Source organism: Phodopus roborovskii, unplaced genomic scaffold (assembly GCF_943737965.1).
Source record: "Phodopus roborovskii unplaced genomic scaffold, PHOROB, whole genome shotgun sequence".
Taxonomy (NCBI): domain Eukaryota; kingdom Metazoa; phylum Chordata; class Mammalia; order Rodentia; family Cricetidae; genus Phodopus; species Phodopus roborovskii.
This window is the reverse complement of record NW_026126000.1, coordinates 1,956-290,313: the sequence shown is the minus strand read 5'-3', so window position 1 is coordinate 290,313 and position 288,358 is coordinate 1,956. Positions and strand designations below refer to the sequence as shown.

General features: G+C 35.9%; 1 protein-coding gene and 2 pseudogenes across 1 annotated transcript; 1 reads left to right on the top strand and 2 right to left on the bottom strand.

The window, feature by feature from the left end:
* Positions 1-95,565: 95,565 nt before the first annotated feature.
* On the top strand, positions 95,566-233,287 carry LOC127218254 (transcription factor Sp3-like; annotated as a pseudogene).
* Positions 233,288-245,977: 12,690 nt separating this feature from the next.
* Positions 245,978-246,357, bottom strand: LOC127218255 (cyclin-dependent kinases regulatory subunit 1-like). Its single transcript, XM_051179274.1, has one exon. The coding sequence runs from the start codon at positions 246,340-246,342 to the stop codon at positions 246,103-246,105; it is 240 nt and encodes a 79-aa protein (XP_051035231.1). The 5' UTR covers positions 246,343-246,357; the 3' UTR covers positions 245,978-246,102.
* A 36,454-nt stretch (positions 246,358-282,811) lies between these two features.
* Positions 282,812-284,997, bottom strand: LOC127218256 (peroxisomal biogenesis factor 19-like; annotated as a pseudogene).
* Between the last annotated feature and the right edge of the window lie 3,361 nt (positions 284,998-288,358).

The following is a 288,358-nucleotide window of genomic DNA, read 5'->3' as shown; positions in this document are numbered from 1 at the left end:
ATAGAGTGATACTCTCTTATTCTAGACACATGGGGGTGGGTCTAGGCCCTGCTCTACATTATATGACAGACTTTGAAGATCCCCTAAAGAAGGCCTCATCCTCCCTGGGGAGCAGAAATGGAATGGGATAGAGGTTGTTGGGGGCAGTGAGGTGGGGAGGGAGGGGGAACTGTGATTGCTATTTAAAACAAGTTTTTTTCTAATTTAAATAAAAAATCATAAAAAAATTAAAGTTAATTTTGTTATACTCTATTATATGTCTACTCTTCTTTATTGAATTCATTGTGTTTATATAGCTCAATTAAAATGTAATGTATAATTAAGAAATACAGATTAATAGTTTTTTATAAAATCAAAGTTATATGTCATTTTCAAACACTTAAAAAACTGCAGAATTATGGCATTTAAACTATTTTAATAACTTAGAATTTGTTGGCAGTGAGACACATCTGCTCCTGGCAGCACCAATCTACTTCAAAGAAGATGATGGACATTGAAGAAAACTCCATATGGAGTTTACTTTCTTTGAGGCAAAAGTTAGCCACTGGACAAGAAAATGCCCTTTCTCCAATGCTCACAGTATGCTATATAAGTGTGACATGCAGGACACAAAAGAAGGGACTGTGGAACTTTGGAAATATAAGGTAGGATAACTTTACTGAAAATCCTGCTTCACAAATAAGTCTGTAAGATATGGTAGGCCTGTAGGCTGAAATATGGATGCCCCGATGCTGTAGAAGAACTTTGAGCGACTGTCCTGGCAGTCTGATGTCCCTTGTCATTAGATAACATTTCACTCTCTGGGATTTTTGATGGAGTTGAAGAAGACTAGATAGTTATAATTATGGTTTTCCTTAGTTATGATAAAAGGTAAATTAGATATGACACTTTCAACTCACAAACATAGGATAGATGATAGAGTACTTTTTTTAAATCTTTCAAAAACAAATAGAACAAGTATTGCAAATAGCTAACACCATGGCCATGTGACAACATACATAATAATAGAAATGAGTTAATTTAAGTTGTAACAGCTAGTTAATAATAAGCCTGAGCTAATATGCCAAGCAGTTTGTCATTAATATTAAGCCCCAGAGTGATTATAAGAATCTTCAGGGACTGTTGGATAGGCAGGATAGAAACTTGTCTAGGGGACTGCACAAGACAGAAAAAAGTATCTACCATAGACCTTGGTCCTCTACATATATGTACAGCTATATGTAACTTGTCCTTAGTGTGAGAATTCTAACAGTGAGATTAGAGGCTGTCTCCACCAGTATTGCCTTCTTTTTGGACCCTTTCCTCATACTAGATTGCTTCAACCATAGTGCCTGTTACATGATCACTGTTACTGGATATACTATTGCTATCTGATATCCACAGGAAGCCCAACTGGATATGAAGAGAAACAATTGAGGAGGAATGAATGGGGTCAAGGTGGGAAAGAAGTAAGCAGATGGGGAGGGATAGTGAAGTAGTTAGGGAAGGGAAACTTTTATTGGGATGTAAAAACAAAACAAAATAAGCAAGCAAGCAAACAACAACAACGAAGAGATCAAACCCTTAAAGAAAACCATCTCTTCCTCTAGGTAGCTATCAATTGCTAATAGCTCCTCAGATAGAGGTTGAACTTTGTTCTCACCTTTCCCCTCCATGCTGGAATTTTGTCTGGCTTTAGGAGGTGCAAATTTTTGGTATGCTATTAAAATTGCAGTGAGGTCACAAGTGCATTTACTCTGCTGTATCTGAGGATATTGTTTCTTTTTTTCCTGAATTTTCATTAGTTGTCGTTCTCTTTGTTAACTATTATAAGATGAAACATGTCTAAAGAGTGCTGAGAGATAAATTAGTTTCGGGGTATAGCAATAAGGCATTAGGAGTCATTTTTATTATACTAGGGGGTGACTGAGTTTTGAAAAGAGTCAGTATTCTCTCTGAACACATAATATTCTCTTTCAAATTTCAATCATAAAATTTTTACCGTATTTTTGTAGTTATAGTTCAAATATAGATAATTTTATAATTACAAACTGATTCACTTAACAATGTAATTTATGTAGTTTGATTTTGTGGTTTTATCTAAAATTTGTATTCCTATAGGTTGATACAATATCCGACCTTCAATAGGAAGGCATGGAATAAGAGTGATCTGTGTTAGTGAACTTGCAGGCATCTGTTATAGTCTCTGCAAATAGTCTAAATAACTTTATGGTTTTTATGTATCTAAATGCCACAGCCAGTCCTTGACTCTCAGTTTATGTCAACACATGCCCCAGCAGGTAATGGAATGTCAATCTCAGCAGATGCCAATTAGAAATTCCTAAGGCACCAGAGTTCAAAGCTATCCAGTCTTGCCTAATAAGAAATTGTAATCAGTTGGCTGGATCTGCTGAGTTCAAGAGTCATTTATTTTGTTTGAACTGTTTTCTCAGAACCAAAGTGCTACTCCAGGAAAGGAAAGGGAGAAATTTCTTCCAAGAAGGCCAGAGAGTAACACATGCCACTTTTGAAGCTGTCAGCTGCATGACCCAAGATGATAATAGTGATGAATTTAAGTTGATTATCCTTAAGATGATTGTTAATCAGAACTGATTTTATGAATAGCAAAAGTTGAGAAAATGAGGAAAATAAGCTCTTGATCCTTATATACCTCCTTTAGTGTTAATTTGCTGTTCATATTTCTACAATTTTAGTTATATATTGAATAGTTATGGTGTTGCTGCTTTGGGCAATTCAGTGACTTTGTAAGTAGTGTGAGAAGGGTAATCTCTACAGTAGTATTAGTTATGGCTGCCTGTGCATGGAGGTTGTTGTAATTGGTATTGCATTTAATCAATGATGTACTTTCAAAAGCACGCTTGGGAATTGTGACACTATGCAGATATTTTCTTGAATATGTTGAATATGTTGAGTGTATCTTGTTTCCTTGTTTACAAAGGAGCCTAGGTTACCTTTTACTTTGATACTGACACCATGCCAACATGCCTAGATATACACTAGGATGGGACTGAGAACTTAGCTTTAACTTTCATCTCTGCCATAATTTAGTACAAGTTAAACATATTTTCTTTGGTTTTGAGTTTCCTTAATGAAAGATGAGGGAATTTACAGTATGTCTTCTCGAACCTTAGTGTATGTAAGAACCATAAAAAGGAATTTACAAAAATTTAAGATTTGTTCCTATTCCTCTTTTCCTTCCCATTTGATACAGTAATGTTAGATGAGGTCCAAAATCTTCATGGTTTAATGGTCATTAGTGGAGAAGTTGGAGTAGATAATTTTCAAAATCTTTCCTAGCACTAAACTTTTGTCTGCTGGTATTTACTTTAATCACTGTTTTGGTTTGCAATGGGGACAAATACTGTTTTTGCCTTCAGTACTCACGTTTTCTTCATTCTTTCCTCTTCATCCCACTTTCTCCCCTTTCTACAATCAATATTAGTGTCAGTATGAGACAGGGGTGGTAAAATGATTCATTTTTGATTTTGTTGTATACTGTTTGATAGCTTTGTTGGAACCAAGACAACTCAGATCTAGTATTTGGTTAGGAGTAAAAAATGTATTGACCTCATTGATAATTGATACATGGGATAGCTGTTTTGGCAGAGATAGAAAGTGCAGAGAAAGAATAGAGAAACAAAGGATGGAACAACCCATGTGTCAATTAACACAGGAATACATAGTGGAATTGTGGTATACATACAGAATTCATTATTTTAGTATAAAGAAGAATGATGTTATACCCTTTAGAGGGAAATGAATAGAACTCCAGATAATCATATCCAGTGAATTACATCAGGCTTAGAAAGACGATGGTCTCTCTCAGTGGTTCATACAGATTTTATACACACATACATATGTATGTATACTATGTTTGTATATATGGCATTAAAGTAAAGCAAACCAATGGAATGGAACACTAATGAGATGGGGGAGGTATGAGAAAGGGGAGAGTAGAAAGAATTAGGGATAGAAAATATTTAAAAGGACATTGTATACATGTATGCAAATAGTGTTACAAACAAAACAAAGCAAAACAAAACAACATACATATGTATATATACATATGTATGTGTGTATAAAAAACAACCTAACAAACAAAAACAGAGGCCAGAGATCAAAAGACTTGATATATGAATATAATGTAACTTCCTGTAACTTACAGGGTAGGCCTAGAAAGAGTTTATTTCTAGGTTTTCCTTTATCTACTTAATTAAGGGTTAATTTGCCTTAAGCACATGGACCTGTGATGCATACTGTCTTCTAAACTTAGAAATTCTCCTGCCTGTTTCACTTTGTATACTGGGCTTACTTTTGTAGAAAGTTCAAGGGAGCATTCTTCATGTGTCCCTGATATTGATTTGATTTGAACATGTACACTTTGACACTTTTTGTATTTGGGGACTTACATATTTAATATTATTTCAGCTTTAGTTTTGAATAGTATCTCAATTCCAGCAATAAAACCCAAATATATGAAATGAAAAAATATTCTCTGATACAGCTATATTCTCAATTCATTTACCCCTCCCAGTTCCTGTGATTCACTAGGAAGAACATTTTGGTGTGCATCAACCAGTCTACTTTTCTATGCTTTTACTGAATATTTACTTTTGGTCCTGTCTTTAGAAACAACAGAGTCTGCAGCATGCTCAGTTTCTTTGCTTTTTCATAACAGTGAAGTTTTCACAAGATTTACCTTTCTGGCTAATGATTATATAAACATTTAGTTTACAATGAACTTTCTAATCCATTCTTTGATCTCCATAGAAATGCTGAATATCATGTTTTATGAGAGTTATTAATATTACCTTATAGATGAGGAGACTGAGATACAGAGAAGTCAGGTGTGCCAAGTTCATGAATATATTCATATCTTAAAGTCTTTATCTGTCTTCTCTACTGGTGAAGTGCAAGTTGATGTGAATAGAGCCTTATTTTTCATGTTTGGTGCTAGAACCCCTGGAGACTAGATCAGTGTATCCTATATAATAAATACTTCTGTTGCATCTTGAATACTCTCTCTCTCTCTCTCTCTCTCTCTCTCTCTCTCTCTCTCTCTGTCTCTCTCTCTCTGTCTCAACTTCTTTCTTTCTTTTTCAAGACAGGGTTTCTCTGAGTAGCCCTGGATATCCTGGAACTCACTTTGTAGACCATACTGGAACTCTGAGATCTGCTTGCCTCTGCCTCCCAAGGACTGGGCTTAGAGGAGTGTGCCACAACTGCCTAGTTAAATACTCTTCCTTTTCTAGTTTTTAAACACATAAATAAAGTGTTACATATCCAGTAATTAGTGGAATGGGAGGACCTAGGCCTGCATTGCTTACTTCCAAGGAAATTAGCTTTATGATACTTTATTTTTGTATGCTGGCTAATCCAGTGTCTTGGTGTAGCATGCTTTAGGAAAATCCTCATATGGTGATATGCATATACTGAAGGCTGCTATCATGTGTAATTTTTTACAAAGTTGTGGAATAGGAAACATTTGTCTGTCTCCTTTGAGTGCATATCACATACTTTATTACTTGAGTAAAAGTTGATGTTGATCTCATATTTATTGTCTCTACAGTGAGGTCCCACCATAATGTGATCCTCAAGGTTCAGGATCTTTTCATATTCTCATTCTCTCATTACAGTTTCTCTGTTTTTTGACCCATTGTTAATGCAGATTCACATCTTTTGCTATCTGCATGATCACCTTAACAGTTTGATTTTCAGCTTCCTCAGATAGAAAGGATGGATAATATATTCTTATTACCTCTATCATACATGTAGTACAAACATGAAAAAGAATGTTTAGATTATAAAATATTCTGTATTATGAGGTGGCAGTGTTGGTTTTTTATAGAAAAATACTTAATATAAAAGCAGATTTATATGGTCTTAATCTGTCTTTAAATAATACTTTGAATTATCTATTTTATTATTTCCTATTAAATTTTATCAACAACATTATATACCTTTAACCAAAATGTAATTCCAAGGTAGGATTTTTAAGACTTGGCAGGTTTTTAAGAGAGATTGTAATTTGGGATCAGGAAGAGAGATTTTTGGAGCTCTGAAATTTTCTTTGAAACATGGCTTGTTATAAGTATATATTTTTTATCCTATGCAATTGCTCCCTGTGCAATATTATATGTAGGTCAGGTATACCTCTACATTATGGTGTCTGGCTTGACTGACACGATTTGAACTCATCCATGCTAGGTAGAGTCCATTTGGATTACTTTCAGAGTTTCCCATTCTAACATTCTCTTCATGGTTCTCTACTGAACCCATGCTGTTAAATTAGCATGTAATGCTGATATTCTGTGACTAGGGAACCAATGCCCATGAGGTGAATATGAGGGTTATAGCATTCGCAGGAACCTGCATTTGAGAAAGTTGATGCTGTACCAGAGAGCACAGCTCATGTGGACTCTTGACCATTGTGTTCTCATTGAAACCTTTTTTTGTCAAAACCTGACAACAAATGCCTTTTTCATAGTTATGAGAACCAGAGGTTGCTGTTGTTCCAGGAATTTTCCTGTCAGAACTGTCATTGCTGAAAATTATAGCATGCCGATTGAAACTAAGATTATAGGTTTAAAGAGTTTTTGCCTCTTTGCCACTCTGGACAGCCTTAGCAATGCTTACAAGCTAAATTTGGCCTCAGTCATTATGAAAATTGAAAGAAAGGCTTGACAATTAAGAGTATGAAAACAGCCTTTAATTTAGATTCCATAAAACATTAATGGTGTAGGAGGGCACAATGCAGAGGTCCCAAGGAGGCAGTATTAAAGATGAGTCAAAGCTTTTAAAGCTGTGTTACTAGTTTAAATGTGATCTGTGTGTTCAGACAATATGAAGATAGATTACTTATTCTGTCCTTTGAAATCAACATTCACCATCTTTGTTGTGGAATTCAATGCTTAGGAAGGCAAGCTTGAGACATATGTTGAGGCGGGACTGAAGTAAGTGGTGAAATCTTGTCTCAGAACACAAACTAGTTGACCAACCAGATAATCAACAATTGAAACAAACAAACAAAAAATACTGTCTTTAAGAAACATGGTAGTCTTAAAATGCCTAGGAGATTAGAATAGAAATAGAAAACGAAGAATAAGCTTAGCGTGTAAAGAAGGGAAGAATTGTCCAGTTGTAAAAGTGGAATACAGATGGGAAGAACAATGGAAACAGTGAAAGTTTGTAATTTCAGTCCCATAGTAAATAGCAGAATGCTTATAGCAAAATCAAAAGTTCCTCCAAACACACAATCCCTCCCGAACCCCAAATTCCAAACCAAATCTTCCCAAAGAAACAACAACAAAACCCAACCTCCCCAAATTGGGAAGGGCCAGAGTTATCTGGGAAGAGAACATGCTACCATGATGCAGAGAACAGTCATGACCAGGCTTAACTCTCGTCAGAGATGTAAGAATTTCATTAACTAGAAAGAGGAAATGAAGACAAAACTACTTTTCCAGCAGTGCTTATGACTCTGGGATCCCCTTCATTACCATTGGGCTTTTAGGTTCCAGAACTGTAAACTACCTTAAGCTATGTACTAGAGGTGTGAATATGATAAAAGAAAATTAGAAGTAACTCACAGCACCGTCAGAAAGCTACTTTTCTGTCTCATTTTCTATCATTCAGTTCTGAGTACATTTGAAAAAATACCCCCCTTCTTTTTGAATGGTAGCATAGTAGCCAAGACAAAGACATACTACAATTTATTCAACCATATGTAATACGGATTCACTATGTTTCAAGTTTTGGCCATAATCACTATGTTGCATAATCATTTTAGTAACATTTAAAAATCATAATAAATTGCAGTTTTGTAAGTTAAAATATTTATAAACAAAAATCATATTACTGCATGTAGACACTATATTAATAGTAATAATAATGCAGACAATAAAAACAGAACCATGGTACAACTTTAAGTGCTCTCAGAATTCAGACAAAAAGAAAATGAAAATAAACATAAAAGACAATAGAGGACTAACATGTTACCAATCTATATATCCAAGGAAATTAATATGTATCCAAGCAATAATACAAATATCTCTCAGGTAAAGAAATAGCCAAATCTACAGATGAAAAGGAATTACTTTATTGTAGTCAAACTAAAAATGATGGAAGTTACATCAATATAATCCTTGTGAAAGTTCGTAATTTCAAGAATCAGGGTAAAAATTATACAATTATTCATTCTAAAATTTAAGAAGGGACAAACAACAAAAATGTATAGTGGATTATCTTTTAAAAATAGCCTTAGACTTTTGTATAATACTAAATGCCAGAAGACAATGTGGCAGCAATTGCAATTTTAGTGGAAAATATTTTGATCAGGTAGTTTTATAACCTGCCAATATAATATAAAAATATTCTCACATTTGAAAAACCTCAGAAAATATGTTCTATAGATCCCTATAGGAAACTGGGGTAATTTCCAAAATTACCCACATGACTCAGAAAAATTTTAAAAACTGAAAACTCAAACCAGTTTCAATTAAATAGTTAGGTTCAATTAAAATAAAATATGTTTTTCGTTCACAACAGTCATAGTCCCACTTTATGTACTCAGCAACCAGCCACAAGTGCTTCATTGCTGTTATATTGTAAAACAATATTGTTATATAGTAAAAACAGAAATTCTATCATCTGTGTTCACTTTAATGGCCTGAGTAAACAATACTCTAATAGTAATAGTATAGCATAAGATACATTCACATACGAAGTTAGCATTAGCAAGTACAAAGGGAATTTGACAGAAGGAAGATGTGAAGGGTATACATTTACATACCTTTTTCTTTGTGAAAATAGAAGCATATGTAAATCAGACAATAAATTATTTTAATTAATAATATTGAATTTAATTACAGAATTTTGACATAATGAGAGATATTTGGTAGTACCCTTGAAACATTTAAAAAAGTCATTGTATATTAACCATAGTGTGAAATGCATCTAAAAAAGCAGGCATGCTACAGAATTTTGTAGTATTTGCAACTTATTTAAAATAGTAAATACATAGCTTCCATATAATTAAGAAAATACAAGGCCTAGTCCCTACTCCAAATGACTTGACAGATTTTGTTGATCCCTCCTGGAAGGCAACACCCTCCCTGTGGAGTGGGGAGGGAATGGGATGGGAGGGTGGTCAAGGGGATACGGAAAAGAGAGTGAGAGGGAGGGAGGGAGAGAGGGAGAGGGAAGTGGGATCAATATGTAAAATAAGAAAAAAATAAAATAACAAAAATAAAAAAATTCTTATATGATCCAAAATCTTTTCTTTTTTATGAAAAAATTATGGCAGAATCTGCTGTCAATTTTAATTTTATTTGAAGATTGTTGGACAAACATTGCTTTACTTTCTTCTAGTGTTAGACATCTTTTTTATTCATTGGAAGATTTCAATATTTTTGAGTTTCCCTTTGTTTTATTCCTTTACTTTATTATATTGTGGTGCTGGAGCCAGGCTTTGCACATGCTAGGTAAGTGCCATACTACTGAGCTCTAGCACCAGTCTTGTTCAAATCTTTATCTTCCTCAATTATGCTTATATTTAGATTTTTAGCCTGTATTTTATATCTATTTTGAACCTTTTAAAACTCTATATTTGTTTTTCACTTTTACAGTTTTAAGATCCTATATGCTAACCTCTATTGAAGTTTTCTCAGTAAGTTATATTTTGTGAAATTGCAATTTGTTATTGTTATTTTTCCACTTTTTTAGTTCAAGTAAGCAGTATATACATGTACTTATATATACACATATATACTTATATATACTATACATGTGTACATGCATTACGTAAAACTTTATGTGTATGACTGTTTGGCCTGAATTCATGCCTATGTACCATGTGTTTGATCTGTGCCTACAAAAGTCAGAAAAGATATTGCATCCCTTGAAAGTGGAGTTGTGGCTGGCTCTGAGGCACAATATGGGTCCTGAGAACTTAATCCAGGTCCTCTGTAGGAGCAGTGAGTACTCTTAACAACTGAGCAATTTCTACAGCCCTAGTGAGTAGTTTTATTATTAATTGTATTAGTTCATGCAATAAAATCGTTACATAAAATATTATTTAACAGTTACCTCTCTTGAGGTACTTGGGAGTAAACCCAGGGATCACATGTGTTATGCAAGAGCTCTACTACTTCCTTTACCCATTTTTAATTTAGGGAATATTTCTTTCTAACTTCCAGTCATTTTATGGTGTAAATGTAGATATCATTTCCACTGTAATGTTTTAATACTCAAATCTCCAACTGCAACTCTTAGAGCTTCTAATGATTTTGTGATTATAGAGCTTGCTTTCCAGTTTTGTAAATTCCCTTTTACTTGTCTGAAAACTAGACTCAATGTTTTGGGAAGTTAGGAGTCATGTTTATTGTTCTTGTTCAGTCATGCAATCCCAGCATCTGGCCTGTAATAACCCTTCCATTTATGTCCTAAATTGTCTGGAAGGGCTTCAAGATGAAGCTCATCATCAGAAAGAATACAGCCTTACAAGTTGCTAATTATAAACATGCTCTGAATTCTCAGCATGATGATTTAAGGACAGTTCTTTTTCTCAGCCTTTCAACACGTTGCCATTCAGTTGAGATAGATGACATAGAAGTCAATTTTCCTGATAAGGTCTTTGCCCCTTTCTATGAGTCTGCCCATCTTCAAGATTGTGTTTCTCTCCATAGAAACTCAATCAAGGGTTTTTATTTGGTAGGCACATTTCACGAAGGGTTGAAGCCTCATAGTATATTTGTGTACCTGCAGTTTTCTTTGGGAACAGATTTAATTATTTCATCTTTTCATTTTTTTTTTATTTTTGTTGTTCTGAGGATCGCAGCCAGGGCCTTGAACATGGTAGAAAAATTCTACACACTATGCTGCATCCTAAGTCCTTCATTTATTTATGAATGTCTCATTCACACATTTTCTTTTTATTAAATATATATGTGTGTATATAGTACATATTTCTTTTTATTATATATCACCAAAAGATATATAAGTAAGAAAGTTGGTACAGAGCTCAGAGGTAGAAAATTATGCTCTGTTAGTGTTATGGTTAATGTTGATTGTCAATTTGACAGACTCTAGCACTACCCAATAGCAAGTCTCTGGGCATTCATGTGAGGAGTTTTCTAGATGGAGATAACTGAAGTGGAAAAGCCCGATCTAGATGAGGTAGTATTATTATATGTGTTATGATCCTAGACTGAAGAAAAGGGTCTTTTTAAGTTGTCAGAATGCATCTGTGATCAAAGGACCACTGGTTGTATCTAGACCATGCAGTAGAACTTGGCAGCATAGTGCATATGATACTGGTTTTGGAGGCATGAAAAATAAAAAAGGAAGAGTTTGGGGTATCTGGTGACAATGTTCAAAGAATGGCCTAGGGAAGGCAACATAGTGGAGGATCGTATTCTCCACAAGTAGGTTCTAATAGGTTATTCCATGAATCTGTAAAGGTAAAATTTAAGATTCTATGGAGCCTCTTAGGGTATTGTAGATGCAAAGAACATAGGATAGATGCCAAAAGAAGCTGGAGATCTGGGAGCTGGCCTGCTTTAGTTACTTTTCTGTTGCTTTGCTAAAACTATGACGAAGGAACTTGTAACACAAATCATTTAATTTGGAGCTTATGGTTTCAGAGAGTTAGAGTCCATGATGAAAGAATAAAGAACATTGTAGCTGGTGTAGTGGAGAGCTAACATTCTGATTTTCAAGTTGGAGATAGTGAGCAATAGGAATCACAGGAGCCTTTTTAACCCACAATTTGCCCCCAGTTACATACCTCCTCTAACAAGGCCACACCACCCAATCCTTCCCAAAATATTGTGCCAAATGGGGGCTAAGTCTTTAAATATATGAGCTTATGGGGACATTCTTGTTCAAGCCACCAAATGTTCGAAGAAAAAGATGACTGTTGAGAGGGCAGAGGGGTAGGTCTATAACAATGCAAACCCATTTTAGCCCAGCTAATTCCTTTAGCAGCACTAGATTCCTGACATGGAGCTTCAGGGTTTATTGTTTTCATTGCTATCTGTTTTGATTAGTATTATCTTTCTTGATATACCATCATCCTGTCTTTTTAGAATGGAAATCATTCTGTGCCATTGTGTATTGGGTTCTTGTAACATAGTTTTTATTTTGTACAAGGTTATAGTTAAGAGATTGCATTGGGTCTGACTTGGATTTCAAATTTTTTCATGATTACTGGAACTTTTGAAATTTAAATAAGTGTGTTTGTATTATGAGATGGCCATGAGGTAATAGTGAGGACTGTTGAATTTTTATTGCTTAAATGATGTATGCTTGGATTCCAATTTAATAAGGGATAGATTTGTGACAGTTGATATTTGTTGTCAACTTGGCAGGATCTAGAAGTAACCAGGAGACAAGCTTTTGAACATGTATGCATGCAGTTAATTAAAGTTAAAAGATCCAAAATAAATGTCAGTTATACCATTCCATTAGCAGGATCATATACCAAATTGAAACTGAGAAAACCAGAACAATAGAAATTTTTAAAGATATGATACTCACAATGAATCATATCTAATGTTGTGTAACCACAGTATATTCTTTTTGAGATGACAGTTAACATATATTTTGTTCCATTACTAAAATAATTGTAATTACTTTAGTGGCAAATTGTCATGGATAAGGGACTAATTAATGTATAATATATTATATATTTTAATATACATCTTGCTAGCAAATGCTAATTATATAAGCTGTTGGAAAATGGCATCTAGATACATACTTGTTCATTGGGGTATTGTCAGATATCTTCAATGTGTAAAAGTATAATATCTGTAAAATGCAATGAGATTTTTTATATGTGTCTGTATATGACTATTTACTTGCTTTTCAAATATTCTATAATTAATATGTAAAATATTGGGACCAAGAAGCTAAATTAATTTCTTTTTAAACATTAAAGCTGAAATTATAAAGAAATAGAATTAAATAAGTCTATGACCATCCTGTCAACACTGTATGTGGTAGAAGCTGTGAATCTGAAAGGAACCCCTTTCCAGAATGATCTTTCATGTTTGTTGTTATGCTTACAATTCCACTACTCTTTGAACTGAGGTTTTAATCACTCAAATGATTGCCTGATATTTAATTCAGGTCTTCTTACATATAAGTAAGGGGGCATGGGTACTATTGGATTCTTTTGGATACTTCCTTATCTTGATAGTTGGTTTTTATATAACAGAATCCCTAGTGATAGACATAGAAGGGTAAAGTCTAGAGGCAGTTCTAGTATGAAAACATCTCACTAGAGGCAGCCTGTGGACGGTTCTGTGAAGTTACATTCCAGCTTGATGGAACTACTCCCTGATATAAATATAGTTTTAGTACATCAAGATTCTTTTCACCTTTTTCCTATGCTTGTATCATCATCCCTTGGACCCTTTTGGCTATGTTGCTGCTTTATTGTTTGTAAGCTATCCAACAGGAAACAGAGAAGTAAAACAACAAAATAAAAGAAAATGACTAGAGACTAGAGGGCCAAACATTTGGAGTATGATCTCTGTTTTTTTGGCCATAAATGCATGTGAACTGAGGCCGAACAAATAACAGTTCCAAGACTAACATGAAGGCCTTACAATCAATCCATCCTGAAGAACAGCTGTCATAATTTCCCTTTATTTCTTTTTGTATTTTCTTTGTGGAACTATCTAGTTTATCCAGGACAACTGTGAACACTTACATGTAACTCTCAGCTTAGTTAACACAGCTTCCCCTTTTTTATGTATTATAGCTAGTCATGCTAATGCTAGAAAATAGTAAGGACAGTTACCATTTGCTGATTTTCTATTGTATGATATGTATGTGCTAAATTCTCAATATAAATTATCACTAGCCATCTTTCTCCCAACGGTGTGTTCTTTTTCTAGTAAATTTATCTACTATAATAGCCTGGAAGACAGTTTATATGTCAATGACTACCAAATTAGCAAAATTATTATCTTTTATTAAGATATACATTAAGCTTTATGAATATGAATAATATATGATATGTGTATGGGTACCTTCTGTGCTACAAACCCACTTTTTGCTTTTCTTTTTGTGCATCCTATCATTGTGAATGGCATCACTATTCTGTTTTACTCTACATACAGAACTCCAACAAGTTTTGATACATTTTTCTACCAAAATGTATATTGAAACTATTTTCTGCAAAGTTTACAACACCACCATAGATGTTTCATCATAGAACCTGTAGAATATAATAGCTTACTGACTCCTTAATCTCTTACATATATGCCCCCTTCTAAACTTTTACTTAGATTTGGCTAGATTATTATGTACTTTATACTTAAAATACAACCTATATTGGATAATATGTGCAGAATGCACTTGTAAGCCTTTAGCTTCCTGATTTTTTAGTGGAATGTTTCAATCTGAAAGAGATATATAGACAAAAGTAATTGATATAATATTTTATATTTAATATGTCTTAAAAGGTCCAAACTTTCTCCTAGACTCTGCTCTCTAACCCCATTCTTTGCCTTCCTTACTGTCTTCAAGCCCCACTACCTTTCTCACTTTCACCAATATACAGCACCAAATGATAGGGTAACAGTAGTGATATGCTGATAGGGAGGCAATGTACAACAGTTCAATAACTTCCATGGAGGCTACTTTTAAGATGTGGAGCGTCTGAATCTGTAAATTGCTTTTGATAGAATGGCCATTCTAACAGGGTTAATGCACACTTAAAGATCTTTTTAGAATCATATGGAAATCAAGTCCTGTTACAAGTAGTTTTTCCACCAGCCTGGTCCCACAGCTGCATCAGCTCCAAATAACACAGAGATGCTGTATTAGATATAAAGCTGTTGGCCTGTTACTAGCATTTCTTATTGGCTATCTCTGTCTTAAATATTAACCCATTTTTATTAATCTAAGTATTTCCATGTGGTCTCATCTTCCCAGAGAAAGGGTCTGGACTTCTGCTCTCTCAAGTCTCTACATCTTGAATCTCCTACTACATTTCTCCGAATCCTCCTTTTCTCCTAGTCCAGCCTATCTTGATTTCCTATTGGCAAGCAGGACTTTATTCATTAACCAATATGAGAAACATATTTACAAAATGACATCTCCCATCAAAGTCCTGTACAAGATTCCTTCCTGACATGCACAACCCAGACAAAATATCACATGCACATATGGGGTGGGTGGGGCATAAATGAAGTTTTATACCTAGCTGAGTGACAATTGGCAACTGATAGCTTAGAGGAAAGGGAGAATCAGTTTAAGGCTGCAGCCACTGGTGAGTTGGCCATGTTCCAGTTTAGACCAAGCACAATTTCTACTTGGAGGATTTTTAAATAAGGAGTACAGGACGTTGACTTGGAAGGGATGTGGGGATGGATTTGGGAGGAGTTGTGAAGGAGATGAATGTGATAAAAATACATTGTATAAAATTCTCAAATAATTAATAAAATGACAACAAAAACAAATAGACTATCAAACATGATTTTCTTCCTGGTAAATATGAACAAAAATTTAAGGGTATATAGCTCCATGGCAGAATTCTTGCCACACATATACGGAATACTGGCTTAGATTCCATGTACCTAATGAGCAGCAGATTTCACTTTCTAGTATTTCAGTTACTCTTATTCAGCTTCAGTTTAACAATGTTCAGAAATGGCAATTTAAGATCTGTAAATTTTAAATTGTTCTTTAGTATAGCATGCTGTAATCCCATGCTATCTACTTATAATTTGAAGCATCCTCTTATAGAGCACATCTACAGTGTATACACATCCAACCTGGAGTGTGCACATATCCAATCTGTGGCAGGAGGGGAAGAAATGAGAAAAAGAGAGAGACAAACAGATGGACAGATGTATACAGAGAAAGAAACATATGCAAATGAGAGATGGTTAGTATATAATTTTGTTATGTTTTGCTTTTGAGGCAGGGTTTATCTGTATTGCTTTGGAGCCAGTCTGGGAACTAGCTCTTTAGACCAGTCTGCCTCAAACTCACAGAGATCCAAGTACCTCTGCATCCCGAGTGCTGGGAATAAAGGTGTGTGCCAGGAATACCCGGCGGAATATATATTTATTATTATTTTTTATTTTTATTATTTTACATGTTGATCTCAGGTCCCTCTACCTCCCTCCCTTCATCCCTTCCTCCCACACCCGCTGAAGACCTTCCCATTCCATCTCCTCCCTCCCAAAAAAACCCCCAAAACAGGTAGGGTGATTCCTTCCAGGAGGGATCAACAAAATTTGTTAGGTCATTTGGAGTAGGGACTAGGCCCTTCCTCCTGCTTCTCAGTTAAGGGAGTATCCTTCCATGGGGAATGTGCTCCCAAAGTCCTTTCGTTCATAGAGGGATACATCCACTCTATGAGGTCCCTTAGACTGCCCAGGCCTTCCAGCTGAGACCCATGGTAAGGGGGTTCTGAGACAGTCCAATGCTGGTTTCCCAGCTATCAGTCTGGGGATCCAAGAGATCTCACTTGCTCAGATCAGCTGGCTCTGTGGGTTTCTTTAGCCTGGTCTTGTCCCCATTTTCTTATCATCCCCCCGTCTCTGTATCAGGATTACAGTTCGGCTCAGTGTTTAGCTGTGGGTGTTTGCTTCTCATTCCATCAGCTACTAGATGAGGGCTCTATAGTGGAAGATAAGTTAGTCATCAATCCCATTATCAGGGAAGGACATTTAAGGTAGCCTTTCCACTGTTGCTCACATTGTTAGTCAGGGTCATCTTTGTAGGTCTCAGGATATTTCTCTAGAGTCAGTTTTCTCTTGACACCAAAATGGCTCTGTTAAGACCTCTGTTAAGGTCTCTCTCTCTCTCTCCCTCTCTCTCTCTCTCCTATTCCTCACCAGACTTAATCAACCTAGTCCCACATGCTTTACTCTCCTCCCCTTCTTTCTCCTAGTTCCCTCTCCACTAATTGCCTTCCAACTCCCAATATGCTCAGGAGATCGTGTTCCTTTCCCCTTCTGTGAGGGACTTTGTATGAACGTCTTACGTTCTTCCTTGTATCCTAGTTTCTCTTGTGGTGTGAATTATAGGCTGGTGATCCTTTGCTCTATGTCTAAAATCTATATATGAGAGAACACATACCATGTTCCTCTTTTTGTTACTGGGTTACCTCATTTAGGATGGTTTCCTCAAGTTCCTTCCATTTGCATGCAAATTTAAAGATTCCATTGTTTTTTTTTTTTCCTGCTGAGTATATACCATTGTGTAAATGTGCCACATCTTCTTTATCAATTTTTCAGTTGAGGGGCATCTAGGCTGCTTCCATGTTCTTGCTATTACAAATAATGCTGCTAGGGACATAGTTTAATACATGTCTTTGTTGCATGGATGTGGATCATTTGGTTATATTCCTAAGAGTGGGATTGTTGGGTCCTGTGGTAGACTGATTCTCATTTTCTTGAGGAACCACCATTTTGTTCTCCAAAATGGATGTACAAGTTTGCACTCCCACTAGCAGTGGAGGAGTGCCCCCCTTTCTCCATATCCTCTCCAGCATAAGTTGTCATTGGTGTTTGTAATTTTAGCCATTCTGGCAGGAGTAAGATGGTATCTCCACGTTGTTTTGATTTGCATTTCCCTCATAGCTAAGGATTTTGAGTACTTTCTTAAGTGTATTTCAGCATTTTTGATTTCCTCAATTGAGAGTTCTCTATTCAGTTCTGTACCCCATTTTTTGATAGTGTTATTTGGTGTTTTGTTGACCAGTTTCTTGAGTTCTTTGTGTATTTTGGAGATCAGCCCTCTGTCAGATGTAGGATTGGTGAAGATCTTTTCCCAGTCTGTGGACTGCCATTTGGTCTTGTTAACTGTGCCCTTTGCCTTACAGAAGCTTCTAAGTTTGAGGAGATCCCATTTAACAATTGTCGATCTTAGTGCCTGTGCTACTGGAGTTATGCTGTCTCCTGTACCAATTTGTTCAAGCGCACCTCCATTTTCTCTTCTAAGAGGTTCAGTGTGGCTAGATTTATGTTGAGGTCTTTGATCCATTTGGACTTGAGTTTTGTGCATAGGTCTATTTGTGTGTGGGTCTATTTGCAGTCTTCTACACACCATCATCCGGTTGTGCCATCACCATTTGTTGAAGATGCTTTTCTCCTTACATTGTTTTGTCAAACATCAAGTAATTGTAGGTATGTGGGTTAATATTAGGATTTTCAATTTGATTACATTTGTCTACATCTCTAATTTTGTGCCTACAAAGCTGTTTTCGGCCTATAGCTCTATAGTAGAGCTGGAAGTCAAGGATGGTGATGCCTTCTGAAGTTATTGTACAGGGTTATTTTGGCTATCCTGGGTCTTTTGTTTTTCCATTATTTATCTTTTCATGTTCAGTGAAAAATTGGCTGGGATTTTGATGGGGATTGCATTGAAGTTGTAGATTGCTTTTGGCAAGATTGCAGAATTCTACCAGAAATACAAAGAAGAGCTAATACCAATACTCCTCAAATTGTTCTACATAATAGAAGCAGAAGGGCCATTGCCTAACTCTTTCTACAAGGCTACAATTCCCTTGGTACCCAAGCCACACAAAGATACAGCTAAGAAAGAGAGCTAGAGACCAATGTCCCTCATGAACACTGATGCAAAAATACTCAATAAAATACTGGCAAATTGAATCCAAGAACACATCACATAAATCATCCACCATGACCAAGTAGGCTTCATCCCTGGGTTGCAGTGTTGGTTCAACTTATGAAAATCTATCAATGTAATCCACCATATAAACTAAATGAAGAAGAAAAACCACATGATCATCCCAATAGGTGCTGAAAAAGCCTTTGACAAAATTCAACACCCTTTCATGATAAAGGTCTTGGAGAGATCAGGGATATCAGGAACATACCTAAACATAATAAGGGCAATATACAGCAAACCAACTGCCAACATCAAACTGAATGGGGAGAAACTTAAGCCAATTCCTCTAAAATCAGGAACAAGACAAGGCTGTCCTCTCTCTCCATTTCTCCAATATAGTACTTGAAGTCCTAGGTAAAGCAATAAGACAACAAAAGTATGTCAAGGGGATACACATTGGAAAGGAAGAAGTCAAACTGTCACTATTTGTAGATAATATAGTCAAACTGTCACTATTTGTAGATAATATTATGGTTTACATAAGTTATCAAAAAAAAAAAAAAAAAACTCTACCAGGAAACACCTAGAGCTGATAAACACCTTCAGCAAACTAGCAGGATACAAGATAAACTCAAAAAAATCAGTAGCCCTACTATATACAGATGACAAAGGGGCTGAGAAAGAAATCAGAGAAACATTACCTTTACAATAGCCACAAAAAATATAAATTATCTTGGGGTAATACTTACCAAACAAGTGAAAGACCTATATAATAAGAACTTTGTATCTTTAAAGAAAGAAATTAAAGAAGATACCAGAAAATGGTAAGATCTCTCAGGCTGTTGGATAGATAGGATAAACATTGTAAAAATGGAATATATACTTTTATATAACTTTTATTTCATTAATTATTATTGTTCTATTTTTACCTAGTTTATCTCTTACTGGTCAAAACATATATACTATAGTTTATCATGTGATTATGTATAGTAAAACAACATACATAGAGTTTAGTATCATCCAGTTTTAGGCATTGACAGTAGGACTTGGAACATGTCCTCTGAGAGTAGTGCTGAGGGAGGCTACTGTAATGAACTCATTAAGTTTTTGTATAATAACAAACCTTACTGTCTAATTATCAACCTGGTTTTCATTTTCGTGTAGGAGAAATTCATCTCATGGAAGTTAAAAAAAAAAAAAAAACTTGCTTTGACTCTCACTCACGACTACTTTTCAAAGAGCCCCAAAGTATCTGACTCTGGAGTTCTTAGGTAGTCTTCTGCTTTCCCTAATGCAAAACCTTTGTGAAAATTTCCCCTTAGAGCAGTGGTTGTCAACCTTAGGGTCACAGTTTATTTGGAGTTAAATGGTCCTTTCACAAGGATACCTAAAACCATTATGTGCATCAGATATTTGCATTATGATTCACATCAGCAACAAAATTACAATTATAAAGTAGCAATGAGATGATTTTATGGTTGAGAGTCACTGCAACATGGGGAACTGTATTTAAGTGTCACAGAATTAGGAGGGTTGAGAACTACTGCCTTGGAGTTAAAAAGCCATGCTCTGAAAGGGCATAGATTAGGAATGAATTATTTTCTGTGTACAACAGAAGCTCCTAGGAATTCTTCCACTGGAGTGACTTCTTTCTTCCCTGTGGTTTTTATTCTAGGAGTACTAGGAGTTGCAATTTGTATTTTTACACCTGGAACTAAACAGTGCCAGGATGAGCCAGCACTCCTCCCCAAATTGGTGATTTATTTTCTCCAATTACCTTAGAATGAATTAATTAGTCTCCCTTCATTAAGTGAAATAGAGTAATTGCCATTTTAGCTGGCCATGGCTTTAGAGTTGAATAAAGCACTACAAATATTGGTAGTATAAATAAACAAAAATGAAAAACATTTCCCAACCAATCCATCTTGGGACACTCTTATATAGGGAGGGGTTTGATAGGCAACCTAATGTTCTGCTGGAATTTAGATCACAATAATTTTTGAGTCAATGCCTAGATAAAAGTAACAGTTGTCTACATTCTTTATAGTAATGGGGGAGATGCATTAAAAGTTCTTGTTAACCATGTATGTTGATGAATTTTGAAATACACAAATTAAATTCCTGAGATATTGTGTTTAAGTGCCTGAGATATTATGTTTTTTAAAGAAGGTGAGATGTGATTGGGGCTCATGAATCTAGAAGAACAATACGAAAAGTTTTCATGTAGCAATTGCCTGCTTGCTGGCAGAGAATAGAACTCTGAGAATTGAATTCCTACATGAATTTAGGAGTTTGGTGGTGACAAACTATCTAAAAATCTACCACCATTGTATTTCTCCACTTATATATGTTATAGTATTTGTAATTTCTATTAGCGTCATCATATGGTTAAAAATGAAAAAAAATTCCATTAAAACCTTTATTTTTTGCTATCAATGTCACATTCAGGCATTATCATCTTAGTAGCTCTTACTATGTTTCTTTTATTGTCTAAAATTATTGGCTATTTCCAACCTAGCCCGCAGATATAAAAAATATCACTGACTAGTTATGATCTTTGAATTAGTTAAATGGGAAAAGAAAAAGCATAATTGTTTTCATCTAATGGGTCATAAGTGCATATCAAATGACACACTGAGTGATTTATATATTCCATATCATTTTAATCCTTTTAAAAACTTATTAAGGTATTTTAGTACCTATTTTATGGAAAGGTAAACAAAGGAAGAGAGGATTTAAATAATTTGTCTCATTTTATAAAAGTGTAGAAGAGCTAGGATATGTACTTTAATTTGACTCTGGAAACATTTTTACTTTAATTTACCTCATTTTTGTTCTTATATTCTCTATATTCTATTCTTTCTTTTATGTAATGTTCATTTTTATTTTTGTTCCTGTTACCACATTGTTAATTCTACATTTTATAGATAATAAAATTAAATCATTTCCTTTTTCAGAACCCTTGTATGTAAATATTCTTAAATACTTGGCCTCTTTTGCTTTAACTATTGTTACACACACACAGACACACACACACACACACACACACACACATTTCTAAATATATAAATACAACCTGCTCAAGTGATATAATGTTACTTGTATGTATGCATTTTCAGGGCTGACCATTTGGTATTGTATAATAGGCATTCTAGTTTGAATGTAATTGGCCCCCATAAGCCTATAGGGTGTGGTGTTATTAGGAGGCGTGGTTTTGTTGGAGTAGGTGTGGCCTTGTTGGAAGAAGTGTGTCACTGTGTGGCTAGGTTTTCAGTTCTCTTTTGCTAAAGCGTTTCTCAGTGTGACACACCGATCACTTCTTGCTTCCTGAAAGATAAAGGACACTGAGCTCCTTCTCCAGCACCATGTTTGCATGCATTGGGACATGTCCTTCCATGATGATAATTACTGAACCTCTGAACTGTAAGTGAGACACACCAATTTAATGTTTGTCTTCATGAGTTACTGTAGTTATGGTTTCTCTTCACAATAGAATCCCTAAATAAGACACCAGGGAAGAAAAACTGTGAGGTTGAAGCCTCATAATCTTTGCCCTTTTCATGTGTAATAATTGTTCAGGTCATGTATAGCCCACAGACAGCCATATCAGTGAGACTTCATGGATGTAGCTTGTCAGACATTTCTAGGAGACACAGTCTCATGGCAAACTTACTATTCCTTTGACTTTTCAATACCTCACCCCTTATTCTGGAATGAACCCTAAGTGAAGGAGTTGTGCTGTAAATGTATCCATTGGGAATGGGCTATACAACACTGATTTTTATTCATTGTGATTTTCTGTAATGGACTCTTCCTGTTGCAAGCACATGTTTTATTGATGAGGGGTGAGAATTACACTTATGTATAAGGATAAACATTTAGAATATAGTAGGGATTATGATGTCTTAGTAAAGTGGTGTTCGCAGGTTTTTCTCCAAGATTATGAAATCACTAACCCTAGGTAATTGGTTAAATTTCCAGTACCAGGCATGGTATCCGTGTTGTTGAGCAGATCTTAAGTCCAATTAGAGAGCTGTTGGTTATACCATGGTATATGTGCTTCTATTACACTATTATGATTCTTGTGCCATGCTGGTGATTGGGTTAATAGTTGGGGAGGACTATTTGTTTCTTCCTTCCTTGGGAGATTTCATGATGTGCTCTAGTACCATGAAATTTCATTCTCAGGGAAGAGGCATTCAGGTTAGATCCAGTTCAGATCCTTGGAGGAAAGAGGGTAAAATAACAGGAAGGATATCTAAAAGAATTATACTATTGGCATCTGTCTTGGCTAGGGTTTCTATTGCTGTGAAGAGATACCATAACCGCAGCAACTCTTGCAAAGGAAAGCATATAATATGGATTGGCTTTCAGTTTCAGAGGATTAGTCCATTATCATCATGGCAGAGAGCATGGCATCATGAAGGCAGACATGGTGCTGTAAAAGGAGCTGCTACCTGTGATATGCAGGCAACTGGAAGTAGACTGTGACAATGGGAGTTAGTTGGGCATAGGAGAAACGAAAGCCTACCCCCACAGTGATACACTTCCTCCAAAAAGGCCACATATATTGCGGTAAATAAGGATCAGGATAAACAAATAGGCCGAATAGATGTTTATTCAGGGAGAAATAACTTACAACCTAGACAGATGAACACCAGGAAATTCAACCCGATCCTCTCCTGTCCGAGTCACACCAGAAAAAGCGCCTTACTTGGCCCCCTCCGACCTCCTTCCACAGGTCACTTCCGCCCATGGCTGCACCCCCCAATGGGTGTGGTCAGTGCCAGAGAAGGACTACAATTCCCCTTTTAGTCTAAAGAAAAGATTTAGGCTTAATACAAAAGTATATATACAAAACAGTGAATAACAAGTGTGCTCTAAGAAAAGGAAAATCGAGAACAAAATGACCTACATATCTAGTCCTAGGGTGAGGGCATAATGGAGCTTACAATAGAGTTGTCCTAAGCTGGAAAATGTAAGTCTAGTACCTAATATATCTAACTAGGAAGAGAGAATAATAGTTGTGATAGTTTAATCTTCAACCTTATCAAGACCTGAGAAGGAAATTAACAATACTAGACAGGAAATGCAGATGGACAACTTCCAAAAGTTGCAGCCAGGACAGAAACAGCAAGCCACCTGGACAGTCACCCTAGGTCTCACAGCAACGTTGGTACACCCAGATTTGGCTAAGGCCAAGAGAACTTGACAGACCACAACAACAGCAGGGAGATAGAATGGCTGTCTTACCCTGACTTGGCAAGGTCAAGCAGTCTTCTATATTTGTCTCCTGGAAGCACATAGGACTGCATGTCCAAATCAGTGGTCAAGGTGGGGGCAACAGGCCATTAGCTGAGGCGAGATTGAACTCCAGCAGGAGCAACAACAGTGTCCAATGTATTTTCGGGAAAGTGCACGGTGCTGTCAGGAGCAACAGTGTCTCATGTCAATGGAGTACTACTATTAAAACATTTAAATGCCATGTTCTGCATGTCTATGAAGTGATTGAAGATTAAGCATCTATATCTGACTAATCTCATAGGTACAGGAAATGTGAGTGAAGATAATCTGTAATACTCGGGAACTTAGCTAAAAAGACTGATTAAAACTTCCCTGAGTAAAGCAGGAACAAATACTTAAACAATATAAGTATTACATATACATACATGTAAATCCCTAAAATAGAGGTAGAGTATAAGTGTCAAGACAAGAGGTAGAACTATAAAGGGCAGCAAGATAAATATCCCAAATTCTATCAATATACAAAATGTCTTGAATATAAGAAAAGTATACATACATAGAATATGGTAAAAAATAATGTGAATAAAACATTGTAAGTGGAAAGATTTAACACAATATAACAAAATATAGACTTAATTTTACATAGCTTACCACATAAGAATACACAACAATGTAAGCTGTAAAATACTATTTCATTCTTACTCAAATTCTCAAGAAAATAGGCTATTCTACCTATATCCCATCTAAACCATACCTTTCCCAACCATTCCCTATTCCTGTCTAAAAGATAAACCCGAGTGTAAGCATCACCCAATCCCAAATAACTAAAACCAACCCAAAGACGATGACTATTATCCCAAAATTCCAAGGGTAGGGAAAGGGGGCGTCGTCATATTAAGATTACTTCCTGCTGAAATGGGACGATGATTGTTCCAATGGATCATGTAGGAAGAAAATTTTTAGCAACCAAATTTCTCAACAGAACTGGCTGTGACATATGTAGCTAGTCACTGTGTGGCAGAAAATTCTTGACTGTAGTTCTATTTGAAACTCTGGCCAGGGTGTAATAAAAAGGTGCACCATTACAGCTAGCTAGTCATGAGTTGTCTCGAGCAAAACAGTCTCAAACCAGTTTTAGGGTGATGTTTGTAGTTCAGATGCATCAGGTTGAGTCAAGTGGAAACGATGATGTGGGGCCCCATCTTCTTTCCGGAGAGTTCAAAGACTGCTGTTAGGAATTGTTATTTTTCCTTGTGGAAAAGTTACACATCAATATTAAAGTAAAATTTTTAAGTTTTAAGGTATGCATTAGGGAAAGACAACAATAAGCATTAAAAGTATGCGAGAAAATTAGGATTTCAGAGAGAAAATTGTATATAAGATATGAGTCTCCAGATTTTGTTTTTTTCTGCCTTACACCAATTGGCTTCTTGATGTAAGGAAGAAACCATGAATTTAATCTTAACAACATGCTTGAATTTAGAGAAGGAAAGCCAAATCCAACTCCAAAGCCAGCATTGGTTTACATAAATTGGGACTTCAGGAATACTAGATAGTAGAGAGAAATAGATTTCTATATAGAAATAGTTTACTACAATTAAATATTTTTTTTTTACCATATATCAGATTCTGCTTCCTTAAGTGATTGTTTCTGAAGAGCTGTCTTCTCTTCTGTAGGCACCTACATGTTCAGTGTCTTTTGGCTGTTTGATGATAGGTTTTCTCTGTTTTCCTGTAAAAACAAGAACAGAACACTTCCTCTACCTTTGAGAGGCCTCCGCACACCTCATAGGACCTAATTTGTTGGATGACTTGTCATTTCTCTTCATTAAGATGTTTTTCTTGTTCAACTTGAATCTTGATTAACTTAGATGGTATCCATAGTTTTTCTTCTCCTGTAGATACAAATGCAAAACCCCTACCCCAACGTAACACATATCCTGCTTTCCATTCTGAGGTCAGTACATCCTTGAAGTACACTGGCTGATTTAGTTCAGAAGTTTTTTCTATTGTCCAGTGTCTTTCTGCTGCTGTTTTTCCTTTTTCATCAGCATTAAGAAAGTTTAATGTTAATAAAGCATTATGTAATCTGTGTTTGGGTGTTTTGGTTCCTCCTGCCTGTTTATGGAGCATTTCTTTTAAAGTACGATTGGATTTCTCAACCACTGCTTGTCCTGTAGGATTGTGTGGTATACCAGTTATGTGCTTTATCTTGTAATACTCAAAAAACTGTTTCAATTTGCTGGAGACATATGCTGGAGCATTGTCAGTTTTTATTTGTGCAGGTATGCCCATAATGGCCATTACCTCTAAAAGGTGTGTTATAACAGAATCAGCCTTTTCAGAGCTCAGAGCAGTAGCCCATTGAAACCCTGAAAATGTATCTATAGTGTGATGTACATATTATAATTTTCCAAATTCTGCAAAATGAAACACATCCATTTGCTATATTTCATTCCTATTTATACCTTTAGGGTTACTGCCTGGTGGTAAAGGAGTTTGGTTATAGAATGAGCAAGTAGGACATTTCCTTACTATTTCCTTGGCTTGTTCCCAAGTGATAGAAAAATCCTTTTTTAAACCTTTGCTGTTCACGTGGTGTTTCTTATGAAACTCTGAGGCTTCTAGCACACTTCCTATCAATAAACGATCAATTTCATCATTGCGTTGTGCTAGAGGACCTGGCAGACTCGTATGGGATCTGATGTGTGTTATATATATATAGGATGAGTCCTCTTTCTGATAGTATCTTGTAACTGTATAAACAATGAAGTTAATTCTGTATTGTCAGGAATAAATTTTGCAGTCTCAATGTGTAAAACGACTCTCTCTGCGTATTGAGAGTCAGTAACTATATTGAGGGGTTCTTTAAAATCCATAAGTACCATGAGAATGGCATACAATTCTGCCTTTTGTACAGAATTGTAAGGGCTTTGAACCACTTTGTTAATTTTTTCTGATTTATATCCTGCTTTACCTGATTTGTTTGCATCAGTGTAGAATGTATGAACTCCAGAAATAGGTGTTTTTCTTACAATGCGTGGAAGAATCCAAATCGTTTTCTTTATGAATTTGATTCTCTCAGTTTTGGGATAGTTGTTGCTAATTGTTCCCAAAAAGTTACTGCAAGCTCTCTGCCAATATTCGTTATCTTTCCATAAGGAAGAAATTTCCTCATTAGGTAAAGGTACTATAATTTCTGCTGGGTCCCTTCCTATTAGCTGACGAAGTCTTAATTTACCTATTATAATCAAGTCAGAGATCTTTTCTATATATGTTTTTAGTTTTTTATTCTGTTTATGTGGTAAGAATATCCATTCTAATATGATATCTTCTCTCTGCATCAAAATCCCTGAAGGATATTCTCTAGATGGTAATATAACCAGAATACAGTCTAGGTTTGGATCCACACGGTCCACATGTGCTTCTAGTATCCTCTTTTCTACTCCAACAAAGCCACACTTCCTAATCGTGCCATTTGGGGCTATTTTCTTGCAAACAACCACAGCTTTCTACAAAAAAATACCTGTAATACACAAAAGTTTGCTGGTGTTTGTGCATGTGCCCCCCCCACAATGTTCTTCTGTGTCCTACCAGCTCCTAAATAATGACATGGAGACCTATGTATTATGAAAATTTGGCCTTAGCTTAAGCTTGTTTCTAACTTGCTCTTATAATTTAAATTAACTAATTTCTTCTAATCTATATGCTGACACATGGCTCATGACTTTTATCTCTTCACCTGCATGTCCTGGTTCCTTTGTGTCTGACTGGTGGTTCTCCATTTCTTCTTCTCTGAGCTCTCTTACTGGAAGTCACAGATATACCACCTGTCTAACTATTGGTTGTTTAGCTTTTATTAAGCCAGTCACAGTGACATACCTTTACACGTGTAATAAAATATCTCTCAACACACACGCATGTGCACGCGTGCATACACACAAACACACACTAAATTATTTTCCCCACTTGTGCTGAGAGTGCTGTCTTCAAGAACAAGAGCCAGAGACTAACAAAATCACCAATACCAAGCAAGAGTAGCCCTCTTTTGAGTTCTGCAGGGTTGTTTAAGAGACTCCCCCAAATTATATGCTATTGATATTGCCCTTGGTTGCCCCAACCAGAGGTGCTCTATTGCTGAAGTCATAGTATGCTTTAAGTACTATGGGTCAGATATTTTATTTCTAGAACCTGATGTACTTGTTAGTATTTCTGGATGGCTGTTTGGCCTTTAAGTCAAAACAAGAGGCACAGGTAGACAATTCATCTTCAAAAGTAATCTACTGACTATTCAAGTAATTGTGCTATATTTACTAAGTAATTATTGTAGTAACTAATGCTTATTGTGTTACAAGAATGTAATAATAATTCTGTAGGTCCATTCTAGATCCTTCATCTTACTATTTAGAGTCTTGGAAGATTTTGGAACAGAGATACCAGATTTCTGATACTATTACATTACAGTTCATTATAAAGGAAATGATAGTTTTCCCTTTTTGGTTAGCAGGTGGTTTAAGGACCTGCTCTTTTTGAAAAGACAAATTAGAATGTTACTAATTAAATCTTTTATTTGCTGGCTTGCTTGCTCATACTCTTATGCTTAGCAACTTTCTTACATAGCCCTGGAACACTTTTGTAAAGAATGACATTGCCGGGAGTGGGTTGGACCCTCCTGTTACAAGCAGTTTCCCACAAGCCTGGTCCCAGAAGTGCATTAGTCCAAAAATAACACACAGAGACACTATTAATTATGAAACTGTTGGCTGGTTACTAGTGTTTCTTATTTGGCTAGCTCTGTCTTAAATATTTCTATCTATCTAAGTGTTTCCAAGTGTTCTCATCTTACCAGAGAGATGGTCAAGACCGCTTCCCTCACATCCTACATCTTGACTCCTCTTTAATACCTCTCCCAGAGTCGTACTTATCTCCTAGTCCTGCCTATCTTGCCTTCCTATTTGCTAACAGTGCTTTATTCATTAACCAATAAGAGAAACATATTTACAGAATGACATCACACTCCTACGTCAATTAATAATCAAGACAAGCCCTGACAGACATGCCTGCAGACTAATATCATCTGTGCAAACCCTCAATTGAGATTCCCTTCTCAGGAGACTTTAGGCTATGTCAAGTTACAGTTAAAACTAACTATACATACAGTCTCGTTGTACATGAAAATCACCAATTCAGCTAGAATGACTGGTCAGCAAGCAGTCTCCTGGCATATGGCCGTCTGTCTCATCCTCAAGCACTGGGATTACAGATATGCTTTACCATGCTCAACTATTTGTTGCCATGCCTGGATTTTTATATGAGAGCTGGTTTGGGGGTTGCCATACTTGTGTAGCAAGCATTTTATAGACACAGCTATCTCCACAGGACGCCACCTTAGTTTTAGGAGTTCTAGCAACTTAACCTAGGGCTTTATGCACTCTAGCTAGGTAACTACTCTATGAATGAGGCATATTCCGTGTACCTGAATGTTTTAAGGTTTAGGAAAGAAACCTTTAATTTTTTTTACTCACTCACAAGCTTGTTTCAAAAATAGTATTACTGTCTTTCTCCATATTAGTCCTATCATCTTCCTATTTCATATTTCCACCTTCTTAGCAATGGCCCAACATGCTTTGGGCTCTAAGACTATTTCAGTTGTGACAGTAGTTGTTCCAACATGAAACAAACACTTTGTCCTTGGTGGGGATTTTTGCTTCTTGCATGTGTTTTAGTGGGTGTCAGGGGGAAGATTCAGAAGCCCACTGTATCATGAAAACTTCCCCTTTAGATAACAGACCCAGTTATTACATTTTGAAGCTACCTTGGTTTAATACTCTTCTCTAGCTTAAAGTATTTTCCACAGCATTACTAAGCACACTTTCTTCTCCTCTACTTTCAGTGAAAAGTATGGCTTTGCATTCTTATCTAAAGGTTATAAAAATAGCACATAAATCTATTATGTCTGAAATGTCTCAGGTAAAACATAAAGCTTTACTTCATAAAATGAAGTGATACTCTTACCTCATTTTTGTTAAATTTCTCTGCATCTTTATGTGCAGCTGTTTTTTTGCAGACCTAGTCATATTCTTATTCCACTATCAGTTGTGTTTGTTCAGTGGTGGCTTGGTGGTAAAATAGACTCTGCTAAGTTATAGGCAGCAGCTTTCTGGAATATTTGTAGATTGAACACAATATTCTAGTTTTATGCATTCATGTATTGGTTTAGTCATTAGGTTTATAGACATGCTCACACACACACACACACACACACACACACACACACACACACACACACACCATTCATCTTACTCTCAATTCTTGACTTTTAAATAGAGTTCATCATGTGTAGCATTTCCCCTTTTCAGGTATCAAAAGCTCTGAGGCCAAACCCCATGAAGTGCCAGCTTAAAACATGAAGTGAATAACATTTTGACAGAATGGTATTTAGGTGAAATTTCTTCTGTTCTGTGATTTGCAAACAGCAGTGCTCATTATGTACTTGAGGAATTTTGCCTTTTTTGGAGTGAGAAAGACATATAGGCAGGATTTTCTCAGCATGTCATTTCTCCTCATTGCTAAGGGCTCAGGATTCTATCTTAGTGTATCCTTGTCACAGTAATTTGACATAGACCCTAACTATCACCACAGATGTTCAACACATTTCCTCTTTATATTCATACAAATGAACATACACTATCTGACTTATTAAAATATTTTTGGGATAAATTTACTTCTCTGATTGTCACCTGTGAAACACTAGTGTGAGAGGAACATGGTCATTTGTTAAAACATAAATTTCTGATTTGTACTCTGTACACATTGAGTACAAATCATCACTTTTAATAATGAATGTTCAAATTCTAATAAATACTGCTTGGTATTTCATATATATTTCTAAGTTTTAGGCTGTTCTTTCCTTATCTTTGTCTTTGCCCATCTCTTAAGACACAGTTTAAAGGCTGTCTCCACACTGAAGACCCTTTAGTACTCTTCTTTGTCAGTAGGTAAGACCTTCTGGGCATGTATGATATGGAAAACTCAAGGGCATCAGTACTGGGATGCAGGAAATTGAAATGGACTCACTCAGACAGAATTAGAGGCATAACTCTTTAAAATACAGTTACTTTAATTTCATGTGTATGTGTGAGTGCCTGCAGGTATGTATACTTACTTTGTGCTTGGTGCCATGGTGTTCAGAAGATTGCATTAGATTCCCTAGAATTGGAGTTCAAGTGCTTTGTGAGTCATTGGACATAGTTTCTGGGAATGGAATGCCAGTCCTCTGAAAAAGAAGCAAGTGCTTTTAACTGTTTTACACCCCAAACCATCATTTTTTTTTATAAAGAACTTTTACCCCCAGTGTTTGGGCTTGTGTTTTCCACAGAGGAGGGAAGGCCGAAAAGCTAACAGCAAAGGAAAATGTGCCCACTTGATCAGAGTAGTGAATCCCAGTCCCATAGCAACCATGTTTGAGGAGGAGGTTTGGTGGCCATATCAGGATAAGAAAGTGGGAGGACATAAAGACAAATTGCCCACTTGACAACAGATTCAGGAACGGGGTAGTGAGGGATAAAGCTATTTTTAACAACTCCACAAAACTTGCAGAAATCCTTTTAAATATATTATTTTCAGATGTTGTTTCAGTTTTCAAATGTATAAGTCCTGAGATCCAGTGTTTGGCACTCTGTAGAGATTTGAGAAAGTATCAAAGAGAGGTGTTTATCAGAATTTGAAGCTAGCATACAAAATAATGAGTTCCATTAACATTTTCATATAATCTATTTTATTTATTTATTTATTTTCATATTATACATATCGATCTCAGTACCCTCTCCTTCCCTCCTTCTGTGTGTTCCTCCCTCCAATGCCCCCTGACCATCCTACTCCACAGGGAGGGTGGTATATTCCCGAAGGGGTCAACAAAATCTGTTAAGTCATTTGTAGTAGGGACTAGGCCCTCCCTCCTGCCTCTAGGTTAAGAGAGTATCCTTCCATGGGGAATGTGCTCCCGAAGTCCTTTTGGGCACCAGAGATACATCCTAGTTCCACTGTCAGAGGTCCCGTAGACTGCCCAGGCATTCTAACTGAGACCCATGTTCAGGGGGTCTAAGTAGGTCCAATGCTGGTTTCCCAACTATCAGTCTGGGGGCCCATTAGCTCCTCCTTGTTCAAGTCAGCTATCTCTGTGTGTTTCTGTAGCCTGGTCTTCTCCTCTCCATCTGCATCAGGATTCCAGTTCAGTCCAGAGTTTAGCTGTGGGTGTTTAATTCTGTGTCCATCAGCTACTAGATGAGGGCTCTATGATGGTGGATAAGTTAGTCACCAATCTGACTATCAGGGAAGGGCATTTATGGTAGCCTTTCCACTGTCGCTCACATTGTTAGTTGGGGTCAGTCTTGTAGGTCTCTGGACATTCCTCTAGATTTAGTTTTCTCTTCAAACCTATAATGGCTCCCTCTTATATGGTCTCTCTGTCTCTGTATCTCTCTCTCTTTCTCTCTCTCTCTCTCTTTTCTCTGGTCTATTCCTCCCCTGACTCACATATTCACATATTCTTTCCACTCTTCCCCTTCTCTTTCATTGTCCCCCACTACCAATATTCTCAGGAGATATTGTTACTTTGCCCTTTTGTGAGGGACTTTGTATGAATCTCTTAGGTTCCTCCTTGTATCCTAGTTTCTCTGGGGGTGTGACTTATAGGCTGGTATATCTTTGCTCTATGTCTGGGTTACCTCATTCAGGATGGTTTCTTCAAGTTCCATCCATTTGTCTGCAAATTTCAAGATTCCATTTTTTTTTTTGCTTTTTTTTGTTTATTTGTACACAGAGTAGTAGTCCATTGTGTAAATGTGCCCCTTCTTTTTTATCCATTCTTCACTTGAGGGGCATCTATGTTGCTTCCAGGTTCTTGTTATTACAAATAATGCTGCTAGGAACATAGTTGGATACATGTCTTTGTTGCATGGATGTGAGTCTTTTGGGTATATGCTTAAGAGGGGGATTGCCAGATCCTGTGGTAGACTGATTCCCATTTTCCTGAGGAACCACCATATTGATCTCCAAAATGGCTGTACAAGTTTGTACTCCCACAAGCAGTGAAGGAGTGTTCCCCTTTCCTCACATCCTCTCCAGCATAACTTGTCAATGGTGATTCTTTTTTTTTTATATTTTTTTATTTAATTTTATATAACAAAGTCCAATTAAATGAAAATAAACATTTATACACAATATTTGGGAATTTGGGCATCGTTCTTTCCAAAATATTTCCTGCTGGTAAGGGGCGCTGTCTTGGGGGATTCGAAGAAGATTCAGATATCCTAGCTGTAGTCTGTAGGGCTGTTTTGTCTAGCTGTTTTTGAATGTAGGATCAGCTTGTACTCTGTTTCAGGCGGTCTGGCGTGATCAAACCACATTAGTCTGGAATGAATCCACATCTTTTCATTTTCTGTGGAAACAAAAATAGAAATCCTTTTCCCCAGTAACATGTTCTTCAAGTTAAATTTTGGAGTCAAAGCATTTTTTTTTTAATTTATTATTTTACATGTCGATCCCAGTTCCCTCTCCCTCCCTCCCTCCCCTCCAGTCCTCCCTCCCTCCTTCCCTCCCTTTTACCCTCTCTGCCCTCTCACATGCACTCTAAACACACTCCCCTCCCATCCCCCCAAAACAATTCCATATGTAGGGGAATGCCATCCAGTTGGGGTCACATAGATGTGACAGGTCCTGTGAAGTAGGGACTAGGGCTTCTCTCCTGTCTCTAGAATAAGGCAGTTATCCCTCCATTGGGGATATGTTTGCAAAGTCCTTTTGTGCACCAGGGATACATCCTGGCTCCACTGTCTGAGGTCTCTTAGACTGCTCAGACCTTCTGGCTGAGACCCATATTCAGAGGGGCCCGAGTCAGTCCCCTGCTGGCTTCCCAGCTATTAGTCTAGTGGCCCTTAGCTCCTCCTTGTTCAGGTAAGCTGTCTCTATGTGCTTCTACTGCATGGTCTTGTCCTCTCCATCTGCTTCTGGGTTCTAGTTCGACTCAGTGTTTATGTATGGGTGTTTGCTCCTATTTTCAACAGGCATTAGTTGAGGGCTCCATGGAGAAGTTAGTTGTTGATCTCACTCTCCGGGAAGGGCATTTATGATAGCCTTCCCATGGAAGCTGAGATTGTTAGTTGGGAGCAGTCTTGTAGTTCTCTCGACCTTTCTTTGTGTTCAACTTTATCTTCAAACCAATATTGGCTCCCTCTTTTATGTTATCTCTCTCTGTCTCTGTCTCTCTCTCTTTCCTATCTTCCATTCCTAACCAGGCTCAATCCTCCTGGTCGCACATGCCTTCCTCTCTTCCCCCTCATTTTCTCCTACTTCTCTCTCCATTAGCTGTCCTCCCCCACTTCACCTGAACTCTGGGGGACTTGTCAATTCCTAGTTCTGTGAGGGACTTTATATGAATCTCTTAGAATACACCTTGTATCCTAGTTCCTCTGGAGGTGTGAATTATAGGCTGGTGATCATTTGATCTAGTTCTAAAATCCATATATGAGTGAGTACATACTGTGTTCCTCTTTTTGTGACTGGGTTACCTCATTCAGGATGGTTTCTTCAAGTGCCATCCACTTGCCTGCGAATTTCAAGATACCATTATTTTTTTCTGCAGAGTAGTATTCCATTGTGTAGATGTGCCACATCTTCATTAACCATTCTTCAATTGAGGGGCATCTAGGTTGCTTCCAGGTTCTTGCTATTACAAATAGTGGTGCTATGAACATAGTTGAACAGATGTCTTTGTTGCATGGATGTGAATCCTTTGGGTACATGCCTAAGAGGGGGATTGCTGGGTCCTGTGGTAAACTAATTCCCATTTTCCTGAGGAACTGCCATACTGATCTCCAAAATGGCTGTATGAGTTTGCACTCCCACCAGCAGTGGAGGAGTGTTCCACTTTCTCCACATCCTCTCCAACATAAGTCATCACTGGTATTTCTAATTTTAGCCATTCTGGCAGGGGTAAGATGGTATCTCAAAGTTGTTTTGATTTGCATTTCCCTGATAGCTAAGGATGGGAGCATTTTCTTAAGTGTCTTTCAGCCTTTTTGATTTCCTCCATTGAGAATTCTTTCTTCAGTTTAATAGGGTTATTTGGTGTTTTGTTGACTAGTTTCCCGAGTTCTTTGTGTATTTTGGAGATCAGCCCTTTGTTGGATATAGGACTAGTGAAAGTCATTGGTGATTTTAATTTTAGTCATTCTGGCAGGTATAAGATGGTATGTCAGAGTTGTTTTGATTTGCATTTCCCTGATAGCTAAGGATGTTGAGCACTGTTTTAAGTGTCTTTCAGTCTTTTTGATTTCTTCTATTTAGGGTTCTCTATTCAGCTCTGTACCCCATTTTTAATAGGATTATTTGGTGTTTTGGTGACTAGTTTCTTGAGTTATTTGTATATTTTGGAGATAACCCTTCTGTCTTACGTAGGATTGGTGAAGATCTTTTCCCAGTCTATGGGCTGCCATTTGGTCTTGTCAACTGTGTCCTTTGCCTTAGAGAAGCTTCTCAGTTTGAGAAGGTCCCATTTATTAATTGTCAGTCTTAGTGTCTGTGCTACTGCGGTTATGTTTAGGAAGCTGTCTCCTGTACCAATTTGTTCCAGGGTATCCCCCTCTTTCTTTTCTAAGAGATTCAGTGTGGCTGGATTAATTCTGAGGTTTTTGATCCATATGACATAAGTTTTTTGTATGGTGATAGACATAGGTGTATCTGCAATCTTCTACACACCATCATCCATTTGTGCCAGCATCATTTCTTGAAGATGCTTTCCTTCTTCCATTGTATACTGTTAGCGCTTTTTTTAAAAAAAATCAGGTGTTCGTAGGTGTGTGCATTTTCAATTCAATTCCATTGGTCTACCTGTCTATTTTCGTGGCAATACCAAGTTGTTTTCAGGACTATAGCTCTGTAGTAGAGCTTGAAGTCCAGGATGGTGATGCCTCCTGATGTTCCTTTATTGTATCGGGTTGTTTTGGCTATCCTGGGACTTTTCGTTTTTAAAATAAAGTTGTGAATTGTTATTTCTAGGTTTTTGAATAATTGTGATGGGGTTTTGATGGGGATTGCATTTTAATCTCTAGATTGCTTTTTGGCAAGATTGCCAATTTTGCTATGTTTATCCTACCTATCCAAAAGCATGGAAGCTCTTTCCATTTCCTGATATCTTCTTTAATTTCTTTCTTTAAAGATACAAAGTTCTTGCCATATAGGTTTTTCACTTGTTTGGTAAGCATTTCCCCTAGATACTTTATGTTGTTGTGGCTATTGTAAAGGGTGAAATTTCTCTGATTTCTTTTTCAGCCCCTTTGTTGTCTGTATATAGTAGGGCTACTGGGTATTTTGAGTTTATCTTTTATCCTGCTAATTTGCTGAAGGTGTTTATCAGCTGTAGGAGTTCCCTGGTAGAGTTTTTTGAGTCACTTATGTGACATATATCATTTGCAAATAGTGACAGTTTTACTTCTTCCTTTCCAATATATATCCCCTTGATATACTTTTGTTGTCTTATTGCTTTAGCTAGAACTTCACATATGAAGAGTTATGGAGAGGGGGCATCCTTGTCTTGTTCCTGATTTTAGAGGAATCACATTAAGCTTCTCTGCATTCAGTTTGATATTGGCTGTTGGTTTAATGGATATTGCTTTTAATGTGTTTAGGTATGTTCCTATTGTCCCTGATCTTTCTAAGACCTTTATCACGAAAGGGTGTTAAATTTTGTCAAAGGCTTTTTCATCATCTATTGAGATGATCATGTGGCTTTTCTTGTTCATTTTGTTTATATTTTTGGTCACAGTGATAGATTTTCATATGTTGAACTATCCATGCAACACAGGGATGAAGCCTACTTGGTCATGGCAGATGATTTCCCTGATGTGTTATTGGATTTGATTTGCCAGTATTTTGTTGAGTATTTTTGCATTGATGTTCATCAGGGATATTGGTCTGTAGTTTTCTTTCTTAGTTGGTCTTTGTGAGGCTTGGGTACAAAGGTGATTGTGGCCCCATAAAAATAGTTTGGTAATGAACCTTCTGTTTCTATTGTGTGGACCAATTTGAGGAGTATTGGTAGTAGCTCTTCTTTGTGGTAGAGTTCTTCACTGAAGCCATCTGGCCCTGGGCTTTTTTTGGTTGGAAGGTTTTCGATGACTGCTTCTATTTCGTTGGGTGTTATAGTCTAAGTTTTTTGTCTGTTCTTGATTTAATTTTTGTAAGTGGTAGTTATCCAGAAATTTGTTCATTTCCTTTGAATTTTCAAATTTTGTGGAGTACATGTCTTCACAGTATGACCTGAAAGTTGTCTGGATTTCTTCTGTGTCTGTTGTTATGTCCCCCTTTTCGTTTCTGATTTTCTTAGTTTGCTCTCTGCTTTTTGGTTAGTTTGGATAAAGGTTTGTCTAGCTTGTTGATTTTCTCGAAAAAACAACTCTTTGTTGCATTGGTTTCTAGTTTATTGATTTTAACCCTCGAATTGATTTTTTCCTGGCATCTACTCCTCCGGAGTGAGTTTGCTTCTTTTTGTTCTAAGGCTTTCAGTTTTGCTGTTAATTCTCTAATGTGACTATCCTCCGTTTTCTTCATATGGGCACTTAGTGTGATGGACTTCCCTATTATCACTGCTTTCAAGGTGTTCCATCAGTTTGAGTATGTTGTGTCCTCATTCTCATTGAATTCTGGGAAGAAGTCTTTAATTTCTTTCTTTATTTCTTCATTGACCCAGGTATGGTACAATTGCGAATTGTTCAATTCTCATGAGTTTGTAGGGTTTCTAAGGTTTGTGTTGCTGCTGAATTCTAACTATACAACATGGTGGTCAGATAAGATAAAGGGCAGTATTCCAAAAATTTTTTTTTGTATCTGTTGAAGTTTTTGTATGTTGCATAGTATGTGACTGAATTTAGAGAAGGTTGCATGTGGAGCTGAGAAGAAGGTATATTCTTTTGTGTTTGGAGGGAATGTTCTATAGATGTCTGTTAAATATAATTGGGGCATAACTTATGTTAGTTCTTTTGTTTCTTTGTTAAGATTCTGACTGGTGGTCCTGTCTAGTTGGGAAAGTGGGGTGTTGAAGTCTCCCACTATCAGTATGTGAGGATTTATGGGAGCATTGAGTTTTATGAATGTGGGTGCCTTTGTATTTGGGGCATAGATGTTCAAAATTGAGACTTTGTGCTGATGGATTTCTCCTGTGATGAATACAAAATGACCTTCTTCGTCTCTTTTACTTAATTTTGGTTTGAAGTCTAGATTATTAGATAATATGATTGCTATACCTGCTTGCTTCTTGGGTCAATTTTTGGAAAATGTTTTCCAAATACTTTCCCTGAGCTAATGTTTGTCTTTGAAACTTAGATGTGTTTCTTGTATGTAGCAGAAGGATGGATTCTGTCTTCGTATTCATTCTGTTAGTCTGTGTCATTTATAGGCCAGTTAAGACCATTAATGTTGAGGGTGAGTAAGGACCATTGATTGTTAATTCTTGTTTGTTTTAGATTTGTTGTTGGCGGTGTTATTGTGAATGTATTTGCCCTGCTTTATCCTTTGAGTTTTGGTGAAGTGAGATTATCAATTGCCTATATCTTTGTGAGTGTAATTAACTTCCTTGGGTTGGAGTTTTCATTCTAGAACTTTCTGTAGGGCTGTATTTGTTGATACATATCGTGAAAATCTGGCTTAGTCTTTAAATATCTTGTTTTCTCTGTCTATAGAGATTGAGAGTTTTGCTGGGTATAATAGCCTGTGTTGGCATCCTTGGACTCTTAGTACTTGTAGAACATATATAAATGAACTTTCTGGCTTTGAGAATTTCCATGGAGAAGTCAGATGTAATTTTGATAGTTCTGCCTTTATATATTACCTGGCCTTTTTACATCCCTGCTCTTAATATTCTTTCTTTAGTATTTTAGGTGTTTTTATTATTATGTGTCAAGGGGTCTTTTTTCTTTGGTCCAGTCTATTTGGTGTTCGGTGTGCTTCTTGTACTTTCATAGGCATGTCCTTCTTCAGACCGGGAAAGTTTACTTGAATGATTTTGGTGAATATGTTATCTGCACTTTTGACCTGTGGTTCTTCGCCTTCTTCTATGCCTATTATTCTTATGTTTGTCCTTTTCACAGTGTTCCATATTTCCTGGATGCTTTGTGTTAAGGATTTATTGCATTTAAGATTTTCTTTGGTTGATGAATCTATTTCCTCTAGTTTATCTTCAGCACCTGAGATTCTCTCTTCTTTCCCTTGTATTCTGTTTGTTATGCTTGCATCTGAAGTTCCTGATTGTTTGCCCAGTTTTTCTATTCCAGCATTCCCTAAGATTTTTTTTTCTTTACTGACTCTGATTTCAGCTTTCAAGTTTGAACTGTTTGAATTGTTTCCTTCAAAGTTTTGCTTTTTTTCCCCTTTGCTTTCCTTACTTTCTTTAAGAGATTTGGTCACATCTTTCATTTTATTTTGCTTGGTCTTTTCCTCTATTTCTTCCAATTTTTTGTTTGTTTTTTCTTTCATTTATTTTTTTATTTTATTTTATTTTATATAACAAAGTCCAGTTAAATGAAAACAAACATTTGTACACAATATTTGGGAATTTGGGCGTCGTTCTTTCCAAACTACTTCCTGCTGGTAAGGGGCGCTGTCTTGGGGGATTCGAAGAAGATTCAGATATCCTAGCTGTAGTCTGTAGGGCTGTTTTGTCCAGCTGTTTTAAATGTAGGATCACCTTATACTCTGTTTCAGGTGGTCTGGCTTGATCAAACCACATTAGTCTGGAAGGAATCCACATCTTTTCATTTTCTGTGGAAAGAAAAATAGAAATCCTTTTCCCCAGTAACTTGTCCTTCAACTTAAATTTTGGAGTCAAAGCATTTTTTTTAATTTATTATTTTACATGTCGATCCCAGTTCCCTCTTCCTCCCTCCCTCCCTCCTTCCCTCCCTTTTACCCTCTCTGCCCTCTCACATGCACTCTTTCATTTCTTTAAGAGATTTTCTCACTTTGTCTTTGAGGGCTTCTGTCATTTTTATGAAGTTATTTTTTAAGTCATTCTCTTCTGCTTCATCTGCTTTGCTGTGTTCTGGTCTAGTTGCTGTAGAGTTCCTAGATTCTGGTGGTGTCATGCTTGTCTTTCTATTGTTAGGTGTTTTCTTGTATTGCTGTCTTCCCATCACTTCTTCCAGTGGGTGCAGTTAGAGTCTCTACTCTTCTCTCCCAGTGGGTGTAGGAGGGTCAGGATTTCGAGGTCTGTCACTTTGGGTGGTCCAAACTTTCTAGGTGGTCTCTCCTCAGACAGAGGCCAAGCAATGTGTGTCAAAGGTCAGGCAATTGGGGACTCTGGGTGTTCCTCTGTGCATAGGTGGGTCTCCAGCTAAGGCCTGGCAATGGGGGGGGTCAAAGCTATATACTTTATTCTTAATTGTTTCCCTTCTAACCTTCCATTCACATTCACTATCCATTTCCTATTTTTGTCCTTCCATCCACCAATAATGTCTTTCCTGTTTTCATGTCATAGGTAGTCTGTTGTTTGACCCCACTATGTGGTCACTTAAGATCTTTTCTTCTCAACCACAAAGACAAAGTCTTACATTTTATGAAAAGAAAATATAAAGTATTGATGTATAGTGAGATATCACTGTATGCATAGCATTTGAGAGAGTATTATGGAATGCAAAATTTGAAAGAATCCTTTGGTGTTCAATTAAATATTGATGTGTGAAGCTCCTTTGCAGTAAATAGCAGTACTTGATTTGGCCCTAGTGAGTACAAAAGTTTGTTTAATCATCCAAATCATGCAATGGAGACCCTATGATTTGTGCTTGTCTTACAACATACTTCTCCTTTGAGGTACACAGACATGCTCCCACTGGTAGAGGGCTGTGTTCTCTGTTGTTGTTAAAGGACATGTGATTTAGAGAGAAACTTTAGTTCACATATACATCGTTTTAACTGGATAATTACCTCTATCCTATCAATTTTATGTCATGCTAATGGAGATGCCTGATAATGAATACCCAGTGCATCTTCAAGGAGTTCTAATGTTAATATAATGATGAGTGCCGCTGTACACATTGCTTTTTAAATTTCAGAAGCTTTGCATTTTTCAAAAGTCACTTTAATGATCTGCATTTCTGGAGGAAGGAGAAACAGTTAATTAAGAAGATTTTGAAGAAATATATTATCATCCTCACATAAACTGCTTTGTGGCATGGGATGCTTTGGTTTCCTTAAATTCTTGTTAATCTGTGTTACTCAAACTCACTGTGTATGAAGGCAATTCATGCTTGTTTGGAGGAAATAGAGTGGCTACATAACCCTGCAGGTTCTTAGCAGTCACCAGACTTTTAATGCAATCATATAATGATAGCGGTCAATATTTTCCAAAGGCCTCTTCACACTTGTGGAAAATTGTGTGTTTTATGTCCAGAGAACCTCAACTCATGAAATAGCAATGCCAGGATCCTTTCTAGTCTATAATCACGGAACTAGGTAAAGATCACCTAGTTAATTAGCACACATGACTAATTCTTGGGTATTAATACTCAAGCCACAATTCTGGAGAGGATATATTATCATAGTTATTTTTATCATATGATACTGTGACCCAAGTGATGCTTTATGATGTGGAAAAATAACAAATCACTTAAACATATCACTTATTTTTATAATGTATGTATAAAGCCTATGGTAATATCTTTCAGGTTCATTGTACAGAGTCAGGCTGGGTTGTTACTGGGTTGTAGAGGAAGAACTTAGTATAGTGGGAGGCCTGTGTTTTGGTGTCAGACTGCAGTGAAGTTTTCAGAAGGGTAAACTGAATCCAAGAAAATAAAATAATTTTCCCACTTGCACACAATTATTAAATTGGTTATTTACTTATTTATGTCTGTAATTCTCATTAGTTATTTAAGAGTTACATTCTATGGGTTTGACTATGTACATCTCTTCCCACAGATTTTCCTGAATCCCTTCTCCTACCTATCCATCTTATTCTTCACTTCTATTTTTAAAACCTACCAAGTCCAATTTGTGCTGACAATATACACTTGGATATGTTGCATTCCATTGAAGCATAGTCTACCTACAGGGACCACATCATCTCCTTAACCAAAGAACTCTCTCCCAGAAGCTAATAAAAGTGGGGTTTTAATATAAGTTTCTTTTTATTATGAGAGCGGCATAAAATAAATTTTTCCTATAATTTTTTTTTTAGTGTAGGATTCAGATGAATGTAAGATCTCTTTGTCAGTTATTTTTATTAGATATCATAATGGAAAAAATAGATTCTGAAGTCAGATATCCGACTCCCATTTTTGGTTCTCCCACTAATTAGTTCTGATCTGTCAGAGTCTCAAATTCCTCAGTTTTGAAACTTATGTGATAGGATTTCACAAGCTGTTGGAGGTAAGAAATGAGATGATCAGCGTAATGTCTGGTACACACCAGATTCCCACAAAGTTAGACATGGCAAATTTAAACAACACACATTTATTACTTCATAATTCTGAATTTCCAGTCTTGGATGAGTCTTATGAAACTAAAATTAAAGTGACAGCATAGCTACTTTGTTTTGTTTTTCTGTGTAAGCCCCAAGAAATAAATCTATTTCTTCTTACCTATGGTGGTGGATAGCATATTGGGTTTGTGTCTTTATTTCTTCTTTTAATGGCTCCTGTGTAAGATTCTCTTGTCTTCTTCTCTGGTGTAATGCCTATATTTGTGATTTTATTGAGGTCCTACACAAAATATCTGGGGTAACTTCCTCAATATCATGATTACAACATTATATCTGAAAAGTTCCATTTTCTATATGTGGTATTATATCAACAAGATTCTTGGGTTAAGACCTAGAGATCTTTGAGAAGCATTAACCAGACTACCTTGAATGTTCATTGACTCTTCTCATACTATAGAAGTGTTTCTTCTATGCTTTACTTCTTCATGTTATGTTAGCATAGAAATTGTAGTGAATTTGGGAAATAATGAAACCAAAAGTTATTATTGTCATGGTTACAACAAGATGGTAAGTGTACTGTGATGAAGTCCTTCTGGATGGGAAGACATCCTTGAAGGCTACTTTGAGGATAATAGGCAGATGTCAAGGATGACAATAACTACTACATTAGACAGATCTCTTCTGTTGCCTTTAGAAAATAGGATAACTTATTATTTATTAACAGAAAATGAGGTTTCCTGGTTTTAGAGCATATAATCAAGGTCATGACTAGTAGAAAATGAGAATATAATTATAAGATGAAGGAAAAATCCAAGGAAAGCAAGACTTATGTTGTCCTTCTGTGATTTGTACCCACAGATAGAATCTAGTTCATAGAGGGAGTTACAGCATCAGAGATTGAAAACTGCAAGAGCTCAAATAGAGTATTTAGACTGGTTATCAGCTTACAGTTGGGAACTTGGGTACCACAAGAAGGGAAAGAAATGTCCAAAGAGAACAGACACATCTCATTTTAAGAGGAGATACACTTAGTATCCTCAATGTAAGAACTACTACCCCCTATTCCTTTCATTTAATCTTCTTCACCTTTGTCTTTGGGTTTACAAATGTATTTACTGGGGTTGGAAAGATAGATCACTGTTATGGAACACATACTGTTCCTTCAGAGGACCTGAGTTCAATTTGAAATTCAATGCTCATAACTACCTATAACTCCAGCTCCAGGGAGAGCTAATACCTCTGGCCTGCATGGGCAACTGCACTCATATATACACCCCCCCTGCTCCAATACATGCATACATAATTTAAAGTAGAATAGCCATTAAAATTATTTTCAGAAACTATGGATAAAATAATATGCTTTTACCACTGTTCTTTGGCATCCTATTGATGAAGACAGAGACTGCTAAATGTAAGGAATAACACTCCTAATTACAATACAATCTACAGATGTCTCAGTCAATAGATATAAGTTTTTTTCTTTTTATTTATTTTATATAATCAAGTCCATTTAAATGAAAACAAACATTTATAGACAATATTTGGGAATTTGGGCTTCGTTCTTTCCAAACTACTTCCTGCTGGTAAGGGGCACTGTCATGGGGGATTCGAAGAAGTTTCAGAAATCCTGGCTGAATTCTGTGAGGCTGCTTTGTCCAGCTGTTTGGAATGTAGGATCAGCCTGTACTCTGTTTCAGGCGGTCTGGCGTGATCAAACCACATTAGTCTGGAAGGAATCCACATCTTTTCATTTTCTGTGGAAACAAAAATAGAAAACCTTTTCCCCAGTAACTTGTCCTTGAATTTAAATTTTGGAGTCAAAGCATTTTTTTTTTAAATTTAATTTATTATTTTACATGTCAATCCCTGTTCCCCCTCCCTTCCTCCCTACTACCTCCCTCCCTTCCTACCTCCTTCCTTCCCTCCCTTTTACCCTCTCTTCCCTCTCACATGCACTCTAACCACCCTGCCCTCCCTCCCTCACCCCAATTCCATATGTAGGGGAATGCCATCCAGTTGGGGTCATGTAGTTCTGACATATCATGTGAAGTAAGGACTAGGGCTTCTCTCCAGTCTCTAGATTAAGGCAGTTATCCCTCCATGGGGGATGTGTTCACAAAGTTCTTTTGTGCACCAGGGATACATCCCGGCTCCATTTTCTGAGGTCCCTTAGACTGTTCAGTCCTTCTGGCTGAGATCCATATTCAGGGGGGCCTGCGTAAGTCCCATGCTGGCTTCCAAGCTATCAGCCTGGTGGCCCATTAGCTCCTTCTTGTTCAGGTAAGCTGTCTCTATGTGTTTCTGCCGTCTGCTCTTGTCTTATCCTTCTGCATCTGGATTCTACTTCGACTCAGTGTTTATGTATGGGTGTTTTCTCCTGTTTCCAACAGGCATTAGTTGAGAGCTCCATGGATAAGTTAGTTGTTGATCTCACTCTCCGGGAAGGGAATTTATGGTTGCCTTTCCACAGAAGCTCAAATTGTTCTTTGGCAGCAGTCTTGTAGTTCTCTAGACCTTTCTTTGTGTTCAATTTTATCTTCAAACCAATATTGGCTCCCTCTTTTATGTGCTCTCTCTCTCTCTCTCTCTCTCTCTCTCTCTCTCTCTCTCTCTCTCTCTCTCCCTCTCTCTCATCTTCTATTCCTAAGCAGGCTCAATCATCCTGGTCACACATGTTTTCCTTTCCTCCCCCTCGTTTTCTCCTACTTTTCTCTCCATTCGCTGCCCCCCCACTTCCCCTGAGCTCTGGGGGACTTGTCCACTACCAGTTCTGTGAATCTCTTAGAATACACCTTGTATCCTAGTTCCTCTGGAGGTGTGAATTATAGGTTGGTGATCATTTGATCTAGGTCTAAAATCCATATATGTGTGATTACATACTGTGTTCCTCTTTTGTGACTGGGTTACCTCATTCAGGATGGTTTCTTCAAGTGCCATCCACTTGCCTGCGAATTTCAAGATACCATTATTTTTTTCTGCAGAGTAGTATTCCATTGTATAGATGTGCCACATCTTCATTAACCATTCTTCAATTGAGGGGCATCTAGGTTGCTTCCAGGTTCTTGCTATTACAAATAGTGGTGCTATGAACATAGTTGAACAGATGTCTTTGTTGCATGGATGTGAATCCTTTGGGTACATGCCTAAGAGGGGGATTTCTGGGTCCTGTGGTAAACTAATTCCCATTTTCCTGAGGAACTGCCATACTGATCTTCAAAATGGCTGTATGAGTTTGCACTCCCAGCAGCAGTGGAGGAGTGTTCCCCTTTCTCTACATCCTGTCCAACATGAGTCATCATTGGTGTTTCTAATTTTAGCCATTCTGGCAGGAGTAAGATGGTATCTCAAAGTTGTTTTGATTCCTGATAGCTAAGGAGGTGGAGCATTTTCTTAAGTGTCTTTCCGCCTTTTTGATTTCCTCTATTGAGAATTCTTTCATCAGTTCTGTACCCCATTTTTTCATAGGGTTATTTGGTGTTTTGTTGACTAGTTTCTTGAGTTCTTTGTATATTTTGGAGATCAACTCTTTGTTGGATATAGGATTGGTGAAAATCTTTTCCCAGACTGCCCTTTGTTCTTGTCCACTGTGTCCTTTGCCTTACAGAAGTGTCTAAGTTTGAAGAGGTCCCATTTATTAATTGTTTCTCTCATTGTCTGTCTTGTTGATTTTTTCAAAAAAACCAACTCTTCGTTGCATTGATCTTTTGTATTGTTTTCCTGGTTTCTATTTTGTTGATTTTAGCCCTCAAGTTGATTATTTCCTGGCGTCTACTCCTAAGGGGTGAGTTCGCTTTTCTCTGTTCTAAGTCTTTCAGTTGCGCTGTTAATTCTCTTATGTGACTATCCTGTTTTCTTCATATGGGCAGTTTGTGCAATGAACTTCCCTCGTAGCACTGCTTTCAAGGTGTCCCATAAGTTCAGGTATGTTGTGTCCTCATTTTCGTTGAATATTAGAAAGTCCTTAATTTCTTTCTTTATTTCTTTGACTCGGGAGTGGTGTAACTGCACATTATTCAGTTTCCATGAGTTTGCAGGTTTCCTGCTATTTATGTTGTTGTTGAATTCCAATTTTAAAGCATGGTGGTCCAATAAGATACAGGGGACTATCCCTATTCTCTTGTATCTGTTGAGGTTTGTTATGTCACCTAGTATGTGGTCAATTTTAGAGAAGGTTCCATGTGGAGCAGAGAAGAAGGTATATTCTTTTCTCTTTGGATGGAATGTTCTATAGATGTCTGTTAACCCCAGTTGAGACATAACTTCTGTTAATTCTTTTGTTTCTTTGTTTAGTTTCTGATTTGTGGTCCTGTCTAGTGTTGAGAATAGTGTATTGAAGTCTCCCACTATAAGTGTGTGAGGTTTTATATGAGCTTTGAGTTTTAGAAGTGATTCTTTTACAAATGTGGGTGACTTTGTATTGGGGACATAGATGTTCAGAACTGAGACTTTGTGTTGATGGATTTCTCCTGAGATGAATATGAAATGACCGTCTTCATCTCTTTTGATTGAATTTGGTTTGAAGGCTAACTTGTTAGATGTTAGGATATCTATGCCTGCTTGCTTCTTATTTCCATTTGATTGGAAAATCTTTTCCCAACCCTTTACCCTGAGGTAATGTCTATCTTTGAAGATTAGATATGTTTCTTGTATGCAGCAGAAGGTTGGATTCTGTCTTTGTATCCATTCTGTTAGCCTGTGTCTTTTTATAGGTGAGTTAAGACCATTAATGTTGAGGGTGAGTAAGGACCATTGATTGTTGATGCTTGTTTGATTTAGGTTTGTTGTTGGCAGTGGTATTGTGAATATATTAGTTCTACTTTATCCTTGGTTTCTGGTGCAGTTGGATTATCTGTTGCCTACATTTTTGTGGGTGTACTTATCTTCCTTAGGTTGGAGTTTTCTGTCCAATAATTTCTGTAGGGCCGGATTTGTAGATACGTATTGGGAAAATGTGGTTTTGTCATTAAATATCTTGTTTTCTCCATCTATAGTGATTGAGAGTTTTGTTGGATATAGTAGCCTAGGCTGGCATCCGTGTTCTCTTAATACTTTTAGAACATCTATCCAGGACCTTCTGGCCTTGAGGGTTTCCATGGAGAAGTCAGGTGTAATTTTTATAGGTCTGCCTTTATATGTTACCTGCCCTTTTTCCTTCACTGTTCTTAATATTTTTCTTTATTCTGTATGCTAGGTGTTTTGATTATTATATGTCGAGGGGTCTTTTTTCTTTGGTCCAGCCTATTTGGAGTTCGGTATGCTTCTTGTACTTTCATGGGCATGTCCTTCTTCAGATTTGGAAAGTTTTCTTCGATGATTTTGTTGAATATATTTTCGGCACCTTTGAGCTCGGCTTCCTCACCTTCCTCTATGCCTATTATTCTTAGGTTTGGCCTTTTCATGGTGTCCCACATTTCCTGGATGTTTTGTGTTAAGGATTTGTTGGATTTATGATTTTCTTTGGTCGATGAATCTATTTCTTCTAGTTTATCTTTTGCGCCTGAGATTCTCTCTTCCATCTCTTGAATTCTGTTGGTATTGCTTGTGTCTGTAGTTCCCGATTTTTTGCCCAGTTGTTCTATTTCCAGCATTCCTTCGGTTTGGGTTATCTTTATTTTCTCTATTTCAGTTTTCAAGTCTTGAACCGTTTCCTTCACCTGCTTAATTGTTTTGTCTTGGGTTTCTGTACTTTCCTTAAGGAATTTGTTCATTTCTTCCACTTTTTTGTATTTGTTTTTTCCTCCATTTCTTTAAGGGATTTTCTCACATCTTCTTTGAGGGCCTCTATCATTTTTATGATGGTAATTTTTAAGTTGTTCCCTTCTGCTTCCTCTGCTTTGTTGTTGTGTTCCATTCTAGTTGTTGTAGATTCCCTAGATTCTGGTGGTGTCATGCTTGTCTTTCTGTTGTTAGGTGTTTTCTTGTATTGCCTTCTTCCCATAGCTTCTTCCAGTAGGTGTTGGTGGGGTCTCCCCTTCTCTCTATGGTACTTCCCCGGTGGGTTTATGTGGGGCAGAGATTCAATATCTGTAGCTCTGTGTGGTCCAAGCTCTCTAGGAGGTCTCTCTGCAGACAGGGACCCAGGGATGGGGTCAAGGATGAGGATCCAGAAGAAGATGCCAGCAGGTACTCACAATGGTACAGCAAAGATAGGCAGATCTCTGGGAGGGGCCCAGGACTCCAGCAGAGGACTGGAGGTGGGGTCAGCGACCAAGCAGGTGGAAATTATGGGTGGTCCCGCGTGGATAGGCAGGTCTCCTTTGTTCAGAGTTGCTCTGAGAAGTCTAGGGTGGACTGTTGGCTCCACCCTCTGTCCCAGTGCTCAACTAGAGCAGCAGGACCGTGGGTAGGGTGGGGCACAGGCTGGGGGGGGGCAGGGTCGCGGTGGGGATGGGTGGGAGTGTATCAGAGCTCCAAGGGTGCTCTCGATGGAGACAGGAGACAGGAGCAGCAGGATCAGGGGCCAACCCAGGGAGTTCGGGGGTGGGGAGGTTGTAGGGGAGAGTCAGCCCCGATTGGGCCCAGACTCACCTCTGGCCAATAGTTGGAGGAAGAGGACAAAGGCTGAGCTGAAACTTGGGAAGGTTTTGCAGGATAGTCAGATCTCACTGGAAACTGGAACTCTCCAGCTGAGGCCTCTTTCTTTAGCAGAGGCCCGGATTTGGGGGTCAAGGATCTTGCAAGCAGGAACTCAGAGTCTAGAAATAAGTTTTCATTATCTACATTCAGATAATCTTTGAGTGTCAGAATTGTGGCTCAATGTTCATTAGGGTCTACATAGTTCACATCTGTTTCAGTATATCTGACTATATCTTTGTATTGGACTCTATAATATATAGACTGTATGTATAAGTGCACTTTCCTTGGGAATGATGCCTGGATGTTCATATTAGCTTGCTGAATGTCCTTTAGCATCAGCTATACAGCTTAACGGGAGCAGATAACTATTCTATTGGGAGCCCTTTGGCTTTAGCACCTGTTGGACTGCTAAATATTGTTGCCACATAGCTGTCTAATCCCACCTTCTCTAGAATGTCACAGTACATAAAGCAAACTGCTCATTATGCTCAGCAAGATTGCTCTGCCATGTGTCATATGGGAGAAAGCAGTATATGAAAGGTGTTTAGAGCTCCATATTTACAGTCTGGCTATGGACCAGTATTTTATATTTCACTGCACATCCATATCCTTACTGGAATCTATGAATGCCAATATTTAATACTCATTGCCCTATTTTACACTTAACTTTCTGACTCATTATTGACTTGTCTCTAGGCCTAATTTACTGGTGACTGTAGCTTGACTCCAAGTATTCAAATTTACATGTTTCCTGCTGGTCCACATTCACTTTAGTAGCGTTGCATATTTGCAGATTGATATGTGATGTAAAATTCTTCACAGTATTTAGTTAGGATAGGTGCATATTCATACTACTAAAAAAATGATCAGTTTGCATGTTGTTGACCTGCAGGATGGACAAAAATGCATCTAAATAAGTTTAAAGAGTCAAATATTTGTAACTTACATAACATAGCAGGTTGTCTTCTTTTTCTAGCGCTCAGACTTAGAAGGTCAGTTTTAAAGAATAAGATGAAAGTCCTAATTTTAAAGCATTTTCATATTTTGTTATCAGGCTTATAAAAAGTATCCTGTAGTAGAATGTAAAAGAAGACCTAGATAGTGGCAAAAACCATGAGGAAGATCAGATGCCACTTGTGAAAACCAAAGCCTTATGGATTGCTGGCTTTTTAATTTGTCTTCTGCTATATCACCCACATGTCACAGAATGGCATTAACACAGAGGAAGTTGATAACAATGCTGTCAGAAATGGTCATAGACCCAATCAAACAGGGGGCAAAAGGAACATTAAAGTTTATGAGCTGGAGGAGCTTGAACACATGCTTTTGACATTAAAATTTCTCTCTGTCTAAAGTCAGTATTAGGTATAATGGTTTTGTTCTTTTAAAATGTTTCTTTTAAATCACCACAAGTTTCCATCCTGTTTGCTTATGTAGAGTGTCTACAGAAATGAGCACTGATTCTCAAATGTGCTAGAAGTAAGGGCTAGGTGGTATAGGAGGCAAAATAACAGAGAGGGATGAAACGATGCTTAAGGTTTTCTGAGTTATTTGCTCTTTTTAAAAAACTAATACATTATGTTAACTTTATTTTATCTTTTACATGTCGATCCCAGTTCCCTTTCCCTCCTTCCTTCACTTCTACCCTCCCTCCCTCCCTCTAACCCTCTCTCCCCCTTCACATGCACCCTAACAAACCTTCCCTCCCCATCCCCCACCCCAATTCCACATGTAGGGCAATGCCATCCAGGTGGGGTCATGTAACTCTGTAGTCAATTGAAGTAAGGACTAGGACTTCTCTCCTGTCTCTAGGTTAAGGGAGTATCCCTCCATGGGGGATGTGTCCACAAGGTCCTTTTGTGCACCAGGAATACATCCTGGTTCCACTGTCTGAAGTCCCTTAGACTGCTCAGTCCTTCTAGCTGATACCCATATTCAGGGGGTCTGAATCAGTCCCATGCTGGATTCCCAGCTATCAGTCTGGGGGCCCATTAGCTCCCACTTGTTCAGGTCAGCTGCCTCTATGTGTTTCTGCAACCTGGTCTTGTCCTCTCCCTCTGCATCTGGATTCTAGTTTGGCTCTAGTTCGGTTTAGTTATGGGTGTTTGCTTCTGTTTGATGGGAGATGTCATTCTGTACATATGTTTCTCATACTGGTTTAATGAATAAAGCACTGTTGACCAATATGAAAGCAAGATAGGTGGGACGAGGAGACAAGGAGGAAGGATTTAAGGGGGAGTCAAGATGGGGAGACTGGGGAGACAAGATGCCAGTGGGCTCTCCAGTAACAGCACATGGAAATACGTAGATAAACAGCAATGGGTTAATACTTAAGACAGAGCTAGCTGATAAGAAACAAGCAACTGGCCAATAGCATTATATCAAATACAGAGTCTCTGTGCGTTAATTGGGGCTGGTGCAGCGGCGGGACAGCGGTGGGACAAGACCAGCAGCAGGCTGGCAGAAAAACCTTACTCCTTACATCTGTTTCCAACAGGTACTTGATGAGGGCTCCATGATGGTGGATAAGTTAATTGTTGATCTCACTATCCGGGAAGGGCATTTATGGTAGCCTTTTCATGGTTGCTCAAATTTTTAGTTGGCGGCAGTCTTGTAGGTCTCTGGACCTTTTTTTAGGTTCAGTTTTCTCTTTAAACCAATAATGGCTCCCTCTTTTAGGTTCTCTCTCTCTCTCTCTCTCTCTCTCTCTCTCTCTCTCTCTGTCTGTCTGTCTGATTCTCTCTCTCTTTCTTTGTCTTCTATTCCTACCCTGACTCAATCTTCCTAGTCACACGTGATTTCCTCTCCTCCCCTTCTCTTTCTCTTACTTCTCTCTCCATTCACTGCCCTCCCCCCCACTTCTCATGTGCTCTTGGGGACTTCTGTGAGGAACTTTATATGAATCTCTTAGAATACACCTTGTATCCTAGTTGCTCTAGTGGTGTGAATTATAGGCTGGTGATCCATTGCTCTAGGTCTAAAAAATCCATATATGAGCGAGTATATACCATGTTCCTCTTTTTGTGACTGGGTTAATTCATTCAGGATGGTTTCTTCAAGTTCCATCCACTTGCTTGCGAATTTCAAGATTCCATTATTTTTTTTTCTGCAGAGTAGTACTCCATTGTGTAGATGTGCCACATCTTCTTTATCCATTCTAAATGGCTAAAATTAGAAACACCAATGACAACTTATGCTGGAGAGGATGTGGAGAAAGTGGAACATTCCTCCACTGTTGGTGGGAGTGCAAACTTGTACAGCCATTTTGTAGATCAGTATGGGGTTCCTCAGGAAAATGGGAATTAGTTTACCACAGGACCCGGCAATCCCCCTCTTAGGCATATACCCAAATGATCCACATCCAAGAAACAAGGACATGTGCTCAACTATGTTCAAGTGGCATTATTTGTAATAGCAAGAACCTGGAATCAACCTAGATTCCCCTCAACTGAGTTATTTGCTCTTAAAGAGACTTACACTGCATAAAACATTTTCCTTAGTACATGGCATGCTCTGTTGTATCTATTTTGTAGATCAGCTGTGTGTTGATTTGGTAAATGAGCTGGTTAGAACCCTAAGTAGAGAAGTCAAGTCAGGGCAATTAAATTATTTGTATCTGACATGATGTTACGATTCTAAAAGTTAACCTACTTTTATAGCCTTATAGAAGACACTTGTTTTCTGCCGATATTTATTGATGATTTTCAAAATTGGAAAACACTGGAATAAAGATAATGAGTCAAATTTACCATTAGGAACTGTTTCATTGAAAATTTAAATGATATAATTTTAAAAAATGAAAATCTATCACTTAAAACATATTTCATTGTGTAATTCATTTTTTGCTTATTTAACAGCTTTTAATTAATTATCCATGTACCAGGCACTGCTGTAAATGCTAGAAATACAGCAATGAGGCAGACAAAGCTCTGCAATCACCAGGTATTTATTCTGGTAGAGGATGAAGAACAGAAAAATAACAGAAATAAAATGTAGAACTAAAATATCAGGCAATTATAACTTAATAGGGCTACTTAGAAGAACTAGTGAGTAAAATGTCTGTATTTTCATAACTATTTGCATTGTTGTTGACAATGAACTTCAAAAATGTGAACTTCAAAAAGGAGCAAAAATTATGCTCCTTGAAAGTTTGTCTCCCTTATTTTAGATGTCAAACTTTTTCAAAGATCACTAATACAGCATTATCATAGTTTAAAGAGGTCCTTTTACTGACCCATCTCTCCAGAATTTCTACTTATCTTTTGTCTCATGCTATCTTATGGAAACGTGTATTTGAATGCTTGGTCCCCAGTTGGTGGAACTCTTTGGGAAGGATTAGTAAATATGGCCTTGTTGGAAGAGGTGTATCAGCATTTACAATTAGCCCTCCCTTTACCTCATGCTTGTAGATCTGATGTAAATTCTCAGCTACTGCTCCAGGATCATGCCTTCCTACCTGCTGCCATATTTTCCACCATGATGGTCATAGATATTCTGGAATGGTGAGCCCCCCAATTAAATGCTTTCTTTAATAAATTACCTTGGTTATGATGTTTTGTCATGGAAATAGAAAATTATCTGAGACAGAGTCATTAGCTAAAATATTTTTATTTCTTATATGTTTCATATCATATATAATGATCATTTTTATGTATACATGTTGCATAATTGTACCTAAATTTTTAAAGAAGAAGGAATAATATGGAATCTATGTACTAAATGAAGATGAATCAATTTCCAAAGCCTGAGGTTTGAGTGGCCAATTTTAACACTCAATACCAACTAGGCATCAAATATATACCTGATGGAAGTTATTCAAATTTATGTCTAGTACTGCAAATAAACTAATAAATGATGAGACATTATCCTTTAGCCTACATGTATCCTTTAGCCTACAAAAGTATTGCTACAAATAATAGCATTTGCTTGAGTATGAAAAGAGGAAAATTCTAAAATGCAGATACATTTTTGCATAGAATTTAAAAATAATTAACAAACTCTGTACATTTCAAAAACATGTAATAGAAATTACATGTTGGAGATTTATTTACAAATTGGAGTATTTGGCTATAGCAAAGCACTAGATACCTACATTATATATTATTAGGTAAAAGAACAAATGAAGAATATTTTAAACTAAAGCCTAAATGAAAAAATAAATAGGCTCTTTTGTACCAAAAAATAATATGTTTAGCACTTACTGTATGTATATCTGACAGTATGTTAAATGCTTTATATGTCCCATTTTATTGCTATAACAATACTTTGGCATACTTCTATGATTAATCCCAGGATGGAACAAAAAAATTCACAGTGATATGTCAAATTTCACAGAACTTCCCCTCTATTTATTTATACAAGACCCCCAGTTCATCTGAAAACCAATCTGATAATCTTGCTCTAACGTATGCCTTCCTTACTAGTCCTGAGTGTCCAGATACAACATGTGAAACCTCATAGCTTGGGCTATGAGCTACTTTTTCTGACAACTCTTACTTGGCATCTAGTTTCCTACTATGTACTAGTGCTGTTCTGTTTCACACTGTGGTGGATATTGTATGTTAGGGAAAAGAATGGACACAAGATGGGTCTTTGGCTTTGGAGAAAGTACTAGATATACATGGTGGCAGGAACATAGTAGACCAAAATTTTTGTCTTTGTCTTGTGCCATAATATAGTGCAAAAGTAAGAAAATACTTATTTTCACAAGTCTCTTTAAGGGTATGCTGCAGTGACCTAATGATGTCTCATAAAAATCTCACATCCTAATGATTCTACAATGCACAAAGAGTTCCACTCTTGGCAACAAACCATCAACAAATAAAACTCTGGCTTAATTTAGCATCTAAGCTATAATTTAAGTAAATACTAAATTTTAATAAATATGTAAGCATTTCAGCTATGCAAATTAAATATACCTAAAATGGAAGATTATTCCTTGTAAAAAGAGAGATATAATTTTATTCTGACCCTTCCAGTGATTATTATTTCCTTTCTATGTGTTAGGCATTGCATTGAATGCTTACCATAACTTATTGTGATATTTGTAACTGTCAACAATTTCTAAATTACTATTTGAAGTATTCTTTAGGATCCATATATATATTTTTATTGTTTTGAATTGAAATTTGGTTAATAGATGTAATATATTGAAGCAGAAGTGACTTGTATTCCTATTATCTAGAAATAATGATAATACCTGCATGAACATCCTTTCAAATATTTTATCATATGTACTTCATTTTACAGGAATATATTATGAGAAAACCTTACTTTCTTTCCAACTTTCATTATTTTTAAGTGCTAATTATTGTTTAGTTTGATTGTAATTGCTTATAATTAGATTACTATATGAAAGTCTTTATTCTAAGATTCTTTGAGACAACTCAAATGTTGCATTTAATACAAGGAGAGCTTTATATCTTTATGAAACCAGTACAACAGGGGAAAAAAGATTTGAATGATGCTAGAAAATACATAAAAGATGTTTCTTCAGAGGTACATCTTAACATCTACTTCAATGTTCTACATTTGTCACTTGATTTATTTTCTGAGCATAGGGTATTTAAACTTACAGTGTATATGCATATGTGTTATGTAGATGGACAGCACTCTTCTGAGAGGGCAAAACTATTTATCACTTTCCTATAGCCAGCGCATTATACAAGGAAATTGAAGTTTAGGAGAGGTATGGGTTTCAAGTGATTGTAGTGAATTGACTCCCACTTTATGTTTTTCATTATTTGGATAATGTTTTTCTTTATGGCTCTGTGTATGGGGCAAAACAATTTATAATAACTACAGATGAAGAAAATAAAATGTAAGTGTTAAAAATGACAGGAAGTCAAAAACCATACTTTAAAATTTATGTTTGTGCCATCAACTTTTATTTTTACAAGTGAGCGTTTTAGTTATGAAAATTTCAATTGTAATTTAATATAAAGGAAAATCCTATAAAGGAAAAGTAATACACTTTAATAGATGTTTAGATTTAATGTATACTTAAATTTTTTTTGAAACACTTAAAAATGTGTAGCCCTTGTCTTTCGTGAGAGAGGAGTGAAGAAATCTAAGTAACCCAGGAAGAAACTCACTTTTAATTTTAAAAAAAAATGCCAAACTAATTTGTCTCCCTCCTAGAGCCACTAATATTTTGTCTTTAGGCTGTTATGTATACTTCTCTCTGATTTGTCTGAATATATATAGCTCACATTTTCTCACTTGTCTTTTCTTGTAGTTCATCAAAATGGTTTGTTATAATAGTAACTTAATTTCATATCTGGCATTATCTATCTATACTATCAACTAAATACTATTTTATATCTTATGGGAATAAAAAAAGAAAACTTGATTCAGTTGTTGGTTCCCAGGACTACTCTCTAGTTGGATGATTTGCTTAGATGCTAGAAATATTATAATCATGGTTCATTAGAACAAATGCATGAAAACTAAAATCATCTAAGAAAAGTTTCATAGGGCAGAGATGAGGAGAAACGCATAATGACCCAAGAGCCTCCCAATCTATTTGTACAGATAAGACCCACATTTTTCCAGAAACCTTATTGAAAAATATGGAACTGTTACCAAACAGAATGACCCATCTGGAGGTTGGTGGTCCTGTTTTTTTTTTTTTTTTTTTTTTTTTTTTTGCATATAGAGTATTTTTTATTTAATTTTATATAACAAAGTCCAATTAAATGAAAACAAACATTTATACACAATATTTGGGAATTTGGGCGTCGTTCTTTCCAAACTACTTCCTGCTGGTAAGGGGCGCTGTCTTGGGGGATTCGAAGAAGATTCAGATATCCTAGCTGTAGTCTGTAGGGCTGTTTTGTCCAGCTGTTTGGAATGTAGGATCAGCTTGTACTCTGTTTCAGGCGGTCTGGTGTGATCAAACCACATTAGTCTGGAAGGAATCCACATCTTTTCATTTTCTGTGGAAACAAAAATAGAAATACTTTTCCCCAGTAACTTGTTCTTCAACTTAAATTTTGGAGTCAAAGCGTTTTTTTTTTTTTTTTTTTTTTTTATTATTATTATTATTTTACATGTCGATCCCAGTTCCCTCTCCCTCCCTCCCTCCCTCCCCCCAAGCCCTCCCTCCCTCCTTCCCTCCCTTTTGCCCTCTCTACCCTCTCCCATGCACTCTAAACACCCTCCCCTCCCAACCCCCCACCACAATACAATATGTAGGGGAATGCCATCCAGTTGGGGTCATGTAGATCTGACAGGTCCTGTGAAGTAGGGACTAGGGCTTCTCTCCTATCTCTAGAATAAGGCAGTTATCCCTCCATGGGGGATATGTTTGCAAAGTCCTTTTGTGCACCAGGGATACATCCTGGCTCCACTGTCTGAGGTCTCTTAGACTGTTCAGACCTTCTGGCTGAGACCCATATTCAGGGGAGTCCGAGTCAGACCTCTGTTGGCTTCCCAGCTATCAGTCTAGTGGCCCTTAGCTCCTCCTTGTTCAGGTAAGCTGTCTCTATGTACTTCTACCGCATGGTCTTGTCCTCTCCATCTGCTTCTGGGTTCTAGTTTGACTCAGTGTTTATGTATGGGTGTTTGCTCCTGTTTTCAACAGGCATTAGTTGAGGACTCCATGGAGAAGTTAGTTGTTGATCTCACTCTCCGGGAAGGGCATTTATGATAGCCTTTCCACGGAAGCTGAGATTGTTAGTTGGGAGCAGTCTTGTAGTTCCCTCGACCTTTCTTTGTGTTCAACTTTATCTTCAAACCAATATTGGCTCCCTCTTTTATGTTCTCTCTCTCTGTCTCTGTCTCTCTCTCTCTTTCCTATTTTCCATTCCTAACCAGGCTCAATCCTCCTAGTCACACATGCCTTCCTCTCCTCCCTCTCATTTTCTCCTACTTCTCTCTCCATTAGCTGTCCTCACCCACTATACCTGAGGTCTGGGGGACTTGTCCCTTCCCAGTTCTGTGAGGGACTTTATATGAATCTCTTAGAATACAACTTGTATCCTAGTTCCTCTGGTGATGTTATTAGGATCCACGGAGAGAAATCTTCTGGAAGAATGACCCAAGCTGTACAGTCTTTATCACTACATTCTTCCCTAACTCACTAAACTGACACTGTACATTCCCTGGCTCTATGTATCACTTGACATCACATCATCAGGGTATCCTAACAATGATATTGTCAGAAAAAAATTCTAGAATTTTAAATATTTTACATTTTTGATGTCATGATTGGGTTTTATTTCCTAATAGTACATTTTCCTGAAGTGAAATTTTTTAACTTTTCACTTTTATGTGCATGTGTTAGTAATTGCATGGGAGTATGTATAACATATGGATTTGCGGGGGGCTATAGAGACCAGTAGATGGTGTTGGATCCACTGGAACTTGTGTTATAGGCAGGTGTGAGTTACAGTGCAAGGGCTAGGAACCAAACACGTCCTCTACAAGAGCAGCAGGTGCTCGTAACCACTGAGCCATCTCTTGAACCCTGAAATTCTTGAATTTAATGAAGAATAATTGATCAACATCTCTTTTATATTTAGTAATTTTGCATTTATTTGTATAAATAGCTAACATGGTGGATTTTTCTTAGTAATATTCTTTTGGATGTGTATAGTTTAGGTGTATAAATCTATTAGCCATCAAAATTAAATTTTGTTTGCTATGTTCATCAGAGACAGAGGTTCACATTTCTTTTCATTTTACTAGAACTAGTTTAAATTTCACAGGAAACTTGAGTGGAGGAAACTGAGTTACCAAATAGCTCTTGATCACACATATGTAGTATATTTTCTATTAGGGTACATGCATTGCTATCCATAGAGCATTATTGACACATAATTCACCATCATTCATTCTTAGTGTTGTGCATCCTACTAAATTTATATATACATTATATTATAAATTATTTTTACTACTATATGCAATTATGATAATATGATATATATTATAATCATATTATATATAATAATACATTTCCAACTTCATTATATTTAAAACTCCACCGTGCCTTTGTTTCCCTAATATATAGCAATGACTGATATTTTCACTATATTATAAGTTTTTCACATTTTATCAGAATGACATATATTTGGCATCATACATATGCCACCTTTTCATATAAGCGGATAGATTTCTGTTCTGTTGATGCTTCTCTCTCCACCTCACTATCTCTTTCTCATGTGTGTGTACATCTATGCATATGTTCAAGAATTAATTTATTTAACACAGTGACTCTTTTTATTTAATGATTTTCTTATTTTAAATATAGATCCCAGCTCCCTCTACCCCTATCTGCCCATGCCCCATACAGATACTCCTTTGTCATCCCCCATCTACTTCCCAGGGAGGGTGAGGCCTTCCATGAGGGATCATCAAAGTCTGTGGGGATATTTGGTTAGCATCTATGCCCTCCCCCATGTCTCTAGGCTAAGGGAGTATTGCTCCATGGGAAATGGGCACCTGATGTCTATTCCTGCACTAGGAATACACCCTGGTTCTATTCTCAGAGATACCATATGCTTCCCAGGTTGTCTAAGTGAGACCCATGGTTCAGAGGGTCTGGGTCAGTCCTTTGATGGTTTTACAGCTATCAGTCTTTGGTCCATGAGATCCCCCTTGTTCAAGTCAGCTAACCTCTTTGCTCATCACTTCTCCCTGTCTGTAACTGGATTCCAGAAATTTGTCTCAGTGTTTAGTTGTGGGTGTGTGCTTCTGCTTCCATCAGCTACTTGATGAAGGCTCTAGGATGGCATATAAGGTAGTCATCAATCTAATTATTGGGGAAGGGCATTTAAATAAGCCCCCCGACTATTACTCAGCTTGCTACTTGGGGTCATCATTTCATATCTCTGAACATTGCCCTAGGGTGAGATTTCTCTTAAAACCTATAATGGGCATTCTGACAAAGAACTCAAGAAACAAGTCAACAAAACACCAAATAACCCTATTGAAAAATGGGGTACAGAACTGATGAAAGAATTCTCAATAGAGGAAATCAAAAAGGCTGAAAGACACTTAAGAAAGTGCTCCACATACTTAGCTAACAGGAAAATACAAATCAAAACAACTTTGATATACCATCTTACTCCTGCCAGAATGGCTAAAATTAGAAACACCAATGATGACTCATGTTGGAGAGGATGTAGAGAAAGGGGAACACTCCTCCACTTCTGGTGGGAGTGCAAACTCATACAGCCATTTTGGAGATCAGTATGGCGGTTCCTCAGGAAAATGGGAATTAGTTTACCACAGGACCCAGAAATCCCCCTCTTAGGCATGTACCCAAAAGACTCACATCTATGCAACAAAGACATCTGTTCAACTATGTTCATAGCACCACTATTTGTAATAGCAAGAACCTGGAAGCAACCTAGATGCCCCTCAATTGAAGAATGGTTAATGAAGATGTGGCACATCTACACAATGGAATACTACTCTGCAGAAAAAAATAATGGTATCTTGAAATTCGCAGGCAAGTGGATGGCACTTGAAGAAACCATCCTGAATGAGGTAACCCAGTCACAAAAGAGGAACACACTATGTGCTCACTCATATATGGATTTTAGACATAGAGCAAAGGATCACCAGCCTATAATTATCAACACTGAAGGAACTAGGATACAAGGGGTATTCTAAGAGATTCATATAAAGTCCCTCATGGAACCTGGAAGGGACAAGTCCCCCAGAGCTCAGGTGAAGTGGGGGGGGGCACCGAATGGAGAGAAAAGTAGGAGAAAACGAGGGGGAGGAAAGGAAAACATGTGTGACCAGGATGATTGAGCCTGCTTAGGAATAGAAGACGAGAGAGAGAGAGATAGATAGATAGATAGAGAGAGAGAGAGAGAGAGAGAGAGAGAGAGAGAACATAAACGATGGAGCCAATATTTGTTTGAAGATAAAATTGAACACAAAGAAGGGTCTAGAGAACTACAAGACTGCCCCCAACTAACAATTTGAGCTTCCGTGGAAAGGCTATCATAAATGCCTTTCCCGGAGATTGAGATAAACAACTAACTACTCCATGGAGCCCTCAACTAATGCCTGTTGGAAACAGGATCAAACACCCATACATAAACACTGAGTCAAACTAGAACCCAGATACAGATGGAGAGGACAAGACCAGACGGCAGAAACACATAGAGACAGCTTACCTGAACAAGGAGGAGCTAAGGGCCACTAGACTGATAGCTGGGAAGCCAGCATGGGACTTACTCAGGCCCCCCTGAATATGGGTCTCAGCCAGAAGGACTGAGCAGTCTAAGGGACCTCAGACAATGGAGCCAGGATGTATCCCTGGTACACAAAAGGACCTTGGGAGCATATCCCCCATGGAGGGATAACTGCCTTATTCTAGAGACAGGAGAGGATCCCTAGTCCCTATTTCACATGACCTGTCAGATCTACATAACCCCAACTGGATGGCATTCCCCTACATATGGAATTGGGGTGGGGTATGGAAGAGGAGGGTGGTTAGAGTGCATGTGAGAGGGCAGAGAGGGTAAAAGGGAAGGAAGGAGAGAAGGAGGGAGGGAGGGAGAGGGAATTGAGATCGGCATGTAAAATAATAAATTATATAAAAAAATGCTTTGACTCCAAAATTTAAGTTGAAGGACAAGTTACTGGGGAAAAGGATTTCTATTTTTGTTTCCACAGAAAATGAAAAGCTGTGGATTCCTTCCAGACTAATGTGGTTTGATCAAGCCAGACTGCCTGAAACAGAGTACCCGGTGATCCTACATTCCAAACAGCTGGGCAAAGCAGCCTTACAGACTAAAGCCAGGATTTCTGCATCTTCTTAGAATCCCCCATAATAGCGCCCCATACCAGCAGGAAGTAGTTTGGAAAGAACGACGCCCAAATTTCCAAATATTGTCTATAAATGTTTGTTTTCATTTAAATGGACTTGATTATATAATATATATTTATATAGGCAATCTTGCCAAAAGCAATCTACAGATTCAATGAAATCCTCATCAAAATCCAAGCACAATTTTTCACAAAACTTGAAATTACAATACTCAACTTTATATGGAAAAACCAAAGACCCAGGATAGCCAGAACAACCCTGGACATTAAAGGAGCTTCTGGATGCATTACAATCCCTGACTTCAAGCTCTACTATAGAGCTATAGTCCTGAAAACAGCTTGGTATTGCCACAAAAATAGATAGGCAAACTAATGGAATCTAATTGAAAACTTTTATATTAACTCACACACCTATGAATACCTGATTTTTTGACAAAGCAGCTAAAATTATACAATGGCAAATATAGACAGGGACTCTTACACTGCTCAGCTTTTTGTTTGCCATACTAGCAGCTGCCTGTGGCTTGGAGCTTCTAACAACTTTGTTTCTTTATCCAATCTCTCAGTATTGCGGCTCTGCGATTACTAATGCATTTGTTGTGGAAATCCAGATTCAGCTTACAATTAGATTGATGTGGCAAGATGTACCTAACCCATTGCTTTATCTTCTCAGCCTTCTAGCTTGGATAGCTCATTTCTTTTAAATGCCAAATAATAATAATTGGGTGGATCATGATAAGCTTCTTCATTCACTTTATGAAAAGTATGCTGATTGCTTCTATCTTTTGGAATCCATTAAAAAGGCTTCTGTAAATATCCATAAACTATTTGCTCTGATCAATCCAAATCTGTCTCAAGTGACCCTTCTAAAATCCAGATTTCCAAGAGCCCGAATCTACACATATGTGATACCAGTTTACCCACTATCTTATTTTAATGTGGATACCAATTATCAGTCCATATTGGCAAATACCAGCAATGTAATTCATATGAAAAAATATATCTAGTATTAGAAACCCCCCCAAAATATCATTTAAACATGAATGAGTTATTGTTTTTCATCCTCCACACAGGCTTATGTCAGTCAGTGTTTAAGTAGTTTAGTAGGTGATTTGTGAAATCAATTCCATAGCAACATGAAGTTTAGTATCTTTTCACATGTCATCTGCATATCTTCTTGATAGTATTCTGTTTGGATATTTCACCCATTTTTAAATCATGTCAACTTCTATTTATATTTTCGGTTTTCTGCTTATTTTGTTTTTGTTATGTCAATTTCTTATTGTTGTGTTTTAAGTATTCTTTGCCTAATTTGGATTAAAATTCATATATCTATATCTATCTATCAATAATGCCTCGGTTTGAATCTAAAAAGTCATTAAAGTATTACTAAACTACATAGTTTTTTCCTTTTATTATTTTGTAGTTTTGAATTTTATAGTTGGGCATTTCTTCACTTCAAAGTTAACATATTTTATAGAAAATCACAAGGTTTTGAGTCCAGATTCACTTAAAAGTGGCTCTACTAACTTTTGTGGAAGAGTTAATTTTTTTTATTTAAATTAGAAACATGCTTGTTTTACATGTCAATCACAGGTCCTGCAAGTTTCCATCCTCCCATGTTCTCCCCAACAAAGCTCACCCCATCCCCTTTCTGCTCCCCAGAGAGGGTGAGAGGGTGAGGCCTTCCATGGGAAGTCTTTAATATCTATCATATTGTTTGGATCAGGGCCCAGGCCCTGTCTATGTGTCTAGGCTGAGGGAGTATCCCTTTATGTGGAATGGTCTCCCAAAGTCCATTCGTATACTAGGGATAAATATTGATTGACTACCAGAGGCTGCACAGACTGCCCAGTCCTCCTAACTAACACCAGCATGCAGGAATCTGGGTCAGTCCTATGCTGGTTTTCCAGCTATCAGACTAGAGTACATTAGCTCCCCTTTGTTCAGGTCAGTGGTTTCTATGGGATTCTCCAGCCTGGTGTTGACCCCTTTGCTCATCAACCCTACCTCTCTGCAACTGGATTCCAAGAGTTTGGCTCAGTGTTTAGCTCTGGGTGTCTGCTTCTACTTCTATCAGCTACTAGATGAAGGCTCTAAGATGGCATACAAGGTAGTCATCGTTCTCATCATCAGGGAAGGGCATTTAAGGTATCCTCTCCACTATTGCTTAGATTGTTAGTTGGGGCCTTCCTTGTAGATGTCTGGACATTTCCCTAGTGCCAGATTTCTCTTCAAACCTATAATGGTTCCCTCTATTATGGTATTTCTCTTCTTGCTCTCTATTCTTTCCCTGATTCATTCCTCCTGCTCCCCCATGCGTACCTCTCTACTCCTCTTCTCCCTAAATCCCTCTTCCCTTTCCCCATGCTCCCGATTTGATTGGTAGATCTTATCCTTTTCCCGTTCTCCAGGGGACCATATATGATCTCTCTGAGGGTCCTTCTTGTTCATAGCTTTTCTGGTGGTGTGGATTTTAGGCTCGTGATCCTTTGATCTATGTTTAAAAGACATATGTGAGTGAGTACATACTGTGTTTGTATTTTTGTGGCTGGGTTACCTCACTCAGGATGGTTTCTTCTAGTTCTATCCATTTTCCTTTGAATTTCAAGGTTACATTGTTTCTTCTGCTGAGTAGTACCCCATTGTGTAAATGTACCACATTTTTCTTCACACATTCTTCTGTTGAGGGGCATCTAGATTGCTTCCAGGTTCTTGATATTACAAATAATGCTGCTATGAACATAGTTGAACAAATGTCCTTGTTGTAAGAATGTGTATCTTTTGGGTATATGCCTAAGAGTGGAATTATTGGATCTTGAGGTAGATGGATTCCCATTTTCCTGAGGAACCCTCGTACTGATTTCCAAGGCGACTGTATAAATTTGTACTTCCACCAAGAGTGGAGGAGTGTTCTCCTTTTCTACAGTCTCTTCAGCATAAACTGTCCTTCCTGTTTTTGATTTTAGCCATTTTAACAGGAGTAAAATGGTATCTCAGAGTTGTTTTGATTTGCATTTCCCTGATGGCTAAGGATGGTGAGCATTTTCTTATGTCTTTCAGCCATTTTAGATTCCTCTCTATTTAGTTTCTTACCCCACATTTTGGATTATTTTGGTAACTAGATTCTTGAGTTCTCTGTATATTTTGGAAATCAGCCCTCTTTCAGACCTGGGGTTGTTGAATATCTTTTCCCATTTTGTGGGCTGCAACTTTGTCTTGTTGACAGTGTCCTTTGCCTTACAGAAGCTTTTCAATTTCAGGAGGTTACATTTATTAAGCGTTGATCTCAGTTTCTATGCTACTGGTGTTATGTTCAGGAAGTGGTCTCTTGTACCAATTTCTTCAAGGGTACCTCTCAGTTTCTCTTCTAAGAGGTTAAGTGTGGCTGGATTCATGTTGAGGTCTTTTATCTCTTTGGAGATACGTTTTGTGCATGGTGATAGATATGAATCTATCTAGAGTCTTCTATAGGTCAGCATCCAGTTACACCAGCACCAGGTACTGAAGATGCTTTCCTTTTTTTCTGATTTTTAATGAAAATTGCTCACAATTAACTATGATATATATTAGAAGTCCATTATTTTCCCTAATTAAATTACTTTGGTGTGTTTGTTGAAAATAACTTGGCTATATGTAGATACTTTTGTTTCTGGTCTTTTATTCACCATATTGTTCTGTTTGTCTACTTAACAATAGCTGTATCTTACTGTGTTTTGCCAATGTAAATCCTTTGAGTTTGGACCAAATATTGTTATAATTGAGAAACTTTAAAGCTTTTTATTCTATGGAGATGATGGTTTTAATAGTTGTAACATTCTGTCATTTCTCACATCAATATTTTATAATTTGTATATAGCAATTTTTAAAAAAAATCTTCCTAAACCTAATGGTTTGATAAGATTATAATTAACTTTCAAATTTCATTTTCAAGTTGTCACTAAAATTTATATATATGCCTTTTGTACTGTGACCTTGCTATGGTATTTGTACATATCTTAGATATTTTATTGTTATAATCATGACAGATACTTAAAAAATCCTCTCTCTTTCTAGTCCTTGATTTCTTCTTTCTTCTTTATTGTATACATAAAGACTTCAAGTGCAACATTAGATAGAAGAGGCAGGAGTGAAGTAGTTCTCATCTGATTTTTCTGTGTAAAAATTGTTTTCAGATTTATTCATTTTTATTTTTATATGTATGAGTGTTTTGCCTGCAAGTATGCCAGGTCAGTGTACCACATGAGTTCTTGATGCCTGTGTGGGCCAGAAGAGAGTTTGTATTTCTTGGAATTGAAGTTATAGACAGTTGTGAGCCACCTAATGCACATGATTGGAACTGAACTCAGTTTTTTTGTGACAGCAGCCCGTGTTCTGTTGGGAGACTTCGAAGGTCACTGTTAGGAATGATCACAATTTACTGTAGATAACTTAAAATATTTTAAATGTCGTACACAGCAGATCTTAGAGTGGTTAATGTACCACCAATTTTAAGTACACCTGGGGTACACAAACTTAATTACTAGTTACATGCTTGAGACTCAAGCCAAAAATAAAATACAGGAAGCTAGATAAAGCCTAGTTACTGCACTATATGATCATTAATATCATGGCAGAAAGTTTAAATATATATTCATGTACATCATATAAATTTTGAGATAATATCACTGCCTTAAGAAAAGTTTTAAATAGTCAAAATGAAAAAAAAAAAAGGATTATGAAGTCTCTTAATTTTGGTTTTTCTTCTGTCCCGTGCCATGTGGCTATTCTGACATGATACAGACTTTTGTATTTTCTTTTAACAAGCATGCTTGTGTTCAGAAATGGAGAGAGCCATGCTCCAATTCTAAAGCCTGCTTTAATTTCTAATTGAACTGGGACTACAAAAAGACAATTTGCTTTATATGTCTGTAGATAATAGTGGAAAGAATTATTTGGGGAGATTTATAAACATGCTCTATAAATCTAATTGTGTTTAAATCTACTATATTTATAAATCTGTCATATATCTTTTAACATGAGTTTTGTTATTGTTTTTGCATTAAATAGATTTTGGTTATTTTCACTTTGTATTACCATGATGATTATAGATGATTATATGATCATTTAATGGAGACCATAATCACAAATCTTCAACTTATTTCAATCTTCAAACACCAAACTTTTATTTTAAATAACTATTTTATCTGTCAATCTACTATTTTAATCATTTATTTTAAATTACATTATATATTAAATTTTGTGAGACATTGCTATTATTACTTACAGAAACTCAGTATGTTTTATGTTTTCTTTCTTTTTTCATGAATTTACTTGTTTATGTATGAAATTGTTTTCTTCCTTTTCAAATAGCACCTTTTAATCATTTATTTCTATGTGAATGAGTAGGGAACCTTTTCTTTGGTTTTGGTTTTCTGTAAAAATTTCTTTCCCAATTTTCATTTTTATGTTTTTTATTTCTGAGTTGGGCATTGTTTTGTTTCAACATTTAGAAATTTTCAGTTAAACATTCATTAAGAACTTTGGATTGCGTTACCTTTATTAAGATAAATGGTTAGGATAATTATTAATATCTTAACACAATATACTTTATTCTATATTTTATGTGTAATATTGAAGCCTCATCGTCTTTCTCCCATCCTCTTTGGCATGTCTACTGTTGTTGACCTTGTTCAGCTCACATTAAGGCCACCATGTTGGTGAGGTTTTTATGTAAGTAGCTTCTGACTTTCCTAGGAAACACAATCGCACAGAAAATTCCCTGATCCTCTGGCTCTTATAATCTTTTCTCCCCCTCTTTGCAATGTTGTCTGAGACTTATGGTCTGGAATATTTTGTAGATGTATTGGAACTGAGCCTCACAACTCCGGATTTTGCTTGGATAGGGTTATTCTGTAATTGTCTCTATCTGTTCCAGAGAAAATTACTTGATGAGAGGCAAGGACTACACTTATTTGTGTATAGAGGGACAAATGTTTAAATATATAATCACAACAAAAGATTATGCTGGTTTAATTAACTGATAGTTGCATATCTATGACTTCATTCACCCCAGTAGTTTGTCTGATTTCAAGTACCAAGTATGATTACCCTCTTATTGAGTAAGTCTCGAGTTGCATTTGAGAGCTGTTGGTTATTGAGAAGGTATGTCTGCCACTAAGGTACTCTTAGGGTTATCATGGCATGCCGGTTGCCGTTGTGTTTCATAAGCGTCATAGCTGGATAGGACTATTGGTTGCTTCCCTCCTTTGGAAGCTTGCATGGCTCCTTCTGGTACTGTGGAAGTTACTCTTTAGGGAGCAGGCATTCAAGTCAGTTCCAGTTCAGAGGCCTCTGACCCTGTCTAAAGCACATGGTTTATTCAGCAATAGGGACTTACCTTTTGTGGAATATCATTTTAACTAGGCAAAGATGTGTTACATTTGTTTATGCCATAGAATATTTAACTGTGTAAAGGTGTTTTACTTTTGTTTATGCTGCATACATTTAATGATATAAAGATATGTGCTTAATTGTGTAATGATGCATTGCATCTGTTTCACCTACACTGCCTAAGGCACATAATTGGTATAATGAGCTGACCTGCCAATAGCTAGGCAGAAGATGGATAGTTGGGGCAGCCAGGTATAGAAAATAAATAGGAGAAGAAATCTAGGCTTGAGAAGAAGAATGAAACGAGAGAAGGAAGAGGAGGAGAGAGCTAACCAGGTCTAAGCTAGGCTGAACATTCATAACTAATAAGAAGGCTCCATGTCATGATTTGGGAGGTGGTTGGTGGCCCAAAAAACAAAAAGTCTGGTATGCGTGTTATATTGCCTTCTGGCTGCCTATGGATCCAAATGTGGAACTCTCAGCTCCTTTTCCAGCACCGTGTCTGCTGGCATGCCACTATGTTTCTCACCATGACGATTATGGACTAGACCTCTAAAACTGTAAGTTTACTCAAATTAAATATTTTCCTTTATAAGAAGAGTTTCTGTGGCCATAGTGTCTCTTCATAGAAATAGAATGCCTAAGACAGCCCATATGCTTTACATAATTTTTATTATATTCAGCACTAAATACAAACCAAGTATATGCATAAGAAGATATCATGGCAAAACAACACAAAAGAAACATCTTATATTAAAAAACCTAGGGATTATAAGTGGTATCATATTTAAGAAAATCAAGTAAAATATTAAGAATATTTTAAGAAAACTTAACTTTAGTGAAAATATAGAATTAAAAATACAATAACCAAATGTGAGTAAATATCCTGAATACAGAAACTGGAAAAGTAAAAAAGGGACTATTTCCAGAATAAGAAATAGGAAAGCAATAGAAAGGATACAAATGATCTGATTGCAGAAATGGGAAAAGGGGTCTCTTACGAGTAAAGGCCAAGGGGAAATAAATATAGAAGAAGAGAAATGAAAAAAATAACAGTAAGGCTGCCTGAAAAAGTCATAAGGATTTATGTTCTTAACTACATAGGAAAAAAACTTTAATATATTTAAGTCTGTGATGTATATAATCTTAAATAAAATTTCCTCATCTGGGCTGACAATACCTGATACAAGAGCCAAAAACTACTTAACAAAACTCCAACATAAAGTATGAGAAGCCCTATTTTGAGTTGTCCAAGAAATATTCAAAACAATACAGGCTATAGTTATTTCTCTTAAATTACCCCTCTCCCCAGTCCCCAGAGTTAGAAGGTACATGTACTGGGCTTTCATTTTTAGGGCACCAGCTAGCTCCCAAATTATGACACAAACTTCTTATTAGTTTTGAATGCTCAGCCTGGTTAAGGCACGTTTCTGACTAGCTCTTCTAGCTTAAATTAACCAGTTTTTCTTTATCTTCCTTTTGCCTCAGGGCTTTTTATTTTTTCTTACTTTATTGCTGTCTCTAAGTCTGCCTGCTGGCTTGTGGCCCCAGGCATTTCCTTTTCATCTTATTCTCTTTTCCTTCTTCTTAGTTATTTATTCTCTCTGTCTGGCAGCCATGCCTATTCCTCTACTGCCTAGCTATTGTCCAGTTAGCTTTTTACTAGACCAATCAGGTGCCTTAGGCAGGCAAGGTGAAACAAATGCAATACACCTTTACATAGTTAAACATATGCAGCACAAAAAAATGTAACACACCTTTACTCCGTTAAAGTAATATTCCGGAGCATGAACAAATCTTGCATATCCACAACAGATACACTGTCCAGGCTTGAGCATCTGAGACCTCAAAGCCCATCCCCAGTGACATACTTCCTCCAACAAAGCCACACCTAAACCATCAAGGCCACACCTCCTCATAGTTTAATCCTAATTACTAAGCATTCAAACATAAGACTCTATGGGGGGTGCATTTCTTTTCAAACCACCACATGGGCCATAAAGACTAAGAAAAAAAGCAAAGATTGGTACTACCCCCTGAATTTTTCCAATGTAAGATGTCTATAAGGTAACTCAGAGGTATTAGTCTGATTTCAGCAGATGCTACACTTTTGTTCCTTGAAAGAATTGAACTATTTCTTGTCCATTCTTAGTCATAGTACATAAACTCTTATGGTCCCAAGCTTTTACTTCTTACACTTAGGATTGTATTCTCCCCTCCCCACACAAACTCCTTCAGTTTCTTAACCCCTCTACTGCATATTTCAGATCCATAAGTCCATTGCACTTCTCTTAATTTCCCTCTCCTTTTGTGATTGAGCCCCACAAATTTTCTAACCTATTTCTTCTCTAATGCTTTTGTTGATAATTCAGATACCTATGTCAGATAGTTTAGTTGTTTCATGTAAATAGTTGGTCCTCATACACAGAATGGCAATTTCCTAGCTGTTTAAAAGTCCTCTTGCTGGGTGTTGGTGGCACATGCCTTTAATCCCAGCACTGGGGAGGCAGAGGTATGCGGACCCTGTGAGTTCAAGGCCAGGTCAGCCTGGACTACAGGGATAGTTCCAGGATAGCCTCTCAAGCAATACAGAGAAACCCTGTCTCAAAACACAAAAACAAAACAAAACAAAACAAAAAAGTCTTCTTAATTGCTCAAGTGAAAATGTGAAAATTGGCAGGTTTTGAGACCACCAGATTTTTGTGGTGAGATTAACTATGAATGAATGAAATGTCGTAATTTAATAACTTCTAATTAAAGGAATACAAAAGATATAAAAACTCACTAGGAAATGGTGTTTAACAAGGTTGAAACAATTAGTGAAATGTAGAGTCATGTTGTTATATAAGGCTTTGGATAACACAACCCCCTAATAGCCCTTCAAAATTCACTTAGAAGATAGGGATGGGGTTAGGATTTGAAAGATAACTGGAGCTAGAGGTAGAGATGAAGTTATTTTAGGTAGGGCACAACATAAGATAAGTTGTTGTTAATATTGAACTGAATTAATTCATACCTTGATGGCTGAGTAGTTTATCCTTTAATTCCCTCATCCCTTAGTTTGCTGTTGATACTAATCAGGCTGTGCTGAAAGCCTGGGAATTCATTGGTGCATACCATGATACATGTGTTAATTTGACTGCCTGTGATTTCCTTAGCAGACCCAAGAGTGCAGCTAACATGCCAGTGATTGTATAAAGTCTGCATAGTCTCCCAGCTGAATGTTTTACATTTAGCCCTACCCATGGGAAATCCTCAGTTAATTCAGCTGTTTCTGTCTATTGTTCACTTGGAGAAATCACCTGTACTTACTGCCCTGCCTTGCTACTTGTAATGGCTAATTTTTGTTTTCAATTGGACATGTTTAGAAAGATGGAACTTCAGTTGAGGAATTGCCTCCATCACATTGGTCTGCTACCATGTGTAAGGGACATTTTATTGATTGCTCACAAATTAATGTAGGAAGACTTAGTCTAGCCAGTAGCATACCTGAAGGTGATCCTGGGTTTTATAAGGAAGGCAGATGAGCAGGCCAGCGGAAGCAAGGCAGTAAGAAACAATCCCTGTGGTCTTTGCTTCAGCATTTGCATCCAGGTCCTTGCCTTGATTGAACTCTTGTCCCGACTTCCCTCAATGATGGACTATAACCGGTAAGTTGAAATAGATCTTTCTTTTCTTTATGTTTATCAAAACAACAGAAAAAAAAAAGCCTAGATCGATTGAGAAGTAGGCATAGACATAAAGTACATATGCTGGTAAACAGTGCCGATTTCAAATGAGTGCTTATTTTATCTGGTGGAATGTCTTTGTAGAGCTCATTTTTTTTTCCTGTAGGAATATGCTTAACATAAAAGAGACATCTTGTCTAATTCCCAATATACTGACGCCTCTCGGTTTATTACACACTATATTTTTTGGTCTCAGTTTCTGCGGGGTGGGGCTGCCAGAAGTTGTGTACTGGTGATAACTTTTACCCCATAGACTCTGATGTATAAGTGGGATTTTATATAATTCCTTAAAGTCGAATTTAATCTAAAATGGGCCCTCAACTTATCATGCTGGTTAGACAACTTGAGCTTCAAATGTTGATATTTCTCCTTCCTATATCCTGTATTATACAATGGTCCTTGGGTTATAAACATGATAGAAAATGCAGGGAGGTCTCTGTAATCTTTGAGTCATACTGACTAGTACTCTTATTCTTATTAGAATCTGCACAATCATTTAATTTCCATTGTGGCTTCTATGGATTTATGCTAAGTTTTAGACTCTAAAGTTTATGGCCTCTGTGCCCAGGATTTAATGTTTTTATATACTAACACTAATATATCTACCATCAAAAATACTGTGAAGATATCTTTAAACTCTCTCACCTGGTAACCTCTCCCTTTACCTCCCCCCATCCCCACGTCCAAAATGTGGTTACAGAGTTGTGATACCTTGATGCCTCTTCAAGCATCAGTTAACTTACCATTTGGTGTTAACTCCTAAATAATGAATGAGACTTTGTCTATAACCTCAGAAAATCTTGAAACAAATTGTATGTTAAAGAGTTTAATAGAAAAAAGGGGGCTTTTTATATTACTACTGACCTTAAATTTTGACAGGAAAACCTTACATCTCAACTCTAAAATTGACTATTTCAGTTTTGTTGGTAGTTATGAATCAGTCAGTCTTTGGGATGCTTTTGCCTGCAACAGTGGGAATTGATGAGTGTGTCTATTTTTATGTGAGGTTCTCTTGGATGTGGCCTCAAAGAATAGAACTGTATGGCTCAGGCACTTTTCTGAAATTTCTGGCTTTACAAGACTTCCTGCTGCAGATAAGGACACCGATTTCTCTTATCTGCTTGTCCCCTGGTGCCTCTCTCTGGTGAGATACTGACTTTACCTGCAGAGCTGGATTGCTTTTATCCCTGAACTATATACTGCAGATACTCAAGATTAGTGTCAGGAGAGGAGAAAGGATAATTGTTTTCTGGGGAGGAGAATTGTGTAGGTGGTATTTCTGTTAAAAACTGGAGGCTAGAGTGGTATTTAGTCAAATATGGCTGCCACACAGCAGTGAAAGAGCCTTTTGGCATTTTTCTCAAGCAGCTTAATGCTGACGTGCTTTGTATTCTGGCAGTTATTCTTGGGGAAAGTGTTTAAAATGTTTTAGCCATTAAACACACTCTCACCTGCTTTAGTTGTAAATCATGCTTTTATCAAGGCTTCTGGAATACTAATTACGTCTGTTTTTTATTAATTCAGTGATGTTGCATTGTAAATCTGGAGGTTCACAGTCTTAGCCCATACTGTTTTAATTTTTCCACCATTTGAGCAAACTGTTACTCTAACTTGAAATGGGTTGTAATGCTCTCCTTGTTGAGTATATATTTATCTTTAAAACATAGCCTTACAGACAACCTCTTATGTGTAATTTTGGCTTTATTTTTTGTAAACCACTATTGATTTTTCTTCATTCCTATAGAACTGGGATTCCCATTCAGAGTTTTAGCACCATAGCAAATGTTAAGAAACATAAGTGGAACTTCCAGAAAGAGTGTCCTTGGAATTGTCCTAAGGACCTGGGGTTCCAAGTTTATAGACTACCCTTTTCATGTGAGAAGGCAAAAAATCACCTTAAAACACACGTAGCTAACAGAATTAAGGCTTCCTAAATATCTGTGTTCTTACAACTTGAGCTCTATGTGATGAGGGAGGACAAAATGTTATCATAGGGGAAAGATATAGGATAACTCATTCTCAGTTGTTTTTCTATATAATGAGTAAATCTGGTCCTTTTTTGCCTTATACATTTCTTTTTTATTAGAAACATTTTTTTAATTGAAAAAATTAATTTTCATTTTATCCCAACTTGAGATCCTATTCTGTCCACTTCTCCTGCACCCCATCTCCTCCTCTCCCACTACCATCCACTCCTCAGTGAGGGGTAAAGCATTCCTTGGGGAGTCAACAAAGGATGGCATACCAAGTTGAGGTAGGCCCAAGCCTCTCCCCTTTTATATAAAGGCTGAGCAAGGTTTCCTAACATAGACAGTGGGCTCCAAAAAGCCAGAAGCCACTTCATGCACCTGGCATAGTTTCTGGTCCCACTACTAGCCTGCCTCACCAAAACAAGCCACATAAATGCCATCTATATTCACAGGGCCTACTTTGATCCCATGAAGATTCTCCAGCAGTCAGTAATAGTCTGTGAGCTCTTACTAACTTGGGTCAGCTGTCTTTAATTTTTCCCCATCATGCTCTTGATTCCTTTTGTTCATATGATCCCTCTTCCCTCTCTGCAACTGAACTCCAAGAGCTCAGTCCAGACTACAGATTGTGAAAAGATCTTCACCAACCAAACATGTGACAGTGGGATGATCTCCAAAATATATAAAGAACTCAAGAAATGAGACACTAAACTACCAAATAATCCTGTTTAAAAATGTGGTATAGACCTAAACAGAATTATCAACAGAAGAAATTCAAATGACTGAAAGAGATTTAAGGAATTGCTCATGATTCTCAGCATTCAGGGAAATGAAAATCAAAACAACTCTGAGACATCATCTTATACCTATCATAATGGCTAAGATAAAAAATACTGATGATGGCTTATGCTGGAGAGGATGTGGACTAATGGGAACAGTTATCCATTGTTAGTACAAGTGCAAACCCATACAGCCACTTTGGAAATCAGTATGGTGGTTTCTCAAAAAATTGGGAATCAATGTACTTCACAGAGAATGCACAATCTGGTATTAAGGAACATTGAATCCATATTCTTTGCAATGGTTGAATAATTTCAGGACTTAAAAAACTTGCATTTATATAAGCCTACAAACTCAAAGAATTCCAGGAAATATTTTTTAAAAAGTTGGCTCACAAAAGGGTAGTATATTAAATGATTATATTTTTCTTCACTCCATAATGGCTAATTAGTATCTTCTTTTATTTACTTATTTACTTATTTTTCTTATTTTATATATGGATTCATGTTCTCTCTCCATCCCTCCCTCTCTTTCACCCTCCCATGCTCCCGACCCCCCTCACATCCCATCCACCCCACTCCATATGTAGGATGATGCCTTCCTGGATGGGTCATCTAAATCTCTCACATCATTTGGAGTAGCTTCTAGGCCCTCCCTCCTGCCTCTAGGTTAAGGGAGTATCCCTCCATTGGAAACATGCTCCCAAAGTCCATTTGTGCACCTGGGATACATCCTGGTTCCATTGTCAGAGGTCGCTTAGACTGAGACCCCTGTTCAGCAGGTCTGAGTCGGTCCAATGTTGGATTCCCAGCTATCAGTCTGGGGGCCCATTAGTTCCTCCTTGTTCAGGTCTGCTGTCTCTATGTGTTTCTGTAGCCTGGTCTTGTTCTCCCTCTCTGCATCTGGATTCCAGTTTGTTATAGTGTTTAGCTGTGGGTGTTTACTTCTGTTTTAATCAGCTACTAGATGAGGGCTCTATGATGGTGGGTAAGTTAGTCATCAATTTCATTATCAGGGAAGGGCATCTATGGTAGCCTTTCCACTGTTGCTGAAATTGTTAGTTGGGGTCACACTTGTAGGTCTCTGGACATTTCTCTAGAATCAGTTTTCTCTTGAAATCTATAATGGCTCCCTCTTTATTGTATCTCTCTCTCTATATCTCTATCTCTCTCTCTCTCTCTCTCTCTCTCTCTCTCTCTTTCTCTCATCTATTCCTCCCCTGTCTCAATCTTTCTAGTCCCATGTGCTTTCCTCTCCTCCCCTTCTCTTTCTAGTAGCCCCCTCTCCACTCACTGCGCCCAATTCCCAATAAGCTCAGGAGATCTTGTTCCTTTCCACTTCTGAGAGGGACTTTATATGAACCTCTTAGAGTCTTCCTTCTATCCTAGTTTCTTTGGTGGTATAAATTATAGGCTGGTGATCCTTTGCGCTACATCTAAAATCCATATATGAGTGAGTATATACCATGTTCCTCTTTTTGTGACTGGATTACTTCATTCAGGATGGTTTCTTCAAGTTCTATCCATTTGCCTGTGAATTTCAAGTTTCTGTTGTTTTGTTTACTTGTTTGGTTTTGCTTTGTTTTGTTTTGTTTTGCATAGATGTGCCACATCTTGTTTATCCATTTTTCAATTGAGGGGCATCTAGGTTGCTTCGAGGTACTTGCTATTACAAATAATGTTGCTATGAACATAGTTGAACAGATGTCTTTGTTGCATGGATGTGGATCACTTACGTATATACCTAAGAGAGGAATTGCTGGGTCCTGTGGTAGACTGATTCCCATTTTCCTGATGAACTGCCATACTGATCTCCAAAATGGCTGTACAAGTTTCCACTCCCACCAGCAGTAGAGGAGTGTTCCCCTTTCTCCACATCCTATCCAGCACAAGTTGTTATTGGTGTTCCTAATTTTAGCCATTCAGGCAGGAGTAAGATGGTATTTCATAGTTGTTTTCATTTTAATTTCCCTGATAGCTAAGGATGTGGAGAATTTTCTTAAGTGTCTTTCAGCGTTTTTGATTTCCTGTATTGAGAATTCTCTCTTAAGTTCTGTACCCCATTTTTTAAATAGGGTTATTTGGTGTTTTGTTGACAAGTTTCTTGAGTTCTTTGTGTATTTTGAAGATGAGCCCTCTGTGAGATGGAGGATTGGGGAAGATCTTTTCCAAGTCTGTTGGCTTCCATTTGGTCTTGTCAACCCTACTATAGAGCTATCGTCCTGAAAAGAAACAGCCTAGTATTGGCACAAAAAATAGACATGTAGACCAATGGATTTGAATTGAAATCCTTATATTAACCCACACAACTATGAATACCTGATTTTTGACAGAACAGCTAAAAGTATACAATGGGAGGAGGAAAGCATCTTCAACAAATGGTGCTGGCACTACTGGATGATAGTGTGTAGAAGACTGCATATAGACCTCAATATAAATCCAGCTCCACTGAACCTCTTAGAAGAGGAGGGGGGAGGTAACCTTGAACATATTGGTATAGGAGACACTGAAATGGACAATTAATAAATGGAACCTTCTCAAACTAAGAAGCTTCTATAAGGCAAAGGACACTGTTGACATGATATTTAGTATCTTCTTAATGGTTTTAATGCATTTAGTTATGAGTAGTATCCTTTTTACTTGAAGTTGAGCTGTAGTTGATCATGAAAAGAGATAGGCGAAAGGAAATTAGAAATGTAAAGAGGAAACGAAATGAAACCATATAACTCCTTGTTCAAAAATTAACTTCAAAATTGTTCAGGTACAGCAAGTGTCAGGCCTTTCTGAGGATGAGAACTAGTGTGAGTATCCCAAAACACTAGTTTTATAGCATACAATGTTGTCACTTTCACACTTTTACATGCCAAGGATTCAAAAGGCAGTGAATTTTGAGGGAAATGATATGTTAATTCAACTGGATATTACAAACAAGAATTTTCAAATTAAAAACAATATCAATTTTTAAAAGCTTTTAGGTTTGCAAAGTTCTTTTTTGTGTATTATTTAATTGGTAATTTGTACCATCTTCAAACAGTATGTACACAAACTTCATTTTGCATTTAATGAATTTAAATAACCATAATAAATAGTTCTTCTATAGCACACAGTTGAGTAAAAGTTAGGAGCGCTGACTGGGTAGACTCCAAGTTGCCTTTTCATACAACATATTCCCCCCCATTTTACCATGGGAGTATATATATATATATATATATATATATATATATATATATATATATACATACATACATACATATTCCTTCTTTTACCTCAAATTTCTATAGTTTCTGCTGCTGTTGGGTTATGACTGCCTCTGCATAAAGTCATGGGAAGCAGAAGCTCCATTATCACTCCAGGGGGAAGAGCATATGGAACTTAGCTGAGAGTCTGTTTCAGGAATGTGCCAGAGGATTTCAGGGGCAGGAATGAAGTGAATATCTAGATGAACATTGTGAGGTGATTATGTTAGGCTAGGGACCAACTTCTGATCACAGGCAAACATCTGGCTGTTTCTTGTTCTAACAAATGCTACTATGGATGATAATTAATGGCAAAGATCATCAGGCCCTACCCATACTGAGAGAAAACAACATAGAGTGTACCAACCTCTGACTTTATCTCAAATAGCATCAGAGCAAGCAGAATCAAGGCAGAGAAGGCATATTAGCACAGAGACCCAAAGAATCAAACAGTCAGAGCAATCAGAGGACAGTGCAGAAATGTTCATGCTGGCAAGCCTCCTCCATATTGTATTGGGTCACAGGTTATATAGTGGTTCCACTAAAGGAAATAGAGCTTAATGAATTAATAAGGCATCTGTATTCTTCCCAACTCCTTTGCTTCCTGCTGAAACCTGCTTTTGCTAGTTTATCTATAATTGGAGGAAATTTCAGCAGAGCCTACAGTACTTAGATAGTTAAAATTTGGCTGGTCACTCTTTGCCACCAAATTATCTCATTTCCATAATTAAAACATTAAGTTCTGTACACTCGTCAATATTCTTAACTTCACTTAAAGTTGAAGCTTTGTCCTTTCTCCTAAGACTGGTCCATTTACCTCCATTTCCTGCTTCCCATTTATGCACCCTCTCCTGCCCTTTCTTCAAGTTTTATGAAATAATATGATGGATAGAAAGAATCAAAAACATTGTTATCTGTAATATGTTAGTTTCCTACTTGATAATTATTTAACTCAGCTGTTGAGTTGTCTTCATGGGCAATTTGTTGATATTTTACCTCAAAATACTTTAACAAAATGAAGGGACTCATTTTCATGGGCATTAAAGAACCATCTCTCATTTCTGCTGATTCATGATTCAGCCACTGTATCTCTAGTGTTTGGAGGTTCCATTTGTGGTCCCATTGCTTCATAATAAGTCCAAATGCTCAAGGAAGCTCACTTCTGCTCTTTGGTAAAATGAATAATGGTCTAGCATAGTTGTTTATTTTCAAATCTAGAATCTGTGACTATTTTACTCTATATGAAAATGAGAATTTGCTGGTGTGATGGAAGTTTTTAAAATGACAGTAGTATCTTAGACTATGTGTGAAGAGTTGAGATAATAACAGGGGCCAAGGTGAGTGGTGGTGGCATATTCCTCAAATCCCAGCACTTGGGAGGAAGTGGCAGGTGAATCTCTGAATTCAAGGCCAGCTTGGTCTACAAAGTGAGTTCCAGGACAGCCAGGGATACATGAAGAAACCATGTCTCAAGTAAGCAAGTAACCAGCCAGCCAGCCATATGACAACCTGTCTACAGAACCAAAAACAGGGTCCAAGATCATTGATAAAAGAAGATACTATGAGAATGGTACCCTAGATATTACTAATTACATGTTCCAAAGAAGATACTAATGTCTAAGACTTTTTCTACATCAGTTTACTATCTTCTTTATTAGAACAGTTGGCCATTCATACCTCTTGCTGTATTGAATTGCAGGTTAGACACTACTATACTATGACCTCCAGATAAATAACCTCTGTGTTCTCATCTTGAGGTGTCTTCCACTTAGTTTAGGCTAAGGGGGGAAGTACTAATTCCCTTCTGTGGCTATAAGGAAGGGTACTATTTCTGAAAGAAAGTTCTTTTCCAATTTCCAACTTCTCTTCAAACTCAATTCCTTTATGCCAGAGGTGAAAATTATAGTAGAATTGCAAAATAGGCATAAACCCTCTTTTAAAATTCTTGCATGGGTGGTTCCAGAGATTCATTTTAGAATTTAGGTATGCTGGCCAACTTTAAAAAATCTTATTCTTTCATTGTATCTGATTAAGTAGATTGAAATAGCCATAACAATATTTTCCTACTGTCATGAAAGTCTTTTTAAAAAGCCCAAATGCTATATTGGGTATGAGCAGGGAAAGGAAGAGAACATTGTAAAGACTGTGAATTTATATAAAGAGACAGTTACTTAAATAGTTTAAATTATTGGGTTGAGCTAGAATGAATAAATTTAACCTGATAAAACTTCATCTTTTCCTAGGTAGGTGAAGGTATATAAGGAATATTTGATTTGTAATAGAAATAGAATAAATGAATAACCTACACATTTCACCATTATTTCTGAGTACATGCTTTATAACTCTCTTAGGGTGGTGATTTGTGACATTTCCTATACTTTGTCCATGTAAAGACCTTCAATGTGCTGCAAAATCTGGTTATATATGTTTATTTAAGACTTACTGACTAGACTCTTATGCTTGTACCTGGTTCCTGCTTGGGGAAAGAAAACTCATTCATATTTCTCTTATAATCCTAGTTTATACATGTCAGGTATGGGATGGAGTATCTCTAACAAATAGATAACATAGGACAAAGAAGTTGATATTGAGAGCCCCAGCAGCAGGCCCATAGGTTCTAGTCCATTATGCTCTTCAGTAAGAAGAGTAGTCTGTGAAATTGTACATTGCCTGTTTTCTTCATGTAATTTTTCAGATGAGAAACATATAAAAATAAACATTCAGAAACATCTGTTGGGTCTGAAAAAGCACAGTGCTAATTTGCATCCAGAGGCATCAGCAGCTGAGAAAAGATTTAACTAGATGGTATGTTTAATGCATCTTATACAGAATTTTCTCTTCACATAAAGTAGAAACATTAATAGTGTACCCATTGTTTGGGTGATAGTTACACAAGTAAAACTTAGGATGACTTTAGTCCTGGAAATAAAGTGGTTTATATAAAGTAAATTACAGCATAGGTTGTATTAGAAACATATAGGATCCATACAGCAGGGGTACAAGGGATAGAAGACACATATTATGGCTCTATCTTTGTTATGCATTAGCTATATCAGCATTAGACAATCACAGCCCATTTATTCTTCATTTTTTTCATAAATTAGCTGTAGATAGCATTCTCTGTCTGAAGTAAGCTGTGGGGCTCAAATGAGGAAACCATAAAACAGTGTCAAATAAGGTAAAGTGCTATACAGAGAAGAATTAATGTGTTAAGTTTAGAATGACTCATGATCATGTCTTTATTGAATTCCCCTTTTCTCGCACTTTCCCCTCTCTAAGGAATTCATATCACTATCCCAAGGATAGTAGACCATCTCAAGTGTGGTCTGCTATCTCAGCTTTTCAAGACATGTCTCGTTGCAGTTAATAGATTTCCATCATTGGGAGGATAGTGAGAATCTACTCTTGACATGTAAAATTGTTTCAAAAATTGTCTCTGCTTTGTATGTTGGGGCTAAAATATTGTTTTTTTGTATTCATAACTTCCATGGCTAGTTTCTCCACTCCATTCTTGCTAGTAGCAATTAGATCCTACCATTTAAAGACTAGATTGCAGTACTAGAAAAGTGCTAAACTGCCTTGACTATAGTATTAGTCAGTAGATTTGGATTATACTCAAGGAATAAGAATACTGAAATCTCAGTGATTAAAAACAAAGGGTTGATTTATTTTCTGTCTGCTTAATATATTCTTCTGTCACAAGTCTTCTGGGAGCTCAGTTTCACATTGCCATCACCCTCAATCTGTGACTCAGCTTTGTAGAAAAGCACTGTTAGGAACATTGTCAGACTCTGCAACAGAGAGGAAAGCAAAATATGAAGGTCATCCCAATGACAATTCCCCAGTTAAACTCAGCATACAAATTAACTCATTGACTATAATTGGTTATGAAGAAGCATATAGGCACAAGGAAGCATAATTCTAGTAATTATTAGGGAGAGGCAAAAACCTAAACGTTTTTGATAGCATTAGTGAATAAAGTAAGTTTATCTAAGCTGATCATATTGTGAGGCTTCTGATCTAGAAATATGTTAGAATCATTTCTCAGTTTTGTTGTGGTTACTCTTTCTTTGTATCAGCCACTATTGTATCTGTCCCTGAGATCTGGCTTGTCAAGTCAAATTTCCTGATATATACAGGAGAAAATTCTCCCTGAAGTTCTTTGTTTTCAGTTCTGTCAGTTTTGAATCCCAAAATAGGATCTGGTAATTTCCAGCCTTCTGTATTTATTCTAAATGTTCAGTAAAAAAAATGTGTTCGTGGCAGAAAACAGAAAAGTTCAGGTTTGTTCTTATGAACTCTTTTGTTGATGCTTCAGCTTTCCTATATTCATTCATTCATATCTATTCATCCAACTGAAGATGTTTATTAACCACAGCCGTATATGCCAAGCTAGTAACTAGGTTCTGGAAATGAAATATAGAGTTAGATATGCTCTATTTTCCCAAGGAAATTCAAGGATTTATTATCTATCCTATGTTCTTCATTATAATTATGAAAATGCCACGTCTTTAATATTATTTTAAATTCTAAAATTAATTAGTGTGGCAGAAGATAGATAAACTACTCATATTTTTCTTTCTCTGGACAACTTAATTATCCAAACTGTCTATGTTGATCCTATAGCCTTCATTTACTAACCTAGTACATAATCAACAATATAATTACACCATTTGCATTTGTATTTACTGTGATATTGGGGAGAGTATAGCTTTTTAGGTAGTGTTCATGAGCCTACAGTGGCCAACCCATAGTCCAGAAGAACTACGGAGGCAAATGGAATCCTTTGTTTTATTTAGAGCTGATTGGGTGTCATCCTTTCATATTCCTGAAGAAGTAAGTGTTAAAGAGTACCTGTTCTGGTGGGATACTATGCTAAGTTCTGCACAGGATATCATAGAAACAGAAAAAAAAATGTTTTGGTTCTCTGTATTTCTAGTATACCTAGAATAATCAATGTGAGATGAAATCATGAAAGAAAATACTAGGAGGCATGTAGGAATTTAGTTACACCTTTATGTTTAAAAAGGCTTTGAGTGGTTTGGGTGCAGATAGGAAGATATATTTTTGTATATGGTGGTGGAGATAGAATCCAGGATCTCATTCATGCTAGTCAAGTGCTCTTCCAAGAACAATATCCCTAGCCTCTGGGAAGAGGGTATTATTAACTGAATTATAATACATTGCAATGTGACTCTTATTCTAAATCTACCTCTGGTTTTAGTCTCCCTTTCCTTTTTTTCAGAGTATAGTGAACTAATGCTTCCGTAAAAATTACTAGTTGGAAGAGCAAATTAATTGGACTGTCTCAAAAATCTTGTTTGGAAGCCCAGATATTTAAAAAAAATGTAGGTAGAAGATGAATTAAACATAATAGAAACAAATTCTGAAATATCATAATGTTTTATATTTCACCAGTGGTTTGAAAAGACAGTACTGTCTTGATAAGGATAGAGGGTTTAGATTAAATGGAGTTCAAATTCATTAGATGGTAGAAGTCAAGTCATATTTGGTATGCTTTGCAGAAATGGTAAGTCTATGGCCATAATGTTCTCACTTAAGTTTGTTCTGGGCCTTTATTAATTTGTTAGACACCTTGAGCACTCATCTAAACCAGAAAATAAAGGTTGACATGGTCTCTACCATTCCTGTTTTAAAAGTCAGAGACATTTTCTAGGTGCATTTACTTATTAAATTATCTTATAGGTCTTCATGAATGTCAAAACTACCTGCTTACAACCTCTAAAGGAAAGGAAGGTGTGATGGGAATGAGGGCTTCATGACAAAATATAGGAAACTCCACTTAACCATTTCAACTCTGCTGATGTTCCTTGTCAATTTGTGGTTGGATTACATGATTCCATTTTCTCCTTCACTGTGTCTCTGCCATGAAATTTTCTTGCTCCTAGTGAACTTAAATTTGTTGCTACTTGGGGTTCCTTCCAAAATGTGCAGTGCCGCTGGTTTTAGTGATGATTGGTTTTCCTTACTAAACTTGCAGTGTTTTTTTTTTTTTTTTAATTTCTACTAAAAAAAGACCAGTAAAACTTGTAACTAATGCTTTTGTGGTCATCTCTTGATTTTACTGTGATGTAATTGCTTTGGGTGAATTCAGGGAGGGGTAGCTATTATTTTGAAAGAAATAATAATAAAATGTAGTTATCATTTCCAGCAAAGAACGGCATGTAAGTCTGATAATTATCTTAGATGATCTCTTACATAGAGAAAAATCACACATTAGCTTTCCTTAAAACAAGCTCTTCCTGTCAGCACAGACTTCCCTGCTGTTCTTCTTGTCATTGTTACGGAAAATTTCAGTGGGCTGTCTTTGGAAAATTCAAAAGAGCAGCAACCTAATATTCTCTTTAAAGGGTAATACTTTCTTGGGGTTATGGTCACCTTTCTATTTCAGACACAGCAGCCCTGTGCTCTATAGAATGAGACATGTGCATAATTTAAAAGCCATTTCTTGCATCTTAATATCAACCTTTACTTGAAAAGCAGAGTCCCACTTCTCCATTTCCCTCACCCCTTTGCCTTTCAAAGCCATATTCCTAGAGGCAAAATTTATGTGGAACTTTTTTTCATTTTGCCTCTTCATTCCTCTATTTCTGTCCTCCCAGAAGACAAGGATTAAACAAATTTTATTACTGTTTAAGTTTTAGCAATTTCCTGTCCCTGAATGCAGGGCTTTTCAGTCATATTAGGTCATTACTTGATTTTTTTCCCTAGTCATTTTGGGGGGGCAGTTAATGATTCCTAGTTTTTGACTTGTATATAGAAATATGAAACTTGAAAAAACTGTGGACCAAGGCTAGAGCTTCCTTTTGTTTATGAGATTATATTTCCTTCCGAGCATATTTTCAAGGTTTCAGAAATATGTAGCCATACAGCCTGCAACATTTTGGAGTCACTAAGCCATTTTGGAGTGGCTAAGAAACAGAAAGCTCTATGAGGAGTTGAGGAGAGGGCATTAGTGTCACAGAGAAAGCTGAACACCAGTTGGAACATGCTTGTGATTTCTTAGGCTCTCTCATACTTAAAATTCAGTATGAACACCTTTACATTTGCTTGGTGGCCAAGATGAATTGTTTAATGTATCAGAATTTTGTTCTAATTACATTTTTTACTAAGCCATGGCTTAAAAAAGTCTCAGTTGAGGTTCATATCCTCTATACTCTAAGCAAATGTATTTTACTCTTTTCTGAACTCATAGCAATTACTTTGCATTTAGTTACATGTTAGCCTTGATAAATACTGCCTCAATTTTCTAATTTACTCAGGTACTGTGATTTAAAAGTTTCTGTATGCATCTATCATTGTGTCTTTCCACCTTCTTTAGGACATAGTTTTTATACCTTATTATTTTCTCTACAATTGTTGGAATCTTCCATTTCAGAACCCCAGTAGATGCGTTTTGGATGTGTCCAATGGTAATTCCCTTTAAAATGATCAGTGAATCTGAAATTATTTCAGGTACATCAGCAAATTTTTAAAAGACCATTCCAAATTTAGATTTGGAAATCTCTTATGATTAAATTCCATCCTTTGTAATGTACACTAATAACATTAATATAAATATTCTCTTTTTTGAGATATGGCTTCTCGGTGTTGCTCTGGAGGTACTGAAACTTGCTCTGTAGACCAGGCTGGTCTCAAACTCAAAGATGTGCCTGCCTCTTCCTCCCAGCTGGGATTAAAGGTATGTGCCAAGATGTCCAATGAGTATAATATTTTTAAAAGGAAGTAATGCTTATTTTTCTCTACATTTCTTAAACATTTCCTACCCCTCCTTGCCTCAGTCTATGATTGTGGCTATTCATTCAGGCATTTTCATTCACCCTTTGCTTTCTTGTATAGTTAAGAGTATGGCAAAATTACCTACCATGATTTCCTTAACTGTCTTTATACGTAAACATTTTCATTTTTATATCATGGACTTCATGATTATTCATACGGTATAATCACTTGGGAATATTATAAATACTTAAAATATTTTTATACAAGAAATTAATCATTTGTTTTGCTACTCAAACCATCTGTTCTTTCAGGTTTCTTCTTTGGTTATACTTTTGTCATCTAAAATCCCTATGCCTCAATGTTTATTCTCATTCTTCTGCATCTTTAATGTTTAGGATATTCACGAATCTACTTGAATTTCTCTTTGTAATGTCTTTAGAAGCCACTCACTCATTTAGGTGACCTTAGCATATAACTTAGTATAGGACCCTCTTTGTCTAAATATTAAGTTACTAATATAACCTAAATATTAGGCCGTACCTCATAATTACTCCCTCTGATATGCTAGTATTGCTGTTTGTGATAGTAATGATAATGAAGGTGCAGCACAAGAAGTTGTAATTTAAGAACTATTGTGTGCTAGGCATTGTGCCAGTGTATTTGGTGAAGAATATCTTATTTAATTCATACAACAATCTAATGCAATCGTGCTGATATTTCCATTTCAGATATTAAAATCCCATGCTTCAAAATAAGAAAGAATGCAAACCTGTGGTTTGGAATGTTTACATAAATATCTCCATGGTCTCATTGCCAACTTCCTGTATGAGTTACTTTTCTCAATGTTGTAACAAAATAGCTCACAGAAGCAATGAAGGAAGAAGTTTATTTTGGAAAACAACTCATGGTAATGCAGTTCATCATAGCATGGAAGGTATGGTGTTAGAAGGAGAGTAAGCTGGTTGTATTGTATCTAGAGCTAGGAAGCAGAAAGTGATGAATATTTGTGCTCAGCTCATTTTTCCTTTCAGTGTACTCAGTGTACCATCTTTATTTAGGACAGTTCTTCCCACTTCAGTTAACCTAATATGGATAATCCTTTGCATCTATGCCCAGAGATTTAGAATCTCAAGATTAATCATTGTAAGTCATCACTTTCTCTGCTTGACAACATAAACATTATCCTAGACTACAACCTTTCATCCTTTGTCCCCATAGGTTTATGGCCATCTCATAATACCAGAGGCTTTCAGAATAAGTTTAAAATTCCCCACAGTCTTTACCAGTTACAACATTGTTTAAAAATCTGAAGTCCATGACTACTTTAAAACTCAAAGCATTATCTTACCTCAAACTCAAGTAAAATCCTCCCAATACACAGTAGTACAGAATATATTCCCATTCAAAAAGGTCTGAATGGGATATTGAAAGGAATTACTCACTAAAATAAATCCAAAATCTAGCAGGGCAACAGCCTGGGGACCATGATGGAGTCATCTGGTTCCAAAGAATTCGAGTATCCTGATTCTTTCAGTTCAGCTGCCTTATCATATATAGGTATTATCTTAGACTGGCTCCATTCAGGCATTCAGCTTTACTCAGTGCCTCTCCTATTGTACTGGTCTTTGTTGAAATTTAGCCTGTGACTTAAAAGCCTTATCCAATGGACTTTCCAGGCTGCTTTACAGGGACACTCACTTTCCTACATACCAGCTAGCCTCCATAGATCAGTGTAAAACTGACTATATCCTACATCTTCCATCCCTATAAAAACAGTTCCTCGTGAAAGATGTCATCAAATTCCACTGCCATATAAGGATGTAGTGTGCCGCTTTAGACCCAATTGCATTAGCTTCTGTGTGCTGACCTTGGGGAAACTACCAAGTGGCTTTTTAAAATTCTTCTCTCAGATATTACATTCCAACTGCAGTTCCTCACCCCCACTCCCTCCAGTTCCCTGTCCCACCACACCTCTTCCCCAGATTCACTGCCTGCTATTTCCCTTCAGAAAAAAAAGAACTCCCAGGGATTATCAACCAAACATGGCGTAATAAGTTACAATAAGACTAGGAAGAAACCCTCCCATCAAGGCTGGACAAAGCAACCCAGTAGGAGGAAAAGGGTCCCAAAAGCAGGCAAGAGTCAGAGACAGACCCTACTCCCAATGTTAGGAGTCCCACAATAACACCAAGATGCACAACTGTCACATATTTACACAACTCCCCCCCCCCCACACACACACCTGCAGTAGCATTCTGAGTTTAGGCATTCTCCTTTCAAATTAGTTTTTATTTTTCCAAGATGGAGATATTTTATGGGGAGCAGGATTTTATTACCTTTGGGACACCCTTCCTGTTGTCTCAGTGCAAAATGCCAGGTGTATATTTAATGATGCTAATTTCTTTAAGAGTTATAGTTGTTTTCATATCTACCTTGTTTGTAAGATTAAACATTTTTACAATCTTTTCATCAACAGATAATCTTTTAAATATCTTTTTGCTTCTATTTTTGTCTGTGGTACTGGAAAAATGTACATGGCCTGCATATTACCATGTCTTGAAATATATCCACAAAGCAAATTAGTCTACTTCTCTTTTATTTGATCCTCTTAAGTTCTCAGGACACAGATAGAATGTACTAGATTCTATGCCAGAATATCATATAAATGACCTCTAGTCTAGATCCTGGAGCATTCCTCTCCCCTCTGAAACTTCTTAAGCTAAGCCTCCATTGTCCAAATTTCTCTCAGTGTTTTCATCTTTCTAATGCACACCATAATAATTTATTCAGTGGTTTGAAATATTAAACAACTTTTCTAGGCCAGAGTTCCTGATTCTTCCACATTTCTCCCACAATCTGTTTGCAAAGCTTTACAAAACACATGGTCAGTTTTATCACAATGATTTACTTCAAATCTGAGATGCACTTTGCTCACTTTTCTCAATTCTTTCTATACTTGGAGGCAGTAATTCTCAACCATCCTAATGCTGCAACCCTTTAATACAGTTCCTCATGTTGTGGTGACCCCCAACCATAAAATTATTTTGTTGCTATTTCATAACTGTGATTTTGCAACTGATAAGCAACTTCAGAGAAAGGGTCATTCAACCACCAAAGGGTTAACTTCTGCTTTAAGGTTAAGTCTAATCCTATTTCCTTATGAGATATTGTCTTAATAGGCCAACAAGCAATGAAGTTTCACTTTCTTCCATGTGTTGCCAGTTAGTTGGCATATCATACCACTTAATACAATGTGATGTATTGTTGATATGCATTATAGCATGTTGTGAACTAAGATAATTTAATTTAGTGAATTCCATCTTTGACACTATTTCTATCCCCTTTTTATTTTCCATTCTTCTGCCTTTTGCACCTCTATCTGATACTTTCATGTTCTGTAAATTTCTACCCAATTGCTGATATAGCTTATGTAGACTCTTAAGAAGAAGTAGCCTATTATTCACCAGCTTCACATAATGCTCTTGATCCAAACTTGACTACAGAGGTAAAATAATCTTTTATGGGAATATGCTACTAGAAACCCTGCATAGTGACCTGCATTTGAAACCAGTATCTGCTTTCATTGCTGAAATTTTAGGATAATTTGAGCACTGTTTATAATAGAGGGATAGAGAGGGTCTCAGAAAGTTTGGGGGTTATAAGTTGAGGCAGGTTGCTTGTCTTTGTACCCACCAAGACACACTATGCAAGTTACTTCCCACTCACCTTAGTTTACATTTGGATTTGGATGCAGTATTTTCAGCTTTTCCATGTGTACCGGCCTCTTGTTTCTGTCTTTTGAAGATAAACTTTCTTTATCAACATTCTTTTTAGATTACTTCTTTGAGGATTTCACACAATGTATTTGGATCATATTCACCTCCTTTGTCCTCCTACCTCCTCCCAGATCCACCCCCTTTCCCTACCTACCCAGCACTTTGTCTTCATTTTTACAATATCAATTGAGTCAATTTTTTATAACATACCTGCCTGGCATTTGGAATATTAGCATCTCAGTTTAAGTATCTAGTTTCCCCTTGTACTTTGTGATCTGGGGAAATTGGTATTTCAACCTTGAAAGCTGGAATACTATTTATGGATACTTGATGACAAGTAACTGTATAGAACAACATTAATCCCATGTACAGTCCTGCTTTTGAGTTGCTTCAGTCCATGGTATTTGGGTTCAGAATTGTATCTCATATGGGTAGTTCCTACAAAACTATTTCTGAATCTTCTGGATTTACAAATCATTTGGTGCCCAGCTGTTATGTTGCATGATTCATAGTTATGGGTGCCTTGCTTCAAACACTTGTCAGCAGTTTCTTCCCTGTGGTTGCCTTGTGATTCAATTGTTTTGGTGTGGTATGTAACTCCTCACATTCATTTGGGATCTGCTTCCCCCAACTTCTGTCACAGAACAAATGAGTCAGTATCTAATGGTGTTGGCTTCCAGTTTCCTCTGGTGGGTGGGTATGAGAGAAGATGGTGCTGCAAGCTCACTGCGGAGGTTGCTGTTGTGCTGCCAAAGTGCCCTGAGAATGGGACACATTCTCAGAATGAATATTCAGGAAGCATTCAGTATAGACAAGGCCAACGGAAAGGGCATCCTTGTTCAGTAGGTGGCAGTGTGGTCTGGTTTGAGGAAGCATAGCAAATTTATACAAGTGTTTAAAGTACTTTATCCTGATGCCTTTGACAGCTAGCTGATTTGAGTTTTTTTTTTTTTCCTGAGTGTTTTAGGACTTTTAGTCAAGTGCTCCTTAAAAATAATAATAAAAGTCTCATGTCTTTAGAAACTTCTTTCTTAGTACTGAGTTACTGAGTGATGTATTTTTGTGGCAAGTATCCTAATTTGAAGCTTTCAAAAGTTTGGTGACTAATTGATATTAGTTGGACACCTTGCCAGGTATGCAGTTCCCTGCCTTGGTGGAAGGAATTTTGGCCTTACCTACTGTGGGGGTTATTTTGCTGAGTTAATCAATAGGGAACAATCCTTTAGCTCCTAAATCTTAGTAGGTTCCTTTTCAGAGAGGAGGCTCCTAAGACCAGTGTGTTAGCTCTGTCAAGCTTCTTTTCAGACTTTGGGGAATAGTATATTTACCATGGCTGAGCTTGGCTTGCTGTAGTGAAATGCCCTCTGTCAAACAAATCACACACTCTGTCTCTGCACCTTGCACTATATTGCATAGCTCTTCTACAGAAGAGTGTCATTCTCAACATATGAGTAGAAATCATTGAAGAGTATTCCTTTTCAGTAAGAGGCCTACTTTCTGGCTTGCACAGGAAGAAAGAAAAGTTTCACTGGCTAGATAGTGTTATCCTTGGGAGAATTGTTGGCTGCTTGGTTCAAACTGATGAGGCTGAACAAAAGCTGAGTTTTACTGGCACCCATTTTCAATAAATTTTCAGAATTATAAACATTGTACCTTAAGGATGAATTTGCTTTGTTCATAGATACTGATTAAAATGCACACATATTTTTCCCATTGTCCCAGGGGTTCAAAGTAAAATATTAGTTAGTTGAGCAATGTTCTTTATCTTAGAAAGGATAAGGAGGCTATCCACAAATATACAACTGTCTGTCATTATTTATAGTAATCACATACTCTAGTTCATAAGACAGTTGAATTAGGTTGGGTTATTATTACCCAATTGTTCAACCTATCAATATATAATTTTGTTTTTATGTGTGCTTCTGTTTAAAGACACTTCATTTAACATATCTTGTTGTTTCATCAACATTGTACTCATAGCCAATTGCAACTTGCATGCCTGAATTATGGTTACCTGAACATATTTTGTCCACAAGGCATGACATTTTGCATTTAGAAACAGTAGTTTGCACTTCAACTCTATACTTGAGGGCTGTATAAAATATAGATTTTAAAAAAACTTACATAAGTGAAAATATGGCACTAACTACATAGCAAAAGGGCCCTTGTTTATAATGAGAGCTAAACCTAGAAGGTAGAACATTATTTTGTCCCACCTCACTTGATAGTGAGCACACCCGTGACTCAATTGTGTTTGTTGTGTTGAACTATGTATAGACATGTGATTGACTGAAAAGACTGTTCTTATTGGGGGAAATTGCAAATAAATCTTTGGAATGTAGGAAGTTTAACAAATTCAGAATTTGAGACTAATTAGAAATAATTGTATTTGCTTTATTTGGTGCCTATTTTAATGTTTTATTTTTATTATTTTAAATTATGTGTGCATTTGTATGTGCATGTAAGAGCAAGTGTTTGTAGAATCCAGAGGAAGGTGTTGGATCCCCTGGAAGTAGAGATACAGGTGGTTGTAAACCATCAGATGTGGGTTCTGAGAACCAAACACAGATCTGAAAGAACAGCATGTACTCTTAACCACTGAGTCATCCCTCCTACCCTAGTCATCTATATTTTTGTGTTTCAAATTCTTAATCTTATAAGGGTCTTCCATTATAGTCAGCCATACTGATAGGAACTGACTAGGAAGATGTGTCACAAGTTCTTGCATAGGGTATCAGAATTTTTCAAAACATATTAATCCAATGATTTTCAAATTCATTTGTCAGTGGTATACTATTTAACAATTCTGTGTACTAGTTAGGCTTGTAGATAGAGCTAAATTAGAAAAAAACAACTAAATCCTTCATTTAGAAATGCAGGTAAATGTTAGGAGCATTTTCCTGCCAGCCTGGTCCCACAGCTGCATCAGCCCCAATAACACACAGAAACACCATATTAATTATGAAACTTTTGGCTGGTTACTAGCATCTCTTATTGGCTAGCTCTGTCTTAAATATTAACTCATTTCTATCAATCTAAGTGTTTCCACATGGCTTGGACTACTTCTCTTGCTTCCTGAATTTTGACTCGTTTTTACTACATCTCCCAGAATCCTCCTTGTCTCCTAGTCCTGACTATCTTGATTTCCTATTGGCCAACAGGTACTCATTAACCAATAAGAGAAACATTTATAGAAGGACATCTCCCATCAGATAAATAGCCCCTTTACATAAAAGTATGTGTATTTTAAGATCAGCATTTGATTTAAGCTTAAAAAAAGTAAGGATTATAAACTGTGTTCCTTTTGATAACCTTTAGGAAGACTATAAGCTCTCTCTTCTATATTTGTAAAATCGTTGTCAATAAAGGAAAATAATTAAAGTATAAAATGTGCTATATTTTTCTATATAACCTCATTATTGGGCTTGACCACAATAAGCCTGAAAAAAAAAATAAAAAAAAATCTTTATCACTTTTAATTCGCAATAATTTATAATTTCTGTTCCTAAAACACTCATAGAATCTTATAACATTATTTCTTCTATTTGATTTCCTTTTGCCTAAATCAAGTTCTGTAGAAGTTATGAATTCACAGTTTCTTGCATTAATTGATTCACCTGATTTTAGTTAATATTTGTTGAGAACCTACTATATTTTTGGAATTATGGTAGAAATTAGAGGGACATGTGTAACTAAAAGACAGTATTTACAGATCTTTGTCTCTGTGATGCTTTTTGTTCATTCATGTTGAATGTCTTTAGTTTCTTGTATTTCTTTCACACAAGGAATGAATTGATGTTTTCCCCATAGCTTTGGTCACCTTCTGAATACAGCATCAGTTTTTTTTCCTCTAGAGATATGGCCCCCACATCACAAGTGACTGACAGATATTAAGAGCTATCTGAGTTTCAATAGCAGCTCTGTGCTCCTGAGCAATGTGTTTAGCCTCTTGGGATTCCTCTATAAAATGAGACAGATGGGATTTCCTGGGCTATGTGAAGATTAAAGAAGATAATGCTCATAAAAATCATACAGCTTAGTATCAGTATGTAAGTGTCTAATAAAGAGTAAACCATTATTCTAGTTATATTTATTAAACAGCATAAAATCACTCTGGGCATTTTGGCAGAGATATGTTTTGTTGTTACTGCCTTCTAAGGTTGTAATTGTCTCAAACCCCCAATTCATTTTCTATCTTCCAGGGAAATTACTTCTGTCTTCCAGAGATGTGCTTAAATGTCAAGCCTGTATCAACCTCTTTAAGACACATTTTGACCCATCTCTTTCTGTTTGCCTGGCTTGTATATCATCTTCCTGAGAGACGGATGTAATTTCAGTGTTGGTATCGATGTCCTTGACTTGACTTTTCTTTATCTCTGAATTTTCTATGAATATGGATATGTAACTAGTAGCCTCCCCAGGCTTTAGAATCTTCTCTATAGATGAACGGATTATAAATAAAACACATCAAGCAATAGGGGGCTATACTACCCATTCTATTTGTGCTTTGCTTCATTACACCTACTAAGCCAGATAAATCCATTTCTATAAGAAGATTGTTGAGGAAAATTGATCCCATCTCTTGGTATGATATATTTAGTGATGGTTTGGCTTCCTCAATCTGCTCCATCATTTTGTTTTAAGACTTTACCTGTATTAGTGTTTCTGAATGGACACACACAAACATATGTATAGTTTCCTTTTTCACCAATTTCTGGCAACATCAGGTGACAATTCAGAGAGAGAAATTATGACTGGGAATAAAGATAACGACAGTAAAGGAAAACTGTGACTTACATAAAGTATATAGATAAGTGTAGTAAGACCCAGCAGGTAGGTCTTTCTGTCAGTGTATTTGTACTAACATTAAATCAGGAATTTAGGAAGGTAGATTTGAAGATATGGGGTACTTGGTATGGTCCTTGGAAATTTTTTGTGTATTTATGTGGTCAATATTTAGCACTGTCTGTTGATGTCTATTGGTTTGTAAGTAGCTGACTTACTTGCAGACCCAAAATCACCACCATTAAATTTCCTTCTCTCCACCCCATGTACCACCAGTATCCATGACCACACATTGCTTAACAGGAATATGTTCAGGTAATGTAGGGGAATGGGAAATTTGAAGCTGTCTGGAGAAAATGAAGTAAGAAAAATCAGGCCAGGGGGGTGACATTATGACCTCAAAACAATGCTCATTAAATTTCTTAGGGCCTGTCTCTTCTTAGGCCTCAGAAAGACATATCACTGGTTTGAGATATAGGTTCTAAAATTCATTGTTAAGAAAATCTACAGGTTAATGCAGTTTGTGGAAGTCAGTTGCCCCTTATCATGTGATTGGAACACAAATTTCATCATCTGGTTAACTGACCAGTAATCAGTTCATGCTTGCTTAGTTGACCATAATGGAGAACCACAGATAAAGTTGTCATATTTATTTCTATAGAGAGGGACATTTTGATGTCACTGCATATCCCTCAATCTGAAAGACATTTTTTGAAAAGAGAATCTACTCAATTTGTCAGATATAATATAAGATACCTTATGTTTTTATTTGCTAAACATAGTCTTGTATTTGCATATAGTTTAAACTTGGATGTCTGAGTAGGATGGCCACATCACTGTGTATGAATCTCCTCACTCTATGGTCTCACGTTTTTGAGTTGCAATTTATAGGTGCATGTGTGATGATAACAGTACCGGTATTATATAATTACTGGGAGAATTGGACTAGAACTGATGTACAAAGTGTTTTTCACAGTACCTGGAAAAATTAAGTAGCTCAACAAATGTTAACAATTGATATTCATAGAAATACTAGCAATACCATAACACCAGAAGGATTTGATTGAAATGTAGGTAAAATATACGTATAATTTTGTGTTATTTACATATCATTGCATAACATATTGCTCCAAAACTAAGTGACAAAAAGCACATTTGTTTCTTCATTGCCTTTTTGTGTGCAAAGAATCTGAGCACAGTCTAGCTGATGCATTAGTACAGGGCCTCTACTAAGCTCTATTATGGAAAGGCCTGAAGAAGAAAGACTGGCTTCCAAATTTATGCTTGTGACTATGTCACTGTTATATTGATAGGTCTTGGATCCTTGCTGATTACTGAATGCCTGTCCATAGAATGGCTCACACCATGTCAGTTGAATTATCTGAGAGACACACGGAGAGTGCTAGCAAAGATAGATGCCACAGGGTTTTATAACCTAGCTAAAGCATCACATTTGTGATATTCTTCCCATTATAAGCAAGATGCCATAGGATAATTAGAATAAGTCATGAACACCAAGAAGCAGGGATCACTGGAAGACATCGCTGTAAACTACCTGGCAGGTAGGTGGCATTATGGCAGGGTTGTGTGAGTCTCCAAAGAACTCAAGAAACTAGTCACCAACACACCAAATAACACTACTTAAAATGGGGTACAGAACTGAAGAGAGAATTCTCAATAGAGGAAATCAAAAAGGCTGAAAGACACTTAAGAAAATGCTCCACATCCTTAGCTATCAGAGAAATGCAAATCAAAACAACTTTGAGATACCATCTTACTCCTGCCAGAATGGCTAAATTAGAAACACCTATGAGGACTCATGCTGGAGATGATGTGGATAAAGGGGAACACTCCTCCACTGCTTGTGGGAGTGCAAACATGTACAGCCATTTTGCAGATCAGTATGGTGGTTCCCCAGGAAAATGGCAATCAATCTACCATAGGACCCAGCAATCCTACTTTTAGGCATATACCCAAGTGATCTATATCTATGCAACAAAGATTTCTGTTCAACTATGTTCATAGCAGCATTATTTGTAATAGCAAAACCTGGAAGCAATATAGATGCCAGTCAACTGAAGAATGGATAAAGAAGAAGTAGCACATCTACACAATGGAATATTACTCTGCAGAAAACAAAAATGGAATCTTTAAAGTCTCAGAAAAATGGATTGAACTTGAAGAAACCATCCTGAATGAGGTAACCCAGTCACAAAAAGGGGAACATGGTATATACTCACTCATATATGGATTTTAGACCTAGAGCAAAGGATCACCAGCCTATAGTTCACACCACCAGAGCAACTAGGATACAAGGTATATTCTAAGAGATTCATACAAAGTCCCTCGCAGGAGGGGGAAGGGACAAGAACTCCTGAGCATATTGGGAGTGTGGGGGGCAGTGAGTGGTGAGGGGGCTAGAGGAAAGAGAAGCGGAGGAGAGGAAAGCACATGGGACTAGGAAGATTGAGTCAGGGGAGGAATAGACAAGAGGGAGAGACAGAGAGAGAGACCATAAAAGAGGGAGCCATTATAGGTGTGAAGAGAAAACTGACTCTAAAGAAATGTCCAGAGACCGACAAGACTGACCCCAACTAACAATCTGAGCAGCAGTGGAAAGGCTACCATAAATGCCCTTCCCTTATAATGAGATTGATGACTAACTTGTCCACCATCATAGAGCCCTCATCTAGTAGCTGATGGAAACAGAAGCAGACACCCACAGCTAAACACTGAGTCAAACTGGAATCCAAATTCATAGAGGGAGGACAAGACCAGGATACAGAATCACATAGAAACAGCAGATCTGAACAAGGAGGAGCTAATGGGCCTCCAGACTGATAGCTGAGAATCCAGCATCGGACCAACTCAGTCTCCCTGAACATGGGTCTCAGCTAGAAGGCCTGGGCAGTCTAAGGGGCCTCATACATGTATCCCTGGTGCATGAAAGGACTTTGGGAGCCTATTCCCTAAGGAGGGATACTCCCTTAACCTAGACGCAGGAGGGAGGGCCTAGTCCCTAGTCCAAATGACTAGACAGATTTAGATAACCCCTCCAGCAAGTCATCACTCTACATGTAGAGTTGGAGGAAAGGGATGGGAGTATATTTGGGGGGCTTGGGTGGGTGGAAGAGAAGGAGGGATGGAGGGATGGAGAGGGAATTGAGATGGATATGTAAAATAAGAAAAATAAATAAGTAAATGAATAAATAAAAGAAAACAGAAAAATATGACTCAAAATGTAAGTTTATTTTAGACACTTTCAAAATTTAATGCATGTAATAAATAAATAAATAAAGAAAGAAAGAAAGAAAGAAAGTAAGAAAGAAAGAAAGAAAGAACTTGGTTTCCCCACACTCACATAAAATCTGATGTGATGCCACCTACAATTCCAGCACTCAAAAGGCAGAGAGAGAGATTCCTGAGGTTCTTTGTCCAGGGATTCTAGTTAATTGGTAAGGATTAGGCTCTGTGAGAGACCCTGTTTCAACAAACAAGATAAAGACTAATATAGGAAGACACCCTTTGTTTGGCCAACATCCACTCATGCATAAGTACTGTACATGAGCATTCACATGCACATATGCATGCGCCCCTCTCTCTACACACATAGACACACACAGGGGGGGGGGAGAACATAACATTTCTTCAGACTCTTATGGAATACATAATACATTACCATTACATATATTCCTCCTAGCTAATATCAGAACAACAGAACTTATTTTTCCTTTCTCATAATAACTTCATATTTGTTAACACCACTTTATGTATGCCTTCGCTTTATTTTACCCAGGTTTGTTTGTTTGTTTGTTTGTTTGTTTTTTCAAGACAGGGTTTCTCTGTGTAGTTTTGGAGTGTGTCCTGGCACTCACTCTGTAGCCCAAGCTGGGCTCGAACTTACAAAGTTCTTCCTGCCACTGCCTCCCATGTGCTGAGATTAAAGGTGTGTGCCACCACCCTGCAGAGAGTTTTAAACCCAGTTCTGTACTTTATTTGGGGTCTTGAACAATTAACTTAACTTGGCCACATTTTGTTTTCTAATATTTAAAATGGAAATAACAGTAATTCCTTCCTAATGTACTTCATATTCTTATATTAAATCAATTTATAAATGCAAGTTTATTCCGCTCAGCATAAAGTGCTAAGGGAATAGGAGGTATTTTGTATGGCTTTTCCTGTCTCAAATTGTGTCTTTGAATTTTTGTTTTGGACAGGTCTCATGTAGCCTGGGCTAGACTTAACCTTGCTAGGTAGGTGAGGAGTAATGTAGATGATGTCTCTGCCTCTACCTCCTGGGTGCTGGAATTACAGGTATGCACCATCATGCCAGTTTTATGTCATGCTGGTGATTGAATTCAGGATTTCTTTCATGCTAGGTAAGCATTTTACAACTGAGATATATCACCATATTTCAAATTATTTTCTATTAACAGGATGTCATTAATCAGGATATGATTATCATGAAGGTATTATAAACAGAAATATCAAGAACTTGAGATTTCTCACTAGGCTACCTTTTCTTGCAACTGGAAATGTATAAGGACAAACAAGCAAGAGACCTAGTTCCTAGGTTATGAAAAAACTTGGTACCTAATAGGAACCCTGTAGACTAATAAGATTTAAATTGGAAATAAGAACTGTCCATTTCAGAACTATCATGGAAACCAAGAACAGGCAGAGTAAGCAAAGCCAAGAAGAGATTAGAGTGATGTTTAAGGTAAATAATTGTAAACCAAGAGCAGAAATAAGGTTGTGAAATGACTTAACAGCAAGAACACATACTGTTCTTGCAAAGCACCAGAATTTGTTTCTAAGCACCCATGTTAGGTAGCTCACAATGGGCTGCATCTTCAGCTCTATGACATCTAATGCCATCTTCTGGTATCCATAGGTTCCTGCTCTTGCATCTGTATACCACACAGAGGCATACACGGACTTTTAAAAGATTTTAGCAGCTGAAGACATTATTAAAAAGTACCTGTGGAGCAGAAATGGGATGGGATGGGAGTTGGGGGGCAGGGGAGGAAGGGAGGGTGAGGGAACTGGGATTGACATGTAAAACAAACTTGTTTCAAATTCAAATAAAAAAAAAGATATCTTTGGTAAAAAAAAAATGTGGTGAATTTCAAATAATAACAAACCAGGTATTTGCAACCTTATGCAATTTAAGCACAATCCAGGGTTTCATTGTCTGTAGGGGAATTATTTTGATATGCATAAGAATTAAGAGGATATTGGCTTTCTAAGTTATGGAGTGTAGGCTTCTGATTATAATTTCCAAATCGTAAAGGCATCTTACTTGGATCATCTTGGAGAAGGGGAGAGGATAAAAATGTCATGATATCTCATATCTGTGTATTTTTAGTTCCCTTTGCCTGAGATGCCCTCCTTGTCTTCCTCTGCCAAACTGCTCCCAAATTCAACTTACAGTCCTAGTATATTTTTCTAATTTCCTAGACAAATTCTTCAAAAACTCTTGTGGATTTCATGTATGGCTCAGTGGGAATGCACTTGTCTAGCATGTGCTATGCTCAGCATTACAAAAATAATACAAGAAGATATATAAAACAGTTCTGTGCTCACCCTATGTCTGATTAACTTAAAATGTTCATGTTCATTTTTATCTTAATTTCAGGAATTATTTTGCTACAAGGAACAGTGTTTCTCTTACAGATAAATCTTACATAAAATAAAGTCATATAATGGTACAGAAATATAACTTGATATGTACCCACCAGATTTATAAGTGATGGGAATCTAGATTTGAAATGCCATCTGGGTGTGAACAGCTTCTCTCTTGTCTTGTATGCTGTGGTGGTTTGAATATTATGGCCCCAATAGACTCTTATGTTTGAATGCTTGACCTATATAGAATGGGACTATTAGGGGATGTGGCATTGTTGGAGTAGGGGTGGCCTTGTTGGAGTAAGTGTGTCACTGTGGGGGCAGGCTTTGAGTACTCATATACTTCAGCTATATTTCTCTTTTAGACTGATGCACTCTTGTGTAGATCTGTGTGGCCTTGGTCTCACAGAGATCAGTCTACCTCTTAATCCTGAGTCCTAGAATTAAAGGTGTGTACCACCACCTCCTAGCTTCTGGCTGCTGGGATTAAAGGTGTGTGCCTGGCTTCTAAGGCCTGTGGCTGACTTTGCTTTCTGAATTATCAGGCAAGATTTAATAAATCATAAATAATATAACACCACAGACAAGCATCAATTCTATGATAGCTAACCTGAAAAGTTTTGGTAACTAGGAGTATGGCATATCAGAGTCATGTGACTTTTTCCATCCTTCCTTCCATTTCATTTCCTTTCTCATTCTCTCTCTCTCTCTCTCTCTCTCTCTCTCTCTCTCTCTCTCTCTCTTATCTCTCAAGAACATCTATACTGATTTCCACAGGGATTGTTTTATTTTACATTACCCAAATAGTGTTTAAATGTTCCTGTTTCCCTACATCTTCAACAATTATTTTCTCTGTTTTTAAATATTTAATCAAAATTTTATTTTATGTTCAGGGTTTGTTTGTCTACATGTATATTGTTGTGTCACCAACATGCCTGCTGCCATCTGCAACTGGAGTTACAGACAGTAGAAAGCTGCATTGTACACACTGGGAACTGAACCAGATTCTCCAGAAGAGCAGCCAATGCTCTTAACTATGGGGCAGTCTCTATAACCTCTTGCTTATATTTTTATTTTGTTTCATTTAATTTTATTGTTGTTGTCAACTATTCTGACAGTAATCAAAGGCAGCATTCAAAAGAGATATCTGCACACACTGAACACATAAAGTGATTGTGATACTATTCAAAGTAGCAAAGTTATTAAATCAGCCTATGTACCCATTAATTGATAAATGGATAAAGAAAGGGTAACATATACACAACTATGTATTAGTCAATCCTTAAGAGAAACCAAAGTATCATTTGTAGGAAAAATGGGTGGAAGGAGCTTCCTTATCACACACACTCTTCCTCCTTCTACCTTATGTCTCTTTTTAGAGTAAATCTATGAAATAAAGCATATAAGACTAGCATTTCTGAATCCTTCTTATTTTAGTTATATGCCATGTAGTTCCATAATAGACACCTGGTGGCTTATATTAGGTGGTCAATAAATATACAAATGGGTTTCAGAACTCAAGTGACACGGGATGGTTTCATAGTATGCACAGAAAATAAAGATTAGACTATAGAACTTGGAGAATATAGTCATAATGAATACCAGTATGTGAACTTTCCAGGTGTGGATCACACATAAATGGGTCATTGATAAAAACTAATCACATCAACCCATGACAAAATGCAAATTGTTACACAGGCAATAGATCTACCCAGAATTACCCAAACATAATATAGTTTTAAATGTATGAAATATGGACTTGGACTTGTTGGCTTGAGTTCAGCCATCTTATGTCCTTAAACAAATAATTTACTCTGGCTTATTTCCCTATATGCAAATAGGAATCATTCAAAATAACTGGAATCATTCTTTCTTTAGTGAACCAATATGTGATTATTAGCATACTCAAAATTCCTCCCTACTACTTCTGGTGAGACTATCTCTTCCAGATGCTCTCTAATTATGTCCTGTCAACTAATTGTTGACTCACCCTTCTGATCCAAGCTTAACTTTACTTAATTAATGCAAATGTAAACTTTGGGCTCACAGTGTGAGCAAATATCACCCAACAACACATATAGTTATATTTATAAGTGTATGTGGTAATAATTAAAAAATGGAGTAATAAATTTGAGAAGGGGGCATCCAAGTGGGCATGTCAACTGATGTTGTCATTTTCTTTTCAGATCTTGTTTAGTTCACTATATTTTTGCTATCACATAAACCCTGAATGACAAACAGATTAAAGGCATCACATACATGCAGCTGCCCTGTTATATGAAGAAGACACTATCCCACAGCAGATGCCATGATCATCTGACTTTATATAATGTTTTCACTTCCTCTTCCATGATGTTTCCTATAGGGGCTGTATTGTAGATATATGTCTTGTGGCTTGACACCCTACAATAAGTTGTTCTCTGCATTTTGAGCACCTGTGGATTTCTGCCCTGGTCTTCTGCTGCTGTGAAACCTCTTTTACAAGTGATGAGAGATACAATTTTTTTATGGGGATAAGAATAAGTATTTAGAATACATGAAGAAATTATACAGGTTTAGTGAAATGGCAGTAGTAGGTTCTCTTGAGTTACAGGAAGTGGGCTAGGTTTAAAGTGTCAGAAAAGAATTCCCTCCTAATGAGTGCATATTACATCCAATTAGATGATTTTTGCTTACCCTCACCATAGTTATAAATGCTCCTATTACAATTCTTGGAATATCATGCCATTCTGGTCATTGTTATGGTTTCCAGGCATTACCATTGGTTAGGACTGCTAACTGATTTTCTATTTTGACAGCTTTCATAGCACCTCAGGAAGAAGTGCCGGCTTTATTCCTCCAAGTCCTGTGTCTGAAGTGTGTGATGTCTTCAGCAACTAGGTATGAATTTCAATTTTTTGTACATAATCAAGTACAAGGATAATGGCTTACATTGCTTTGAAGATCTCTTCAACTCCCCTAACTAACAATAGGAAAGAAATTTTCATGTTATTAGATAGTCTTTGGTTTTTGAGAATAGTGTTATCATCTCAAGTAGTGTAATTTCTCTCTCTCTCTCTCTCTCTCTCTCTCTCTCTCTCTCTCTCTCCCTCTCTCTCTCTATTGTAACACATGTTCTAATAGGCCTTAATATTAAAAGCCAAGAACCAAATATTGGGGAAAATGCTAAGAGATCTCAGAGAAGAAGGAGCAAGGCAAATGCACCTTTTCTTCATTAGCTTCCCAGTGGAAAAGAGAGTTCCTGCATCCTTCTGCCTATATTCCTTTTTCTGCCCAGCCATCTCATTCTCATTTTCTGTCTGTAAAGACCACCAGACATTTATGGCTAGCTAGTGACAAGCTTTGATATTTAGACATGCTTTATTTGTACAAACAAGTTATTTCCATATAATATGATTCCTTATAGCTGTTTTGAACATCCATATGGTTGACTCTCCTCCTGCACAGGTAAATCATCGCACCCCAGCTTGCCCATTTCCCCCTGTAGTAGCATCTGCATAATCTACTTTTTAGAGCTCCTTTTCTCTCCAATCCTTGGTCCCTTTCCTAGTATCTGCAGTGACTCACATCTTAACATTGGGCCTAGGATATACTCATATGAGAGAATATGTGGCATTTGTCTTTCTTGGTCTGGCTTACCTTACTCACTTCCCTTAATGCATGATTTCGTTTTTCTTTACAAATGAATAGAGATTTTTACCTAACCACATTGTTACCCAGAAATTCTCAATTTCTTTATCTTGGTCATAAAGATATCATCAAATTTCTTTACCATCAAGAATTACTTGGCCCACTATTTTACTGATCTAACACTTGAAAGAATTTTACACATAACTAATTACTATAAGGTTCTTCATTTTATAGAGCAGATTCATTAACAATTTTAAATAATCTAGAAATAAGAAACTTGGTAAGTGATTTAAGGTTTCTATAACTTAATTGCTTATAGCATTTCACAAAATGAAGATATATCTTACATACTGGATCATACTTAGATCCAGTGCTAATGTTAGAAACATTTCATTCATGGTATCCTAAGAACAGTTGTAATTAACTCCATCATGCCCATTTTTCTCATTGAAACCAGAAATGACTTTATAAAAGGGAACTGCCTTGATAAAATAAATACAATAAAGTATGTCATTCCATAGATATAGAGAGGCCTTTGATTTTAACCACTGTTAGGAAAAGAACAAAGTATACTACGTAAATTGGCACATTTCTGTTTTGTTTAATGAGGACAGATTTTGATGAAAGGAGGAGAGATGAGGAGCTGACTGGTCCCTTTATTATTGAAAGGTTGATTTCAGAAGGATGCACATAGGAAGCATAGCAGGGCAGAAAGGCTTAACTAATACATTAAACACACACACAAAATAACTTTTGAACTAGGTAGTCAGGTATATGTCATCTGCAACTACGTTTCCACAGAGCCTTGAAATTATGACCTATTATAATTATTGGAGATGTTCGGAAACATATACATTTTTCCTACGTAGAATACGCTCATCTTCTGAGTTAACCAAACTATTTATCTGATTCTGGCAGGTGTTGAGGCCAGGGGGCCCTTTGTGTGCTGCTAGTGGTGGGCAACAGGAGGGAAGGGGGTGCCCAAAAAAGTAGAGATACAGAATAGGGGGAACTGAGTAGTTGAAGACCCAGGTTCTCTATTTAGCAATTTGAGGGTGTTTCCCAGGGTATAACTGTTCATATGGCTGAAACCTGCAACCCTCTTCACATTCAGACACAGATCTAGCCTTGAAAGTTCCCTCCAGAGGCAGTTCTGCCTGTCCATTTTTCTCTAGTTTGCATTTCTGCTTTTTCAGCCTTCTGCACAAATGCTTTCTTGGCAGTATGGTTTATGCATACTTTTCTCTAAAGGCTGGACATTGATAAATTTGGCTGCACTCCTCATGGCATATTCAAGCATTAAAGAATCTGCCTGTGTGTCTATTTCTTTCTTTGTTTCCCATCTTGCTGTTTCCAACTGAGGTCAGTCAGCAAGGTGAGTGATGAAAAACACTGTTGTATTCTTGCTCAGTGCTTAAGGGAGTGTTAGACCCCATTGCTTTTAGTGTACTGTTTCTTTGCTACAATCCTCAGCAGCCTCAGTAGCCTAGCTGCCTCAGCTGCCTTAGCTGTCTTGCTTGTTGAGACTGAATTATGACCCTTGATGGAAATAACTATGTCTGATCTTCAAGGAAATAATATGGACTAAGGATTGATAAGCCAGATCTGGAACTCAAGCTTCCATGTTTTATGTGACAATGTCCTGCTGAAAACCTTTATGGGAATGATTCTGATGATGCCAGGGCTAGGCTCTTGTCTCATTTGACTCATGAAGCTTTCAGTCCCAGTACTTAGGAGACACAGACTACCAGTAGCAGAAATGACGGCTAGGATATTTTATTGAGTCTAGGGTAATTTATTGACTTGATAGCTCCTGATGCTTAGGTATTTTTCTCTTATAGATATGCTTAATGCAAAGGATGTCCCAGTGAATTTCAATTCACTATCATTTGTTCCCAGTTCCTGCTATCTTCATTGTGCTTTAATTGCCCTACAGTTATCTATTAAATTGACTTGAGTTTTATTTGCTGTTGTTCTTTTCCTTATACCTTAAGACCAGAAAGTCTTCCTTTTTATTATTGTTCATGCAGAACCCTGCACAACATTTGACCTATTCCACTTGTCCACATTTGTTTTGGGGGCAGGAGAAATCATGGGTGTATATGTTTATATCATATTGTTAGCAATGGCCTTTTAGAGGGAATAGCTTACATGAAGGCATATCAATTACTTAAAGTGATTGAGATAAAATATACATTATTAGGATTTACCACACTGCATTTTATGTGTGAATCTGAATTTCAATAAAATTTTTAAATGACGGTGCAGCATGACTATTGAAAATGCTACTTCCCAGCACTAATGGATACATCTATATCACAGATCCTCCATCTATGGGTCTGGAAACATTGTGGAAGAGGGGGCTGAATTATTGAAGTCAAAATGCCAGGGCATTTTCTATAAAACACTCTCTCCTAGAAATGGCAGCATAAAGAATACCAGAATGAAGGCAATAGCAATGGACATGCAAAGAGTAAAATATTGCAGGTCCCACACCTGAATAAAACTCTATGGAGAACTAGGAGAGAGCGAATTAACCTTTTCCAGGGAAAGCCTCCTTACAGATTGTTCAGTGCAGAGTAGATAGCCCTTAAGCCAAATACACACAAACAACAAACGTGAATGGCATATCTATCTATCTATCTATCTATCTATCTATCTATCTATCTATCTATCTATCTATCTAGAACACACACAAACATCCTAGGGGGGAATTATATAATTCTATTTCAATTAAAATATATAAAAGAAAATTTTAAAAATTTTTGTAGTTATTAGAATGAAAAGATTAGTTGCTGATATGCAAACATGTTAGGAGGCACAGTCATCGTTGTTGATTAACTGAAGCAAGTTTGCCTTTGAAACTGTATGTGTGTGTATGTGTGATTGTTGTTCCTCCTCTCTACATCACGATATGCATCCAGTCCATCAGAATTTTGCTCAGAGTCTAGATTTACTTTCCAAGAACTGTTGGTTGATTGTCTTGTGTGCTGGAACTTATGCCTGTGCCTGTATGCTATAAGTTGTACGTGGCAGGATATACTATATTTTATCACAAAATAGGGAACTCAAGGTTGAGACTATGGCTTAGCAGTCAGGAGTGCTGCATGCTTTTATTCAGAATTACCTGCATTCAGTTACCAGCATCCATCTCACAACCAAATATAATAACACTTTCAGGAGATCCAACACCTTCTTCTGGCATCCATAGGCACCTGAAGGCATTTAATAAACACATATAAGAATAACACAGCCAGGAAGTGGAATCCCAGTACTTGGGAAGCAGAGACAGGTGAATTTGAGGCAAACCTGGCCTACTAAATGAGTTCCAGGACAGCCTCCAAAACTACACAGAAACTCTGTCTTGAAAGACTACACCCCCCAAAATCAAACACACATATATATACACACAGACACAAAAATAAAGTTTAAAAGGAAAGCTTGCTTCAGTTAGAGAGCAATGATGATAAATATTAGACATTAAAATATAAATATATTATATAATATTAAATATAAACAAATGTGAACATAAATATATGTAGTTTAAAACATAATTTAATGATTTAAAAACAGGCATTCCTTGAAAGATGAAAAGGATATTGTTAGGTAAACAAGAGTCTTTAAAAGATGATGTATTCTTTATATAATGGTCTTTTTCTGCTCTCTGGAGAGATTCATGCTGCATGGGTGTCTTAGAAATTAAGATAGAAAGAAAAAAAAAGAGTTTAGGTTATAGTGACATTTCCATTTGGGTACCAGTATAATCTTTTTACATGGGTAGTTGTTTTCAAACTCAAGTGTATAGATTCAGTGAAGAGATACCTAACAAATAAAAATGTGACTTAAATTCCACTTTGCAGCTGGTGCCTGTTCAGAGAATTGGTATGATAACTTATTCATACTCATGTTCATGCAGTAGAGTCTTAGCTTTCAGAGAAGCCAAGCTGGTTTAGTAATGCATTGCTATTTTCCCTGTATGCTGCAGAGCTCACTGCTCTTACTGTAAGCTATAGAGCTTCTTGGCCATGCTGTGGTTTGTGCAAGGGTGATCAATGGCACACTTTGGTCCACTGCACAAATGTAAATCTGAGGGAACACATTTTCATTTCCTCATTGCTCATCAAATCAATCACTGAGTTTATATACCCTACAATACTGATTTTGAATAAAGGGGTACAATTGATGATTACTGTGATTGACGCAGAAGTATGAAGCAGTTACAGATGTTTCAGGTGGGAAACTTTTACAGGTATTTTTCTTTGCCTTTGATCAATTCTTCTAGCTACCTCTACATAGAACAATTTCTTTTAAGGGTTAAACAATGTAATATCATGTAGAAATGCTATCTTACAGATATCTGCCTGCCTCTGCCTCCTGAGTACTGGGATTAAAGGCATGCACCACCACTGCTTATCCTCTGTCCCCTTTTTGATGTAAAGGCATCCCTCTGGCCGGTACAAGTAGATAATCTCATTTGAGCTTCTCGGAAGAGTAATTTCACTTTTAATGAAATTAATGAAGCGACGAATTATGTAATTTTATGGTCATCACATTTCTTCTCCAAACTGCCAAACATTTTCTTTACCATTAGTATCTCTTTTAGAATACTTTATTTGTTCACACTGAAATTGAGCACTCCAGAACAATCTCGTGTGATCTTTCACTCCTTGCTATGACCGAAGACAGATTCTCCAAGAGTTCTTGAGTTAGACAAGATCAGGCGCATTCAGGGTGGAGTTAAAATTACAAACACTAATTCAATTTGACTGTTGGATCAAAATATGCATAAGGTGCTTAGGTAAAACAGTAAAATGTGTATATAGAGATAAGAGACCACAAAGACAATAGAGACAGAGAAGATGGCAGAGAAACTGTTCTTGGCTTTTGTAAATTCTATTAAGTCCACTCATATTTCTATTCTAGAAATCGGATTTTATTTGAATATACAGTTTTTTTTGTCTGCTTTTTTTGTTTCTGGGTGGATTTCTCCCATTGCATATATGACCTGTATTGGAAATAATTAAAACTTGGTACATAAAAGATTATAATGTATTTTCAAAAGCCTCTCACACTTATTATATCCTTTAGAAATTATAATTTGAGACCTCAAATGGAAAAGTGGCTTGCTTTTAAACATATAGGTAAAGTTAGGCAGAATCAAACCTGAAATAGATGGCTTTTGCTTTTATACCTAACCACTTACTAGTCACTAAACAAATTTTTATAAGTTGGTATATCTGAAAGGTGAGGAAAGGTTCTAGTGAAAATGATAACATATAGCTTATCTTTTAATAGACATGATGATCTTAAAAATCCAACACGAAATAAAGGAGATTGTGCAGCATATGGTCCTGTTTGAACCTTTTTACTTAAATGAAGGTCATAAAATGTCTTCCATTGTCCCCATGTGCCTCCCTCTATAAGAGAATCAAATCAACTCTTGGCTCTGAGAACATTCACCTGACTTTAGCTCTTGGCAGCTGCTGCCAATGGAGGTGTCAATGATACAGCTCTTGTTGGTTATTTCTATCTCAACTTTGAAAATATAAAATCATCCCTGGGGTGAAATTCACATGCCAACTCAACTCCAAATAGTTCTTCCAGGCAAACTTAGTAAGATCTGAAGATCACCTTTTTCCAAGGGAGTGCCAATAGAACTTAACTTTTAATGAAATATGTAGCACTACAAATAGAGGTATCTCCCTTTAACTGCTAAGCAGGTGTATCTTCTTTAAACCAGCCTAAGTGTGAAGTAAAGGATAAGTTTCAATGGCTTAGGGATACATCATGTTTTTTTTAAAATAATTTTTATTTAAATTTGAAACAATCTTATTTTACTTGTCAGTTCCAGTTCTCGAACCCTCCTATCCTCCCCTGTTCCCCCCCACCAACACCCGATCCCATCCCCTTTCTGCTCCCCAGGGAGGGTGAGGCCTTCCATGGGGAATCTTCAAAGTCTGTCATATCATTGGAGCAGGGCATAGGACCCCGCTGTGTCCAGGCTGAGAAAGTATCTCTCTATGTGGAATGGGCTCCCAAAGTTCATTTGTATAGTAAGGATAAATACTGATCCACTCCCAGAGGCCCCATAGACAGCCCAGTCCTCCTAACTAACACCCACCTTGGGAGCTGAGTTGGTCCTATGCTGATTTCCCAGCTGTCAGACTGAGGTGCATAAGCTCCCCTTTGTTCAGGTCCACTGTTTCTGTGGGTTTCCCCAGCATGGTCTTGATCCCTTTGCTCATCCCTCCTGCTTCTCTGCAACTGGATTTGAGGAGTTTGGCTGAGTGCTTGCCTGTGAATATTTGCTTCTGCTTACATCAGCTACCATATGAAGGCTCTATGATGGCATTTATGGTTTTAAGTGACTACCAATTTGTCTTTTGAAATATCATAGTAGAGACCATGTATGTGGTGATGAGGGAGAAGCATCAAGGATGTTTTTGAGGGCTAGTTTATGTTGGATTTACAGATGTTAAGTGTGTCAGAAATTATATCCTAGCTTTAAAAAATTCATATTTTGTTCAGTATTTCACATGAACTTTGAAGATTTGTGCTCCAGCTGAAGCAAAAGAAAACCAATTAGAGAATGGAACAGAAGGTGGTTGTTTAATAACTTTTATTTATAAACAAAAGTGAAGAGTAATGTTGAGGATAGAACCATCTGAACCACATGGCCCAGTGAACAAGTCTGCATTAGGAAATATTGGTTGACAAAGTAGGGATATTAAAATCTTCTGGAAGACTTATAGTTAAAAGCTTGTTTTTAACTTGAATTCAATCAAAATTCTAAAACTGCTTATTTCTTTTTTCATATATAACTTCATATAAATCCAATATTCTTTGTAGAATACTGGCTTAGAATATTGCTTACATATAAGAATTGTGCCCACACTAGTTGGTATAAAAACAAAACAAAACAAAATGGCTGTAGTCCTGGAGCTTAAAGCTAGAGCATTGTACATGATAAGAAAATATTCTAGTACTGAGCTATATTCCAAAGCCTTCAAAAGAACAAAGCATTTATGAACTTAGCTTTATGTAATTGGGGGGGCATCTAAAAAAATTCAGTGCCACAGCTCCATCTTTGTTGATCATATTAGAATCTATCAAATTAGAATCTCTGAGAGTACAACTAATGTTTGATTACATAAAATTTCCCAGGGCTTAACTTGTGTTCTGATTGACAGTATAAACCTAAGCCTGTAATAATAATATATGTTTAAGTCATTTTGATGATATCATATTAATTAATTTCTATGGAGCTTACATTTACTTATCAAGAGAAAATTCTAAACTGCTGCAGGAGAAAAAACTGTCAATTTGTGTTAGGAAAGAAAAAAATGACATTATTAAGATATACTCTAATTTTTTTCAAACAAATCATAAGTACAGCAGGAACTTCAAAGACCAAAGGACTATTGAAAATTTCCCTAGCAAACAGATTGCAAATGTCTTTGTCAGTCAACTTGATTGATGACAACACACATCAAAGTTCAGACAGCTAGTGTGTTTGAAGCCTTGCTGTTAAATCTCTTGTGAGGTAATTTAAGACTTAACCCCTGGAGATAACCATTCTTCGAAGGCAGAAGCTCTTATAAATATAACACCACTGCATGTGATTAGCAAAATCACATGGGAATTTAGTAATGGTATCTTACAACCATAACAAAGACATTTGTTTATTTATTTATTTGGAAGTTTACCTTTCCCCCATTTTTATTCTTTATTTATTTTTCTTTTCTTGTATGCATCATTTTATTCTCATAAGCAGTCCTATAAGATGGATTATTTCCACTTTATAATTTAGGAGTTCAAGCATTACTGTGGAAGCAGGAAATTATCTAAGGCTATGTTGATAGTCTAGTACTCTGCTCTTCTGATGGCTAAATAGCTTCAAGACATAAAGGACAACTGCTTTGAATGCCTTATTTAATTTCCCATACTACCCTGTATCCTATATCCCCTTCCCCAACATGCAGCATAATACTTTTATATATAAATATTAATTTACTTTTTTATTTTTATTTTACATATCAATCCCAGTTTCCTCTCCCTCCCTCCCTCTTTTCCTCTCTCCCACCCTCTCATACACCTCAACTACCACCCCCACCTCCACATGTAGGGTGATGCCCTCCGGGGCGGGTCATCTAAATCTGTCAAGTCATTTGAAGTAGGGACTAGGACTGCTCTTCTGTCTCTAGATTAAGGGAGTATCCATCCAGGAGGGATGTGCCCCCAAATTCCTACTGTGCACCAGGGATACATCCTGGTTCAACAGTCTGAGGTCCCTTACCCTGCTCAGGACTTCTAGCTGAGACCCCTGTTCAGGGGATCTGAGTCAGTGCCATGCTGGATTCCCAGCTATCAGTCTGGGGGCCCATTAGATCCTCCTTGTTCAGGTAAGCTGTCTATGTGTTTTTACAGCCTGGTCTTGTCCTCTTTCTCAGAACTTCAGGAGGCATCACATTCCCCAACTTTAAGCTCTACTACAGAGCTATAGTCCTGAAAACAGCTTGGTATTGGCACAAAAATAGACTAATATAACAATAGAATCGAAAATTCTGATATTAACCCACATACCTATGCAGACCTGGTTTTTGACAAAACAGCTAAAAGTATACCATAGGAGGATGAAAGAATCTTCAACAAATGGTGCTGGCACAATTGGATGATGGTGTGTAGAGGACTGCAGACATCATGAGTTCAAGTCTAGAATTATCTATATAGTGAGTTCATGACCTGCTGGGCTATATAGTAAGACCCTGTCTCAAAACAAAACAAAACAATACACATTCTATTTTTAAAATGGTATCTCTGGGCCGGAGAAATGGCTCAGTGGTTAAAAACACTTGCTGCTCTTATAGCAAACCCACATGGCTGCTCACAACTAACTGTAACTCCAGTTTCATGGGTCTCAAACACCCTCTTCTGGCCGCCGTGAGCACTGCACACATATGAGGCACATACATACATACATACACACACGCATACATACATACATGTAGGCAAAAACACTCATACAGCGGCGCAGAGAAGGTGGCTCAAGGCTACACAGCTCCAAAGGGGGCAGGGCGTGGATCTGGCTTGCCAGCTCTTGGGTTTGCTGCTAATTCATGCAATCTCACTTTTGGAGGGATTTTTGGGGGTACTGAAGAATGTTTAAGATTCAGTAAGTGAGAAAAGTGAACAATACATGTGAGTGCATAAGCTTTGCACTTAGGCTTATATGCATTGGATGTGCAAGTATCAATGGACAGACAGCCATAAAGGTACTCAGTGGAGCTGTAAATGCATGGGGTGTTTGTAACAGCCTTCTCTCGGGGAAGAAAGGAATCCTGGACAGAAGGGGAACTTAACTCTTCACCATATATGTGTTTTGTGTTTCTTGAAATTTTACTAAATGCAAGTGACATCTGCAAACAAATAATTTTGGCTTACTGTTAAACAAAAGTTTCACACTGGCCATGGCATGGAGCAGCCATTTCCAAGAGAAGAACCAACCAGGGTTACAGGTCTAGTCCCATATTTTCTATGGATTTAAGTTAGTTAATTATGAATAAACTCCACTTTTTACTGAAGAATGATTTCCTTGAAATCATCCTTGAGAACTATCATCCCTCATTTCATATCCTGGATACTTGTTCTATTTGCTCCCTGACCTAAAAGCTGTGATGCATGGGCTTTATCATCATAGTCATCTCCCTGTTCCTTCCAGTCAATCCCAAACACCCTGCAGTTCCCATAGATGTGAGGTCTCAAACATTATTACACACCAAGAACATCTGAAAGTCTTATTATGACACAGAATGCTCACTTTTCATAGTCTCTTAATGAGCTCAGGATGAGTACTGAAATTTTGGATATTTATGAATTAGTTGCAGTAATAGACTATCAGGAATAACTAATAAAATAGCACAATTATATGATTTACTATAATATGAGTACTTTTAATGTAGTCTGTTAATATACAATTTTGAGGCATATTTTTGCAATGTAACTTAGGTTGATTCCTTTCACTCAACTGTATTTAGTCTGGGATTGCAGGTATACAACACTATACCTAGTTCTTTTTATTTTGTCTGTTTGTGTATTTATTTTAGAACTCTTTCACTGCTTCCCCTTGTTCCTCAGCTCCCAGTCCCCCACCATCTCTGCTCTGTTAGTAACCAAACATGACATATCAAGTTCAAGATTGGACCAGGCAGGCAAGTATTGTGGTGATAAATTATTTATGATTTATTAATGTTTGCCTGAGGGTACAGAAAGCAAAGCTAGCCACAAACCACAGAACAAGGCAATGATGATACACACCTTTAATCCCAGCAGCCATACTAGCTAGCCATAAAGCCAGGTGGTGGTGGCACACAGCTTTAACCCCAGATCTCAGGAGACAAGCAGATGGATATCTGTTAGTTCAAGGTCACACTGAGCTACATAAAATTGATTCAGTCCTACAGAGAAACAGCTCACACAAAGCTGATCTCAACACTTGGGATTACATGCCTTCAATTCCATCAGTAGGGAAGTATAAGAGGAAAACACAAAAGGCCTCATGTGAAGTTTTATTCTCCAGCCACAATGAGGAAAGGCAGCAGTCTAGGATTGCAATCTGAATATTCATGGAGCTAGCTGGATCACCCTTTCAGTCTGAGATGGAGGTAAGAGCTAGTGGCTGCCTTCTTTGCTTCTCTGACCTTTAGCTTGAACCCCAAAATCTGTCTCAGAGTTTTTATTATCCATGTTACACAGTATGAGGTAAGGGAAACAAAAGACAGCTAAAACATTCAGGACAGCCCCTGCTCCTACTGCTAGGAGGCCTATAAGAAGACCTACACAGTTGTAATATATAATCAGATAGCCTAGGTCAGTCCTGTGCAGGCCCTGTGCTTGTCATTTCAGTCTCTATGAGCCACTATGAGCCATATTTAGTTGATTATGGGGGTTTCTTGTGATGTTCTTGACTCCTCTGGCTCCTACTACCCTTTCTCACCCTCTTCTGTAGGATTCCCTGAGCTCTGCCTAACGTATGGCTATGGGTCTCTGCATCTGTTTCTATCAGTTGCTGGTTGAAGCCTCTTTGATAACAACTGGGCTATGCAACAATCTATGAGTATAGCAGAATACCATTAGGAATAATTTCCTTGAATTTTTTTTCTTGTCAGCCATATTGGTTCTATCCTAGATCTCTAGACTATCCAGCCTCTGGTATACCCAGCTCTTAAAATCTTATTTATTGTTATCACCCATTTTATTGTGATAAGATGATATAGCATTTATAAGATGAAATGAAGTAAAGGGAGTGATGTAGAGATTGTGACACAATTAGGCTAGTACATAGAGCTAACTTGTTCATGTACACTGTGATACTATGATATAAAAAAGCTATGAATGATATGCTGGGGAGAAAAGAATGACTCATGTTATGGACAAGATAGGGGTAGGAAGATAATATAGCTTGAGGTTGTGGTTGAAATGTATGCTTTGAAGGGGCCAGTCTTAGATTAGACACAAGGAACAAAACATATTAAATAACCATGTTAAATATATGGTAGATATATTTAACCTAAGTATATAGTGAAAATTAGGACTTAAAATTTAGGAGGAACATGTATAAATGACAAGCCAAAGAAGACAAGTGGCAAAGAATTTAGAGGTAGATGAAAATAATATTGTTTTCCTATTCACCTGTCACAAGCAACTAAAGTCCCCATTATTAGATATTCTTTCTTTGTGATCAAGGCAGACTGTCTACCAAAGTAAAGCTCTGCAAAATACCATGAATGGGATATGTTTCGCATTGGGCTTTTCTTGATATCATAACACAAATGAGTTGTTCAGAATTTTTAGGTGATTGCTTTGGAAAGGATTTGTTTGAGTGTGCAAAACAGTCTCCTGTTTTGAATACTTGGTCCCAAGCAGGTAGCAGTATTTTAGGACATTCTGGAAATTTGAGGAGATAGAACTTAGCTGGAGTAATTAGTGGTCACTGGTTCTAGAATTTTGGCGATATCTTACTGTGGTCCACTTTCTATCATTTTTTTAATGCTTTGCTACTAACTAGGTGGTAAGCAGCATTGTCACATGGTCTCTTTTTCAGAAATTCTGATTAAGTAACCAAAGACCTAATCTTCTAAAACTGTGAATTCAAATGACTCCTTCTTTGAGTTATTTGTGTCATGTGTTTTATCACAGTGAGACAAAATAACTAATACTGAGACTAGGTGACCTTTTATTGAAGGAAACAGCAGATTTTTCCATGGTGACTTCAGTAAAAGATCCTAGTACTTGTGATTACAAGAAATTGGTGGGTTATTTGGACTGTTGCTATAAGAGAGAGACTAGAAAGTATTTTTTACTTTAGATCAAGACCTGTTAACAAACAAGTCTATTTCCAGAAGAAACATGTCTGATCTCTGACATCTGAAAATTAGCAACTATTTAACTAAATGTAGATATTTGGAAGAAAATAAAAGCCATAGAAGAGCCTGAATATGAACATTGTATCTTGACAGAAAAATGTCTATAAGGGAATTAGAGGCCAGATTGAGACAGATATGATGCTTTAGTTTAGGTAATGATATAGAGAAAGATGGCAACTCACTAAACTGAGTCTCTTTTAACAGTATTGAAAACCTAATTTTCCACTTGCTAGTTTTGATTGTACATAATAGATGATTATCATTATTATTTCTCACTTGAAGGGTAATGATAGGTATCATTTTTCTTAAATGAAAATTTCTATTGGAACAAAACATGTTTCTGTGTCTTGCTACAAGTTCTTGTTACATGATTTCTTGTTTATTAGTATATGAGGGTCCTCGGTTTGCTAAGAACCAGCATATCTTAACTTATGTGTTTGCTATGTCCTATTAATAATCCAAGATGTTTAGTATGTGTTATATTCAAATTTGTATGTAGAACATGCTGAGTTAGTATCTTGTGTTTGTGGAGGGGAAGATATTCCACAAATATCTCTTCATTCATCTAATAGCAACCAAATATATAAGCCCTACTTACAGGGTTTAATGGAAATTTAGATGCAAGTCAAATCACATTAGAAACTGTAAATCATTTCATAAATTTTAAAGATGCTAACAGACACCTGACACTTTGGGTAGCACTAAAAAATCACATATTAGCATGCTGATACTGCTGGTCTAGGTATAGAGATAAACCATCCAATTTAATATTATCTCTACTTATTGGAGAACATTTGCACAGTCACTCCAAAAGAAGCCACTTGTCTAGCCATCTTTGATACAAGTCACATAGTTACATCATATTGTATATTCAGTTATGTGTTTTAATATATCTAAACACAGGTACACAGGATATGGTGAGTTGATGGTTTAGTAATTAAATACTCCCTTGACTAATCCACAAAGTGTTTATTTCTTTTAAAGCGGCTGATTTTGAAACCTGACATTATTCTGTGTAAAGCTTTACATTGCTTTCTAATATTCTCTATTTATTTCAAGGATATTAAGTTTATTTCTGTAACTGCATGGTATTACTAAAAGACAGATGTTCTTTTATGAAATAACACTGTAATTTGTTGAGAAAACCCAGTGATGATTATTTTGTAAGGCTCTCTTGCATAATGCCATTGAGTCCTCACAATACTCCCATGAAATTGATTTTTTTTTATCTCTATTTTTATAAATGAAGTGCTAGGAGCTTAAGTAAAACTGTGCAAGGTCATGGTACACATCAGTAATGAGCAAGACGCAAAGCCAGATTTCTATCATACATCACAGCATTTTTCATTTTCGGTGCCTGTTATTCTCTTCTTTATCTAGTGTTATAATTTCTCTCGATGTTGGGGGTGGGGGAAGTATAACCATTCTTCACGCCTCAGTTGACAAAGATTATCCAGGTTCTCTTGTGGTTAGTGTGGCTGAAAAGGAGTCAGTTTTCTGAACTAGATACTAGAAAAGCCTGAAACTTACTTGAGAATCTGATGAAGCAAAATTTGGGATTTTTCAGAATTATCCCTGTTCTGTGATGTACATGTGGAGACATTGTTGGAAGCATACTTTGAATCTCTCCTATATCTGTGATTATAAAATGTGCACCAAATATGGTGAGATTATTAGGAGAACAGAGAGGTAATTTCTTCTCTGTGGATATGTAGCATCCTTATCAAATTTTTAGAAGTCATTTTCTAAGAATGAATATTCCATGAGTATTTTTTCCTTTTTTCAAGATGATTAGGTTCAAAATTTCATCTGTGATTCCCACTTTTGGTGTTCCATGGATGTCCTAGTATCTCAGCCAGAAGATCTCATTAAAAACAAAAATGATACACATTGTCTATTAATCAATTGCATGAAACCACTTTATTCTCAGAATGTAAGTTTTTAAAATGTATTTCTTAAAGATCAATATTGTTTCTAAGTAACTAAACCTAAATCAATACTGGAGCCACACTTTACTTTGCTAACAGATCATTAGATCCTAGTGTTTCTGCACGTATAGTTACAAATATAGACTACCCAGAAAATAGTTTTCAGAGTAAGAGTAAGAAATTTTCATATTTGTCTTTTTAGATGTTGACTTACTTGCATATTTGGTATATGGTGAAACCCTTTTTAAAATATTATGGCTGAGGAAATCCAAATTGTCTTAGAGGAATTGTATTAAACATTTTCTGTGTGTATATATGTAAGGGTCAAGGTAAAGTTCAAAGAGCTTACTATGGCCATTATATATTCAAAATCTTATAATAACAGGGTTTAGTTACATTATGTATTATTGATTTCTGCTCACTCAGTTTAGTTTTAATCCACACTGGATTTAGCTACTTAAAATGTTTTCTGTTAGACTTTTAAGGACCAAAGGGCAAATTGTCGGCTATAACATTGTTACATTTCAGAGCTTTAGGAAACCCTAAAGGTATGTGTTTTAATTTCTTATTTGATGTTTGAATTAGTTCCTTGTATGGAATGTGGAGCCTTGGCAATTTAATTCAATCTTAGTTTGAATTAAATAACATACAGAATTTAGAGAGAAGGTGGTTGAATTAGGTAGGAACCTGACAGGAAACAGATGACAGTGTCTTCAGACAAATTGGAGGAGAATTTAATTAAAGAATGGTTTACAGAGGTACAGGGAGCTGAAAGGGATATTAGCAAAAGAACGTGAAACACTGTCAATATTATAGAACAATTCTTTGAGCCAGAGGAGAAAGGGAACTCTAAGAAAGTAGCTTAGAGAGAAGGATTACTGATAGAAATGTGCCCTTTGGTAGAGTAATATGATTACAGCCAACCCTAAATCCTGTAGGTGGGAGTTCAGAGGAATAAATTTTCTTCTTCTGCACCCTTTAAAAATAGTTTTGTTTCTTCTTTGAAAATTTCATATATCTATAAAAATTCTATTGATTATATCCATATGCAAGTACCTCCTTCCACCTGCCCAACCCCATCTCTCTCCCAACTTCATGTCTTACTTTTATAGTTATTAATAGCTCACAGTCTGATTAACACTACATACATGCATATGTGTGTCAGTAGCCACTGAGACACAAGCAAACATCCATTGGCCATGTTCTCAAAGGAAAGTGACTTTCTCTCCCTCCGTAACCATCAACTGCCAATAGCTCCTCTCAAGGGGTAGGGCCTTGGACATTCTTTTCCTATCCATGCAGGAATTTTGACAGAATTGATTTTGTACAGGTCTGGTGCATGTAACTCTAGATGCTATGAGTTTATGTATGCAAATACCATATAATATCTAAAAGTGTATATTCCACAGCTCTCCTCCCTATCCACTGTCTTTTACATTATTATTTCTTTTCCTGTTCCATGATGTTCCCAAGCCTTGATGGTAGATAGTGGATATAGATAAAAACATCTGCAGCCAAGCACTCCAAGTTATTGATACTTGTTATGTTGACCACTTATGAGTCTCTGCATTAACCACAGACCTGCACAAAGATTCTTGGCAATATGGTTACCTAAACAAGACCTGCATGATATTAACACTAGTATATGCCAATGCTGATGGGAGAAATTTCACAAGGACTTACTCCTAGATGATTATAGGCAGGCAGTCATTGACTTTCTAAGACAGGATAAATCGGTATTATCCATGGATTATGCCCCTGATAGATTAGCAAGTCCCAAATGGTCAGCACTAAATACATGTATATAAGAGTAACACTAATGAAGCTCAGTAGTTCTTACATAAACATATACACGTGTGTATCTCTCATGTGAGCATGTATGTGTAACAACAATAACTAAAGAGGCATTGGCCAAGAATTTTAGAGGAACTGAGAGACAGAGGAGGATGTCAAAGAGGAGGTCTAGAAATGTAAATATAGCACTCATATTAAATTCTCAATCAATACAGAAAAATATTTAAAGAAGATTTTCTGAATAAGATTTATGGCAGATTTAAACTATGCATAAGAACATAAGTATCTAGTAGATAATTTGACAGCATAACCATTTAGTAAAACAATAATAGTTTCCTGCTAAGACCTGTGATCTACCAGTCAGGGGATTGTGAGCATGTTTACAGTATCTATATGAATCCTGTGTACTGGCCTCATATCTAATAAAGAAGTCTATTTGTCTCATTATTGCATTGATGGTCAGCATTGGAGTGGGTAAGAGCATTGATGTCTTTTCTACCTCAAAAGGTGTATAAACTAGCAGGCATGGAGAGTATTTCTCAATTAGTTCTGGGTTGATTTCTGTATTCCTTGCAGTGAGTGTGCATTTAAATCTTTTTCATTCTTTTATCTTACAATTTCCATACTCTGTATTGGAAGACATAGATCAAGGGAACCTAATTAATGCTCTACAGAGAAGTAAATTTTATAGAACACACAGTAGATGTTTTGAAGTCATTAACAAAAGATATTTCACAGGGTAGCAGCTTATTTCTGCCTTGACTATTACTGTATATTTAGAGTACAATAATTAGTTTTGAACAGAAAAAAATGTAGTCAAACAAATGTTTTCTAGGAAAACAAAATACTATAATGAGAAAACTCCAAAACATTAGATAGAAACTTCAGAGGAAATAGCATTTATTATTATTGGAATAAGAAAAAAATTTGACAGCCAATTATAACTTGATAGTTAAGGGTATAGATAGTGAAGTAAGCTCTAAACTTGATACATGTATGACCCCAGTCATGGCATTTCTGTCAGCCTCCATTCTCTTATTTGTAAAATTAAATATTCCCTTATAATATTCTGAATTTCTTTGGTATATATTGTAATATTTCTCTGTGCATTTTTGATTTTGTTAATGTGGAATTTCTCTTTCTTTCTTTTGATTAGTTGGGCCAAGAGTCTGCAAAACTTGCTTATTTTCACAAAGAACTCATGACTTCTTATATTGTTTCTGTTGTTTTGATTTCATTGATTCCTGCTCTGATTTTTATTATTTCTTGCCATTGACTGGTTTCTAGTTGGCTTGTTCCTTTTTTCCCCAAATTTTTGAGTTGAATCATTAAACCATTAATTAGTATTCTTTCTTGTTTTTAAATGAAAGCACTTAGAGCTATTAATTTCCCTTATCTGACTGCTTCCAATGTGTCCAAAGTTTTGTCGAGTTGATCTAATTTTCATTTTGTTTTTATTTCTTAGTTTCTTATTTAGCTTATTTATCATTCATTATTGACTTATTTAAACGCTATGAGTTTATGCATTTACTAGGATTTGCTGTCAATTTTAAATTTAATACATTGTACTATATAGGATACAAGAAATATTTCAATCTTTTTGAATTTGTAAAGATTTCTTTTGTGAGACAGGAAGTAGAATATCTTAGAAAACATTTCATGAGCTGTTGAGTAGAATTTGTATACAATAAAAACAATAGCCTACTGAGGCTTGGGGCCTGCATGCTCACAGGGGAGACCACCCAAACAGACCAGTCTTCTCACAGTCTTCCAGCATTTTTGCCATGTCTTTGACCAAGAGGGAGCCTACTTTCCAGTGCCCTGTTCAGAGCCTCCTGAGGACCAGGGACTGTGCACAGGGTAACCCGTCCCAGTGGATCAGCCCATCCACAGTCTGCCAGCGACCTAGTCCCACCTCCACTCACTGGGCAGCCATCAGATTATGGACCTGTTTACAACCACTAGAAGAGAGCCTTGGTCCCTTACCAGGATATATGGAGATACCCCACCAGTACACACTAGAATAAAGACTGGGTAGGCAACTGTGTAAAAACACAGTCAACAACAGAAAGGTCAATATGACACCCCCAGAGTCCAGGGACTCCAAGCCAGCAAGACTTTAACATTCCAACACAGATGAAGCAGAAGAGAACAACCCCAAAATCAACATCATAAAAATGATAGAGATCCTACAAGAGGAAATGAGGAAATCCTTTAAAGAAATGGAAGAAAAGACAAACCAAAAATTGCAAGGATCAATTCATACAGTACAAGGTTGGAAAGCTGAAATAGAGACAAACAAACAAACAAACAAAAAACACTGACTGAGGGAATGCTGGAAATAGAAAAGCTGGGTGAACAATCAGGAACTACAGACACAAGCATAACCAACGGAATACAAGAGAAGGAAGAGAGTATCTCAGGCATTGAAAATACACTAGGAGAAATAGATTCATCAACCAAAGAAAATCTTAATCCCAACAAATACCTAACACAAAATATTCAGAAAATATGGGACACTGTGAAAAGGCCAATCTTAATAATAATAGGTATAGAAGAAGGTGAAGAACCCCAAATTAAACGTGCAGAAGAAAATATATTCAACAAAATCATATGAGAAAACTTTTTTTCAAAATAAAGACATAGAATGAAAGTGTAAGAAGCTTACAGAACACCAAATAGAATGAAACACAAAAAAGTCCCCTCGCCACATAATAATCAAAACACCAAACATACAGAATAAAGAAAGAATATTAACAGCAGGGAAGGGAAAATGCCAAGTTACATATAATGGCCAACCTATCAGAATTACACCTGAAGGCCATAAGGTCCTGGATATTCTACCAACACTAAGAGACTACAGATGACAGCCCAGACTACTATAACCAGCAAAAATTTCAAACACTATAGATGGAGAAACCAAGATATTCCATGACAAAGCCAGGTTTAAACAATGCTTATTAACTAATCCAGCCCTATAGAAAGTTGTGGAAGGAAAACTCCAACCTAAAAGTCAACTACACCCACAAAAACATAGGCAATAGATAATCCCACTTGATCAACAGCCAAAAGAGAAATTGAGAGAAATCCACATATAACACCACCACCACCAAATCCAAAACAAATAAGAATTAACATTCAATGATCACTAATATCCTTCAATATTAATGCTTTTCACTCACCTATAAAAAGACACAGACTCAGAGAATGGACACAAAGACAGAATCAATCCTTCTGCTACATACAAGGAACATACATCAACCTCAAAGACAGACATTACCTCAGAGTGCAGGGTTTGGAAAAGATTTTCCAATCAAATGGACCCAAAAAACAAGTAGGTATACCAATCCAAATATCTAACAAATTAGACTTTAAAGTCAATCAACAGAGATGCAAAGGTCATTTCTTATTCATCAAGGGAGAAATCCATCAAGATGAAGTCTCAATTCTGAACAGCTATGCTTTAAGTACAAATGCACCCAGATTTGTAAAAGAAACACTACTAAAACGCAAATCACATGTAGAACTTTACACATTGTAGTGGGAGATTTCAACACCCCACTTTCAACACTGGACAGGTCCATCAGACAGAAACTTAATGAGGAAACAAAGGAACTAATAGAAGTTATGGCTCAATTGGATTTAACAGATATTTATAGAACATTCCATGTATACACAAACAAATATACTTTTTACTCAGCACCACATTAAACCTTCTATAAAGTTGACCACATACTCGGCAATATAGTAAACATCAATAGGAACAAAAAATTGGAACAAGCCCCTATATATTATCAGACCACCATGCTCTAAAGTTAGAATTCAACAACAGAACAAATTGCAGAAACCCTAAAAACTCATGGAAATTGAACAATGCGCTGTTGCATCATTTCTGGGTAAAGGAAAAATAATACAATGAGAAGGACATACAACATACTCAAACTTATGGGACAATTTGAAAATAGTACTAAGAGGAAAGTTCATAGCACTAAGTGCCCACATGAAGAAAATGGAAAATAGACACATTAGAGAATTAATAGCACAACTGAAAGCTCTAGAACAAAAATAAGCAAACTCACCACAGAGGAGTAGATGCCAGGAAATAATCAAATTGAGGGCTGAAATCAATAAAGTAGAAACTAGGAATACAATAAAAGAATCACTATAACAAAGAGTTCATTCTTTGAGAAAATCAACAAGATAAATCAACCTTCATCCAAACTAACCAAAAGGCAGTGAGAGAATATGCAAATTAACAAGATCAGAAATGAAAAGGGGAACATAACATTGGACACTGAGGAAATCCAGAGAATCTTTAGGTCATACTTTGAAAACCTGTACTTCACAGAAATTTAATAGTAAGGGACATTTTTCTTGATAGATATCACTTACCAAAATTAAATCAAGAACAGCTAAGCAATTTAAACAGACCTATAACCCCGAATGAAATAGAAGAAGTCATCAAAATTCTCCCAACCAAAAATAACCCAGGGCCAGATGGTTTCAGTGCAGAATTTGACCAGAAATTCAAAGAACATCTAGTACCAATGCTTCTCAAAGTGTTCCACACAATAGAAGCATAAGGGTCATTGTCTAACTCATTTTACGAGGCCACAATTACCTTGGTACCCAAGCCACACAAAGACACAACTAAGAAAGAGAATTATAGACCAATACCCCTCATGAACATTCATACAAAAATACTCAATAAAATACTGTCAAATATAATCCAAGGACACATCAGAGAAATCATCCACCATGACCAAGTAGGCTTCATCCCTGGGTTGCAGGGATGGATTAACATACAAAAATCTATCAATGTGATCCACTATATAAACAAACTGAAAAAGTAAAACCACATGATCATCACACTAGATGCTGAAAATCCTTTGATATAGGTCTTGGAGTGATCAGGGATAACAGGAACCTACCTAAATATAATAATAGCAATATACAGCAAACCAACAACCAACATCAAACTGAATGGAGAGAAGCTTAAGGCAATTTGTCTAAAATCAGGAATAATACATGGTTGTCTATTCTCTCCATATCTCTTCAATATTGTACTTGATATTCTAGCTAGAGTAATAAAAAAACAAAAGGAGATCAAGGGGACACTAATTGGAAATGATGATTTCAAACTTACACTATTTGCAGATGATATGATAGTTTACATAAGTGACCCAAAAAACTCTATGAGGGAACTCCTACAGCTGATAAACACCTTTAGCAAAGTGGCAGGATACAAGATTAACTAAAATAAGTCAGTCACACTACTATAAACAGATGAAGAAAGAAATCAGAGAAACATCACCCTTTACAATAAGCACAAACAACATAAAATATCTTGGAGTAAAGCCAACCAAACAAGTGAAAGACCTATATAATAAGAATTTCCATGCTTTTGGCAATCTTGCCAAAAGCAATCTACAGATTCAATGCAATCCCCATCAAAATTCCAGCACAATTCTTCACATACCTTGAAAGAACAATACTCAACATATATATATATATATATATATATATATATATATATATATATATGCCCAGGATAGACAAAACAACCCTGTACATTAAAGGTTCTTCCAGAGGTATCACCTTCCCTGACTTCCAGCTCTATTATAGAGCTATAGTATTGAAAAGAGCTTGGTATTGGCACAAAAATAGACAGGAGGATCAATGGAACTGAATTGAAAATCCTGATATTATCCCACATACCTATGAACACCTGCTCTCTGTTTATGTGCTTCTTATACCCTGAGATGTGCCCCTGTCCATATCATGCTGTGCTTCATTGCAAACTCAGAATCAACACAAGCAAGGAATGTAGACTGAAATCCCTAAAACCAAGAGCTAAAATAAATCTCTTCTTTATGTCACAGAATTTGTCAGAGCAATGTAATGTTTGATTAACATGCAAATATTTTAGGCACACTTGCATATCATAGTTGCCATCTTATCCTCGATGTGTTCAAACAAATGGCATGTTTTACAGAAATTGATGGTTGAACCTTGTGAGGATCTTTAGGATTCACTTTAATCTTGCGTAGCTGTGATTCTTCATAAAATCATGCAAGTGACACTGCCTTATAAAGATAATATTTGGTCAACCTCTGCCCTGGAGGATTTACCACCTTGTGGAGTACACATTGCATAAATGCCATTCTTAGGCTTCAGGAAGAATGTGAAAGCACATTTGGAAATCACTTAGTGATTATATCATACTCCCCATCCCCATCTTCTCGCAATTATGTGAAACTCAAGTCTTTTCTCTTCAATGTAAATGAATGGAACAATTTTAATAGTCTGATACTTAAGCCTGTAGGCTTTATAGCTATATAGCTTTGAGAGTCAAGTTTAGCAACATGGATGATTTCGTTGGAGCAAATTAATCTTTCCAAGCCTCAATTTTCACCACTGTAAACTGGGAGTAATTATAGCACCCATTCCCTGAGAAGCTCCCTGAAATGCTTATTGAGAATACTGCTCACAATGTTTCTAACTAATATCACTTGTTATAGTATTACTTAACATTTGTTTTCCATATTATAAGGCTAATTTCTGAAGTGACTTATGTGTGACTGATTTGCATATTTAACTTGATAGGAGCCCATATTTTCCAGTTAGTTTTGGATGATTTCTATGAAATTGTTAAGTACAATTAAAAAAAAAAACAGCTTTTTTTCCCTTTTACAATGACAAATTGCTTTCTCCAAAGCCATTCCTATACTTATGCAAGTCATGACGAACTATACACAGCAGAAAATCAGTCTCCCAGCTGTATGGCGGTAACCTTGTCAACAAAGGGATTCTTATGCCACTTAGAAGCCAAGAAGGTAGCTTATATTTGAATTTTCACTTGAATAATGCTTCAGAAATTAGAATAGCCAGCTGCAAAATGCCTGACTTCTCTTGATCTGTGGAACAAGAGCTTACAATAAAGAATAGTGGGAGAGAAAGAGAGAGGGAGAGAGAGAGAGAAAGAGAGAGAGAGAAAGAGAGAGAGAAATACCAACTTTCTAGGCTTTGACTGTATAATGACGGAAGTTTTCAAATTTCTTTTAGTGGCAAATAATTTCAATTAGCATTTTGAGGGGGCTGAATGTAAATACCTACTTCTACCAGAAGCTGGAGCCTGTTGATTAACCATTGTATGAAGTGTTATAGTCTTCTATTTGGGGTGGACAAATAGGCACTCTTGTTTGGCATTCTGTTCTAGCCCCAACCAGAAGCAGAGAGTCTAATCTCTCCTCTTCACTTATTCATCCACCCACTGCAAAATGCAAATTGATTTTTAAGCATCTCAATGTGAGAATGACAAAGAAAATAGATGTGAGAGTACTGGGAAAGATTCATCCATGTTTTCCTATTTTAGGTTTAGCCTTGCACAGTCCTTGTCTTATTGGTCTGACAGTCTTGTGTAGTCCAGAATGACTGGTCACTTTAACTGGGAATATCAGTAAATATGACACTATTACCTGAGGCATCTGAGAAAAACCATGTGAGTCTAAAGGGTAGGTAAAATAACCATGTTAATAGATTTATAGATTTCCTTAGCTAGGAAACAATGAAAAAATATTTATCTCTGCTTTGAGGCAGAGTGACGAAAATGAAGCACAATAATTAAAGAAAAAAAATCAATATTGAGGATGAAGATGCAGGACAGAAGAGAAGACAAATATGCAATTCTTTATAATTTAACCCATTTACTATTGCTCAAGTAAATATCTAAGAAAAATGACTGAAAATGAAGGAAGATTTATTTTGTCTTAAAATTTTAGAGGTCTCAGTCCAAGATAAATTGGATTTCTTGCTTTGTGCATGGACTGAGGCCTCTCACCTCCAAAGACTCATGCTGACTCTGGAATCTTCATTTTGTTTTGGCTTCATTCTCAAAACTCTACCCTTTTACCTTCTCAGGGAATTTGACCCAATAATATATTATGTGTTCTCTAAGACTTTACATTAAAATCTTGGTAGAAGCCTCCGGGATTCTGGCAAAATAACTTGAATTGTTGGCATGGATGACTTCATGGTTCTAGCATTATCTGGGCTTTCTTAAACCATACCTGCAGTGGCCTCTGAGTTCCTCGATGGCTAAACCCAAAGAAACAGTTCCTAACAGTTCCTTAAGTAGTTCTGAATCCTCAGGGTACCCCAGAAATTTCTTTTCAAAGCAAATGCTTTCAAATAAGTTTGCAACTTCCTCTACTTAAAACTGAAATGAGGCATACCTCAATTCATCAAAGTGACTCATATAAACTTGAATATTGTATTATTTTGATTTCAAATAATTATAGTTCTAAGAAGTTTGTCATTGTAATGATTTAAGACAGAATGTGGTGTGTGTGTGTTGGGTGATTTATTAATTTTAAGGTCTCCAAAGTGATAGAAAATACTTAAATACGTTGATGCTCTATCCCATAAGAATAGGCTTTTAGTTTTGAGAGATAAATTTAAAATGTTAAGGTGAAAAGTTCCTTGTGAAGTAGGAAATGATTATATATTAAACACAAAGAAATTGTTCAATAACATGTGATGATGGTGTCTCTCTGTGATCCAAAAGACATCTGTTAATAGACATATCATGCCAATTGCAATTATAAAAATATCCTCTATCAGCAATTTTTGAGGTTAATATCTAGCTATAATTCTATAAATCATGGTGGGGGCTTGTGCTTCCACAAATCTTTATCTTCCTTTAAAGTGTAACATAGCCTACTGAGTCTTACCAATTTCCATTTCCGAGTCTATGAAACAAAGGAAAAATGTCAAAATCTGTATTACCCATTACAAGTAGATGGAGTTATGCATTTGTAGGGTGGAAATTTCTGTTTCTTTCATTCAATTTTTTTGTAGACATAAAAATACTCTAAAATTAACATCTATTAAAATATGTATTACCTCCTCTTAGAATTTCCTTGATTCATACATAGATCAAGGGTTTTTTCTTACCCCTGGCCTAAAGATTAATTCCTGTGTAATGTCTATTTTTGTACAACCTATGAAATGAGATTGATTTTCATCCATTTAAATTGTTTCAACTAAAGTAAGTGAAGAGTATTATTTTTGGCATGGAAAAATTACATAAAATTCAAATTTAAGAGTCCATAAATAAAGTCTTATTGGAACATATCCATGTTTATTTCTTTATATACACAATCTATGGCTTCATTGCTGTTACTGTGACAAAGCAGCAACTATATGATCTACAAAACCTATGCAACTACTTTTTTATCCTTTATGAAAAAAATATACTGACCTCTGGCCTAGAAATCAGGCTTTTCATTTAGTTTTTATCACGGATGATGGGAACCCTAGACTAGATGCTGAGTCAAACAGAAAGTAAGGAATGATTTACTTCTTACTATCTTTTTCTCAGAACTTCTAACTCAAAACTGTGACTAATTTTTCCTCTAAAGCAAAGCAAGAAATAGAAAGAGATTTCTTTAATACTCAACTTTCCCCAACTCCCCAACTTTCTTTTCTTCTAGAAGTTACATATTCAGTTAATAGGATCCTGTCACTACTGGTTTAATAAATCAACACTGGAAATTGAACTATTAAATTTTCAAAATGTTCAACAGCAAAGTAGAGATACAATAGAAGAAAGATGAGGGGGAAAGGAAATTACCACGTAAGAAATATTTACCCTTCATCATAGTCCCTGTATAACATTACAGATTAAGATTCTATCATTTGTTACAGAATAATATAGAAAAGTAAATGCACTGCAGTATAACTCTTTTCAAGTTGTCTTAGATGCTGTAGAGGTGAACTGAAGGGGTAGGGATCAAAAGACATTATAAGGAAATGGATAAGACTTAAACACTCTAATTACAGAGGAAGGAAAGTGTGGACTTTGAAGTAAAATGGACTGATGTCTGGTTCTGTCATCGAGGAGCTGAGGGTACTTAATGAACTTACCTTTTCTTATTTGTAAACTGGAGATATTAATGCTACTTCCTTTATGAAATTACTGGGAAGTTTTAATTTTTTATTTAAATTAGAAAAAAGCTATCAGTCTGGGGGTCCATGAGCTGGGAAACCAGCATTATACAAACTCAGACCTCCTGAACGTGGGTCTCAGTTCTAAGGCCTGTGCAGTCTAGGGGACCTCTGACAGTGGAACCAGGAAGTATCCCTGGTGCACAAAAGGACTTTGGGAGCACATTCTCCATGGAGGGATACTCTCTTAGGCTAGAGGCAGGACGGAGGGCCTAGATCCTACTCCAAATGACTTGACAGATTTTGGTGACCCCTCTTAGAAGGCATTACTCTCCCTGTGGAGTGTTATGGGGGAATGGGATGGTAGGGGGGGCCTGTGGCATAGGAGGGAGGGAGGGAGATAGAGTAAACTGGGATTGATATGTAAAGTACAAAAAAATAAATATATATAAAAATAAATAAATTAGAAACAAGCTTGTTTTACATGACAACACCAGTTCCCACACCCTCCCCTCTTCTGGTATCTTCCCTTCAACCCATATCCCATCCCCTTTCTGCTCCCCAGGGAGGGTGAGACCTTCTATGTGGAGACTTCAAAGTCTGTCATATCATCTGGAGCAAGGCCCAGGCCGCCTTGCCCATGTGTCTAGGGTTAGAAAGTATCCCTTTATGTGGGATGGGCTCCCAAAGTCCATTCGTATACTCGGGATAAATACTGAACCATTACTAGAGGGCCCATAGACTGCCTATGCCTTCTAATTGAGACCCACATTCAGGAGGTCTGGGTCAAACCTATGCTGATTTCCCAGCTATCAGACTGGGGTTTATGAGCTCCCTCTTGTTCAGGTCAGCAGAAATTACTGGGAAATTTTAACATGTGTAAATGTGTATAACGTAAGTGTTAAATATAATTTTATTACTTTTATTGTTGGGACGGATCTTTAATGAGAAAGTGCTAGCTAAAAATCACAGCAAATCAGTTTCTTCCTTGTGAATAAAGGAAATGGAAATAATAGTGAAAGTTAAGAGACCTGTGATTAATAACATTAACATCACAACAGGAAGGTATCATTTATTTGCAACACTATATAGATAATCAATTATCCTCATTTAAAATATGAAGAAACTGAGACTAGAAAAATTTTGGCTGCTTGAGTCAGTTAACATAGTAATGAAGTTTAAACTTTGGTAGATGGGCTACAGAGCTTCCATTTCTTAAACTGTGAGGCTACACTATATTTCCAGGGACATAACAGGGATGCAGTACATTTGCACACATTCTGTATTACACAACTCAAGAAATGCTCTATTTGTGTTGCTATATTAAACAAATTACCTGCAATCACATGTATTATTTTGCTTTCTATTGCTGTGATAAATATCACAACCAGACAACATTAGAATGAAAGGGTTTTTTGTGGTTTACACTTCCACATCATACTCCATGATTTAGGGAATTCAGGGCAGGAACTTAAGGCAGAGAACACTGCTTCCTGGCTTTCTCCCCATAGCTTCCTAAACCTGCTTTCTTTGTGGGAAGAGACAATTACATATATATATATATATATATATATATATATATATATATATAAATGTAAATATATATATATATATATATATATTCTCATTTTACATATTTATCCCAGTTCCCTCTCCCTCCCATGCCCCCAGAGCCTCCTCCCATCCCATTTCCTCCCCACTGTACAGGGAGGGTGATGCCTTCCAGGAGGGATCATCAAAATCTGTCAAGTCATTTTGAGTAGGGATTAGGCCCTCCCTCCTGCCTCTAGCCTAAGGGAGTATACCTCCATGGGGAATGTGCTCCCAAAGTCCTTTCATGCACCAGGTATACATCCTGGATCTACTGTCAGAGGTCTCTTGACTGCTCAGGCCTTCAAACTTAGTTTTACTTTAGGTTATTTTTTCCTTTTATTATTATTGTTTATTTTTCATACAATTTTGATGTTGGAGCCAATAAAAAATGGCTTCACTTCAGAGTTCAAAACTATACTTATTCTTTCAAGGTTAAAGTCATAAGACCTAAATGTCTAAGGTGTGGCTACTGTAGGGTGTTTGGTCTTGGTCATGCATGTCTTATCTAAATAACAAGAGACTTGCTCTGAGGTATGATTACTCTAAACCTTTAAGGCCAGATAATAAGAGATTTAGTCTAAGGCATGATTACCATATGTTTGGAGAATTAATGGAGAAGGCCTATTCCTTTTTTGTATCCTTATAAAGAAGTTTTTGCCATGTTCCCCTTTTTGCCTTTTTGGTTGGGTTATTTAAGAATGTTGAGGAATAAACCTGGGGTATTCCATATTCACTTGATTGCCCTCCTGACTCTAGTCTGTGCCTCTATCTTTCATCCTTAGCATCTTTACCTTCAGTATCCTGTATTCATGCCTGAGAGGAAAATACAGACTTGTGCCACAAAATGGGGCTACTACAGATGACTACAACATTTTTTCATGATTTCCCTTCCCATCATCTCCCATCTCTTCCCCACATCGTTAGTCACCAAATTTGAAATTTTTTATCTGACTCTAAAAATAATAAGTAGCAAAGCCAAAAATCCCAAGAAACAAACATCTACACAAAAATGCAAAAAAGAAAAACAAAAGCAAAAGCAATAGGCCAATATGACTATCTTGTATCTATCTTTTCTATTGATCTATCCATCAATCTATTTATCTATCTATCATGTATGTATGTATCTATCCATCTATTATCTATCTATCTATCTATTTCATGTTTCTCTGGTGAAATTAATTTCAATAACCAATATAGACATAGCTTTGAAAAGATTTAGACCTGGTAGATTAGGAGAGAGACTTTGTCCATTATGTTTTTTTTTTCTCAACTTACCCATATCTAAGCAATCAGTTCATATTTGAAGCTGAGGCTAAAGCAGCAGAAAACAAAATGCCAATTTTTCAAACATCCCTTAGAATAGGGATATAGTTAAGTGAATAGAGCTAAAGGTGTTTTTCTTCTTTATTTGGCTAAGATGTGAGCTGTATAAAAATTAAATGAAAATAACACCAGAGACGCAAAAGCAGTGAGTCAAGTAAATTGAGTGTTTCTGGAGAAACCCATTTTAATGAAGCAATTAATTAAGCAACGATTATATATGCTATCCATCTGTGAATGTAAAAGTACAATTTTTGCAGTCATATTGTAGATGTACAAATTTGCACAAACAAAATAGATATAGTTACCAGTGTGGTCCTGTCAATATATTGGAACATAACACCTTTTCTACTCATGTACTTTGCCTTTTGTCAGTTAAGTGATACTTGATGTAGGCAGAAAAAATAGGTTAACATGTTCTGCTCTCTTGTGCTCTGCTCCTGTCTTCAAACTTTAATTGAAAACTGTGCATCACCATTAAATGCATGCTATTAAAATATATAAGATTAAAAAATAAATACACAGTATATTCTCATTTCTTCCATTGTTACACATGATTAGGTTTCTCTTTGTTTGCTTTGTTTCTTTTGCTTTGTAAAATGTTTTAATTGTTTGTGAAACTCACATATAACAGCAATAAAAAGAAATACTAGTTCTCAATAGCTAATCATTCATACACAACAGCCTGCAACTAAGGCTATACCATACAGTGTTCAAATATCCCAGAATATATTTACAAAATATTAACTAAAAATCCATGGATATATGAGCTCATGGGTTTATCAATAAGATATATTTGAACACCCTTATCTCTTTACCTTCAGGAAACACAAATTTTGCAAGGGTATACATACAAATTTCAATCCACCACACACGTAACTTTTTGGTTGTGAGCCTAGCCTTTAATGGCTGAGCGAGCTCTCCAGCCCCACAGATGTAATTTTTAAAATAATGTATGTCTGTATTAACAAAAGTGATAAATAAAAGGCATAGAAGCATGCACAAAATATGCTAAAACTTACCAGCCTCTCTTATTCATTGAACCACTTCTCTCTATTATAAAGTTTGGATTGTTTCCCTGAATTCCTGAGAATAGAGCTATGATAGCAGGTTTAACTTGGAAATACACTCTGTGCTGAATGTTTGCAGGTCCTGGATATCAACTTAAGCTCCAGTCAGTGGTCCCATACCATGCACGTATAGGCATCATTAAATAGACCCAGTAGCAATTAAACTAAAAGAGACAGAAAACATAAAATTGAGAAAAGTATGTGTGTGCTCTTCCCTATGAAATTCTATTTCTTCTATTGTCAACATTTCATAGTTGCTTATGGTTCTTTGGATGGGCTTGAAGCCTCAGGAGCCTTTTCCTTCCATGTTAGCATTTATATTGGTATTGTCCTTGCTTAGGTTATGTTTAGGTAGTTGTGTTGATAAGAAATCATATGTGTAGTTCCCGACCTTTATAGGAGACATAATATCAGAGCAGACTTCCTGTTTCTTTGGTACTTACAATCTTTGCACCACCTACATGCTTTGTAATGATTCCTTGGTCTTACATGAAGGTGCTGTATTGTATGTAGATGTATCACACACCCACAAGTAATATATATATATATATATATATCAGGTTGTATTTATACATTTAGGAATATGCATATCAACAGTTAAAGAAAAAGAGGTCATGAATTTGAATGGGTGCAAGGTGGGAATACATGGGTCAGGAGGTTGGGGGAAAGAAAGGGAGAAATGAAATAATTTCATTCTCAAAAGATAGGTGTGTGTGTGTGTGTGTTTGTGTGTTTTGTGTGTGTGTGTGTGTGTGTGTGTGTGTGTGTGCATGCGTATGTGTCTGTGTTGGAGGAGGAGATTGAGTAGTGTTTGTTTTTCATTCTAAACCTTTTTAGTTTTCAATTCTCCCCATCTTCAAGAAACAAAATGTCAATGGACCTTAGCCTTTCTTCCTATGGAGATAGCCAATTTTGCATCCTTGAGACAAAGATAACTTTGTATCAAGTCATAACTTAATAAAGCTGGTCATAATTAAGTTGGTCATAACTTAATAAAGCTTGGGAATTCCTATGCTACTTTTTTTTTCCTGTGCTTTAAAATGGTGTTTAGAGTCCGATTCTAGTAACACTGGATTATTCCCCATTGCTTTTTTTCACTGCAGACCTTCTGGTCTAAGAAGATATTTCTCTCGGGCTTCATGTGTTGTATAAAATCTGTCTCTCATCCAGCCATTTATGACTATACCTGCTTTATGTTCCCTCATTTAAGTTCAAAGGCAAATTGTACTCCCTTTAAAAATCACACCACTCAACTCCTTTGTGTCTTCTGTAGCCAAGCAGAACTTTGCTTATACTTTAGTTATTTCAACAGTTGACTGTGTTTGCTTGACTATAAAATCAAGCGTTCTTACACTGAGAACCAGAATCTGTGTGTAAATGAACACTTTGAAGGATAATTTGAAAATGGAAAAAATGTGAACATTTGTCTGAATTATAATACTCCTCATAGTCCTCATAGTCTGCCTTGCATAGGTATTAATTCTTTCTTTTGAACTGTCCTAACATTATAAGTAATACTGGATCATATATATTCTTGTACCCTCTCACACCTGTCTACTTTCTTTGTTTTCAGTAGTCATTTCATGAAGTCCTCAAAGAAGTATTAAATTACTTAAATTAATTATTATGCATTGCAGTCACTGTGTTAACTACTGGAGATAAAATAGGGTCCTTCCTTGCCATGAAAAGAAGTCATTCCAACTCCAGTTCTTTGAAAGAAGTACCATAGTATGAAAGGTCAAGGCACAGAACCTAGCTTTGAGGAGTTAAGGAGGTCTTAGGGAAAGTGATGTGTAAAAAGAGAACTGTAGGGTGGAAATTGTTATGCCCAGAAATGAACCTTAGGACATTAGTGTTAAAGGAATGTATACAAAAAGTTCCAGAGGTGGAAGAAAATGCCATGTTATAGAAACTAAATTTTCTCATTGTAAGGATTAGCTTTCTGGCTTGGCAGGTCCTACTGCCCTTCACAGCCCCAAAGAAGCATGCAAATGCTATATTAATTATTAAACTTTTGGCCATTGGCTATGGTTTCTTATTGGCTAGTTCTGAATTAATTATTAACATATTTTTCACTTCTTAGCTTCCTGGGAATGCCAGACCTGTACGTCCTTTGCCTGCTGTATCTCTGCAATGAAAAGAATGATTTCTTGTTTGTCCCTGCTTATATTCTGATTCTGCCCAGCTATGTTACTTACTGCCTGTCTGTACAGACTGCCAGATCTCTATGGTTAACTAGTGTCAATATCTGCCATGCTACGTCACTTCCTGCCTGGCCGATTAGTGTTTATTCATCAACCAATAAGACAACCATATATACAGAAGAACATTCTCCATCATCTCCTTTCAGTCTAAATAAAAAGAAGGGTTTTAACTTTAACACAGTAAAATTACATATAGCAAAACAGTTATTAAACAAGAACTCTAATTAAAATATTTAGTCCATTAACATTATCAAGAATTAAAGAAAATATTCTATGATGTATCCTATCTTTGTGATTCTAAAGTCTTATAAATATCTTATATTTATTCCTAACTAAGGAAAACTTTAACCATAACTATCTGTCTTCACCTCCATCAAAGACAACAGAAAGATAATATATAAACTCTAGAAATGACAGAGACAGCACACCTGGTCAGTGACCTGAAGTTCTTCTGAAACGTTGGGGCATCCATCTTCAGCCCATAGACCATAGTGTGTCTGACAGACTTGTCAGCGAAGCAAGGAATTTTAAACTGTCCACCTGTATTGGAAGTTTGCTAGTCATTTTTCTCTGTGTTCTGCAGAATGTCTGGCAGTCTCCTCCAAGAAGCAGGAACCCTTCAGGATTGTCCATTTGTTTTTCAAGTTCAGCAGTCACTTTCTTGTAGGTACTACATGTCTAGTTTATATAGCAACAGTTAAGCAGTCTAGGCAAGGTTTTCAATTTCTTGCCCAAATGGCTAGTCTTGCATATATCAAAAGTAAACTCCATAACAAGTTTCTTCGATGCCCATCTTCCTCTCAGATGTAATTGGTTTTGCCAGGAGCAGTTGTGTCTCATAGTTATGAAAACTCCTAAACCATTTCAAATGCCATTTTCTGAAGGTCTTTGAAAGGTTTGAAGACTATCTATCCATCTCAAATATATCTCTGTATATATAGAAATCCTAGCTAACATAACTATAAGTTTTGACTATTATAGGTGACTATATAAATCTGCATTTAATTATACATTACATCTTAAAATATCCGTATAAACAAAATATCTAAACAAGGGGAGAAATTTACATATCACAAAATTGACCTTAAATTTGTATCAATAAATGAAAATCCATACCAAATGCAAAGCATTTATTCCCATATAATTTCCCCCTTTTTCCTTTAAAAAAAGATTGACTGTGATCAATACCATTTATAATCAAAGCCATGTAAATGAAAACAAACATTTATAAACAATATTTGGGAATGTGTGGGCTGGGAGTTCTCTCCAAACTTCTTCGTGCTGTTAGTGGGCAGTCTTTGGGATCCTAAGAAGCTACTCTATTTAATTTATATATATATATAAACAATATATCCTGTTTCTTTTCTCTCACAAACCTATGTATATTTTTAAACACACTGTAAATCTTGAGGTTTTACTTTTACCTTCTGAATCTGTCTTTACTGTATGTTTTTATCCAAGTTGTATGTGCCATTTTGTTATGAGCACTTTCTTGCCAGCCTGGTTTCACAGCCCCAAAATAACACACAGAGATTTTATTAGTTATAAAGTTGTTGGCTAATGGCTATAGCTTCTTACTAGGTAGCTCTGTCTTACATACTAACCCATTTCTATCAATATAAGTGTTTCCATGTGGTCTTATTTTACAGGAGGGTCTGAACCTCTCCCCTCATGTCCTACATCTTGACTCCTCTCTACTACGTCTCCCAGAATCCTCCTTTTCTCCTAGTCCTGCCCAGTGCTTTATTCATTAACCAATAAGAGATACATATTTACAGAATGAAATCTCCCACCACCTCATCTCATTTGGAAAAAGACTGTGAAGGTGAGAACAGATGAAAGGAGAGGTTAAAAAGGAGAACAGGTTACTGGGCCAGATGCTGTGGATAAAGAAATGGCCTCTTAGCTTCAGAGTAGTTTACATTAAATGGAACACAGAGAAGTAATGAGGACATTAAGGCATGATATACAGGTATACATTAAGGTACCTCAAACAAATAGGGAGATCTCCCATCAGGTGTGAGTTTTATGTTGAAATTTAATCACTAAATGCTGACTAAATTAAAGTGCTTGCATGAAGTCATTTCCCATTTTTTAATCTCAGCCAGAGGCAAATCGAGGAAAGGAATGAAAGAAGGCCATCTCATCTTTGGTTCCCTGATTTTCTCTTTACATTTATGCACAGTTTCTGAAATAAATTGATTACATAAAACATAATCTCTCTTTTATTCTTCCAATAAGAAAGCAGTTCCTCAGCCACTTTATTAAATGCCTTGCAGCTTCTGCTCTTTTCTGATCAATAATTCAACGGAGTCTTATGTAAAATGTAATTTACATTCAGGTGTTCCCTTAGCAACCATAACAAAATCAAATACATCTGCTTTCAGAATGAGTTCCTCTTTTGAAAAACCCTTGTAGTTACACAATCTTCTTTTATTAGCAGAAATGGCTTTCTAAATGGGCTACCATCTCTTTTTAAAGCAAAGTACTTTAAAAACCATGTTTAAATAGAAATTACAGGGTTTTAAAATGGAGATGTGGAGCGTTTTTTATTTTTCCAAATTTTATGCACTTTGATCAATTAGCCAATAAACAAACATTAATGCCTGTAGGTATTTCATTAAATGCTGTGGAGACATAGGTAAAAAGTATGCAATCCTTGGTTGTCCAAAAGCTTGTAATAGAACTAAAATTGAGAGTAATCACAATATAAGATTCAAGAATGGTCATCCTCATTGAGCATTATATGAACAAAGATGAATTAGTTTGTTATAGCAGGATTTGTTGATATTATCTTTAACCCCTTTGAAGAAGATATAAGAAGTATTACTTGTTACTAGTGATGAGTGATGTTGTAATCCAAGAAGAGAAGTCTAAAGATGTAAAAAGTCCTTCATGCCAGAATTCTCACATTGTCACAGGAATGTACAAAAAAACAAAACAAAACATTCAAATAATGTGAGGAACTGTCATGAACTAGGTGCTATGTTTAATTAAATAAAGTCACAAAAGAATTTTTGTAATTTAATTTTATAGTGAATGAGGTGTTTTTTAAATTAAAATATTATTTTAGAGATTATAGTTATAACATCCCTGTCTTTCTTTGTTTGAAAAACATACCATATACCACTTCTTTCTCTCTTTCAAATTCATCGCCTCTTTTTTATTAATTGTTATTACATGCATATATGTGTTTTTTAATTTTTATGTGTATACTTTTTGTTTATATTTAGGAATATACACATATATCCCTAATATTAACTGCTCAGTCTGTATAATATTACTCAGTCCCTATGGATACAGGATAAAACATACCCACAGATAAGGTTCAGTAATATTATGGAACAGGGGCAAAAAGATTGTAAAAATCAAAATATCAGAAGTTTTCTATGAAATTGGGTCTCTTAGAAATCTCAGAAGCCTAATAATATATCTTGTAGAAATTCAGGAAAGAAAAACATATTACTAAATTCCATTCATGAAAAATATTTCTCTATAAGATGGAAGATATGTCATTAAAAAATAAGATGACTGGAGAGAAGACTATGGTTAAAACACTACTACTCCAAACTTAAAAATGATAAAAGAAAATTAAGAAAATTAAATTCCTTCAAACAGGAAAACAAAAACAATAACAAAAACAAAACAAAACAAAACAAAAAAAAAACACAGAAAAAATAAGCAAAGTCAGAAGCCTCACTAACATGTCTGCCTAAACATGGGCTCAATAAGGATAACAATAGGTATACCAAAGTGCATGGGGAGAAGTCCTCCAGGAGGCCTAAACAAAGGAATGCTGAACAAAAGACATAGTCTTCCCCAGGAAAGAGCACAGCAATTGCACATCCAATACCAAATGGTCAGTTCTGAACATAATATTCATGCCAAGGGAAAGCTAGATGAGTAAAATAATATAAAATGTCTAAAGATTACTGACTTAAATTGTATTTAATATATAATATTTTATTTAATATAGGAAAGAAGGCAACCTAGGTCCAAATAACAGTTATTATTGGCTTAAGTTCATTGAACAAAATACTGTTTCACAAAAATGTTTTCTTCCCTTTATATCATGTACTTTGGTTACTTAAATATTTTATGTATGAAAATAAAATACAATTGTATCATTTCCTCTTTCTGTTCCTCCCTCTAATTCTCCCCATTTACTCCTACTTGCTTTCTTTTCATATTCCATGGTTCTACTTTTTCTCTTTCCTAGCTCTACTAGTCTCCTTCATTAGCCCAATCTTCCTTCTGCTTTCATGTCACTCAATACACACACACACAAACACACATACACTGTGCTTTCTTTTTCTTTTTTTCCAACCTTAGTTCTCCAATATACAGGATTTGGCTCAGTTACCCATGATTCCTTATTGTCTTTCTTTACCCTTTATGCTTACATGAAAGGCTGTTCCCATATCAATTTATGGTTTTAAATGGCACATATCAAAAGTTTAATTTAGCTCAAATCCCCAAATTGACAATTTGGATTAGTTCATTGTCCTCTGTATGAACTCTGTAAATTCATAATCTTCATGACTGCTGTCATCTCTGTTTGGAGGTTGGTTTACCATATTTTCTTAGATACTAATTTGTGCCATATGTAGCAATCAAAGTTACCTCCCATAATCCTTTCTGTAAGGAGTCTGGTCCCTTCAAACATATAGCACAATATTTTAATGATTAATATATATTTGGAGATTCATGTTGAGGGATTGAGTGTTTCACTATACCAGTGTTATTCCATGAATATTCATTTTATAATGCTCACTTGCCTCCAAACTCTTCCTCTTCTGACATAATATTTTGACAATATTTTGATTTCTCTAAAAGGTAGAATGATGAACCTCCATCTAATCTCTGTATCTAATATTTTAGCTTCAAAATGTGTACAGTAGATATGATCAATCCTCAAGGGAAGATTTACTAATATGTAAACATAGTATAATATTCTACACAATTTTCTTGATAAGTAATACGGTGGTAAGAATTTCAATAATAAGAGAAATTAAACCATATAACAAATACTTTGACTCCATAGATATGGACACAGTACCATGCTAGAACTAGTTCATTCTATGTACACAACTCTTTTCAGCTTCATGTACATGATATTATGTTTATAGCTTAAACTTGCTCCTGGTCTTAACATCATGGAAATTGGGCTGATACTACATTTCTAGGTACCTGATTTTTGGTTTTGGATTAAACATTTGCTACCATTTTATATATATATAAAGTAGTACATCTGCAATTTCTAGAATATATTTTTAATTAAAGATGAAATTATTTCCCAAGTTATCTATATGCTAGTTTTAAACTAAGTATGAACAACTTTCAATGGATTTAGAATATACTAAGTATATCTAAGTATATTATCTGGCACTATTGAGTTCAAAATACAAAGCAACAAGATAATAATTATGAAATCATGCTCAGTTTGTAAAATTATTAGCATATTTTAATGTATAAATCAAATAGAAAAATAAAATAAACAATGTAATTTTATAGTTCTTTTGATCTGAATAGCAAGTATATTTCAAGGCTTGTTAGAAATATTTTTAAGCTATGCTTAGAGTTAAATTGAAAGACAGGCAGAAAAATTAACATAACTGGGTAGAAATAAGCATTGTAAAAAGTCAATAAAGAGCAGGAAATTAAACTCAGGGAATAGAGTAAAATGTAAATAGCAAAGAACAGAAACGAAGTAGAAACAAATGAACAAAAGAAAAATTCAATTTTGCCAAAGGTGATTGTTTAAAATGACAAATGAAATGTTTAAACTTCTCTTAGTATTATCCAAGAAAAAACCAAGGAAGACGTAAATAACAATGTAAATGGTGAAATAACTCATATAAAAATGTCCTTAAATATAAATCTCAGTGAATATTTTAATTTTTAAACAATTTAATGATTTTTTTCATTTTATATACCAACCACATTTCTACCTCCCTCCCCTCCTCCCACTCCCTCCATTTTCCCCTTAATCCACTCCCTATCCACTCCTCAGTAAGGGTAAGGCCTCCCTTGGGAAGTCAACAAAGTCTGACATATCAAGTTGAGGAAGGGCCAAGCCCTTCCAGCCCTGTATCTATGCTGAGAAAGGTATCCCACCATAGGGAATGGGCTCCAAAAGGCCAGTTCCTATACCCGGGATAAGTGCTGGTTCCACTCTTTTGCTAGAAAAATTGACAACCTAGATAGTATTCCAAGTTTTAGGAAAATTAAAGCTTGTCAAAAGTGGATTGAAATAGTAAAATACTATAAGCAGTCTTAGACTTGTAAGCATGATTGTATTGTCTACTTACAATTTTGTGCTCTGATTTGTTTTGCAAGTTATAAAGCTACATATAACTATATTGCTGTTAAATAAGGATCAGGATAAACAAATAGGCCGAATAGATGTTTATTCTGGAAGAAATAACTTACAACCTAGACAGATGAACACCAGCAAGTTCCACCGGATGCTCTCCTGTCCGAGTCCCGCCAGCAAGAGAGGTTCCCCAGTTCTTCCTCAGACCTCCTTCCACAGGTCACTTCCACCCATGGCTCCACCCCCCAATGGGTGTGGTCAGCGCCACAGAAGGAGACAAAGTATCTCACTACAGTTCCCCTTTTAGTCTAAAGAAAAGATTTAGGCTTTATACAAAACTATATACAAAACAGTGAATAACAAGTGTGCTCTAAGAAAAGGAAAATTGAGAACAAAATGACCTACATATCTAGTCCTAGGGTGAAGGCATAATGGAGTTTACAATAGAGTTGTCCTAAGCTGGAAAACATAAGTCTAGTACCTAATATATCTAACTAGGAAGAGAGAATAATAGTTCTGACAGTTTAATCTCCAACCTCATCAAGACCTGAGAAGGAAAATAACCATACTAGGGTAGACAGGAAGTGCAGATGGGCAACTTCCAAAAGGTGCAGCAAGGACAGAAACAGCAAGCCACCTGGACAGTCACCCTAGTTCTCACAGCAACGTTGGTACACCCAGATTTGGCTAAGGCCAAGAGAACTGGACAGACCACAACAACAGCAGGGAGGTAGAATGGCTGTCTTACCCTGACTTGGCAAGGTCCACCAGTCTTCTATATTTGTCTCCTGCAAGCACATAGGACTGCATGTCTAAATAAGTGGTCAAGGTGGGGGCAGTTCTTTGCCCAACAGGCCATTAGCTGAGGCGAGAATGAACTCCAGCAGGAGCAACAACAGAGTCCAACATATTTTCGGGAAAGTGCACGGTGCTGTCAGGAGCAACAGTGTCTCATGTCAACAGAGTACTAATATTAAAACGTTTAAATGCCATGTTCTGCATGTCTATGAAGTGATTGAAGATTAAGCATCTATATCTGACTAATCTCATGGGTACAGGAAAACATGAGTGAAGATAATCTGTAATACTCAGGAACTTAGCTAAATACTGATTGAAACTTCCCTGAGTAAAGCAGGAACAAATACTTAAACAATATAACTATATACATATACATACATATAAATCCCTAAAATAGAGGTAGAGTAGAAATGTCAAGACAAGAGGTAGAACTATAAAGGGCAGCATGATAAATATCCCAAATTGTATCAATATACAAAATGTCTTGAATACAAGAAAAGTATACATACATAGAATATGGTAAAAATAATAATATATATAATATATATTAATAAAATGAGAATAAGGGAACTTTACATTTATAATTACATATAACAACATAAGCATTCCTTAAAATTTTTCATTTTTGGTGCCTTTAGAAAGTATTTACTATAAGATGATGGTCCAAGACATTAGAGCTCTTTCTGAACTTTGATGATAGTTCAGTGAACTGCCCTGAGAAAATTGTAGCATATGTTGCTTTTCCCCTTAGATTCCTTCTTTGGGAGTAAATTCCCTATAATGAAATTCCTACGAGACATATTATATATGTTTTTTATTCTTTTCATATATTTCTGTGTTATTCTCTTGCAAAACTAAATTGATTTACAGTGTCATTAGCAATGTTCAAATAAACAAATTTTCTCAAATCCCTAGTAGCAATTGGCTTGGTCACTGCACTTTTTATAGTAAAATAGATAAGCAGTGGAATTTTTAAGATATTTTAATTTGTATTCATTTAATTGCATTTGAAGCTTTATCCTCTTACATGGTGATATCTTTTTTTCAGGTTCTCTTCATGAAAAGTCCCTGTTCATCATCTTTGTTAAATGATCAAATAGAATCTGAATATTAGCTTGATAGATGTACATTCGTTTTTTATTCAGCTTGGTTAGTGAGTCCTTATCATTTACATTTTTCTCATGAATTTTCCCATTATAATGCTTTCTTTTGATATCCATTATATTGAATTTCATAGCTTAACAGCCTTTATAATTTTAAGACATTTGAATACATTTATCTTGTATGTGATGATATATTTCATTTCTTTAAATGTCAGAAATACTTTTCCCTGTATAGATGGAATAACATAATATTTTGTACTGAGTTAACAGGCTTGCTATCCCTAAAATCTTTATATCCTCATGGCCAGAAACATTTAACCTCCACTTGTACATAAATCCTAGATTTGATCAATCCTTTTTTTACTATCTCTTCTCTTCATCATCTCTGTAATTATGTTTCTTTCTTGCACTCTACTTTTCTACAAGGCTTCTCCATTGATCATTCAACTACTACCATGATTTTCCCTGAGGCTGCATTTCTCTCCACTGTTCTTTTGAGAACTTGAGTTGTGATTCTAAATTCTGGAATAACATTTGGTACTACAAAACCTGCTGCCATAACCCAAGACACACATATTCATCCAGATAAGGCCTGTTTATCAATCATTGCTTTTCCTCATCCATCCACTGGACTACTCTTACCCATTACCTAGGTTTCCTTAAGGTTCACTGCTTTACCGAACTGTCTTTTACAGTTCCTTTATGTTCCAGATGTTTGTTTGCATGTCTGAATTTGTACATCTGTAGGTTTGATTAATTCTTTTTTTTTTTTTTTTGGTAGTGTAGGGAAAATCTTCAATTCTAATGTCCTAGTTTTATGAGTCTGACTGCATATGATACAGATTGAATTTTAAGTTTTAAAACTTTATTTCTGAGATAGTTACATTTTATAGTTTGTTCTACGTATATGTTATAAAGTATGAATTTTAGTTATATATAGCCAATTCAACATTTATTAACATTCTACCCATTGATATATTCTTTATACTTTTTCAGTTGTTTTACTTATTGTGAAAATAGTTTTAATTTAATTTTGAATAGTCCTCCACTTTGATATTCAGTCTCCTGCAATTCTGGTATTAATAGATTTGGCAACTATGGTTTATCGTGTATATTAGTGATTTTTGAGTATTCATGTTTATTTGGTCTTTTTGTCAACAAGGAAGGAACAGGTTCCCATTTATTTAAATATTCCACTTTGTACTCATTTGAGTCTCAATATTCAACTGATACGTAGGCATTTAATATTGTTAATAATTGTTGTGAATGGCACACATCTTTAATCCCAGCACTTGGGAAGGAGAGGCAGGCACATCTCCGAGTTGAAGGCCAGCCTGGCCTACAGAGCAAGTTCTAGGAAAGGCTCCAAAGTAATACAGAGAAATCCTGTCTCAAAAAAAAAAAAAAACAACAAGCAAAAGCATGCAAACAAACAAACAACATGAGCCAAATTCCTGGAATCCAGTTGTAGAGGAAGGAGTGATGAGCAAAGATGTCAAGACCAATTCAGGAAAACCCACAGAATGAGCTGACCTGAACAAGGGGGAGTTCATGCACCCCAGACTGATAGCTGAGAAACCAGCATAGGACTGACTCAGATCCCCTGAAAGTGGGTGTTAGTTGGGAGGACTGGGAAGTCTATAAGGCCTCTGGTAGTGGTTCAGTATTTATCCCTAGTATACAAATAAACTTTGGGAGCCCATTCCATATAGAGGGAGGGATACTTTCTCAGCCTAGACACACAGGGGAGGGCCTAGGCCCTGCTCTAAATAATGTGACAATCTTTGGAGATGCCCCATGGAAGGCCTTACCCTCCCTAGGGAGTAAAAGAGGGATGGGATGAGGAGCATGGGAAAATGGGATGGAGAGGTAACTAAGACTGATATGTAAGATAACATTGCTTCTAATTTAAATTAAAAAAGAAAAGCAAATTGTTATGAATGGGTATTATTTTCTTTTCAGGTAATTCATTCTTTTTTATTCATTATTTCCATATAGGTATGATTTCATTTTATATTTGTGGGTGTTATTACAGAACATTGTATATTACCTATAATAATTTTGGATGTAGTTTCATTTTCTAGATACATATTTGTGTCACAGCAAAAAATATTTTTAATTGTATTTTCCTAAACATGCCTTCAAATCTTCTTTCTTGTTAGTAACTATAGTCAATATTCCATTAAAAGAGAGTAGTAAGGGAAGAAAAGAGATTATAATATAATTGGCACATTATATTAGCCTTGTATTGTAGGAGAAAATTCTGGCATGACCTGGTAGCCAGCTTATTTGGCACACTGCACTTTTAAATAAGAAACATGCCAAACCATGTCCCAGAAATCAGAACATTGAATTCTGAAGGGACATGAGTACTCAGTAGCTGCTTTCAGACAATTTTGTACTCTCCACACTGTCTTTTTCTGCATAGAGACCCTGATAGCAGGAGTGTTTACAATCCAATCGGAGGCAAAATACTAACTATGTAAGTGGTCGCTCACCTGCAATACAGCAGATCCTGTTCCATGATACTGTCACTAAAGTTGTTTATCTCAACATCCTTTACTGACCCATGGGCATGGCTGTCTTGATTGGGGTTGCCCCGGTAAGGATAGCATTGTATTCTAGGAAAAATAATATTTATCATTGATATTGTTCTTACAGTAAAAATCACATATCATTTATGCTAATTTTTTATTTTTATTTTACATATCGAACCCAATTCCCTCTCCCTCCCTTCCTCCTTCTCTCTCCATCTTTCCCTCTCTCCCCCCTCAACACACCCCTCTCACCCTCCCCTCCCATCTTCCCCTACTCCACATGTAGGGTGATGCCTTCCAGGAGGGATCATCTAAATCTGTCAAGTCATTTGAAGTAGGGAGTAGGAATTCTTTCCTGTCTCTAGGTTAAGAAAGTATCCCACCATGGGGGATGTGCCCACAAGGCAAGGTCCTTCTGTTCACCAAGAATACATCCTTACATCCTGCTTTCACTGTCTGAGGTCCCTTAGACTGCTCAGACCTTCTAGCTGAGACCCATGTTCAGGGGGTCTGAGTCAGTCCCATGCAGGATTCCCAGCTATCACTATGGGGGGGGGTCATTAGCTTCTCCTTGTTCAGATCAGTTTTCTCTATGTGTTTCTGTAACCTGGTCTTGTCCTCTCTCTCTGCATCTGGATTCTAGATGGGGTCTGTGTTTAGTTGTGTGTGTTTGCTTCTGTCTCCAACAGGTACTAGATGAGGGCTCCATGATGGTGGATAAGTTATTTGTTGATCTCATTATCAGGGAAGGGAATTTATGGTAGCCTTTCCATTGTTGTTCAAATTGTTAGTTGGAGCCAGTCTTGTAGGTCTCTAGACATTTATTTAGGTTCAGTTTTCTCTTCATGCCTATAATGACTCCCTCTTTTATGTTCTCTCTCCCCCCTCTCTCTTCTGTCTTCTGTATTCAATTCCTCTCCTGAATCAATCTTCCTAGTCCCACTTGCTTTCCTCTCCTCAACTTCCCTTTCTCATACTTCCTTCTTCCCTCAATGCCCCCCCACTTCCCTTCCCTCTCTGGCATGCACACAGCACACAAAAACTTACACAGGCACAAATACATATACATGAACTAGGAAACAAATAAATGCCTTTTAAAAAAGGAAAAAAAAGGCTGATTCATAGAAAAGAACTGAGATGAATTAACCTCCAGATGATAGCTATATCAGGAAAGTTAGTTTCATAGTCATGGGCAGTCATTTGGGAAGGACAGACTCTTTAGTTACAAAAAAATACAGCGAGGCCTCTTGTTCTTATTCATTTTCCTACACGGGGAGTGGTGGTGACTAACATCAACTAACTTAGCCAATGTACTATAAATCACGTGAAAGTAGAGTTATAAGTCAAGGTTGCCTTACATCTGGTTCATGAGGGAGATGACTTCCAGCTCCAAGTGGAAGAGGGAGAGCTCATCTTTAGATTGAACATCCTGTTGTGGTTTGGATTTGAAGAATACATCATCAAATGTACATATGTTGAATCCTTCATCTCCAGTTGATTGATCCTGTTTTTGAGAAGTTACTAGGTTATGATAACTCTGAAAGAATGGATTGATCTATACTCTGTTGAATTGATAATTAGTTAGCATTTTGGGGAGGTGGTGGAAAATTTCTGAATTGTCATAGATGGCTAGGGGCATTGTCTTTGGGGCTGTGTCTTATCTCAGGCATTTCTCCCTTGTCCTCCTTCCCACTCCACTTCATCCCTGCTTCCTGGCTGCCGAGCAGTGAGCAGTTCCATTCTACTACTTCCTCTTCTCTACGATCTTCTACCTTATCTCATATTCAAAGCAGTGGAGCCAGTCTCTAAGTCTAAAACCTTAGAAACAGGGAGCCAAAATAAGTATTGCTAATATAATTTTAATGAGATATTGTAAAAATCATTATACAAAGATTATAAGAAACATTGCTAATTTACAATGTCATTTCTTGATTAAAATATTTTTATTGCAAACATGGAAAGAACATGTTCAAAAGCAATAACAGTAATATATTTATGCATAGCTGTGACTCTACTTACTCTATAAAATGAAGGATAGGTGAGTTGCTTTGGAGTATTTATCATAGTGAAGAGAATATAACTGATAGACGCTCTTCATTTTTTTACTTGTATAGTAAGTACATTATTCTTGACTATAATCTCAGTATTACAGACAAATATTTTAAAGTTTTTCACTTTATATAACTATTTTCCCCATTGTACTGTTCCCTTAATAATAGCCTCTGGCAACCACCATTCTACTTTCTGTCACCATTAGTTTGTTTCATATAGCTCATATGGATGCAATGATGCAGAATATGCTCTTCTATGGATGCTTTATTTATATTACTATAATGATCTCCAAATGCATCTACTTTCCCACAATTGACAATATGTGCTGACTTTTAAAAGGCCAAATAGAATTCTCAGGTATGGACACAAACACATACATCCACATGGCAACAAACAAATTAAAATGTTTCTTTATCCATTCATCTGGTGGCAAATACTTAGGATGTGTACTTATCTTGATTATGATGAATAACTCTACACTGAGCAGATTAGTTCATATCACTTTACCATACTGATTTTGTTTTCTTTGGATGTTGTCTTAGTTACTTCCTCATTACTATGATAAAATGCTTTTATCAAAGCTACTTAGAGTGAAAGGATCTATTTTGGCTCATAGCCCCAGCGAAATAGAGTCTATTGCAGCAGGAAAGAATTGGCAGGAAAGGCATGATGGCAGGATTAGGAGACTTGTCACATTGTATTCACATTCAGGAAGCAGAGAGTCATGAATGCACACAGCTGTTCACTTCCTTTTCCCAGTCTAGCTATGATACAACCCAAAAGAACTCAATCAATACAATCAGTATAATTTCCATGGTCATGCCTAGATATGTGCCTGTACCTCAAGAGAGTCTAGATTCTGTCAGTCTGATAGTTTACAATAAGCATCACAGATGAATATTAAGGTATGCATGAGAGAAACCATGAATAAATAAAGAATGGAAGGATCCTTCGGCAGTATAATAAAAGTCTATATATGACAAACTCATAGCCATCAGAATACCAAATGGGGAAAAACTGAAACCATCTCTTTTACAATCAGGGAAAGGAAAAGGGCACCTCTTTTCTCCACTTCCATAACAAAATAGTTCTTGAATTCTTAGAGAGTCCATTTAGTTAAAAAATCAAAATAAAGATGATACAAATTGGGTCAGGAACTCTTATTGCTTATGAGGAGTACCTTGGTTCTCTCCCCAGCATCCACATTATATAAAGACTCACAACTATCTGTAACTTCAGTTCCAGGGGATCCAGTGCTTTCTGCTGTCCTCCATGGCCACCAGCTATACACATGGTACCTGTGCATACATTCTGGGCAAAATACTCCAACACATAAAATTAAATATTGTCTGCAGTATGGTTGATATACCTAGTGACACTCTATTGGAGAAAAGTGATTTTACATTTCTCAGAAGGTAGTAATCACAAATAGCTTTCCTGGTAAACAGTGGGACTGTGAGTCTATTTTCCCATCTCTGTGCAGAAATTTTAAATGATTTGAACAAGGCCCCATATACAAAAGTAGTTGGCCAACACTATACAGACTATTGTTTCTTATGTGTGTGTTTTGTTATTTATTTATTTATGTTTAGCTTGTTTGCTTTTATTTTTATGAGATTTATTTTTGAGAGAGAGAGACATAGAGATGGAGAGAAGGGGAGGTAGGGAGAGTGAGAGAAGAACTAAAAGTTGGGTGGAAAGGAAGATGAAGAGAGTTTTGGAAAGGAAACATGATAAAAACATTGTAAGAAAAAATATAAATAAAAATAAATTAATGGAAAAATATTTTTAAAAAGACCAAGAAAATGCTTAGTTTTGATATACAGTATTAAAAAATTAGAATAATACAAAGTTTACATTAAAATGAATGTTTTCTCTATTTTTATAAGTAAACTAATAAGAAGCCTATTGGGAAAAAAATTAGGAAAGCAATTTGATACAAAATAGATTAAAAAATAAAATATCTAGAAATAAACCTTAAAAGGAATGAAAGGATTTGATGATGGAATATATACAGCATTTCCAGATTTATTTTCAGTTGTGCATATGTACAAGTATGTACAGGTATGTACATGGGAATGCAAAAGCCTAAATAGGACTGAAGAGGATGTTGGTTTTCTTGAGTTGCAGATGACTATGAGTCACAAAACATGGGTGCTAGGAACTGAACATGTATCTTCTGCACAAGTGTTTCTCAATTTTCACTAATGAGTAATTTCTCTAGTCAATAAAACTTTTTATTATTGGCATGAAATTATGAAATCTAATGACTCTTGGGGTTATCTCAAGTATTTTTGTCGTCCCATTAGAAATGTTAAGTTTTTCTCTTTTGTTTCAGAATAGTGTCACTATAATACCAAATGTAATTTCATTATATCTGCGAATTGCTTTGGATAGAATCTATATTTTCATACTATTAACTCTTCCCAACCATGCACAAGAATAGCTTTTAATTATTTGTGCATTCAATTTTATAGAACTTTATACATTTCAATGTATGTTTTTACTTTTTTGCTACATTTAATTCAACTTGTTTTATGTCTTCCAATAATATAATTATGATTTTCTTTTCTTAATTTGTTTTTGTATGTTGGTTTATGGTTTTTATGTTAATTTTGTAACATGCCATTTTACCTAATTCATTTGTTAGCGCTTTTTTTTTTTTTGCCACAGAAAGCTTAAGATTTTCTATAAATCTCATCATGTTACCTGCAAAGATAGATTCATTTCTTCCTTTCTAAAGTAGATGATTATTTTTATTACCTAGTTGCTCTCTCTAGGAATTCTAATATTCTGTTTAGTTAAAATAGTGAATATTTTGTCTTGTTTCTGATATTAGAGGAAGAGCTTCACTATTCAATACTGAAAATTTTGTTACCTGTTGATGTGGCATATATTGCTTTTATTAACTTGAGACTCATCCTATAATTTTAAAGCATTATTTTATCATAAAAGGATATTGGATTTTGTTATAGTCTAATTTGCACATTAATTGAGATGTTCTTATAATATTTAATATCTCATTTCATGAATGTGATATCTCCTGCTTATTAATGAGATTATGTTGAAGCATTCTTGCATCCCAGGGGAAATATCACTTGACTAAAGCACAGAATTCTTTAAATGTGATGTTGGGTTTTATTTGAAGGTTTTCTTATCTACATTCTTTGGGGCCATTATCATGAAACAATTTTGTATTATCCTTAGATATTTGTGGAATCAAGATTTGTCATATTTGGAAAATTCATTCCTCTTTATATGTTTTGGGAAAAATTGAAAACATTTTTGGTTACTGTGACTACTTACCATTCCTATGATAAAACACCATGACCAAAGCAATTTATATAAAGTTTGCTTATAGACAGAAGTTTCTGTCCTGCCCAGTCCTGTAAACATTCAGTCCCAAATAAACACACAGAGGCTTATATTAATTATAAACTTCTTGGCTTATTGTTTAGGCTTATTACAAACAAACTTTTACAACTTAAATTAAGTCAAATTCTTACCTATGTTTAGCCATGCAGCTTGGTACCTTTTCTCAGCAAAGTATTCTCATCATGCTTCTTCTGCCATCTGTCTGGTGACCTCAACTCTGCCTTTCCTCTTCCCAGAATTCTGCTCGTCTGGTAGCCCCACCTATACTTCCTGCCTGGCTACTGGCCAATCAATGTTTTACTAAACCAATATGACTGACATTTTTTTAGCAGTGCATAAGAACATTATCCCACATAAGTTTAGAGGAATAAAAATGCGTCACCATCCTGGCTTGAAAGTATGGCAGGAGGAAGACCTGCTGTCATTGGAGAATCAAACTGAGAGCTTAACTTTTAACTGCAATCAGGAAGCAGAAAGATGAAACTGGGAATGACCCAGATCTTTTGAAACCTCAGTTCCTGCCCTCAACCTCAATGATATAATTTTCCATCAAGGCTAAATCCAAATCTACCTGAATAGTGTCAGCAACTGGGGACCAAAGATAAAAGTATCTAAGCCTATGAAGGACATTCTTATTCAAAGTACAACAGTGATGCCTATTTAAATGGCTGTGAGAATTTGTCAGTAAATCCATAACATTTCTTGGGAATAATCTTTACATATACATCTTATTTTCAAACTGAAGTATCTTTGAAGGGTCCAGTACTGGAGGATCTTATGCCACTTTCTAAACATTTTCTTAAAAAAATAGTGACTATTGCATAATTAGACCTAGGTAACTGTCAGGAAGTTCTAGATGACTCACTAAGAATGTTGAAGTATTGGTAAATCACACATTTGTAAGATTTAAATGGAAGAATCCCTATTAAAATAGCTGAATTATGATAAAATGTGCAAAAGGACTCAGAAAAATAAGACATCTAAAAAGCATATTTTGATCTTTTATTCATTATTTGTTTTGGCCTTTAGCCCTGCCTCCTATTAGATGGTAGCAGTTTTGAACTCTGGTAAATTGTGTTGGACTTTTATTTTGAATCGTGTTGGTTTCAGAATAATTTTATTTTTGGATATCATTAGTGTCTATAAGCTGAGGTAATAAGTTTTTGCATTGGAATAAGCCTGACTGAGGCAAAGTAGAAGTTTGAGGCATACTCAGGAAAGAATATAAAAATAAACAATTGAAGACTATGATGAAGGAGAATTATTTTTGTGACTGAGGATTTCTTAGTGTTTTACATCGTTTACATTTCAGAACTTTGGTGTAGCCTTCTTTTTAATTAAATAATATTAGAAGTTTGTGTGCGTGCGTGCCTGCGTGCATGTGTGTGTGTGTGTGTGTGTGTGTGTGTGTGTGTGTGTGTGTAAATATTTGCATGCAGGGGTAATAATACAATTGGTGATAGTTGGTACTTTGTTCTTTCCTTCTATCATGTGGCTTCCAGCAATTGCTCTCAGGTCATTAGTCTTGGCAGCAAGTAACTATACTTTATTGACCCTCAGTTAGTATTTAAATTGATATCTTCTCTTGTAAAATAACAAACAGACTTATAATAACAATAGTAACAATATATTAATTTGAAAATTTCTTATATGTACATAATTAATTTTAGTCAGTTTTAAATGCTTTTACCCTGTCATCCCCTTCCCCCTACCACTGAGGCCCATTTTTGTTACATGCATATAGCCTGCTTGGTCCCAGAGTGGCATCAGCCACAAATAACACATAGAGAAACTGTATTAGATATAGAGCTGTTGCCCTATTAATAGATATAGAGCTGTTACCCTATTAATAGGTTTCCTTATTGGCTAGCATTGCATAAATATTAACCCATTTTTATTAATCTAAGTGTTTCCACATAGTCTTATCTTACTGGAGAGAGGGTCAGGTCCTCTTCTCTCAAGTCCCTACATTTTGACTCTCCTATAGTACATCTCCCAGAAACCTCCTTGTCTCATAGCCCTACCTATCTTGCTTTTCTATTGGCCAACATGTCTTTATTCATTAACCAATAAGAGAAACATATTTACAGAATGACATCTCCCATCACCTTTTCCAAATTTTCAACTCTCATTGATATATATACTTATATATCAGCATTTAGGTTCATGGTTTCATGCATATGTACACTAATATTAGTGTTATTTTTGTTCAAATCAACTTTAAAATAATTTTTCATTCACTAACAAAATATATTGGGAAAGCATTTTTGCTGTTACATATGTGTAGAGTGTTCTGTTTACTAGCTTTACTTTATCCTATAACATAATTCACTCTTCTTTCATTTGTGGATTTCTTTTGCAATTTGAATTAGAAATGTCCCCCATAGATTCAAGTATTCGAACACTTCCTTGCAAATTGGTGGCACTATCTTGATGATTTCATCGAGTCTTTAGAGGTTGAGCATTGCTAGAAGGAATATGTCACTAAGCGTGGGCCTTGAGGTTTTATAGACTAACTCCACTTCCTGTTTTTTACCTCTTGGCTTTCTGTGTGTAGATAAAAGTTTGATCAGCCAGCTTCTTGTTGGTGTCAACAAGCCTGCCTTCTGCCATTCCATATGTGTCATTGTGGTCTCTATAAGTCAAATAATCATTAGCTAAATAAAGCCTTTCTTCACTAAGTTGCCTTTAGTCATGATATTTTATAATGACAGTAGAAAAATAACTAATACAATTTTCAAGTATTCTCTATAGGAATCAGGTCTGTAATTAACATTAAAATAGTTGGCTCTGTGTGCAAAGATTCAAATGTTTCTGCTCTGTTAAATATAGAACTATACTTTCTATCTAGAAAGAATTGAAATTTTTAGAATTACATTGGGTGCAAACAGTATTAACTATTCATTAACAAAGTTGCTATCTAAATTATTTTCTTTGTACTCCATTCTAACTTTGAGTAACAGATAATTTTCATTTTGAATATAGTAAGTGGCAATAGCTATTTTCTATTCTTATTACTTTCTTGATTTGTAATTTCTTTCATTTACTTTTATTTGTGTTTATGTGTATACATCTCTTTGTGTGTGTGTGTATGTGTGTGTGTGTGTGTGTGTGTGTGTGTGTGTGTGTGTGTGTGGGTGCTGTGGGTGTGCCAGCAGAGTCCAGTAGAAGGTATCTGATAACCTGGAGCTAGAGTTTCAGGTGGTTGTGAGCCAGTCAATGTGGGGGCTTGGAAATGAATCATAATCCTATGCAAGGCTAACAAGTTGGGTTATATCTCCAAACCATAATCATTTCTTTATACATTCATTGACCATTTATATTTCTGCTTCTATAAATTATCTGAGTAAATGATATACCTGTTTTAACTTGCATGCCATCTACATTATAGAATAGAAGTTCTTTGATTATTCATTATTAGCTAAATGACTTTCAGATATATTTCCCCTTGTTGTCATGTGATTTAACTTAGATTTTTATACTTCTTTGCAATTCATTTTTATGTTGTGCTATCATCATAGTTAAGATTTTATTATTTATGGATTTTTTATGTTTCAAAATAACACAAGCATTATTATAATCTTTTAATATAATTTTTTAGAATTTTAATAATTATTTTACTATTGTTTTTTATTTTAAGGTTTAAATTTTTGGAATATATGAGAGCATGATTCATTGAGTATATAGCTGTATGTCTATTTGATATTTGAGTATATAGCTGTATGTCTATTTGATATTTCTAAACTGACATTTTCATATCTTTCCTTTAAAACTTTTTCTTTTGTCTTTTATCAATATTTTTACCTCATTCCTAGATTTTCTATTTCTGTTCATGTGCTTGCATTATAAAACATACTCAACATTACATTTGTTTTGTTTTGAGAGTTGATTTTGCTATGTAACTCAGACTATCCCTGAATTTATTATACACCTCAGAAAGGCTTCAAACTCTTCAGAACATCCTGCCCTGCTCCTCAAGGACTGAGACTATAGGCATGTGACACCACTGTACCTGCTTACATATTTAAATAAAATAAATTACTATTTAATATTTGTCAAATTTCATAATTATTATTTGGGGATTCTAATTGTATAGAACAAATGATTCTTGCTCTCAAAGACTGGCAAAGACTAGATAATTATCTGATGTCTGAACAAGAATGAAGTCAAGGTTTCTGTACCATATACGTTGTGAACCAGCAATCTGCTGACCCCGCCCCTTGATGATGGGCAGAATGCTCATGTCCATGTTTCCTCTACATCATGACTTACCTGGCTGCTCAAGCTCTAACTGGCTGCCAGGGGACTCAGTTACTCACGCTCAAGTTTCCCTTTTAAAGCAAGCATAACAAGTTTGACTCTCTCTTGCCTTTTCTCTCTCTTTCTTTATTCCCTACTTTCGGTTGCCCACCAGTTACCCCCCTTTCTCTCCTCTCTCTCAATAAATTCCACGTGGGTGCTGAGTTTCATGTTTGTGTTTTATAGGCAATGGTTATATCAAAAGAACAACATTGGTGCCAAAATCCAACAACAAGAGATGTAGCTAAAGGAAAAGGAAATATTACATATAATTCTCGATTGTTTTAATATTATCAATATCTTATTATGGTAAGTTATATTATTCTTTTCTATATCAGTGAATTTAATTTGGAGTAATAAAAAAAAACTTGACTGAGGGTAGCAGTTAGGCTTCTCCAGTAAAACACTACAAATAGAGAGAGAAGAAATCTACATAATATCCACACAAACACCATAGATGAACATTATGCATAGTCTGTAGATGGAAGTTTCTGTCATGCCTGGTCCCACAGCACTTTAGTCCAAAATAAACACAGAGGATTATATTAATTATAAACTCTTTGGCCTATTGCTCAGTCTTATTACTAACAAACTATCACAATTTAAATTAACACATAATTCTTATCTATGTTTAGCCATGTGGCTTAGTACCTTTACTCAGTATGGTACTCTCATCTTGTGTCCTCTGAATCTGGCGGATGACTAAGTCTCTGCCTTTCCTTTCCCTAGAATTCTCTTTATCTTGTAACTACACCTATACTTCCTGCCTGGCTAGTGAACAATTATTAAACAATAATTAAACAATAATATTAAACAATATTAAGCTGATATGAATGACAAAACTTTATAGTGTGCGAGAGCATTGTCCCACATCAATAGTCTAGCCAACCTGACACAAAATACCCATCTGTGCCAGCTAATTTTATGTCAACTTGACACAAGCTAGAGTCATTTTAATAGGGGAGAATTTCAATTGTGAAGATGCCCCTATCAGATTGGCCTATGAGCAAGCCTGCGGTGCAGTTCTGTGACTGATGAATAATATGGGATGGTCACAATCACCCTGGATAATGTCACCAATGGGTCTTGTCACCTTAATGCTATGAGGTTGAACAAGCCACATGGAGCAAGCCAGTAAACAGTGTCCATCATAGCCTCTGTCTCAGTTCCTGCCTTTAGGTTCCTAAATTGAGTTACCACCACAGTTCTCCTTCTTGAAGGGGTGTTGTCAGGGCATGTGTGATGAAATAAACCTTTTCTTCCCATGTTATGTTTGGTCATAGTCTTTTATTGCTACATTAAAAATTCTAAGATAAGAAAAAAAGATTTGGTATCAGAAGTGGGAAATTTTAGTGACATATCTGACCATCATGTTTGGGGAAGATTATAAAAAGACTTTGGAACTTTGTGTTGAAAGAGTCAGTGAGTACTCGAGGCTCAGTTATGTGAGAGTTTTTAAGATGAGTGTTCAAAGACATGTAGGTAATGAGGTCTGGCTTCTGAAGTTTCAGAGGGAATTTTGAGAGTTCCTAAAAGATTCTGTTGGAGCCATTGATACTTTCAGCTTTAATAATCTAGAATTATTGTCAGCTGGGGTTGAAGAATTAGCTGTGACTAATAAGTGATTTGATCCATTGATGTGAAATCTTTGCTTCTCTGGGACAATCAAAATCTCCTAGAAGTGTTTCCATGGGTTCAGCAGAAGCTGTGGTCCAGAGACAGACAAGGCAGCATCTCATGCTAGTAGTATATGAGTCCTAGGTGGTATTGGTTCTGAAGGCATGGGGCCATGGAGGAGATCTGAAGCTTGACATCAGGAGAAGTCAAGCTAGGCTACTGATAATATTGTAACACCAGTAGCAGTGAAAACCCTGGGATTGAAGGGGTCATAAATGGTGATAAGTTGTTTCTTGGCACTGTGTGGAAGTGTTAGAATCTCAGAGGCTATAGGTGAAGGTGCAGCCCTGTTAAATGGAAACCCAAGAATTTTGGAAATTTCAGTAGCATGGGCCCCCTGCCAAGGATAACAACTTCTGTAGAGTATAGATAACCTTAGCCTATGAGACACACTGCAGGTGTTGTAAATAGCTGTCAAAACCTTTGGAGGATCCAAGAACATTGTGAGGCAATCCCAGAAGTCTGACACTTATCTTAATTTTATTGGGTGTTGGTCTTGCTTTGATTTTATTGTGACTGTGCCTTGGTTCTTTCCTCTTGCAATAAGAACATATTTAAATTTTCCCCTCCTGGAATCCCACACTTTGGAGATTTGGAGGAATTTTGGGTATGTTAGAGAGACTATGAATGTTCTAATGACTGGATATTTTAGAGACTTTGGATGCTTTAGAGAGGCTTGAACTTTGAAATACTGGGTAGTTTAAATAGATTGTTGAACTTTTCAAGAGTATGAATTTATAAAGACTGTGAGACTTTCAAATGTTTGAAGGTTTTATATTGTAATCATCATAAAATTACCATTTTGGAGACAAATGAGAAATGAAGTTTGTAATTGAATAGTTATGTATCTGTGCGTTAACAACATGACAATTGTTCTGCTATTTTTATGTTACCTTCTCATAAACTAGAGTCATTTTAAAAGCAAAACATCAAATTAAAAATTTCCCCCACAGACTGACCTGTAGACAAGCCTGGAGTGAAATTCCTTGATTGTTATTTGATGTGTGAGATCTCAGCTCACTCTGTGTATTATCCTACCTGAGCTGATAGAAGGATGAACATGCCATGGAGAGATAACCAGTAAGAAGTGTTCTTACAGACTTTGATGATCCTTTATGGAAGGCCTCATCCTTTCTATCAAATAGAAGAGGGATGGAGTGTGGTTTGGTCAGAGGCATGGGAGGATGGTAGTGAGAGGGAACTGTGACTGAAATATAAAATAAGATTGTTTCTAATTTAAATTATAAAAAGGAATAAAAAAGGAAAATAAGTGTTCCTTCATGGCCTCTGGTTCAGTGCTTCCTTCTAGATTTCTGACTTCAGTTACTGCCATGACTTTATTTCATGATGGACTGTGATTGGAACATGTGTGATGAAATAAGTCCTTTACTCCCCAAGTTGTTTTTGGTTATGAGGTTTTTATCATAATAATAGGGACCCTAATTAAGACACCATTTCAAGATAAGTAAAAGGAATAGAATCTCTTTTAGGAGTTGTTCTAAAATGTTCACTCATTATCATATGATTCTTTTTCTGACTTTGTAGGTAAGTAAAGTTTTGCTTCACACATGACTGTATAATTAGGTTTTTATAACTTTTAAAATTAATTCTTTGTGAACATCATACAATGTATTTTGATTATCTTAAACCTTCCTCCCCCAACTCCTCTTAGAACCTTTCCCCATTTCCTACCCAACACTGTGTCCTCAGTTTTTATAAACTCCCTCTTCCAAATTGTACTCTTTGATGTGCGAGCATCACTAGAGCATGTTTAACCTCCTAGAGGCCCATAATCTTAAAGAAAATTGACTTTCATCTCATCAGAAGCAAATAATTTCCAATATCTCCTCATTTAAGTGTGAGACTTCATTCCTACTTCATGTCTCTATGCTAGGATTTTACCTGTTTTGAGTTCATACAAGACCTCACACATTACAAGCTATTTTGATATCCTTGTTTAACCTCTAGAACATGACAGTAAGAGCCAGTTGCTGAAATACCACAATCCTGGTTCATAAAACGTTGAGAAATCACGCTGGTCTAACTCTGGGAGCTTCATTCCTATCTTTTAGTTTTTCTAGTGCTGGAACATTCACACCACCAGTGGAGAAAAGTAATAATCAACCTTAAGCAAATGAGAACCCTATGAACTACAATGATGACTAGCCTGGAAACGTGTGTACTGGTGCTATAGTGGGATGAGTAACCAATGACTTTTTGATTGGATTTAAGTCCATTGCACAAAATGAAACCAATACCTGGCACCATTATTGAACCAAGAACAAGTGACTAGACAAATCAAGGCCCACTTGGAGAGAACCTATTGCTATTATTTTGTAAGTGGGCATAGTTTTAAACTTATTCCTAATGATGAATCACTGTATCTATAGATTAATGTGTCTTTCAACCATAGTCAGTTAGGCTCTTTGTAGTAGAGGGCAATTACCAAGAGACCCACAACTGACAAAGATACAAAGAATGAATTGCTGTGGTGAACTCTAAGTACTAGATTTGCCCTTTATATCATGCTTGTTCCTCCCAAGACAAATGCATGTATTATTGAACTGTACATATTAAAATAAAAATTTCTTGGTTACCTGAAATGCAGCTTCTCTGAAATTAAGCATTTCTTTTAGGTTATTTCTTGTCCAAAATTACTTCCTACTTAGTTTCATACTTTTACTGAACCTTAGGATATACAGAATTACGTCACTTTTCACATCTTTGTGTATGTATCCTCCCTTACAGAAATAACTAAGTTTTATCATCTCTATCTGTCCCTAAAATATAACAAAATGTGTGATATTCGTTTCATATGCCTAGATTTTCTAGTTTATACATTCTGCTAACTAGTTCTTTTTTTAAGTACTCTGTTGCATTATAGTAAAAATCCCAAGTCATGCAGTCAAATCATAATACAAACTGTGATGGAAACCAGAGGTCATGGTCCAGTATATATGGCTGAATCTATATTGACTTCAGAATTCGACATTTGGTTTGTCATTTTTGCTATTTTTAATAAATCTATGATGGAATCTTAATAATCTTTCCACAAAATATGAATACAGGGAGAATGGTCTAGCAAAAAGTTATTAGTTAGACTAGAATTAATTGAGAGTTTTGTGTAATTTTTCATAATGTAATCGTTACCTTGCCACTATCTTATTTAATATCTGCTCTAATCCTTGTTGTGAAGTGAATTAAATAGATGATAAAGAAGTTCATTGTAATTCATTAGCTCTTATGAATTAGTGAGAATATAAACAAGTATGGTAATAAATTAAAGTCCCTACTTACTAAAAGGAGTATAATTCATCTCAAGAACTATTTTTTTCTCTACACTATTTGGACATCAGATAGTATCTTGCTTTGATTTCTGAGAAATCAGGGATGAGACTTAACACACATAAACCTAGCTGTATCTCTCTTAAGTGATTAATTACTGATAAGTGAAGTGATCTGAATCTATTTAAATTTAGATCTTGATAAAGAAATTTATCATTATAATCAACAAAGAAAAAGGCCTCTCCCTCCCTGGGAAGTGGATGGGGAGTGGGATGGGCTTTTTGGTGGGGGCATGGGAGAATGGAAGAGGAAACTGACATTGATATGTAAAATAAGATTGTTTATAATTTACATTACATTTATAATTAAAAATGTGAAATCCATTTATATATGGAGGAAAAAAAATCTCCCCAAAGAATCAGTTTGGAGTGATTGTTTCTGAAGAAGACCTGCCTTAAGTGGTGTCTTCTTTATGCAGTATCTGATATTCTCAGTGTTGTTTAAAAAAAATCTTCCCTCACACCAAAAAGACTAAAATATTGGGGTAAAGGCTCCATGTGGACACCAACTCCATCTCTCTGTGTTCAATGATATGTGTGTGGTCCTCAGCAATGAAATAATTCCTAATGATATAATACTATACTTATTGATTGGTGACTTGACATCAAAGAGATTTCTTCTGGTAGTACAGGAGGAGAGACCCACAGCCAGACATTATATGTAGAGAATCTAAATTGGAGATCTCCATCATGTTCCTCCCCTTGGAGTTCCATAGAAAATGGGGTGGAGTAGGAGTCAGAGGGTATGGAGGACATCAGGTGAGCATGGTCACTAAATCATCCATGCCAGGCATAGAAATTGAAGCAGCAAATACAGGGCCTATAGGGCCCTACACTAGACTTTTCTTTCTGTTGGGTTGAATTTTCAAGCCTCAATGCATGGAATTTTGCCTTATCTTTTTTATTATTATTGTCATTATTATTTTTTTGGTTAGGTTGCTGTCTCCTTAGTGGGCTGCTCTTTTATGAAGGGAGATATAAGGAGAGTATAATCTTCTGGAGAGGGGAGGTGGGGAAGAGCTAGGGAGTGAGGGGAGGATAAATTGTGATTAGTATGTATTATAATATGAGAGAAGAATACATTTTCAATTAAAAAGTCTTTCCTAGAATTTTTCCTAGAATAAGCCTGGTCCACAATTGCCATTCTTTTTGGCTCACAATTATTTTAAAAATTAACACTGTTTTGAAATATTTGTTATTGATGAAGTCGGAGCCAATATAGTAATTTAACAAGAATTGACTGAATGCAGAGTACTTCCCACAGACAATTCTAGGAATTTGGGTGTAGGTGTATATGAATCAAGAGTAGGGGCTTTCTACCCAATTTAGCTTCCCTTACGCAGAATCAAGCTTATCTTGGTTGCTTTTCTAACACTGTTGCTTTACCTTAAATCCAGCTGCTCTACTGAGATATGGATTCCCTCATACTTTGTCCTTGAAAATGTCCCTTCTTATCCTGAAGTGCAGCAGAGTCAGAAAGTAGTCTCTAATTGTGGTTATGCCATTTCCTGAAGAATATGTGTTTACTTTCAATTCTTGTCTCTGTGTTTCAAACAATACCTATAAAATTCTGTATGTGAGAGTGGAGGGCAATAAAATTCTGAGATCTGAAAACAGATGAATCTTGGTTCTTTGACTTAATTCTGGGTATTGTACCTTAGGAAAGCTACTTTATGTTTCTGGACATTAGTTGCCATCCATAAAATGAGAAAAATATAAATTATCTCAGAAGAGAACAAATCAGAAAAAAACAATGAGGATTTATTTCAAATCATGTACATGTAAACTACTTAGCATAAGGGTTCCATAAATAATAACCATTGCATATATTCAACAAGAAAGCAGATATGAATATCTACCAAGGAATACCAAGGAAATTATTCAGTGTAACTTTCAGTGCTCATGATTCTTTTCCCATTCACAAACCTAATTTCCAGATCTGTAGGGCTTCAAAACTCTTTATCTTAGTGGTGAAACAATTCTAAGTATCTTTAGTCTCTATTGTGCAATGGCTATGTCTGTGCCAAATGTTGTAAATGATGAATTGATGAAATAAGATATATAACCAATTTTGAAGGGAAAAACAACACAGTTGACATTGGTCAGATTTTTTTGGGGGGGAATGGTGTGTTTCTTGGAGTACACAGGATTTTAGTCAGATTCAAGAGAGCAAAGGTGGAATGATGGTAACTTGTTTGATCACGTTTTTTTTTTTTTTTTTTTTTTTTTTTTTGGGAACTGTACATACTTCCTGTTTAGGCAGAAAATTGAGCTTTTTCTTTTGATTAGGTACCAAAACCATTCCATATTTCTAGGTAGCATACTTAAAAGTCAGAAGATAGAAGCGATAAATAATAATAAAGTAAACCAAGAGATTTCCCACTGATTCATATGGCCTTCAGGTTAGCTTCAAAGAAAGTTTGATAGGGACATGATAAATACCATCAACAGGCAACTTTTATTAACTTTAAGAACTAGAACTGGTTGTTATAAACTAGAGTAAATATAGTCTTTAACTTAACATGAAGGATAAACTTGAAAAATGAAATATTCTTTAGTGCTGTAAACTTGAGGACCTGAGTTTGAATCACCAGTACCCACATAAAAAGATAGAATGACTGCCAGATGCCTCTAGTTGCAGCCTTGTGGAGATCAGTTACTTAGACCCCAAGGGTTAACTGGTCTGACAGCCTCACCCAAATGAAAAGTTTCCAATTAATCCCATACCCTTCCCACCCCCAGATTCACCCAATTATAGGTCTTTTTCACTCTCTTTATAAAACAAACAGGCACACAAAGAACAAACCAGAATAAGAACAGACACACAAAGAACAAACCAGAATAAGAAATAAAGAGCACAAGAAATGCACACAGAAAGATATACATAGCCAGAAAAACCCAAACCCCATAAAAACACAAGAAGCGAAAGTTAGTTTTTATTCTTGAATCTTTAATCCATATTCCATTGATTTTTGTAAATGTTGACACAGGACTTTAATTTCATCTTTTCAAATGTGCATATCAATGTTCCCAGCACCATTTATTGAAAAGTCTGTACTTCAATATTTCAATTTAAAAAAAAAAAATCTAGATTGTAAGTTTATGGGTTTACTTCTATGTTCTCTACTCTGTACATTTTTGCCCCATTCCTTTGGATTTGTTTTTATGTTTTGAGATAATGTATTCTCACTTATAGCCCACACTGACTTTGAAGTCACTTGTGAGCCAAGATCCTGTGACTTAATGCCACTGTCTTCATTTTTCACCTTCCCGGGGTACTGGGATAACAGCCATGCAGGAGCCAAGTGACCATTGATGGATTGATGGATACTCCCTGAACGATAAATCAAAATACTTTCCCTTCTATAAATTGAAGTATATCGTGTATTTGTTAAGGTAATAGAAAGATTACCAACAGCAATTTCCTTTATTTCTATATCCTTTCTTAAGTTTCTAGATAAGATTTGAGAACTAGGTTGAAAAAGTGATAAAGTGGGGGGCATCGTTGTTTTTTGTAAATATGTACAATAAAGGCTAGCAAAAGTCAGTGGAGTCCATGGAACTCGAGTTATAGACTGTTGTGAAACTGACTTCAGGCAAGGAACCAAATTCCAGACCTCTGCAAGAGCAGTACACATGCTTAATTGCGTAGCCACCTCTCCAGTTGCTACAGATTTTAAAGGGAAAGCTTTAAGTTTTCCCATGTTCACAATGATGATGTCTGTTTGTTTAATTTGTGTAAATTTTGTCATTTGAGGTATCTTTCTGTTATCCAAATTTATTTAGTATTTTCATCTTTAAGTGTTATTGAATCTGTCAAATGAAATTTCTATATTTATTGAGATAATCATAGATAATAATTTTTCTTTCAATCTTCTGAAGTGTTTTACCATGTAAACTTATGTTTTGCATTTTTTGGGCCATTTTTATATTCCTGAGACATCTCTAGAGTGATCACGTACATAATTTTTATAGTGCTACTGAATTTTATTTTCAAATATTTTGTTGAATATTTTTATACCTAAGTTCATCAGATTTATGGGACTATTATTGTTTTCTTTGTTGTGTTCTTATATGGTTTTGTTATCTAGGAAGTACTTTCCAAAATTTGTTCCAAAAGTCCTTTCATGCACCAGGGATACATCTTAGTTCCACTGTCAGAGGTCCCATAGACTGCCTAGACCTTCTAATTGAGACCCACATTCAGAGGGTCTGGGTCGGTCCAATGCTGCTTTCTCAGCTATCAGTCTGGGGTTCATGAGCCCCCCCCCCCTTATTCAGGTCAGCTGCCTCTGTGGGTTTCTCCATCCTGGTCTTGACCCCTTTGCTCATCACTACTCCTTCTCTGCAACTGGAGTTCAGGAATTTGGCTCAGTATTTATCTGTGGTGTCTGCTTCTGCTTCCATCATCCACTAGATGCGGGCTCTAGGATGGCATATAAGGTACTTATCAATCTCATCAAGGAAAGGCATTTGAGGTAGTTTGGCCACTATTGCTTAGATTGTTAGTTGGGGTCATCCTTACAGCTCTCTGGGCAATTTCCCTAGTGCCATATTTCTTTAAACCCATAATGGCTCCCTCTATTATGGTATCTCTTTTCTTGCTCTCCTCTCTTCTTCCATTGACTCAATCTTCCTGCTCCCTCATGCCCTCCTCTCACCTCCTTTCTCCTAACTCCATTTCCCCTCCCCACATGCTCTCAATTTGCTTGGGAGATCTTGTCCCTTTCCCTTTCTCTGGGTGGGGGGCATGCATGTCTCGCTTAGGTTTTTCCTTGTTTCCTAGCTTTCTTAGCAGTGTGAATTATAGGCTGGTAATCCCTTGCTTTATGTCTAAAATCCATATATGAGTGAGTACATACCATGTATGTCTTTTTGATGATATGGCTACAACATCTGCCATCCCATTGACTTGCCTTATCTGGCTGGCTAGGCAGGTATCCCCTTTCTCCCCGCATCATGTGTGTCCATCCTGAAGCTTCATGTTTGGTGGAAGAGGATGACCTTCCCAGAATAGAGGAGGACCAGTCTTCAGTCAAGGCTATATGAGTAACTGAGATCCCCTGCCAGAACCTCAAAACAAGCTCTTTTCTGGTTCTTTTTAAAGTTTGAAATATTTTATCAATATCTAGTTATTGTATGTAGTGCAGACTCTCATAAAGGCGGGTTTTTTTTTTTTAAGTTCATGATACACTTTGACCATACCCATTCATTAGTCTCCTTTTTCTACAATACCACTAATTTTCTTCCTTTGGTTTCTCTCTGCTTTTATTTCTTAAGTGTATAATAAAGCATTACTGCAGTCTCTCATCTGGTTTCCTCCTTCCTTAAAGGTATCTTGTTGTGTGCATCATACCTGTTCTACTTAATGTGCCAGAGGGTAGCTATTGTCAAAGAATTGTAGCAATGGTCATATTGCACCACTTTTCCTAGAAACCTTGACCCAATTTGGCATTTCTAGTTGATAATATATAGAGCATAAGAATGAGATGTTACTTTTCTTGTTATTAGTTGTTTCTTGCAAAGGCAATTAGTGATGTGTTGCTCTCAGTACATTTTGTTTTGTATACAAGAGTAGGAAAACATGGCTCATTAAATACTTTCAAGTGTTTAATTACTGTTGGATGTCATGGTTAACAGTGGGTATTCTTTTCTGTTGTTTTAACATTGGAGAGAAGGTATCATTTTTTTCAATAAATTCTTTAAGTTTGAAAGAGATACCAAGAGACACTGATGACCAATTTCACTGATTGTGACAAACCGGGTTCAGTTGACTCTTGCTTTTCCTTTTCTGTTCTCTCTTTTCAAGTTTTAAATATTATTTCTAAGTCAATCAGTGACTTATGTTTTGTTGTTCCAAAATATTCACAAGCTGATTTTCATAGCCTTTTCCTTTTATTATGCTTCTATGTACTCCCTTAGTCTTGATTTGGATTCTGAAGAAAATGCATTTTATTAAGGCAAAGTTTTAAAAAGTTTCTTCCCTGCAAACTGGAAAAAGAGGCTTGAGAGGTAGCTCAGAGACAAAGTGTACTTGTTGCTATTACTGAGGAACCAGGTTCAATTCCAAGTCCCTATATGATGGTTCAGAAATATTGATAACTCATTTTAGCAAATCCAACAGGCACACACATGGTCATATACATGCATACTGATAAACATTCATACATAGAAAGTGAAAACAACAAAATAGAAAAAGGCTTCCAATACAACTATCAATATTTTCCATTTTTAAACAGACCCCGCATATGAGAGTCAGTTGCAAGGCCTGGGGAGTCTATGGAACCTATGATAGTGGAACAAATATTTATCCCTAGTGCACAAATGGACTTTGGGAGTCGATTCCCTATGGAGGGATAATCTACCATCCCAGATACATTTCCCCCATGGAAGTCCTCACCTCTGGGGAGTGGATGGGGATTGGATTGGGGGTTTGTGGGGGGACAGGGGAGAAGGGGAGGGAGAGGGAACTAGAATTAATATATAAAATATGATTGTTTCTAAATTAAATAAAAAAGATAAAAAATCAAAGTTTAACCCAATTTATCTGAATATATTATACACACAAACACAAATATACATACATGTACTAAAGGAAAACATAAGTGTCCATTCAGAATCTAGAGAAAGAAAAAAATAGATCCTACATATAAAAACACAAATTCATAAAATTAATGAGTAAGAAATTGCTTTTAATTGGACATGGTTTCATTTTTTCCAAGCCTCCATGGAAGAAATTTGGGATGCAAGGGAGATAAGTCATTTAAGAGATTTGAAAGATATTTATGAATTCTTGATACTCAAATTTGTATTTTTGTGTAAAAATTATTTATGACTTAAGAAATCAAATTCCACTTGTATGAAGTGGCTACAGAAACATATTGTACCATATGAAACACAAATTATGAATGCATCCAAGGATATAGATTTGAGGTCCTAGTCTAAATGCAAAGTTTTAAAAATCTTTTTTCTTTCTCCAAGATACGTTTCAACTATATATGTTGTCATTATTGCTTTCATATTGCTCCTTTATCTTCTTTTCCATTATTAAAATGCATTTTGATAGTAAAAGATATACATGTCCAGATATCTACTTTTTGGTACTATCGATTGGGCACATTGATGACCTGTTTCCTGCGAAGAAAAACAGGTATTAACTTCTTTTAACTCCCCTCCTGAAGCCAATGGATACTTTATTCCTTTTAAATTGCAGATAGGCAATTTTTCAGAGTGCTGTCTCTGGCTTTTAGTTTTGGAAGAGTGTGCAAAATAAATTGAAAGCTTAAGGAACTGTTACTAAGTGCATGGGGAAGACATCTCCTATTTGAATCTGTGGTGGCGTAAGCTATAATCTTCATCTCTCATTGTTAAAGATGTAGACATTTTCTTTATAACTTGTTTTTGATGTGCACTAGTGATGATACAAGTTTTGAGAGAAATTAAGTTTAGGCTTTCAGTGTTTCTCTCTCTCTCTCTTTTTTGTGGGATGACAATACTTTAAATGCCCTTCTCCAGTCAGTTCTTTCTTTATATATACATAACAGCTAAAGCATGCTATGTGACTAACTTACTTGTGTATATTTTTCACATATAAAAAGAACACCACACACTGTGTTTGGACAATTAGAGAGATATATATGGATCCTCCTAGGAAAAGGAAGAAGACAACATATTTTGAGAAAATTGGGAGTGTGCGCACAAAGGTTAGGGTGGAATGAGATGGAGATGATGGGAGGAGAGTGGGGTATGTATAGCTTAATATAAATTAATAAATAAAATGAATAATTAACATAAAGCTCTAATACTGAAACTGTGACTTTTATTCAACTAGTCAACTAGTAGGGCTGTTTTTCTTTACAATTAAGGTTTTGTTTTTTTCTGTCAGTCTGTTGAGGTTACTTTCTGGAGGAGTATGCATGAGATGTGACTTACAGTGAATGAAGCATTTAATCACGACCATCTATTTTCTCTGAAAATCGTATCTTATATCTCTTAGTAGCAAGATAATCAATTTCTAAGTCCTCAGAACAGGCTTTGGTATGCCTAGCACAGAGGTTGCAGACATTACAGCCCTGTGCTTTATGGGGCTGTGAGGTGACAGAGCACGTCTGCAGTTCACCAAAAGGATCCTCTAAGGAAGAAATAAGCTCTCTGTCTGAAGCTACTATTTGAGACCTAGAGGCTAAAGAAGCCTGGCTAGCCAGTGAGTTTATCTCAGGTGGTTCCTTTCTTCCTCTCCTTTGAAGTATTTCTCACCTTGAAGCTTCAGGAACATCCAAAGGTATGTTGTTCTCAGATATGCCCTGATTGGTTAGATGTGTGTATGCAAATAAAGTCGAGAACGAGGTCAGTCATTGTACAGCTATTACAAAATTTTCTGAATCCTCCGACATGTGAAGTTTCTTCTTTTGCATGTAACTGTGATAAGCCTGAAAAAGTATTCCTTGAGAATGTCAACAGTTGTTACGTTCTCATAAGTTTAATTCCTACACTTATATATAACTGGGTGTAGTTTTATTTCCCATCTCTGCTTCTGCTGTATATAAACTTTTAAAAATCACCTTAATAGCTAATACCCTTGGGAAACATTTGTATATGTACATGGACATGGTTCAATCAGTTATGTGCAACATGAGAGTTTTAACATTTACATTTCTATATGTAGTCTACATTGATTATCTTTTCTTTCATTGAAAATAGATTTTTTCATATAATATATTCAGTTTATGTTATCCCCTCTCCTAATACCTACTGTTTCCTCCTCACTTCCCTTTCCATTCAGCTGTCTCCTATACCTTTCTATCTCTCCTTGGAAAACAAGCAGCAGACAACAAAGGGATAATAATAAAGTAAAACAAAATATAGCACACACACACACACACACACACACACACACACAAAAACAAACAAATCAGAATAGGTCAAAACAACCATAAGAAAAAGAGCCAAAAAAATCCCCTCTAAAATGCATACAGACATAGAAACACACATGTTTGCACACATGGGAATCAAATAAAAAACCACAAAACCAGAAGCTGTAATAAATATGCAAAGAACCTACAAAGTTAACAAACATACTCTGACATTATGAGATAAAATAATCTCTAAAAATACCCGTGAGTTTATTTTTTGTTGGCCACATACTGGTAGATATCGGACCTACCTTTAAGTGTGGTTTGTTTTCCCTGTGATACTCCATAAACTAATTTTTTCATTTGAAAGTGTCTGGAAATACCTTCTGGTTTAGGGGAAAATGCATGTGTTAACTTCTTTCAGTTCTAGGACCCCATTTGGTGCAAATCTATGCCTCAGTCTCTGTGAGTTCATATGTATGCCAGCCTTGTTGTGTCTAGAAGGTAAGATTCCTTGGTGTTCTCTATCCCCTCTGGTTCATAGATTATTTTTGTGTCCTGTTCTGCTGAGATCCCTGAACCCTGAGGGGAAGAATTCAATGGAGACATCCCTTTTAGCTCTGAGTATTCCAAAGTCTCTCACTCTCTGTATATTTTCTGTACTTGTTCCCATCTGCTGCAGGAGGAAGCATCTCTGATGATGGCTGAGCAAGACATAGATCTGCTTCCCTGGCCTGTGTAGCCAGTGTGTTCTCCTGCAGTTCCTGTGGGAGTAAGTGGCTGAGACAAAGGGACTGTGTGATAAGAGAGGCTGTAGGAGAGCTGTGTCACTTTTTTTAAAAATTTTACTGTTACTTGAATAATATTAAATTTTTCTTGACTCAAATATTCATGTTCTTTAATGCATACGAGGAAGAGCAATGCAGAAATAATGGACTGGCTGAGTGGAGAGATGAGATAGTTTTGTACTTTCAAACTGACCACTGCCCTGTACATGACAGTCTTTCTGCATGTAGCCTCCGTGGATGTGCTAATATGTGTATATTGTGGGGAAATCAATTCATCTTGTATGCAGGTAAGTGATGGAAACTACTGGATCTCTAGGATATCTTCACTCCAGCTTTGGAATGACAGCAGCCCTATTGGTACTATAGACATATTTTAATAGCTATTTCTTTAGATGAGAAAGGAGTCAGAACTCTTTTCTCACACTGTATTTAGGCTTGACAGCACCATTGACTTGAACCTCAGTGCTAAGAACTTTTGTTATTTGCTTAGATTTCCTGGTTCTGGATAGGAAGCTTCTTTTTGAATTTAAGACCTTTGGAGGGTTTCATTTCAGTCTTTGCTTGCCATTTTGACATCATAGGCCAACAGATCTAAGCCTTGAATCTAATAGCTTTGCAAGTTAAAGATATACTGCAGATATGGGTTTTCTTCCTATTTCTACTAATTGGGAAATTCTTTCAAATATGCAGAATAATAGCTTTATGTCTATCATTTAGATTTTTTTCTAAAATAATTTCCTAGTTTTACATTGCTGGGAAATGATTAAACTATATGTTTCTGCCTAATTTTTTCATCCAAAATGTGAATGGGGGTGAGAAGAAATTATTTATGAAAATATCACTAATATTTATTTATTTTATATTCTTCAAAGTCCTTCTTGAAGCACAAAATGACTTCAAGCATTGTGAATATTTTCATTTCTTAGTCTTTCAGACCTAACAATTTTTAAATTATAATTCCATGTGGCAAGTATTTCACTTCACCAACAGTGGTTGTTCCCTTTACTATTCCATGTAGAGATTTTGTTTTCTATCTGAGTTAATTCCTCTCTTTGCCAGAAATTCTTTATCTTTGTGCTAAGCAAATTTGCTTGGTTTAGCATATATAGCCCACTTCTCCAATTTCTCTTAGAAATGCAGAGTTTCTCACTACTCTTACAGATATTAAAATCTGATTACCTGAGGGTAATACTAGGTATGGAAACCCATAAGGGGAAGGGTATTAGCATATACCCCTCCTACTTAAACACAATATTCCCATACTTACACCCCCCCCAAATAAATGTAAATTAACTTTCTTACTGATTTTGATTAATGTTTCAATTATACAAGAGTGGTCTTAATTTATGACATTTCCATGAATGCATACAAAGTTCTTAGATGGGATTCATATGGACATTTGTCTGAATTTTTCTAGCCTTGATGTGATTAATTTCCATAGACAGTCAGCACTGCAGCATTTTCCTATGGTAGAAAGAAGCTGACTCATGTCAGTTCCATAATAAAAACAGGGAGCCCTGATATTCCCCGTTTTTTTTTTTTTTTTTTAATAGAACTTGTCCTCATGTTGTCATTGTTCTCTTCTCTGTGTTTCTTTTAAATCAAGGGATTTGCTCCCTGCTGGCCCTTCCCAGAAATTGTTCATGCATTGAACAGGCAGATGGTGGAGTTGAGCTTTTAGAGACTAGAAAGGGCACATGTGTGCCTCAGCAGTTTTCTCTAGCGTGGTAGCACAGATGACTATTTGTGAGCTGGTGTGTAGCAAACTTTCAAATCTCACTTTGGGGGTAGGTTCAAGATAGTATTTCTCTGTGTAGCAGCCCTGGGCCTCCTAAAAATCCCTCTGTAGGCCAGGCATGTCTCAAGCTCACAGAGATCCATCTGCCTCAGCCTCCCAAGTGCTGGGATTAAATAAACTCTTACACCACCATGCCTGCCTAAATCTTAATTTTTAACACAACCCTCTCTATATTTTTGTTGCTATTTTTTGAGATAGGGTTTCTATGTATTGTTTTGGCACTCACTCTGTAGATCACGGAACTCACGGAAATCTGCCTGCCTCTGTCTCCCAAGTGATGGGATTAAAAGCATGTGCCATTAATGCCCAGCTTTTGTTGCTACTGTTATACAATGTTTTTTTTCCCTGTTTTTTTTATTAGTTCTTGGACTTATTAGCCTGCTCTTTGAGGGTATCTGTTTACTTTCATTCATATAACCAAACCATTTAATAGGATGAATTTAATGTGAGTAGTTGTAAGACATTTTAGTAATATTTTGCTCAAAGTTTATGTTGGCTGTTTGTTCTAAACTTATACTTACCACTTTTTTATACTAATGAATATATATACATTAGATATACATATGTTCCTTTCCTCCTCTTGTGTTTTTTTATACAAGTCAGATAATTTAGCCAAAATAATTTATAGAAGTTGACCTAAAAATACCCAAAATACCAGAGTAAGGCTTTCGTTTAGTTCAATCTACTCAAATATTAGATAAAAATAAAAATCCTCTGTTAGCCGTAGGAACTAGTCTAATGATCATCTTCTTTAAATCATCCTGACTTCCTGAGAGGAGGTAATAAAATTATTCTACATGTAGATATTTTCATTTTCCATTTTTCTTCTTTGACTTATCCCATGCACATGTTAAATAGTTTTGAGTTAAGATCAAATTTATATTTGGGGCTACAATTTCAGAACACCCAACATTTTACCTCTCTGTTTTAGTACAGTATATTGAGAAATCTCAAATTTTGAATCCAATTGTCTTACTTTAAACTTCACCCATTCCGATTAGAATCTGTGTGAACTTGAGTAATTTCATCAATAAGTTTGTATCTAAAGTTCTCATTTGTAAAATGTACCTGTCTTATAGTGTCCTTAAAACCTTGAATGAGTAATTGCCTGTAAAGTACAGAATACTATGTGTTAAGAAGTACCTTTTCAAAACTACTGAATATTTATTAAAATCTATCAGATACCAGAATATTTGGACAGGAAATAAAAATAAGTGACCATTTATATATAGATTACAAAATAAGAAAGATTGAATGACAAATGTATTTTCAAAAGAATAAAATACTATTTAAAGAATGAAAAAGACATCTATGACATTTAAATTACATTGTATGGATGAAATATTGGCAAAGACTTACTTTGAAAGAATGCTGATATATCAGGGTATCTTTAAATATTATATTTGGGCAGATAACACAGTTGGTAAAATGATTACTGTGTAAGATGAGGAGCTATGTTTGATACCCACATTAAAAGTCTAATACGGTGTTGCATGCTTGTAGCCCCATCACTCGGAAGGTAGACAGTTGAGTCTTAGCCAAATTGGTCATTCATAGTTTCCAGCTAGATATCCTGTCTTTCAAAAGAGGAGTGGTGGTGGTAAGATGGCTTCTAAAGAACAATTCTTTCAGAAATAAAATATTAAATGTCAATATGCATCACACAAGGAAAGTAAGACTTGAAATGAAAATATTTAATATTCTCAAAGGATATGAAAGGAAATAATATATCCCTCATCAAATGAGCTACAATGTAGCTATCGAGAGGAATAAAACACAAATGCTATAAAGAAATTTTAAAGCATTATTCTTTGTGAAAGAAGCTATGTAAAAAGGTTCCATGTGGTGTTATTTTATTTCTATGAAGTTCAGATATGCAAAGCCATAGAGACAAGGCAAGGAGCATAGGAAGTAATGGTTAAAGAATTTGAATATTTTGTGGAAGGCAGAACTTGGGAACCATGAACTAGTCTATTTAGCATAAGATATCTGTGAGAAAAGTTCTCAAGGTTCTACTGACTTATTGCAAAATATAAGAAGACAAAAGAAGTAAAACTCCCATTTATAAACAGAAAAGAAGCAGATCTTAAATACTTAGAAAATTCTAAGCTTAGCATTAACCATCCCAGCTGTGTCTCAAGAGGGACCCATGCATAACTTGGGATTTTCCTTTAGTGGAAACAACTGTTAAACCCCAGTAGCAGACTGAGTATGTAAACATGGCTACTGCCACACATATTACAAAGTTGCCCAGAGAAACCTCAGATTTCAGGCTAGAGATGTGGTATATAGGTGTGGATACTAGTAGACCTACCAGTGCTCAATGAACCTGTGGAGTCAGATGACTACAAAGAGCTCTCTAAAGTTTAGTGTGTGTGGAGTCATAAGAGCAGTCTTCCCTCTTACCCACTTAAAACCTCAGATGAATAAAGGTAATATGTGCAACAATAGCCTGGGAAAGTCTCAGGCATGTGAGTTTAAAATAGAAGTACTGCATGGGCTGAGACCAGTGCAGTCATAGCACCAAGTTACCAGATCCTTCCCGGGCCCAACCTTTCTGGTAGCCACAACATGATATCAAAATATTTATAATTAAGCCTAGCAGTTAAATACAGTCTGTATATTGTAGGGTATTAAATATACTTAAATTGTGGTTCTTAATTTTTTTTTCATATTTCTCCTTTATGGATTAGTGATACCTTGTGTATATTTGTCCCATGGTCCACTGTATTTTAGGAGCATATCAACTATCATTGAAAGATCACAGCTGGAAAGATGCATTGCCATAGGGTGAATCTTTCCTGGAGACTTGTCCACTTCATACTTGGATGATAATCAAATGAAACTTTGGCCTTAAAGTTGATGATGAGATGAATCATGACTTCTGAGAATGCAGTGATAGAATGGCTGGGCTATATTTCTTTTTGTAAGAAGATAACATCATCATAGACCATAAGGATAGTTTTATTTCTGAATATTTTCTGAGCATTTTACCTTAAGGATTTTTAATTTATTTAAGAGGATCAGGGTAATGAAATTTCCAGTCAAGTTATAATTGAAACGAACAAGTACTTTTCACAAATTAATTGGTTTACTGCAATAAACACAAAATGTCTAAGCAAAAGTGAGTAAATGGAATACATGAATATACAGATAAACATACATAAAAGGAATTACATAGAGAGTTTTTGTGATAAACCAGACACTGGTGACCCATGGACTAAATTGTCCAGAGGCTTGGAACGGGACCACCCACATGCTCTCACAATGGTGCAATGGGAATAATTTATCATATGAAACCAATAAAATGAAGGCAAAACTAAGACTTTTCTATTGACATGTCCTTCTTCTTGTAAGACCCTCAGAATGAGGAGTCTCCCAGTTTCAGTTGGTAACCCCAAGAACTCAATGTCCAGTCCAGTTGCTGCAACATGTAAGAGGCTTTAATGAACAGGAAACGTTTGTGCAAACAGGCTAGAGAGAAGCCCCATCTCCCTGGAACAGGTGTTTTTAAAGGCAAAACCCACAAGCTTAGGGAGGGGGTGGGACCCTCTGTTCATTGAGGCCCTTAGAGGCCAGATGGTCTGGCTATTAGGGTCAACAGACCTTAGGGCCTCAACGTATGCTAATTAAGCTTGTCTGGGTAAACTGGAGGTACAGTTATCTCTTTGTTTCTTAAGAACCCTATTCACCACATGCTGACTCACAAGAAAGGAGGGCCAGTGTGAATTCTTGGTATCTTGTTATCTCAGGGCCTTTTGAGGGGAAGTTAACAAATTCCAAGGAACAGATATTGGTCTGGGTTAGCTTTCGAGGTTATTCTGTCCTTCATTTCAAGTGGGGGGGTTTCTTTAACTTTACTTTTTTTGTCTTTCATTCTCACATAGTTTTATACTATTGTAAAAGGTAACATCAGGAATCTACTTATACTTTTTATAAGTATATAAGTGAATACCCTAGTGCCTTTTGTCCTTAGACCACATGTACATCCTTAGAATCAAGAGAAGACATTACTAGACCCTGAATCTGCTGCTGGCTTTGTCTCAGATTTCCCAATTTCCAAACCCATAACAAATTAATTTCTGTTATAAATAAATGTCTTAGTCTAATATATTTTGTCATGGCAACAGAAAAAAAAAGCTTACATGCACTCATTTCCCAATGTTCTTGCTTCAATTGCTATTGGTCATTATTTAGGAGGTAAAATACTGCCAGAAATCACTCAACTCATTTCAATTCTGTTTGTTCTATCTTTTAAAGAGTCTGACCACATCCATGTTTTACGCTGGCATAGTAAGCCATAAAACCAGAGAGTGCATCTATATTTGCTGTCTCCTTTCTCATCTTTCCCTCTTATAAAAAAAATGCATGTATTCAGTGGACACTGTTGTGTCAGATCCAATGTTAGATGCTAGTGATATCAACAATTATGATGAAAAGAAACAATGACATGGATGGAGCTTACTTGTTACAGGAACATAATAAATAAGAAAACAAGTATGTGAACAAAAGTCATCTCTTTGTTGTACAAAGTTATTTTGAGGCAATATCCACCCACTGTTAGAAGAAAATAAAATAAGGAAGATAAGGTAAGTTGGTTTAGGCTAGGAGCCGAAACAAAAGTTCAATTTAGAAATGAGATTTATTGGGTGAGAGGGAATGGCTACCATTGAAGCCATGCCCTATCTTTGTGGTGGGAAAGCATTAGAAAAGGGTGACACACTATATCAGAGCCAGCATTACCAGTCTTTATAGGTGAAGGGGGGCTTTCATTTCAAAACTCAGAGAAAACGTTCATTAAAATGGATGGCCTAAAGGAAAAGTAGCTGGAAGAGTTGCCAAGAGCAACATTTTGGGAGGCACAGAGAGGAAGGAGCCTTCAGAGAAATACCAAGAATAAAGGACAACATCTGACTTTACAGAGCTGGTAGGAATTCCCATACCACTGGATTTAGTTTGATGTCATCTATAGGATAAAAAGCTAGGAGATGCTGGGTAATGGGTTGGATCATACATTAGAGGCTGTTATATCACATCACAGCATGACTTGTGATTGTCCTAAAGAAAGAACTAAAACAGAGAGTAGCTTGATTTCTCCAGGTTGTGGGATTTCATCTCTGAAAATGACTAGGATATATATTATAAGAGCTGGCCTCAAACTTCTGACATGTACATGTTCTTTTGCATTCCCACATTGCGTATGCCATTTTCATCAGTATAAGAAAGGACTCTAGCTGTATACTAGTATTCTAGCTCAGGTATGCAGTAGTTAATACCTGCTTGATGGACTAAGAAATGACGATGTGTGTTATGCTTCAATATGGACTTTAATATGTAAAGTTTGAAGTGATTTGTATAATTAAAACTAAATATTTCCATGTGTATTTGTAGCTATTTTGTTGACAGTTCTGATTTTCTTTTTGGAGGAACAGTGATAAGAAATATCCTCAAATGAAGTACTTTTGAGTATACATCATGTCACACCATAATTATCTGGACCTTATTTAGACATGTAATCTTTTCTTACTCTGCCTTGGGAATCAGTAGTGAATTGCCATATTAATAATATGCAGCATAAATTGTCACCCAGATAAAAGCATTAAGTAACATTTACTCTTTTAATTGCAAAGGAATGTTAAAAGCTACCTGTTTTGATTAAAATCACCAGTCAAAATTCTGCTACTATCTGAAACTTGAAGTAGCAGAAGGAAAATGAAGTTGAAAAGAGAAGGTGGAAGGGTTTTGTGAGTTGCATAACAATGGCCTCTTTTCTTCCCCAGAGCTCGCCATAAATGATTAAAAATCACCCCTCAGGGTCTTGGCTTGAATTTCCTACTTGTAGCAGCAGGTTTCTGGGTAAAAGAACAGCTGCCCATCTGCTAGAAAAATGAAAGGAAATAAATCAGACTGTTCTACTGATGCTGAAGCGATCTTTACCTCTGTTTGTATGTTTCTATTGTTCTATCTTTGTTGCAGCAAAAATAAATGTACAAAAAAAATCCTCAAACTTTATTAACTTTTGAATTGGCAGTGATTTCATTAATATTAAAAATGAGTCCTAAAGCTGTTACATAAGTAATGCATGTGATTTTTTTTTGCAATTATAATTGAGAGAGAGGGAAAGTAGAAAAGTTAAGAATCAACAGGCAGTAATAACCAATGATAACACTTTGGTGTATACACATGTGGTAGTTGTATTGGTACCAAAAACTAGATTGCCTATGGTTTGTAATTTAACTTTATTCTCTTAATGTTATATCATGAATAGTTTTATTGTTTATGTTAGTCACTTTTATGTAGCCGTGACAAAAATACCTGAGAAAATCTTAAGGGAAGGAAGATACATTTTTGGCTAAGGAAGGTTTAGGTTGCTTGACCCATGTACATGGATTGAACTTTTGGTAGAAAAGCTTCTATATAATTGATGTTTCACTCATTTGTTTTCTTGTGTTTTAGAGATTAAAATTAGTGTCTTGCACATTTCAGTTAAGTGCTGTACCACAGGAAGAGGTTTTGGATCTCATGCTATACCGGATGCAGATAAACAGAGGAATGCAACAAGAGACAGGACCAGACACAGCCGCAGTGACATACCTTTTTATTTTTTGGTTGTGAGTTTTAAACTTTAATGTCCAAACCATTTCTCCAGCCCAATTTACTTCTTCCTACTAGGTCTCTTTCCTAAAGATTCTACAATATTCCCAAATTGTGCCAAGAACTAAGTACCAGGCATTGTAAACATAATCCCATGAATGACATTTCATATTGAAACCATAGCATTCTAGAACTAGGTCAAAAATAGTCATATTCCAAGATTCATTTAGTCCATCTCAAAATTCTGTCAAAATTTAACAGTTCCAACATTGTTCAAAAGCCTGAGTTCAAAGTCCCTTCCAGAACTCAAAGCAAACTTTTAAGCTATAAATTCCTGTAGAATAAAAAAGAGAATTACAAGCCTCAAATATACAATGATGTAAACAGTTTACTTTCAAAGGGGAACAACAGAACAATGAAAAATAGGAAGCTGACCAGAGTAAGAAAAAACCCCAGTAAAACAAACATTATATACTGTATACTTGTATCTGTTATCTGGAATGGTGGTAATATGTGTAGACTCAATTAAGCTTGAGTAGCCCTACATATATTACATTTCCTTTATAATCTATATGATGTCACACTTGGGCTAGCTCCACTTTGTGCTTGTGGCTTTTCTGGAGGGATATTTCACATTTTGTTCATTTCTACCTTTTTAGATTCTACATATCAATTTAGGAACCACTTGCAAAGCTTCATCTATCATATACTCAGGATTCATTGAAGGACATGTAATGCTCTTAAAATGTTACCTAGCCTTCTAGACCATCCTATGAAATTTAAGTGAAGGCCCTAATGACTACATAACACTTCTAATTTTTGTACCTGAATAACTGTATAGAAAATGCTAGGATCAGCTACTAACTTGAGCTTTAGGTGGGGTTCCTTTAACTAGAGCATGCGATTTTGGAATCCTGGGGCAATAACTTCCTTATTGGCCCTGTGTGAGCAAGGCACCCAGAGGCATCATTTTTCCATTGTAATACCATGCCTCGTGTGTTATTCACTATGAAGCTCAGGGTGGCATCCAAGTCATCACAATTCTACCTCAACCTCTCAAGTTCTGAGATTAAACATGTGGACCACCAGAACCTGCATTCTTTCTGATGATTTAACTTTTTCAAACCTTTTAACCAGGAGTAGACTGGACTAGTACAATTCCTGAGATGTCCTCAAGGAATCTTTTCTATTACTCTTATACAAAGTGCTTGCCTTCAAACATGCCTTCCTTGGAACCAATTTTACTCAGGATTTTTTGATCAGACCGCAAGATTTTAAATCTTCTATGCCTTCTTTTTTTTCACTGTGTTCTTGATTAAAAGAAGCCAGATATAATCATGCCACCACCTAAATGATAATAGATTGCCATAAAATTTCTTCTGTGACACTAGTTATTCCATTGCTTTTATACTCAGTCTGACATAAAGTCACAGAAGATGGAGAAAATGTGAACAGATTCTTTGCCATAATGTATGATACATTTCATTGCTAGTCTCATTCCCAATACAGTCTCACTTCCATCTCACAATTTAATTGCCCATGCAGTATTTACTGTCTTCATAACTGTCCGTATTTTTGTGTGTGCTCCTACTAGACAAACCCATTATATTTTGCATGCAGTATTCTAGAATATCTCTACATAATTTCTCCAAATGTTTCTAAATTAATCCCATATACTACTTACAAAACTTTCAGATCCATACTGTCAGGCAGTCACAGCAATGATCCTAGTTTTTGTGGTTCCCATTTTCTATACAACTACTTTCTGTATAACTATTGGGAAATGATCAAAAAGAACAACTGTAAGGGAGATAGATTAATTTTTGTCTCACACTTGCAGGGTGAGCAGAATGAGGTTGCTTGGTCTCATGTACTTGTGTAGAACATTAGGATAGTTGGATAAGGTGGCACATGACACTCTTTACTTATTAGATGGGAAGCATAAAAGTGAAAACAAAAAGGGTGCACAGCAAGATATAGTACCCAATGCCATGCCCACAGTGATTTACTTTCTTAAAATAAGATTTGCCTCCTAAAATTCCCCAACACAGAACTAAAGGAATGTAAGCTTTTCAACATGTGAGTGTCTCTAAATGCTATACATTTCATATTCAAAACACAATATTCTTCAATAAATGAGTACACTATAATTTTAAGTGTGTATGTGTGTATGATGTGTGTTTATGTGTGTGTAAGTACAGGTGCAAGTGTGCCATAGTGTGTGTGTGTGTGTGTGTGTGTGTGTGTGTGTGTGTGTGAGTGTAGTTCAGAAGACAACCTTTGGATGTCAGTCCTTACCTTTCCTATTTGTTTGAAAGATGGACTTTTTGTTCTCTGCTGCATACACCATGCCTGTGATATTTCTGGGGTTCTCCTGTCTCTGCCTCCAATATCCCTGCAGAAGTATTGGGATTGGGATTAACAGTGCAAACCACTGTGTTTGGCTTTCTGGGGATTCAAATTTAGATACACATCCTTGAGTGACATATACTCTACTCACTGTGCCATTTCCTCAACCCTAACATAATATAATGTTTAATAGTTATATGCTCATTATAGTACATAAATATGTTTCTATTGACTTCAAAATTTTGTTTTATGAGATATTTGGATTTCTAACTTAATGATTATTTTTTAATTTCCTTATGTATACTCATGTTAATTTTTGACGACTGTATGTCAGTCTGGATAGGTGAGGTTATGCTGTGATAATATTCTGAAATCTCTGTGCCTTAAAACAATGCTTTGTATCTTGTTACTGTTACAATTCCATTGCATGTACATTGACTATGGTTATTAAGTCTAGGCTCTAACTTGCTGAGGCTCCTTTACTGCCCTCTCAACACATTCTCGAATGAATACACTGGCAGGGAATGAGAATAAAATGAATTACTTGCTGGCTTTTAAGTGCTCCTGCCTGGAAATGAAATATTCATGCTCACATTCACTGTCCCCAACTCCTTAGAGGAGTGGAAAGAGTCAAGTGTTACCATTTACCTCAAAGGGAAAGAGAAGCAGGCCTTCTCTCTCATGTTGCTAAATGCAACATTAAATGCTCAAATAGCTATAAGGGCACACATCGTTCATAAGTGCTTGTGTTATATATTGCAAAATGCTTTCCATGAGGATTATACCATTTTACATTCAAGCAGTTGTAATTAAGTAATGTCCTACAGTCTTTCTCTTCAGTTCAGTCATTTTAAACTGTTAGTGGCAATTTTATGAGCAATCCTGGCATTTGTAATTTTGTTTAATTAACATTCTTTTTATTATAAGAGGGTAACAATTTCAACATACTCACATGGACTAGTTGGTCTTGATGACTTTAAGGAATGCTATGAAACTGTGAAGTTTATTTATAAAACAGTACAACAGGAAACTACCTCTTAAAATTGAACTTACTGCTGATATGGTACCCTCTTGAAACCATTTCCCCTCTTTTACATTCTGGGTACAACTGAGTTCATGAATAGAGTTACATTTTGAAAGAATGTGTCATTTTAAAAAGGACATGATAGGGTATTTGAAAAGTATTTCCATGTGATAACTAAAAAAGTAGATTTTCACTTTGTACCCAGACTTTATGAACATGGTAATGTTTTTAATCAAGTCATACAGAAGCCTCTTTTCCTTTATTATACTGCAAGTTGTCCTTCCCTGATAATGAGATTGATGACTCCCTTATATGCTATCCTAGAGCCCTCATCCAGTAGCTGATGGAAGTAGAGGCAGACACCCACAGCTAAACACTGAGCCACACTCCTAAATCCAGTTACAGATAGGGAGGAGTGATGGGGTCAAGACGAGGCTGGAGAAACCTACAGAAGTGGCTGACCTGAACAAGAGGGAGCTCATGCATTCTAGTCTGATAGCTGCGAAACCAGCATAGGACCGACCTAGACCCCCTGAATGTGGGACTCAGTTAGTAGGCTTAGGAAGTCTATGGTAACTCTGACAATGGACCAGGACATATCCCTAGTGCAGGAATGGATTTCAGGAGCCCATTCCTTATGGAGGGATACTCCATTAGCCTAGAGACATGGTGGGGGGGGCTAGGCCCTACCCTAAATGATTTGACAGACTTTGATGATCCCTCCTGGAAGGCCTCACCCTCCATGGGGAGTGGATGGGGGTTGGGATGGGGGTTGGGATGGGGGTTCTATAGGGGGGATAAGAGGATGGGAGGGAGAGGGAACTGGAATCAATATCTAAAATAAGAAAAAAAAATATTGAAAAAAGTCTAACTTTTTGATGGGGTGACTTACTAGCTCAAAGACACGGGATTAAAAGATAATTTCATAAGTTGATTAGTGATTTTTTGATGTGGTAGACTGTAAATGAATCAGCTGTGAGTTATAAATGAGGATTTAAGGTCATAGTGACTTATGCCAGTGAGGTGATATTAAAGAAACTTCAAGATTTTTTTTTCCACAGGGGAGAATGTGAAGAATGATCTTATCCTTTCTTTTATTCAACTTTGGGGCAACCAAATCCATATACACATTCTGGCATCTTATATGCATACTTACAATAGACTTATGGCTAGGTACATTGGGCTTCTAAGAAAAATGTACCCTTTTCCTGCACCTCCCAACCTTGGGTTAGACTCAAGGGAGGAGTAATAGGGAGAGGATACAAGACCTATGCCTACTAGGATCATGGCATTTCAACATATCTTGGCCTACTTTATTGGTCTAGAGAGTGTATCCTCAATTCTTTGCTTGCTCTACTTAAACTTTTTTGTTTGTTTGTTTTCTTTGTGGATTTTTGAGACAGGGTTTCTCTGTATTGGAGGATTTCCTGGAACTAGCTCTTTAGATCAGGCTGGCCTAGAACTCACAGAGATCCACCTGCCTGTGCCTCCCGAGTGCTGCGATTTAAGGCTTTTTTTTTTTTTTTTTTTTTTTTTTTTTTTTTGAGACAGGGTTTCTCTGTGTAACTTTGGAACCTGTCCTAGAACTCAAACTGTAGACCAGGCTGCCCTGGAACTCACAGAGATCTGCCTCCCAAGAATTGGAATTAAAGGCATGTGCCACCACAACCCAATACCACCTGGCCTCTAATTAAATTCTTGATTGCTTGTTCTACTACTGTGTTTTGTCTGAATTCTTCTGACTGAATTCTTCTCTTTCTGGAGTAGAAGAATCAAGATTACAACTGTACTTAGGCAGAAGAAACTGAGGACCTCCACATAGTAATTCTAGGAACTTTTAAATTGTAAAGTCAGTGTCTGTTTTCTTTGGTTTCTCAATGTGTTCAATCAGCTTCTTGGTGGGCATGTAGGAGCCTAGTAGATATTTACTGTAGCATACCATTGTCCATAGTGATAAATTCCAAAATCTATAGTAGAACACAAGAATCCCACAGAAAAATCACATGTACACATATTTCCTTTTTGTACATAACTCTGATGAAACTATAAGTTAATCCCTGAAAGAAATGAACACAATAACTAGTAGTAAAGTAGAAATATTATAACCATTTACAGATGATTTCTAATTTACAATGGTCCCACTTCCTGATTTTGGATTTTATGATGGCAAGAAAGTGATAGACATTTAGAAGAAGCCATATATTTTTATTGTTCTATCATAAAATAGATCCTGACCATAGCCTCCCATCCTTGCACTCCTTCCAACCCACCTCCTCCTTCTTCTCTCGTGCAGATAACATTCTTTCTCTGTTTGCATTTATAAAAGAGCAGACCTCTCACTGATATCAACCAAACACAATATAAAAAGATGGAGTGAGACTTGACACAAACCCTCATATCAAGGCTGGTTTAGGCAGCCCCAAAAGAGGGAAAGCATCCGAAGAGAAGGCAAAAGAGACAGAGATATCCCACTCCCACTGTTAGGAGTCCTACAAAATTCCAAACTAACAGCTGTAACATATTTGCAGAAGACCTAGCACAGACCCTTGCAGGCACCATGATTGCTGCTTTGTGAGTCCCAATGAATCCTTCTTAGCTTGACTCTATGGGCTGTGTTTTCTTAATGTCCTCAACCATTTAGAAACCTGATTTTGAACTTTTCTTTCTTTTTCCAGATGAGTGATATATGCTAGGTTACCTCTTTGTGGTACTGAATAGCACCACCAAACCATGGTTCCCTGTGAGCCACCAAATCATGAAAATAAACAACTGATTCTTTACACTGCATCATGTGCCAGAATTATTAAATGTAAAGAATAAATTCATTATATGAGCTATTTAGCATTTTATTATCAAATAGGCTTGTATAATGACTTTTCTCGGTTGGAAGCTAATGTAAATGTTCTGAGTTCACTTAATAGGTATGTAGGCTAAGCTATAATATTTGGTGGGTTTATAGGTACTAAATAATTTTGGAATCAGCATATTTTCAGCAAATTTAAATTTTTTCTTTGGTAAGTATAGAGGTTAACCTTCATGAATAACTTGAATGGACTGAGAGATACTTCCAAAATAGGTGGAACACCCACCTTGTTATGCCTGTGAGGATATTTGTAAAGGCAAGTGGCATTTGGGGAAATGAACTAAGGAGGAAAATCTACTCAGACAAGGAGTAGCAATGTTGCATGGTTTGGGAGCCTGGGAAGAACAAAAATAGAAGAAGGGAAAATTCGCATAAGCATGAACTCCTCTTAGATAGTCACATTGTATTTGCTACTGCTATAACTAGTAATTACCAAATTGGGGTTTCTTCATTATTTGAATATCGAGGATCAAGATTTGCTCATCAAGGGGCACTTGGATCTTGAGTTTCAAAGTGAGATTGCAGCATTGGTCCCGCATGTCGTTATGTTCAGAATCTTTCAATCTTCTTGGACTGAGCAGTTGTGCTTTTCTGGCTTTGCAGCTTGAACAAGACCATTATTGGAAAAAAAAGGCTCTTACTATGTAAGCCATCTAATAGCTCCTGTCTTATAATACATGTATATTCTATTGGTTCTGTTCATTCAGAAAATCACAAATTGCAGGCCACAAAGATTTATTTTACTTTCTTTATTTATTTATTTTACATATTGATCTCAGTTCCCTCTCCCTTGCTCTCTCCCACCCTCCCATTCCTCCTGACCACCCTCCCACCCCACCCCACCCCACCACTCCACAGGTAGGGTGATACCTTACAGGAGGGGTCAACAAAATCTGTCAAGTCATTTGGAGTAGGGACTAGGCCTTTCTGCCTTTCAGCTAAGGGAGTATCCCTCCATAGAGAATGTGCTATCAAAGCCCTTTTGTGCTCTAGGGATACATCCTGGTTTCACTGTCAGAGGTCTCTTTGACTGCCCAGGACTTATACCTTAGACCCATGTTCAGGGCATCTGAGTTGGTACAATGCTGGATTCCCAGCTATCAGTCTGGGGGCCCTTTAGTTCCTCCTTGTGCAGGTCAGCTGTCTCTGTGGGTTTCTGTAGCCTGGTCTTGTCCTCCCTCTGTGAATTTGGATTCCAGTTTGGTTCAGTGTGTCTGCTTCTGTTTCCATCAGCTACTAGATGAGGGCTCTATGATGGTGGATAAGTTAGTCATCAATCTCATTATCAGGGAAAGGCATTTATGGTAGCCTTCGCACTATTGCTCAAATTGTTAGTTGGGGTCAGTCTTGTAGGTCTCTGAACATTTTTCTAGAGTCAGTTTTCTCTTCAAACCTATAATGGCTCCCTCTTTTATGGTATATCTCGCTCTCTCTCTCTTATCTCTCGTCTATCCTTCTGCTGACTCAATCTCCCTATTCCCATATGCTTTCCCCTCCTCCCCTTCTCTTTCTCCTAGCCCCCTCTCCACTTACTGCCCCTTGCCACTCCAAATATGCTCAGGAGTTCTTGTTCCTTTACCCTTCTATGAGGAACCTTGTATGAATCTTAGAATCTTCCTTGTATACTAGTTTCTCTAGTGGTGTGAATTATAGGCTGGTGATCCCTTGCTCTATGTCTCTTTTTCTTATTTTACTTTTTTGCATTTTGAAGTGTAACAGCAGCAGCACAACTACATGTTCATATTTTCATGTACAGAGGATTTGTTCTTACTATAAATCATAGTCACCTAAGTACTTTTTTTTTCCTTGTTAAGCTAAGAGATTTATCGTTTTCCCATAAAGAAAACACTTTATAGATTTTCTTGGAATATCTAAATGCTAGCATCTCTGTTTTGTATTGTAAGACAAGGGTCATTTGGATATGAGCACAGAAAGACTGTGAGATTCACCTTGATTACTAGGACAACTACTAAATAAGCAATGGGCACATAACCTATATAACATGGATACAGTCATCTTTATTAGGTTAGAATTGGACAGCGTTCACATTGTTAATCAGAAAAGTATACAATACATTTTTATTCCTAGAATTCAATATTAATATTTTCAGACTTCTAATGATTACATACAACTGATAAAACAGAAAGCAAAATACTGTAAATGTATATGGTTTTAATAAATGATACCACATAAAAAGGGAAGTAAACATATTTCTGTTGAGTCTTTTCAATTCATCTTATATAATTCATTTAGGTAGGGGTATTATTTGGTAATGTACATTTTTATTAAGGTTTTTAAAATAATTCACAGAACCGTTGAAGGCAAGACACTACAAAGACTATAATATATCTCTCTGTGTTTCTGTAGATGAGGAGCTGTGTTGATTTGTTTTCTCTAAGCTTGGAGAGAGTATAGTCATTTTTATTTTCAAAAATCCTATAGACAAAATAAGATTTGATAGTACCCATGGAGATTAAAGACCTTCAGTCTCTGATGTATCCTTTTTTGTAATATTGTGTTAGCTGCCTCTGGCCTTTGAGTTTGAATGTTTCTTCATAAGCCAGGGTAAACTCTGCCTCTCTTGCCTGATTTTTGACAGAACTCAGTGTTGAAAAGTGACCTGAATTATCAGATGTTGATGTGTGCTTTAACAGAGAGAATAATGTATGCACAGAAGAAGAGCATATATTTTAGCTTCCTTATATTTGTGGATATTTTACTTGAGTTTCCTTTCTTATGTGAATATATTTAACAGTTGACTCAAAGTGATAAGAACTGGAAGCTAGTCATAAAGGGTTAAAAGATCACTATATTTGGAACTTATTGATGTGGCATGAGCTGTTCCTGGATGGCTTTTATAACATCGTATCTAATACTAAATTTGTCCATTTAAGTGAAGCATAAATGAGAGGAGACACTGTGTGTTAACAGAAACAGAATGAATTAATAAGTGAGGTTTCATATTAGAGCTTTTTAACTGATGGAGAAATAAAATACTTGGATATATATTTTCAGTGATATTTGGACATTTCTATCTGTGGTTTCAAGAAAGTCATAACAAATTTAGTTACATAGTCATCTGCCTGCAGACAGGAGACTCTGCCAAATGACATCTGACAGTCCCAGTGTTTATGTGACTATATTCTCTGCAGCTTTCTATATTCCTCCTTCAAACTAACATTAAGTCTGTGTTATTTTATTTTAACTCCAGGTATTTCTCTAATTGTAGTGTCTAAGAAGTAATCATAATGGGATACTGAATTATATTTGTCAGTCAGTTCACATACTTTATTGAAGTTTAGTAAATATTTGGTATTTTGTAGACATCAAAGTAAGAGACTTTATTCTTGTCCTATAGGGTCTTTGAGTCTATTTGAATAACATGTAAAATATCACACTCAGGGCAATTAGAAAGCAACCAGGGGTACTTTCAGTTATTTCTCAATCTGGTAACAGTTTCAGGAAGAATTTGTCTTTATGAGCTATAGTGAATGCACTATGGGAGAGTTAGACCGTAAGGAAATCCATTTGAAAAAGAAGGATTTAGGTAAGTTGAAGTCAGAGGCACAGGAACATATGCAAACAAAACAGATACACTCAGAAATGTCAAAGGGAAATATTGTCTCATTTTTTTTTTTTTTTTGTGGTCAGTATCAGCCTCACTTTCTTAGGCATCTTTATTGTGTACTGTGAACATGTTTCCTCAATTAAACAGTAAAATTCTGCAATACTAATATGCTAAAGACACAGTTCAGTTGATCCTTGAGAGGTTATTGTCACCAAAAATGGGGATAAGCTTCTGCATGCTTGCAACTTTTATGTATAGTTTAAGAATTTTAACCCAGCTGTTCTGTTTCCCCATCCCAGGAAAATCCACATGCCCCTGTTTCCCTCTGGGCTTTTCTGTATATGAGGTGCTAGAGTAGCCTGGATTTTATTTTAAATGCTGAATAGATGTTTATTCAGGGAGAAATAACTTACAACAGAGACAGATGAACACCAGCAGGTTCCTGGTCCCAAGGCTGGCTCTGAATCCTCTCTGTCCCTATCCAGCAAGCAAGAGAGCGCCCTGGGGCCCCTTCACCAGACCCAGTTCCCCCAGTTCACATCTTCCCCTGTCCCCTTCCCCTTTTCTGTATATATTATAATTGTTATACTCTCCTGTAGTTTTGTCATATGTATAAACTGATTTGACATCATGTCCCTGTCTGAAAAATTCTGTGCTTTCATACATTATATGTATTTCATTGTCTACAAATATATCATTTTTCTGAAGTATTATTGAATTTATCATTGAAGGGAATTGGGAAAACTTCTTGATTAAGAAGAGATTTATCAATGGTTTATATATGGAGAGACTGTGTATGCATACACACATATAAATACATATAAAACAATACAAACATATGTATGTGTATATGGAGAGAGGGGAAGGAGAAGGAAGATAGAGAAAATAGATTTGATATAAACACAAAGAATTCACCATAATTGTTGCCAGAATGTTTAATTATGTTTCTTATTATAAAGGAATTTCTCTGTGTAAGGAAAGTATATAGCCAGGTATATATTACTATTTGAGGGACACAGAATAATCTATCACCAAAAAATTTTCTCCTCCATGAGTAAAAATATTTCCTAAGGATGGCAATATAGCTCTGTAGGCAATCCTTATCCTCTTTAAATCATGAAGGCCATGTTTGGTCCCCAGACCAAACACAAGGAAGCTAGATATCCATGTGCTTGCAATTTCAGTGTGGTGTTGGTGGCTATAGCAAGATTCTTCAGGTTTCCCAATAAGTCAGTATGGTTGCATCAGAAAGCTACATATTCTAGGAGAGATACTATATCAAAAATTATAATTCTTGAGGGAGATGCCTGATATTGGCATCTGTCTTCCTTTGCATGCACATTATACATGTACATAAGTACACTTTCATAATAAATATTAAAATAATAAAAATAAAATACTTCCCAAATTCTCATAGTGATATTTTAATTATTATTAAATGTTAATATTAACAAAAATGTATTATATGAATATAATAAGGTTGTTTGATAATACCTCAAGGAATCATATTACTCTATATTTACCTAAATCATACTAAATACATATATGGATGTATGCCATTTGTTCTGACAGTACACCCAACAAGAGCCATAAACTGCCTAACAAAAACAGAGTCCCAGTCACAAGAAACCTCCATTTGACTTGTTGGTCCAAGTGACTCCCAACATGATTGATTATCTCTCAGAGGTTGAGGTAAGTTCTGTTGCTGAAGGTAATGCACATGTAAGTTACAGTATTCAGACTATTAGAACTGGATCTCACCAAAAAGTCTCTTTCATGAAGTATAGCTTCCATAATACTTGAAAGGATTAAAAATTCTACAAAAGGAGAATATTTATACCCACATTGATGCCCCCAACAATGACTGGGAGAGCAAGATATCCCTAAAAGGTGTTCATACCTTGGCAGCAATCAACAGCTGTCTATCTGGGCTTAAGGCCCTCTGAACAAGAGGGAAATCATACCTGAGAAAGGTCAAGACACAGTAGGGAGTCCAGACCCAATGAATAAATATTCAATGTAGCTCCTGTACCTCAGGATCAAAAATCATCAAGAGTCAGAAGACCAGGAAGTCTCCTATGAGATTTTGTCTCCTAGAAATGGCTCCCAGACAAGACCTGAATAGTGACAATACTGATAGGGGCAGGGAGAATCTCACAAAGCCCTAACCCTAGGCAAAGCACTACAGGCAACTAATGACTGCTGAGAGAGGGACAATTGACTGCTCCTAGAGATAAATCCTTTAATTGGTTGGCCAACACAAAGTGTTCAACTCTGAAAATTATATACACACAACCAGAAAAACGAAGGGAACATGAATGGGGTTAAAGGTAGGAAAGAGAAAGGGGAATGTAGTTATATTCTAATGAATTATATTAAAATTGAAAAAGACATTGATCAATAGCATTCATTGACACATAAACAGTCAAATATTTAGCAAGTACAGTATATCATTAGCTAGGAAGTAAATTTTGGGGGAAATTTTCCCTAAGAAAAAGTTTTGTAATCAAAAATACATAAATGAAATGGATTGCTATCTACAATCTACAGACTCCAAAGGATCATTCAAATGAACAAGAAGTGTAATGGTTAGTTTAAATTGCAAACTCAACATGATCTAGAAAGGTTATCAATAATGAATTGTGTGGATTGTGTTGGCCTGTGAATGTATCTGCCTGTGAGTGATTTTCTTATGTGGATTAAATAAGGTAAGAGGACTCACTCTTTGCAGTAATGTCAAATTGTCCAATGAACAACACTGGAGAAAGAAAGGCCACTCTTACTTAAATTAAAATTGTATTAAAGTGTTTTACATTTAAATATAATACATCAAAATGACTATTGTAAATGTGTGTCAATAAGAATGAGATAACAAGGAAGTTAAAATAGAGAACACATATCAAATAATAAGCAGAAGAGACTATATGCAAAAAATTAATTATAGGACCTACATGAAAGTGTATTAAAGATATTGTTTGTTAAATTTAGATAGTAATGTTATACTCATGAATACTTTTTGTTTTAATGAACACTTGGGGATTTATAGAGAAAAATATCATGTGTGAAAATGCTCATTTTAATTAGCATGTATTTTGGCAGTTAATGAATGTCCTATCCTAATTGCACTTCACAATGACCATTATTCTCTTCTAACCCTCTCAGGATATTATCAATACTTTCATATTCTGATTGAAGTTTCAACTACCTCAGAAAATCTTTTTATGACTGTTAAATCCCTCCCTGTCTTCCTTTCTCCTTTGTAAGTGAAGAATTTTCTCTCTGTGGCTATATTTCTCACTTGGGACATTTCCTGTTTTCCTTAGTTTTGGGCTTGGTCTATTTGTACTGGCTATCTCTTGGTGTACCTACTACATATGTTTTGAAAGTGAGTCTTTTAAAAATCTTTTTTTAATTTAATTTAGAAACAATCTTATTTTGCATATCAATCCCAGTTCCCTCTCCCTCCCATCCTCCTGTGCCTCCATGACCCCCCCCATCCCATCACCCACCCAGTCCCTAAAGAGGGTAAGGCCTTCCATGGGGGATCATCAAAGTCTGTCATTTCATTTGGAGGAGAGCCTAAGCCATCCTCCATGTATCTGGGCTGAAAGAGTATCACTCCATAGGGAATGATCTCCCAAAGTGTGTTCGTGCACTAGAAATAAATACTTGTTCCACTGTCAGAGTTCTCATAGTCTTCCCAGGTCTTCTAACTGGCACCCACCTTCAGAGGGTTTGGTTTGGTCCAATGCTGGTCCCCAGCTTTTTGACTGGGGTCGCTGTGCTCTCACTTGTTTAGGTCAGATGTTTCTGTAGGTTTCTCCAGCCTGGTCTTGACCCCTTTGCTCATTTCTCCTCACTCTCTACAACTGGAGTTAGACAGTACCCCCATTTCTCTACAGTGACTCAAAACAAATAAAAAGAACCCTGTATGGTTGATGTAAGACTACTCTTTTCCTGGACTGTGGGTCTCTGTCAGTGGGAATTGATAGAATTCCTTGATATCCACTTACTTTTCTGAGTAACAGTGCTAATTTATGTGACTTGACACTTCATGAGTTAGATCTAAATGGTTACAAATATACTGTATTCCTGGTAAAATGCCCATTTCTTATCTATTCCTACATGCATATTTTCACATACATCCTTACCATATTATTTGCATTGAGAATATTAGAACCCATCTATTGGGTGATTATAGAAGTTTTGTACATCTATTTTGCATCTAGCTTGATTTCTTAGAAAGTCATTGTAATCCATAATTTAGCATTTATATATTTTACTTTCTTCTCATGAATCTATGCATGGTATGTATGTTTGTGTGTGTACACAAACAATGTGTGTATGTGTGTATGCACGTGCCCAAAGATTTAGAGTCCTGAAGATTATATGACAAATAGTCCTCAGTGGTTCTTCTACCTTATTTTTGAAGCAGGGTCCCATAATCAAACCCTGAGCTTTTTCCTTTGGGCTCGTCTCGCTAGCCATCTTGTTGCATGGATCCCCTGTCTCTGACTTTGGGGGATGAAATTACAATTAGACTGTCATGCCCATTTGTAATTAGTTTGTGAGGGTTTGGGGATATGAACTTAGGTCTTATTTCTTATAACTTTCAAAATTATTATTATGAAATGAGCTGAGCAATCTTATTTCCCCAAACTGATATACAGTGATGATTATAACATCTGAGTATCAACTATTAATGTTTCTTCTCAGCTATCTCTCTCTTTTTTTCTAACAGTTTTAGTTCTGTTCAGTTTTAGTTTTGCTATAGAAAAAAAGTTATTCTTGATCTGCAAGACACCCATCTATTCTCTTGTATAGTAAATCATATTTTGCATGCTCAAGAATACTGCTTCAAATGCTATTCCATCTCTAGTATAACTTTTATTCACTTTACTTTGATATTATAGCAAAATATGATTTTACATATCTTTAAAATAGTTTTGGTATTGTGGGTATCTGGACATATAAGTTAGCGGTAAATGTTTGCCTAGAATATATAATGCCCTGAGTTTGATCTTTATTATTATAATACATAATCAATGCACACATATACACACATTCTCAGGGACACAGATCTGAATAACATTAGTCTATAAATATAGTGGGCTGGTTGACTCACAAAAGTATTCTTTTGTTACTCACTGTGCAAGTAATTGGTTCAGAGTACCAACTGCTTCTATAAACAATAGGTTAAGAACTTTTAAAGTAAAATTTTGTATTGTTAAAATTATATTACAAGTAACATATAAAACTACCTAACAGGGAATATGAAGTTACCCAAGAGGAAATTGGTCCTTTAGAAAGAGGAATGTTTTTGCTCACTGTCTTAATTATGCACTATTAATAATGATGAAATAACTGGGAATATTATACACACACAAAACCACTTAGGAAATATTCTTACCATGAAATATTCAATCTGGCCTTAATTAAACCTCCAGATAATAATTCCACAATAAGTACAGTAAAAAATAAGTACAACTTTTAAAATAGTACAAGGAAAAAACTGATATTTAGAATATGGAGAAATAAGTCCATATTCTCCAAAATACCAGTGTCTTCAAAATGGTAATAACAACATTTAAAAAAACACAAAGGGATGCAAAAGTAAATCACAGTATGAAATAAATTACATTTATAGTATAAATGATTCACAATAACTGTTTTATTAAATTTTTATTGAAAATAGATTTTTTGATACAGTATATTCTGATCTGGTCTCACCTCCCCTAACTACTCCCAGATCCTCTCCAACTCCCTACATACCCAAATCCACATGTTTTCTTTCTTTCTCATTACAAACAAACAAACAAACAAAACAGGCAACTGAAAAATAAACAAACAAATAGAACAAAACCAATAGGAAAAAAACCCAGATTTAAAGCACAAGAAACATATAGCAACCCAGGGACACAGTTACACATACAGAAATTCCACAAAAACACAAAACTGGAAATCATATAAGCAAAAGACCTGTGATTTAAACAAACAAATAAACAGTAATCCCCAAGCAAAGCATTCTGAGGCAAAATTACTCCTAAAATGCATTGAGTTTGTTCTGTGTTGGCCTTTTACTGCTAGACAGGAAAACTGCCCTTAATTATGGCTTTTATGCATAATGAGACTCTATTGGAGAAAACTAAATTTTCCTTTGACAGTAAATGTAACTTCAAGGTAGCTTCTGGGTTAGTGATATGTGTATCCACTTCCCCTTTCAGTTCTAGGACCCCATTGACTTAGGCCTGTGAAGGTCCTGTGCATGCTGCCATAGTCTTCGTGAGTTTATGTATGTTTCATCTCTGTTGTCTGTAGCTGGATGTTTCCTCAGTGCCTTTTATACCCACTGGCTCTTACAACCTTTCTGTCTCCTCTTGGACAGAATTCCTGAGCCCTGAGGGGACATAATTGATGTAGACATTCCATTTAGGACTGAGTGTTCCAAGGTCTCTTTTACTCTGAACATTGCACAGTCATGAGGAAGCTTCTGTGATGATGGCTAAGCAAGACACTGATCTATGAGTATAACAGAACGTTGTATTTTTTGCTATATGTTCCCCTAGGTCCATTACCTATCTAGTTTTAGGTTCTTGGTCTCTTGAGCAGAGACAAGCATGGTTTTCACCTCATGGAGTGGACCTTAAAACAAGTCAAATATTGGTTGGTTATTCCCCCCCAAAGCATTGTGCCACTGTTGTGCCATGGTATCATGCAGCCAGATCACCATTGTAGATTGAAGGTTGGTGGGTTGCTGGGTTGGTGTTTATCTTCCTCCTCTTGTGTCATGCAGAGAACCGTCCAGTGCCATAAACACTTGTCAGTATAGGTGAAGGCTCTATGTGAGCACCAGCTTGACTTCTCTGTGTTCAGTGAGTTAATTGGGTATTGTCTTCAGAAATAGAGTTTAAGCATCAGTTTGTGGAGAGTAATCAATAGCCTTTGCAATAGCCTAGGTTGTTTGGGAGTTTCCATGGGAGTTTCACTTTAACCAACAACTCAATTAGATATAATTCATTCCTGATATATTTGGTGGTGAAAGATGTCTAGTTAAGGCTTTGTCTCCCACATTATTCCTTTTATACTTCTTTCATATATTTATATATTTAAGATTTTATATTTATATATTTAAGATTTTACTGTAGTATGCTTTCACATGACACATCAAATGACCCTTTGTGTTAGCTGGTTTTTCTTACATTCCTTTCCTCATCCTGTTTTTCCCTCCCCCTCCTTATTTGATACTCCAGTTACAATTCACCTTCCCTGTCACCTTCCATACATAACTATTTCAATGAGAATGGCCACAACAGGTTCTCATAGTTGCATTCTTAGTACATGTTAATGAGCTGTTTAGGAGGATTAAGAAGTGTGCCCTTGTTGTTGCTGCCAGAAAGTTAGGATATAAGGTCTCAACTACTTAAGCATAAGGCCTACTTGTGTCTCTCTATGTTCCCTGCCAGGATGATAATGGACTATACTCTGAAATTGTAAGCAGGCCCCCAATTAAATACTTTTCTCTATAAGAACTTTCTTGGTAATGGTGTCTCTTTGCAGCAATAGAACACTAAGACACTATATATTCTAGTTCCCCTTTCTTAGGAAGACATCCTTCCTTCCACATTAGTCCCTTACTCTAGACCTAACTTCACAGTAATACATCTTCATATATTATACAAATATCCCACAACATTCCCTCAAAATTTAATCAGCTTTCTATATTGTTATGTTATAAGTATAGGAAATAAAGTACAATATTTTTTAAAAAAAAAGTATCACAAAGAAAAAAGTCAAATTTAGCATAAAGATAAAGAAGTCCATATTCTTCAAAATATCAATATTGTAAAATGGTAGTCAATATATTAAGGACATAAAATAAACTGCAGTGTGAAATAGATTGCATTTATTGTATAAACTTTATAATAATTGTTATAAAATATATTATGGACTATTGGATAAAAGAACTGATTCCAATTTAGTTTTAGTGAACACTGAATTCTGGAGAATTTTTCTTCTCTAATCTTTTATTGGTGTTCTTTTAACTGTGAAATACACAGTTGGAGGTTTTAAGTCATAATTGGCAATATGCAGACAATTGAGATCCACACCAATAAGTTTCAATAGTTATTATTATTTTCTTAGACAAAAAGCAATTCTGTTTCTAAGCTATCCGAACATAACAAAAATGATTTAAAAACCTGGAATTTAACATTTTTTTCCTTAGATATGCTTCCTGTGTCATGTCTTCTATTTATCACCATTAATAACATTTATTTAGTAAGCCTCTATTACATGCTAAACAGTGTTTTGCTCCAAGGCAATCACAGTGAATGAGTGTGTAAAGATTTACTATCAGAAAAGGTAAATTTTAGGGAGAAACCTTACCAAGTAGTATATGATAGAATGATAGGTGGTATGTAGAATTATAAAGCAGAAATGTGGGATCAGGTGTACTAGAGATGATGGCTTGCCTTTTAAATAGCATGCTCAGGCACGTCTTTGTCAAGGAAGTAACACTTGAACAAAGATCTGCAGTTATCTGGGCAAACATCTCCTAGGCAGAAGTACCAGCAGTTGGCAAGTAGGTAGTATGACTGAAACAGAATAAATAAGAGAAAAAGCATAGTTAGGAAATGGACTCCTAAAAGGAATAGGTATCCTAAATGTGTAGCAGTGCTTTTAAAAGCTCCTTTAAGGACTTTTATTTTTTCCTCTCAACAAGGTAACAATGCTAAAAATGATTGAGTTCAGAAATGACATTTCTGGCTTAAGTCTTCATGACAGTACTCTGGCTGTTGTAGCAAGAATATGGTAAGGTCGTAAATGAGACCCTTTAGGATGATATTTCAAGAATCTGGGGCAGAAATGGTAGCTTGTTTTTAAGGAGATTGGCCTCCCATTTCCTAGAAGAACATATATTGCAGACATATGCCTTGCTGAACTTGAAAAAGGGAACCTGCCAAAAGGCACAATGGTGAGAATCTAGGCATTAATGAATGAAATTATGCTTATCACAGATTGGTATGGCAAGTGTTCATGAATTTCCTGTGAGTTAGTTTATGAGAAGAAGAAGGTAGACTTGAAATATCTGCTTAATACACTGTCCCTTCACATTAACAGTTATGTCAAATAGACTGTATGGCAATGGGACTGGTAGAAGATACTGAATTGGGGGCAGATCTCTTGAATTAGGGAAATAGAGGCATTTGTACCAGTTCCTAAAGGAATAAAAATCAAACACATAAAATCATTTTTCTTATTCATCTCACTTGATGCTTGAATAGATAATGTATCCATGATTAGTGTTAGCCATGAACAGAAACAAAAGACAATAGTGACATCCGACAAAGACAGTGAACAGTAGGAAGCTGATCACTCTACCCTGTCTGCCAACACTGATGATGCTGAACTTTGAGTGGAGCAGGAGGAGGAACAATAGGAGTCTACTACCAATTCCTCTACCACACAGTTTCAGAAAGAAAGACAAGTGAAGTTTAATCAATATTTTCACATTTCATTCTAAACCCTGGGGCCTTAATCCTGGCCTGCCTGAGGAGTGATGTGTTGAAGGTTCAGGAAAGAGCAGAAAATTGAAACTGAATATACCACTGGGATTTTAAATGGATTAACCTGTAACAACTGAAAGTTACTGGACTGACATATGTCAAGGAGACAGCAGGGCACGGAAATAGGAACTCTCATTAGTATCAGTAATGCAGTGATTTGAGAAGGAAATAAATACACCTGGTACAAAATATTTAAATGATTTTCACAGAGATTATATGCCATGCATAATGCACCATATATATATATATATATGTGTGTGTGTTTGTGTATTTATATATATATGTATATATAAATATATACATATATACATATACATATAATCAAATTGAATCTTCCTTGTTTTTGTTCTTCTATTACAGAAAGAAAATAAAATATACTCAGACATAGGGAGTTTAAGTAGCATGTACTGTCTCACCTAAATACCAAGTAGCAGCGACAGGATTCAAACAAAGATAGTACAGTTTAGACCCTTTTATCTGAACCATTATGTGCAGTAGAACAGTGGAATAAAAATTCAGGGTGTCATTGATGGAAAATAGTTTAATATGCAGCTGGTTATTTACACTGTTTCTTCATTAGTTTCTACCATCTTTTGTCTGTCGAGTGAAATTTGCCTTATCCTACAGGGTACACATAGCAATGGAAAGACATGAGAAATAGAAACTAATTTGCAAAGTGAAACGTTAGCATATTAGCATATATGTGTTTATGGTGACTTGTACTAAGTCAAAAAATGACAAAGAAAACAGATGCTTGAGGAAATGGGAAGGATTATGGTCTCTCCAGGCTTTCTCCTAATCACAGCTTCACCCATGAAAGATCAGATTGGAAATCCTTTGCTTTTCTAGCTGACGACCATAAATGACAGAATGGGCATGCTGGGATGCCTCATGAACTTAGCAACAGCCTTTTTCTCTGTAGACTTTTCCATACGGTGTCTGGCTTTGAATTCTTCTTTATTTAATAGTTCCCAAGCTTCACTTTCTCCTTGCATGCAGTTAATTGGCTAGTGATTTGTCTACACTTAGTTACAATTAGTAATCTATTCTCTCTCAATAGAGAGTTGCTTGGCCTTTACAAATGAATTATATTCATTGGACCAACTCATAAAGTAATGGTAGGGAAAAAACAGATTTCTTGCATGTACTTTCTCTTTTCCTTGCTAACTTTAGTGTGAAAGTATAATCACTGTATCCTAAAGCCTTCTCGCCAGCTGTCTAAAGTAGAAGGCACTTTTTGAGAGGAATATTTTAAGAGTGGAGTACAGATATTGGGATTCCACCGAATCCTAAGAATGTTCAGTTAGTTCTGCTCTATTGATTAGCGGACACCGTGGCTCTTTTTGGCACCTCTCTTACTTTGCTTATAAACATGAATCATCAGTCATAGGTGATACCCATCCCTTTCTGTGCAATTACAGAATGTGTTGCAGTATTGGTAGGCCAAAATATCATTGTTATCTGTCAAAGGGTGGCAATGACACAGTCTCAGTAAATGTTCAATGTGGAATGGACAATCTTTAAAAACAAGATGGAATATATTAATCATATTTTGTTTAAATCCCCATACATTTTTGTATTGTTGTTGTTTTTTTTCTACAAGGGCAATAAGGGGCTGGAGAGATGATTCTGTGGTAAAGGGTACTTATTGCTCTTGCAGAAACACAGGTTTGGTACCTGAATCTGCATGGTGACTCACAGCCATCCACAACTCTAGTTCCATGGTGCTTGATGCCCTTTTCTGTCTTCCATAGGTACCATGTATACATGTGGTACACATATATGTGTGCCGTCAAAACACTCATATATATATATATACACACACAAATATGTCATATAAGTATACATATATACATACATATACATATATACACATATACATATATACATATATCATATATGTATGCATATATATACACACATATATATGCATATATATATATATATATCAATTAGTCCATTATTATTGAGCCATCTCTTCAGCCCACCATCTGAAATTTATTTTATCTAAGTATTTTCAGATATTTTACACTATATTGTAGCTACCATTACTAGTGGTTTCAAGAGTTTTCTTGTACTAAGCTCCAGTACAGATTTGTTTTTCTTAGTCATGTTTGCTCTATCTCAAGATTCATTTCTTTAACAACTCTGGAGTATCTTTGTCTTAGATCTCTTTTAATATTGCTTTTTCCATATTCTCTTTTCTTTCCTTCTTTACAGAAGTATGTTAGCCTTTTCCACCATATCATCCCTTTTTCTGAATGTCTGTACAGATTTGATATTTTGCTTCTGCTACATTATGTGCTATTTCTTAGTTTCTAGTTTATGAAATATGTTTTCTCTAGTGATACTGCACAGGGATTTAGTTTTTTTAATTTTAATTATACACTGCTATTTGTAGAAATTTGATTTATTCTTTCTGAACATTATAAAGCCTTTTATTCCCTACTAATACACTGATAATATTGCAGTATAAATGCAAAATGTCCTCAATAGGCTCAGGTATTTGAATCTTGTCCTCAGTTGGTAGCTGTTTTGGGGGAAAGGATTATGAAGCCTTTACGAGGTAGAATATTGCTGGAGGGAATACTTACTTGTCAGAGGGGTTGGTATCCTGCTTTGAGATATTGTTGCCTGGCTCTAAGTTTTGTAATCTCTATGCTTTCTGGGTGGGTTGCACTGTTTCAATCAGTTCTCAGTAGCCATGCCTGCTACAATAGTTGTTCTCACTATGGAACGAACACTGAACAAAAATATCACCCCCTTTCCCCATAAGGTTTTTGTTTGTTTTATTTTGGTTAATGTATTTCATGACAGTACCAGGAATGGAATTAGGACCACATTTACGTACAGAATAGTGGTCTACAAGAGAGATATACAGATCTCTCTGGGAAAGGGAAATACAATAGATAGCTTCGGAAGGATTGTAGGTTGAAGAACACTGTATTGGGAGAATCAAGTGAAGAGGGAAGAGGAGGAGGAGGGAGGAAATACAGGAACAGATGACTTGAGAACCTATTCCTCATACTGGATTGCCTTGACCCACCTTAATACAAGGGGAGATTATTAGGCATTTCTGCAACTTGATATGCTATACTTTCTTGATAGCCATGGGAGGCCTGCACATTTCTAAACAGAAACAGAGGAGTGGCATGGGAGTGGACAGACAGAGGGGAGGCAGGAGGAGGGAATGGGAGGTGAGGAGAGAGTGGGAACTAGACAGGCTGTAAAAGAAATAAATTAAAATTTAGAGAGTTAAATAAAAGGACACTAGAGGGCTTGTATGGAAACCTACTACATTGGAAGCTTCTTAAAATATCTGCACATATTAAGTCAATGCAAAGGAAAAAGTCAAATAATATGAGAGGTGAACCCCAAGTGGACATCTAGTGTCTAGTACTAAGATTGGGCTTCATTAATTAGATTGCTGTTGGCCAATGGAGTTCCATGATAACTTCCAAGCAACCTATGCTATTGCTAAGGTAATAAGTTATTCTCCACAAAGTGAAGGCAAAGCCCTATTGCTGAAAACAACACCTACACAATTTACTGAACATGTAGAAGTTGAACTGGTGCCTACATAGAGCCTTCACCCCTACATTCTTGTGTCTTTGTTACAGAAAGCTACTCTGCATGTTACCAAAGTAGTAATGTAAACACCAACTGTGTCGCAAATCCTTTGATCTAAAATGGTGTCCTGTTTGTAAGTGCAATGGTGATACAAAGACTGTGGGAGCAACCAACCAATATCTACTCCACCAGATAGAACCCATACCCAATCCTGCTTGGGAAAACAAAAACCTGAGAATTGATAGCTCAGGGACCTAGGCTAATACAAAATAGTACTGTTCTAAAAAGATATAGCAATAAAGCGACTCCCAATAACATTCTGCTATCTTCATAGATAAATATCTTGCTAAGCCATCATCAGAGCTTGGGAACAAATACAGTCACCATCAGCCAGGCACTATGAAGAGAGTGAGAGAACTTGAAAGACCAACTTTAAATGGGATATCTCCATCAAATCTCTCCTCCTCAGAGATCAGAGAACTCTGCAGAAGGAGAAGCAGAGTGCAAGAGCCAGAGGGGATGGAGGACACCAAGGAAACAAGGTCCTCTAAATCAATGTGATCAGTGCATATTTGAATTCAGAGAGACTGAATCACCATGCTCTGGACCTGCTTGGGTCTGCACCAGATGGTTTCTTAGAACTGAAAAAAAGTGGACACATGCCCCATCCCTAGCTCAGAAGCGATCTCCAACCAATAACCATGTACGAAGGAGAATTTATTTTTCTTCAATGGAATCTCAACAGGGCAACAAACTACATTTAAAGGTAATCAATATACCCAAACACTAGAGGGCCAAAAGAAATAAACTCAATGGCAAATTTGGTAGTTCTTTGTCTCATAATGTCATATCAAGGCCTTTCCTTTTATTTTTATCGTATTTTTATTTTATTTTATTTATATTTTTTCTACCACCTTTTTACCCTCAATTTCTTTGTGTATACATTACAGCTTTCACTTTAATATTTTTATAAAGATTCCTGAGTATGCAAAAGAGTCAGTCTCTTGAGTCTATAGTTTTTTGGGTCTTTTTTGGGGCTCTTTTCCTTCTATTTTCTTGTTTTGGCTGATTCCAGTGTTTTATCTTTACTTTATTAATTTCCCTTAAGAGCCTGATTGTTTTCTAGAGATACAGAATTCCAGTGGATTGATGGGAGGATATGTGGAGGGAACTGGGAGGATTAGAGGGATGAGAATTTAATGTTACCTCCAGAGAAGTCTTAAACTTTATTCTAACATTTAGGGCTTCTGTTAACACAGTGCCACTTACATTTTATACCAGTTTTTTTTTTCCTGCTAAGAGATATTATAGTCTAAGACTATAACCACATGTATAGTGCTTCTGGCTTATATTAACATTGCCTCTTTGAGGTGCCTTTCTGCTGTTTTTCTCTTTGGCAGAGAATATAATTTTTTGAAATCCTGGGTTTATTCAAGGCCACTTACCAGACTTCTGACCTTGACTAACTTAGTGCTTTTCCTTCACCTTCTTTGCACAGCTATCAAATCAGAAATTTAAGATCATCAGGTATTGGCACAAATTCACAGTAGCTGAGACTTGAATATAATGGGTATTCTTAGGAAGAAGACCTTTTAGTGTATATGTTATTAATTTAGTAAGTGAATATACAGGTCCTTGTGAAACTTATGTGCTCACTCTGAGAGGAATGCTAAATGAGCCTAACATCTTGTTTCCTCATGGAATTTTCCAGTTTATTGGGAAGGAGTAGCAAATATATAATATGCTGAAAAAGTCACATAATAGAATTATTGGTGAAAGAAACAGCTGTTATCTCAAAGGAGCAAAAGAGACTGTATATTCTGGGGCTCAGTATGATTGACTATGGTGCAAAATCAGAGATTCATGTTCCAACATGGCAGAGTTCAATGAAATTTAATTGTCATGGAATAAAAAACAATCACAATAAAGGCATCTTTTATATTCTTTGGTTGAATTATCAGGCAGTCTAATTACAGATTAGATGTTATGTAATGGCATTCTTACACTTTTGAATGGTGGAAATTCAGGGTCTGTTTATGCATTCTAAAGGATTTACTAATGGCCACAAAGATGATTTTCACTTACAAAGATGGGCAATAAATGATCAGTAAGAGGGCTAGTTATCTCTGAATTTGCAATATTCCAACCTCTCCACATTATTGAAGCTCAGATCAGCCAATGAGCCTTTGTAGTCACAGCTTCTTCCCAGGATCCTAAATTTAAAATTAAATATCAAGCTCACAACTGCCTAAGTTACAGTTCCAGGGGATGTGATGCCCTCTTCTGGCCTTGGGGGAGAAGGGAGGCACCAGGAACATATATGGTACACATACATATGTACAGAAAAACAACCATACATAGAAAATAATTTAAAACATGAAATTAAATGGAAGTTAATTATAGAGTGAAGATGTGAGATACTTCTTGGATAAATCTTCAAACTTTGGATAGATCTTAGATACGATGCTTATGTCAATAGAGTATTTGATGTGTTAAATATCACAAAAAATATGTTAAAATCCAGCCAGTCTTGCATTTTTGAATATATTTACTAGAAATGACCAAGTTGATTAGCTTTACACAAATTCATTTGTCATTCATTAAAAATGTCTTTTCAAAGATAGTGTATGACAATAATTACAATTTTTTAAATAGACAAAATGAAAACTCAAATCATTCTGTAGAATAATTATTTACATGGGAAATGAATAATAATTTGTTTGTGTTTTGAAAACATTATATAACAACACATTGAGTCTACATTTAAAATACTGAAAAGCAAAAAAAATTATAAATTATCTACTAACCTATTTTGTGACGTCGTTTATTACAATTTTCATGACATTTAATGTTATTCATCAGTATTATTTTAATGGTTGTAAAAATGTAGTATACTTTCTGTGAGTACTAAATTTCTGATATTTTAGTGGTTTTGAATTTTTTACTATTATAAACAATATTGATGACACTTCTGTGCAACATGATCTGTAAGTAATTTTCTTGGGAGAACGTGTATAAGAAAAGGTCTGTATATCTAACAATGTACAATAGATGTTTTGATGCATATTGCTGAATTTTCTTCAGGAAACATTTCAGGACCAAGTATTCTTACTTCTGGTACTCATATTGTATAGTTTTCATATGCACAATCACTTGGGGTATTGATAATAAATATGGTATTTTAACCATTAGAATGTAAAACCTGTGTTTTCTTCACATTTTTCATTCATATGCTTTCTGCTGATTTGAGATATTTGAAAATTTGTGTTTGGAGTTTTATTTCTTTCCAGTCCTGGTTTTTATTTTTTTTCTATTCTGTTATATGCAATTTCCCCACTAGCCTGGTCCCAGAGCTGTGTCAACCCAAATAATACACAGAAACACTATATTAATTATATAATAATTGGACTGTTCTAGTGTTTCTTATTGGCCAGCTCTGTCTTAAAAAATAACCCATGTCTATTAATCTAAGTGTTTCCACATGGTCTTATTTTACCAGAGACAGGGTCCATGCTTCTTCGCTCAAGTCCCTATATCTTGACTCTCCTCTATGACATCTCCCAGAACCCTCCTTGTCTCCTAGTCCCACCCATCTTGCCTTCCTATTGGCCAGCAGGGCTTTATTCATTAACTACTAAGAAAAACATATTTACAGAATGATATCTCTCATCACTATTCTTTTAATCCCTTCCAGTCATGATTTTTTTCTTTTCTTTTAATCTCCTTTATTCAAAACATTTGTGCAGTTCTTTCTACTTGTCATTCACTACTCTGTGTGTTGTGGAAGACATTTTGTGCCTGAAAAGAAATTCAAATAAAAAAGGTAACAAGTGGATAAATTATTTTGCCCATTGATAGTAAGTGCTAAGAAGAGACACAAAGTGAGTGAGAAAGTGGTATAATTTATAGTGTTATTTTAGTTAGGGTAGTCAAGTGAGACACATGAGTAAAGATCAACCAAGCATTCATGTGTCAATGTTGAAAAAAAAAGATTATTCTAGGTTGGGAATGCAAATAATTTAGTTCAATGTGTTTTAAATATTATTAATATCAGGACAAATATATGAAAGTGTGGAACACCTATAGCTTTTCTTTTGGTCAATTTAATTTTAAGAATAATGGCGGAAGATTTTCTTTCTTCTTAACTAAACTTATATGGTAATTAGAATTTTAAGAGCATGTAATGGGATGTAACTGTTTCAAGTTAAATTTAGTACAATGGTAACAGTTTTATTTACTTAGTTTTGAGTACCATGTTATTATGAGGAAATGATTTTTGTGAAAGTGCTGAGTAATCATGAACTGGTTATTTCTTTATACACTCTCAACAATGGAAATTATTTTTTATAAAAATGTGGAAGATGTGTAATGGCCTGTAAGAAGGTTTAGTAGAACCTAGTACAGAACAAATTTCATTCTTCAGAACTGATGACAATAATTTCATTTATAAGAAAATTACTGGCAAATGGAACAAGAGACAGAAGTATGCTGATTTGTGAAAGGATTTCACAAAAAGTATCACTGGAGTTATTCAGACAGTATGTCGTGTTGTTAATTTCACACTGGATGGCAGATGGCAGTGGGCTTTCACATATAGTATAGTTAAAACTTCAAACTTCAGGCTGTTTAAATGCTGCCCTTTTCCCATCTGATTTCTGTTCACAAGGATTCCTATGATCAGTCTTTGTACCACTCCACCATTCACTTTCAGTTTTTCTTCTTACTTAGCTTCATTCTTCCCTGTGTTACTTTTAAGTGTTTGTTGGCATTCTATACTTCCTTCCATCTTTTTCTTTATTGTATCTAATAGCTCCTTAAGGATGAGGAGATGAAATATAATTTGCTTTTTTGTTTTCCCTTCTAATTCATTTAATATAAAACTTTCCAATTTAAATTAATACTCATATTAAAAAATGAAAAATGGAAAATAGTCGTCAATATATTTTCACTAATAATTCAATATATATACATACATATATACACATATATACATATACATACATACATGTAAGAAATACATGAATCAGTTTTGCATAATTGAAAAGATCCACAGATTATAAAGGCAACAATTTCTCCCTGTGATGATTTTTTTAAAAATTTTTTAAAAATTTCAGTTATTGTAAGAGGCATGAGGCCTCTGTTCTCACAGAGAAGCACTAGGAAAAAATAGGAATGTAAAATACTCACTGTTTCCTCTTTTTGAAAGAGATTATTGCCTGAAAACATGATCCAAAATAAACATATGCCTGCAAGTTTGTTTTCTCACGTATTTTGTTACTGTGACAAAACGGATAAATCCTTTTTGAAGAGCTTTTTTTTTTCTCTTATGTTTTTGCAGAATTATTTACAACCATCTATATATTGATGTAACCTTTCGATTAACAGATGACTAGGTTTAAAAACTCAGGTTTAAATACAAAGAAATGTTTTCAGCCTTAAAAATAATGGAATCATGTTGTAATGACAAAACAGATGAACAGAACAAAAAGTATTTTATTGAAAAAGGTATCCAGACACAGAAGGACAAAAATTTCATGATTCCATTATTTAGAAAGAATGGAAGGGTACAGAATGAAAAAGAATACAAATAGAAATGTGGAAATGTTGGTCAAAAACTACAAAGTTGTAGTTAAGTCAGATGAATAAATCTAGACATCTAATTTGTGTCATAATAACTATAATTAATACTATATTATTTAGAAAAAGAATAGATTTAAAGTGACAACACAGAAAAAAATAATCTTGTGAGAGTATGAGTATATTCATTCCCTTAGTTGTGATATTCATCCTTTATAAGCATATTTGTATATATGTATATATAATATAATGTATATAGAAGTGCATAGTATATTATAAAGCAGAGAAATATTTAAGACCATTTTCTAAACATCAAACATATATAATTTGGGAAAATAATGATAATGAAAATAACATGAAAATAAATTCCTATTCTATACGAACTCAGACATCTTCAGGGTGCTATGGCTGTAGACTTTATTCCCATTTTAATGTCGATCTTTGTTACTGAGAGCCAAATTAATCCTAACTGATTATAATTGCTTCAAATATACTACTAACAAATGAATGTGAATGATGTGAACTAAAATCATTGGCTTAAAAGAGCCTTAGACTCAGAAGTGAGCCTCAGAGGAAATTCCTGCTATTGCTATGCTAAAATAATAGAGCAAGTAAATGACTCCTAATGATATATTGCTTTACCTATAGATCAGAACATTGCTCAGCCCTCATCAGAGAAGCTTCTTGCAGTAGATGTTGATTAACAAAGTAATCAAAAACTGGATAATGAGCAAGAATGAAAGTCTTTTGAGCACTCAGTCATAAATGGAATATAATTATCAAACCCTTCCCCCTCAAGGCCCAGGGCTGTATGTGGGAGAGGAGGCAAATGATTGTTATAGCCAAATATGGTAAATGAGTTTGGAAATGGTGTATTCCAGACAAGAGAACTGATACATGTATGATATCACAGAGATTGTGACAATGGACACAAGACCTGCAGAGGTTCAAGCCAGATAATATCCTAGCTCCAAGTAGGGAAAATGGCCACAAAATTTCAACTATAAGAAGTGATTTCTTTTCTCTAATGGAGTATCACTGGGTATGTCAATCATATTCCAGGACAGGCTCCATGCCCAGGAATAGTTAGCAAACACAACAGGTATTTAATGCTATTTTGTAGGGAATTTCCAGTTCAGCACTAGCTTGAGATCTGTTGTGCTTTGTTCTCTTGCTTTCAACCTTTGGAAGCTCAGCATGACGTGGCAAGACCATGTCATCGGTGGAATCTGTTCACCAGTGATCAGAAGTGTTGTTGGTGTTTAAGAGTTTAAATAACATTTTCAATGATATCCATCAAATGACCTATCTTCCACTATACTCTACCACAGGCACAGAACCTAGCCTGTAACAGTAAGGTTCAAATTTAAAGTTAAAATTATAGCAGTACTGATTTTATTTCTTTGGGGCATATATAATTTGCCTCTGATTTATGAGCCTACTTACAATGCTTTGACATGGTGATTACCTAAAATTACTAAGCAAAGTGGAGACCATACTTTCTTAAAATATGTAATTTGGAGCTTTTCCCTTGTTAGAAATATGTGGCATGATACTCTCTCACAGTTCCTTTCTAGGTATGTGAATGCAGTATTAGTACATTAAGCTAAGCAATGACATTACATTGGTTGACTGTATTAAATGAATGTCAATTTACAGTTTAAGATGAATTCTTCTAGGGTATAATACTCTTGTAAATTCAGAAGTAACTGTACACAGAAATACTGTTTTCAATAAAATGGAATTTCAGGGTTGAATTTAAGAACATGCATTCTGATTTCTATAGAGCAATGTCAATTTTTATTGTCACCAGTAGTGACCCAATTATACTTTTCTCTACTTTATTATCAATTTTTATAATAACTGCACTAATCAATGAGAGATTATATTTATTATTTTCTTCTCTTTGATAATATTGGAATAATTGCTCAAGTCTCATTTCAGGAGATTATTAGTATTATAATACTAATTCTTATTTTGCACGTTCATTTTATATTCTAGTTATACTTTATCCTACTCTTATTATTCATTACTATTATTATCATCATAATTTAGGGAATTCTGCATGTAGGATAACAGTATATAAAAATACTATTATTCTTTTGCCAGTTCAGATATATTTTATTCTTTTTATTTATGTGGTCTCATTTGCATTTCTAGTATAATAGTAAAGTATAAGTTGCAAAACTGAACAAATTTGACTTCATTTAATCTTGGAGGAAGATCACCACACTTACTATGATATTACCTGTGAACTTTTCATAAATAATTATTAACATTTAACTTTTGCCCCTTTGTTCTCTTAGGGTCCTCCTTGTTTCCTAGCTTCTCTGGCAGTGTGGATTGTATGCTAGTGATGCTTTGCTCTATGTCTAAAATCCATATAGGAGTGAGTGCATACCATGTTTGTCTTTCTGTGCCTGGTTTACCTCACTCAGGATATTTTCATCCATTTGCCTGCATATTTTAAGATTCCATTGGTTTTTTTCCACTGAGTAATATTCCATTGTGTAAATGTACCACAATTTTTTTTATCCATTCTTCAGTTGTGGGGCATCTAACATCTGGGTTGCCTCCAAGTTCTGGCTATTACAAATAATATTGCTATGAACATAGTTGAACAGATGTCCTTGTTGTATGAATGTGCATCTTTTGGGCATATGCCTAAGAGTGGAATTGCTGGATCTTGCAGTAGACTGATTCTCATTTTCCTGAGGAAGCACCACACTGATTTCCAAAGTGGCTGAACAAGTTTGTACTCCCACCAGCAGTGGAGAAGCAGTCCCATTTCTTCACATCATCTCCAGCATAAAATGTCATTGGAGTTTTTGATTTTAGCCAATCTGACAGGAGTAATATGGTATATCAGAGTTGTTTTGATTTGCAATTCCATCATGGCTGAGAATGTTGAACACTTTCTTAAATGTTTTTTAGCCATTTTAAATTCATCTATTGAGAATTATCTATTTAGTTCTGTACCATATTTTTAAAATACGATTATTTGGTGTTTTGGTGGCTAGTTTCTTGAGTTTTGTTATATTTTGGAGATTATCTCTCTGTCAGATGTGGGGTTAGTGAAGATCTTTTTCCCAGTCTGTGGGCTGCCATTTGATGTTGTTGACTGTGTCTTTTGCCTTGCGGAAGCTTCTCAGTTTGAGGAGGTCCCATTTATTAATTGTCAAACTCAGTGTCTGTGCTACTGGTATTATGTTCAGGAAATGGTCTTCTGTACCAATTCATTGAAGGGTACCTTTCACTTTCTCTTCTAAGAGATTTTATGTGGCTGGATTTATATTGAGGTCTTTGATCCATATGGACTTAAGTTTTGTGCATGGTGATAGATATGGATCTATCTACAGTCTTCTACACACCATCAACCAGTTGTGCCAGCATCATTTGTGAAAGATTTTTTTTCCTTTTTCCCATTGTATAATTTTAGATGATTTTTCAAAAATCAAGTGTTCATAGGTATGTGGGCTAATATCATGGTTTTCAATTCGATCCCATTGGTCTGTCTATTTTTGTGCCAATACCAAGCTGTTTTCAGGACTGTTGCTCTATAGTAGAGTTTGAAGTCAGGAATGGTGATGCCTCTGAAAATTCCTTTATGGTGTTGGGTGGTTTTGGCTATCCTGGGGCTTTTGCTTTTCTATATAAAGTTGAGTATTTCCCTTTCAAGGTCAGTGAAGAATTGTGCTTGGATTTTTTTGGGGGATTGCATTGAATCTGTAGATTGCACTTTGCAAGATTGCCATTTTTACTGTTGATCCTGCCTATCCATAAGCATGGGATATATATCTATTTTCTGGTATCTTCTTAAATTTCTTTGTTGATGGACTCAAAGTCCTTGCTATACAGTTCTTTCCCTTGTTTGGTTAGCATTATACCAAGATATTTTATGTTGTTTGTGGCTATTGTAAAGGGTGGTGTTTTTCTGATTTCTTTCTAAGCCCCTTTATCTGTTTTTTGTTTATCTTGTATCCGGCCACTTTGCTAAAGTTATTTATCAGCTTTAGGAGTTCTCTGGTAGAGTTTTTCAGGTCACTTATGTTAACCAGCATATCATCTACAAATTGTGAAGTTTGACTTCTTCCTTTCCAATTTGTATCTGCTTGATCTCCTTTTGTTTTCTTACTGCTCTAGCTAGAACTTCAAGTACAGTATTGAGATATTGAGAGTGTAGACAACATTGTCTTGTTCCTGATTTTAGAGGAATTGCATTGAGTTTCTCTCCATTTATTATTTTCTCTGTCATCTCTTGTATTCTGTTGATTATGCTTACATCTATAGTTCCTGATTGTTTTCCTAGCATTTCTATTTGTAGTATTCCTTCAGTCCTCAGTCTGTGGTGTGTGTGTGTGTTTGTGTTTGTGTTTGTGTGTGTGTGTGTGTGTGTGTGTATGTGTGTGTGTGTATTCTGGATTTTAAACCTGTTTGAATTGTTTCTTGAAAAAATGTTGGTTTGTCTTTTCCTTCATATTTAAAATTTTTTGTTAGTTGTTTTTTCTTCAAATTCTTTAAAGGATTTTCTCATTTCCTATTTGAGGGTCTCTATCATCATCCTAAAGTTGTTTTTAAGATTGTTATCTTCTGCTTCATCTGTGTTGGGATGTTCAAGTGTTGCTGGTGTGGAGTCCCTAGACTCTGGTGGTGTCATATTGATCTTTCTGTTGTTGACTGTGTTCTTATAATGTTGTGTCCACATCCCTTCTTACAGTGCATACCAGTGGATTCTCTCCCTCTCCTGGTGGGTACGGGACCAAGGTTCTCTTTTGGTGGGTGCAAGCAGGTCCAATACTCTGAAGGTTTTCCTCTTCAAGTGGTTGGAAATAGGACTACTATAAAACATTGGCAGACAATGGATGGGATTGTCCTCTGTGATGGGTTCCTCCATCCACAGTCCCCAGGCCTTAGTAAGCTTCAAGCAGGGTACTGGAATGTGGGCTGGAAACAGGTTCATGCTTACCTTTTCCTGTGGGTGGAGCATGAGTTACAAATTTGACTCCTCCCGTGACCCACTACAAAACTACCAGAGAAGGAGTTTTGTAAATGGAGTTCTTAATTGGTCTAAGTAATAAAAACTTGAAGACACATATAGGGGAAAATGCTGAGAGATCAGAGGGAAGATGGTGCAAGTCAAAGCTACCTTTACCTCCTAAGCATCTCAGTAGACACCAGTACCAGTTCCTGTTTCCTCCCACTTATGTCCTGTCCTCTCAGCCTTCTAAGTTCTTTTCTGTCTTCACAGACATCCAAACCTCTGTGGTTAGCTAGTGACAAACTCCATTCAGAAAGGTTTTATTTGTACAAGCAGGATATATCACCACAAAGTATATACATATATACCTTAGACTTTTTAGATAGGTCCTTCAATGCATTTTATTTAGCTGCAATAATGTGTCTCCAGATGAAATTATTTTCAAAATTACTTATTTTAACTCTCTAAGTACTTTTATAAAATATCTAGTAATTTCCTTGGCTATATATGGTCAATGACTATGTAGTTTATAGTCATAGCTCAAACTCAGTGTTGTGAACTTTTGAAATTTCATTCTGTTCTAAAGCAATGAACATTGACTATCACCTTGAAGGCTTAGAGATATTATTGATTATTGGTACCTTTGTAACAGCTATATGCCCTTATATAAGGAAATGGTGCTATTCTTATTGTGTAATGCAAAAAGATGATACAATTGATACTTTTGAAATCTGCCATTTTGTTGATTTCTTCTAAATGCTAAGGAGATGCTTGACTTGAAATCATAGCAACATTTATTCCGTGCTAAATTAAGCAACCTCTAGTCATTTTACTTGAATCAGATAATCCCAACACACTGATGATGAATAAATCTTTCTCTTTTATTCTTATTTTACATATCAATCCCAGTTTCCCCTCCCTCCCTCACCTTCCCTCCCTCCCTCTTATTGGGAAACATAAACAAACATATATTTATCCCAGGTATGGTATGAATGACAGAACAAAGAAGCAGTTCAGTCCAAGTATACTTTGGAGAATCAACTATTTTACTGGATTTTCAGAAAGATCCATGATTGAATGGATTCCTACAGTGACATAGATAGCACATTTACTGCCTTAGCAAAAAACAGTGACATCACCATAGATGATGAAGACTTTCCTATAATTGTTTTTGTACTTCCTATACATGCTTATATTTCATGAGACCAGTTACTGAAGGGGCAAAATTACCTACAGCTAGGAAGAGACATGCAGGAGGGAGGGAGTGGCAGAAATCTCAGGTAAAGGTTCAGTGATATCATCCACCATGTCCTTTGGTGAGGGAATGTTAACAGATCTGATCTTGTTGAAAGGATCTGGTAAGTAAGCACAATTGCTTTGATTAAGATGGTACTAGCTATGTTATTCTGTGATGTGACATTATTCTTATGGGGAGAAATTAACAAACATTTACTCACCTCAGATATAGATCTGACTAAAGTAATTTTATCACCAGAGTTCATCTTGGTGAACTGATGAGTGTATTGTGGTTACCTACTTGAGTGCAGTTGTATATATAGGGGTTCAGAGGACTTGAAGGCGGCTGAATGATTGAATTCCCACCGTGGTGTTATTAACAACTAATGAAAGCTGGAACCCTGAATTCTGGAAGACTTGCTTACAACACACTATATCATAGAATCTCCTACTCTTAAAAGTACTTATTGCTTATAAACTTTTCAGGAGTTAGGGACACTATGAATCTATTAAGTTTCAGGAATATCCTAAGATTTGTGAGTTTTTTACTTCCTCATTCTTAATTAGTTTTCTTTATAACTTCCTGAGTTTTAATGAGCTTTCCTCTAGGATGGAATTTTCAATGGGACAAAATTGATACACAAAATATTTCTGAGGGCAGTAGCCTACAAAATCTAGAAAGGAAAATCAATAGGAGTTCTTTCAATAGGAGAAAGCATGGGTCTTGGTAAGCCTCATATTTGTCTATTTTGTCTTAGTTGGACATTATATTTATGTTCATCTTTGTCTTGGAAAATAAAGGAAATTACTTCTGAAATCTAAGTTTTAAATCTTTAGAATATAAATTCATCATTTTATTTTATCCATCACATGTCACCTTCTTATTAGTTCACTTGGGATCTTATAAGACTCTTGTGTGTCTAGCAGTTGGAAATATGGAGCAAATCAGGGAGAGGATGTCTGGTAGTGCTTGAAGGCAAGGTGGTGGGAAGGGGAAACATAAAAAACCCGTGAAGATCTCTGACAATAAAAAAAAAAAAAAAGGAGACTGCAATTTGCCCTCAGTTTGTAGTAGCTTTGAAGCAAGATATTCAGAGTCTGGATTAGGGTAGGGGTGCTGTCCCACCATAGGCTACAGGTCTTATGATGTTATAGGCCAGAGTTCAATGTTGCTGACAAGAGGGAGAACTAACCCTCTGTGAGGGGAATAAAGTAACTTTGTTTAGATGGTACAGCTGATTGTTTCACAGTGAGAAGGAAGAATAGAGTTTAAATAAATTGAAATAAGTGTGTAGAAAGTCTGTAAAGACAAAACCAGTTCATGTATAACAGGTGGCTACACATTAGAGAACTATGAGATTTGTTCTTTTATTTGTTGAAATAATATACATTCCATACACAATTTTACAATTTAAAGTACATTCCATATGAATTCCAGATTATATTGCTCTCTCAGTTATGTGTGAAGTTTAAATTCAGATTCCAAACTCTGTGGTTCTTAGGTTTCTTATGGGAATTCTTTCCTTTTCTCAAGAACCAGATGATCAAAATTTAAGTATTCTCCCCAAAGATGTTTGGGGATGTTGTGGTCAAAGGAGAGAAGTACTAAAAGGTTCTCTTTTCAGATCATCCCATTTCCCTAATATTAGTAACTAAACTTCTGATTATGAGTAATTTACTTTTGTGTAAACTTTTGCCTGTTATTGTTTTTTTAAAAATTGAGATTTTTTGTTTCCTTTTAGTTCCCATATTAGCTCTGTTTTCCTGCTTCTGTTTCTGTAATACCATTATTGTTTTTTAAAAATATTTATTTATTTATTTTTTAATGTACATTGGTGTATTGACTGTATATATTCTGTGTGAGGTTTTGGATTTCCTGGAACTAGAGTTACAGGCAGTTGTGAGCTGCCTTGTGGATGCTAGGAATTGAACCCAGGTCTTCTGAAAGATCAGTCACTGCTATTAACTGCTGAGCTATTTCTCAAGCCTTATTATTATTATTACTAAATATATATTTATTCATTAATTTGCTTACTACATCTAGTTTGCTTTGTCTACTAAATCTATAACTCATTGTTTGTATTCCCATTTCTAAATTGAGCTAGAACTTTGACTAATGTTCAACATCATCAGTAGAGTGTATATAAATAGTATTAGAATATTTTTCTAATGTTTAAGTGTGTTTAATAGAGAGTGTTTGACATACCCATTTTCTTTGATTTGTCTTGTCCATAGTCCTTTAATTTATGAATGAGAATATATTTATGTGTGATTCTAAATTATAATTCAGTAAAATTCACATAGATAATATAAATCCCCTTTAAGAAAGAGCTGAATTTTAATTTTCATGGGTCTTGAGTTCATCTTGCTTCAACTCACTTGAAATGTCTTCCTGGAATCAATGAAGTTGCAAATCAAGCTTCCTTTGAGAAATAGAAATGACCTAATTTCATTTTGACAGTTTTTTATGTTAATGTATATTATTTATAAAATTCACTTTGAGAAATTCAATTTACAGCATGAATAGTTCAATTTCCAGGTATGGTATGATTTGGGATACAATTTAATTACAGTTAAGAAGTGTCATTGAATCAATGAAGCATTTGGATACCAACATCCAAGAAATAACAACATGTAGAGTCCTCCCATTAAAGAATCCATGAAAATCCATTCAATATGTAGCAAAGAAATGTGATATTTCCACACTTCTACATTCTATATTTTAAGCTGAATTGATTCATACTTTCCTGTTGGCTTATTGACTTCATAGGTACCTTGTTATCTTGGCAGGAAAAAGGTATCTAGAAATTTAATTTTCCATAATAACATACTTAGCTGTACTATAAGAATGATTTTAAATGTATTTCTTCCTTGTAAACCATACATTAAAGATAATGCTACTAACAGTGGGTTCTGTACTTTGAATCATGCAGTGTATTAGTCTTTGTTTAGGCTTAGGGTTGCATTTATGATTCCAGATGGCAGTGGTTATAAGAGGTAATTTGCCAAAAGTGTGCCTAATTAATATTCATTTAATGTGCACAAATGTCAAAGGACTTCAGCTTTCTACTTCCCTTTAATGTTGCCTTTCATATGCTCCCCATGCAAACTTTGTGCTAATTCATTTTTCCTGGCATGCACACTTTTCTGCCCAATCTTTCCTATTCAGACATCTACTTACACCAATTTCTGGCTCTTAGTATAGGTCAGAAATGCATCAATCAGAATAAAATCACCAAATTGTTCCCTATCCACAAGAACTGGTTGTTGATTGCATTTACCTCAGTTAGGAGCCATAAAGGACTTGAGACTTTACATGCAGCATTAAATCAACTTGGCCACACACAGTATTGAAATTATTAAAGTCTACCATTTGTCACATTGCATAAGAATAAAATGTGTATATTTTTGAGATGCACGTGTTGCAGCATCACAAGATGACTACTGGCAAGTTTTATTTCACTCAAACTATTTTTATAAATAAAATAATTTGGCAAGTTTATTAATTATTTGTATATTTAAAGGTGTTGGCTAGCTTAAGGACATGTGAAAAATATACTTCTGATAAAAGCTAATCTATCATCTTGGTAGTATGTTGAAAACAAAATATGAGATGTTTATCTTATTTTGAAAGTATCAGTGAGAGTATCAGAATCTCTGCATGCGTTATGATAGAACTCAATGTATGTACTCTTGTGTTATGTGACTGAGGATGAAAATAACATAAGCATTTTCACAGAGTAGTAATACAATTTTTAGATGACCAGAGCATGTAGAATTATGCTTCCCCACTTGATTTTATTTTTAACAATGAAGCAACTCATTGAAATGTCTCATTTGCTAACAAAGACAGAATCCTCACATGTCCCTTTAGTAATATGCTCTGGTTGTTAGTAGTTATACAAAAGACATAGTAGTCAGACACCTGACTATGTAAAAAATCTTAGCAAGTGAACCATTGATCCTGCAGCCTGTTGGACAACCACCCTGTAGAATATTTATTACTAAGTTTTTTTTCACCTCTCCAGTGTACATTAATTCATGTTTGGCACCTATGAATATCTCTTGGGTTATTTTTAGTCGCAATAAAGTAGAAAGTGAATTTATAGCTCTTTTCCTTAGCAGAAATATCTTTAAAATTATCGTCGTATGAAACAACAATCTTTATTATAAGCCATGGTGTACTCTATGAGTCAGTTAAGATCTCAACAGGAAACAGATGAGACATTTATAATCCAATAATTTGAGTAAGGTTTATTCACAAAATAATTATTCATAATGATTAGGAATATGTTCATGGGAACATCAGGATTTAGCTTAAGTCCCATTGGATGTTGATATTATTACATTATTTCCTTAACTATTAAAAAGATTAAAAAAAGGAATGTATTCATAGAACCCAAGAAAAGGTATATTTAAGAAAAACCAACTGCTATCAGAGCAGTCCCTTTCTCTTAAGGGGAAGCCAGAGGAGTAAATAACTTTACTGTGTTTTCCATTTTCATCTTCTGCAGATGCTCTCCATTGGCTGAACCCAGAGCCCAGAGAAGTATAGGGATGTAGCCTATTCAGGCAAGTCTATCGAGGAAGAAATTCAGATACCTTCTGGTCACATATTTTTATGTTGTTGCAAACTTATTCCATATGTTATTCCTTTTAATTCTTAGAAGACTACAGAAGGCAACTTTGTTTGACAGTTACTGATGAAAGGTTGAATGTATTATAATGTATTTAATTTGACTAGAGTAACACAAATTATCAATTCACTCTATTATATTTATAAAACATTATTAGCTAGTATTCTTTGAAATATTTTTGAGTTTAGTCCTATCCTAAGAGATAGTTGCTATTATTCCCTGTGGACAAGTAAGGAAATGAATAGTGAAATGATATCTATGTTATGGAAGTTAAGAATATGTAATTGTAGAGCTAATATACAGAAGCAGGTTTGTACCGAAAAAATATTTATGGTTCGAGATCTCCTGCTGTCTGACTTCACATTTTTTTCTAAATTACTTTATTAGATTTTTACTGTTCATTCTTTCTTTTACAGTATGAAGTTTTAGTTAACACACCATATAGACTTATTCTCTCCTATTATTTCTACACTTTAAATAAAACAATAAAGTACCTATAAAAGCATTGTTCTAGCTCTTCAGATATTTCTCAAAGAAAAAGAAAGAATTCTCAAAAGATAAAAGGAATTTTTAAAAGAAAAGAGATTTGCAAAGTAAAAGGAATTCTTTGTTTCACGTTTCTGGTTAGAGCCTTCAGCTCTTGCATCAACCAGAATTTACTTGGAATACCTTGGAATATATATGGGGTAATTGAAGATAAAATATTTAACCTAATTCATTCTCTCAGAAACAGACATCAGATAACCACATAACAAAATTCAATTTTGCTTTCATATAATTACACAAGTATCAGGGTAAGTGACTTCGTATTTTAAAATGTGTATTTTAATGACCCGAATGACATATACGGATATTAAAAGGTCACATGTGAATAGGAAGTAAAACATAAAATAATCCTTGTTATTCAAATGTAAAGATAGACACTATATATTTTTCATTTGTCTTTTTCTGGAATATTATTATATACATTAACTTATATAGATTAAGTTAAAAATACTAATGAGGAAAAAACATAAGTGATACATACTCATGGATAAGAAGGCAAAATATTTTATTAAGCAAAAGAAATAAATATATAAAGCTAATGTGATTAAACAAGTATATTTTGATGAGTAGTTTCTTGATTATTTTATATGTATATGTGAATACACACATACCTAAAATATTTTATGTAAGTAACATCACAATGTGTGTATTCTTTTATGACAGATGCATATATACATACATACATACACATTATTCTCCCTCTGCTACCTGGTTTTCCAATTCCAATTTTCCTGCAATAATATCTGAACTGAATTTAATGATAAGGGACTTAAAATATAATGATTATTTATTAAATTTTGGATTTTATTTCTGCAACGAATTATCACTACCTTGTAGATTATCAAACCAACAACATTTGACAAATAATTAAAAGACAAAATATGATTGGATGTATATCTCTTAAAATAGTACATATTTTCAACTAATATTAATGTTTGTGGGTTAATTTTTTATTGTAGAATGAGATAAGCTTTATAATTTCCTAATTTTCTTTCATTTCTAAAACCTAATCACAGAGTAATTGTTATGCACAATTAAGTGAAAATGAAGTGAATTTTGCTTTATCGGTGTTTCTTGACTTTTTGTATATATTTTGAGTTATATGCCAAGGACCAATGCTGTTCTGTCATTCAAAACAATTTTGAATTATTTGTTGGATGGCAATTTAGTTAGGTCCTTCTTCAATTTTGTTTTAAGCAAGGACTTAGTAACCACTTAAGTTTCAGAAAGACATTACTTAGCTATTTATAACACAAGTTCTAATAGGTCAAATAATAAAAGTCTGGAGTCAGATATTAGCGGGTGAAAGCTGAGAGATCGGGAAATCAGATCAGCCTGCTGTTACCTCTATGAAATCCTCAGAATGAAAAAAGACTGACTGAGCTCCTGTCTTCTCCTGCCTTATCATTTGCTCTCAATGCTCAGCCGTCTCACTTCCTGTCTGTCTGTACAGACCTCCAGACCCCTATGCTTAACTAGTGGCTAGCACTGCTCGTTATATTTGTTAGAGTATAAACAAAATGTCACCACAGCTATTACTCATTCATCTTTATCTACTTCAGTAATATTATTTCAAATTATCTCTTTCTTTGGTACATCACTGACAATAATTTTACTACAATAAAATTGCTGATGACCCAAAGAGATGCTTTTGTTTGGTGAAGTTACAGAAAGTATTATGAGTATGTTTTTTCCAGCAGCCTGGTCCAACAGCCATGCCAGCCACAAATAACAGAGACCCTGTATCATAAAGCAATATATCAATACAGTGCAAATGACTGCATAAAATGATTGGAAGAAAAACTTACAGACACTTCAGGAGACCAAAGGTTTTTGGAACAGAAATGAAGTAATATGGGTTGAGTATGAAATGTCTACCATAGACTTAGGTGCTTGAATACTTGGTCACCAGTTAGTAACAATGACTAGAAAAGTTATTCAAACTTTATGAGGCATAACCCTGTGGAAGTAATATGTTACTTGTGGCAATTTTCGTTTATAGCTTGGCTCCTCTTCCTCTTTATTCTCTTACTTCCTGGCTACTGATTCAATGTGAAAGGCTGGCTCATGCTCTTACCACCATGTCTTCCCAAACAGGATGGTCTGTTTTCCTTATGAAACTATAAAACCTGATAAATATATCCTATCTCCAGTTGTTGCTTTTCTCTGGCCACTTTTCAGAAATAGAACTAATACACACACACACACACACACACACACATTTATTTATATATGCTATAATCAATCAAGAATATTTTCTGGATACAAATCATAGTGAAAATGTCTCATTCTTTTGGGGTACTAGGGTTAGAGCTTCACTATCAAACATGTACTAGCTAGACATATACACTAACACTACTGTGCTGTGGATCAATAAACTTATCACTACCATCCATGGGCATGGAAGGGTATATTAGTTACCACAGAGAGACAGACACAGGCAAACCCCTAGAACTTCCTGGTGAGCCAGTACACCTGAACAGGTAAACTCTGGGCACCATGAGAGACATTGTCTCAAAACTTAGGTATAGAACAAACTAATAAACTCTTTATTGAACCCTGGCATTTACATGCAAATGCACATGCAAATAAGCACACTTGCATGTACCCTTTGCACACACACACACACACACACACACACACACACACACACACACACAAACACAGTGAGCCACATAGCCATTCCACATTTCATTTTTTTGGCAGTAAACTGAGTTATAATTTCAGGCACTTTATTTTATTTTTATTTTTTAAATTTCAGTTGTACTTGGAATCTAGAGTCAACCTTCTGCCTGTCACTTAGGCTTTAGGCTTTTTTCCTAAAATATTTCCTAGCTTTCCTGAGTACTTCCAATTTCTTTGATCTCTCCTTTTGAAATAGAATACTTACAACCTATATTATATAATGTAATAGTTACACAATGTTCTATACTGTTTATTTAAACTTCTGTTACAAGGTATTTTAGATTCCTGATTCAAACTGAGGTTGGGCATTAGGCTGTGTTGAATGTATTGCTCTGTGTTAATTTGGTCATTCAATTTAAAGTTCTTCTAATGTTTACTATAGTTTGAAGGTTAGAAAAATGAAGTGCTTAGAAATGTTAAGTCCTAAACTACAAGTAACTTGATTGAAAATCTAGCTGATTAGTGCTTCCTCCTCCTTTTAGTTTTAGATTGACTTTAATCTTCTGTAAAAATTGTCCACTTTATTACCCATTAGAAGAGAATATTCTATTGCTTACAAGAAGAATGATCAACAATGGCCTTGATTGCATAGTCATTTAGCAACTACAAAATTACCAAATACACATTTTTGTCTGCTACAGATTTTGGTCACAGTAACTAAAGCTCCATTAGGTTTCTGCTACTATTAAATTCTCAGTATTATGAAGACTCCCATCCTAATGTAAAAGCTTATAACATTGAGAGAATTTCTCATCTATTATTTCCACTAAATATAATTTGTGTTTATTAGTTGAAAAACATTTGCCACATTGTATTTTCTTTTATTAGACACAATATTCTCTTGAATTTGAAGTTATGAAAATGATATAACTTTTAGGGCATTAAGAATTTCTAGATGTTGAAGCTTTTGTTATTGTTAATTTTATCACTTTTGTTAGAGAAGCAATTATCAAAATACTAGATTTGAATGTTAAAACTTTCCTTACTTTTAAACTGTTTTGATAGTAAATTTGAGACTAATTAAAGGTAAAATATTACTACATAATGACAGTAAGCTTAAAATGAGTGGTAAGAGGAATTACTTTGTTCTGACCCCACCCAAAAAAATTTATAGCTTGAATTTATAGACCTCAAAAGATAATTTGGTTCTGATTGACTTAGCACTGTCTGGAATAAGGATAACATATGATAAATGATTGTTAAATAGTTATGTTTAAAGTGCAATAACTTTGTATTACTATAGCCCACTATAAGTTTTATGTATATGTGCATGTGTGTAATAGCAATTTTGTTTCTGAGACTTAGAGCTATATTTGAAATGAAAAAATTTTAATGGAAAAGTATTTTACACATCAGATTAAAACACATAGTATTATTAGTGAAACTTTATATTTTCCACATGTATATTTTCATATATGTATGCATACTTTTGTATCTTTATTGTTTATATGGTTCAGAATATCTTTGGTGTTTATATGGTTCAGGATATTAAGACAGGGCTTCAGATATATTAAATTAATTATTTCATGACTAAATCAAAGATAAATACCCTAACTGAACTGGGATATTTTTTGGATGCCTTTAACAGTACTTCTAGCAAACTTGTACTTTGATAGGCAGATGGAATTCCATTCTCCAGGAAGAAAAATATTCTTTTCAAAATATCTGTTAATTTCTAGGTTGCATGTTAAATCTAGGTCATTTCTGTCTCTAGTTTCCTTTCTCCACTAAACTCTCCATCCTCTACAAGTCTTACCTTCTAAGGATGTTCTCAATTATCAGTGATAGCCTGAACAAGATGTTATTTCAAGTGTTTTTATTAGTTCTATTATTTTTATTAGTTCTATTAGTTTTATTATTTGTTAGTTCTGTCTACCCCATCTCTCTCCTCTCCCTTCTTTCTTACTATATTTCCTCCTTTCTCTGTCTCCCCACTTCCACCTCTCCTCTCCTCCCCTCCCCTCCCCTCCTCTCCTCTCCTTTCCTCTCTCTTCCCTCTGTTGTCTTCCCCTTCTTCTCTCTGTCCTTCCCTCCTCTTCACCACTTTCTCTTTCCCCTATGTGCTCTTATAAGAATATGAGTGACTTAGCATACCCCAGGTGCCCTGGCCTGAAAAGTCATGGTCTATCTAAGTAAGCTGGAAAGAGCCAGGGTAAACAATATTGGATTGATTGTGATGGGAATTTGTGGTGTCCTTTGGACACTAGCAGCATTATTAATTTACATACGTATACATAATACTTTCTATGTATAATGGAGATTAAATTACATGTATGTATTTCAATGAGTAGAAAATTTACAATGTAGTTATCCTAATAACTATGTTTGTATGTTCTTCATAAGAGCCTGTGATATCTGCTGATAGTGCTATTTCACTTCATGTAATTTTCCTCTTTAGAAACCTCAATTTCAGGATGTATATAAGATAATGGATTTATGACAGATTAGTACATGTGAATCATATCCACCCCTCCTCACTTCCAGTATATCCTCCTATTTTTTATCTATTTCTCTACTCTTTTCCATTTCCATGATTTCTATCAGACTCCCTAGTTTTATCATAACATGTCCCACTCCATTGAAAAATACAACAAAACAAATTTCTTTTATCACACTATTCTATGTAGAACAAGCATAGCTGTGTTCTATACTGAAACTAGTAGCCTTAATGTGTTTACCAAACAAGGGCAATCTACTTCTAATAAGTGCTTTAAAACTGTCAGATGCTATTAAATTCCTTCATTGTTCTTTTCTCATCATCAGCTTCCACAAGTAAGGGATGCCACAAGACTTTGAAGAAGATGCTGATAAGAAGAAAGAGAATTTGCTACAGTAAGTTTTAATTTTAAGGAATATTTCAATGTGATGTCTATATAAATGGTTTATTTCATTCATTTCCTGATAATGTTTCTGAATTTCCTCTTTAAAAAGAGCTTTAAATTGTAGCATCAGCTCTACTCCTTTACAAGTTAACATGAGAAAAGGCAAAAAGGTGAGAAAATGTACTTGTTTGTTTAACCTTTACCTCAGGAACATATGGCTGTATTTATATTTTTATTAAAAAACACACAGTTTTGATAAACTAGACTTAGTTGAAAGGGTGACATTTTCAAATACTTTATTGGCAAAAGTTATTTTTTACATAACATAATGAAATTGATCCCCTTGATGTTCATAAGCCAAGCTTCATGTGCCTCCTGTAAGGTGATTTTCAGTTGCTCTCAGCAGAATTGCTGCATACTTAAGGTTCCTAATAGCCACAGAATCATCTTGACAGGACTGTGATCTGGATCCCCCATTATTCGTTATTATATATACTAAAATATATAATTTCCTTGTTCTATTATATAAACAGAAGTTAACTGGTATATAATGAATAGTGTGAGGTATGTGGAATCTATATATATTCTCCCATACAATATATATATTCTTCTCTCAGCACCAATGTTTTTCCTCCCTCCACTCCTTCCAGCTCTCGTCCTTCCTCGCTTCCCGCCAATCTACTCCCCTTTTCCCTACAGTCTACTCCCCTTTTCCCTACAGAAAAGAGCAGCCCTCCAAGAGACAACAACCAATCATGACAGAACAAGATACAATAAGACAAGACAAAAACCCTCCTATCAAGGCTGGATAAGGCAAGCCAATAGGATAAGACCTAAGAGTAGGCAAAAGTGTCAAAGGCATACTAACTTCTACTGTTAGAAGTCCCATGGAAACACTAAGCTAACTGATGGATATATCTTGAGAGAAAAGCAACCTTGCATTGTTTACTCTCTGAAACACCCTTACTTTCATTCAACTTTCACATGCTGATTTCATGTTTTCTCTCTACTTCCTCATTTACTTTCTTCTTTGAGGGATTTGAGTTCCATTTAAAACATTTTGCTTATAATCGTCCCAACTCATCCCTTTGTTTTGTAGCATTTTGTGAGAAGCTTCATGAATAGTTCCATATTGATTTCCTTAACAAATTAATCATTGTCATTACTTTATAAATCTCTATGAATGACTTTAAAAGTCATGTTCCTGGTCTGAAAAATTTCTGTAGTTAACAGTAGGTAATACTTATAATTATGCTAAATTTATTAAATGTTTTCTCATGTTGAATGCTGTGGAAAATGAAAAATACTGTTTACTAATATATAACAACAAAATTGTTATAGTTTGTTTTGTTTGTTGAACTTATTTCTTGTTGGTTCTACTATCTGCAGATCCCCTTGTATAAGATTATGCCATCTACAAATAGTTATTTTACTTCCTGGCTAATTTGGATACTTGAAATTTCTTTACTTATTTTTCTTGCCTAGCTATCTTGGCAAATAGGATACCTAGTAGAATGGTGAATAAACTAGACAAAACAGACATATTTTTCTTTGCCATACTAGGGGGAATATTTTAATTTTCATGCCATTAAGTATGATAATAGCCAACTTCTCCATTCTACAGGAACTTTGACAGCTTTCTCAAGGGTGTATCTGCATGAGTCTTTCTGAAACCTCCTCAAAAACCTCTCACCAACCCCCAAGATCTAGCCCAGGCACCAAATCCAGTACCTAAACTTAGTCTGAACATGGTTTCTTGCTCCATAATCAACCTCTAGGTTTCTTTCAGAACCAATACTGGCTGCCTCTCAACCATAGGACACTCCCATGCTACATTTTATGTTTCTACCAAGACATATCCTGCACATCTTTGTCAAGGTTATAGTTGGCTGAGTCGGCCTAAATATTCTCTTCATATAAGCTCTCAAAACCCAAGATCTACCCACATAATCAAGACATTGACCAGGACTCACATATTACACACAAGTTCAGTCTCCTACATCTGCCAGACTACATTCCACGACCAAGACAATACAGGATTTGAAATGGAATTTAATAAAGAAACAAAAACATTGAAAAGGACTCAAGCTGAAACAAAGATGGAATTTAAACACCCAACAACATAACTAGAAAACACAAAAGAATGCCTTACAAGTAGAAGGGATTAAACAGAAGATGAATATTTGAGCTGGAAGTAAAATAGAGGACCCAGATTAAATAAGCAAAGAATATGAGATGTTAAAATATAGAAAATAGAAGAAATCTGAGACATCATGAAAATAAAAAGCCTCCAAACTGTAGCTAGATACTGAAGAATCCCAAGTCAATGGCATAGACTGTTGATTATTCACCAAGATTATAGAACAAAACTTTTCCAAATTCAGGAAAGACATACCCATGAAAATGTTACGAGTAGGTTTTCCCCACCACTGGTCTTGTCCCACTGTCACGCAAGCACCAATTAATACACAGAGACTCTGTATTTGATATAAAGCTGTTGGCTAGTTAGCCAGGTACTACTTTCTTATCGGCTAGCTCTGTCTTAATTATTAACCCATTTCTATTAATTTAAGTATTTCCATGTGGTCTCATCTTACTGGGGAGTGGGACCGGAATCCACTCACCCTAGTCTCTCCATGTTGACTCCTCCCTACTACTTCCTCAAATTATTCTTGTCTCCTAGTCCTGCTTATCTTGCTTTCATATTGGCCAACAGTGCTTTATTCATTAACCAGTATGAGAAACATATTTACAAAATGACATCTTCCATCATGAAAACATTAGAAGCACACAGAATAGCAAAATAAATAATACCAGAAGAGAAAATGCCAATGACATAGCATAGTAAAAATATTATGTATACAGAAAAAGAAAGTATACTGAAAGATGCAACAATAACAGCAACCTAAGAAAAAACAAACGTGGTACACCCAGTTTTGGCTAAGGCCAAGAGAACTTGACAGACCACAACAACAGCAGGGAGGTAGAATGGCTGTCTTACCCTGACTTGGCAAGGTCCACCAGTCTTCTATATTTGTCTCCTGCAAGCACATAGGACTGCATGACCAAATCAGTGGTCAAGGTGGGGACAATTCTTTGCCCAACAGGCCATTAGCTGAGGCGAGAATGAACTCCAGCAGGAGCAACAACAATGTCCAACATATTTTTGGGAAAGTGCACGGTGCTGTCAGGAGCAACAGTGTCTCATGTCAATGGAGTACTAATATTAAAACATTTAAATGCCATGTTCTGCATGTCTATGAAGTGACTGAAGATTAAGCATCTATAACTGACTAATGTCATAGGTACAGGAAACATGAGTGAAGATAATCTGTAATACTCAGGAACTTAGCTAAAAAACTGATTAAAGCTTCCCTGAGTAAAGCAGGAACAAATACTTAAACAATATAACTATATACATATACATACATATAAATCCCTAAAAAAGAGGTAGAGGCATAGCTATAATAGCTATAAAGGGCAGCAAGATAAATATCCCAAATTGTATCAATATACAAAGTGTCTTGAATACAAGAAAAGTATACATACATAGAATATGGTAAAAATAATGTGCATAAAACATCATAAGTGGAAAGACTTCACACAATATAATAAAATATAAACTTAATTTTACATATCTTACCACATATAAGAATACATAACAATGTAAACTGTAAAATACTATCTCATTGTTACTCAAATTCACAAGAAAATAGGCTAATCTACCTATATCCCATCTAAACCATACCTTTCCCAACCATTCCCTATTATTGTCTAAAAGGTAAACCGAGTGTAAGCATCACCTTCCATACCCAACCCTAAATAACTAAAACCAACCCAAAGACGATGACTATTATCCCAAAATTCCAAGGGTAGGGAAAGGGGGCATCATTATCTTAAGGTTACTTCCTGCTGAAATGGGACGATGATTGCTCCAACGGATCCTGTAGGAAGAAAAATTTTTAGCAACCAAATTTCTCAACAGAACTGGCTGTGACATATGTTATGTAGCTAGTCACTGTGTGGCAGAAAATTCTTGACTGTAGTTCTATTTGAAACTCTGGCCAGGGTGTAATAAAAAGGTGTACCATTACAGCTAGCTAGTCATGAGTTGTCTCGAGCAAAAAAGTCTCAAACCGGTTTTAGGGTGATGTTTGTGGTTCAGATGCATCAGGTTGAGTCAAGTAGAAACAATGATGTGGGGCCCCATCGTCTTTCCAGAGAGTTCAAGACTGCTATTAGGAATCGTTATTATTCCTTGTGGAAAAGTTACACATCAATATTAAAGTAAAATTTTCTAGTTTTAAGGTATGCATTAGGGAAAGACAACAATAAGTATTAAAATGTATGTGAGAAAATTAGGATTTCAGAGAGAAAATTGCATATAAGATATGAGTCCCCAGATTTTGTTTTCTTCTGCCTTACACCAATTGGCTTCTTGATTTAAGGCAGAAACCATGAATTTAATCTTAACAACATGCTTGAATTTAAAGAAGGAAAGCCAAATCCAACTCCCAAACCAGCATTGGTTTACATAAATTGGGACTTCAGGAATACTAGATAGTAGAGAGAAATAGATTTCTGTATAGAAATAGTGTACTACAATTAAATATATTTTTTTTTACCATATATCAGATTCTGATTCCTTAAGTTATTGTTTCTGAAGAGCTGTCTTCTCTTCTGTAGGCACCTACATGTTCAGTGTTTTTTTTTTTGTGTGTGTGTGGCTGTTTGATGATAGGTTTTCTCTGTTTTCCTGTAAGAACAAGAACAGAACACTTCCCCTACCTTTGAGAGGCCTCCGCACACCTCATGGGACCCAATTTGTTGGATGACTTGTCATTTCTCTTCATTAAGATGTTTCTCTTGTTCAACTCGGATCTTGATTAACTTAGATGGTATCCATAGTTTTTCTTCTCCTGTAGATACAAATGCAAAACCCCTACCCCAACATAACACGTATCCTGCTTTCCATTCTGAGGTCAGTACATCCTTGAAGTACACTGGCTGATTTAGTTGAGAAGTTTTTATATTGTCTAGTGTCTTTCTGCAACTGTTTTTCCTTTTTCATCAGCATTACGAAAGTTTAATGTTAATAAAGCATTATATAATCTGTGTTTGGGTGTCTTGGTTCCTCCTGCCTGTTTATGGAGCATTTCTTTTAAATTACGATTGGATCTCTCAACCACTGCTTGTCCTGTAGGATTGTGTGGTATACCAGTTATGTGCTTTATGTTATAATACTCAAAAAACTGTTTCAATTTGCTGGAGACATATGCTGGAGCATTGTCAGTTTTTATTTGTGCAGGTATGCCCATAATGGCCATTACTTCTAATAGGTGTGTGATAAATTCCCAAATATTATTTATAAATGTTTCTTTTCATTTAAATGGACTTGGTTATAAATGGTTAATGATCACAACCAATATCCTTTTAAAGGCAAAAAGGGAATTATGGTATAGATATAAATACTTTGTTTTGGAATGGATTTTCATTTATTGATACAATTTAAGGTCAATGTTGTGTGTGATATGTATATTTCTCTTCTTGTTTATGTATTGTGTTTATATAGCTCATTTAAAAATGTAATGTAATTTAGTACAGATTTTATATAGTTACCTATAATAGTCAAAACTTATAGCTAGGTGAGTTAGGTTTTCTAGATATGCAGAGATGTATTTGAGATAGGCATTCTTCAAACCTTTCAAAGACCTACAGAATATGGCATTTAAAATGGTTTAGGGTTTTTCTTGACAATGAGGCACAATTGCTCCTGGCAACACCACCTGCTTCAGAAAGGAAGATGGACATTGAAGAAACTCGTTATGGAGATTACTTTCAATATGGCAAGACTAGCCATTTGTACAAGATACTGCTCTTGTCTGGACTGTTTGACTTTGTGCTGTATAAACTGGACATGTAGGACCCACCGAAAAGTGACTGCTGATTCAAGATGGACATTGCTACAGAGATCCTGCTTCATGCAAGTGTCTGCCAGACAGTATGCAGGACACAGAGAAAAGTGACTGACAAACCGCCAATACAAAAAGACATTTTAAAGTTTCCTGCTTTACTGAAGAGTCTGTCAGACATACTCTGGCCTATGGGCCGAAGAAGGAAGATTACAGAAGAACTTCAGGTGACTGAAAAGGCAAGATGTCTCTGTCATTTCTAGAGTTTATATACTATCCTTCTGTGATCTTTGAGGGCGTTGAAGATAGATAGTTATGGTTATAGTTTTCCTTATTATTAAAGATAAGTTACATATAAGACTTTAGACTCACAAATATAGGACAGATGATGGAATATTTTCTTAAATAATGCTAAATGTTAATGGACATAATATTGTTAACTGTGATACTTACTTGATAACTGTTGTGTTATATATTTTGCTATGTTAAGATTAAAACCCTTCTTTTTATTTAGACAGAAAAGAGGAGAGGATGGGAGATGTCATTCTGTATATGTTTCTCATACTGGTTAATGAATAAAGCACTGTTGGCCAATAGGAAAGCAAGATAGGCGGGACTAGGAGACAAGGAGGAAATAGGAAGTAGTAAGGAGGAGTCAGGATGGTGAGCCTGGAGGAACAGAACCACCATTCCTCTGCTCTTGGTAAGACCACGTGGAAATACACAGAAATGGGTTAATAATTAAGGCAGAGCTAGCAGATAAGAAACTAGCACCTGTCCAACAGCATAATATCAAATACAGAGTCTCTGTGCATTAATTGGGGCAGGCACGGCAGCGGGTGGAAAAACCGTACTCCTTACAGGGCAGTATGCCCTTCCCCTTCAGAATCTGCATAATCAACAAATATTTTCATTTACACCAGGATCAGATTCATCAAATGGTAGAGTGTCCAATGTTCAGTATCAAGTATTACCACAGATTCAGTCAACAGATGCCCAGCAGGTTTAGATTGGCTTCACAGGCTCCTCAGATAATAGGGTTATAAATCAAGAAAACAGTCAAATTCAGATCATTCCTGGCTCTAATCAAACTGTATTTGCCTCTGGAACACCTCCAGCTAATATCCAGAATCTCATACTACAGACTGGTCAAGTCCAGGTTCAGGGAGTTGCAATTGGTGGTTCATTATTTCCTGGCCAAACTGAAGTAGTTGCTAATGTGCCCCTTTGTCTGCCAGGAAATATTACCTTTGTACCAATCAATAGTATCGATCTAGATTCTTTGGACTCTCGGGAAGTTCTCAGACAATGACTGCAGGCATTAATGCTGATAGACATTTGATAAACACAGGACAATCTATGGATAGTTCAGACAATTCAGAAAGGACTGGTGAGTGGGTTTCTCCTGATTAAACTAATGCTGATACAGATTTATTTGTGCCAACATCCTCTTCATCACAGTTGCCTGTTATGATAGATAGTGCAGGTATATTACAACAAAACACAAATAGCTTGACTACTTCTAGTGGGCAAGTCCATTCTTCAGATCTTCAGGGAAATTATATCCAGTCACCTGTTTCTGAAGAGACACAGGCTCAGAATATTCAGGTTTCTACAGCACAGCCTGTTGTACAATGTCTACAACTTCAACATTCTCAGAAGCCAACCAGTCAAGACAAAATTGTGCAAGGTTTACACCACAGACAATCCATGGCGTGCAAGCCAGTGGTCAAAATATATCACAACAGGCTTCGCAAAACCTTCAGTCGCAGCTGAATCCTGGAACCATTTTAATTCAGACACAGACAGTGACTCCTTCTGGACAGATAACCTGGCAAACATTTGAAGTACAAGGGGTCAGGAACTTGCAGAATCTGCAAATACAGAATACCGCTGCTCAACAAATAACTTTGACGCCTGTTCAGACAGTCACGTTGGTCAAGTCGCAGCAGGTGGAACGTTGACTTCAACTCCAGTTAGTCTAAGCACTGGTCAGTTGCCAAATCTACAGACATTTACAGTAAATTCTGTAGATTCTACTGGTATACAACTATATCCAGGAGAGAATGCTGACAGTCCTGAAGATATTAGGATCAAGGAAGAAGAACCAGACCCTGAAGAGTGGCAGCTCAGTGGTGATTCTACACTGAATGCCAATGACCTAACACACTTAAGAGTACAAGTGGTAGATGAAGAAGGGAACCAACAACATCAAGAAGCAAAAAGACTTCGGAGGGTAGCTTGCACCTGTCCCAACTGTAAAGAATGTGGTGGGAGAGGTACCAATCTTGGAAAGAAGAAGCAACACATTTGTCATATACCAGATGTGGTAAAGTCTATGGGAAAACCTCGCATTTGAGAGCGCATCTACGTTGGCATTCTGGAGAGCGCCCTTTTATTTGTAACTGGATGTTCTGTGGCAAAAGATTTACATGAAGTGATGAATTACAAAGGCACAGAAGAACACATACAGGTGAGAAGAAGTTTGTTTGTCCAGAATGTTCAAAACATTTTATGAGAAGTGACCACCTTGCCAAACATATTAAAACACATCAAAATAAAAAAGTTATTCACTCTAGCAGTACAGTGCTGGCATCTATGGAAGCTGGGAGAGATGATACCTTGATTACTGCAGGAGGAACAACACTTATCCTTGCAAATATTTAACAGGGGTCTGTTTCAAGGATAGGAACTGTCAATATTTCTGCCACCAGCAATCAAGACATCCTTACCAATACTTCTGCCACCAGCAATCAAGACATCCTTACCAACACTGAGATACCTTAACAGCTTGTCATAGTTTCTGGAAATGAGACAATGGAGTAATTATTACACAAATACTTATTCATTGTGGTTATTTTTATAAAGTAGTGAGAAGAATATTGTTCCTAAGTTCTTAGGTATATTTTTATTGATGTGCAAAAAGTTTTGGATTGACAGTAATTGGTTATACATAACACTGAAATGCCTTACTTTGTATGATATTCCATAGTATATTAAAATGATAAAATTGCATGGGTTTTGTTGGTACTTTTGGAATCTAGAAGAAATGAAATTTTACCAAGTTATATAAAGAGAAAATTGAATTTAACAATGTGAATGGTAGTCTAACCAAATGCATCAATCCTGTGTGGTTTAGTGTTAAAATGAGAAACTGTTGGTATTTATCTATTGTAAGATAAAAAAAAAAGTTGGTGGGTGAAAGAAATCATGTTATGATAATTTTTTGTAATTTTTTTGATGACTGGAATTTTTATTATGCATAACTGACAAATCAAGTTTCCAAGCAAATGTTACATAGTATAGGCTTTACTTAGCTTATCAATTTGTCATTTTGAAGCTAATTATTTTAATTAGGTTAACTGTACAATATTTTAAGCATTGCTCTTGTAAGATTTTGAAAACTACATTTTAACATGGAACTTTAGGGGATAGTCACCATTTAAATTCTGTTGAAAAAGCCATGTTTAAGATTTAATTTGCCAAAATAATGTCTATTAATATTCTTTCAATAATGAAGTTGGGCAATATAACCGATGTTTTTAAAAAGTTGAAAATGTGTAGGTTTGAAGATTTTGGGTGGTAAGAAATGTTATAGCAAATTACCCCTTTTCCTGAAGTTTGGAGGACCAAAATAATAATAATAATAATAATAATAATAATAATAATAATAATAATAATAATGTGTATTGTGTCTTAGCAGTGATTTTTTTTCTTTCTTTCTTTTTTATTTTTTTAAATCCAATCATGTTTCCAAAAATGACATGTCTGTCAGGGCCTTAAAAGCCTTGTGTAAATTACCAATAAAGTATAACATATGCAAACATAACAAAATCACTTCCACAGTGGTGATACTCCAACCATAAGGATATTAGTCATAGAAACTAGAACCATTACTATATTTTTTAATTTTTTGTCTAAATAGTCTGTACTTAAATATCAACCATTTTCCTTTTTCTTGCTTCTTCCCTTAAAATTTATATGTATCCAATACATTTAATTGAGAAATGTATGTTTTTTTATTATGCTGTATTTTCTTTTTGTTTTTTAATTATTGTTTATGTTTTCAATTAAAAATGTAAAACATAAAATTACATTGCTGGTCTTGTAAGAGCTCTACAGTTTTCCTAAATGTACCAATAACTGCAGCAGTTCACCTATTTCAAGAAGTTGGATTCTGTTCATTTGTTATCTTTAAGACCACCTCAGATTTAAAGACTACCTTATTGTATGTTTAAAGTGTATTATAACAGTGTGGTAGTTAATAAAACACTATTTTTTTTCTTTTGAGTTTGTTGTAGTCCAAGGGATTTAAAATAACTGCAGTGGTATGGATAAGAAAGTCTGGCTTTTATTTTTCCTTTAGGCTTTTATTTTTAAGACTCTTGATTTCAGATGCTAGGATTGTAAACAAATATATTTACTTAAAAAGAGGTGTATAGAGGTGATGACAACTTAATTTTTTACTTAAAATGAATTTATTAAATATAACTTAAAAAAAGAAAAACCAAACAATTTTGTATCACTCCCTTTTCTTTTCTTCTCTTTCCTTTGTGATTTTTCTAATATACAAGTGGTATTTTGTACGTTATGCAAACTTGCACAACAAAGATTGCTCTTTGTATTAGCTAATAATCTTGTATATGTAATTTTTATTCAAATTCAATTTTTTTGGTATGTTCTGATGATGGTTGCCCTCTCCCAAATCCTCCTAGATACTCCCTACCTCCCTAAGCATCCAAATCCATGTCATTTCATTGGAAAAAAACAGCGTTAGACAAGCACACACACATGCACATGCACACACATACACAATCAGAATTGGATAAAAAAGCTGTTACGATAAAGTGCTTGGAGTACCTAGATGATTCCACACCAAGCAAGGGTAACCAAAGCAGGTGACAAACATGCCAAGCAGACAGAGCTTTGGGGGGGGCATTTTTATTAGAAAGGGAAGGTGTGGGGAGAGGAAGGGGAAAATATTAAAGAGGCACAGACAGAGAGAAGAGAGAAGAGAAGAGAAGAGAAGAGGGAGACAGGAAAAGTTCTGTCTGCCCCAGGGTAACAGTAGGAAAGAAAGAGGAAAAGAGAGCATAAGTGGGCAGGGGGTCTGTCTTTTAAAAGGATCCTTTGCACCTGGGCTGACCAGAGTACTCCTGAAGTGCATTCATTCTGCCAGGTGACAAGGACAGGCCAGCATAACACCTGAATCTTTCCACCAATCACAAAAATGTGCCAAAGAAAAGGCATAAAAAACACATACAGATGCATATTCAAACACTTAGAAATCCCATTTAAAAAAAGCACAAGATTGGAAAACATTATATATATGTAAAGTACCTATGAAGATTAAAACCTGTAACAAACAAAACAATACAAAAAAACCCCCCAAAAAACAAAAACAAAAACAAAAACAAACCTAAAGCTCAGGCAATAAGAGAAGAACCCCCTTAAGTGTGATTGGATTACCCAGTGAGACACCATTAGAGAAAACAATTTTTTTCTTTCCAAGTGAAAGATAACTTTGGGCCAGGAATTGGGGCTTATTTCCACTTTTCCCCTAAGTTCTGAGACCATATGACTTATACCTTTGCCCTAGGAGTGTTGTATCTGTGAGTTCATGTATGTGTCAGTCCTGTTGTGTCTATAAGGCCTTCTTTTCTTGGTGTATTCCATTCCTACTGGCTCTAAAAATTTTCCATCTCCTCTTCTACAAACTTCCTTAAGCCCTGGGAGGAATTTGATGGAGACATCCAAATTATGGCTGTATGTTCCAAGGTCTCATTCTTTCTACATTGTACACTTATGGGTCTTTGTATTTGTTCCCATCTAGTGCATGAGACCATTTCTGATAATCGCTGAGCAAGATACTGATCTATAACTAGGGCAGAGTGATGTTAGGAGTCATTTTATTGCTACACTCCTTCATCATAACAGTTATATTTGGTTTCCCTCTAGACCCATGATTTATCTATTCTCTGGTTCTTGGCCACCTGAGTAATGTTAGGCATGGTCTCTATTTCAGGCAGTGGGCCTTAATTTAGCGAGATAATGTTGACTCCCACAACATTTTTGCCACTATTTCACCAGCCCATCATGTAGTTAGGTAGCTAGGTTGGTGTTTACCATTCTCTTCTGGTTTGGTTCCAGTACCATGGATACTAGTGAGCAGTGATGAAGGCTCTAGGTCTCTAGGTAGGCATCATCTTGACTTCTCCATTTTCAAGGAGTTATCTAGGTGTTATCATTAGCAACATGGCCTTACCATCAGATTGTGGAGAGCAATGAATAGCGTTGATAATAGCCTGAGTTGTTTTGGGGTTTTCATGGTGACCCTTTACAAACAATTCAATTAGGCATAACCCACTTTTGGTACTGGATGTTTCATTTGGTGGTAATAGAAGTATAGTTGGCATTTTGTCTCTGCCATTATTAAGTGATTATGCATGTATGTGTGTGTGTGTGTGTGTGTGTGTGTGTGTGTGTGTGTGTGTGTGTGTATGTAGTTTCTACTATAGTAGGTTTCTACATGGTTTCTCAAAGGCCATTTAGTTTGGGCTATCCTTCCCTGTATTTCCTCCCTTTTCACTCTCTTTCCCCCCCAATTAAATCTCTTGTTCCAGTCCAGTCATATACTTGTCTTATGGATGGTATGGTTTCTGATCATCAGTTTGCTAATTTTATTTCTTTACTGAGAATTCCCTGTATATAACAAGTCAGTTTTCTCTTGATACTTGAGAGATTTGTCTTTTTATCTTGTGATAGTTCGATGGTCTCTATTAGGACCTCACTGAGCTTCTCATATGAACAATTTATTTCCTTCAGCTGACAAACATGTCAGGTAGCAGTTTCTCAATACAACGTTCTGCTCATTTTTAAAATTCCTCCTTCCCTAGGACCTATGTTCTGCTTTTATTGAAATGTATAAGTGCATTTCTTAATGTCTCTTAGGTAATTTTTGTTGTTGCTTATTTATTGTTGTTTATTTTGTTTTATTTTTAAGTCTGTTCTCACATGTGGTAATTTTTCATTAGTATATCCTTACATTTACCAATTTCTTTCCCAAACCAATTTTGTGTCAAGTTCTATTTATCATTTTTCACTTTACTTATGACATTGTTTACCTCCAACTTTCCTATTTGAATTGTCTTTATAAAAATGATATATTTACTTAATGATAATTTCACATTTTTTTTCCAACATAGTTTGTTTAGTTCTGTGAACACAATAAGTAGCTGATCTCTGTTTTTAGGTCATGTCCTTCTTGTAGATAGTCTATATTCGCTACATTTTAATTTATAAATGTATTCTTCTGCATGTCCTGTGATTTTTAAAAGAATTATACATTTTGTATACATCATTTGGCAATTCTGAGAGTTTTTGTCATTGTTGTTAATTACTTCCTTTTCAGAATTACTTCTACTATGTTAGTCTTCTTTGCCTTCTGTGAACAATAAAATTTCTGTACAGTTAATTATGTTACTGCCTATCCTGATAGAGATGTCTTTCTGGATGCCCGTGACTAGTAAGATAGCCTTTCAATTCTGAGAATCTCTGTGTTGTTATGAAATGCTATAAGTACAAGCCAGTGACTGAATTTTCTTTTGTTGTAGTCTATTTTTTTTTACTTGTAATGTCTCAAGTTTGGCTAGTGATTAGAAATTAAGGCTAAAATTTCAATTAATAATTAATGTTTTCTTTGTGTATCTTGTTTTAAATTTATTCCGAGAAATAGTTTTGTATGGGCCATACAATGCAGTTTTTTCACTTTGAAGTTGGCTGTTTTTATAAAGCAGAACTAAAATATACAGATGGATATTAACATGGAGAAAGAACTTATCTGGGCAGAATTAATTTGAATAATTAGAACTGTTTCAAGGAAAAGATGGATTACTTTGTCAAATAAGAATTTTCCTAGATAATTTATATGGGATACCACATAATATATCCTTCTTGATGCATTATAAGGTAAATGGATTATAAAGTCTATTACAATTACAAATTTCCCTAAGACTGCAATAATTTAATGCATTCTAAACACCCACAAATTTCAACTTCTAGTATGTTTTCAGGTTTATATTTGTGACCATTTGTATTAGTTTATAAGCAAACAGTGTATTTTCAAGGAATTATGATATAGGTATATTTGACAGTGGTGCAAATGTGTGCACTTATTCTGTACAGACAAATCTTGTCATTACAGACATAAAGAATGGAACAGTGGCTACCAGAGCCTTGGAAGGGAAGAATTCAGAATGGACAAGGAAAAGTTGAAAAAGGTTATAAAGTGATAAGGAAATATAGTGATAAGTTCTGCCACTGTATTTCACAAGATGGTTGCAATAGTTGACAATGTCTTATATATATTAGCCAAAAGGGATGTTTTGAATCATTTCACCATAAGAAATGTTGATCCATAAGGTGATAATTAGATACCCCATAAGCATTTTAATTATCACATATGATTGAAAGTTATGAAAAGAGATGCACTCTTCAAAGAAACACAATAAATTAAGATTGCTTGCTATTTTTCTTACTTGTAACATCTGTATTATTTATAGGCCAATTTGTATTAGGAAGATAAACTTTTATCTCAGGGTTACATATTACCTTAAAGTAGTAGAAATGAAATAGTATCAAAATTAAGGGCAATGTAGGAAATTGAAGCCCATTAGTATTTTTGTAATGGAAACATGTAAGGAATAATTGTTTCTCATCCGATAAACTAATTACACCTTTGCCCAAACTGATCATTTTATTTACAAGGCTATGATTTTGAGGTTCATGTTATTTAAAACAATCCATAAAATTCCCATGTGCCATTTAAATCTGTATATACATAGAATGTTACCTCAAATATGAAATAAGTTTGTTTCATGGTACTGAAACCCAGAAGATGTAGTAGGCTTTCTCTGGGCTGCCTCCCAACTTCCAGTTAAGGACAAGGACACTTGTTCTTAATTATAAGTGTTCATCCTTCATTCAGGATTGTTTCTGTGTAGCTTTTAAACTTAAATTAATCTGTTTCTCTGCAGTTGTTTTGCCACTGAGCTTTTACCTTCCTTTCATTCTGTATGTCTTATTTTTCTGCTTCCTCCATTTCTGACTGGCTGGAGACTGTCTTACTAGTTGGCCCCAGGCATCTCTCCCTCTTTCACCCTAGTTCTCTCCTATCTCTTCTCTTATGAGTCTATATTTCTCCTCCTACTTATTCTCTTTGCCTTCCAGCCTGCCTATCCCTCCTCTGTCTAGCTATTGGCCATTCAGCTTTGTATTAGACCTATTAGGTGCCTTTTGGCAGGCAAAGTAAAACACCACATCTTTACATAATTTAAAAAATGCACATTATTCATGTTCCTGTTCTCCTTGCTAGCCATAAAACAAAACAACATCAACAAACCTAAAAATCTAACCATCCATACAAACAAAACTCTTAGTCTTTCAAAGACAAAAATAAAAAGAGAATACAATTAGGGCAATTCCTGAAGTCCTTAAGTCTTTTTGTTCATGTGAGAGCTTACCTTTGCTTAGTCATCCTTCTGTGAGCAAGAGGTAAACTATGATGAATAGAAGGAATCTTCATGGTCATTAGATAGAGGTTTGCAACAGGACTTAACAGATAGAGAACTATTCTGGAAAAATTAAGTTAAGAAGGAAAACTGTGTTCTGTGAAATTATAGAAAAATTGTTTTAGGCACACACACACACACATACACACTCACATCTCTCTCTCTCTCTCTCTCTCTCTCTCTATCTCATTAAATTAGAGCAATACAAAAATATAGTGGAAAGGGTAATTCCCATTCATCCATGGTTCTAAATTACCCATCCTCTCTATAAAAGCATATCCTTTCAGTATATTTATATGAATTTTCAAGAATAAGAATAATTTAGACATATATGTGCAATTTATTCTGTAGTTTATTGAATAAAACTGCTCAGTTTGAGCATTTTAATTATGAAATAGTTATTTGATCATACATACTATACTATGCTGACCAATGATATGACTGATATAAGAACTAAGCTCAGAGTTGGGAGACTTACACAATATGGATATCTTTGATAAAGAAATGATTCCTGTCACAGATGGGCCACAGTTGTATAGTATAAGATTTCATTGTGCTATTAAGAATGGTATACTATGTAAAACATTGCTTATTTTTTTCATTTTTTTATGTAATAATTTGGGTCCACAGTTTAACACAATCCAAACCATGCAGATTAAATCATGGAAAAGAGGTGGATATTGTATTATGTACAGTAGAGTAACAAATAATATCTTTCCTCTGAAATAAATATTCTGATTTATAATCCACAATTTAGAACTAGCTTTTAAAACTGTTTATTATATGTACCATAGTGCCATTTAAATATTTATCTACTGAAATAATATTACCTAGATGCAGTGGGTATATATCAATCTTAAAAACATCCTTTGTATATGTTATTTTCAGTGTATTATATTTAGCCGTCAGCACTGAAGATAGTCTGTGAAATTACACTGTGATGTTGTAACAAATAACAAAATAGAAACATGTGCAATGGTGTTATGAACAATTTTAAAAATGTGGTTAAAGGATTTTGTTTTGCTGTTATTGTTAAGAAAAAGAACATGAAGTTAGCTGGGTATGGAGATGGGCGAGGATCTGTGAAGAGATGGGAGAGGGGAAATCATATGATCAAATGTATCATAGAGCATTCTCACAACAACAAATGTTTAAAATATGTTTTAAAATGAAATTCAGAAGGGCAGAGGAAATGGATTGGTGGAAACACATCCTGCCTTGCAGGGACAAATACTTGAATTTGGATCACTGGAATACACATAAAAACCTGAGCATGCATGACGAGTGCCTGTAATCCTAGAACTTTGATAATAGAGACAGGGACAACCTGGCTTATAAGACTAGCTGGGATTGTTTAATTCTGAATTCAGTGAGACTCTCAACAAATTGATTGGAGAGTGATTTGGAAAGATATTCAACATCTTGTACTTTGCCTAGACATCTAGGCAGCTTTGCATTATCATGAATATATGCGCATACATGCATTGGCATTTACCTACAGACACATGTGAAAATATTTAAGATTTACCGACTAAATATTTGAAGCACACACTACATTATTGTTAATTGTAAGCATAATGTTATATATCACAACTCCAGAAGTTTTACATCACATGGAGCTGAGTGTTTATTCTCACTGAACAACAACTTACCATTTCTCTTGTCTGACAGTCCCTAGAAACCACTACCCTGCTTTCTGTTTCACTGAGTATGGCTATTTAGGTATCTTATTTAAATGGATTCATGCAATATTTGTTTTTCTCTAACTGGGCTACTTTACTTAGCATAATGACCTCCAGGTTTACTCATGTTGTAGCATTTGACAGGATTTCCTTTTAGGACTAAATAATAGTACACTTTGTATGTAACACATGTTCATTATTTTTCCTAGGATCAATGGACCCTTAGTTTGTGTCCACCTTTTAGCTATTATGAATAATGCTGCATGAATATGATAATTCAAGTCTGTTTTTTATTTTTTAAAGAGAAACTGATTTCAATTCTTTTGGACAAGTGCCCAGGAGTAAAATTGTCAGATCATATGGTAGCTCTATGTTGAATTTTTGAAGAAGAGTCCCAATATTTCCCACACATTTATCACTGTTTTGTAATCATAGCAGGGGTACACAGAGATTGATTTCTCCTAATCTTCATCAACACTTAACTATATTTTTTTCTGTTTGATAATGACCTTATCAACATATGTGAGTACAAGGTCATAGTGGTTTAAAGCCTGGTTTAGTCTTTATCTAGAGCTGCTTTTGCTCTCTATATTTTTTGGGTTATGTCCAAAAATCATCGACTAGTTAAAAAATAAGATTTTTATTATGGAGGGGAAATGAAGAGATTGCTCAGTGGTTAAGAGCTTGTATTGGTCTTGCTGAAGCCCCAAATTTGCTTCCCAGATATTTTATCAGTAGGCTAAAAACTGCATGTATCTACAGTTCTATGACATGTAACACCTTCTGTTTTTTTTCTAGCATTTTCACTTATGTGCATGTGCCATACCCAAACACATATTTTGAAATAAAAATTATTTTCAAATGACAAGTTTGTTAGGTTTGATTTAGAGGTTGTACAATTATGGGTTCTATGTTTAAATTTTTAACATATGGTGATTTCATTTTGTGGTCATATAACACACTGACCCAATTTGATTCTGTTGCATTAGAATAGTGATTTTTCTAAAACCACCATTTACTGGAGACATTTTTCTTTCTCTGTTTTTAATTCTACATATTCTTTTCAAAGATTACTAGAGAGGGGAGTTATGGAACACAACTGTGATCCCAGCACACAGATGAAAAGGGTGATCAAGAGCTTGAAAGCAGCCTACATAGCACATAAAGTTTTGGACCTACCAAGAGAAAGCCTAATATGAAAACAAACAGAGCTATACATATAACAGTATATACATAGTTTTCTTTTTGACGTCTTTACTTTCAATCCCACACTCCTTTGAATACATTTGTTTTGTATTAGTCTTGAACTGGTAAAGTGTGAGGCACCAAGCTCTGCCAATGTTACATAGGATTATTTTTTGGTTTATAGTCTTTTCTGTTCTATGGAAATGTTAGTATTATTTGTATTTCTGAAAAAAAATATGTCATTGAGATTTGATAGTTTGCATTGCCTCTCTTGATCCCTTTGTGTAGTACAAGATAATTTTTAAAGAAACTTAAGGATGTGATTTTTGTTTTCTGACTTAAATTTTCATCATATATTTAAGTTACTTTTCCTGTTGCTGGGGATTGACAAAAGTGATAGAAGGAAGGAAAGGTTTGTTTTGTATCACAGTACTAGTATATAGTTCATCACTGTGGGAAAGTCATGGAGGCAGGAGGAAGAGAACACACCTTGCATCTGATCAAGAAGAAATGAGTGTTGTATGGTCATATTCTCTCTGTTTTAAAATAATGAGTTCAGAACCCCATTCCATGGAATGGTGCTATCCACATGTAGGGTAGGAATTTTCTTCATAATTAAACTGATATAGATTGCCCATAAAAGAAACATACAATGCTTTGTTTTCATGGTGAGTCTAAATCTCATCAAACAAACAAACCATCATAAGCACAAGACTACTAGGTCAAATTGGTACCCAAGCATATGACTTTGAATTTGTAACCTTTGATTGATCCTTTATCTCCATAGCCTCATGGCAATATCACATGCAAAATGCATTCAATCCATCTTCAAAAGTTCCTGTATTCTAACAGTTCCTCCATTGTTTAAAAGTATAAATACAAGTCTGTTCTGATACTCTTGTAAAATCTCATAAATGTGAAACCCTATTAGGACCAAATATATAGGTACAACATACAATGACATAGATTGAACATTCATATTCCAAAAGGGAAAATAGGGACATATTAAGGAATGATCTGACCAAAGCAAGTCTAAAACCAAACAGGACAGAAACCAGATCCTGTAGCTCTATGTCTGATATTTGTGGCTTATATTTGAGATGCCCTACCTCTCTGACCCTTCTTTCTGCAGCAAACATAGCCTGTCTCTTTGGCTGCTTCCACTTCATGATTGCAGCTTTCTTTAGAAGATATTCATGTTAATAGCATCTCCAATATCTTGGTATCTCCATTTTAACTTACTCTTCATTTCCACAGCCTCATGAAGAGGAATTTAAGGGACCCCTTGTAGTGACTTCGGTTTTTTCATGCATTTTCATGCCTTAGTGATTCTCTGGAGCCATGGTCACTGCAAAGCTCTAGGTTTATGCATCTCTCATCCCTTCAAAATTTGCATCATGTGGATAGTATTGCCAAGTTCTGATGCCAGTTGGTGATGGAGTCTGTAGGTGGTAGTAAACCTGTTCCAGTGATCCTAGGTTGTATAAGAAAACTAGCTGAGTATAAGAGAGGAGGAGTAAGCCATTAATCAGTGCAACCCCAATTGCTTCTATATCGGTTCCTGTCCTTATTTCCTCACTGATAAAATTTGAACTGAATTGTAAAACAAACAAACACTTTACTTTCCCAGCTTGATTTTGTTTAGAGTGATTTATCGCAGTAACAGAGAAGCAAACTAGAACAAAACAACAGAACATTTTCTGCTGTATTCTCAGGTTAGTGCAGGTTAGTGTCATTCCCTTCATATAACAATCCTTTACCACGATAAGTAAGTGTGTGAAGTGTGTGTGTGTGTGTGTGTGTGTGTGTGTGTGTGTGTGTGTAGAGAGAGAGAGAACTGGGCCTGACTTGAACTTCTGGAACCCTAATGCCCACACCTACCTCAACAAGGCAACATGCCACATTCCCTAATTCTTATCAATAGTGCCACTCACTGTGAGCCTATGAGAGCCATTTTGTTTGAAGTCACCAAAAGAGCCAAAGAAATTTCACTTTAATTTTGTTAGCTAAATTAACAAATACTAACCACTGTTTCTTTAGTAACAACATTTTCTGAAACTACCTTCTTTTTGTTGTTCCAGAGGAACAAGTATCATTAAAGCCTCAGCGTCTTTCCATGATCCCTTCATGCCTTCAAAACCAGTTTTAATTTTTGAGGAGAGATTCTTACACATATGAATGTTGGCTACAAACTTTAGATGCACCCTTTGCCCCTGGACCACAGCTTCTGGTGATCAGCCCTAAAAAACACTTTCCAGATTTTGCTTTAATGATACTGGTGGCTGATTCTTCAGAGCTAACTGACCAGAAATCACATATTCTTAATAGAAAATATCACACAATCTGCTCTGATTAAGTTTAAAAAAAACATTTAATGTACATTGGGGGGGGGTACATGCCTGCAAGTATGTCTGTGTAAGGGTGTCAGGTCCCTTGGAACTGGGGTTATAGACAGCTGTGAGCCACTATGTGGGTGCTGGGAATTGAACCTGGGTCCTTTGGAAGAGCAGCCAGTGCTCTTAATTGCTGAGCCATCTCTCCAGCCCCTCAACAAAGGTTTTTACAGTAAGTCCAATTAAAACAGATTATAAATTAGTTACTGCAATATCCAACTGAACCTCATTGCTGCAAAGAGCCAAGTTTTCACCATCTACTGGAAAGGACGGTTCCAGAATGTCACCTTGGTTGTAGGACGGCGAGTGGCTCAGAGGCAATGGAGGGTGGGGGGCACACAATGACATAGGGATAGGACAACCTTATAACCACAGCTTTATATTATAAAAACTTCCTTTAATCAAGGCTTGTAACAATCAGATAAAATGGAAAGTTTCCAATACATTGAAACATAAATCCATAAGTCACCATAAATACAATACCCAATAGTAAAATCCACAACGGCAAATTCACACCACCCCTGTAACAGCCATGATCTGATTTTCACATGCTTCAGAGTGATGGAAAGTATGGCCTGCTGGATACAGAGCACACTAGGTCTTTGAGGTCACACTCATCTGACAGGTTGTGGCATTGGTGGCTCAGCTCAAGAAGCAAAGCAGGTATTAGCACATTCAAACAGTATATTGAATGAACATCCTTTAAATATCAAAATGAGAAATAAGAGAGCAACATAATCATGCTATCTGAAAGATGGTAGGAAGGAAGGACGGCTGAGTAAAGCTTGAGGCTGAAAGGTGGTTCAACAGCTTCATTTCTTTGGCTTCTTGGGTAGTGGCCGCCGGAATAGTAAGATGTGAGGTTCTAGTTCATGGATCATATAATGGACCCATCCCTGACTCTGCTGAACGCCAAGATTTCTCCATTTAGATTCAGACATCAAATGGGTTTTAGGCACCAGCTTGGCTATGTCCTTGGGCAACATGACATGCCGGTACTCGAACTCCTCGTCTTCATATTTGTCCGAATAGTAAATCTGTTTGTGCGACATGACCGGTCTGCCCAAGGGCCCTCAACCCCTCAGCCCCGCACCGCTGGCCTCCAGACAACTCCCCCTGATTAAGTTTTTGACAGTCTTTTAACCTTCCCTCACAAGCAATGCACACATCATGTGTTATCATCCCAATATCCTTATGTTCTCAGCTCAGTAATCCTGGTATTCATCAGCTTTTTAAGTTAAAAGAACAAAATCTTTAATAATACTTCCCCAAGCAACGTGGTCAGGTATGTCATAGCATTACTGTATCCCTTATACAAACTTGTGTGTAATTTTATTTTTATTGTTGTGATAAAATACCATGACCAAAGACACTTGGGGAGAATAGCATTTATTTTAGCTTACAAGTTACAGTCCATCATCAAGAGAACAAGAGCCAGAAAATGAAGCAGAGATCATGGAGGAACACAACTTTTAGCTTACTCTCCCTGACTTAATCAACTTCCTTTCTAATATAGCTGGAGTCCACCTGCTCAGAGCTGGTATCACTCACATTTAGCTGGTACTAATAATATTACTTGACAATCAAAAAATATCACATAGACATGCCAATATATATACTGCTGCTTTCAGTATAGTTCTACATTTATTATGTTCATTTGGTCTATAGTATGCTGTGGCCCTATATTTCATTATTGATCATTGTCTCTGAGGTGGAGCCTTGTTTTATTGCCCACGATTATCTTGAATTCTGGGCTTAAGTGATCCTCTCATTTTAGCTTCTTGAGTATCTAGACCTATGGTTTTATACTGTTTTTATTAATTCTCCTTATTGATCCTGTCTTGAAACTCCACCTATTATTGAAAGTCAGGTATTAAAACATCTTGTTACTTACCACTATTTACATTTCAGTCATCAACATTTTTTTCATGTATTATTAAGATGCTCTGATGAACCCATACCTCTGTGTGTTTGTGGGAGTGTTTGTATATGATTTTATGACTGTTATACTTCTGGTGATCTGGTTCTTTCATAATCATATGTCTTTCTTGGTCTCTTGAAATGACTATTACTTAAATTCTATTTTGTATATTCTGAATATGACTACCTCTCACCTTTGATTGTTATTGTTCTATGTGTTTTTCATTTTATGTAAATATATTTAGTAAGTGTATATGGTATTACTATACACATAGATTATTTTTTGTTCATTTCTACTCCACATACATCTTTAAACCTAAAGAGAATCCTAGACATAGCTTATATTTTTCTATTTATAGTTTTATAATTTGTTTATGCACCAAAATCCTTTGAATTTGATCATGTGTCTATATTTAAAGTGTTTGGTTGATTTCAGGATTTTCTATTGTTATGTATTTATCGGTATATGTATCTATCTATATAGCTATCATTTATCTATCTATCTACCATCTTTTCCTTCACCTTTTTGGGTATCTACATCCATAATTTAAAAAATATACTGAAATTATTTGATTTCAATGTTAGCTCATTTTCTGTTTCTGTGACAAAATACCTGAAGCTGGGTACTTTCTAATAAAAAAAAAACTATCTTTTTAAAAACATGGTTTCTATTTTCAGAGACTGGAAGTCTAAGACTATTTGATAGAAAAACTTTTTTGGCTACATCGTGACAGTGTATACAAATAGAAAGGTTCTGGCTATGCAGAAGGGGGTAATCATGGAGAGTAGCCTTATTTATTTATTTTTCGCTCTGTGTTATTTTTAGAACAACCTTATTCTATATTCTAATTCCAGTTTTCTCTATTTCCCTTCCCCCCACTTACCCCACCTTGTCCCTTCCACACCCATATCTCCTCCTCAGGTAAGGTGAGGCTTCCCCTGAGAAACCATCAAAGTCTGAAACATCACTTGTGACAGGACCAAGGCCCTCCACACTGTATCTAGACTGAAAAAGGTAACCTTCCACAAGAAATGGGCTCCAAAAAGCCGGTTTATGCACTGGGGACAAATACTGGTTCTGCTGCCAGTAGCCCCATAAACTGCCCTAGCTCCCCAACTGTCACCCACATCCAGGGGACTAGATATATCTTATACATGTTCCCAGTCTGGACTCAGCTGGTTCTGTGGGGTTCTCCCCACAGCTCATTACTCCTCCCTTTCTGCAACTGGATTCCATAAATTTGGCTCAGTGCTTAGCTGTGAACCCCTGCTTCTACTTCTGTCAGCTACTGAATGAAGGCTCTATGATGACATTTAAGGTAGTCATCAATCTCATTATAGGGAAAGGACATTTAAAGTAGCCTCTCCACTATTGCTTAAATTATTAGTTGGACTCATCCTTGTGGATCTCTGAACATTTCCCCAGTGCCAGATTTCTCATAAAGCTCATAATGGCTTCCTCTATTATGGTATTTCTTTTCTTGCTCTACTTTTCTGTTCTTCCCACAACTTGACCTTCCTGATCCCGCATGTTCTCCTTCCCCTCCCCTTTTCCTCTCTTCTTTCTCCTACCTCCCCGCCCACCCCCCAGTACTCCCAATTTACTCAGATCTTGTGCCCTTCCTCTTCACAGGAGTACATGTATGTCCATCTTGATGTCATCTTTGTTTCTGGGATTCTCTGGGGTTGTGGACTGTAGGCTAGTTATCGTTTATTTTCTTTCTAATATCCACATATGAGTGAGTATATACCATGTTTTCCTTTCTGTGTCTTGGTTACCTCACTCAGCATGGTGTCTTCTAGTTCCATCCATTTGCCTGCGAATTGCAAGATTTCATTTTTGTTTCCAATGAGTAGCACATAAATGTACCACATTTTATTCAATCATTCTTTGGTTGATGGACGTTTAGGTTACTGCCAGGTTCTGGCTATTACAAATAATGCTGCTATGAACATAGCTGAACAAATGATTGTGCATCCTTTGGGTATATTCCTAAGAGTGGTATCACTAGGTCTTGAGGTAGAATGATTCCCAGTTTTCTGAGAAACCACCATACTTTTTCCAAAGTGGCTATACAAATTTGCACTCCCACCAGTAATGGACAAGTGTTCCCCCTTTTCCACATCCTTTCCAGCATGAGCTGTCACCAGTGTTTTTGAATTTTGTCATTCTTACAGTTGTAAGGTGATGTCTAAGAGTTGTTCTGATTTTCATTTCCCTGATGACTAAGGATGTTGGACAATTCCCAATTCCTTAAATGTCTTTCAGCTATTTGATTTTCCTCTGTTGTTAATTCTCTATTTAGATCTGTTCCCCATTTAAAATTGGATTATTTTGTATTTTGATGTCCAGTTTCTTGAATTCTTTATATATTTTGGAGATCAGTCCTCTGTCAAATATAGGGTTGGTGAAGATATTTTTTTCCCATTCTGTAGACTGCTGTTTTGTTTTGTTGACTGTGTCCTTTGTCTTACAGAAGTTTCTCAGTTTCAGGAGGTCCCATTTATTGTTGATCTCAGTGTCTGTGAGAGTAGTCTTATTTTATATCAACAGTTCTTGCAAGAGCTAATAGAGATTCAATAGCAAGTACATTAATCTTTTCCAAAGAAAACATCACTAATGCCCAAAGACACTTCACTAGGCCTAATATAAGAAAGGTTAAGCAACCTATTACTGATTTCCTCACTCAGGGCCAAGCTTCTATAACTTGAACTCTTTAGTGACACTAAATAACAGTCTAGCCTCAACAATTTCTTTCTCAATTTCCTCTTCTTTTGAAATTAGGTCTAATCATGTAGCCCTAGTTAGCCTGTAATTTGCTATATAGACCAGGCCAGTTGCCAACTCACAGGTACCACCTGTCTGGGATTATAGGAAGGTGTCCAATGCCATTCTTGTCCCATTTTCATTTTCATTTGAATGTGTTTTCTTTTTATTAACCATAGAGTTTGTATTCAAAATATTTACTCTAACATAATTTAAGGTAATAATAACTGAGCCATAATTGCATATAAAAACTACACTTTGAATTTTTTTACTCAATTTTTGATATTATTGCTAAAAATCACATAATTTAAATTGAATACCTATCAGCATATTCTTACATACATTTTATACATCCATTTCATGATTTTGTTACAGCAATGAAATTGCTATATATCCCACCATTATAATATTGTTTACATATCTATACCTACAATGTATGATCATCTATATCTATTACCCATATAAAACTTCACCAGTTAGTTTTCTATTTCACAGTTTCCATTGTGTGTAGTGCTGTCTTTATACAACTTTAAAGCCCTGATTGAGAATTTCTCATATGACAGGGTAGTGTTGATAGACTCCTTTAGCTCTTGATTAAGCACATAATACTGCTGTTTCAATTTCTGAATACAGAGTTTATACATACTTCAGTTTCATTGGAAGTTTTATTCTCTTGTTACCATTAATATATCTGCATCTTCCTTTGCATCTTGCAAAATATCTACTGAGAAGTATACTTAGAGAATTATTAGAATTTCTTTGTATAAAGTTTTCAAAATTCTCTCCGCTGTGACTTTTCTTTTTTTAATTTATTACTGTGTGTGGGAATGGCTATGTAACATTACATGTATAGATATCAGAAGACTACTTGCAATATAGGGACTTGCCTACTGAAATAACATGATCAGTCTTGGCAACAAGCATGTTTATTCAATGAATTATATCACCAGCATTCATTTGTGATGTTTGACAATTTTACTGTGTCCATTGTTTTTGTAGTGTACTTGAATATCAATTTAATTTTCCATATTTGTGAAGCTCTTTACTTATTTAAAAGGGAGATAAATATGTATGTGCTTTGTCTATTTCATTCCTTCTATGTTGTACATAGTATGGATATTGATATACTCTTAAGTTTCCTATAAATGCTTTCGGTTTTATTTTCTAGTTCTCATTCTTTTTGTTACTGTTCTCTAAGTAATTTCCTATGCACTACATTTGAATTTACTGCTACTTCTTTTGATTGATACTATCCAATGTTGCTCCATTCTCATAATTCTTTTTCTGTGTATACCTTGATCATTTGTGAGTTATGAACTTTTTCCTTTGGGTATTTTGGTTCTTTGTGAGTTATTTCATAATTTATTGTTCAAATATCAATTCATAGAGAGTTTGTTTAATTGGGCATCATTTATATCTTTTTTATCTATTTCATTGTAGATCTTGTGGAATGTGCCATTTCCTCATAATTTTTTATATTCTAGGTTCAGTAGATCCAGAAGATTCAGATACTGTAGAAATTGGTTATTTGTGCAGATTCTTAAACAGCTAGAGAGCTGGATACACAGTTGATTTTTCTCTTTCTCTATACCTAGAGACAATGCTGAGTTACAATGTCCTTTGTCATATTTAACCATGGATCACTGAAGCAATAGTATTACACACAGGTTATGAGATTTCCACCTGTGCTCTGAGACAGATAAGAGAGAAACTCATCACAGAAAACAAGTCAGGATAATAGGCATAGGATCAAGTTTTTTTCTTTTCATTTCATTGAAAAGTTGGGAACTGGCAGTTTCATTCTAATCACATGGCACTGTGATGAAGGGTACATCTGCAGTATGAGGACAACATGGATTTTCCTTCTAGAATTAATGTGACTGGTTTCATGCCCATATGAGTAATAGAAGTGTACTATTTTCTCAATTTATCAGAAATGGAATTGGTTTATGTATGACTGGTGAATTGATGATCCCAATGGAGAAAGGAAAGTCTGATTGTAGTCTAATGTTCATAACCTGCTTGTGTTTTGCTCCTATGTGAGTTTTGTTTGATACGTCTTTCTCCTTCCAACTGTCATTAAAGAGACACAATTTATTAGTTACTTAATCTATAGGTCTAAAACTAGGTTATTTCATTTGATGCTTTTGGAAAATTTTCTCATCAAATTGATATCTAAGCAAATTTTGCTATTCAATCCTCTTACCAGATGATAAAAGAATTTTACATGGCACTAAATCTAATATCCCCATACAATTCCAATTTAGATATTTCTTACTTTTTGTTTCTGTCTTATTGTATTATGGCTTCTAATTGTACATAATAGTTTTATTACAACATTACATGTGAATATAACATACTTTGATCATATTTACCCCACTCTTAACTACCTTTATCCTAATTGTTGTAGTGTTATTTCTTCTGTAATCTAACAAATAAAGCTTGCCTGAGGATCAGAGTGCAGAGGTAAGCCACTAGTTAGCCACACACCTAGGTAACAACTAAGCCACTAGTTAGCCACAAACAACATACTAAGCCACTGTTTGGCCGCACATCTAAGCCACTAGTTAGCCATAGAGGACAGGCAGTGGTGGTCACACTTTTAATCTCAGAACTCGAGAGACAGATGTATCTCAAGGCCTCCCTAGGCTACATGAGAGTGGATCAGTCTAATAGAGAAACTGAGCTCACAATTTGATCCCAGCAGTTGGGATAACACACCTTTAATCTCAGTGCTAGAGGGGAATATAAGGCAGGAGCTCGATGCAGCCTCAGGGCAGTGTGAGAAGCAGTGCAGTTTGGAGATGCAATCAGAGGACATGAATGCCACTTTTTTCTGAGTATTGGTTGAGGTGAGAACTCTCTAGTGGCTGGCTGTCTTGCTTCTCTGGTCTTCAGCTTTAACCCTAACATTTGTCTCTGGGTATTTATTATTCATGCTAACAATTCTCAATTCTTACATTCTCCTTCATTTTCTAAACTGCCCCCTTCCTTTTCTTTTATGACTTTAAAATCTAGATTTAATGTATAAGATAAAATATGCAGTATCTATCTTTCTAAATCTGAGTTATTTCTATTATCCTGATGACCTATTGTGCCATCATATGGAAATGGAATATCCACATGCTGTTTTATGAGTTACTAAAATTCTAGTATATAAGTATCACATTTGTTGTGCATTTATCTGTTAAAGAGAACTTAGCCTGAGTCTATTTTTTTTTTCTATTTTAAACTGTGCCACAAGAAACATGGCAATATAATAAATTATCACTATTTATTATGACCTTGGTTCCTCCAGGCATAAACTACAAAGGAAAAAAGCTAGACCATATCATAACTCTACTTTTAGGTTTTGAAGGAATCTTTCTTCTGATTTCCATGGTGGCTTCAGTAATGTACACTCATGCTCAAATTTCTATTTCCTGCATCCTTCTCACAGGTTTATTTTGTTTGTTTTGGTTTTGTTGTTGTTATTATTGTTGTTTATGTTGTTTTCTTCCTGGTCATCACTCTGACAGGGATGATGTGGATTCACAAAGTAGTTTCTTTTTCCCTTTTCCTTGATGTTTAAGCATGTTATAACCTTTGCACATTGTCTACTGTACACTTATAATTCATATTTTGAGACTTATTTGTTCCATTCATTTCTCTATTTGTTGATAGGACTATTCTTTTGATATTTAAATTTAGTTATTTGTATATATTTGATATTAATCCTCTTTCAGATGACTTTCTCGAAATGGAGTTTTCCCCTCTGTGTGCTATCTGCTCTTTCTGGTAATTGCTTCCTTTGCTGTGCAGCTTGCTAATTTCATGCAATCAAATTTGCTAGTTCTTACTATTATTTCCTGAGCTACTGGAGTTCTTCAGATCATAAAAATCCTTGCCTTTCCTTTCATCTGCAAGTACTTCACCTAAGTTTTCCTGCAGTGATTTAAGACTTTCAAGTTTTACATTGTGTGTGTGTGTTGTGTTTTTTTTTTGTTGTTGTTTGTTTTTTAAATATGGTCATGGGATCTGTCCTTAAGAGTGGTTTATATACCCAGTGAGACTCCAATGGAGAAAACTAAATTTTGTTTTGAAAGTGGTTGTTATTTGGAGATAACTTATTCGTTATGGATGGGATCTCATGTCCATCCCTCCTCTCCCCACCTCAGAGCTGTGAATATGTCTTGCTTGAACCTGAGCTTGCTGCAACATACATGAGCACATTTGTGCATAAGTCTTGATACATCTGGAAGACACTGCTTCTTTGGTGTCATTCAGCCCATCTGGATTCTATAACCTTTCCACCTTTCTTTAGAATAGCTCTCTGAGTCCTGAGGAGAGGGGTAGAATGGAGACACCCCATCTAGAACTGAGTGTTCCAAAGTCTCTCACTCATTGCACATTGTCCACTTTTGGGTCCCTGTATTAGTTCCCATAAACAACAAGGGGAAGGTTATAAATGATGGCTGAACAAGGTACTGACTTACAACCATAGCAGAGTTATTAGAGTCATTGCATCGGTATGTTCCTTTAGCAGAACAAGAACATTTGGTTTTCCCTTATGACCATGGCCAATCTAGTCTCAATTTCCTTGGTCACTTGACTAGTTTCAGGCATGGGTTTCACCAATATTATTTAGAAAATATTTGTCTGCTCAATCACTTAACTAGAAAGTTGTAAACACTCTATTGAATGAAACACTCACTGTGCCTACATTATTGGTTGATGTTTACTTTCTTTTTCTCAGAAACTCAAGGATCTTGGAACTGTTCCTTATAGTATCTGTTATTTATAAGAATTAATGTCTATCTTTAAGATGATTTCTTATAGCTAGCCTGATGGCATAATTGTGTATCTGAGAAAAAAGGCAGGGAGATTATGAATCAAGACACATTGGTTACTTGATGAATATGGGACAATGCCAGGTAAGAACAATAAAGGAAACAACTCTGGGGGGCATGAGTTCTAATAGGTCTTAATAACAAATACTGGAGTTAGATAACTGGGTAAATGCTGAAAGGTCAGAGAAGTAAAGGAGACAGCCAAAATAGAGACCTCTTATCACTACTGAATCCTCAGACCAAAGGGCATGTTCCTGTCCCCATGAATCCTCAGACTGAATGCCATGATCTCCTGTCTCCTCCTACATTATATTCCTGTCTCTGCCCAGCCATATCACACTTGTCTCTTCCTCCCTGGTTCTGGTATTAGAGTCATGTGACTTTAAGTACTGGTATTAAAGGTGTGAGCCATCAGGGCCTGGCTGTTTCACTTTTAGACAGGATCAATCTTGTATAGCCCAGGGGTAGCCTTGAAGTCACAGAGCTTAACCTGCCTATGCCTCGCAAGTGCTGGGATTAAATGTGTGCACCACCAATGCATGGCATGTATGGCTAACTAATTTGGCTTGCTATTCACACTGATCATCATGCAAGTTTTATTTATTAGATCACTAACAATATGTTACCATACCACTTTGTATATGTAGTTTTTCGTGTTGTCAACTTGATAGAATCTATAATTACTTGGAAGAAAGTCCTCCTAGGATACCTTCAAGGTAATACCTATATTTGTCAATTAATGTGAGACCACTCATGTTAATTGGAAGCAAGACTGTTCCTTGTTGTCCAGGGAATCCATGATTATATATATACATAAAGAGAACTGAGCAGTAACATTCGTTGTTCTGTTTTCTAACTGGATATGATATTATCCAGTCCTTCAAATTCCTGCTGCCTTGACTTCCCTCCACTATAACTGGCCATCTCCTTGAACTATGAACCACCATAAATCCTTTCAACCTTAAACTAGTTTTGCCAGAGTATTCTATTACAGTGCACTGACTAGTTTTGTGTAAATTTGAAACAAGCTACATTCTTTTCAGAAAAGGAAACCTGAATTAATAAAATGTCTCTACGATATTGTACTGTGGTCAGTGCTGTGATGTAATTTCTTGTTTAATAATTGATGTGGAAGGGACCTGTTTATTGTGGGCAGTGCTGTTGCTGTAATATGTTAGATTGAGGTAGTAATAATTTCAAACCATGGCTTCTGCATCAGTTCCTGTGTCCAGGTTCTTTCTCTGACTTCCTTAGATGACAGACTTACAAACTATATGGTTAAATAAAGCATGCCACCTTACCCAAGAAGCTTTGGTTATGGTAATTTATCACAGTAATAGAATCCCTAATTAAGACACATGGCAACAAGAAAATAAACTGGGACAGTATGTAACCTTTGTCTCTATTGCTTTTTAAAATATTAAAATGCAATACTTTAAAAAGAGAATATTTCCAAACTGTAAGTTGTAATTAATACATTCGTATTATAAAAAAGAAAATTTAAATCAAGAATAAAGAAAGCAAATATATGGTTAAGAGCAGGAAAAAATTTGAAAAGAATAAAAATTATGGAAAAATCAAACCAGAAACTCATTGATATTATCATAGGCAGCAAGAAAACAATAGGAGCAGTAGTATGTTAAAAATATTGACAGGTTATGTGACATAGTTCAATTCCTTTGGAGACATAAGTCACTAAAATCTCATCTTAAGGGAAACAGAGGAGGAACAGAGAGTCTATGGAAGAGGGGAGGTAGGGGTAACTGGGAGGAGGGGAAGGGAAGGGAGACTGTGGTTGGAATATACTGTAGTATGAGAGAAAAATAAAGAAAAAATAAAAACTCAGTTATGAAGACATAGTCACAAGTAGTTCTACATCTCTTAATGAAACTGAAATCAATTTTGAATTGGATAAAAAAACTGGTTAATTATCCATAAACAGTGAACAAAGGGAAAATAACACCACTTCTGTATAGCATCATGAAGTTATAGAAGAGAGAACACATTAAAACTTCTTTTATTCAAGCTTACACTGATGACAATAATTATGAAAATAAAACACAAATAAAAATTATAGAGTGTTATCCCTCATGAAAGGCAATATAAATCTCTTTAGAGGATATTAACATATCAAAGGTAACAATGTATAAGAAAAAATTATATCTTGATCGTATGGGATCATATGGAATTATTTTAGGAAAGCAAAGCTCATACAGAATTATAAACTCAACCAAATCCATGGAATCGTAGTCATATATTGCATGAACATAATACCAGCTACATGAAAAGATTTGACAAGTTTAATTATCCATTAATGTTTAAATTGTCAGCATAGAAGTAATAGATCTTCTACATAACTGAGAGACTACTAAAACTTCTATTTAACTTCATATAATAACACTAAAATTTATATTTAGCTGTAAAATACTGAATACTTTCCCCTAATTTCAACAAGAGAGAAATGTATAATTTGACCACTTTTTAATCTTAGGCAGTGCAAGCAGGCAAGCAAGAAAAAGAAATTAAAGGCATACAGATTGGAAGAGACAAAAGGAAAATTCACCTTTATGCATGTAAGATGTCATTTACAAAGCAAAGGTCCATGGAATCTACTATGATGCTGACATGATATTGCAGTAAATGACTTAGTAAAATTCCAATATTATTAAAAACAAATAGGGACTGCTCATGTAGCTCAGTGACTGAAAACTAGTCTAGTGTGTATAAGGCCTATGTCCCATCCACAGCACTGAAAAAAGCAACATAAAATTAAGTAAGACTATTGAAACACAATGGTACAGTCTTGTTAATAATTGTGAATGAAACTAAGTCAATAACAACAGCAAAATAAAACAAACTATTTTTTGAAGAAAACCTTAATATATTTGATATTTAAAGAAAACACTTGTCTGCCATGAGTGTTATACATAACACTGGAGGCAACAAATAAATAAATACAAAGAAATATACCAACACACTTCCAAATAACTTTGTAAAATAAACACAACCACAACTGATATTAGCATATGTTTGAAATGAACAGTGTCATAATTATGGTTTTATTGCTGTGATGAGTAACAATGACCACAAAAACTTTCTTTTAAAATTTTGCATACCTATAGTGTTTTTCCCCTTCTTTTTCTCCCCCAATCTCCTCCCCTACCTCTTCTATGCAACTCCAACCATTTCTTCTCTGCTTTTGTTCATACAGGGTCAAGCCTCCCATGGGTATCAACAAAGCATGGCATGTCAAGTTGCAGTAAGACTAATCACCTTTCCTTATATTAAGTCTGTGCAAGGGAATTCAGTATGAGGAATACATTCCCAAGAACCAGCTAAAGTGTTAGGGAGAGGTCCTAATGCCATTGTTAGGATTCCCACACATAGATCAAGCTACATACTGTCACATATACATAGAGAGAACTCAAGTTGGTACTGTGCTGTTTCACTGGATGTTGGTTCAGACTCTAAGTTCCTAAGAGCCTAGATTAGTTATTTCTGTGGACTTTCTTGTGATGGCCTTGACATCTATGGCTCCAACAATCCTTCCTTTCTCTGTACCATGGGATTTCCTGAGCTCAGCCTCATGTTTGCCTGGAACACAGAAGCTCTTATAAAGGAAATCTTTTAACTGGGTGTGGCTTATAGTTCAAAGGTTTAGTTCACCACAGAGGGAAATATGGCCACATGCAGGCCATATTTTTATTTATTTATGGTGTTGTGTGTCTGTGTGTGTGTGTCTGTGTGTGTGTGCCACATATGACCAGATTATCTGCAGAGACTACCCACTCACAAATGGTGTTAAATCCTGATACTGCAATTACAGGAAATTAGAAGTTGTACAATATTTGACATGAAATTTGAGGACCAAATTCAAGCCCTCTTTCTAATGCCAACTCTCCGGGAAACAAATTATTTTAACTGTATCCCAAAAGCTGACAATTAATTTGATATTATCACATTGAAATACAGAAATAAGGATACCATTTGGGTCAAAGGAAGATACTAATATTGTTTTATACTTTTTGTCACTGCAAAAATACCTGTCAAAATTAACAAAAAGAAAGACAAATTTTCACTCATAGTTTTATAAGTATTGATCCATGATTGGCTGGCTCCAGTATTCCTTGGAATGTGAAAATATATAAAATCTTGACAAAAGAATATATCAGTATACACTGTCTAGCTTCTGGAAAAACAACCTACAGAATCAATGCAATCCCTATCAAAATTCTAATATAATTCTTCACAGATCTCAAATGAACAATACTCAACTTCATATGGAAAATCAAAAAACCCAAGACAATCATAACATTTCTGGACAATAAAGAAACTTCTGGAGGTATCACCATTCCTAATTTCAAGCTATAGTACAGGGCAATAGTGATTAAAACTGCATGACATTACATATGTAAAAAACTTAAGTCCAAATGGATCAAAGACTTTAACATAAAATCAGATACACTGAACTTGATAGAAAAGAAAGTGGGAAGTACCCGGGAAGATGGGAAGGAGGGAATACCTTGATTTGGATGAAAAACAACAACAACAACAACAACACACACACACACAAACACACACACACACACACACACACACACACACACACACTTTACCTGGGAAGGTCCTTAGTCTTCAGTCTCATATAACAAAATGTTTTAGGTGTTTAGTTTATAAGTAATAGAAATACACTTATCACAGGTCAATGAACTGGAAGAGCCAACATAAAGGCACCCGAAGATTTTGTCTGTCTCCTAGTAACTACTACATGACCTCACTGTGTGAAATGACACAAGCAAAAATATCCTCGTTGCTGTTCTTTAGAGGTACTGAATCTGCGTATGAGAGCAGAGCCTTCATGACCTAAACACATTGTAAAATCCCAGTCCATTGCCATCATGATGGAAGTTGCATTTCACGGTAAACATTTTGGAAAGGCACAAACACAAAATAGCAGGTAGTTAGCAGCAAATTCGGTCTCATGTTTTCTTCAGCATGACAGGACAGTTATTGATAAAGGCAGTTATTAAACCTAACACCAAATTTACACTATCTTTATGCTAAAACACAAGTTTTTCTTCTTGAACTACACTTTGTCAAAATTTCCCAGAATAAACATGATACTGTAAGGCAAGTGGACTAAAGGATTTTTTTGCTGCCAATTATTTCAGTCTATGATTAAACTTTTTAATCTGCTGATTTAAAGGAGAATGTTCTAACAAAAGCAAATGTTGCCACTTATTTTCACTTAGCATATAGCAAGTACTGGGAACATTATAGACATAAAGAGTGATTTTAAAATGTACACTCCAATTCTGTTTCTACCTACACAGAATCTTGAATAACAGCTCTGTACTCATCTGTTGTATAATTTGAGCTTCATCTAAAGCTGTAATTTGAAGAAAAGTTTATAAGAATAAAAAATAAGTACTTTCAAACAGCCACATCATCTCATTTTACTGTTTCTAATTCCTCTGTAAAAACTTTGCCAATTTTAATCATGAAGAAATTAATTTTGAACATAGATATCATATGATGGAATTTGAACTCAGGTCTTCAGATACAACACATGCCTTTACATTACCACATTATTTTGCTAATCTTGAAGAAATGTCATTCAGAACACCTTATAATAGTTGCCTTAATGGAAAATGATATAATGATGATGGTGATATTCTCTAGGATAAAAAAGAGACAGTTTTCACTTTGAAAACTTATCATATCCTCAAACCTGTGTTTTGAGAAGAGACAAATACAAGGATTATAATTCATTGTTTTTGTTTGTTACCATTCACTTGTTTCTTCATGTGACACAAAGAGTTCTTATGTCCCACTTACTAGAGAAGTCAACTAGTAAGTGATTATACAGAAATCTGGAGAAATCCTTTACAAAGATAAAGTCAGCCTTGTCCCAACATTTCTAAAAGTCCATAATGCAGTTTCAAGATTTTGCCAGATAATCATTAGCTGTCTTGTCTGTTAAAAGGAATTGAACTTATCAAAGAGACCCACATTTTAGATATTTTTTGTCTTGTACTTTCCTTTCTGTGCTTGCTCAACCCTAACCTAGATCATCACACCTAATCCAGCAGTGTTTCTTGACCCATGTTTATTTATGGTTCATTGATGTTTTAGTAATCTCAGTTACAATGTTAATAGAAGAGTGATTGACTGAAAAGTCAGTGTTACTGTTTACAAAACAGCTGTGGATTTTGGGACGTGGAGAACATTGCTCATAAAGTGAGTTTGTCAGATGGAATAGGGATGGAATTTAGAGAATGAGAGACTGAGAGACATGGATGACCTCAGGCTAGGTGCTTTAGCCCTTTAAGCCTCCAATTTTAAATATGTGAAATATAAATACTATTAGTCTGTGGTGGTTAATCTTGGCTATCAACTTTGTCAGATCTGGAAACAACTAAGAGACATTCCTCTAGGTGGGTTAGTAATGGCATTTCCAGAAACAATTAACTACTTGCTTCTGAGTGTACTTGCTTCTGAATGCAACATTTTTGTTGTTGTTTGCTAGCATTGGAAGTCAACCTTTCCAGCTTTCCATTGTGGACTGAAGAGTAATGGTAGCCAGGAATACCCTAGGCCTTCAGTGCCAGCTTGGAAGGGAAATATGCTCATCACTGTATTAACAAAAGGACATTGCCAGGTTTGTTCTCAGCCTCTCTAGTGTGCACAAAGGTGCTATAGATACCAGTCTCCTGTAATGTAATTCAGCCAAATAAATCTCCTTTTTATACATATAACTCGTGGTAGTAAGGAGACAAGAAATTGTATTATTTCCTACTGAAAATAGTATATTTAGTAGGAACATTATACACTTTGATGATATGTGGAGATATACAAATATCTGAGCATTACAACGTTTTTTCATTCTTTATTTCTAATATTTTCTTGGTTTGTCTTCCTTTGGTGATATTTCCTGCCTAGCAGGCCTGGAAATGATATGTAGAAATATTTCCATGGTACTTGATGCCTCTAACAAACTGAATTTATAAAATTTCACTTTGTTGTATAAACACTGTATATTTGCCAGTGATAGCTTAAAAGAAAATTTACTGCTTTGAATATGATTTAGGAAGACATTCTACTATAATCACAAGTTCCTCAAAAGGTACAAAAGAAAGAAAAATCCCGGATGAAAGGAAGCAGATGTCTTATTGTGCAAAATCTGAAACAAAAGCTTCATAAAAAAGTCACTTGGCATGTTATACCCCTAGTATTATGATATATAATGTTTGAGTTTCTTTTCTTGTGCATCCTTTGTGTACTTGAAACACTAAATTTGCATGTGAATTGAAAAAATTATATTTCAAGGATCATGAAAGGAAATTGATGATTGGCTCTTTAATTGGACAAACACCATCTAAGCCACTTATCTCATTTATTTGCAGTTTTGACATTAAGTCCAACATTTGATTTCATAAAAATGGTGACATTCTGAGTTAGTATAAATATTACATCATGATGAATAAAGGAAAAAGCTACTTTAAAACCTGGCCCTTTTTTGTTGGTCTCTTTAAGCAGATCCATTAAATAAGACAAGTTTTACTTTAGCATTCCTAATACTTTCTGCAAGATGCTAAGGGACCTCCTAGACATTTGGTCACTTATAAGTTGATTCCTATCCAGGGGTTCTGTTCTAATTCAGTGACTTAGTTTGACTTTCATCCCCTGCTTGCATGGACAACATACTTATTTTGTATCATCTTTTAGAGCCCAATCTGAAATAGTTGTATTTGCCAAAAAGCCAATATAGAGGAATGAATCAGTTCATATAGGGTTTGTAGAAAGCACACACCTTATTTAGAAGGCACTAAGAGTAATTTTCCATAGGAATAATGACTCTATGTTGGTATCAACATGTTTTTAACACCTATAACCAATGAGAAAAACCTGTTTAAAACACACTGCATGTACTAGATAAAGTTAATCAATGAGGTACAAATAACTTGAAATGTTACAGCATCTGCTTAGGGGCATTGCTTTTTGCTTTAAGGTTAAAATGTCTTAATAATAAAAATAAATCTTTATTATTGGAATTTATAATTTATATCTTCATTGCTTTTCTGTTCAATTATACATTCATGAAATATTTACTATACAACCTGCTTGGTTTTGGTCTTATAGTAAGCACTGGAAATTCAGTCTAATAACACCTTCTCTTTCACAAAGGATCCAAGAGTTTAGTGTGAGTCCGAAAATAAATTATCAAATGGAGAATGATGAGCATCATGAGAGGAAGTGGCAAAGCATATAGTGACAGCATAGAGAATGTCAGTACAGTCTCTTAAATGAGTGAAAATAATATATCCCCACCCCCTCACAGCTGATCTCAGAGAGGGGATGGTAATGACAGGATGCTAAACTTGATATGCAGCTGGGGAGAGATGTGTGGGCAGAGTATGACTTTCAATTCCTCCTAAATAGAAGCTTTGTCATTTGGCAATTGAAAAAGATGATGCTTTCATTTTACCCTTTAACATCTATTGAGTGTTGTTTCTAAAGCAAAATGCTCAGAAGAGTCAATAGACTGTTCCCTTTTTATATTGCTTTGACTAGATGTCAGCAATTCCAATCAGATCAGATCATTTATAACTCTGAGAAAATCCCTTGACAAATTCAGAGATTAATTTGTTGTTGGTAAGCTACTCAGGAGATATTTCTCTTACTTCTTATAATATAGAGAGGTGTTCATAGTTCAGGCCACCTTGGGTATTATGGCTTTGTGTGAAATATAAGCATCTCAAAAGAAAGAATCAAAGTAAAATCTTGAGCTTCTTTCAAATCAAAGCTAAATCTCCATGTACTGTCAAGATCCTCAGCTTGCTTTATTGAAAGGGCAGTTCATGCAGAGAAAAGATAAGAATAGCCAGTAAACAAGTAGCTTTTAGATATGGGATAAAACTTCAAGAGAAATCACTCCAGTGATGGATGGGCTAGAGTTGATATTATGTTTTATGGGATATAACTTAATACCTGTCCTATAGAGTCATTCAAGGGAGACTAGACACATTTCCTAATATTAGCCATTTGGTGCGAAGTTTATGGGACTTTAAAGAATATTAGCATCAGATGCTGAGTCATTTCCAAAGATAAACTCCAGAAATTTCTGAAAGCAGTATTGAGTGGAGGGTAGAAAGCAGTAGGAACTAGAAAATGTGGTTCTACATGAATGAAAATGTTTGCACTAGCAAATTCCTTAGTAGAGTAACCAATGTGAAATTCATTTCTGAGGTCTAGAGCACCTCAAAGGTAAATTAACCTTTTTTTTCTTCTCATGTTGTTATTGCTAAAACCTCACAGATTCTAGGCAAGTGTGCCACCACTACTGATTTTCATTCCCATCCTGGGAAATTTCTTTTAAAACACTAGTTACGTAGATTTCTGTTTCCTACTCTTGTCAATATCAAAATTATAGGAGAATTCACCATTCTTTCATTTGGATAGGAAGGGAACAGCAAGTAGTCCTTATACAGAAGTTTCCACATTACCAGCATAGGGTGCAGAGCATAATATATGAATATGAATGCTATCCCTACCATTTATTAACCAATTTGCCATAGACTATTTGATAATCTCCTTTTTCCATAAGTGCACTCATTCAAAAGACAGAGCTATCAAATCTTAGACTTTATTGAACATGCAAAGTTGTTTACCACATTTCTTCTTTACAGTCTTCTTCTCTGGAGTATTCCAGTGCCCCAGGCCTAGGAAAGCCAGAGAGGGAGACAGCTTTAAGGGGAATGTCGGAATGTCTAAATAATGATGCTAAAATTAGGTGACATTGATGGTTATCTATCATGCATTTCTGACTGATAGTCCTCACTTTCTGACCTTTGGAAGTCTGGAAGCTGCAGACATTTCTTGTGGTGTGTAATATTAGGGATCTATGAACATCTACCCCCCCTCTGACCTACAGGAGTGTGGGAAAGGACTAATTCTGTGAAACCATAGCTGTAGGATCTCCATGACTTGAGGCAACAGTAGGATATTGGAGAGGAATGTCAATTAGGGTTCAAATTTTACTAATTTTTTTTTCATTTTACATACCAATCCCAGTTCTCCCTCCCCTTCTCCTATCCCTCATGACCTTCCCCCACCCCACCCTCTGCAGCTGGGGAACCTGCACTGGACTGAACTAGGCCCTCCATGGGTGACAACTATGTAGCCTGATCTGTTGGTGAAGGCTGGGGGCGAAGTAGCACCAGGACTTATCCAGGGTGTGTGAACTGGCTTTTTGGAGTGCCCAGTTTTGATGGTGTACCAAAGCCAAAGGCCTTGAACCATACCAACAATTCATTACACAATGAACATTTGAAAGTAAAGCTGTTTAAACAAAAGGGTATACTGCATGATACACAGCAGCTCCCAATGCCACTAAGGTGAATGTCGAGGTGATGGAGAGGCAGGAAAGATAGAGTAAGTGGGGGTGTTTTCCTTTCCTTTAAAAAAAAATGTATTACTCTTCATTTTTGTCTTATTTTTATTCTTTTTAGCTTTGCTTTGTGGAGGCACTATAAGAACGAAGGGTGGATATGGAGGTACTGGGAGACAAGCTGGATTAGGGTACATGATGTAAAATTCCCAAATCAATTAAAAAATTACAGGTCTAATTACCAATAAGTTCCAGCAGGTTCAGGTCCCACAAGAATTGGGATCTTTTTTTCCAGTAACACCTTGTTTCTATTTTTGTTGGGTGCCTATGCCTGAAGGTTTTCTTTGAGGGGAGAAGATATTTTGTCTTCAGTCCAGAATCTACTGTGCTAGGAATGCTCATGCAGAGAAAGATCCCATTGAGTAAAAAGGAACTTCAGCAAAAAAGAAGAAGGAGAAGAAGGAGTAAGAGGAGGAAGAGGAGGATGAGGACAAAAAGAAAAAGAAGTAGAAGAACTAGAAGAAGAACGAGAAGAAGAAAGAGCAGATTAAAAACCTATAGGACTTGGCATACTCGATAGATACAATAATCATTTAAGGGAGTTTTGGAGATAGAGTGAGCATCATTTTCCTTCAACTATTGCCTGTTCTGGATGTCCCAAACAAATATACTAGCAATGGTTTGCATACTCCAAGGGGGTAAAAGCCATTTATTTCAAATGGCTCATCAGGCTGGACTAATGCATTGATACAGTCAGAAAGGAAAATACTACATGGTTTTCAGTGTCATGCTATACTGAAAAAGAAGCTATTATTTTCATGAAATTTTTTTTTTGGTAAAAGGAACAATTAAATCAATTTCTCACTCTTTGGAAAGTACCACAAAAAAAAAGGAGATTAAATTTAGTCATTAATCAGTCAACCAAGTGCCAAACATTCATTCTTCATTAAATCAGTACTCAACATAGTATATATGATACTAGAATGTAAAAAAATGTATATAAATTAAATATCAATTGATTCTCTCAGGAGAAAAAATGTGACTAACACGGGTATAGTGAAGGAAATTAATACAAATAGCATACTATGAGAAAATTATTAAGCATGTACTAAATGTTACTTTATACTTTTATATTTAAAGCTTTATTGAGATGTGTTGATGTACAACCACTTCAAATATGCAATTCAGTGGTTTTGGAAAATTCATTGGAATTGAAAATTATCAATGAAATCTGTTTTCTTTTTTGCCCATTAAAATATCTATTGACAGTCAATTGTCATGCTTCTGAACTAAAAACCTTGGAGAACATTATATCCTGCATCTCCACACATTTGGTTGCTTTATATAAATTATATCATACAATGAAGGAAATTGCTTTCAAGGTTTCTCCTGCAGTGTGTATAAGAACTTCATTCTATTGATTCATGGTTTGTATTGTAGCAAGTATTCACGTGCTGTTTATGCAGTCATCAGTATGAAGAGTCATTGTTCCTCCAGCCAGCTCCAACACAATGGCATAGAAACTTCTTATAAATTATGCAAAGCTCAGCTTATAGCTTAGGCTTGCTTGTAACTCAAATTTATAACTTAAATTAGCCCATATTTTTATGAATCTATGTTCTATCATGTGATTTTTACCTCTATCACATTCTGTGTGTTTGACTCATCTTCTGGCTGTCCTCTCTGCCTCTCTTCTTTCCGAATCCTTTCTGTGCCTTGAAATGTTGCTTATACCTACTGCCTAGTTATTGGCTACTTAGCTCTTTATTAAACCAATCTGAAGGCACCTTAGCAAAGACACATCTTCACAGTATATAAGAGGATTATTCCACAACACATAAATTTATATTCACTATTATTTCAACTCTATGTTTTCATTGCCCTTTGTAAACACCTAGGAAGAAAAGTGTTGGTTCATATAGTAAATTAATTTCAAATTATGCCAAATTTATCATAAAAGAGTTGCATTGTGTGAAAATCCATATTTTCACATGTCTATGTTTGGTCTGTATTTCTTAAATTTAGTTATCCTAGTTATATGAAGTGCTGTCTCATCATGGCAATGATCTATATTTCCCAAATGACTAATGAACTGAACCTTTCTTTTATGCATATTGTCTTTTTAGGAATTACGAAGCAAATCTGTTGCCCATTTTTACATTGAATGATTTTTCTCTTGACATATATCATTTACAAAAGTTTTCTCCATTGTTTTATTTTTATTCATTTTCTTAATGGTGCTTTTGAAATGGAAATGTTCTTAAAGTTTGTGTAGTAGGAGGTATCCTTAGTTTTTCTGATTGTGATTTTGGTATTTGGTGGCATATCTAGGAAATTTATATTAATGAGCTATCAGGCATTTATCTCTCTAGTTCATTGTTTCATGTCAGCTCTTATATTAGCACTATCATGTACCTTCAGTTACTTTCTCTATATGCTGTAATATAAAAGTAAAAATATAATATAAAAATAAAATGTAAATGTAAAATATTCTATACCAATTGCAAATGAGTCAAATTGTCTTTTTATTGTCATTAAAAAATCAGTTGCTATCATAGGAAAAACATCTACTTTTATAAGATACAAAACTTTACCTTTTCCTATTTTAAAATTTAATCATATAGCATGTCAGTGATAATTGCCAACTATAATTAGTTTCCTGTAGTGTAATAAGTAACTTCTGGCTTACACAAGCATGTAGTCAAAGCACTTGATTTTCAGCAAGATTGGTTGTAACTAAGCTCTTGTTTGGAGTAAATATAGTCTTAAAATAAGCCTTCAATACAAATTCAGTTTCCTTGAGCTAGACTTGATAATTTATGCTTTTAATCCCAGCATTCAGTTGGCAGAGGCAGGCAATCTCCCTGTGTTCCAGGCAATCCAAGTCTACAGAAGGAGTTCCAGTACAGCTAGGGCTACAAAGAGAATCCCTGAATCAAAAAACCAAACAAACAAAATAATAGATACACATAGTGTCTTTTATATATTTTTTAAATTTATTTTTCTTATTTTATATATTGATCCCCGTTCCCTCTCCATCCCTCCCTCTCTCCCACCCTCCCATGTTCCTTGACCACCCTCCATCCCAGCCCCCACCACACTCCACAGAGAGTGTGATGCCTTACAGGAGGGTCGTCTAAATCTGTCAAGTCATTTGGAATAGGTACTAGGCCCTCCCTCCTGCCTCTAGGTTAAGGAAGTATCCCTCCATGGGGAATGTGCTCCCAAAGTCCTTTTGTGTACCAGGGATACATCCTGGTTCCACTGTCTCAGGTCCCTTAGACTGACCAGGCCTTCTATGTGAGACCCATGTTTAGGGGGTCTGAGTCAGTCCAATGCTGATTTCCCAGCTATCAGTCTGGGGGTCCATTAGCTCTTCCTTGTTCAGGTCAACTGTCTCTGTGGGTTTTTGTAGCCTGGTGTTGTCTCCATTTTCTTATCACTCCTCCTTCTCAGCATCTGGATTCCAGTAAAGCTCAGTGTTCAGCTGTGGGTGTCTACTTCTATTTCCATCAGCAACTAGATGAGGGCTCTATGATGGTGGATAAGCTAGTCATCAATCTCATTATCTGGGAAGGACATTTATGGTAGCCTTTCCACTGTTACTCTAATTGTTAGTTGGGGTCAGTCTTGTAGGTCCCTGAACATTTCTCTATGTTCAGTTTTCTCTTCAAACCTTTAATGGCTCACTCTTTTATACATAATTTCTATATTTCAATTCTGTTCCATGGATCTATGATTTGTTCCCTAGGCCAGCATTATACAACTTTGATTATTGGTTTGAAATAAGGAAACATGAGTTTTTCAAATGTTCATATTTTAATTAGTCATTTTGAGGTTATATTTAATTAAATAATTTCCCCTTCACTTTCCTCTCTCCAACTCTTCCTCCTTGCTTGTTTCTTTCAAATACATGGTATTTCTTCCCATTAAATGTTATTCATATTTATATTCGAAAATACATAATATATATTCCTAAATATAGCATGCTCATTCTGTATAATGTTACTTGTATCTATGCTTTCAGGGTTGACCATATGGTATTGGATATAAAACTGGTGTTCTCTTACCTGAAGAAGACTTTTTCTTCAACTCTCAGCATTCATTACTTTCCTGTAGTTCTTTGTCTAAGTCCGAGGCCTCTTAGGCTTTCTTTCTTCTACAGTATCATGTCTATTGTTGTTGTCCTTATTTAGCTCATTTGGGCAGTGATATTGTTGAGACTTTATAGGTGTAGGTTCTGAAATTACTAGGAAACATAATATCACAGAAAATCCCTGATCCTATGGCTGTTAGAATCATTCTGCCACTCTTCAAAAATGTTTCCTGAGCCTTAGGTGCAGAATTTTTGCAGATGTATTCACTGGGACTGTGGTCAACAAGTCTGCATTTTGATTGATTGGGATTTTCTGTAATGGTCTCTGTCGAAAAGGGTAGTTCCCTTCATGAAAGGTGAGGACTACACTTAAATGTAGGTATAAGGACAACGATTTAAGATGTAGTTAGGGAATATGATGCTTTAGTAAAATTGTAGTTATGTTTTTCTGCAATGTTAATGAACTCATAAGCCCTGGCTATTTGGTAAGATTTCCAGGACCACACATTGATTCCATCTTATTGAGTGGGTCTTAATTCCAATTAGAAATTTCAGCTCACTGTTTAGCTGTGGGTATCTGCTTCTGTTTTCATCAGAAACTAGATGAGGGATCTATGATGGTGAATAAGTTAGTCATCAATCTCATATTCAGGGAAGGTCATTTATGGTAGCCTTTCCACTGCTGCTCAAATTGTTAGTTGGGGTTAGTCTTGTAGGTCCCTGAACAATTCTCTATGTTCAGTTTTCTCTTCAAACCTATAATGGCTTCCTCTTTCATGGTATCTCTCTGTCTCTCTCTCTGTCTCTCTTTTCTCTCATCTCTTCCTCCCCTGACTCAATCTTCCTAGTCACACATGTTTTCCTCTCCTTCCCTTCTCTTTCTCTTTCTCCTAGCTCCCTCTGCACCTACTACCCCCTCCACACTCCCAATATGTTCAGGAGATCTTGTTCCTTTCCCCTTCTGTGAGGGACCTTGTATGGATCTCTTAAAATCCTCCTTGTATCCCACTTTCTCTGGTGGTGTGAATTATACGCTGGTGATTCTTTGCTCGATGTCTAAAATCCATATATGAGTGAGTACATAACATGTTCCCCTTTTTGTGACTGGGTTACCTCATTAAGGATGGTTTCTTCAAGTTCCATCCATTTGTCTGAGAATTTCAAGATTCCATTTTCCCCCATAGAGTAGTATTCCATTGTGTAAATGTGCCACATCTTCTTTATCCATTCTTCAGTTGAGGGGCATCTAGGTTGCTTCTAGGTTCTTGCTATTACAAATAATGCTGCTATGAACATAGTTGAGCACATGCCTTTGTTGCATGGATGTGGATCATTTGGGTATATGCCTAAAAGGGGGATTACCAGGTCCTGTGGTAGACTGATTCCCATTTACCTGAGGAATCACCATACTGATCTCCAAAATGGCTGTGCAAGTTTGCACTCCCACCAGCAGTGGAGGAGTGTTTCCCTTCTCCCTCCAGAACAAGTTGTCCTTGGTCTTCCTAATTTTAGCCATTCTGGCAGGAGTAAGATGGTATCGCAACATTGGTTTGATTTACATTTCCCTAATAGCAAAGGATGTTGAGCACTTTCTTAAGTGTCTTTTAGACTTTTTGATTTCCTTTATTGAGAATTCTTTCTTCAGTTCTATACCCCATTTTTAACAGGGTTATTTGGTGTTTTGGTGACTAGTTTCCACATTTCTTTATTCATTGGTCTCCGCTTCCTAGCTATTGCAATAGAACAGTAATGATCATGGTTGATCTAGTATCTATGGAGGAGGATGTTGAGTCTTATTTAAAATCTATTTAGTGTTGCTTTATTTCTTAAGTTTACAGTGAATCAGCTTTTCAGCAGCCCAAAAGGGAAATGTATTTTGATAAATACAGCATTAAGTCTGAACATGATTAGGAGACTTGTCAGTGTGGTAACAATGCTAATTGTTTTAGTTGATGGTCTTATATTTTACCACATTTGTTCTAAGTTGTATTTATTTACTTTCAGTGATGTTTTTAGTATTGCATCATGTACACATGGACCTATCTAAAGGGAGGTTTTATTGTTGTAATGCTTACTTAGTGCTCTATAAATTTAGTTATATAACTTCATTTACTGTTAGTAGTTTTCCAGTAACTTCTTCAAGCTGTAACCAAAGCAAAGATAGATTTGCTTTTTTCCTGTTTCAATGCCCCTATCTTTTCCTAGTTTCCATGGTGAGATTTCCAGAACAGCATGAAATAAAAATTGTACATTGGATAGAAGTGGTGAGAGACAATATCCTTGCATTGTTCCTGAACCTAGGGAGTAAGCTCTGTTTTGCAGTATTCTTTAAGATATCAGTTATATCCTCTCAAAGATACCTACTTGTAGCATTGAAAAACTTCCATTATATTCATGGTAATTATAACTAAATTTTTTTCAGTTTGATCTTTTTCAAATATCTACCATTGTTTTCATTAACACACATTGCTTTTAAATTATATATTATTATATTTCAATTATATATTTCAGTTTATCTTTATCTTCTCATTCTTTCTGTTTGCTTTAGATTGCACTTGCTTTTACTTTCATGTTTGCTGTTGAAATACTATGATAAAAGGATTTATTGTTTTTAGCTATAGACATTTACAAATAATAAATCAAAAACTAATATTTTGGTAAGCTATATTTTAATGTTTGGTTATCTCAGGGCACTTTTAATTCCCTCTTCAATTTTAATGACCCATTGATTAGTAAAGAATATAGTATTTACTTTTACATATGTGTTAACTTAAAAAAATATTATTGGTTTCCTTTTTATTGCTTTGCATTATAAGAAAATACTCTGTATTATTTCAATCATTTGAAACTTACTAGTGTTTGTTTTATTGTCTAGCCTGTTCCATGGCTTATGCTGGTCAATTCTTTTAATTCTTTGTTGATATTCTTCCCCTTTGATCTATTCATCATTTAAATTGGATTGGTGAAATCTCTATACTCTTATTAAGTATTATAAGTTAATATATATTTTTGAGCTCTTTTCATAGGCATATTTTTAATATAATTATTTATGGTTTTGCCTGTTTATGAAATATAAATTTTGATCTAAAATATTTTTCATATAAATTGTTATTATCTATGATTATTAATTAAAGGCATTTATAATTGTTTGTTTCTGTGGATATGGAAACTGAAGAAGAACTTCTATTATGAAATTCTGGGACTAGGAAACATAAAAACCCATGTTCAATCCCTAGAACCCAAGAAAAAAATCAGGCATCACAGCATGTACTTTTAATCCAAATTCAGAGGAGGTTGATACTGGCAAATCACTGGGGCACGTTAAGCTTCAGACCAGTGAAAAATCCTTGGTCAGAGGAATATCTGAGATATGCCTCAGGCCCTGACATATGTGTACAACTGTGCATCTTCATACATGTACATGTGTATGCACATAAACATTAACAAGGACACATATGTAGGCAACTCAATACATTGTATTCATATGTACTGTGGACATTAATTGCTTAATTTTTCTATACAACATTCATAATTGTCTTCTTGGGCATCATGGTGAAAATGCAAAAGTCGTGATTTGGTATTGTACTTATTACAGCTGCTAATGTGCCATAATTTGTCAAAGTTGGTTTAAATTGAGCAATCTGTCCTTACCCCTGCATCATGTGGTGAATTATCATAATTTGAAGTATGTCTAAGTTGGAGTGTTTATACCACACATGTAAGCAAAGGTTACAAATCAAAGACTTTTTCTTTAAAACTAATTTATAAGTACACTCTCAATCATTTATGACTTGTTTGCATTTACCTTTTTATTAGTCTAGTTTTGTTAGTTGGCACAAGGTTGACTTTCTTATCAAAGTATGTAGTTTTTGTAGTTGTATTAATATTTTTCAAATTCCTAAGTACTTTTTTTTGGCAAAAGATATTCACACTTTTTATTGTTAGACATATGAAATGATTAAATTCTTCAAGGCATAAGCATTATGTACCTTTAGTTTCAAGGTCAGAATAACTACTTGATTAACATTTGGCCAACAATATCATTTTCTCTTTTCTCTTTTTTTTTTTTTTTTTTTTTTTTTTTTTTTGGAGTAAGAAAATGTTTATTTTGCCTTAAGGTTCCAGGGGATACAGTCCAAATGGTGGAGGAGGTACAGCTAAATGAGGCTAGCAGTTACATGTGTTTATTTAAGCAAAGTCTTACGTTCTTATTTTCATTTACATATACAGTGTGTCTTCCCACCTCCAGTAATATCCCATCTAGGAAATCCCTTATAGGCAAACGCAGGTGTTTGTTTATACAGAGATTATAAACCCCATCAAATTGAAAATATAGACCATCACATTTTTATACAAGATTCTGGACTGTGATTCGTAATGTTTTCTACCATGGCAGTATATTATATACTTTAAATATTTTTCCTTCTGGAATTTGCTATTCTGTTTTTCCCCCCATTACAAATTGTCTTGTTTTACATGTCAATCCCAGATCCCTCTACTTGTCCCCCACCAACACCCTATCTCATCCCCTTTTTACTCCCCCATGAGGGTGAGGCCTTCCATGGGGAATATTCAAATTCTGTCACATCATTTGGAGCACAGCCTAGGCCCTCTCCTTTATGTCTAGACTGAGAGAGTGTCCCTCTATGTGGAATGGGCTCCCAAAGTCCCTTTGTGCATATGAATAAGTACTGATGCACTACCAGAGACCCCATAGACTGCCCAGTTCTCCTCATTAACACCCACGTTAAGAGGGTCTAGATCATTCCTACGCTTTTTCCAAGCTATTAGTCTGGGGTCCATGAGCTCTCCCTTGTTCAGGTCAGCTGTTTTTGTGGGTTTATCCACCCTGGTCTTGACCCCTTTGCTCATCACTCCTCTCTCTCTCTGTAACTGGATTCCAGGAGTTCAGCTCACTGTGTTTAGCTGTGGATGTTTACTTCTGCTTCCATCAGCTACTAGATAAAGGTTCTAGGATGGCAAATAAGGTAGTCATCAATCGCATTATAGGGGAAGTGAATTTAAGGTAGCCTCCCCACTATTGCTTAGATTGTTAGTTGGGGGTTGGGGTCATACTTGTAGATCTCTAGACATTTCCCTAGTGCCAGATTTCTATTTAGACCTATAATGGCTCCCTCTATTATGGTACCTCTTCTTATTGCTCTCCTGTATTTTTCCCATGACTCAAACTTCCTGCTCCCCCATGGCCTCCTTTCCCCTCCTCTTCTCTCCTTCAGGGATCATTTCTATAGTTCGTTGCTCATTTTTCTTATTAAATCATTGGTGGTGATGAAATTTTAACATGACAAGACAGAAATTAATGTTCAGACGCTTCTCATGCATGAGGGGTTTAGCTGAACTAAATGGAAGTGTAATTATTTGTCTGCTACATATTTGCTTACTTTTTTATAGTTGCAAATGTACAAAATTTTTTTTCTTCAAAGCATTAAGTAAATATTTAAGTTGGATGTCTGGTTTTGAATTACAACCAAGTGAAAAAGAATCCTTATTCACATTCTTAGATTCTACTTAAGTTCACTGAAAAGGAATATTTATTTTAACATTGCTCTTGGGTTCTAACCTTTATTGATAAACCTCAGCCTAAATAGATTGATGATGACTTATTTACAAAGCATCCCTTCAGCATTCAAAATGGAAAAGCTGACTGTGTGTGTTTTGGAATGCTAGATTAGCAAGTGTGGCACAGCTGTAGTTCACAATACAGATAAGCAAGCATTTGAAGCTGAAAATAATTACGAATTTCTTCACATAGATATTTATTCATGGAACATTCTCTTTCCATTTGGAACTTAGGACCTTATTTCAGGAAAGTAGATACCATATCTACTATGATAACCAAAATTAAATTAGAAGAACAGTTTAAATATATTTTTGACTTTGTCTATACCAATATTATGTATTGGAATTTGTCCAGCTCCATAAAGCTGTATTTCCCTTTATATCTTAAATGGGAAAATGAGTAATTTCTTCTAAGTGATCAGTTGAATCTATTTTTTGTGAAAATATCCGTAAATGTATTATAGCAATTTCTATAATTATCATTTCTTAAAAGTAGCCCAGTCTCACTTGGAACTCATTCTGTAGCTCATGCTGCTCTTTAAAGCATTGCAATATACTTGCCCCAGGATCATAAGTCCTATGATTCTAAGTGTGGGCTACTATAGCTGGTGATTTTTCACTTTAATATTAAAGTCAAATTGCTCCAACAGAGATTGTTCTATTGTGTTCCTTCTTTTCTTTCTGAGAGTCTTAGTAATATTTCTCATGTTCTAGCAATTTAAACTTTTACATCTTGAAAGTTTGTATCATTATAACCCCATCTCAAAGAGGAATTTTAGTTACTTGACCAAGTGGTAAAGCTCAAATGTGTGGTTGAATTGGGGTTTTGAATTAATATTTTGTTTTCAGCATATGGATTTTAAACATTGTTTTCTCAGTTTGTGTCCCACTGGCAAGAATTAGTTCACTTTTGTTGGAAATGTCATTTTTTTGTCCTACCCTATATGTACTGTGTCACAATATACATGTAACAGAAGTTTCCATTCTCATATGTACTAGATTATATTTAAATATTAAGACGTAATAGACAGAAATGTGAATCCAGTTATCCAACACATGTAATTTTCATTTTTAAATGAACAGTATACTACACCACCATATAAGCTTGTACCTAAGAAAATTAAGGAAACAAAAGTTTCATATATCTAAACTGTAAATAGGGGTGAACTCAGCAGCCAAAGAAATGACTTAGCAGTTAAGAGCACTACTGATTTTCCAGAGGACTGTAAGGAATAAGGTTTTTCCCTTTCCAGCCTGGACTCACTGCGGTGCCAGCCCCAAATAACACACAGAGACTCTGTATTTGATATAATGCTGTTGGCCAGGTACTAGTTTCTTATTGGCTAGCTCTGTCTTAAGTATTAACCCATTTCTATTAATCTAAGTATTTCTACTTGGACTCATCTTACCAGAGAGTGGGTCAGGACCTCTGTTCTCCAGTCTCTCCATGCTGACTCCTCCTTACTATTCCCTGGAATCCTCCTTGTCTCCTAGCCCCACCTATCTTGGTTTCCTATTGGCCAACAGTGCATTATTCATTAACCAGTATGAGAAACATATTTACAGAATGACATCTCCCATCATCTCCTCTTTTCTGTCTAAATAAACAGAAGGGTTTTAATATTAACAAAACAAAACATATAACACAACAGTTATCAAGTAAGAATCACAGTTAACAATATTTAGTCCATTAACATTTAGCAAGATTTGAAGAAAATATCCATCATCTATTCTATCTTTGTGTGTCTAAAGTGTATGTAACTTATCTTTAATCCTAAGGAAAACTATAACTATAACTATTTGTCTTCAACTCTCTCAAGGACCAAAGAAGGATAATCTATAAACTCTTGAAATGGCAGAGACAACTCACTGCCTGGTGAATCACCCGAAGTTCTTCTGTAATCTTCCAATTTCAGCCCATTGGCCATAGTGTGTCTGGCAGACTCTTCAGCAAAGCAGGAAAGTTTAAACTGTCTGCCTGTGTTGGCAGTTTGTCAGTCACTTTTCTCTGTGTCCTGCAGATGATCTGGCAGGCTCTACCATGAAACATGAACTCTGTAGCAATGTCCATCTTGAATCAGCAGTCACTTTTCTGTGGGTCCTGCATGTACAGTTTATACAGGATGAAGTCAAACTGTCCAGACAAGAGCAGTATCTTGTCCAAATGGCTGGTCTTGCCATATTGGAGGCAAACTCCATAACATGTTTCTTTAATGTCCATCCTTCTTTCTGATGCAGGTGGTGTTGCCAGGAGCACTTATGTCTCACTGTTAAGAAAAACCCTAAACCATTATAAATGCCATATTCTGTAGGTTTGAAAGGTTTGAAGAATGCCTATTCAATTCCAAATACATCTCTGTATATCTAGAAATCCTAAGTAACTTAACTATAAGTTTTGACTATTATAGGTAACTATCTATAATATGTACTGAATTATACATTACATTTCTAAACAAGAGGAGAAATATACTTATCACAAGATTGACCTTAAATTTGTCAATAAATGAAAATCCATTCCAAAACAAAGTATTCCTATCTGTAACATAATCCCCTTTTTACCTTTAAAAAGATTAGTTGTGGTCATTAACCATTTATAACTACCCTCATTTAAATGAAAACAAACACTTATAAACCATATTTGGGAATTTGAGTGTCGTTCTTTCCAAAATACTTCATGCTGGTAGGGGGCGCTGTCATGGGGAATCCTAAGAAGAGGCAGATATCTTGGCTATAGTCTGCAAGGCTGCCCTGTCCCAGCTGTTTTGAATGTAGGATCACCTGCGACTCTGTTTCAGGGGGTCTGGCTTGATCAAACCACATTAGTCTGGAAGGAATCCATAGCTTTTCATATTCTGTGGAAATAAAAATAGAAATCCTTTTCCCCAGTAACTTGTCCTTAGATTTAAATTTTGAAGTCAAAGCATCTTTAAAATATATATATATATATATATATATTGGATTTATCCAGCAGTATTTGTTTTAAAAGTTGTTATTTCCTCAACAGCCAAATGATACAAAGACAATACACCCTACAGTATCCAGATTTTGTCCATTTTTATGTGGCTTTTATATTACTTTGTTTATTTTACTTTTATTTTTTATTTTTGAGACAGGGTTTGTTTGTGTAACTTTTATCTGTCCTGGAATTCACTCTGCATACCAGGTTTACTTTGAAACTACAGAGATCTGCTTGCCTCTGTCTCCTGAGTGCTGGGATTAAAGGCGTGTGCCACCACACTCAGCTCCTCATTGCCTTTTTAAAACCATTTTATTCTTTTTCTTTCCAAAGTCTACGTATATTTTAAAAGACATTGTAAACCTTTAGTGCTTTTTCTTAATGTGAATCTGCCTTTAAATCTTTATCTTTTTGTGGCAACGAGTCTTTTATCTGGTAAACAACAACACTGCTAAAATGAAAGCTACGAGTATATTAACTGTGGTCCATCCAAGATGGCGGCGGGTACCTTTACTGCCAGAACTGAGAGCTATGCTCACTGCCTTGGTCTATGCTGTACCCAGCAGCATGCTGCTGGCTTGGAGATGTGGTCACTGCCATTACCAGCTCTTGTACACATCATTAAATTGTTAGCAGAGTTTCTTAAAAGCCATGCGGTTTTTTGCTGCTTATGCTGAGTCAGGAAACCTACCTTAAAGGAGCCACGAAAACTTTGCTTGTCTCATGCAAAACAGAGTCCAACCCAGAAAAATGCTGCTATCAAGAAGCCTTGATTTTTTTCTGGTTTTTGGTTTCTAAAACCCTTTTAAGTTTCTGTTAAGTTTCAAATAGAAGTTCTTATTAGCCACATTTCAGTGCCATATGTGAGGAGTCAGGTTTTTTCCCCTGACGCTGGTCCCACAGCTGTACCAGCCCCAAATAACACACAGAGATGCTGTAATAGATATAACGCTGTTGGCCAGGTACTAGTTTCTTATCGGCTAGCTCTCTCTTAATTATTAACACATTTCTATTAATCTAAGTATTTCCATGTGGTCTCATCTTACCAGAGAGTCTGCTCTCCCCTGTATCTCCATATTGACTACTCCTTACTACTTCCTCGAATCCTCCTTCTCTCCTAGACCCGTCTATCTTGCTTTCCTATTGGCCAACAGTGCTTTATTCATTAACAAGTATGAGAAACATATTTACAGAATGAAATGTCCCATTAGAGGACATAGAGTCAATCCTCGGTATCCATGTTGCAGCACACAACTGTCTCTAACTCACACATACATTGCACATTTTTATATGCAGGCAAAGCACATACAATATACAAATAAACTATTTAAAGATAACTGAATTCACAGAGAGGACACAGCTATGTTGACAGAAAGCACTATGATTTATCTGGAGAATTTTCCTATGGATATTGAAATAAATACCCTAGTATGAATTGTAGGAAAAAGTATAGAGTATATGCTCCGTGCTCATTGAAACTGAAAGAAATGAACCAACCTCCTTGTCTTTTGGTCTCAACATGGTCAGGAAATGAAAGGGGGAAGAATAAAAAAAGTTGAGATATTATAAAATTATCCAAATACAAAGATTTTGGGGTTATGGTTATTATAATGTAAGATGTGATCAGGAAATTGTAAGTGAAATAATATTCAGGTTTTATACATTTTGTGTTTTAAAGTAATTCCAAGTAAATACAAGTTAGCAGAAGAAGCATTCTTTGCTCATTTGAGACTAGATAATATTCCATAGTAATAATCCTCTGTATGTCTGTTAGTTAAATTATTGAGAAAATTAGCTAATACTCTTTCTAGTGTGACTTAAAGACGTGCAAGTCGCCTCCATTGTCTAAGAGAATTAGGGGCTTAATATGCCCCTTCTAGTGATGTCTGCAGATTTGCATCTCTTTTTAGCACTTAGCTGAAATTGGGAGCATTCTAGTTTGACGAAAGGCAGGAAGCAATTAAAGAAGAAATTTCTCCTCTATTGAAGTTGATTGGTATTTCTCTAGGGAAGAGCATCAAGGGACTGAACTTGAGAACTTGAAAGACAAGGCTTTGTGAAAATTATTGGTTAGTGAGGAAAAAGAAAGCAAAGGGAGTTTGATGGAAGTGTGTTCCCATGCATTTTCTTCCATGTTTAGAAGAGTTTCTCTTCCATGAAACAATGAAACAATCAAATAAGTAAGTTTACAATTTCTGTTAGCTCCAGATTGTGTTAGTGTTTTGAGTTACCTGTATCCTCTGAGTAAATAATTTAAACAAAACAAATAAACAAACAAACAGTTCAAGGAGAAATAAATAACATAAATTTCTTAGAGACTAAACTTACAGCCAGGGAGCCTGCATGGGACTGACCTATAAATTCTGTATATATGTTACAGTTGTGTAGCTTGGTCCTTTTTGGGGACTCCTAACAGTGGGAACAGCAGCTATCTCTGATACTTTTACTGGCTTTTGAGATACTTTCCTCATACTGGGTCACCTTGCCCAGCCTTAATACATGGAGATGTGTTTAGTCTTACTGCAACTCGATGTACCATGTTTTATTAATACTCATAGGAGACTTGACAATTCTTGAATGAAGACAGAAGAGGAAGAGGTTGGAGGTATGAGGGAAGTGACGGAGAGTGATTGGGAGGGGAAGATTGGAGAAAGCTACAGCTAGGATGTAAAATAAATAGATGAATAAAAAACTCATTTTATTTTAATATGTGTTTGATCTGATGGAAACTGGTGAAATAGTAGAAACTTTCTCCCAGTTATTATAAATATACTCTACTGGAATTAGGGAATTAAGTGGATCAGACATCCTAGCCAGTAACTAAATGGGGTTATTATGTATTGAAACAAAATAGTGTTATGACAGGTTATCCATGTGAATAATATCAAGTATTTAAGATAGGAGTTGTAGTTAGTTTTGCTCATATCACAAAAACAATAAGGCTTCAATTCATTTAGAAAATACATTATTAACTCATTGATAATTTTATACATACATATAATATATTTTGATCATATTCATACCCCACTCCTTCCCAAAACTCCTCTCATATCCATCTTTTAGAAATCTCTTAAGGTAGATGGTTCATTCTTGTGACCACTTTTGCTATAATCCATATTTGAAATGGCAACCTCATTCTCATGTGATAAAGAGATTGGTTTCCAGCTTTCTAATATTGGAAAGATTTCATTCTAATTGACATATTAATGTATGTCTCATGACATATTAATGCCTATTGTATGAAACTCCTAGTAAAGAACACAAGCAAGCACACCAAGTTAAACAGCCTGAGATATTAAGTGGATATTATGTTATACTTTCTGTGTTTCTATAATTCTTTGTACAGATTGTCTTGTTTTTCATGCTAGGTTGTATTTGATTCATTCAATTTGTCTTTGCTGAATAGCTTTCAACACTGCTGAATTTTCCCACTAATATCACCAATTTAAAATTAGTTTGCTGATATGGACCTTCTTTTCCATGTCCCAGGTTAAATTCATCTGCTTGCTTATATCTTCTTTGAGAACTTGACCATTTTTACTGGTAAAGCTCTGAAAACTTTACTAGGACTTTTTCTTTATTTTGATATTTCTTACATTCAGTTATGACATTGATGATGATCTTTTTGCCTTTCTATGTTACCTGTAATCTTTTTTTTCCTGTATTTGATTTATTCTTTGAGAATTTCATACATCTTTTGATCATATTCCTACACTTATTCATGTTTATTGTATTTCTGTGTTGTGATTTTTACATCTGTTTCTTTAGACATGTCTCCAGTTTTATTTGGGCATCTTCTATATTGATAAGCCTACCCTTGAAGACTCAATTTTCAGTGGCACTGACAGAAGAGAAAACAATGTTGTATAATAACAACAAATGACAAGATGCAGAGATGCATCTAAAATTTTCTCCCCCCCTTGCCTCTTAATATTTATTAGATACTGCTTTATGGGACTTTCAGGAGAAAAGACTCAGGTTACACAACTTTCGAAATCACTTTCCTCAACAGAGGATTCTAGGGAATCTGTTGTCTCAAATAAGTCAGAATGTGTCAGGGTAGAACAGCCAATCATTTATCAGATGTGACATTACAATTACATGGTTACCAAGGAGGAAGTAACTTGTCTGGTGATAAGGGTCCAGGAGTAGATGAAAGGAAACAAGATTGCTCTTCATCTCCCACAGCATAGGTTTAGAATGACGGACTATATAATTTTAAAAGGGAGAGATAAGAGGACAGCTGGGGGCAATGATCAAAGGCTAGCTTCACCCAAATCACACAAATTGTAGAAAGCACCAAAGTAGAGACTTGAATCATCAGGAGAAAAATGGGAATAAGTGTGCATTACCCATTGGTGGGAAAAGCCCAAGGCTTCTCTTCCAGCACAATGGAAGAGGGCAAGAGCAAAATTCCATCCCCTTCAGAGATTTCAAAATGGTCTTTCTGAAAATGGTGTCTCTTCAAAATGGGGAGATGGTGACAAACCTATAGCTCCAGACTAGTCTACATTTTTTGTCATTCCTAGATGACCTGCCTGAAGAAGCATAGAGTTCTAGGACTCAGTGACTGCTATTAAGACCCAAAATGGAATAGAAACATTTGTCCAGCCATATTTAACATTGTATGGGAGAGCAGGAAGAAGTTAAATGTCACTAAAGCATGCCTTCACCTGGCAATTAATTGGCCTATTTCTAACAGAAGAAACAATGGCAGAGTAGTTCTTATAGAACAGATCCTCAGCTGGTATGGCACAATCTTGAATAAGATGTAGAGTGTTTGGGGCAGACAGATCCCAGAGATGATATTCCTGCTTCAGTTTCTAGTGGCTCCCATGAACCCAGATGTTCCCCATGGCAGAGACTCAGGGAAGAAAACATGTTGAGTTTCAAATGACCAGACACGGTTTGCATTGGCACCTGGTGGGCCCTATAGATTTAAGGCATCCAGGTCAAAGTTGAGGCCAAGATGCATCTATCCAGCTAGTTCTTTGGGAGATGGTCCAAATCCTGTATTTGTTGCATAAGATGTAGCACCATCTCAAAAGAAGCCCTGTGAGTAGCCTCACTGTCTGTGAGCACCTATGTCTCAAACTTCTTAAGTATTTTCTCATGACACTGTGCTGCTGTTGCTAACTTTGAAACTTCTCTGAAGGAGTACATTCCAGGAGACTCTGCAATCAGCTTGAATACTTTTATGTGGACTCCTTCAGTGATGGGTACAGCATATTCTTAGAGGGTAGGCTCTGTATGACACTGAGCATGATGAGGAAAAGTTTCTTTCCCCATCTCATTAATCTATATCCAGCCTTAGTCAATTGCTCTTTTGACATGCCCAAGTTCTAAAGTTCAGTGGCATTTTTTTTTGTTTGCTCACTTAATGTCTCTCTAGGGGAAGAAGAATATTTGATTGAGTTTGCATCATTGCCCACTCTCCCAGCTGCCTCTGAAAGCTTTCGGTACTGTTCCAACAGACACAAGGACCTTCTCCAGCCAGCTTTTTCATTGCTTTCTAAACTCCTCAGTGGCTTGGGAGGCTAGCTGTCAAACAGCTGGGAATTTTTCTCTTGGGACGTAAAGAAGGTATCTTGTCATAATTATCTTTCTGTATCAGTGGACTCAATTCATCAATAAAAAGACAGATGCTAACAGAATGGATATATGAAATCAGTATCCATCCTTCTGCTCCATATAAGAAACATCAAAGATAGATACTACCTCAGAGTAAAAGGTTGGAAATAGGAATTTCCAATCAAATAGACCTAATAAGCAAGCTAATTCAGCTAGCTGTCCTAATATCTATCAAAATAGACTTCAAACCAAAATTAATCAAGGGAGATATAGGACAGTGAGATTTCATCTGATGCCTATCAGAATGACTAAGGTAAAAAAAAAATACAAGTGACAGTTCATTCTGGAGAGAATGTGGAGTAAGGTGAACAATCTTCCACTACTGGTGGAAGTACAAACTTGCACAGCTACTTTGGAAATCAGTATGGTGGTTTCTCAGAAAATTAGGAGTTGATAACTCCAAGACCTCCAAGACTCCTATGCATATACACAAAGGATGTTCCACCATACCATTCGGACACTTGCACAACTATGTTCAGAGCACCATTATTCATAATAGTCAGACCCTAGAAACAGCTTAGATACTCCTCACCTGAAGAGGGGATAAATAAAATGTGGTACATTTACACAGTGGACTATTACTCAACTGTTATAAATAATAACATCAAGAAATTTTCTGGCAAATGGATGGGGCTAGAAAAGATAATCTTGAGTAAGGTAATCCAGACCTAGAAAGATAAACATGGCATGTACTCACTTAGAAGTGGATACTAGTTGTAAAGTAAAGGATAACCATGCCACAGTCCACAGACCCAGAGAAGCTAAATAACAAGGAAAGATCAAAGAGGGAATGCATTACTCTCATTGTGAAAAGGAAATAGAATTGACTTTGCCAGTGGATGGGAGGAGAATGTTAGAAAGTGAGATAGGGATTGGAATAGGAAGTACCAGGTTGGGGCAGGTTGGAGGGAGAGATGATTGGGATCTGGGGCATCTCTGGGATGAGCTAGAAACCCAGAAAAATGGAAACTCCCAAGAAACTATGAGGATGACCCTAGCTAAGACTCCTAGGAATTGGGGATATGGAAGAAGCCTGAACCAGCCAATTCATGTAATTAGGCAAGACTTGCAGTGGAGGGACTGTTACACCAATCCAGTCATAATCCCTAATTTGTCCTGCCTACAAGATGTGCTGAGGTAAAAAGTTATGCAAAATTGTGGGAGTGATAAAATAATGACTGTCCCAGCTAGAGACCCATACCCTGAGAGGGAGCTCACACCTGAGGGCCAGTAAGAAGAGCCTGGATAGAAATGATTCCTAATGATATTCCCTTATACTTGTAGATTTGTACCTAGCTAATCTGTCATCAAAGAGGCTTCAACCAGCAACTGGTGGAATCAGATGCAGAGATCCACAGTCAAACATTAAGCAGAGCTCAGGGAATCATGCAGAAGAGTGGGAAGGTTTTAGGAGTCAGTGGGATAAAGGTTACCACAAGAAAACCCACATAATCAACTAATCTGGGTTCATAGGGGTTCTGTTTCTCAGAGCCTGACTCAACAACTAGGGAACCTGCATGGGACTGCAGGTTCTGCATTTATGCGACAGTTGTATAACTTGTGTTTTTGTGAGACAGTCTCTGACTGTATCTCCTGCTGTTAGGACCCTTTCCTTCTGCAGGATTGCCTTTCCAGTCTTAATAGAAGAGGAGCCTAGTCTCACTGCAATTTGATATACCATGGCTGATGGATATCCACTGGAGTTCTTCTTATAGATGAAGAGAAACAGAGGGAGAGTGGATCAAGGGGGAAAAGGGATGTGGGGGAAGAAACTAGGAGGAGAAGACAGAGAGGAAACTTTGGTTGGGATATAATAGCAACAACAAAAATAAAAAAAATGAAACAACAAAAACCTTAAAAACATGAAAAATATAATAGTATAAAATCAAAATGGTCTTTATAGTACAATAGAGGGAAAAAAGAACCATAGTAATTTAAACATAATGGTGGGAGGCAACACAAAAGAAAGAAAATATGCTTAGGAGTGGCCATAGGTAAAAGAGCACCCCCAAAAGCAACAATAACTGCAACTAAACACTTTTTGTGTTAACATTTTTTCCCCCTGAAGAGTCAGCGCACACATCTCTTCACCCCAGAAAGGCAATCCATAACAGGCCAATGAAATGTTTGCAACACATTTTAACTTGGTAAACAAGAGAGCTTCTATTGGGGTTATTAATGGGGGTATGGATACCAGAAACTTACAGGACTACACCAGAGAGCAGTTGAAGCATCAAAAAGCTGACCTGAACTTGGATGCTATAACTCTGGGGGTCTCTATCCAAACTCCAGGAAGCTTAGGAGATGTTTGAAATTCCAGTCCTCTCTTCTCTGCAGGTGGGCTATTCAGAATCCCCTCTTCTAGCAGTTGCTTAATCCTTCTGTAACATTGGGGCAGGCATCGAGAATCTTTAAGTTTCCACTTTCCTAGAAATTCAATAATATTGTTTTCTTCCAGAGTCTTAACTGCTCTACAGCATGCCCTTATTATTTTCTCTAGAATTCACTTAGTACTGCTCTTATGCACATGGTTATAGGACCATTTACTGAAATGTGGGTAACTGATCAAGAATCTTAGTCAAAGTAAACTGACTCTAATTCCATTAGCTGCTGACTTATCAATAACTTCTCAGCTAGAGAGTCCCCCATCCAGGCATTAATTTTAGCTGGCTTAATCTTTGCACTTCCTGTGAATGTAGTTACATACAACACAGAGGCATATGTGCAATGGACCTGGTCAAAGTAAAGAGAGTAAGAAGCTATAGAATACTCAACAGTAAACTGTGCATTGATATCATATACCCCATTCTCAAGTCTCAGAGATCATCACAGAAGGGGAAGAAAGCTTCTAAGAGCCAAACTTAGTGGTGAACTGCTGGGAAAGTGTTTTCTCACAGGACAAGAATGCTACTGATGAATCCTTTATCTATAAAATGCCTACAAGTATTGCTTTACTGTGATAATTATCACTGTGGTAGAATAAAAGGAAATTTCTGATTTCATATGAAGCCTAAATTTTTATTTTGTTTATTATTAATGATTTCACAAACTAAACCTCTACAAGTTTTTTTCTCATTCAGTTCTTTGATTCTCTTCTTCAAAAATATTTTTTTTTATTTTGCCTATATTAGATGACCCCTATTATGTTCTTCTCATTTTCATTGTATTTTTCTTATTTAATGTATATTTTATGTTATTGGCTGTTTCTGTGAAGATATACTTCATTTTCATTTCTACTGTAGTATAACATTCCTTTTATGATGGTTTCACATTCCCATGGGAGGAAAGGAGCTCTCTGGATTCTAACTCTATGTAGCCATTTTTGTATCAACAAAATGGAAAACTAAGAGTAAAGAATGTTGAAGGCTTTATAAAAGTACATTTGAATTTTGGTATATGGACAATATAGATGGGGAAAATTCATTACAAAATTAGAAACACTTGAGAGGTACAGTCCAAGTTATAGGCTCCTGTAAATATGTAGGTATAATCCTAAATTTGTAGAACTCTTTTCGATACTAAGCAACCACATAAACAAAGCACTAAAGAAGTTAAAGTATATTCTACTTGAGAGAGCTATAAAAACATATATTTCTGTTTTTACACTTCTAGAGAAGACTAAAACCTAGGCAAAAATATAAAATGATATTATGGCAATTTGTGAGAACTACAAAAAGTATGAACATAAACCAATATATTCCCAAAACTATAAAAATTAAATCCCACTTTCCACAATTATTTTTTCATATATATTTACAAATTTAAATAAAAAAATTGATAGGGAATGTTAGTAACATGAAAAAGCAGAGTGAACGTACTAAAAAGTGTCAGTTGATTCAAATCTGACACACGTTTTGTGGTTATTGTACATCAAATTTAAAAGGAATATAAGTATTTTCAGTTTTAAGAGAAATGTAAGTTATATGCATTTAAGATGAAATGAGAAAAAGGCTATCATTCTTGAAAAAAAAAAGACAAAAAGAAAAAATATGATTTTCTTTGACAAAGAGTAAACTCTATACTTGCTTGTGGTTTTAAGGACAAATGTTTATGGATTGTTGTTTGGGATTATGCTGTATAGTAAATCATATGTTATAGATTTTACAATAGCCATGACTTCATTAGTACTGAGTAGTTGGCTAGGTTTCTAGTACCACACATGGTTTTCCTCTTGTTGAGTGGGTCTTAAGTCAATTAGATAGCTATTGTTACTACTATAGTATTTGTGCCAGTATTTCCCCCTTAGTGTTCTCATGGCATGTTGGCTGTTGTTGTGGTTCATAAGTGTCATAGCTGGGTAGGACTTTTGTTTGCTTCCTTCCTTCAAAGTTGGCATGACCCCTTCTAATGCCATGAAGGCTAGTTATCACAGATGGGGGGGGCATTCAGGTCAGTTACAGATCAGGAGTCTCTTACTAGATTCTTTTTCTGAAGTTCATGGTGTCTTCACCAATAGGGACTAACCTTTCTCTTCTTGTGGATAACCAAGGGTAATAACAATAAGATGTATATTTTTTAGTCCCTCAGCCTTGGCCAATAACTCAAAAGAAGACATCTCATGCCTGGTTGACTGATGTTATTTTCTTTTTGTTTGTTTTGTTTAATTTTTGGTTAGGTGGTCTTTGACTCTAGAAAGAAGCAATGTCAGCCCAGATGAGAAAAAGTCAGTAAAACTATATAACAATATGTTTACATTTTTACATGGAATTGCATGAATTATATATTTTTGTTTACTTGAGTAAATAGTAAATACTATGATTCTTCATGGCATGTTCTCTCTTATTGGAGTCACTTACTTAAAATCCTGATGTGTATATATAATATGCAGTAACTACAGAAACCAAGAAAATAAATATGACCACTGCTGTCAGGACAGGGAGATTGGAGAGCAATAGATTG

What these genes read in the sequence shown, in the direction of transcription:
- LOC127218255 (XM_051179274.1), bottom strand. Translation starts at nt 246,342, where the DNA reads ATGTCGCACAAACAGATTTACTATTCGGACAAATATGAAGACGAGGAG.